General features: G+C 38.5%; 2 protein-coding genes and 1 pseudogene across 3 annotated transcripts; 1 reads left to right on the top strand and 2 right to left on the bottom strand.

The window, feature by feature from the left end:
- The first annotated feature begins 103,127 nt into the window (after positions 1 to 103,127).
- On the top strand, positions 103,128 to 130,823 carry Hsf2 (heat shock transcription factor 2). Of its 2 annotated transcripts, XM_038340239.1 has the most exons (13): positions 103,128 to 103,350; positions 108,831 to 108,939; positions 109,092 to 109,219; positions 110,649 to 110,773; positions 112,623 to 112,698; positions 114,576 to 114,637; positions 115,662 to 115,749; positions 117,699 to 117,844; positions 121,356 to 121,595; positions 122,239 to 122,344; positions 126,797 to 126,850; positions 129,306 to 129,390; positions 129,855 to 130,823. In XM_038340239.1, exons 1-13 carry the CDS (start codon positions 103,258 to 103,260, stop codon positions 130,148 to 130,150), a joined length of 1,608 nt encoding a protein of 535 aa, XP_038196167.1. In that variant the 5' UTR covers positions 103,128 to 103,257; the 3' UTR covers positions 130,151 to 130,823. The 2 variants fall into 2 exon arrangements, with proteins under 2 accessions (XP_038196167.1, XP_038196168.1); XM_038340240.1 differs by lacking the exon at positions 126,797 to 126,850.
- Positions 130,824 to 134,255: 3,432 nt separating this feature from the next.
- Positions 134,256 to 155,189, bottom strand: Serinc1 (serine incorporator 1). Its single transcript, XM_038339449.1, has 10 exons — positions 155,047 to 155,189; positions 150,783 to 150,944; positions 146,627 to 146,796; positions 145,655 to 145,734; positions 145,295 to 145,432; positions 144,586 to 144,755; positions 144,398 to 144,488; positions 137,600 to 137,744; positions 137,268 to 137,498; positions 134,256 to 135,724 (listed from the first exon to the last, which is right to left on the bottom strand). The coding sequence occupies exons 1-10, from the start codon at positions 155,083 to 155,085 to the stop codon at positions 135,589 to 135,591; spliced, it is 1,362 nt and encodes a 453-aa protein (XP_038195377.1). The 5' UTR covers positions 155,086 to 155,189; the 3' UTR covers positions 134,256 to 135,588.
- Positions 155,190 to 155,596: 407 nt separating this feature from the next.
- LOC119821695 lies at positions 155,597 to 188,908 on the bottom strand (annotated as a pseudogene).
- Positions 188,909 to 283,013: the final 94,105 nt, after the last annotated feature.

The following is a 283,013-nucleotide window of genomic DNA, read 5'->3' as shown; positions in this document are numbered from 1 at the left end:
GGGTAGGTGACAGTAAGACCTATCATGCTAATGCATGACTTCCACTCGCAGCCATCCGGATGACAGAACCTTATGTGATATCCTTCAACCCTCAAGAAAGGAGGAAAACTGAATCATTTACATTCTCAAGACAGCAAAGAAAATGAGTTCCCAAGGAAGAGGAATATAGGGCTTAATCTTGAGAAGGTAGATGGATTCGATGGTTCCCATTTTGAAACATACATACATGTACAGTTAGTAGAATCCTAGTCATACATGAATTACAATGTGTTGTTGACACTGTTTGAAGTGTGCATGTGAATAATGAAATCTGGTAAGTGGTGAGTGAATAAGACTTCACTGATGTGGGATTTCCCTCTGTATGCTGTGAATAGTATTGGTTAATAAAGAAACTATCTTAGGCCTGTGATAGGGTAGAGTAGAGCTAGGCAGAGAAAACTAAACTGAATTCTGGGAGAAGGAAGGTGGAGGCAAAGAGAAGCCATGGAGCCACCACCAGAGACAGATATGTCAGAACCTTGCCAGTAGGTCATGATCCTCATGGTAAAATATAAAGTAATGGAAATGAGTTAAATTAAGATGTAAAAGCTAGCCAATAAGAAGTTAGAACTAATAGGCCAAGGAGTGTTTTAATTAATACAGTTTCTGTGTGGTTATTTAGGGAGTCTGGGAAGTCAGTAAACAAACAAGCAGTCTTACTACAACACTTCAAGTGGCCACTGATTCAGACAGGAGTAGCTAAAGCCTTTTTTTCTTTTCCTGCCTATTATTGTCTAGAAGAATATTGTAGACATTATCCTACTCCTACTTGTCTATTCTGCTTTCTAAACCTTAGTAGAACTAGTTAAAATGCAGGAACTAAAAAGAGAAAGATGAAAATAATTAACATTCCATCTCAGTTTTCCACTGTTACTATTGTCTTACAGTCCAATGCTGATTATATAGACAAAAGATTCAATCTGCTTTCAATGATCAATAAAAAAGGAAGGGAAGAAGCAGAAAGGGAAATAAGAGTCAGGGAAGGAAATGAGAGATGAAGAAAGGAGGGGGAAAGGATAATGGGAAGTGAAAGAAAAAAGGAAATAGCTTGACATTTCATAGAGAAGGAAGAATGTATTTATAAACGATATAAAGAAAGAGCTTTGTGATTGTCTCAGCAGAGAGGGAGCTTTTCAAATGAACCTTCTGTTCCAACTGTGCAAAGAATCACCAGTGCTAAAGAAATCATGCTTCTGGGAACATAGGATGCCATTGCTAGAAGAATGATGAAAGACAGATCTTTCCAACCATTCAGGCATTTACTCCTAAATGAGACCTTGGAACAGTGGCATAGACTATAGAGAGAGGAAGGAAACCTCAAAAAGACTGCAAATCACCTAGCTTCTAATTCTTGTTCGTGTTAGCCACGTAGCTTGGTACCTTTTATCTGTGAGGCATTCTCATCTTGCTTCCTCTTCATCTGGCTGATGACTGCAGACTGAGCGTTTCCTCTTTCTAGAATTTTCCTAGTCTGGTCACCCCACCTATACGTCCTGCCTGGATACAGGCCAATCAGTGTTTTATTAAACTAATACAAGTGACAAACCTTTACAGGACACAAGAGCTTTATTCCATAGTACTACTACTTTTTTTTTCTTTTCAAAACAAGAACTCTATAGCTGGGAGGTGGTGGTGCATGCCTTTAATCCCAGCACTCAGGAGGCAGAGGCCTTGAACTGTGAGTTCAAGGCCAGCCTTGTTTAGCTCTTTTCCTGACCATTATCCATAACAACTTGTAACCAACATTCTAAACAAAGACAAAGGGAATGAGGATGTAGTTTTATAGGCTACATCATGCTGATTGGGGGCACTGATAATCTTCTGGGAACTGAAAGAAAGTTTAGGATTATGGTCAAGTCCTAACTTGAGTATTCTTTGAGGCTGGATCATCCCAGCAGGCAGTCTTGAGGATCTTCTGGATGTAGAACTCAGAGGGAACTGCAAAAGAGGTACTCTGAAACTTTGAATCATCTGGGCCATCTGTTCCTATCAGAGATTTTTTAGGGTGTCTTCCTCCATCAACCCTGATTTTTCTTAACCGAGTATGATTCCACAGTCCCTCATTTCCTGTGGAAGCAAAAGCAAAACCTCTTCTCCAAAGTAACATGTCTTTTGACTTAAATTTTGAATTCAAGGCATTTTTAAAATATATAGGTTTGATTAATCAAGCAGCATTTATAATCAAATGTCTTTTAGCAGCTGTTGCTCCTTCTTCAGCTGTCAAACAATTCAAAGACAACACAATAACATACAGTATCCAGACTCTTTGTATATTTTTCATTTTTACATGGCTTTTAGCTATTTTTCACCCTGTTTGTTTTTTTAATTTTTGGTTTTCTGAGACAGGGTTTCTCTGTATATGTTTGGCTGTTCTGGAACTCACTCTGTAGACAAGGATAGCCTTGAACTCACAGAGATCCATCTGCCTCTGTCTTCCAAATGCTGGAATTAAAAGCATATGCCAACACCCAACTACTCTATTTTTTTGAGGACTTTCTCTATTTTTTTTTCCTTTTTTCTCTTAAGATTATATATATTTACAAGTACACTGTAAATTGTTTAGAGATATTTTATCTAAGTCTGATTATTGAATATCTATCTTTCTTGACTACATGAGTCTTTGATTCACTAAGTGATATGGCTAGGACTAAAACTGTGGCTTTGGTGTTTGCATCCACCCCATTCCTTGTCTTCCTGAGTGTCTAGCTTCATGATGGAGGTGCTACAATGAGCCACCCTTTTTTTTTTTACCATAACTCTGTGAAGTTTCTAGGTCCATGCCACCACCAAGAAGCATGCTTCCAGCTGCTCATAAACACCATTTGAGTGTTTGGTGTAAAGGTCTTTTAAAAGAACTGGGAGATTTTTGTTGCTAAATCTGAGCCAGGAAGCCTCTCTTAATGAAGTTGTACCTCTGGTTGTCAATAGTAAATTTAAGAATATGATGCCCACATTCCCAAGAGTTGGAGTGGGTGGATATGGCTTGTTCAATGGATTATGATGTTATAGACATGATAGGATAAAAGGGTATATTACTGAATCTACTCTGAAAAGAAAAATAGGATATATAAATATGATCTTGTTTTTAAAACAAAGAAAAAGGGAGGCTGTAGATAAAATAAGATTAAAAGGTAGATTATTGAATCTGCTTTTAAAAATGAAGCATTAGTTTTAAATGTTTTACTTTGGAATGGAATTTTGTATGTTATATGCGAATTTTGTATATTGATATAAATTTAAGATTAATTTTGTTAAAACATACTATACATACATTTCTTGTTTAAGGTACTGTATCTATATAGCTCATTTAACAATGCAATGCAAATTTCTAGTACTTGATAATTATTATTACCCACTGTTTAAGATAATAAGGAAATATAGGTTAGTAGTTAATCATCTACTCTACTCAAACTTGTAGTCACATAAGTTATGTTTTCAAGGTCCAGCAAAGATATATTTTAGATAAACAGGTCATCTTCAAACACTTCAGAGAGATATAGAATATGTCATTTAAGATGTTTTAATAGCCTAGGTTCTTCTATTTATGACAAACAGACATGTTTGCTCCTGGCAGAACCAATCTACTTCAGAGAAGATAATGGGCATCAAAGAAAATCCACATGGAGCTTACTTTCTTTGTGGTAAAAGTAAGAAACCAGGCAAGAAAATGCCCTTGCCTCGACTACTGACAGTATGCTGTCCTAATTGGACAAGCAGAACACAAAAGAAAGTGACTGCCAAACATTGCCAAGACAAGGAGGAGAAGTTCTTCAGAATGTCTTGCTTCACAGAAAGATTTGTTGGATATGCTAGGCTTGTAGGCTCAAGATGGAGATGTCCCAATGTTGCAAAGGAATTTTGGTGATTGTTCAAGCAGCCAGCTGTTTCTGTCATTACTCACAATTTTTGGAAATTGCTTGCTTACACTTCCTGCTTACTCAGTCAATAATATTTCCTTCTTGGGTCTCAAAGGGAGCTGAGACTAGATAGTTAAAGTTACAGTTTTCCTTGTTTACCTGATGCAGAAAGCAAGTTATGATAGAAAATAAATTAGGTACAAGACTTTGGACTCACTAATATAGGATAGATATGGATGGAGTATATTCTCCGAACTTGTCAAATGCAAATAGGCTAGATATTGCTGATGTATTTATTGCCTGCATATAATGTGTGTGTGTGTATATATACATCTATATATGTATATATATACATATATATGTATATATATATATACACATTTGTTATATATAGTTTTCTTATTTTGGTTAGTCTTCTTTTTCACTTTAGACAAAATAGGGAAATATGTGGCATTTCATTTGTATTTTAATAACTAAAGCTTGCCTGAATATCAGAGATTAAACAGCCCCTCTGGTCAGCTTTACAGACCAGGCAGTGGTAACACACAACTTTAATCCGAGTAGCCACACTATATGCCATAGAAATCAGGTGGTACATGACTTTAATCCCAGTAGTTCAAGCTTTGAATCCCAACCCTAGAGGGGATTATAAGGCAGCAGGAGACAACTCTCAGATAATTTTCATTCTGAGATTACTGAAGGCAGATTGTCATTTCAAACTGAGAATGTGGTAAGAACCAGTGGTTGACTGCTTTGCTTTTCAGATCTTCAAGTTCAACCCCAATTTCTACCTCTGACTTTTTTTATTAATACTTCAACTGTGAACATGTGTGGCTTTTTTATTAACAAAAACTAGATTATAGACTAAATATTTTATAGTAAATAAAATGTATCAGTGCTCATTGTCCTTAGAAAATATTTAAATGAAAAATATAGCCAAACCCATTGGAAAATAGAAATGAGCCAGGTGTGGTGATGGTTGTTCATGCCTTTTATGGCATAACTCAAGAATCAGAGGCAAATGGATCTCTATGAGTTTCAGGACACTCTGGTCTACATAACATTCAGGATTATGTAGAGAAACATTTTATTTTTTTATCATTGTTATTATTATTACAAATTGTTACCTCTTCCCCTCCTGCCCCTTCCCTCTCCCTCCCCCATTTCCCCTCCCCCTCCCTCTCCAGTCCAAAGAGCAGTCAGGGTTCCCTGCCCTGTGGGAAGTCCAAGGTCCTCCCCCCTCCATCCAGGTCTAGGAAGGTAAAGATCCAAACAGACTAAGTTCCCACAAAGCCAGTACATGCAGTAGGATCAAAACCAAGTGTTATTGTCCTTGGCTTCTCAGTCAGCCCTCCTTGTCAGCCACGTTCAGAGAGTCTGGTTTGATAACATGCTCCATCAGTCCCAGTCCAGCTGGCCTTGATGAGTTCCCATTATATCAGCCCCACCATCACAGTAGGTGGGCGCACCCCTGAAGGCCCTGACTTCCTTGCTCATGTTCTCCCTCCTTCTGCTTCTCATTTGTACATTGGGAGCTCAGTCCAGTGCTCCAATGTGGGTCTCTGTCTCTGTCTCTATCCAGTGCCAGATAAAAGTTCTATGGTGACATACAAGATACTCATCAGTGTGGCTATAGTATAGGGGCAGTTCAGGCGCCCTCTCCTCAGCTGCTCAAGGAACAAGTTGGGGACATCTCCTTCAACACCTGGGAGCCCCTCTAGAGTGTGGTCTCTTGCCAACCCTCAAATGGCTCCCATAATTAAGATGTATACTTCCCTGCTCCCATATCCATTCCTCCTCCATCCCAACTGTCCCATTCCCCCAAACTCCCTCCATCCTCCCCTTTTCACTTCTTTCTCCCCATCTCCCCTTACCCCCATCCTACCCTCACCCCAAGCTAAAAAGAAAAAAACATTGAAATGGTATTTAAACTTTATATTCACTTTCTTAGAGCTACTTAATGTCAGTTTTCTTTAATCTTTCATATTGTAACATTTTATGTTAGTCATATTTTAACTGTCTAAAATTGGTAGCTCTATTCTATGGCATTCTTATATTTTGATTTACTGTAAAATATTTTGATCATCAACAGTTATTTTTAGTGGTAGATGAAGCAATAGCTGTTCTAGTGAGAAAACACCATCTTAGCTATTTGGGAAAAGGAATTAAATATTGGACTGAGAAGAGTCATTGGCAAATACCTACAGCAAATTTCATATCTGTAAAGAGAATGGCTTGTTCATTTCTGTTGGTGAAAAAAAGCATAAGAGAAATGCACATCTAGTGGGAGCAATGATTTAAGCTAGTGACATAAAATATGAAATAATCAATGAGAAGTAGAACTATGTACTTCATCTCTTGCTAAGTGTTCTTTGGACCTTTCATTAAATGTTGCTTTCATAATCCATCTTAGACCACAGTGTGGTTTCTTCCACTTAAACTGGAAGATACTGCTGCCTGACAGAAACATTTTTGTTGCAACATATTTAATAGAGCAAGTAATAGTGTGGTTTTTTTTACCAGCACTGAGTGAAGTAGCTGTACCCACTAAAAAGTGCATACCTTGCAATGAGAATTTCTTACAGCTGTGTGGACATCATCTGGACACATGTTATTTAAATGATATTTTTCTCCTAGAGGAGTTAGGATTTTAGTGTCATTAACTTCACTGCCAAACTTTAACATTGAAACAAAAAAACAGAAGCTTGCTAGAAAATATGTAATTAAAACACAAATAAGGTGAAAAGATCTGCCTGAAACAATAAATACATATTTTTATTATTATCAGTATTTATTTCTTGTCAATCATCAATGTCTAAGACATATATAAGAGACAAAAAGTCTTCACACTACAAAAATATGAACTAAAATTAAAATTAAACAACCTCAATCATTGTTGAATAATTACAACTACCAGGTTTGGAGCCATAATTTGCATCCTGGTTCTAACAGTTTTATGACCCTGAACACCCTTGGATCTCATTAGGATGTAATATTTCACATGTAACATGAATATGCAAAGTAAAAGAGATCCATATTTCATTGCATTTGCCTGGAAGGATCCCCTAGTGTGCATAGCACATAGATAGAAAATCTCGAACAAAAAATGGCAGTCTTGTTTGGTCAAATATCAGAGACCAAAGATGGTTAATCACATAGAAATTAAACAGAAGATCTTAGCTTGAAGCAGGCACAGCAGGTCAGGCCTAACCCTCATACCAACACCAAGTAAACCTTTGAGTCAGACTAAGTTTTGGAGCACAGGTAGAGATCTGAAGAAACCAGGCCTGTTTCTAAAAACACAAACTTAGAAGAGTTCAAATTGCTTCAGAGTAAAAGGAATTGACTCTCCATCAAAACGCTTGTAAAGCATATTAGCTTACACATAAGGAGAAAAATACTGAAGCCTAACTCAAATTTCCCCAGAATCACTGCATTTGTCAGTGACTTAACTACCTGTTTAAAAAAAAAGGAAACAAGCAAAAAACAATACTCTTCAGAAAACAAAATCAAGAATGTTTAGTGCATGACATTCAAAGAAATAGGTAAAATTGTCTTTTAGTTAAAACTAAGAATCAGTAAGAAACAGGACTACGAATAGCCCACATGTCAACATTTACATTTGTAGAAACCACAGTATAGCCATTTCAAAGAAATTATAGAAATAAATACATGCAAATGGATGGAAATAGAAAACACCATCCTGAGTGAGGTAACCCAGACCCCACAAGAGGAATATGGTATGTACTCACTCATAAGTGGATTCTAGCCATAAATAAAGGACATAGAACCTATAATTCGTAATCCTAGAGAAGCTAAATAAGAAGGTGAACCCAAAGAAAAACATATTGTTATCTTCCTGGATATTGGAAATTGACAAAATTGCCAGGCAGGGGTTGGGAGCACAGGGGTGGGGATGAGGTGGGGATAAGGGAAGATGGGGGGACAGAATGGAGAAAGAGAGGATGGGGAGAGCTTGAGGGAATGGGATGGTCGGGATGGAGGAGGGGGGATATGGGAGCAGGGAAGTATATATCTTAATTATGGGAGCCATTTGAGGGTTGGCAAGAGACTTGACTCTAGAGGAGTTCCCAGGTATCCAAGGAGATGTCCCCAGCTTGTTCCTTTGGCAGCAGAGGAAATGGTTCCTGAACTGGCCTTGTCCTATAGCCACACTGATGATTATCTTGCATATTACCATAGAACCTTCATCTGATAATGGATGGAGATAGAGACAGAGACCCATATTGGAGCACTGGACTGAGCTCCCAAGGTCCTGATGAGGAGCAGAAGGAGGGAGAACATGAGCAAGGAAGTCAGGACCGCGAGGGGTGCATTCACCCACTGAGACGGTGGGACAGATCTAATGGGAGATCACCAAGGCCAGTTGGAATGGGACTAATGGAGCATGTTATCAAACCGGACTCTTTGAATGTGGCTGATGGTGGAGGCTGACTGAGAAGCCAAGGACAATGGTGCTGGGCTTTGATTCTACTGCATAGACGGGCTCTGTGGGAGCCTTGTCAGTTTGGATGCTCATCTTCCTGGACCTGGGGGGAATTGGGAGGACCTTGGACTTCCCATAGTGTAGGGAACCCTGACTGCTCCTTGGACTGGAGAGGGAGCGGGAGGGTGGAAGAAGAAGGGAAAGGGAAATGGTAGGAGGGGAAAAGGCAAAAATTTGTAAAATTATATAATTTAATAAAAAAAGAAAAAAGAATTAGCATGACTAAAAGAGGGAAAATGTACATGAATTTTAGTCAACATAACAAAGGATGAGTATAAATGCTACTTCAGTGGACTAAAAAATAATATTAAGCTAGATAACATACAGTTAGAATCCCAGAGGAAGATAAGTAGAACAGAATTTTAAAAAAGAAATAATCAAGAATTTTCAAACTTATACAAGAATGCCTATGGACTCAACAGTGTACATAAAGAAAACTCACTCTACTGTGAACATGGTGGTATATGCTTACTGTTCCAACTTTCTGGAAACCTGAAACAGAAGGATTGCTGTAGGCCAAGTGTTACAAGCCAACCTAGCAAAATGGTGATAATTATATCAAAAATAAAAGAAAACATTTTAAACAATGAAACAAGAAAGGAAACAAATACATAACAACTGCACTGCTAAAACCAAACAAAAAATTAAAAATAATAGTTTTAAAAGCAATCAAGACAAAAGATATGGCAAATTGTGGTTATTCTCAATAGTCAATTTGAGTCCCAGAATCATATGGGTGTGTGACCTCTAGACATGCCTGTATAGGGTTATTTTGATTTAGGTTCATTGAGATTTCCCAGTGATGTGGAATTTCCCTCTGTATGCTGTGATTACCATTGATTATTAAAGAAAAAGGCAGAACTCAGGTAAATGGGGAAAACTAAACTGAATGCTTGGAAGAAGAAAGTGGAGTAAGGATTATTCATGGAGCCGCCAGCAGAGACAGATGCGCTGAAACTTTGCTGGTAGGCCTCTACATGGTGGTGATGCACGATTAATGGAGATGGGTTAAGTTAAGATGTAAGAGTTAGCCAATAAGAAGTTAGAGCTAATGGGCCAAGCAGTGATTTAAATAATATAGTTTTGTGTGATTATTTTGGGAGTCTGGGCAGCCAGGAAACAAACAAGCAGCTTCTACTACAGCCCAGTGAGAAGCACCATTCTCTAAAATAAAGAAAGAAGATTCCTGTTAAGGTATAAGAAGCATACAGAACACCTTGTGGAATATTATTTTAACTGGGTAAATGTGTATAACATATTTTATGTTGTAGAATACTACTTTCAACTGTGTAAAGATGTGCTACATTTGTTTATGCTGCATTTGTTTAACGATATAAGGATGTGGGTTTAAAGATGTGTTCCATCTATTTCACCTTGCCTGCCTAAGGTACCTGATTGGTCAAATAAAGTGCTGGACATTAATAACTATGTAGAAGACTGATAGGTGAGGCTAGAGAGCAAATAAATAGGAGGAGAAATCTAGAAGGAGAGAGAAGAAAGATGAAAGATGAAGGAGGAAAAATGAGGGAGCTGTGTGGGGTAAGAGCCAGGCAACCACCAAGCAGCAGACATGAGAAGCAATGAAAGTAAGATACACAGAAGGAAAGAAAAGTAAAAAAATCCTGAGGCAAAAGGTAGATAAAGAGAAACAGATTAATTTAAGTTAAAAGAGCTAGCCAGAGACATGCCTTAGCTAGGCCAAGCATTCAAAACCAATAATGAGTCTTTGTGTCATGATTTGGGAGCAGGTTGGTGGCCCCTCCAAAAAAGCTGGTATAAACCCCAAACAGTTTGAGTCAGAAAACAAAGAAGAAAATTACCAAACAAGAAGCAACTTACAGAAAGGAGAGTCGATTTTACTTTAGAATTTGAAGGTCACAGTCAATCAAGGGAGAAAAGGCAGCAGGAGTGTGAGGCAGCAGGTCGCTTTATATCTGCAGTCAGGAAATGGAAAGTAGACAGAAAGTATGACCCAGTCTATAACCTCAAGACCTGGCCTCAGTGACGGATTTCCTTCAATGAAGTTCTACCTTCTAATGCCTCCACAACCTTCCAAGATAACAAGTGTTAAAACATAAGTCTGTGTGTATTTTTCATTAAAATTCAAGACGTTACATAAACACTGCTAAAAGATAATCAACAAAACCAGGGGAGGAACTACAAATGACCAATATTGTAGGTGAAAGAAATGGTAGAGTCTAAGCAACTTTAGATATAAATATATAATGAAAACAAAGAGGAGGGAATGTGAAGAGGGACACCTAACACTGAGGCCATGAGAGGGGTCATATGGCATCCTATTGCAACAGAAGATTTTAAAATTTATACATATATGAAAGAAACCTAAAGGAATCAACATAGAATAGAAGAAAACCCTACATAGACATCTCTCACTACCAAATGAAACCTCCTGTGTCAGAAATGGACTACATCTAGTAGGGCTTTAACCAACGAGACCCCATGAAAAGCTCCAAATAACTTAGGCTACTGACAAAACTATTGGTTGCTCTCCACAAACCGATATTTAGGACCTTAAGACAGCATCTACATAACTCACTGAGTGTAGAGAAGTTGTCTTGGTGCCTAACTAGAGGCTGCACCCCTACTGACCAGTGTTCATGGTACCAGAAAGCACTCTGCATGCTATCAGAGAAGAAAGATAACTGCTGTGCCAGCACAGCAACTGTAGTTCTCTGAGCAAGGGACATCAGGATTAACACACGGAACAACTTCAGGTTCTGCAGACAAGCCTTTATTCCACTTTCTCACACAGTATATATAGCCCTCAGCAGGGAAGGCCAAACCAGCAAAAGCAAGAAGCTCATCACCATAGGGGTAAACATCTTTAGAAACATTGCTGAAAACACAGATTGTTCTTATTTTTGTTCTTGTTTTCAGAACAACCAAACACAAGAGTGCAAAACGGATCAAGTGGGGGTGCGAAGGCCTGTCCTCAAGGGACTCAACAGGTAACCATCAACCCAGCTACAGATGCTTTGACTTACAATGGTGGCCTACCTGCATGACACACTGGGGCAACATTCACACCAAGAGTTGTAGGAGTGACCAACAAATATCTAATTGGAATTAGTGCCCCCTCCATGTGATGGAATCCATGCCTGACATTGATTGGGTGGCCAGGAACTTGAGATTAGAAAGTCCAGGGACCTAGGAAAAAAACAAATACTATTATTCTGCTAAAGGAACATAACAATAAAATATGAAACATTCTTTTTACCCATAGATCAGCACCTTACATAGCCATCACGAGAAAAGCTTCCTCCTGCAGAAGATGGGAAGTAATCAGAGACCCACAACTAGACAATGTACAGAGAGTGAAAAAACTTAAAGCATTCAGTGCTAAATGGAATGTCCTAGTCAAATTTCTCCCCTCAGTGCTCAGAAACTCCATGGAAGACAAACCAGAAATATTGGAAGAGCCAGAGAAGAAAATGATGTGTCTTCCAGACACAACAGGGCTAGTACACATATGAACTAAGGGACTTTGGCAGCACACACAGGGCCAGAAAGATGGAACTCTAGAGAAGGAAATAGAAAAATCACACTGAAGGAAGTCCACATGTTTGACAGTAAATGACTAACACAAAGAAGAACTGAATGGTATTTTTAGAGATTTTTCTTTAATCTTATAATGCTTTGTTTGGGCATTTTTAAATTTTTACCTTAAACATATTTTGCTTATATATTATGTTTTCCAATTTCATATATTATGGGATTTTGTGTTTATGTCTGCGTGTGTGTATGTTTCTCTTTTTTTCTTGGTTTTTCTGTTTGTTTTGTTTTAGTCTGGATTTTTTTGCTTTATAAAAAACACATATTTTTGTAATGGATAAAATTACTTTTGAAATTAATGAATAGTATAATAGCAAGGATGAAAGATTGTTCTCTTTTTGAAGAAAAAGTTCTGGCAAAAACAGTTTGAGAAATGAAAATTTATATATCTTACTATTGACAAAAGGAATTATATCATCAAATGCAACGTGGCTAGAAGACAATATTGGAGTGACACTGAGTGAATATGGTCCAGATACATGGTAAAATATACAAGGCAGATAAAAGTAGGGTAAAGGAGAAAGGTAATGGTTTTCTGAGATGTAATACTGACTATTAAGATACTAGCCCACTTGGGCGTGGTCTCTTATTCTGTAAAAGCAGCTGTAAATATGTGCCCACTCTCTTGCTTCCAGCTGTCACTTCCAGCTGCTAGACTCTGTTCCTGTGCACATAGAGGACTGTTGTCTAGGACAGTGATCTGTAAATTTTCCCCTTAAATAAATAACTTTAATTATTCATAATTCTGAACTAGTATGGGATTGTTTTGTGACTTCCATCATCAATAGGCAAATGTCGTAGTAGGAAGTAATGCCTTCAACATCAAATGATGGGTCAGAATAAAAATCAAAAGTAATAAAGAAAAAAAGGTATTCTAAAAGAGAAAAGCTGCTTCCAAATTGAGTCAGTAGTAGTTAAACACTGGAATCATTATAGTAACACTCCCAAATATACACACTGTGAAGGAGCAGAGATAAAATACAAAATAGAATTCTAAGGTCATAATAGAGTTCAAGATCTTGATTGTACTTTGTTCATGAGTTTTCTATCTTCAATAGGTCTTGAATCCTTTAAATTTTCCTTTTTGCTAAGCTATCTCCAAAGAGTCTGTATTCCTAAAAGGTTGCCTTATTTTCTCTGCTGTTCTCCTGTGTCCATGTCTATTCAAATATATAAGTTCCTTCCTGTCTCTTCTAGCTAATCTTTCTGGGATAAAATACCCTGACCAAAAGCAACTTAAATTTTATTTAAGCTTATTTTAGCTCATGACTTCAAAGACAGAGAGGCCATCACGGCACAAAAGGCAGCAAGCAGGGAAAGCATGGGAGCAGGAACAGGAACTGACTGGTCATATTTCATCAGCACACAGCAAACTGAAAGACATAACAGAATACAAACCCTCAAAACCCACCCCGTAGTGCTGTGCTTCCCCCACCAAGGCTGCAGCAAATTATCTTTAAAATGGTATATTGTTTTGAACTCTCTACACTACACAATTTGTAATAGTAAAATCTTCTCTCATATATATATATATATATATATATATATATATATATATATATGTGTGTGTGTGTGTGTGTGTGTATATATATATATATCCATTGTCTTTTGCAAACTATATTAAAATAGTTTATGTGTAACATTTCCTAACAAATTGTAAGCCCATCTATTTCAAGGGATTTGTCTGACACTTGTTTATAATATACAGTAGAAACTTCACAAATCCTTATTGAAGGGAAATAAAATTGATGCAGTTTATACTAACTTGAATTACAATTGGAAGACCATGTACAGTAGCAGATGCCCTTATCTCCTGACCCCAGCATCATTTGAATAGACTTCAGGTGTTTGAGTAATTGTCTGCCATTGAAGAAATGCCCTGGAAAGGTAGAAAATATCCCTGCAGTTAGGAGCAATCTCAAAACTCAGCCACACATTCCAGATGGAGCCTTTACTGAGCAATACAAGAAAACTAACCATTTTCTGCTGAGAGTGGAGGTAGGATTAGGGGCCCAGCTTCCAAACACCAAGTGGCTACAACACTGTGTTCCTGGTGAAAAGTCCAGGAAATGCCAACATCCATTAGCAGCTGGAGATTTCCTTCAGATAAGGTTAACAGTGTGGTGTGGGCACAGTTCCTAGGCTTTTAGTCTTAAGTCTGGTTCTTTATAATCATACTTTGAGGCTTGCCCCTCCTTGCTCACTGCATTTTAAATAAGCTCCTTTTTAATTCAGGCAGACTGATTTTTGAGTTGTTTTCCAATGCAGTTTGGCTTGAAGCAGGAAAACAATTCTGAGTTGCTGATACATTAAAATTACAATTGGTACTTTCTCTACACATGTGGGAAATGCAGGTTTTCTTACCTAACCAAAGAGCTGTGATATGGAGATAGTCATTTTGTAAGGAATGAACTAGAGTAAATTAGGACCATCATCCAAGCTCTGTTTTCTGAAATCCCACTATCCCCAGATGATCAGACAAACTGCCACTGTGGAAATGACAGAGAGCTTCCCGTAATCCAGGATCATGTAGGGAGGCTCTTAAGATCTTATTTTTCTTGCTTCAACCACTATTCCCAAGATGTACTTGTACGGGAACTCAATAACAAAATTATGCAAGAACAGAAACAAAAACATTTCTGAGGATCTATGAAGCCAAACATGTCTTCTGTGTGCTGGGGTTTTTTGTTTTTTTGTTTTGTTTTGTTCTTTAACAGTGCGGTGCACATCTTGTTTTCTCAGCTGCACTCCATTGTAATGTAGTAATTTCAGTTATAGTTTCTGGGTGATTCTAAGGTACCATTGGAGGGAATTCACCAGCTCCTGCCAATGCAGAGGGAGAAGACTACAGTCTTCTACCAGTGGCTTCCCAGGTGCAATAGCACATTAATATAACCTCAGGGAGGGAAGAAGTTAAAACACGGAGACCATAATGGGTGGTTTTGTGTGTCAGCTTGACACAAGCTAGAGTCATCAGAAAGGAAGTATCCTGAGTTGAGAAAATACCTCCATGAGATCCAGCTGTAAGGCATTTTCTCATTTAGTAAGCAGTGTCAGAGGTTCCCAGCCCACAGTGGATGGTGCCATAGTGGGTGGTGCCACCCCTGGACCGCTGATCCTGGGTTCTATAAAGAAGGTGAACCGAGCAAGTCATGGGAGGCAAGCCAGTAAGCACCTCCCCTCCATGGTCTCTGCTGTAATGTCCTGCCTCCAGGATCCTGCCCTGTTTGAGTTTCTATCCTGACTTCCTTCAGAGATGAACATCAATGTTGAAGTGTAAGTCAAATAAACCCTTTACTCCCCAACTTGCCTTTGGGTGATGGTGTTTTGTCACAGCAATAGAAACCCTACAAAGACAGAGACACTTGATTCTGAGCACCAAGATCTTATCCTAGATGTTCAGAGCATTGGTGCAACAGACAGCTCTCACTCAAAAAGAAGTATGATATAGTTTATTCTAGACAAAATAGGGGTGACTGTGACACCAGAATGTGGATTCAGATTGCCCCAAATAACTATCTCTTGCATGTCTGCTTTTCCTGGAAGACAATAATTACAAAGAGAAAGAACAGAGTGGACTCTTCATTTTCAAATTCACTACCCCAAACTCAGTGGCAAAGAAACTTGAAAGAAGAATGAAATAATTAACTAAAGGTAAGGGATATACAAGTATCGATTTTTTTCACTAATATTATCACAGGATTTTTCCCAATCAGGACACAAAATTTGGCAGAGAAGCAAAGAACTCTGACATAAATTTTCTGTTTTTAAAAGCATAGACCCCTTTTCAATAAATGTATTAAGTAGCATCTAAACACCACAAAGAAAGCACCCCTGCTACATTTTCCAACTTAAAATTGTGCATATTGATCTTCTTGGAGGAGAATGATGAAACCAAGGAGAAGGTTTAGCAGCATAACATTTTGGGAAAGGTAATTTTCAAAAAGTAGGCATGTTGTAATCTGCACAGTATTATAGATTATAGGCAGATAAAGTTAGATTCATAAGTGCGATTCAGAAAGATTGATATTTAGACCCAAACTTTGAAATTATTAAAGACAAGTTACAACTTTAACAAAGTCTTCAATGAGGTAGTGATTGTTGTTTAAGACATTTTAGGATACTAATTACATGTTCAGAGAGAAATACTAGCAAAAAGAATTAATTCTAAAAAGAACTTAAAAGATTAAAAGCTTTTGGACTCACAAAACTCTATTGGCAGGAAATGAGAAGAGAAGTGGTTTCAAGAATGTGGAACCAAAAGCCCAGAGGAGAGCAGAGAGTCACAGGGAAACATTCCTGGGCTTAGATACCCTAGGGGAACTTCCTGGTTGTATTTCAAAACTTTGAACCAATGATTCTTTTCACTTTTATGAATTTCTATTTTTTAAAAATGAGACACATCACCACTATCCCGTTCACTTATATCACATATGATATGAGCAAATGAGTGTTTATTCAATATCAAAGCTCAACAGATGGAGTAAAAATAGACCCACAAACATCATCTTTATACACTTACATTATTTATAAGATTTTGAATTTTGATTTGATATATGATGGAATGGAATTTGAAGGACACTGGAAAAAACCAAATATATCTTATATAGTGAACATATATTAATTTCTAGAGGGTCAGAGGGTTGAATTTGGTTGTTTGTGTTTTGTCAGGACTGTGCCATTTTGATTATTACAGCTTGTAGTATGTTTTGGCATCATTTGAAACAACCTTCTTTATAATTTTTAATCAGAATGAATTTAGATGTTGAATGGCTGTGTTCTAATTCAACACAAATTTTAGGATTTTTTTTTCTTAATTCTGTGAAGAAGAACATCATTATTTCATGGCGACTGAATTGTAGACCACTTTGAGTGGTTATGGGCATTTTATATATTTATTTTCAGTTCAAAAACATTAAAAGTCTCTCCAGTTCATCATGTTTACCTCCATTTCTTTCATCAATGTTTTATACTTTTCAGTGAAGAGATGTTTGGCTTCTTTCATCACATTTATCCCAATATAATGTCTTAGACATTATAAATAAGATTGCTACTCTGTGTCTGCTTCAGGTTATTTGGTATTAACTGACAGAGGGCAATACCAATGATTCTAATATGGTACATTTGTATCCTGCAGCTCAACTTCACTTATCAGTTCTAAGATCTTCGTTGGTGGGTCTTTCGGAGTTTCAATATGTAAGATCACTTCCTCTGCAGGGACGATTTGAATTCTTTAGCCTAATTTGAATGTCCCTTATCTTTTTCTCTTGCAAGATTTCCAATATACTGTTGGATTTGGTTTGTGTTTAGGGAAAGATGGCACATATGCTATTCAAAATTATCAGCCTATAATTTCATTTATTGTGTATTTGTCTCTGGGTTGTTATTAACATAATAAGAACCTCCTCAAATATATTTGAAAGTTTTTTTCTTCAATTAGGAATCATATAAAGAACACTAAACTGGAAGTCACATATATATGCAGAGGACCTGTAGGGTAAAAAGAGAGAAGAAAAGCATATGTAAGTAAAAATAAAAAAATAAGATAAAATAGCAAAAAAAATGAAAATTCTTGAAATGACATTGTGAAAGAAGAAACTTCCAAAGGTGCCATTGAGTTCTTTTTCTATCGTTCATCCACTGCTGGGTATGCAACCTCCCCTTTAGAGAAGTTTGTTTACCAGTGAGACTCTCTTGTAGAAAACTAAATTATATTTTAGAAAGGGTTATCAAATGAAGATTTCTTATGGGTTAGGGATGGGAGCATGTGTCCTCTTCTTTCCCATCTGGATTAGACTTGTGCAGGCCCTGTGCATACTGCCTTAGTCTCTGTGAATTCATACGTGCACTGATCATGTTGATTTAGAGGTCTTAATTTTATTGGTGTCTTCAATGCCCTCCATCTCTTCACACTCTTTCTGCCTCACTTCTGCATTGTTCACTGAACCCTGAAGGAAGCTATTTGATGGAGATACCTTATTTAGTGCTATGTTCCAAGCTCTCTCGTTCTCTGCATAATGACTAACTGTAGATCTCTCTATTTTCATCTGCTGCAGAAAGAAGCTTCTCTGCTGATTATAGTGATATTCATTTATATTTTAATGAATAATGCTTGCCAGAAAATCAGAGAGTAAAACAGCTGCACTGGTCAGACATACAGACCAAATAGTGTTGGCACACACCTTTAATGGCAGTAATCACAATAATTTGCCACAGAAGCCAGGTGGTAGTGGTGCACGCCTTTAATCCCAGCACTAGAGAGGAATACAAGATGATAGGAGACAGGTCTCAGCTCAATCTCATTCTAAGAATTCATGGAGGAAGGATCACCATATAAAATTGAGGTAGAGGTAAGAGTCAGTACCTGGTTGTTTTGTGTCCCATGAGCATAGCTAAGTTGTGTATTCATTTTTATTCAGTTCTAGAAAGTCTTCATTTCTGTCTTAACTCATTATTCTTCAGTAGAAGGTTGTTCAGTTTCAGTAAGTTTGTAAGTTTTCTGTTCTTTGTTGTTGTTATTACTGTTGTTGTTTTTGTTGTTGTGAATACCCAGCTTTAATCTATGGCGATCAGACAAAATGCATGGTGTTATTTTAACTGTCTAGTATCTGTTCAGACTTTCTTTGTTTCCAAGAATGTGATCAATTTTGGAGAGTGTTTCATGAGTTACGCAAAGAAAGTATAGTCTTTTTTCACTTTAGTGAGAATAGACTATTGGATTTCTCCATTATCAATCTTTGCAAGGCAATATGTGATTTAGAGTGTAATATTTCTTTTATGAATGTGAGTACGCTGTTATTTGGTGCTCAGATGTTAAGAATTGCAATATTCTTTGCGTGAATTTTTTTCTTTGGTGAGTATATAGTCTCCTTCCATATTCTTATGGTTAGTTTTGGTGTGAAATCTATTTTGCCAGATACTAAAATGAACACAGTAGCTTACTTTTTAGGTTCATTTGCTAGGAATGTCTTTTTCAATTCTTTTATCTTGAGGTTATTTCTGTCCTTAATGATAAGGTGTGTTTCTTAGATACAGAAGAAAAATGGATTCTGTTGTCATATCCAATCTGTTAGTCTGGGTTCTTATTGAGAATTTGGGCCATTGATGGTGAGAGATCTCAATAAATAGTTGAACAGTGTGAACAAACATTTTTGTTGTGGTGTGTGTGTAGGGGGGGATGTCTCTGTATGTGTGTGTCTGTGTATGTCTGTGTATTGGGTGGGTGTTGCCTCTTTTTAGATTTTTTTTTTGGTGTGAGATTATGTATTCCTTGCATTGTCTTCCATGTGCTTAACCTCTTTAGGCTGGAGTTTTTCTTCTAGTACTTTCTGTAGAGATGGATTTTTAGACTGATATTGCTTAAATTTGGTTTTATAATGGAATAGCTTATTGTCTCCATCAATTGATATTGGAAGGTTTTCTGGGTCTACTATTCTTTTTTTATATCTTATTCCTTTTAGATACCAGACTCAATTTTCCCTCCTATCCTCCTCCTGCCCACTCCTCCCCTAACACCCCCCCACCCTCAACCACTCCTCCAAAAGGGTAAGGACTTCCAGAAAGTTTACAAAATCTGGTGCATACATTTGGAGCAGGACCACACTCCTCCCATGTATTAAGGTCGAGCAAAGCATTCCATCATCATAGGGAATGTGCTCCATAAAGCCAGTTCATGCACCACTTTCAGGTCTTTAAATGTTCAATTCACTTCCTCTCACCGTTTGGGTTTTCCTAAATTTCCTTAAGGGACTTTTTCATTTGTTCTTTAAGGGTCTCAGTTATATTCACAAGGGCTATTTGAAGGTCTTTCTTGTGCTTCAGCTACGTTATAATGCTCAGAGTGCGTCCTGTTTGGATTGGTGGGCTCTAATGGAGACATATTCTCCTGGCTTGTGTTTCCACAAGGGCATCTAAGGCATGAGTTTAAGAAGATAATAATTCTAGGTGCTGATATTTGGCCTCGTCTTTTTTTTGTGTGGTTGTTTGGTTTCTTGGTTTCTGTTGCCCTCTCTGGGTCTTAGGAGAGTGTGGTGACTGTGTTACCTTTGTATTGTCTCTGAAGTTTTTCTTATTTTTTTTCTAATTTTATTATGCTGTACTTTTTAAAAGACACTATAAAATTTCAATTTTTAGAATTAATTGAAACTTATTTTATGACCTAACTTTTAATCTTTCTTGGAAAATGATCTAAGAGTTAATGAGAAGAAGACGCACACTACAGCTATTGAGTGGAATAGCCTAGAGATATGCCTTGGAACTATTTGGTCTAGAACATAATTAACTATGTTGTTTTTTGTTTGACTTGGAGATCTGGATGATCTCTCCACTGCTATAAGTGTTCTCAAAGTGTGGGACAGGAAGTTATTTGGAAAATACAGTAAGCTATTAGGTCAGAATGAAAAAAAAGAAGCTAACACTGGGAAAAACAGACAAAAGTCTGTGAATGGGAAGAAGAAATAATACTTGGTGAGGTAATATTTTTAAGAGAGCGAGAACATAAAGTTGGGAGGCCTTAGCAGGTTGATCTCGGTGGAAGTAAAGGGAGGAGAGTTAGGGATAAATATGATCAAGGTACACTGTATGAAACTCTTAATAAATTTATAAAAACAGTCCCTGGTATATCAATCATGCTGCAGTGGAAGACTACACGTCATGTAATATCTGGAGAGCACAACTTAGTCTTGAAGGGCTTTTTTTTTAAGGAACACAAAATTGGATACACAGGAAAAGAGAATGGATCTGATAAGAGTTGGGGGAAGAGGTGAATATGACCAAAACGTGTATGAAACTTTCAAAGAAGTAATACAATTTTTAAATAGAAAATAGGATTTAAAAATATATGACCAAAGTTAAGATTACTTTTTAATATGTGAAACAGTATTTAAAACTTGGCAAATCTTTTAATAAAGGTGTTTAAATGGAGTTGTACAACTTTAGAATCTTGGTATAACAAATAAAGGAGAAGTCCTTTATTTTCTCATTGAAAGAGAGAAAGGAAGAAAGAGAGGGAGTGAAGGAGGGAAGGAGGGAGGGATGGAGGGAGGAAGCAAGCAAGCAAAGAAAAGAAATAAAACATAGAAATAAAACTAAGAAAACACAGATTCCATCTCTGAGAGGAAAGCATTTGGGTGGAGCATGTAGTGCCCATAAAAGGACCTCATTCAGAGGACTCTGTGCTTCTGACAATGAAAAGAACATAGACATTCATCTTCTCACAAAATTATCAGGAATTCATTCACCTCAGAACAAATCAGCATGCCTGAAACACCAGAGAAGCTCACTGAACTCTGTACAGCTAACATAGAAGAAAACACATACCCTGGTGTGATACATGAGTTTGGCAGCTGTTATTGTCCTGAATCTCTTTCTTCTCACACACACAGATACACATACAGCAACATTTACCCCTGGCACTGTACTTATTCACTCAGTGTGATAACCTCTAAGTTTTTAAAGTAGATCTTCTGAAGCTTTTTGTTTGTTTCATTCTATAAACACTAGCAATTAGTTATAACCTAGTATCATCCCCATAATAACATTGATGTTGGAAGAAAATAGTCCAATGCTGTTAAATCAAAAGTTTCAAAAGCTTGCTATCATATGAAGAAAAAGCATGTGCCCTTGGAGTGTATTTTTATCAAAGAAGTTTTAGCTACACCCATGACAAAGGAGAACAACAAGTTTTCGTCAGGAAATAACAATTTTCAATCATAAATCTAACTAAATCAACTGGCATTGATTAATTAAACCTTTTAGAATTGATAGTTTACTTCTGTAGTCAGGTAATCCTCCCTTGTGTTTAGAAAAAGAAAACAATAGAAGAAAAGATAACATCATGTCAATAAATTTGAAATTGTAGGTAAATATTGTATAAAACTTTCCTAGACATAACGATTGTGAAATTTGAATCTACCCACTGTGGTCAATTACATTTATGTTAAAAATATTTGTAGCCCTTCTTAATGATGTTCTACCACTAGGGGAAGATTGTGTAGTAACAGTTGTTTAAATCAGGCATGGCCATTGAACTGACTGATATGTAAACAGAGCTATATTCTCCCCTCAGGCAAACTTCCAAAGACATTTCACTGTCCACTATGAACTGTTTACATTTGCCAAAAAAGAGAGCTCCAGCATCTTTGTTCACTGCTGTAAGGTATTGGGGGTCAAAGCCACGGTGACCCCTAAAGGAGAAACAATGTAAGGAGATCACATACCTTTTTTTGTAAACCACTCAACTATTAAGGTTGTTTGTTGTTGCATCAGACCTGGACTACTCCAAAAGAGAAGAAAATTTCTTACTCAACTGTAGAAAACATGACACTAAATAACAGAACTTTAGTTTCAGGGTTACAGGAAGATATATTTCCTATTAACACTATATTAATACCATTGTCTGCAGAACAGTGCATTTGATGTCCTAGTTACCCTATAAGCCAAGAATGCAAATGCATGTGATAAATAGATGATGCACAACAAAAGTCTTTCATATATTTGATATCAACACATTTAAACGACAACAGAATGGCCATTTCCCCAAGAGATTTAATATTCAAATGCATGATCAATCAAAGATGTCAACAATGTTACTGAAAAACAACATAAAATAAATCAATGTAGAACATGAATTACATATTTAAACAACAACAAACACCTAGGAAAGGAAATTTATAAAAATTTCATTTGTAATAGCAAAAACAGAATATAAAAAATAAATCTAATAAAAGATGCCAAGAAGACATGCTAAAATACTATTGGAAAAGACAAGCGAAGACTAAATGGAAATCTAACCTAATATGAAAAGTCCTTCAGTATATGTGTTGCTTTTATTGGTTAATAAATAAAGGAGCTGTTTGGCCAGTGACTTAGCAGAACAGAGCTAAGTAGGAAGAACTAAACTGAATGCTGGGAGAAAGAAGGCAGAGTCAAGAGATGCCATGAAGCAACCAGAGGGGAAAGACATGAGCTGCCAGCTGGAACCTTGCCAATAGGCCATGAACGTTGTGGTAAAATATAAAATAATAGAAATGGGTTAATTTAATATGTAAGAGCTTGCTAGGAATATGCTATAGTGATTGGCCAAGCAGTGATTTAATTAATACAGTTTCTGTGTGGTTATTTCAGGAGTCTAGGTGGCCGGGAAATGAACAAGCAGACTCTTACAACACTAGCCCCTAAAATTAATCAATTAAAACATTCAATTATTCTCAAGCTCACAGAAGGTCAGTTTATCGAAGCTAACAAATCCAATTTTCTAATGTATAAGACCGAGAAAAGATCCAACAATATTAAATATAATAGCAAAGAAAACTAAGAAAGATTGAAGAAAAACAAATGCAATACTGAAGGAAAGTAATAAGATATGGAGAGTCATCCCACTGACCTTGGCTAACTGTAAAGTGAAAGCAGTTGAAATGATATATTAGCATGAAGATGGGTGAGCATAGAGCAAAAGAAGCCCAAAAGCAAAACTATAAAGGTATGAGTACTTGGTATATGTGGGAGATTTGATGTCACATTTATATCTTCACAGTTAGAAACATAAACTATTAAACAAATGTTTATAAATTGAGAATATTAAAGTTTAATATTTAAAAAACACTACTAAAGAAAGAAAGAAGTAAGAGAAGGAAGAAGGAGGAGAAAAGTGGGAAAGGATATTTAGCCTGTATATGACAAGAAGAAAATTCATAGCCAAAATATATAACTAAATATAGTTGATGCAAACAAATTCAACGAAAAGAAAGTGGGCAAAGAATACAAATAAGTTCTAGAAAAGAAAAACAAATATCAAATAAACCTATGATGATATGCTAGCTAACACATTCGTAATTAGTGATGCTCAAAGGTAAGTAAGATACAGTTTCACACCTCTCAAATTGTTGGTCAAAGTTTGCACATCTGACAACGTGGAGCAGTAGAGATTGTGAGTTTTACCACAAGAATAGAACTCCCAGAGCAATCCATCCTTATCTGCTAAAATGGAGACAAATATTCCCTTTGACATAGCAATCCAGAATATACAGGACAGAGACACATTCATACCACATGAAACCATGAAACATGTACAAAGAGAAGTCACTGTGCCATTTTAAGAGTGACAATTTTATCATTTATTAAACATGGGTGACTTGTAAAAAATAAAAAATTATGACATACACATTTATTAATCATTACCTAAAAGGGTGTTGTCAGTGTTAGCAGTTTTAATAAACTAGTCTTTAAGCCTCCATTATGTTGATTCTTAGTAACTACTATACTACTTGCAAGGCTTCACATTTTTTCTTTATATAAACTTTTTCTCCCCAACTGCTGACCTCATTTAATGACTAGTTCTCTCGATCGAGAACAAGTCAGTTTGCCATATAATACAAAGACAGGCAGACTGGGATCTGGGTGGGACTTGCACATCCTCTGGGGTCATGTTTATGTTAAACCTTTTGTCCAAGAGTGAACTGGGCAATTGTCCCAGCTTACATTTTTCTCAGTGAGGTCTGCCAAAGTTCTTAAATTATTTTGATACACCAAATCAACAGAGGTTAAATCAGGATGGGTGGCGTTTTAATTTTGCCCCTTAACAGGACTTCTAATGGTAAAGTTCTACTGTAAATAAATGTACGGGAAAAAAAGGAAAACAAAGAGAAGAAGGAAAGAAGGCAGGGTGGGATAAAATGAACTACAAATGGAAAAAATGATCTTAAATATTTCTTATGAGAAAAAACTGCAGATAACTAACATACAGAAATCCTCCTAGCAATCTTACCCAGAATTTAGCAGTACAAATAAAAACAAACCAAAAATAGCCTCACCTTGCAGCACTGACTGGCCTAGAACTCACAATGTAGACCAAGCTAGCCTTGTACCCACAGAGTTCTTCTTGCCTGTGCCTTTTAAATTCTGGACTTAAAGGCATGCACCCCACACCTACCCAACATGTATATGTCATAAAATGTCTTTTACTCTCATCTGTAATTATTTTATAAACTTTTTTCAGAGCAGCACATAGAGCCTCCAACTCTTAATTCTGTGAAGAAATTAACATTGTTCTTCATAAATGTAATGTTACATACTTACCTGAAAACTTACTGCCATTTTTAAACATCCCTATAAAAAAGTACAGTTTACTCACCAATATATTCAATCAGTGCATGCTTTCGTTCGTATATTTGTTACCCTGGACATTCAATGTGGAAATATCCTGAGAGCACACTGTTAAGGCTCAGCCAAATCGTTTTGAGTAACTAGCCAGTACAGAAAAGGGAGGTTCTACAAATACTGTACAACCCACCTGCACTGACTTTGTGTGACTTTTGTGTTATTACGTATAGTGGAAATTACTTTGATTCATTGAACAGAAAGACTGAAAAATCTTATTAATAAGATATATTTATCACATAAATATTTGTATTTTATAAATATTTATAAAGCATAACAATATGATAGTTACCTGCTTAGTTACAAGTCATTGTTTGATTTCTGTTTTACTTTGAATTTAGCAATGTAATCCTCAATCTGTCTTATTATTGTTAAAACTAAGACTTGTTCTTGTTGCCTTTTCTAGTCTTTTCTTACTTCCAAAATACACACACACACACACACACACGCACACACACACACACACACAGAGATGATATACATATGAATGTAGGTTCCAGTTAGTTAGAGTCAGTATGCTTCTCAGCTTCAACTAAAACACCATTTGATCCTTAGGGTATGGGCCCAAGCTTTGAATAAGCAGTTTATTTAAAGAAGTCATCTCTCTAGTAACTCATTTTTGATTATTTCCACTTGCCTTTATTGACTCATATGCCTAATATTGCAAAAACTTTCTAATAAAAAAATCATAGTTTTTTCCATTGTTCAGAAGCGTAAATACTTTATAGGCATTTAAAGTAACATTAAAAATAGCAATTGTTAAAAAAATTTAAAAAAGAAAGAAAGAAAGAAAAAACAGCAATTGTTGAATTGACTACATTATTACTTCACATGTTCACAAAAATGTGATGGAAACACAGGTCATTTCTGGGGTAAATGCAAATCATTTGAAAGATAGGTGTAACCCCAAGATTTAGCTCTTTAATCTGACCATCTCTGAGTTGTTGGTTGTTTTTTTTTTTTTAACCAAGATTTTCATTTTTGTTTTTTGTTCTTTGAAAACAAAGTTCCCTGGAAGATTTTTGTCATTGATGTTTCTTCAAATATCAACAGAGTTAACAGGAGAGATGTTTTTCTTTTGCTTTTGTTGTAATGACATTTTAGTATTTTTTAAGCTAATGCTCTTTCCAACAAATCAGGATGACCAGCAATCCTCCCTGCCATTCATCAGGGAAACAGTTGCAATTTCCTTTTTCTTTGTGAGTTGCATCAACTATTGTAACTATTTCACTGTTCTTGGCCATCAGGTCCTTCTTTCTTCCTTTCAGCTAGGTCCCTTCCATCTACCATGAACCTTTAACTTTATACAGTTTTAAAAGCTGAATTATTCTTCTTTTTGTGGTCAGTTAATTCCTGCTGGTCTATTCAGTTATCTACAGAGTTCCTAATTTGAGCACTTCCCAATTGGAAGTGGATCCATATTTGTTTGTTCATACTCGTAGTGTGGGGAGTGGGCCGCATCCCGCCACCTGGCTAGCTTAACCCCCAAAATAATCACAGAGAAATTGTATTAATTAAGTTACTGCCTGGCCCATGAGCTCTAGCCTCTTATTGGCTAACTCTCACATTTTGATTAACCCATTTCTATTAAATCTGTGTATCACCACGTGACTGTGGCTTACCGGCAAGATTCTAACCTACGTCTATCTCAGGCCAGAGATTCATGGTGTCTGTCTGTCTCTGCTTTTTTCTTTCCAGAATTCTGTTTTGTCTCCCCGCCTACCTATGCTTCTGCCCAATCAAAAGGCCAAGGCAGTTTCTTTATTTAACCAATGAAAGCAACACAAACACAGAAGGACCTCTATACCACATACCAATGCAGACATTCACTCAGTGAATTTCTTTTTTAAAAAAAATTATATAAATCATTTTTCCATACAATATATTTTTATCATATTCTTCTTTCCTCAACTTCTTGTAGACCTCCTCACCTCCCTACCCACCCAGCTTCATTCTCTCTCTCTCTCTCTCTCTCTCTCTCTCTCTCTCTCTCTCTCTCTCTCTCTCTCTCTGATACAGACAAATAAGGAGACAGTCCCCTCCAAACACAGCAGAACGGATACACATATAAACCTACAGAGACTGTGACAGCAGCATGAATAAAACCCACGCAAACTCAAAACACACAAAAGCCCAGCACTGGGAAGTGGAAGTGCACACTGCCCACCACTAACCAAGAAGCTCTTTGCAATTGGTATATGCTGGAAAAGGGGAAATCAGTTTCCTCCAATGGAGTGTCACTGGGTATATCAACTACATGCCTGGGCAGGTGCTGTGTCCAGAGGAATTGGCCAACACAAAATAGACCTTATGGAGTTTTGGAAGTTCTTGTTTATTTGTTTGTTTTAGTTTGTGTCTGAATGCACGTGTGTATGTGTGTGTACTTTTTGGCCTTTTTTTGTTTTCAGTGTTTTTCACTTAACCAATGTTTTAATAATGCCCCTTACCAAGGAATTTTTTAAACTTTGCTTCCAATATTTTTTCTAATTCTACAAGGAAGGAAATTCTCTGATAATGAAGATTCAGTGACTTAGGAGTCACAAATTTATACTTAATCATATAGTTGACAACCCAGACACCAGCATTTAGTGAATCAGATCCCAAAGTTCATCTTCCCTAAATTATGCTGGAGAAATTCTGCACCAAAATTACCTAGAATATTTGGGGGAAAAGATAGACTAATGGTCCTCTCAAAGACTGTCTAAATTGGTACCTATAAAGAAAGGAAATACAGATTTTTTTCAAACAAGCCCCCAACATTCTTCTTAGCAACCACAGGAACTGACTCATTGATAACAAGTATTTGATAAATTGAACTTGAGTAAGTCTACTGTAAGGAAAACGTGTTGCTTTTGGTATAGTATCTTTCACTCCTTAGATGAAGGGTTTATAAAAATCATAGTGTGATTAGTATTTTCATATCAAAGTCGGGTAGTTCAAACACTGACATCATCCAACTTGGTAAGAGACACATTCATTATTCCACACTATAGTGAGGTTGTTTTACATTGGCCTTTCTTCCTTGGATATTTGTTGGGAGAATGATACAAGAATGTCTCAAAACTGTCTGTCCATAACTAAAAATGGCATTAACTTCAGAATGAGATTTTAAAAACAAATAACCTTACTTTGCTGAGATTTCCTGTTCTAGCTAATAAAAGTGTTTACTTAAAACTATCCTCTAGCATCTTCTCACTGTACGCTCTTTGTGTCTATAATCTTATGAGTTTTTAAAAGTCTTACAATGAATCATTCTCCAAAACAATCATGCCCTATAGGTACATGAATTATGTATGTAAATAAAGTCACAGAAGACCAACAACAACACTTGGCTTAAACAGTAGAAGTGGCAGGGATTTTTTGAGCACATCTTTAATCCCAGCCCTTGGGACAAGGAGGCAGAGGGATTTCTAAGATCCAGTCTGGTCTACAGAGCTTGACCAGAATAACCCAGGCTATGCAGAAAAACCCTGTCTTCAGAAAAACAAACAGTCAAATAAGCAAACAAACAAAGTTTGGTGTAAGTCACCATAAAGGCAACATTAGATATTTGTGTCTAAGTGTGTATAGAGTAAAGTGAAGATGTGAGTGGGTGTGCTCCAGGAAGAAGAGCCATGCTGCTCTCTTCTTGAACCTTCTGTCTGCTTAACAATAGGAATCCCGAAGAAAATTTTGGAGGCAATGGTGAATTTTTCCATATTAACTGTTCTAGAGAAATCAAACTAAGTAAACCCTAAAATTTCCAGATCCCTTTATTTACTCAGAACCTTTGTGGCTAAGTTTTTGTGAGGGGTGAGAGATTAGGAAATATGTATTCTTGTTTCCACCACCATTTTTTTTACCTGGTTCAGAACAAAATTACAAAACAGTAAGAAGAGACAGAGTGAGATTTGTTTGCAGGATGATAGCCTTCAGGAAAGAAGCAGCCTGTGTTCAGGTCACTAACTCAGTTGACAACACAGGTCTCCCTAGGCCCCTTCTTAGGAAAAATAACAACCTCATTCTTGGGCAGCCAAATAATTAGTAAACCCTCTGATGGGTTTCTGATTGGAGATGTGTTTCTTTTTTATTGATTTTTATTGAGCTCTACATTTTTTCTTTGCTCCCCTCCCTACCTTTTCCCTACCCCAAGTTCCCCATGCTCTCAATTTACTCAGGAGATCTTGTCTTTTTCTACTTCCCATGTAGATTAGATCTATGTATGTCTCTCTTAGGGTCTTCATTGTTGTCTAAATTCTATGGGATTGTGATTTATAGGCTGATTTTCTTTGTTTTATGTTTAAAAACTACTTATGAGGTAGTACATGTGATAATTGTCTTCGTGTGTCTAGGTTATCTCACTCAAAATGATGTTTTCTAGCTCCATCCATTTGCCTGCAAAATTCAAAATGCCATTATTTTTTCTGCTACGTAGTACTCCATATGTTTTTAATGTTTAAGTTTCCACTTCTTGCCTATGTATAGAAACATATGCTATTGAGTTTCATACCATCCCCTGGGTAGCATAATTCTAAAAAATGTCTCTGATAAGCACATATGTAAGTCTCTTTCCAAACACTACCCCAAAGCATGGTTACAATTGAAGTGAAATCACTTTATTTTTTATCTCACACCAAATAGACTGCAAGACTAATACAACTCAGTATTCTGAGAGTGTACACCATGTTAAAGGTTTCGAATGCCCATGTTTATCTAAAGTTCTCCTGTTGTGCTTTGAAAATAAATGGTCCCCACTGAGTCATGTGTTTGAAGATTTGGCCCATAGGGAATGACACTATTAGGAGGTGTGGTCATGATGGAGTACGTGTGGCCTTGTTGTAGGAAGTGTATCACTGTGAGGGTGGACATTGAGGTCATATATGCTCAAGCTATACCCAGTGTGGCACACAGTCTGTTGCAGCTGCCAGCAGATTGAAATATAGAACTCTTAGCTCCTTCTTCAACAGCATGTCTGCCTATACATTGCCATGCTTCTTGCCATAACAATACTGGTAACTGTAAGCCAGTCTCAATTAAATGTTTTCCTTTATAAGAGTCATTGAGGTCATGGTATCTTCACAGTAATGGAAACCTAACCATCGTGAATACTTCCTAATCACATATTTGAACTCTGACAGCAGTATCATATTTACAGAACTCTCAAGTATTGTGTGTGCATGATTTCCTTTAATTCTCCCTGCATCATAAGCCATGGATAGTTCTCTGTTCTTTTTCCTATTTTTCTCCTTGTGGTGACCTCAGATGCTGTAGGTAACTTCCACCTATTTCTCTGTTACCTGTCCATGATTCTGTACTCTTGCATTGTAGTCACTAGTATTGACTTTGCTGACTCCTACCAAATTAAATGCCATGAGTCTATCATTGCTGTTCCCTGAAACACAATGACTCCAGATGCTGATAGAGAAAGTGGTAGAGTTATCTGAGGCAAATAATCCCAAATCTGAGGGCAAAGGTTTTTTTTTTTTTTAATAAAAGATTTCTTGGAATGTCCTGGAGATAGATGGGATGCAGCTAACCCAAAGCACACAGATGGAATCAGTGGAGTGCTGAGACACCCATGAAAAGGAAAGACCCCCCTCAAATTTCGCTTATATTACAGAACGCATCCTGAATCATAGTCTAAGAGGAGATACTTGTGTTGTTGGAAATATCTAATTTAAACTCTTAGATTCAAATTACAAATAGATTAAGGAATTAAATTTAGAAAATGAGTATAAATGTATTTAAACTAAAAAGGTAAAGAGTTCTCTGAAATAAAAACAATGAAAATAATCAAAAGGGGCATGACATGACTATGGGGTTCATAAATTCACAACAGCTGTGGTAACCTGCCAAAGACCATGCATGGATGAAGGAGGATTTCATTACTTTCCATCCCTCACTCTAAAACCTTGCTGAGAGTTGCCCAAGCTCCAGTGTGTGGTTCCATGCAAAAACTAATTAGACACCTTGTGATGTTTTTGAAAAGAAACAAGAACAGGAAGTTTGCAAGGGGAGGGGTCGAGGTATGATTAAGAGGGAGTGGAATGGAAGACCTCCTGGCCACCAGGTTGAGAGCAGAAAGAGGGAGAAGGTGACAGAAAGCTTTGTACATGGCCCATGAGCGTGGATGGAGGGGGTTCTCTGGGAGACAGACTTCAGTGAATCAGTTCAATTTTATTGCAGCATATAGGAATATATAGGAATGTAGAGCCTGGGACAAACCTTAATTTGTATTAAGTGGCTTGCTCCTATCACAAGGCGTAGTATGTGGCAGTAGAGTCCTGAACCCTAGTCTTTCTAGCAGGGATCTGTGCCAAGGGTCAAGATAAAGATGAATCAGGCATCTGGTTTCGACACAGCTTTTAGATAAGGTCAGTCCTCCAGGCCCAGGGACATTCTCCAGATAAGGGCAGGAACCTTTGCTGGAGGGAGGGATTTCCAAGTTGCAGAGCTATTGAGATAAACTGCCAGGCCATGGCAGACTACCACCTCTAACCAGCCAGCAATATATTCCAACAGAACGGATATGATTATAATATGGGGCATAGGTCTATAAAATCCTTAAGTATTAAAACCTTTACTAGATAATTTAAAATGTTTAATAACTTTGTGATTCAGTTAGGGTTTTATTGCTGTGAACACAATAATGCTTACAAAGGAAAACACTTCATTGGGGCTGGCTTACAGTTGTCAGAGGCTTATTTCATTATCCTCTTGGTGGGACGTGGGGGTGGGACACAGGCAGACATGCTGCTGGAAAAGAAGCTAAAAGTTCTACATCTTGACCTACAGGCAGCAGAAGGAAACTGTGTGCTACACCCAGCATAGATTAAGCATATATGACCTCAAAGCCCATCCCCACAGTGACACATGTCCCCCAAGGCCACACCCATTTCAACAAGGCCACACATTCTAATAGTGCCACTCCCTGTGTGACAAACATTTAAATACCTGAATCTATGGGAGCCATACCTATTCAAACCACAAAACATTAAAATATAGACATGCAAAAATTGAATAAAATCTTGGTAAAAATTTGAATATGCCAATTTCATTCAAGATTATATTTATAAATAAGAAAAACACAAAGGCCCTATTGACAAATGAGCAAAGATGATGGTTTTGAAGGAACAAAAAAGAGATAGTAAAAATTTGGAGAAAATAACTATATTAAAAAAGAAAAAAAATACAAGTGATTAAAATCTGATATCTTTTAACTTACCAAAAAAGCAATAATGATAATATTCTTTGCAAAGCTCTGTTTCATGGACACTCTCATTTAATTACTAAGGGGAATGGCAATTGTTAGGACCTTTCTGGAAACAATGTAGTGACATATTTTAGAAGCAAGAATTTCCACATCTATGTGTTTGCTATATGGAATATTCTGATACATCCATATAATAGAATATTGTATAACCAATTACAAAGTTAACTTAATATATTTAGTTCATAAACACTGTAAAGAAAAAACTACCAATTGGCCCTCTGGGAGATGTCCATGCCTCAGAGACTACCTGAGTATATGTATACTTGGACTTTGGATGCACCAGATCCTGCATGCTAATAATGTAATTCAAGTGGGAGTCTTTGGGATTATGTTAGCACGGACTCTCTTTCGTGATGGCATCAGACTAGCTAGAGTAATTTAGTTAAACTTCATGTTCGTGAAACTGGACCCCAACAGAAACCCACACAGAAAAATTCGGCTACTGGTTGTCGGTCTTACTTTCATACACACTAGCTGGAGAAATGAAGTGTTGTCCACTCGACTCCACAGCAAGGGGGTGCCTTGCTCACACTCATTCTCACTTGGACTCCAATATCTGCACCTTTTCCTCCTTTGGTGAGTTTAATCTGTATCCTTTTGCATGATTAAACTGACAAAGCAGAAAATGTGCGTTTCAAATACCTTAAATGTTTCTATGATAATGCTCAGAAAAGATTATAAATAATAAACTGTAAACTTTAAACATTTTATTTTTAATAACATAAATGGGGCATACCATGTAAGTGCAGGTACCAGTGGAGGTCATAAAAAGGCACAAGATGTCCTACAGCTGGACTTACAGGCAGCTGTGAGCTGCCAGTGTGGGTGCTGGGAACTGAATGTGGGTCCTTTGCAAGAGTGGTACTCCTTAACAGTTGAGCCATGTCTCCAGACCCTCAGCTTTATTTTCAAAGTTCCCTTTTAAATACTGGAAGTAAACTTCCTTAAATCGTTAGCAAAAAATGTCTTCAGTGAAGCCAACAAAATGCAAACCTATTTTTGTATTGTTTCTTCCTGTTTTTCTTGTTTTAAGTTTTATTATTTTTTCCTCCTAGATGTAAATACCACACAGATTGTCTCTACCTACAAAAAATGTCAGTGGTGTTCATCTGCCCAGTCACAGGTTCCCTCTGACAGTTTCGTTTGGCAATCATAACTTTAGCTAACATGTTAGATGGATATTCTGCATTTCATCAGACCCAAAGGAAAATTATAATTCTGTATGAGTCCAAGCATTTTCAGTCCTTGTTGTTATTAATAACACTTCTTTCCTATAGACTACTCTAAGGTCCTCTCATGAGGGAACAGGTACATAAAAAGATGCTGCTGTGGGAAAACACTAAGAGGAACTCTGCATTTCGAAAGCCACCGAGTCCCTCACACAATCCTCCTTCGGGCAACACATTTGGTCTCTAAGTCTTTGTGCTGATCCTCACAGTCATTCCAAAATCATACTGCACTACGGAAACTAAAATTCCAAATCAGTGAATATTGAGCCATGGGGTTTGGTAGGAATTTGTGCTATGTACAAATTGGAAAAGCAGCTAAGCATTTTTGACATTAAAATAATACAAAATGAAAACGTTAAGGAAGTAGACAAGATTGCCGGAAAAAATTGGGAACTTGGGGGTGGGGTGGGATGGGAGGATGGGGGGATGGGGAGAGAAAAGTGTGAAGTGGAGGATGGGAAGAGCTTGGGGGAATAGGATGGTTGGGATATAGGAAGGGTGAATATGGGAACAAGGAATTATATATCTTAATTAAGGGAGCCATTCTAGGGTTGGCAGAGACTTGACTCTAGAGGGGTTCCCAGGTGTCCAAAAAGACGCCCCCAGCTAGTTCCTTGGGCCGCTGAGGAGAGGGTGCCAGAAATGTCCAGATCCTATTGCCATACTCATGAATATCTTCCATATCACCATAGAACCTTCACCTGGCATTGGATGGAGAAAATGACAGAGCCCCACATAGAAGCACAGGATTGAGCTCCCAAGGTCCTGATGAGGAGCAAAAGGAGGGAGATCATGAGCAAGGAAGTCAGGACCGTGAGGAGTGCGTTTACCCATTGAGACGGTGGGACAGAGCTAACAGGAGACCACCAAGTCCAGTTGGAATGGGACTGATGGAACAGGGGACCAAACCGGACTCTCTGAATGTGGCTGACGGTGGAGGAGGACTGAGAAACCAAGGACAACGGCAATGAACATGAACTCTACAGCATGGACGGGCTCACTGTGAGCCTTGTCAGTTTGGTTGCTCACCTTCCTGGACTTAGGGGGAGCTGGGAGGACCTTGGACTTAACATAGTGAAGGGAACCCTGATGGCTCTTTGACCTGGAGAGGGAGGGAGTGGGGGTATGGGTGGAAGGGAGGGGAGGGAAGGGGGAGGAGGAGGGGAGGAGATGGAAATTTTTAATAAAAAAAAAGAAGAAAAATAATCAATAAACTATGTGGAAACAAAAATCTGCTTTAGGGAGAGTACTGTATTTATCTAGAATAATTTATGCCAGGTAAAAACTAAGAATCGTCATTTCACTCCCGCGTTACAGAACAGTGTGATCTGTTCTCTCTGCGGTACTTAGTGAAAACGCCGCATTAGAGACTACCTTAGACACCCACTGCCGGAAACAAGTGTTGTTTTAATCTTATTTTCTCTGTTCAAAAAATTATTTCCAGGACAGAACAGTGATTTCCTATCACCATTTTCCTTTAATCTAATTTAAATGACTTCTGAATAAATCACTAAAAAATTAAATTTTTCTTTGTTTTGTTCTAATTTTTCAGCTGTTTTTTTTTTTTTTTTTTTTTTTTTTTTTTTTTTTTTTTTTTGGTCTGTAAAATCTAGTAACATTCCTTCTCATATGTAAGGCCCAAGAGAAGACTCTCAACCAAACCTTCCCTTCCATCAACTTTCCTACGTCTCTCCAGTCACACGAAAACCTTCCTTCGTTGATTGCTTCCTTCTACCTACATTCAGAACTGGGCCATTCTTTAGAGCAGAGTGTGGTGGGCAGAGGCAGGCGGATCTCTGTGAGTTCGAGGCCAGCCTGGTCTACAAGAGCTAGGTCCAGGACAGGCTCTAAAAAAGCTGCAGAGAAACCCTGTCTCGAAAAACCAAAAAAAAAAAAAAAAAAAAAAAAAAAAAAAAAAAAAAAAAAAATAATGAGCCCCAAGAACCCATGTGTTAAAGATTTGATCCCTTGTTGGCACTATTAGGAGTTGGCAAAACTGTAAGATCTGGAACCCAGTGAAGAATCTTCCAGTCCTTTTGGATGACTTTCAAGGTGACTGTGGGCCCTGAGCTAATTCTCTCTTACTCTCACCATAAAGTCAACAGCTGTGTTCTGCCGAATTCTTCCTCCCTTGACCTGATTAACCACTAGTGCAAAAGCTACAAGGCCAACTAACCATGGATGGGAACTCTGAGCAAAAATAACCTTTCTCTTCAAAAGCCCATAGGTTGAGGTCTGTTATAGCGACTAAAAGGTGAGTGACACAGGTAGCAATTAAAACCTGAGCTGATAGGATAAACGGCCTGAATAAAACACCGTGGACAGACTCATAGGGCAATTTACAGCTTATTTCTTGAGAGGTCAGTCTGCAGGCATAGAAATAAAATGATGAAGAAAAAGAAAAAGATAAATTTAAAAATGGCAACACGTGGTATTGTATTACAAAAATGCTTCTTGTTTAGGAGTATTGTAATCTCACGAAATAAGACCTTTTTATATTTTTTCCATTGTTGATACACATGTCCCATTTATGAGCAGACAGCTGGTGGACATTAAGTGTTTACTAACAAAATAAGCATTTATTGCTTTCATTGATTATCATAGTAATAACTCCTTTTATTTTAAAATGCATCTTAATGCTCACCTTTGTAATTAAGTATGACTCCCCTAGCAAATATGAAGCAGATAAACCATATTAAATATGAAGAGGATCAACTGCAGCATGCACGAGGAAGTGAGTAAATCAAAAGGGAGCCACTTTGAAAACAATTTAGCATTCTGGAATGATGGGTACTTTGAGTTGTACCAAATGATTACATTTGGAACTTGCATGGATGCTGCATACATTCTTATGTACCAAGTAACATGCCTCTAAATGATTACAAAGCAGAATTTTCAAAAGTAAGCAGTTGGAAATAATATTTCAGTAAAACTAAACAAAGGGGATACATTGGGCATAAGTACATAGACGTGACCCTGCCGTAGAAAGACAAGCATGCTAGTAATAGCTAAGAGCATGATAGAAATGTAGACAGTCAAGGCTATGGTAAGTTTGATGGGCTCTTCACTTGGTTTTACTTCATGAAATTATTTTCCTCATCAACGTTCTCCAAGCACCAAACTTAGTTTGTTCAACATATGGGAAGAATTAGACAGACAATCTTTTCTTTTGCATTGTCATAACCAGAAAATTCTTCCTTGTTTAACCAGAGCACTGTCTCTGACCTCAAATTTGTCACAGAAAATTTATAGGAGGTTACTTTTGATAAATATCAATTCATGTTTGTGCTTAGTTTTTTCTAAGGATTTTTGAAACAATTTCATTGCAGTTTTCCAGAGCTTGATGTGGTCTGGCTATGTTATAAAACCTTTGTTATTTGGTTCAGCACGAAGACCATCATAAAAACATCGGGCTAGAAAGAACATGGAGTCTGTTAATTCTGGTCTCATAAAGAGATCTTGTCACTAAGCTAGAACATGTAGTTCCTCCTCTCCTGGCTTGTCTTAGCACCTGACCCACCACACCTACCAAACCCTCATTCTGTGCCCATGCTCTCTGAGAAATCATTCATTATTGGGCTGCAGAGATGACTCAGAGGTTAGGAGCACTGGCTGTTCTTCCAGAAGTCCTGAGTTCAAGTCCCAGTCAGCAACCACATGGTGGCTCACAACCATCTGTAATGAGATCTGGTGCCCCCTTCTGGAAAGTGCATATATAATAAATAAATAATTTTTTTAAAAAAAGAAATCATTCATTATCATAGCCATATCATTATCATAATCATAGTATCACATCATATAAAATGTAAAGCTGAGACTTTGAATAAAAGTATAGCATATCTAATGGCAACAATTCTCATGTCTATAAATTTGAAATGGCATTTCTCTTGTAAGTTTCATATTTTTAGATTTTATAAAATGTATCTCAAAATTTTTGTTTCTAAAAGTAAGGGATCTGAGAAAATAATTGGGCGGCCCACAGGACTCTTATAGTTGCCAGGAATAGAAGAAAATCAAGGGAAACTTTTATCTTGTTAACAATTTTAGGTTCTCTATTGACTCGTTGTGTAAATAAAATTAAAATAAGATTGCACAGAAATCATCGAAGTCTCCTAATGTCTTGAAGAGTCTCATTTTTTCTAGTTCCTTGTGTCCTATTTCCCTCATCTTCACACTCTTTGTCTAATTGAAGTGGACAGACATACTCAAATATTAATTCCTTAAAAGTAAGCAAATTGGACATCAGTAAATGTTTACAAAACTACAGTAATATTGGCAACAAAAAGTCTATAGCCTATGAACTGAGATGATGCGGCATTCCTCCTCTGTATGCTGTTAATAAAGAAACTGTTTTGGGTCTGCGCAGAACAGAATAGAGGTAGGTGAGAAAAACTAAACTAAATGCTGAAAGAAAGGAGGCAGAGTCAGGAGAAGTCATGGAGCCACCGCAGGAGACAGACACACTGAAACCTTGCCAGTAGGACACAAGCCTCATGGTAAAATATAAAACAATGGAAATGGGTTGAGTTAATATATTAGAGCCAGCCAATAAGTATCTAGAGCTAATGGGCCAAGCAGTGATTCAAATAATACGGTTTCTGTGTGATTATTTTGGGAGGCTGAGAGGCTGAGAAATGAACAAGTGACCTCCTACAACACTGAGAGGCTTGGGAAATGGAAAACTCTGCCTGGGAAGTTCCAGTCCATCCCAGTGGACCCTACTGAGAAAACTAGAATATTATATGTTCAGTTGGACAGGTCCTGGCTCCTTCATTTGCTCAGTCAGCACACCAGGTCAGCAAGCCTGTCCTTGACTCACTTAATGTTAAAATAAAGTCTACTTACCTATTACATTCTCTTAGGAGTTGTAGATGTAGATGTCCTTCAATAAAAAAGCCTACCAAATGCAAGGCTTTATATTCAATTTCCATCACCGCAAAAATAAATAAAATTTAAATACCTCCCATTTACTTCTTCCTTCTTCTAAATCACTTCACATAGGACAACTTTTCAGTTTTTCTCCAAGGAGTTTTTTCTTTTAATAACTTTTTGCCAGTATAATACTATTAACTATGATAAAAATGGTCTGAGTGTCTAACACATAGATAAACTCCTGTCTACCATATATAAAGCTTTGAGTCTGATCAAAAGAATCAATTAAAATATTTTAATATGGTACCTAGAATTAGATGTATACTTTTGGTATATATTATCTTATACCCTAGACTTTAGATTTCAGTTACTAAAACCAACCATAATACTGGTTTTTATATAATTCATGAATTAGTCACCCAACAAATATTAACCAAATACTTAGTAAATTCTAAGATTTTAGGCTAGGGCTTGGGGATGCAAAAGCAGATAATTCTCTCATCCTGTCCCCCTAAGGCTGTATTTTTACCATTAGCCCAGAAGACTCTAAGTTAAAATTCTGGCTTCCGTCAATTTGTATTTCTTCAACAGATCACTAATCTGCCTAGCTATAGTCAGCAAAATTTACTTGTAAATTTACTTCCAACAGGAAAATTTGCTATGACTTTAATCCCAATATTCTTCTTAAGAATAAAAAATGTTAATACTTCTTTTTCTATGTGATATATCCTTCTTGTTTTAAAACTTTACTGTTTTAAAGTTTACATATACTGTTTTAAAACTTTACCTATCAATCCCAGTTCTCCTTCCCTCACCTTCCCCTTACCCCTCCCCCATCAACTCCTCGGAGAGGGTATGGCCTCCCATGGGGAATCAACAAAGTCTGTTCCCCCACTGTATTAAGGCCTGACCAAGGCCCTCCCCACTGTGTCTAGACTGGGAAAGGTATCTCTCCATAGGAAATGGGCTCCAAAAAGCCAGTTCATGTACTAGGGACAGATCCTGGACCCACTACCAGTAGTTTTATAAACTGCTCAGTCCATCCACTGTCACCTACATTCGGAGTCTGATTTGTTCCTATGCAGGTTCCACCACTGTCAATCCAGAGTTGATGAGCTCTCACTAGCTCGAGTTAGTTGTTTCTGTGGGTTTCCCCATCATGGCCATGACCCCTTTGCTCAGTGATATATCCTACTTTTTAATCTCATTAAATTTAAGTGAAAAAAAAAATACTGCACTTTCAGTTTTTTAAATGGCCCTGCAAAAATAAGTAACATAGAATTAAGAAAAAAATGCCCATAGGGGAGACTCCCACCTTTCTGCTCCCATAAATGTCCAAATCAATACATTGAGCATTATGGCCATAACAAGGTGGGATTGCTACCAATTGCCATTCAGCCTACATTTTTTTTTCATTTTTTTGGGTTTTTTTTTATATTTAAAAATTTCCATCTCCTCCCCTCTTCCTCCCCCTTCCCTCCCCTCCCCTCCACCCATACCCCCCTCCCTCACTCTCCAGGCCAAGGAGCCATCGGGGTTCCCAACTCTATGTTAAGATCAAGATCCTCCCAACTCACCCCAGGTCCAGGAAGGTGATCAACCAAGCTGAGAAGGCTCCCACAGAGCCTGTCCATGCAGAAGAGTCAAAGCTCAGCGCCTTTGTCCTTGGCTTCTCAGTTAGCCTCCACCGTCGGCCACATTCAGAGAGTCTGGTTTTGTAGTGAGGGGCTGCGGGCCAGCTTCCTGCCGCCCTGCTCCTGATCGCCGGCTAGCTTATGCCCCGAAATAATAACACACAAATTGTATTCTTTTAAACACTGCCTGGCCCATTATTTCTAGCCTCTTATTGTCTAATTCTCACATCTCTTGCTTTAACCCATATCTAATAATCTGTGTAGCACCACAAAGTGGTGCCTTACCAGGTAGATTCTAGCGTACGTCCATCTTGGGCTGGAGCTTCATCATGTCTGGCTTCTCTCTCAGGAGAGGCACGGTGGTCTGACTAACTTAGGAGAGGCATGGCATCTTACTGATCCTTCTACCTCACTTCCTCTTCCTGTTCTGTTTACTCCACCCACCTAAGGGGCGGTCTATCAAATGGGCCAGGCAGTTTCTTTATTAGCCAATGAAATCAACTCAAACAGAAGACTCTCCCACATCATTTCCCCTTTTTCTGTTTAAACAATAAAAGAAAGGCTTTAACTTTAACATAGTAAAATTACATATAACAAAATAGTTATCAAGTAAGAATTAGTTACAATACTTATATCCATTTTATCTTTTATCATAACAAAGGAAAACTTTAACTATCTATCCATTCTTCAACTCCATCAAAGACTCCAGAAGGATATAATATTACCTAAGTAAATAAGAAGTAAGCAACTTACAAAATTCTAGAAATGAAGAGACATCTCGCTGCCTGGACAGTCACCCAAAGTTCCTCTGTACCGTTGGGGCATCCATCTTCGGCCTTCAGGCCCATAGTTTCCAGCAGACATTTCCATGAAGCAGGAAATTTCAAAGTCAGTTCAGTCAGTATCTGCTGTGTCCTGCAGAATGTCTCGCGGACTCTTTCATGAATCAGGAATCCCAAAGAATCATCTCACCTTTAGGCAAGTTCAGCAGTCCTCTCTCTGTGGGTTCTTTGTGTCCAGTTTCGGCAAAAGTCCAGGCAAGAGCAGTTTCTTGCCCAAATGGCTGTCAAACTCCATAAGGATCCTCTTCGATGCCCATTTTCCTCTTGAAGTAGCTAGTGCTGCCAGGAGCAGATATGTCTCATTGTCATGAAATCCTTAAGTTATTAAAACATTTAAGTGGAATATTCTGTAGTCTTTGAAAGATATTAGGAATGCCTATCTAACTAAAATATATCTCTATATATCTAGAAAATCTAACATGACTACAAGTTTGACTATTACTGATGACTATCCATTAACAACCTATATACATTACATTTTTAAATGAACTACAAAATCATAATACCTTAATCAAGATCAGAAATACATATACATATAACAAAATTGACCTTAAATTTAAATCACTAAAGCAAAATCCATATCAATGCAAATTACTCATCTCCATATCATATCCCCCTTTAAATGTAAAAGAACACTTATAAACAATATTTGGGAACATGGGCGCAGTTATTTCTCTCCAAACTGCTTCCTGCTGAATGGGGACGCTGTTAATCAGATCTTTCATGGTGTAACCTGTGTGCCAGGTTCATCTCAGTCATCAGTTGGGTGAAGTAATTTTCTGAAGGTGTTCACAGCAACCTTTCAGGAGGTCGTGGTCTATCATACCATATTGGGATGATAGCAGTCCAATGGTTCTCATTTTCTGTAAAAATAAAAGAAAAATCTCTTTTCCAAAGTATCATATCCTTAGATACAAATTCTAAAGTCAAGGTATTTTCAAGATATCTTTCTTGGATTAGTTCAGCAGCATTTGTAAACAAATATCTTTTAGCAGCTGTTGCTCCTTCCTCAGCATTCAAACAATTCAAAAAGAGCATAATAGCATACAGTATCAAGATTCTCTGTGTATTTTCCATCTTTGTGCGGCTTTATTTTAACCTCTATTTCGTTTATTTTTACTTTTATTTTTTGAGACAGGTTCTCTGTATATCTTTGTCCTGGAATAACTCTGTAGACCAGGCTGTCCTTGAACTCTCAGAAATCCGTCTGTCTCTGCCTCCCCAGTGCTGGGATTAAAGGTGTGTGCTACAACACCTTGAACTCACAGAGATCTTTCCGTCTCTGCCTCCCAGGCATTCGGATTAAAGGTATGTCCTGCCACACCTTGAAGTCACAGAGGTCAATCTACCTCTGCCTCCCAAGTGTTGGGATTAAAGGTGTATACCACCACAACAAACTACTTCCTTTTTCTTTCTTTCTTTCTCTTTTTTTTAACTGTAAGAACTTTAACTTTTAGCCTGCATGTATTTTTAACTCACTGCAAACCATTTAGAGGTTTTCTTTGTCTTTGAATCTCTCTTTACTGTATATCTCTCTTTTTCTGACCACACGAGTCTTTAATTTACCAAGCAATATAGGTAGGATTAAAGCCGTGGCTTTGACAGCTAGATCCAGCCCATTCCTTAGCTTTCCAGCCTCATGGCAGAGGTACCGGTTGTAGCCATGTTTATCACCACAACTCTGTGGCGGTTCAAGGTCCCTGCCAGCAAGCAAGCTGCAGCATTCTTCTCAAAGACCAACCACATTCAAATGCTCTGTACGTAGTCGGACCGCCTGCCCGAAAGAGTCAGAGTTTGCCCTGGCAGTACGGACCAGAATGCCAGCATTTTAAATGGCCCCGCTTTTTTCCTGCTACGGCTAAAAACCGAAAAGCATGCATTCAGCTCTTCATCAACACCGTTTAAGTGTTTCGTGTCAGGACCTCTTAAAAGAGCTCCAGGGTTTTGCAGCTAAAGCTGAGTCAGGAAGTCTCTCTCAGATGAGAGTGTTTTCTTGCCTCTTGCAAACAGAGCCAGACAGCTTTCTCAAGCTTTCTGTGGATTCAGTTATCCATGTTGGGCGCCATTCTGTAGTGAGGGGCTGCGGGCCAGCTTCCTGCCGCCCTGCTCCTGATCGCCGGCTAGCTTATGCCCCGAAATAATAACACACAAATTGTATTCTTTTAAACACTGCCTGGCCCATTATTTCTAGCCTCTTATTGTCTAATTCTCACATCTCTTGCTTTAACCCATATCTAATAATCTGTGTAGCACCACAAAGTGGTGCCTTACCAGGTAGATTCTAGCGTACGTCCATCTTGGGCTGGAGCTTCATCATGTCTGGCTTCTCTCTCAGGAGAGGCACGGTGGTCTGACTAACTTAGGAGAGGCATGGCATCTTACTGATCCTTCTACCTCACTTCCTCTTCCTGTTCTGTTTACTCCACCCACCTAAGGGGCGGTCTATCAAATGGGCCAGGCAGTTTCTTTATTAGCCAATGAAATCAACTCAAACAGAAGACTCTCCCACATCATGGTTTGGTCTCATGTTCCATCAGTCCCAATCCAACTGGAGTTGGTGATCTCCCGTTAGTTCTTTCCCACCGTCTCCATGGGTGAACGCACCCCTCACGGTCCTGACTTTCTTTCTCATGTTCTCTCTCCTTCTGCTTTTCATCATGACCTTGGGAGCTCAGTCCGGTGCTCCAATGTAGGGCTTAGTCATTTTCTTCATCTATCACCAGGTGGAAGTTCTATGGTGATATGCAAGAAATTCATCAGTATGGCTATAGGAACTGGCCTTTTCAGGCTCCCTCTCCTCAGCTGCCCAAGGAACTAGCTGGGGGCATCTCCCTGGAAACCTGGGAACCCCTCTAGGGTGTCAAGAGACTCAGCCTACATTTTGTGAATTCATTCACAAAGTGTTTCACCAAGTATAATAAGTAATTCGCTCAAGAACTGTACTGCCCACGTTTTGTTGATTTACCATATTAAAAATCCCACCACAAAGAGGACATAATATATATGATACAAGATATAAAATGTATATGATTCTCAGTGAACTTACATTCAAACCTTGTGATGCCACAGTTCCCCAAAATTCCTCTAAGTAGTCACAACGTATTACCCCACCTGTAATTTTACTAAAGATTAAGATAATGTTTCCAGGTTTGTTGTGTCCATGTTTTCTCCTTCCATCTGTCAGGAGTTAAATTTCTCAGATGGTTTCTTCAAACTAACATGTCAAAATATTCTGGAACTACTACAGACATGATGTAGTTTAATTAGGGGAGATAAAGCATTTCTCAATACCTTGTGGATAAACATGAACCTCATCTCAGAAGCTTGTCAAATGGCAGGTCCATCCATGGCAATGTGCTAGGACCCGAAAGTACATTTCTGGAAAGTTCTAGGTGATGCACACGCTGGCTAATGGACTACATTGTGGGTGTTGAGACTTTGGCAGGTCCTCACAGTACTCATAGGACTGCCCAGAGATCAGATATACTCAGTGAAGATCTAGGATTTCCATTTTTCTTATAATTCTATGTCATTATCCCTATATTGGCACAAACTTGCACCTCTACCTGTTTGGGCCCAGGCTTCACCCCAGCCCCTGGCATTCATGTATCCCAGGAGTATAAAATGTTTGGGAGGAAAGTTCCAAGCCCCTTCCCCTGGGAGTTGCCTCAGTCCAGACTTGACCTCCTAGAAAGCCCAACAAACGATGACCCCTTTCCAGAGAGGCTCAACACCACCCTCACAGGGTATTTAAACTGCCCCCCAAAAAACAAACAGGTGGTTCTTGGTATTCCTTCCAATCTCTTCTCTGGGGGCTGGAAGGCCACCCAGGAGCACTGGCATCCATTAAACCTGGGCTTTTTCTAATTTGGTTTGATTTGGTCTGATTTGGATTATTGTGTCGGCAGAGAGGTTTATTGGGACATAAAAACTTTTCACTACCAAAGGTGTCTACATCCTAACCCTAGAAACAAGGAATGTGTTCTAATAGATGGTAAAAGGCCCTTGACCTCAAAAGTGAAGGTAAGGTTCCTAAAAATAGAACTACCATATGGTCCAGCTACAATAGTCCCAGATATACCACCCAAAGAAATCTAACACACATCACAAAGATAAATGCGCATCCATGTTTCTTGTGAACTAGTCACAATAATCAAAATATAAAACCAACCTGAATGCCACAAATAGATAAAAGAAAATCCTGTACATGCCTACAGTGTCGTTTTATCCCACTGAAAAAAAGAGGGAAATCGTGTAACCTGTAGCTTGAATTTGAGATTCAAGCACAAAAGATCTGACTCAAGATGACAGCTATCACCTGTTTCCTCACATACCCACAATTTAGATGTTTTAAAAATTACACACATAAGACATGAAATATGAAGTAGGGCTATGTAGATAGAGGGAAGAGTCAAAGTGAAGAGGGTAGAGGGAAACAAGAGAGGAGAATGGGAGGAGAGACATGGCATGCTGTGCTTGTACCTGAAATTCAGAAAACCGAAGAAGTTGAAGGGAGGAACTAGGAAGTGCATTGGGGATGAGGAAGCATAACATCAGAGTGAATATGAGCAAAGAGCAATGGTATACATATATGAAGATGCCTAAATTAAATCTATTAATTTGTATACCAAAAGAAAAAGAAAATAAGAGCTATGTGCTAAAATGGGGAAATTAAGGGACTAGAGATGTGGTTGAGTGATTAAGAACACTTGTTGTGTGGGGGGATTTGAATAGGACTGCTGCCCATAAGCTCAAATTTGAATATTTGGTCAGTCATTAGGGAGTGGCACTACTTGACAAGGATTAGTAGGTGTGACCTTGTTGGAGGAAGTGCGTCTTTGGGGGTGGGCCTTGGGTTTTCAAATGCTCAATCCAGGCCCATTGTCTTTCTCTCAGCCTGTTGCCAGTAGATCTAGATGGAGAACTCTGGGTTCCTACTCCAGGACCATGTCTGCATGCCTGACACCATGCTTCACACCACAATGACAATGGACTAAACCTCTAAAAATGTAAGCAAGCCCCAATTAAATGCTTTCCTTTATAAGAGTTGCCATGGTTGTGATGTCTCTTTGCAGCAAAAGAACACTGTCTAAGAGGATTTACAGTCATGAGGACCTGAGATAGCTGAAGTTTTCTGAATGCCATGTTCAGGGAAAGAGCCTTACTCTAAAGAATAAGGCAGAGAGACATAGAGGAAATGCAATAACCAAAGCCCACCTCCCACCGCTGCCTCCATGAATTACACACACACACACACACACACACACACACATGCAGAGAGAGAGAGAGAGAGAGAGAGAGAGAGAGAGAGAGAGAGAAAGTTAAGGAAGAGCTAAAATATGGCTTAGTAGATAATAAGTTTATCACCAAGAACAAGAACTGGAGCTTATATCCACAACTTCCAGGTAAATTCTAGCCCCAGAGAAGCAGCCTACATATAATCTCAGTCTTAGAAGAAAGTTCTAAGAGCAGTCTGGCTACCTTGACCAGCCCAACTGGCAAGCTCTAAGTTCCAGCGATAGACCCTCCCTCAACATAGAAAGTGGAGAGAAATAGATGAAAATTTACCTTGTATCAACCTCTGGCCTCAACAGTGTTTGTGTTGTACTCCCCACACATATGCAAACATACATGCACACCACACACACAGGGGTATTTTCTTTAAGTAGCCATGTAGATCCAATATAATCACAAGGATGCTTAAAATTGGAAGAGAGAATCCTCACAGAGAACTACAACTCGTGAAGAATGATCACAGAGATTTGCTTCTACTTCCCTGAAGATGGAGAAACCAAGTGTGGGAAACGGACCACTTTTCAAAGCTCAAAAAGCCCATAGCCTTATTCTGGAGCTTCCAGAAGACACCCCACCTGACTGACATTTTAACACAGTGAGGCTCATATCAAACTTCCAACCCAGAGAACTGTAGAATCATATGTCTCTGTGTTTTAAATAAATTTATAGTAATTGTCACAGCAGCAAGAGAAAGCTAACTCATTCTCATTACCATTTTTCACTGACTAAGAGCCAACTCTAATGATTTCTATAACGTCATGAATTTCTTTTCAGGATAATGTTTGGTGAAATTTTTGCCTTTATTTGGGTTGTTCTTTATTTTGAAACTATGAAAATCTGTAGATGATGTGAGAAGTCTAGTTTTATACAGAAGTCAGTGATCCATAGACAGGACTATATAGTGTGCTTTATCGTAATAAATTATCATGGATTTTTTTAACACTCAAAATTGTTTTGTTGGGTTTCAAACAAGATTTACTACTAATTGCCTCCATTCTGATTTTAAGTGTGATGTTTTTGTTTTTAGAATACAATAATATGTTACCATCACTGATTTAAAAAAAATAATTAAAAACTTGAAAAATTATTTGAGGATTAGAATTTTTCTCCCTTTTTATTTTTAGAGACTGTTGCCAAATTTATCATCAAATAAGTTTAAAGGTCAGCATGATAACTTTTTCATGAATTCTAAATTAGATGAAATTTGGGTTGGAAGGAACCTATTCAAGTGCCAGAATGAAAGCTAGGTGTCTTACATGCATAATGTTTACCCTATTAGGAATGGGAAGATAGGTGTCAATAAAATTAAAACATTCTGGGGATTTTGTTTCTCCTAACAATTGAAGGTTCATCATGCAAGAGTTCAACAAAGGAAATTAGCCAAAAATACAAAATATTTGAGGATGAAATGTTCTATCAGGTAGTAAAATTGCTAAGGAATGTATTCAAAACCTGTGGATGTGTTTTCATCTATTCAGATAGAGTGGAATTTGTTTGTTTTATGCATCATTCAACAACCGTTTAGAGAAGTCACTTCTAAGCATCAACAAGCCTAGTTGTTTGTAGTGATTAGCTGTGGGCTGGCCTGCTTTTCATCCTGCCCAGCTCCCGGCCACTGGCTAGCTTATACCCCGAAATAACAACACACAAATTGTATTCTTTTAAATACTGCCTGGCCCATTACTTCCAGCCTCTTACTCACATCTTGACTAACCCATATCTAATAATCTGTGTAGCACCACGAAGTGGTGCCTTACCGGGAAGTTTCTAGCATACATCCATCTTGGGCTGGAGCTTCATCGTCTCTGGCATCTCTCTGAGGAGAGGCACGGTGGTCTGTCTAACTTAGGAGAGGTGTAGCGTCTGACTGAGCCATCTACCTCACTTCCTTCTTCCTGTTCTGTCTACTCCTCCCACCTAAAGGCTGGCCAATCAAATGGGCCAGGCAGTTTCTTTATTAGCCAATGGGAGTCCTCCAGCAGTCGTTAATGTTAGATGTGTAATAATAGGGACAATCACAGAGTCTTCTCCAGTATCTCCCTACAACTGGAGACTCAGAGAAGAGGACTCAGCGTGACAAAGACATCAAAGGAGCCCTTAAAGAGGAAGAAACAGCAAAGATTCAATATAACAATGAAATACAGAAGTCAGATGAGAGTGGGACCCTTATCACTCAGGGCTTGAAGCTTCCAACAGAAACCAGCACTGGTTTGATTTGATGAGATGTTAGAGAGCTGTTTGCAATTCTTTGAGCCTGACAACTCAAGAATCCAAGCCAGACCCAAACCAGTTCAGAACAGTCCTCAGTGCTTCTTCCATTAAATGTTCAATATTTAGTTGCTCTGTCGTTGATTTGGCAGTTTACAAGGAAAGCTCCATCCTGCCACCTGCTCTCCATCGAGTTCCTGCAATACTTACTGAGCGTAAATCCTGTTTAAGTAGTCGTTACTTTGTACTGTATATGGAAGAATGACAAGGAAATGCTCCATACATACTTAGTACACATGCTCTTTTTTCCCAAATATTTTCTATCTACAATGTTTTAATGCACACGCACAGATGTGGAACAGAGAAACATGGAGGTCCAACTGTAAATGTGTGCATAATTTTAAGAATATTCTAAGGGATTTCAGATGTTAGTCAGCACTTGATACTCAAGAAAGGCAAAAATCCATTGCAAGCAACCTGAATTTAGTGTAAGGAAGTTAGTTTAAGTTTATCTTAACTAAACTCAAATCTCTGGAATTCAGAAAAGAAGGAAGGCTCTCCATCTCTGGTAACTACCTATTAAGCCACATTGAGTTCAATGACACGAGCTGTTTCCTCTGGAAATGACACCACTGTGCCAACCCCAGAGTCAGTGCTGAACAACATGGCGGTTACAGACTGACTGACAATGAGTACAATCATGTCTTGTTTTCAGGAAACAGATTGAAATTATGTTAAATACGTAAACAATAAAAAGGCTATTGATTAATCAGAACAATACCTTAAACACTCAATTCCTGGTACAACTGACTTCTCTATTCAATTGGATATAAAAATATCCAATGAGTACTGAATTTTATTCTATCTCAAACACTGATAGCCACTCCCAAAATTATTTTATTCTCTCTTTAGTTCTGTTTGAACTACAAGTGAGAGAAATTAACAACACTGTAGACTTGTTGAGGATTATGTAAATATAGCAATGCTAAGGCCCCATCCCGCTTACATTTTAGTTTGTAATTCTTAGTCCAATTTCCAAGCTCAAGTGTGATTAAAAGGTGCTGAAGAACATTGACAGTTTTCCAGTTATGCTTTGCTTGTTATTTTTTTCTAAATTTTAAAAATTAGTTTTATCAACTGAACCTGGTGTCACTTGAGAGACTGAGGCAGGAGGACTATGAGTTTGAGGCCTGCATGAACTACAATCAGGTCAAAACTAGTCTGAGTTACTTACAGAGACCTTGATTCAAAATGTAACAGAGAAAAGGAAGGGTTACAACCCTATGATACAGTACTTGCTTACAACATTTAATCAAAAGCCATAAAAATTGATTAATTAGTTAATCAATCAAATGTAATTATACATATGCTGACAAAATTCTGATGTTGCCATCTGAAAGCACTTATTCGCCTGGGAATTCCTCCACAGTAGTCAAACCTTGAGCAACAATCTTTATAGAACCATTTCCATGGGAATAATTTGACTTGAAATAAATTTTAAATTTTATGGACCCCTAAGAACTTTTAATAAAGACTTAGAATAATGAGGGGGAAGGGTATTTATTTATTGATTGGTCAGTCAGTTTACTGTACAGATGTCATCTCTGTGTGGCCAAGTTGAGGATCCTTCCCTTTTTGTTTTCTATTTTCAGATGTGCTAATTGTACAGCTCCTACATGGGACCACTCTCACATTGCCTGGCTCATTAGCAAACATTTGTTTCGAGGCACCATGTACCTTCGCCTCCTACTGTTCTCTAATATAACTCATGTTGTCTTACAATGATGTCAGCTAACTCCTCATGCTGCTTATGAGCCTCTGTGTTGATGACTCACTGTCACCCTGACACAATCTAGAGTCACTTGGGAGGAAGGAAACTTAGTTATGGAAATTGTTTCCATCAGATCGGTCTATGAGCATTTTTGTGTGGCCTTTTCTTCATTGTTAATTTAGATAGAAGCGTCCAGTTCCCTGCGGGCAGTCCCACCGTTTGGCAGGTGGGCCTGGACTATATAGGAAAGGTCGTTGAGGGAGCCAGCAAGTAATGTTCCTTTGCAGTCTCTGCTTCAGTTTCTGTTTCTAAATTCCTGCCTTGGCTTCCCTTAACGGCAGACTGTAATCTGTAAATTGAAATCAGCCCTTTCCTCATAAGTCGGATTTGATTGTAATGCTCATTCTCAGCAAAAGAAACCAAATCTGAACAGCCTTTAATCTCTCAAGTTGCCAGCTTCCTTTTCAAGGAATAATAATAACCACAAATGCTGCTTTACAAGGTATGCGTTACAAGGTGTGTGAACAAAAATTAATGATATGAAATTACTACTTAGAATTTTGTAGTATGGATGTAAATAATCTTGACTACAATCTTGCTCATCTCATATAGCCCCATCAAGAAGAAGCAAGAAATCCATGAGTCAGTAAAAAAAAATGGCCATCCCTTATCCCACACAGCTTAAGACTAACCTGAGAGAGAGTATGAAGAGCCCAAAGGCATTTTAAACAAAGGTCTCAAAAGTCCTTGAATATTCAGCAGGTGAGACATTTGAAGAAGATAGGAGAGGACACTCTGGAACCAATGGTGGGGTTGAAGATGCACAGGTGAAGAATGCCTGCACGCACATTTCCTATCAATTTCAAAACACTGCGAAAATTTTGTTTACCATGTTGCCAACTTTATTATCCCTAACAATAACTCATTTTAAGAAAACTAAGCATATAAGGAGTTGGGGCAGTGACAAACTCTCTGTTGTTTCATCCACTCTGACCTTGGTGAATATGAGGACACGATTTTTCTGTTTTCCCTACTTCTCTTGATCTTCAGTTCAAATATCTTGCTCTTGACATATTATACTAAAAATTCATTAGCTGGCTAATGTTTTGACAGATTCCTGCATGATGCTATCTCAAGAACAAATTAGTGCTTATACAAATAATTGAACCAAATACAAAAATCAAGAAACATAATCTATCATATGCTGAGTGATATTGCCTGTAGCTGGATAGATACCTATGCCAACAGACATCTGTTTCAATCTATCCTACTAGATATAATTGAGTAGCTTGACCTTATATTCTTGTATGGATATTAACTGTAATCAAAGCACCCTCTGGCAAATTACAAAGGAATCACTGGAGGAACATAATATCTATTAGATGCTTGTGAGATTAAGTCATGGGAAGAGAAGATAAAATGTGTATTTCAAGGGCAGAATTAGCAATGCCAAAAGATTTTTGTTTGTTATCACTATAGAGACAATACACAATCATTTCATGTGGCTTTTTTCAATGAAACAATATTGTTCTGATTATCCAAAATTTATTGTTGATCTTTTTCAAAACATGATTTAATATTCAATATTTTTATTATTCGCTCACAATTTTATCAAGCAAATATCATCTCTAATAATGAACATAACAAGGAAAGTATACCAGAAATCATTTAAAAGAAAGCTGGAGTGAAATATTTTATTCTTTTAAGAGAAAGGTCATGAATGGCTGGGTATACTTCAAACTGTGAGATGCACTTTAAAGTTAGTTAAATGTGTATATATATATATATATATATTATTTAAAGATAGATGGAACATATCAAGAATCAGAAGTATTCCATGCAGAAATTCCTTTCATCTTTGATACAGGCCAATTTTTTTTCATCCCTGAGAGATAGTTTGTATAGAGAAACTGTCCTAAATTCTTCCAACAGTGCACCTTCTAGTAGATCCAAATAATACATCTTGCCCTCATACGTGAGAAAGTGTTTAGTAAAACCAGATGGCCAACTGTTTTTCTGTCCTGAGGCTCTAAAAACTGGGAAGAATAGATTCAATGTTAAAAAAAAAGAAGTTCAGATCTAATAACAATAGCAAATTCATGAACCCTCTGGTTCACCCATAATTAGATTGTTTCATTTATTCTCCACCCAATTCTTATTAAGACACAGTTTCTTGCCTGAAAAATATTATTCCAATACATATTGTGCTCAGCTCTCCTCCATGAGGAGATTTTGCCTTTGTGAAAATCTATTCAAGATCTACATTGTCACTAGAAGCCTTAAGAAACCAAGGGGGAATAAAAATGGATTGTCAGATTTATATTTCATCAGCTCGTGTTAATTAACTGATATTTGAATGTCACTCCTGAATATTTAACTCAGAGAGTCAAAGAAAAGCAAATGTTCTAGGCCAAGGCTTCACAGACAAATCACCCGGGCATCCTGACCCTGCAGAGAGGGAGCTGGGACACAGATTTCTCCTGAGATGCCAGGTGATTCTGAGTTGCTGCTCTGTTTGTTGCTTTGAATAGCAGCTTCCCTGGGCCGAAGGAAATTAAGACTTCTCCATTCTGCCATTTCACCCAGCTTCTCCAAAGTACCAAGTGGAAATATAGTATAACAGTGATGTTTTCAAAGATCTTTAGGAAGATCAGATAATGGCCGAAAAGACCTTAAGAAAGCAAAATAACATGTCTGACATATGTAATATATGAATGTATAATTTAAATATATAGATACAAATTAAAGAAGCTTGGAAAAATATAAAGGATAAATTCTACTTTAGAGGTTATAAGAGAACTGGCCTGTGGTGGCACATACCTTCAATCCCAGCACTTGAAAAGTATAAGTAGACAGAGTTCTGTGAATTCAAGGTCAGCCTGGTCAATCTAATGAATTCCAGGAGAACCGGGACCACACAGTAAAAGAAGAAAGGACCAAATGTTGTAAGGGAATTAAATAAGAGAAGTATGCAACAGCACTCCAGGGAGAGGAAATAGCATAAACATAGATACAATAAAAAAAATTTTATCAAAAAAATGCAAAGGGAAACTCATTAAAGAGAGCCAAAATTTAGTATGAATCCCCTGAGTGCCAAAATAAGAAAACAAACAAAAACCCACTTCTGTTTCTAGGTGGTAGAAGACTCTCCTATGATAGCAGGAAGTGAAATAGCAAAGAAGATTCTACTTCCAGCTTTGCTTGGGCGAGTTCCAATTTATACTACTGTCTACCCATAATTATAAAAAATTATTAATATATTTTCACTCTCCTAAGTGAGCTAGTAAGAACAATAGATTGTATGGTTTCAATAAACATAATGGAATCCATATTTTATTCACATAGATGAGAATAGTGGTACAAAGCTCATAGTCTCAAATATCTAGATTGAAACACAACCAAGTTTTATCATAGTTACACATTATATACCTTGGAATTATGTAAATCGATAAATTAAGTTCTATACCAGCTTACAAATGCATTCATCACTATATCTGTTCAAAACATTAAATTCAATGTTAAAATACGGAAAAGCGGATTTATGGAAATTGATAAAGTGTGCTCCTCCAAATTAGAGGGATTTATTTCATCAGACGAGAGTGTGCTGACAATGAATCAAGGCAGTTCAGGGAGCAGGGGCAGGAGCTGATAAGAGTAGCAATAGGCATGTAAGGACAGTAGATGTTAGATCTACTTTAATGCACAACCAACCAGGTTTAGAAACTGGCTAGTTGCTAAAGGCCAGTGAAAGAAAGAACTGAAGGATGGATTTCGAATTTTAAGCTTGGATGCTTGGAAAAAAATAAGAATGCAAGAGGGGGATGTCAGACTAAAAGCAAGGGCTCAGTGGGTAGATTGATGGCCTTGCTTCATATGGGCACGCCCAGCAGGTGCCTCATTAGCCATTTTGTGCAGTGAGGGTCCTCCTTAACTTTCATGTTTCCTTCATAAGTTATAATTGTATTAGCTTCTATCTCTGACCTACTCCTTAGATACAGGGAAAGCTTCAACCACAATCCTTTCTTCCATGGTTATAGATATGTCAGATTTGTAATTTATATTCCTAATTTCAGATTCATGGAAACTCAAAACAATGATGTTACTTAAAACTGCCTCTAAGAGTTGAGTGATCATGGCCAAGACCCACTTAATGAATATTTCACTCTGTGTGACCTTGCGTGTCAATCTCTGCTCAGATTTGATGGCACACAAAACACAATCCCCATGGAACAACAATAAATGAAAAAAATGACAAAGCTGCTTTGATTTTCATAATAGAAAGATAAACATGTAGTTGAAATATTTTGTGGGGAATTGCCAACCAATTCCCAAATAAAGACACTTATTAATTCTGAATGATTGGCCTTAGCTTAGGCTTCTCTCACTCACTCTTTTAGCATACTTAACCTGTTTCTCTATATCTACATTTTTCCTTGAGGCTTTTTACCTTTTTTTCATTCTGTATGTTCTACTTTCCTGCTTCCCTGTGACTGCTGACTGGCCCCTGGCATGTCTTTTTCTTTCTCCCCCTCCACCCCTCCTCTTACTTAGTCTCCTTGCCCAGAGGTCCCACCTGTCTCCTCCCTCACTATCCCTCAGTCAGGTACCTTAGGCAGGCAAGGTACAATAGCAAGACATCTTTACCAAATGAAACAAATGCAACATATCTTTACATAGTTAAACAAATATTCAGCAACATAAATGTGTCTTCTATCTTAAGTTCCATGTATTTGGTATTTCTCCACACAGTTCCTGTCCAAATGTGACAGGAATTTGTTATTTATTCAACAGAAATCTATGAGGAATTGATTGACTAGACCATTTACCTCAACTGTGGAAGTTTTTGCAAAGCTAATGTTTCAGGGTCATCTGCTTGTTTACATGCCTTATCATTCAGGTTCTTGCCAGTGCCCTAAGCAAAGATAGCTGAGACTTCAGACCTGCAGATTCGCATTGTCCCAAAACTATGCTTTGTCCTGAGTATATCGCTGTACCTAGTTTGAAGCATACCCTGACACTTGGGCTTATCCTAGTTTCTAACATCACGTTGAACTGAAACTTTTGTTTCTGAACTGCTTACCAGCAGAAAGCTTAAAGATCTTTGTATCTAACCTAAACCCTAAAATTAAAATGGCAAGGATAAAAAGAACACAATAATTTCAGTAATAACAAAACTGAATCCAGAAGTATTAACCAGTTGGAGTCTGTCTTAGTGAGGGTTTTTATTGTTGTGAAGAGACACTATGAGCACAACAATTTCTATATGAAATTTCTAAATGAAAACATTTAATTGGGGTGGCTCCTCTACAGTTCAGAAGTTCAGTTCATTATCATATTGGCAGAAAGCTTGGCTGAATGCAGACAGACATGGTACTCCAGGAGTAGCTGAGACCCTTACATATTGCAGGCAAGAAGAAACCAACTGAATCACTGGGCAGTATTCTAAGCATAGAAAACCTCAAAACCCATCCCCACAGTGATACACTCTTCTAACAAGGCCATACCCACTCCTCTAACAAGGCCATCCTAATAATGCCACTTCCTGTGATATTATGTGGGCCAATTACATTCAAACTACCACAGTCATAAAACAAATTTATAAGCATATTTAAAACCAAATACTATGCCCTTTAGTCCAAACCTGTGTTTCCTGTGAAAAAATTCATTTTCCCATATCTATGGGCCACAAACGAAATTTAGCAATAATTATACTTTAATTATAAGGTTACACATTGCCTTACCATCGCTATTGTCTTAATTGGCTTCACTTACAAGGTACAGCTAATTCATTTTTACCCATAGAATTGAGATAATCCTAGGGTGGAAAACCATAACTAAAGAAGCAAAAATACTAAACACAAACTAAATTCAAGTAACAGAGATGTAATTTATTACCAACTTGAAAGGACATTATAGGGAATCTAAATTACGCTAAACAGATATCTGGATTCAAAAACAGATACTGCTTACATACACTGTCATCTCTGCAAGGCTCCTAAGAAAGGGTGACTATCATGAAGTTTCATGGGTGGGTATGGTGTGGCCTTTAACCCCAACGCTGGGGAAGCAGAGGCAGGCAAATCTCTAGGAGTCCAGGGCCAGCCTGGTCTACAGAGTGAGTTTCAGGACAGTCAGAACAAATTATGATAAATAAACAAATAAATAAATCAAAAAAAGAAGTTTTACAGGCTTTTATAAGAAGTTATAGCTTAAAGATTTTCCAGAAGCACAGAACTAGTTTATGTAGCACCAAGACAATACTATTTCAAAGGAATAATTTCATACCCCAAATTACCAACCTGGGCCTAATGAAACTGAAAACTCATTTTTATCTACAAATTCCACTTCTTTTTAAGATAAGTTAAACAAACAATGACACATACACCGTGTCCCATCTCTGATAGTTGCTACAAAAAAAAAAAAAAGCAGGAGGAAAAGGAAAAAATAATCACAGTAGGGTTCCATAATCTCAAAGTCACAGCTTGTTCCAGACCAACCCACATGAATTTCACCCTTCTCCACTGAAAACCAAAGCATTAATTTAAGTGCTTGCTTTAAAGCTGACATGGCTTTGTACAAAGCATTTATTGAATGCTTGGCACAGAAATAAATCAAAAAATGGTGAAAAGAGAGTTCACAGGAGAATAAAGATTCAGAATCCAGGTCAACATATTCCATCCCTCCACATTTTGTATTTCCCCAACAAGTCTCCAAAGCAGAGAATAGGCATAAATAATAAATCGGGGAGAATAAAAATGGAACTTCTGACCACCCAAACTCTCAACGGAAATATATCAATGGAAAAGAAAAATAAAAACTGAGACTTGCTTGGACCCTTGGGGTGAATGACTTTTGCTTGGAAGTTGTGTGTGTGCGTCTTAAAATGAAGTAGATAGGGAAATAAATAACAAAGTTTTCTATAAAATACCTTTAGAAAGGTAACAAAATAAATGTAGTCGGTAGACTTCAGTTTTCCAGAGGTTTATGGGTAGGGTATTTGTTTGTTTGCTTTGAGGAGAGTTAACAGAGCCTTCTCAATTATTGAGAAGGTATTTTCCATTTCCAACTAACATCTTTGGTGCCTTTGCATCTGTTTTCTCTATCAGTGACGTAGGAGTGGCTGTTTTTCTGTCTTCACACTACAAACGTCCCAGTACTCAAGACAAGGACAACGAAAGGGTGGGACACAAATCAGCCCTCTTTACTGCATTTCTGAAAACCTCGCGAGGAAAGCAACCCTAACGACTAAAGAAGTCGTAAGTCCCAGTTGTGATGCTAAGGATGTGAAATACGACATTCACAGCAATGTTAGCAAGCTAAAATTATTGGCCTTCTATTACTAAAGAGATGGGCCTGGCTCAAGCAAGGGGCAAATAAAGAAATGAGCATTGAATCTCACTGTCCTCAACAAAACCATTTATCTCCACAATACTGTACTGCCTTTAGTAACTGCAAGCGATGGGCTAAGTATATCACTTCGAAAACTCTTTTATGGGCTGCAGAGATAGCTCAGCAGTTAAGAGCACTGATGCTCTTCAAGAACAGGGTTCAATTCTAAACACCCAAACAGTGGCTAACGACTGTCTGTAACTCTAGTTCCAAGAAATCCAGTAACTTCTGTTGTCTGCAGGTACTGCATTCATGCAGGCAATATACCCATACATAAAGATAAAAAAAATCTTTAAAAAAATAGAAAATAAAGAGAATCATTTATTACACATATTTTTTTTAAAATCATGTCATTACATTTACTGACAGCTATAGAGAAAATACTTGTATATTAAAAGGCAATCATGTGAAAGGTCCATGTTTACTTTTATTACAATATCACTAGAACACTTACAACTAACAAGCTCTTCTAAGAAACAGGAAAAAAAGCTGAAATTATTCATAGCGCCATATTCCTGACATACATATTTAATTGCCTTCTCCTTTTTCTCTACATTTCCCTACTAGAAGGGATAATTAGTGGTAAGATAATTTCACAGATGAAATTCCACACCATTGTCACAAGATGCAACTTTGAGTTGATTTCTATTAATAGATGTTTGCCCCAACCTTCAATTTTGAATAAGTATGTACGGGACAGCTAATCAGAGGCTTGAGTGCAGCTTAGCGCCAAGAACACTGTGTGCTTCTGCATGACAGTAACTAGCACCTAGAGGGCTAAATCACAGTGGCCTCTTTGAAAGCAATCTGCCATGGGGTAATCCATGACCCCTGACAAACCCTTCAAAATCCCAAGTGGAGTCCTATGTTAAGTTACAAAAACCTCAGTAAACAGACACAAAAATGTTCACAAAATCTTTCAAATCCACCTTCTTCAAGGTTACATTCTGACCCATAGCAAGAGAATAAAAATATCTCTGGCTTCCTTCTCCTGTTTAAATAGCAGTGATAACCAGGACACTCAATGATCAGAAGCTCTTGAAAGGAACCAACAATCACAGGACGCTAAACGTTGCTTTACTTCAGAAAAGAGGGTTTGGCATTACGTCCATCTCCCACAAAGCCACATCACTGCTAAGTAGAAAAAGACAGTTATTTAGCATTGCAGTCTTCTAAGCAGCATATTTCTTAGTGGTTATCACAGATGATGCTCAGGTGGCTATTGTAAGGCCCCAGGCCAAAAGGAAAGTAATTTGTAAGTACTATAGACATCAACGAGAAATCATTTTGCTTGGCTTTTGCATCAGCATCGCTGTTATGAAATGGAACTAAAGGAGATAATAAAAATAAGCTGCCAAGATTGACCTCTTCCTGTGCTGTTGCCACATGTTCACAGCAGGCTTCGGTTTGGAAGAGGTGTGGCATGAGGCAGAAACCATTTTTAAAATTCTCTAGCTGAGGAAGGAAATTCTATACCTTGAACTTAGGTTCCTGCTACTCTATGAAGTAGATTATCCATTGGCACATGAACATTGCAAGCTACAATCGAGGCAAAAAGAGCATGGGTACAGCGAGAACAGGAGAAAAAAGTATACATTCTAAAGAAACAATTCACCCTCAAAGAATTTCTATTGAATGGTAATCACCAAGTTTCTACAGATTAATTGAGTTACCTGCTTGGGTAGTGTTGCAAAGATGAGCGGGCTGCATATCGCCCAGTTCCCGGCCACCTGGCTAATCCCCGAAATAACAACACACAAATTGTATTCATTTAAACACTTCCTGGCCCATTAGTTCCAGCCTCTTATTGGCTAATTCTCACATCTTGATTAACCCATTTCTAATAATCTGTGTAGCACCACGAAGTGGTGGTTTACTGGGAAGATTCTAACCTACATCCATCTCGGGCTGGAACTTCATGGCGTCTACCTGATTCAGCTTTCTACCCAGAATCCTGTTCTGTCTACTCCGCCTACCTAATTTTCTGCCCTATCAAAAAAGCCAAGGAAGTTTCTTTATTTAACCAATGAAATCAACACAAAACAGAAGACACTCCTACATCAAGGTAGCTCAAATGACTACCCAATGAGTATACCTACTGTCAGAGAGAGTCTAACTTACCTGGAGTTTAATATATTTCAAAAAAAATTAAACACGGGATTGCAACTTGATTGATAGAGTACTTGTCTACTACACACGAAGCTATAATTCTATACGCAGTACCATATTAAACCCAGTGTAGTAGTAGAAGCCTGTAATTCCAGTGCTTGGGAAATAGAAGCCAGGGGATCATGTTCTTGGTCAGTCTCAGTTACATAGTGAGTTAAAAGTAAGCTAAACATCATCTTGTGAGGACATTGTATTTCCAGAAACGAACATTTATTGCCTCCTTAGGTCTCAGTAACATTATTTTACATGAGGAAACAGGAGTTCAGAGACAAAATGATATCTTTACTCACCTGGATACTTTCAATATAAACACAGATGTTCATTTAATGCATTGGCTCCTAACACAATGCCAGGCATGCAGCAAATGTCTAATCAATAACTGTTGATGAACCAATTCCAAAGATGATATATTTTTCCTACACCAGAGTATTTCTTCAGTTGTGAGATGATAATAGGGAGAATAAGAGAGAGAAGGAAAGGAGGGAGAGGGGAAGAAAAGGAGAAAAAAAAACAGAATTATCTTCTTAAGAGGCAAAAGAACAAAACTTACATTGTAGCTGCTTAAAACATTTGGGCAATTGTTTTTTTGCACTTCCCCTGTCTGGTTAACATAGTTGAAATTAAATTTCGATTACAGAACACCAAAAATATCACACACAGATCTTGTTAACAGACATTTAGAACAGAACTACTTCAAATACTTAATGATGCCAATATCAAGGCCAAGTTGGTTGATCACCATATGAGCAGTTAAATTGACATCACCTGATCACTCATCTATACATAACTGCTATATGCTACATAACACTATAACTATTGAGACTGTAACTATAAATACAATAAAATGTCTACTTCAAGTTTGTAATATAATAAAGTAACTAAGAAATGTAATGTGTATTATAACATAGAAGAATCTAAAACATAGAATCACTTCATAGCCTTGAAATAGGAAAAAAGAAAGAATATTTTACATATAATCTTAGCCAGAAGCCTGGAAAGCAATGAAATAACCTTATTAATCAAAACACAAAATAATTTTTCTGCCATAAATTTATATTGTTTACAGGAAAAATGTATGCAATTGGAGATAGTCTTACTGAGTGAATTAAATCAATATCAGACAATAACATTACATGTGTTTCTCATTTGTGGATCCTAGATTTTATAGAGATATATAAAATTATATGTGTATAAATGATATTAACATACAAGCAAACTATGTCAGGGGAAACAGAGGGAACTATCAAAAGAGGAAAAAGAGGGGAGGAGGAGAAAGGAGAGGGTAGGGAGTATAGTAGTAATAAGGGGGAAATGCCCAAATTACGTTATATATAGCTCTCTATAATGCAACATAAAGAAATTTTAAGTTAAGTCATAGTGAGTGGGAAGGTTAAGACCACCAGGGTTTTTCCCTGAACTCTATACAAGGTTAAAACTGAAAGAAGTTCTTAAGTTTATTTGAAAATCTGCATCAAGGGTTCATTTGATCTTGAATCTTTTAAAAATATGTTTGTCTTTATTATATGGTACAGGTGTGTGTTTGTGTGGTAGGGGTGTGTGTGTGTGTGTGTGTGTGTGTGTGTGTGTGTGCGTGTGTGCAAAGATAGGCTAGAAGTGTCAGAGTGTCAGAGTTCCATCCATCTGGGGTAGCAAGGGATTGTGAGCCTACTGACATAGGTATTGGGAGCCAAACACTGGTCCTCTACAATGGTCGCAAGTACTCTTAACCACTGAACCAACTCTCCAGTCCTTTACCTTTGAATCTTGGGAAGCCTCAGCTAAAGAAATTTCCATTGTTTTAAATACCCCAAAAAGTTTAATTAAAAACCTCTCTGATTTTAGAGGGAAAAGGAGGCAAGCTCTAATAAAGGTGGTTACATTATCATAAATTGAACCATAAAATATTTCTGTTTCTCAAGGGATATTAAGAATATCTGATGGTTACATGTATGTGTCAGTTTCACTTTAAGTTATGAAAACATTATATTGTGGGTGTATCTGAGTGTATTTCCAGAAAACATTAGAATTTGAGTCAGATGAGCACATAAAAAGACCCACCCAATGTGGGTGGGTATCATCCAATACTTTGAATGCCTGAAAGGAACAAAAGAGGGAAGGGACTGAGTTTGCTCTCCTTTTGAGCTAGGGCATTTGTTCATCTTCTTCTGACCCTGGCATTCTCATCCTTTTGTCAGTCCTGGAAGCTTAACCTGGAACTAAAAACCATCAGTTTCCTAGTTCTTAGGACATCAAGCTCAGACTGACCTCTTGGAGTGACTTTTACCAACATTGGTTCTCTGACTTATAGACAGAGAGTGATGAGATTTCTCAGGGGGTTATAAATTTGTGGTTCTGTTCTATACAGTATCCTAATTACGAGATCAATAAGGAAATATCAGAGCTATTGGAAGTAGTTACAAAACATACTAAGCAGTGGTATTCAGCATATACATATATATATATATATATATATATATATATATCACAAAGAAATCAGTAAGCAAAAGAGAGTATCTCAGTAGAGAAACAGGTAAAGTCACCTCACAAATGAAAATAACCAAATAACCAGTAAGCATATGAAAAGATGCTTACTTTCACTTGTTATTAGAAATATGAAACTTGAAACTACAGTGAGTCAGAGCTTGGTGGCACATGCCAGATAGTCCCAGCATTCCAGAGGCAGAGGCAGGAGAACAGCTGTAAGTTCTAGGTCAGCCTGATCTGTAAAGCAAATTCCAGCTATCCTGGGCTACATAAGGAGACACTGGGTGGTGTTAGTATTAGCGGCTGACTTGATAGGATCTGGAATCACTTAAAGACAACAGCTTCCAGGCTTATCTGCAGGAGGGTGTTCTGATTGGGTTAATTAAGATGGAAAAGCCTACACTAAAAGTAGGCAGTGTCATTCTCTTGGTTTGAGTCCTGCAGTATATAAAAAGCAGAAAGCAAACTGAGCAAAGGATGTAACATGAGCGCCAGCTTGTTGGGGTTTCTGATAATCTTATGGGGACCTAAAGAAAATTTCGAAATGGGCACCATTCTGTAACATGATGGTGCCTGCTTGTTGGGGTTTATGTCCCACCCGGTACCCCACAGGTGGCTAGCCCCAAAGAAAATCACACAGAGGACTCCATAAGATTATAAACTGATTGGCCCATTAGCTCAGTCTTTTTATTAGCTCTTGTAGCTTATATTAATCTATAATTCTTATCTATGTTAGCCACATGGCTCAGTACCTTTTCCAGTGGGGCAGGTCACATCCTGCTTCTTCGGTGTCTGGACAGGAGTGGGGGGAATGGGCTTCCTTCTCCCCAGAATACTCCTGTTCTCCTCGCCCCACCTCTACTTCCTGTCTGGTTGACCAGCCTATACTTACCGCCTGGCCAATCAGCGTTTATTTAAAATATGGTTGACAGAATACACACAATTCTCCTGCACCAAAAGGAGAAAGCGAACTGAGCACATCACTGCCTAATTCCTGACTACAGATGCAGTGGTACGAAGTCCCTCAAACTCTTGCCACCGTGACTTCCCTGCCATGATGAACAAGGAACTGTGAACCACAATGAACACTTTTTCCCCTTTACTCTTGCCTGGCTATTTTATTACCGTAACAGGAAAAGAAACTGAAATTGTCTCCAAAATAAAACACACACACACAAAAAGAACTCACATAAAACACTAAAATGAAATGACACACATTTACTAGCATAGTCAAATTTTAATACAATTAACAGAAAAAATGTAATAAATATGTAAAAAATGTCAAGGTTTAAAAGTAATGTATATCATATAAAGCATTCATCTATTGCTTATTCTTTTCCTTTCCAGAGGCAGTGGAACCTGACAGAGTAGAGCCAATAAATGAGGAAGACTAAAACCTCATTTAATAGCCAACTTTATTCAGAGTATCAGTCAAGATATGCTCTGAGGGGTAAGAGGAGTCATGTGAGTAAAGTGTACAGTCACAAGAGCAAGATGCACATGGAGAACAGGCCACATGTGGCAAAAATATGGTTTTTTTCATAGAGGGATGTAAACAAATAACAGCAGCCAACTGTTGTGAAGAATCCGAAGCAAACTCACTCCTTTGTATTACCTCTGCAAGAACAATTCCATATTTTTTTTTAAGAAACTAAGGTCTCAAGACTCTTGTCTTCATTTATTGGAGTTTTCTCACAAGCACTAATAATCTTCCTCACATGACTCCATTGTTGAATAATGTTCCAAAATCTAAGGAGACTCAGTCAGATTTAGCGCGAAACTTTAGGAAACTAAGTAATATCAAAACTGAATCGACATGAACTTTGTGGCCACAAATTTGATTACTTTGTTTGTACACCCAACAGAAAGACAAATAATTGTTGTTCAAAAGAGAAGTTGGAGAAGCAGCCCAGTGGGTAAGAACACTTGCTGTGTAATCATGAGGACCGAGTTAAAATCTCCAACACTTTAAAAACTGGGCATAACCACACACTTGTGATCTCTCCATTGGGGCAATAAACAGTGGCTCCTAAGAGCTTGACGGCCAGCCAGCCTAGGAGAAATGGTGGACTTCTGATTCTGTGAGAGCAATAAAAGAGGGTGTCTTGTGACCTCAGTTTCTTCAAAAGTGTAGAGTTGTTCTTGGATGACACTTTTGTGCTCCTCCTAGGTATAATGCATAGGGGTCAACCGGTTATTGTTCTTTGTGTACATGTCCCTATGAAAACACGTGTTTTTGCCATGTGTGACTTGTCCTGTTCGTACAGTTTACCCTTGTGATTGTGCATTTTACTTGTGTGATTCCTTTTAACCCTCAGAGTATATAAATGTATGATGCTCTGAATAAAGCTGGCTATTGCATGAGACTTTAGTCCACCTTATTTCTCAGCTCCAAGGTCCTACCTGAATTCCTGCTGGGACTTTCCTCTTAGAATACATGGTACAGAAACCTGCATACATTTGTGTACTCTATCCATAGACTACACTCACATCACATGCCTACCCCCCAAGTTACATAAATTATATTCATTAAGTGTATTTATAATATCCCCCAAGCTATAAAATAGCCCAAGAGTTTACTTATAGTGAAATAAATAGTATTTATATTTGCATTGGGATTTTATTAGAGCAATACCAAAAAGCAAACTACAACGAGATACAAAACATATGTTTCTAGAAAATATAATGTTGATAAGATCATAAAACCAAAAAAAAATGTGCTTGTTGCATAGAAAAAAAAGAGGGAAACAGGAAGAAAGTTTGGGAGTAGCAGAAGCAGGAGGAAAAGTGGGGAGTACAATGAAGAAACAAGAAATTGGCTGGACATTCTGCCTTAACAAAAACATTGGCTAAGTTACAATGATTTTCAACACCCTAGGACAATGAATGAAACACACACACACACATTGAAAAGCACAATCTGTCCCTACTATTTCCCTAGCTTGAAGTACAGAGCTATTGGGCTGTAGCACAGAGAAATAGAAAAACATGGCCCCCAAACAACACAGTTGAACATTCAGAGAGACAGGGTAACTAGTGTTTATAAAAGTGGGGTACTGGAAAAAAAGGAACTACTGAGGGCTGCCTGGACCACTGAATTGAGTACTGATATCATCCAGGAAAAAGGAAACTACTGTTAGCAAGAGAAAGAAAGAGGGAACAATATTGGACCTTGAAAAGAGCCTGGAACTCTTGCTGCATTACCTTGCCCAAAGGGGAGGTCTCATCATTCATGAGCATTGAGCAGAGTATCCAGAAGACTTTTGCCTTGGTAACAGAGTAAAGAGAATCCTAAGTTCTTCTGGTTCCACATAATAAATTTTACAAGCAAGGTATGAAGGTCTCAAAATGTATTCAAGAATTTAATTGTGACTCAGGGGAAAAGCTTTTGGGACTCATCCTCACTAACTCCCGTGGTTCATATGTAACTAACAGCCCATGTCCCATTTAGTTTTCTTTAAAATTTCACCTCAATTAAGCAATATTTAAAGTCCACGTTTTTTCTGCTACAGAAGCCTAAACTCTTATTAGGAGCTGGTTTTCCATAGGGCTCTCACATTCTCTCCTCTAGTGAAACAAAGTACTGGCCCTTCCTTCTAAAAGGATGTTGATAAAGACGATAAAAACAAGGTCTCCTTCCTGAGCAAAAGGTCTGAAGTGTGCTTCAGGCTGTAGAAGATGTAGGCATTGTCTTCCTCTGAAGCCAAGAATGACTGTTATTGTCCCCTGTACACCTTACACATCATAAGTTTGAAGCCGAAGTTAGCTCACCATAGTAAGGAAAGGGGGCCATGGTAAAAACCATATGCTAATCACAAAGGCAAAATAGGTGCTGGAGTTACAGGAACGTTTACAGCTGAAATAGCAAGGGTGAGGAGACTGAGGAAGATAAGAGAGGGGGCTTGAGCTGGGTAAGAGATTGCCTGGCTGCCTTCTCCAGCCGCAGACACAGAACTCACTGGCGAAGTAGTTGGAGAACAGCTGCTCGCAGATACCACAGGAATAGTAAGCTGCTGAATAAAATCTAAAGCCGCATTGGGGTTTGAGATTGGGGGTGGGGGATGTCTGCACAACCTAAGAATTTCGAGGTGAATTTCAGAGTGACTGGAGCCCTGGAAGCATACAAGACAAGGCTTGTATGGACAAGGTGGAATTCGTGTGCTGAAAGGATGTCAAAGCAAAGATGACACTTCCTGTGGAAATAGAGCCGGGCAAGAGAAGAAGGAATCTTGAATTAAGTGTTGGTCTGTTCAGGGAATATGGTATGCAGGATCATCAAAGTGCTTGACTTGGACAATGTGTATTGACAACTGAGGGGTTTGTCTCCTCTTTCACCCATGGCTCAGTGGGGGAGTGGTAAGGGAGATGTGAGTCTCCATGAATTTTCCTGGAAGCAGACTCCTGAGAGCAGCATGGAAGTACAGACCTGGTTTAGTGTGTATACTAGCATATGTGCACACTTTATCCAGTGAGCTAATGTCATCTCCAATGCGTCCCAATGACACTCAACCCGCATTATGTGACGGTGTGCTGGGGGGCAGTATGTCTAGGCAGTGTGTCTGCAGACAAAGGGCAAGAAGCAGGCAACGCCCTGGGCTTTGGAACCAAATTAGAGGGTCTCCAGTTCACTGGGATTCCATTATGAGTCATCTAGTGTTCCAGAGACTCAGATCTGCTCAAACAGCCGCAGGAGCTGTTGGCTCATCTCCTGTTTCCTGTCTTTTAGTGACACCATCTGAACAGAGACTTACCCCTCAGGCAAGCATATGCCTTGGCGGTTCCAGAATACAGCGCTATCAGACTTAATTGGTAGAATGGAAAGGGGAGTCTCATGAGCAAAAGGCAGCTGCACCAAGGAAACAGCACTAGAGGAGGAAAAGCAACGGGTTTTGAAGGAGTGTGAAAGTTAGCATTTCAACTGAGCATTCAGAAAGTGGGGGCCAGGGCTGAGGATGCAGTTCAGTAACAGAGAGCTTGCCTAACAAAAGTGTTCCTGGTTTCAGTTCCCCCAGACAAAGGGGAAGAGGACATTTCTATGGAAACAGCATAGGCGAAAACATGATTTCAAACAAAAGCCCCTAAAGGAACATAAGTATCAAAATAATCAAAAGAAATTTTGATTCTAAAACTATGAAGAATGATTGGCACCAGGGGAAATTTCCCTTCTAGCAGGTTTCTAGACTTAGGCAACTTAGTCACTTTGTGTTAAATTTGGGGGAAATATGAAGATTTGAGTCACAGTACAAAGGTGAAGAAACGACTTAGCTCATGGTTAGAGCAAAACTTTTGGGAACAAAAGGAGCTGACTGAGGAAAGCTGAAGCTCCTCCTGCTGCCTTCTTTTCAGGAACAATCCACATTATTCTCTATCCTAACCCTATTAATATTATACAGCTCCGGAGAGTGGTCTTCCATGGTCCAGACTGGCTTCTGGTTGAGAAAATCTGTTTGTTTATGGCCTCTCTATTTATGGGGTTCAGTATCTTTGCCATACACCCAGACAAGTGTTCCAAACAGCCCCTGCAGGAACAAGACTAACACTCAGGTCATCCACCATTTATATTTTTCGTTCATTGTAACTTAACTGTAATGAAGAGAAAGGATTTAGAAGAATGTTCTATAATTTTCCTCCTCAAACCCTAAATCTTCCATCTTGAAGTCCAACCTCACTCTACTGCCTCACAGCAATGACTTTACTACCCCCGTAAACCAGGTAGACATTTAAAACTAGCCCTTGGACCAAGGCAATTATAATAGGAGTGTTTTATCCCCTGGGTAAATGTGGATGGGATTTGGTAAGAGACCGATTAGAATGTTATGCAGGCCAGAAGAACACACTGAAAAATAAGAATGCTGCCATTGTGAAACATGAGAAAACTAGAACACAGAACTGGATGTTGTTGGTTAACAGGACTCCTTCAGGGTTACAGACGTATATGTAGTATACCTGGGGTACCAGCACTCTGTTGGGAGTTAGTAGTACACACGTGAAAGGGAAGAGTTTTGCCAAGTACCCCATTGTGTCTTGTCTGGCAGCACCAGCAGCTGGAACAGAGGCACATTACATACAATAGAAGTCAGTCCTTGGAGGCAGATCTTTTGTTTTGGCTAGTCAAAGACTACAAAGAAGAAATCCGGCTGCATAGTCCATAACAGCGGTGTCACCATTGTCTCCAGCATCTTTCTACCCCCAAATTCTCAGAAACACCTAATGTACAATTTCCTAATTTCTAAGCCCCCAATTTCTGGTCTCTCTTCCTTCCTTGTTCCCATTTCTGTCTTCATTTCCCTCAACACCTGATCTTTGCTTCTGAAATGACCCTTTGAACTGGGACCAAAGGAATGGAATCAGACCACCAAATCTATCATTCCCATATCTCCATCTTGCTTCCTGACCTGACATCAAAGCAATTAGAAATGCCAGAAGCCTGTGGAAAGTGCTGGATGGCATGTGACTAAGTGATCTGGGTCAGAATCCTTTTCTGGGAAACTACAAAGAAAGCACTACCATGCAGGATTTTCAGTCATGTTATAATAGAAGGGCTGAATATATACTGTATAGAAGGACCAATCTTACATATCTCCACATAATCTATTCCTTTAGGTACAACGGGTTTGGCGTGTTGGTTTATTTTTAGGGGGAAAGGGGTTGAAATAATTACTAGTATTGTTCTTGTGGTATCTGGGAGAAAACTAAAGCTTAGTAGATAAATATTGACCCATAAGGAAATGAAGACAGAACTAGAACTTAGGTTCGTCTGACTTGAGAATTCTAAACTTCTTAACTAAATTTTTAATAGATAAAAGCCATAATTTGCTTATAGTTAACCTCCAAAATACTCCTTTTAAGATACTTATTTTTTTAATCAATTACGTACTGTGTAAGTAGAATGTGCAAATGCGTGTGGATGCTCAAGAAGCCAAAGGTGTGGGACACCCTGACACTGGAGTTATAGGCAGTTGTGAGTGGAGAGGCACGGGTTCTGGAAACCAAAATCAGGTTCTCTACAAAATAAATATGGCTCAAAACCACTGAGCCATCTTTGTATCATCACACTGTTTTGAGTGAATATTTTCCCATGGACAATATCAGGAGGTTAGAAACACATTAGGATGTGTACAAACACATGTATGGCCATATACATGACAACAACATATGGCCAGCACTCCTGTAGAATTTACTCATTCAACTCATAATGTATAAAGAGAAACATACCTACACCGGCCACAAACCTCCAAATTAATGTTGCCTATTTTTTGTTCTTACTTCTATAAAGTTTACGATCCCCCTCAGTACAGACAAAGTCACAGCATCAATGTAGAATTGACTGTCATTCCTATAATTTGCTCATGTAGCTCTCCTGGTAAGCCTTTGAGTTATCCCTTACAACCGTGACCCTTATTCACATGACAACTACCACAACCACCCTAGAGTCTCATCACTTTAGACCTGGGAGCCTGGCAAGTCAACTCCCATTGTAAGCTTCCCAGCAGCAATAGATTAAGTTTAAGTTAACTTTACAGAAGCATTCCAGTGTATTCAGAGTTCAGTTCACAGTCTTTGATCAACATGTGGCTTCTGGGGAGGGGAGACAGCTTGGGTGGTAAAAGACTACCTCACAATAACCCCCGTCCCCACACTTGGAAGTCCCAGCACTGAAAAGGTGGAGACAGGTGGATCTCTGGGACCTGCTCTTTCGCCAAGCCCACCCATCATTCTCCATGGCCTAATGAGAGACTCTCTCCCTGTCTTAACTCTGGATAAACTCTGGACGGTAGCAGTGCCAGGTTCTTGATTTTATAAATGTACTGGGGGTGTTAGCACAGGGGAAAGATTAGATGAAAATGCATGGGACCTCCTCACACATGTTTGCAATTTCTTATGAACATAGAATTGTCTCAAAACAATACTTTTAAAATGTGTGGGTGGGGCCTGAAGTGATGTCTCAGCTGTAAGAATGCTTGCTGCTCTTCCAGAGGGCTTAGGTTCAGGTCCCATTACCCATACTGGGAATGGCTCACAAACACCTGTAACTCAAGCTCCAGGGATCCAGTATCCTTTTCTGGTCTACATACTCTCGCATGCACGCACACGAACACAAAAACACACACTCTTAAAAATATTAATCTTTTGAAAAGTTTAAATGCATGGGAAGGGAAGGCAGAGGTAGCTTCATGTATAAAAGTGATGTTTATGGAAGTGTTGGGGGCAGAGTTCTGGGTGGATGGTAGGCTTGGAGACCCACCAACAAACCCAGAGCCCAGGAGAGCAAGACTATTGTCAGGCCAGGCTATGTAGCCTAGAGCTACTGAGGAAAACAGTGTCAGTCTCTGGCCTCCATGTGTACACATGCACATCTCCTCTATGTTTGTCTACATGTGTGAGAATATGCACACATGAAAGCACACCACATACACACACACACACACACACACACACGCACACGCACACGCACATATCAAGATGAATAAAGACCTCTGTGATCACAGAAAATGAGATACAATATGAAGAACTAGAAGGCTGAATATTGACACTGCTTTAAGGGGGTTCCTAGATACTGTAGGAAGAGGACTTGGCGTCGCTAGAACATGGCCGACATTGAGAAGACGGAGACAGGAAGGTCATGATTTTAGGCCAGCCTGCTTCATGTAAAGGCCCTGTCTCAAAAGGACAAAATTAGTAAAAACAATTTTGGCACAATTTTATAATATCCTAGTAAGCCTTATTGTAGGGCGCCTGAGATAACTCACAACTAAGGTGCTTGCTACCCACCTTGATGTTCTGAGTTTGATCTCTGGAACCCACAAGGTATAGAAAAAAACTGGTTCTCAACTGTTGCCCTCTGACCTCCACACATGCGCCATGGCACAGGCAAACCCACACACAGACACACAAATAAGTAAATAAATATAAAATGTATAAAACACTTTATTGCAAACACACAATGACATAAAGAGAAAGTTGTGAAATAGATCTATAGTCATATCTCAAGAAGGACCAAAACTATTCAGAACAGTTGCTTTTAGGGGGTGGAACGTGAAAAGCAGAAGGACCAAGATAGAGAAATTTTAAGTCCTCCATTTTATGTTACACATTTCTTTCTTTCTTTTTCTTTCTTTCTTTATTTTTATTCGGGTTCTCTAATCCCAGGCTTCCCTCTGACTTGTTATACAACCAAGGATGGCCATGAACTTCTCAATCCCTCTGCCAGCACCTCTAGAGTGCTGGGATTACTGGCATAGGCCACCTCATCTGGCATTGGGGACCAAACACAGGCTTCCTGCACACTAGATAAATACTCTACCAATTAAGCTGCATTCCCAGCCCCTACATAATTTCTGTCTGTACTGTTTGGCATTCTTTTTATTAGCATATATGTCTTTTAATAATTAAACATTGATGGAAGCATGAAGAAGCAGACACTGAGAGAGGAAAGAAATGAAAGAAGGAACATCCCAGCCCCCTTTTCATCCCCACAGGTAAGACCTGTTTTTATTTGTTTTTTCTTTCTCATGGTTTATTTTTTTTTATATTTAAAAATTTCCATCTCCTTCCCTCCTCCTCCCCCTCCCTCCGCTCCTCCTCCCCCTTCCCGCCCCTCCTTCTCCCCCTTCCCTCCCCTTCCCTCCACCCTGTTTTTAAAGTTCTAGTGTTAGGTATGAACACCAGGGTGTTTTACTTTTTAACATATACAGGTGTCATTTAGTAAGGTTATTAAGAACTGTCATGATAACGTGGTAATGATAACACAGAGTAGTCATTCCTTTCAGAAAATCAAGTTGTAATGAATTATTAAAATCTTCATATTAATTAATAGGTAACAACAGATTCCGTCCAACCACCTTGATTCCATAACAAGCTGAATCATTTCCTGACAAACATTGTGCTGCCCCCTTGTGGCGGCTTCTGTGCATGGCAGCAAGCGTCCTCTAGAATATTCACCGTAAATGGAATATAGCACATACAAAAGGTGTATGTCTCCCCATCCATCGAACTTCAATGTTGGGGGAAAGATGAGGATTGCTGAACGTATATGAGGACATACTAGTCACACCTTCAGGAATGAATTTGAAGCTCCTCAGGGTACATCTGTTTTCCCTTACACACTGATTGCTGTACAGTTGGGATCTTCTCGCTGGTCAGCTGTTCACTGGAAATAGCTGAAAGAGACTCACTGCGAGACATCAAAATTTTCTTAAGTGCAAAAAGCTAATTTTACAGTAACACTAAGAAAAATTATGCCCGGATTTTACTCTACTCTAAAAAATTATTGTATTCGTTTAAATTTCTCAAATGTATAACATAGTGTCATCTCAATTATTAAATTATGAGGAAAATATAGAAATATATTTGATTCAGTTTTAGATTATAATAGAAAAATGATTCTTTACCTGATCTTTTCAACTTTACTGTGTTTTCTGCGCCACCTACTGGAAATTTGTTAAAACTTATATTAAGCATATTCAAGTGTGTGGATCATACAGACCAGCGGTTCTCAACATTCCTGATCCTGTGACCATTTAATACAGTTCCTCATGTTGTGGCGACCCCCCAACCATAAAATTATTATTGTTGCTACATCATAACAGTAATTTTACTAATGTTATGAATCATAATATAAATATCTGATGCAGGGTATCTGATACGTGACCCCAAAAGGGTCATGACCTACAGGTTGAGAACCACTGATATAGACAAACCGAGCAAGCTTATCACTAAGTTTATAAAAAACAACCTCGCTAAGAGGTTTCTCATGTAGACCTCTGGAATATGACTTATAGAAATCTTATAGAATCTTATAGAAATGGAGTCAAATACTGCACTAAAGTCACTATTGCTGTGAGTAGACACCATGACCAAGGCAACCTTGGAGGACAGGGTCTGTTTGCTGACACTTCCACCACACAGTTCATCACCAGAGGAAGTCGGGGAGGAATGACAGGAGGACAAACAGGACAGGACTCTGGAGGCAGGAACGGATGCAGAGATCATGGAGAAGAGTTGCTTGCTGGCTTGCTCCATTGCTATTGCTCTTCTTACATCTCATGGGAGTGGGATCTCTGAAATGCTGAGATTTCTTGCGGCATCTGGGTTTCAACTTCAGCAATAGCCTTTCTTGGACTCTCTTCAAGGACCCAAGCCTCAGATGCTCTCCATAACCCCTTCATGCCTTCAAAACCAGTACCACCTGGGTGACTCTTACACTGCCAGGTTTAGTTGCCAGCTCAAAGTACAGCCGTGGTAATCTCTGGAACACAGCTTCTGTGTGTTACCTCTCAGAAACACCTCCAGAGGATTTCACTTCCATGGTGCTGATTCTTCAGGTCCGGCTGACCAGACATCACAGATTCTGCACTTAAATGGCCAGTCCAGTCTTTGCTTCCCTCTGAAATTTCCCAAACCAGGTCTCCATCATCTGTACTGCTCTCAATGTTCCTATCTTCCAGGACCCTACAGAACAGCCCACGAAGCTCTCAACACTCAATGACTCTTCCAGCCTCAAATGCACAAGTCCTTCCAAAAATCCTTCCCCACACATGGTCAGGTCTGGCACAGACGGCTGAAATGAAGTATACATGCCTACATATGCGGATACTTAGTACTTTGCTTTATTGGAACTAGATTTTCATTTAGCTTTAAAACAAAGTCTATTCTTAAAATGAAATGGAACACTTGTGTTATCAGAAGGCAATTTTTAAAGGAAAACTCTTGCTCTCCTTTGCTTTCCCTGTAAACAACGAGGTTTGTACTAATAGAAATTCTAAAATATTTATTACAAAAGTTCCAAGGCAATTTTTGCCCCCAAAATGAGAAAAAATAAATTGAACTTTTTACCAGATGTTTCTGGCCTTACCATATCTACGTAGCAAAGAACATTGAATTAATAGCTAAAGTACTTTCTGGAAACAAACATCCTTAATATAAAACTCAGATACTTCCCTTAATTTATTCCAATAATTACTAATTATAAAAACAATTACTTTAAGTTGGGTAGTGGTGGTGCACGTCTTTAATCCCAGCACTTGGAAAGCAGAGGCAGGTGGATCTCTGTGAGTTTGAGGCCAGCCTGGTCTACAAGAGTTAGTTCCAGGACATGCTACAGAGAAACGCTGTCTCAAACAAACAAACAAACAAACAGAAAACCCACAAAAACAAAAACAAAAGACAATTATTTTACAAACACATTTTGGGTGTTATTGGTGGCAGCGGTAGTAGTGTGTGCGTGCGTGTGTGTGTGTGTGTGTGTGTGTGTGTGTGTGTGTGTGTGTAGACAGGTTGGTCTGGAATTTACTATGTAGCCTAATTTACCTGAAACTCAAAGTAATTTTCTTGCTTCAGTCTCCTAAGTGCTGAGATGACAAGCATCATCCAACTGGCTCTATAGAAACTACATTCTAAAAATGAGGAAAAGGTCCAGGCACTGGAGAAACAGAGACAGGAGGATGTAGGGGCAAGTTTGAGGTCCTCCTGCTCTATGGTCTCATTTCCAGACTAGCTGGGCTACAGAGTAAGGGAGATTCCACTCCAGAAAACAAAACAGAAAACAAGAAGAGGTTTCTGTCTACCTTGATCGTAACTGACAGTGCTTCACTGGCTCTCCATGCCTCGCCTTGACTTCTCAAAACACACTCAAGGCCTTCATGGTGATGTCCTAGAAATCTATGACACCATCAAATTTGAAAACCCTTTAAAATGCATCTTCTCTTTCCTTGTGCCATCCAGGGTCTGGTCCACTGACTTCACGTTTCTATGACTCTCAGAACTGCCTTCCCTTGTCACTCTTCACCGCAAAGCCAACTCGGACCATCGCTACTTTGGACAGTACACACAGAAAATGGTGCGAACTGACGATGAACAGGAAAATAGGGCATTCCACAACTGACTGAAAAACTGTATTGGGAAGATTGAGAGCAGATGAAGGATCAGCAACTGACAAACACAGCAAAGGGGGGGGTGCTACAGTCCACTCACACAAGGGGTACATTCAGAGACTGAGCCATCCCACAGACTCCAGGGCATGGAGAACTTCAAGCACTAATTACAGTGGCAAGCAGAAGTTAGGCATGGGCTGCAATTGGTAAGAGAGATTGAAATATTCAAGACAGATCCATGGCCCTCCTGTGTCACCCATGGGCCAGCCTATGCTCTCAAGGCATCCAGCAACCTACCCAGTGTGATGATGACCAAGTATCTGGTAAGGAAATGGGAGAGAAAGAGAGGTGGGATGGTTCCATTGCTGTGGTAGGAGGCAGATCTGAAGAAGTGATGGAGATGAGGAAGGGTTGATGTTGGCGCCTGTTGGCCAGGATGGCATCTGGGCCTGGGTTGCTGCCTGGGGCCATGTCTGCCTGAGTGACCCTGCAGCAGCCATGGTGTTTATTGATGTCCATGACTTCAGTAACCACTGAAGGCAGTATGGATGACCAGGGTCTGGCCAGACACTTGAGACCATATTGGTGTCCAAGGTCCACACTGCCACCAGGGCCATGCAAATTTGAATGGCCTGCACTGCCACCGGGGACCATGGACATATTCAGGCCCAGGCTGATACTGATGACCATGTCTGGGTCCTACCACATCCAGGGTTTGTGTGGATGTCCATGACCCATGGTAACACCAAAGGCCACAGGGATGCCCAGGGTCCAGGCTGCAGCCTGGGGTTATGTTGGTGTCTGAAGGCTGTACCACCATGGGTGCCATAATGATTTGGGTGGCCTGCGCCACAGGACCATGGTATTATCTGGGCCATGTCTGCATCTGTGGCCCAGCAGCAGCCAGGGTCTGAGTTGATATACATGGCTACTGTTAACCTAGAGATATGTGAATGCCCGGAGTCTGAACAGCCACCTGAGACCACGTTAGAATCCAAAGGCCTTGCTGCAGCAAGCCATATTGATCTGGTAGCACTGCTGCCACGGAGCCATGGTGGTGTCTGGGCCTTGGTTGCTGCCTAGGGCCACGTCTGGGTCCATGCTCCTACTGCATCTGGGTTCTGGAATGATGTCCATGGCCCATGATTCCACAGGAGATTATAGAAACCATGCATGTTGAAATCCAAGGTCAAAACCCTCACTGACTCCGGGATAGCCAGCTCTGCCCCTATCTGGACATTACAGCAGGAGAGCGAGTCTTTTCCCCATGAGATAGCTGGCCCCATCCATTGGGAGAGATTGCCCAATGCCTCACCATGGGCATGAGAGAACTGGTCCAGATGGTATGAGCCTAGTAGAGCTGGCTCTGCTCCTTACCTGAAAAGGATGGTTCTAGTGACTGGGACCAATCAGCTCAGCTACCACCCATACCCACATCCTGGGCTTTGTGTAGCTGCCCCCCACTCTGCAACATCTACTCCATCTGGACTTCGTGAGAGGACTGGTATTGAAGAACAATAACCACAGGATCTTCGTGACTTGGGGCAATAGCAGAATATCTGAAAGGAGTTTTGGTGAAGCTCCAGTGATATGGTGTGCCAAAGGTCTTCAAACAGACCAATGATTCACTGCAATAAACATTTTGTGAGTGGGGCTAATTGGACCAAAGGGTATAATGAGAAACACATTAGAGCTCCTGATACCACTACGATGAATGAAGAGATGCTGAAAAGACAGAGGAGAAAGGTTGATTTTTTGTTTGTTTTGGTTTGTTAATAATTAATTAGGGAGGTTCTTTTGCAGGAAGGGATGCTGCAGGGGTAAAGGAAGGTTAAGGAGGAACTGGGAGGTGAGCAGAAGGGGTCCATGATGTAAATTCCCATAAAATCAATAAAGAATTATGTTAAAATATATTTCATACAGGACATATTTCCTTCTTCCTTGGCTAAGTTTTACCTCAGTAGGTCTAACAGCTACCACTGACTCAATCCAAACCCTGGGTGAAAGAAATGGAAAAACAGGAGTGGGGAAGAAAAGGAAAGGTGCTGGGTGGTGGTAGCACCTGCTTTTAATCCCAGCACTCAAGAGGTAGAGGCAGATGGGTCTCTGTGAGTTTGAGGCCAGCCTGGTCTACAAGAGCTAGTTCCAGGACAGGCTCCAAAGCTACAGAGAAACTCTGTCTCAGAGAGAGACAGAGAGACAGAGAGAGAGAGAGACAGAGACAGAGAGAGATTAGGAATAAAGCAAACATATACTTGGGAATTAAAAGGTGAATATATTAAAACTTAAAAAATAGAACCAATGAGGACCTAAGAGAGACATACATGGATCTAAACTACATGGAAAGTAGACAAGATCTCCTGAGTAAATTGGGAGCATAGGGACTGTGGAAGAGGGGAGAGGAATGGAGGGGAGCAGAGAAAAATGTATAGCTCAATAAAAAAGAGAAAAAGAAGAAGAAATAAAACCAAAAAATTAGCATAAGAGAATATGAGACACAGACAGGTTGCTGGATTATTTCCCAAGATCTGAGAGATGATCACAGCTTTCAATTTAGGAAATAATTTTTATAAAATATTTAAGTAAGTGTGAAACACAGTAGAAGAATATTTTGAATTCTCATTCCTGGCGCATTACAGAAGCAAAGCTAAGATGTGAGCACAGAACATTACCTAGGTAACTTTTGTAAAACCATACCTTCCAAGAGAAATGCTTGCACATTTGTATTTATCTGTATGCACAAGAAAACTGATGCTAAGGAAGAGGAGAAAATTTGATCTCAGAAAATACAACTTCGTAAATTACTTTCTAAATCATAACTTTTATGAGGACATGAAATTAATATGTGAGAGTTAAAATTAAGGAATTAATCAGATTAAATGGCATATGAGTGCATCTGATAGTGAAAAATCAGATTTCTTAGCCCAGGTGCATTTGTTTATGTATTTATGAGTGACAGCAGTAACATAACATGAACAGTAGGGGGAGCAAGAGGCAAAGCCATTCAGTGACTGCCCACAAGCCTACACAGTACTTCCCAAAACCTAACCATGCTCAGACTCAACCACACAAGGAAAACTGTGAGGATGCAGAAACTGTACTGTTGAGAAAAGCAAGTTTCTACATTGACTGTAATATGAAGATGTCACTGTATCTTTCTTGGAGCCCATGCTTGATAAATATTCAAGGCAAATATACCTAGGAAAAGGCCTGTATATTCATTTATTTTAAACAAACATTGAACACACTATTTTCAAATATCTCAGCATTTCTACAGTTCCTTTTATGAGTGTACCACGAATAAGTGCAAAGAGAAAAGAGAGTGTGAGCTTCTCAGTGTTCCTGCAGACTTGTAGGGAGACCCTGTTACAGATTGTTCACCACAGATGAAGCAATGGTTTATCTCTGTTTACTACGGCTTTCTGTTGGTGCACATTTTCTCAGCTCTTCACATACAGCACCTCTATGGTATTATATTTGCCTATTGATTTTCTTTTAAATATACTTTCACTAACAAGCCCTTAGCCAAATTAAATAAGAGGAGAGATAAGATCTAAGTTGATAAAATGAGGATGGAAAAATGGGACATAACAACAGACACTGAGGAAATTCTGAGAATCCTGAGGACGTCCTTTAAAAACCTGTATGCCACCAAACTGCAAAATCTAAAGAAATGAGTAATTTTCTCAATAAATACTACCCAATAAAGCAAAATTGAGACCAAACAAGCAACTTAAGCAGATCGATAATCCCTAGTGAAATAGAGCCCAACACCAGAAGATTTTAGCACAGAATTTTATGACATTTTCAAATAAGAATTAATGCCAATATTCTTCAAAGTATCCTACAAAATAGGAACAGAAGGGACAATACTTGGTTCATTTTATAAAGTCAAAATTACTGGTACCTAAACCACATAAAAATCCAACAAAGAAAGAGAATGATGATGTGGGATTCCCCCTCTGTATACTATGTATATGTTTTATGACCATTGGTTAATAAAGAAGCTGCTTTAACCTATGGCAGGACAGAATATAGCAAGTCAGGAAATCCAAGCAGAGATAGAGAAGGAAAGATGGCAGAATCAAGGAGACACCATGTAGCTACTGAAAGAGAAGGATGCTAGAACTTTACCAGGAGGCCATAACCTTGTGGTGATACACAGATTAATAGAACTGGGTTAATTTAAGATGTAAGAGCTATCTAGAAATATATATCAGCCATTGGCCAAACAATGTTGCAATTAATATAGTGCTGTGTGATTATTTGGGTCTTGGGTGGCCAGGAAATGAACAAGCAGTCTCTGTTTACAAATTGCAGACAAATTTCCTTTATAAACAAAGATGTAGAAATTTTCAGTAAAATACTTACAAACTGGACCCAAGAACACATCAAAAACATCATCCACCACGATCAAGTAGACTTCATCCCAGAGACATGGGATAGTTCAATAAACATAAGTTGATGAATGTAATGTGGCACATAAATAAACTGAAAGGCATCATCATTTGTGAGTAGGTTATCAATTGAAGTTAGTTTCCAGGTTAGGGATGAGGGCTTGTGTCTATTTTTTCTCAAAATTCTAGAACCCCATCTAGCCCAGATCAGTGCAAGTCTTGTGTATGCAGTGTTAGTCTCTGTGAGTTCCTATATATATTGGTCCTGATTTGTCTGAAGGCCTTGTTTCCTGGATCTCCTCCATTCCTCTGGCTTTTACACCCTTTTCACCTCCTTTTTCTTCAGGGTTCTGTGAGCCATGGGGAGAGGGATTTGAAGGATACATCCCATTTAGAACTGAGTGGTCAAAGGACTCTCACTCTATTCATATTGCCTTATTGTGGTTCCTCATATTTCCTCCCATCTACTGCAGGAGGAAGCTTCTCTGATGATGGCTAAGCAACATGCTGATCTAGGAGTACAGCAGAATGTCACTTGGAGTCATTGTATTGCTGTGTCCTTAAGGAGAATAGTAGTATTTTGTTTTCCCCTAGGTCACTGACCTATCTAGTCTCAGGTTCTTGGCCACCAAAAGAATGTCAGGGATGGAGTTCATCTCACGGAGTGGGTCTTAAATCCAATCAGACATGATTGCCTCCACAAATATTGTGCCACCATTACACTAGCACAATTGTATATTATAGGGTTTGTAGTTGAGTTGGTGCTTACATTTCTTCTTTGGCAGCATGAAGAATAACTTCCTGTACCATGAACACTAGTCTATATGTACAAGGACTATAAGTAGGAACCAGTGCAAATTTTCTATGTTGAATGAGTTGTATAGATGTTTTCTTCAGCAATAGGGCCTTGCCATCAGTTTGTAAGAAGCCATCAATAGCCTTGGCAATAGTTTGGGTTGTTTGGGGTTTCCCATGAGGCCCCTTTGGCCAAAAACTCAATTAGATGCAAGCAATTCCCAGTACTGGAAGCTATATTTGGTTATGAGAGAGGTCCATCTGGGTATCTGATGTGGGAAATCCTTCTATTTATTGGTTAATGAATAAAGAAGCTGCTTGGGCCTATGACAGGGCGGGATAGAGCTAGGCAGGAAAACTAAAATGAATGCTGGGAGAAAGAAGGCAGAGTCTGTGAGATGCCATGTAGCCTCAAGAAGAGAAAGATGCAAACTGTCAGGTGGAACCTTGCCAGTAGGCCAAGAACCTCATGGTAAAATATAAAATAATATGAATGAGTTAAGATGTAAGAGCTTGCTAGGAATATGCTAGAATCATTGTTGTAATTAGTACAGCAATATAATAATATAAATATAATAAATAATATAAATATAAAATGTAATAATATAAATATATAAATATATATAAATATAAATAATACAGCTTGTAATTAATTACAAGAAGTGTTGTAATTAATACAGTTTCTGGGTGAATATTTCAGGTCAGGGCAACCAGGAACAAATGAACAGCCTCCACCAACAAGGATCCATCTCCCCTATTATTTGGTGATTTTATTTAGATCATGTTCCTACATGATTATATTTTAGAGAGCTTCTACTCTATTTGGTTTCCATAAGACCTCTCAAATGTCCCTTAGTTTCAGCTGTCCCCTCTATTCTTTCTCTTACCCCCTCAATACCTTCCCTCTTTGTTTGATCTTTCCAGTCCTCAATCCTGCCTCATGTACCCATAACTATTCTATTTCTTCTTCCTGGGGATGACCCAATCTTCACTCAATCTCTTACTTTACCTAACCTCTGTAATCATAAGGACTACACTTTGCTTATCATTGACTTAATAGATAATGTTCACATATAAGCAAATATATACCAAACTTGTCTTTTTGGTTCTGAGTTACCTCACTCAGGAGGATCTTTTTCTGGTTCTCCCCAACATGTACCTGTGAATATCATGATTTAATTTAATGACTGAACAATATTCCATTGTATAAATGTGCCACATTTTCTTTATCTATTCATTTATTGATGGTTATCTTATTTGTTTCCAATTCCTGGCTACTATGAATAGAGCAGCAACAAACATGGCTTAGTGAGTGTCTCTGTGGTCAGATGAAGCATCCTTTGGGTATGAGCCCAAGAGTGGTATAGCTGAGTTTCAAAGTAAATTGATTTAAATCTTCTTGAGGAACTGCCACACTGGTTTCCATAGTAGCCTATGGTTTCCATAGGCTACAAGTTTGCAGCCCCAGCCGCAGCGGATGAGTGGTCCCCTTATTCCACAACCTCACTAGCATGAGCTATCATTTCTCTTAATGACCTTAGTCATTTTGACAGGTGTAAGACGAAATCTCAAAATAGTTTTGATTTGCTAAGGATGTTAAACATTCTTTAGCTGTTTCTCAGCCATTTGAGTTTCTTCATTTAAGAATTGTGTATTTAATCATGTGTTTTCTAATTTTTTCAAGTTATTTATGTATTTTGAATATTACCCCTCCATCAGATGTGGAGTTGGTACAATATTTTTCCCATTCTTTAGGCAGCTGTTTTCTCCCAATAATGGTGCCCTTTGCCTTGCAGAAGCTTTTCAGTTTAGTGAGGTCTCATTTATTAATTATTGATCTTAGTGCCTGTGCTACCAGTGTTCTGTTCAAAGTCTCTTTATCTTTGTCAATGAGTTCAATGCTATTTGCCACTTTCTCTTCTATCAGGTTCAGTGTATCCTCTGGTTTTATGTTTATATATTTAACTCATTTCAGTTAAGTTTTGTGAAGGGTAATAAGTATGGATCTATTTGTATTCTCTTACATATAGCTGTCCAGTTTGACCAGCACCATTTCTTGTAGATGCTGTCTTTTTTACAGTGTGTATTTCTGACTTCTTATAAAAAATTTCAGGTGCCCATAGGTGTATAGATTTATATCTGGGACTTCTGATTCCATTGATCAGTGTATCTGTCTTTGTGTTAATACCATATTAGTCTTAGTACTGTGGGTCTATAGCAAAATTTGAGGTTAGGAATGGTGAATCCTCTACCAGTTCTTTTATTATTGAGGATGACTTTGGTATCCTGGCATTTTTATATTTCCACAAAAAGCTGAGGATTGTCCTTTATGTTTTGTGAAGAATTGTGTTGAAATGTTTATTGGGATTGCATTGAATCTGTAGATTGCTTTTGGTTGGATGCACATTTTTACTATATTAATGTATAGTATGGTCCATGAACATAGGAGAGCTTTTCATTTTCTGATATCTTTCTTCAATTTCTTCAATATCTTAAAATCTTTATCATATAAGTTTTTTTACTTGTTTGGTTAGAGTTACCTGAAGAGTTATTCTTTTCTTGTTTCTCTCCCTCCCCCCCTCTGTCTCTGTCTCTGTCTCTGTCTCTCTCTGTCTCTCTCTCTCATTGAGAGGCATTATTATAAAAAATATTGTTTCTCTGATTTCTGATTTCTTCATCCATTTGTCATTTTCATATAGAAAAGCTAATGATTTTTGTAAGTAAATTTTGTATCCAGCTACTTTGCTAAAAGTGTTTATCAGATTTAGGAGTTCTCCAGAGAATTTTTAGGATGGTTTATGCATACTACAAATAAAGATACTTGAGTTTTTTTCCTTTCTATTTGTATCCACTTGACCTCCTTCACTTGTCTTATTTCTTTTTAAGCACTATATTAAATAGGTATGGAGAAAGTGGACAACCTTGTCTTTTAGTTTTAATTTTTCTCTGCTTAGGCTGATGATGGGTATAAGCTTGTTGTAATTCACCTTTATAACGTTGAGATGTATCTCTTGAATCTATAATATCTCCAGGACATTTATCATGAAGGGGTGCCGGATTTTGTCAAGGACCTTTTCTTCACCTAATGAGATGGTCATGTGGATTTTTTTTCTTTAAGTTTCTTTAAGTGGTGGATTACGTCTATCATTTTATGTATGTTGAACCATTCCTGCATCTTTAAGAAGACCCTACTTAATCATGGTGGGTGATTTAGACATGGTCTTAGACTGTTTGCTAATATTTTATTGAGAATTTTTACATCTTTGTTCATAATGGAAATAGATCTGTGATTCTCTGTTTTTGTTTGGTCTTTAGATAGTTTAGGATCAGAGTAGCTCTGATCTTATAAAACAGGTTTGGCAATGATCCTTCTGTTCCTATTTTGTGAAATAATTTGAGGAGTGTTGGCATTAAATCTTCTTTGAAAGTCCAGTAGAATTCCAAATGACTAAAACATTTTTGGCCCTGGGCATTTTGGGGTTGGGAGACATTTATTGACTTCTTCAATATAACTAGAGGTTGATTATAGGTCTGTTTAAATTGCTTATCTGATTTTGATTTAACTTTGATAAGTGGTACCTTTTGAGACAATAACCCATTTCTTTCAGATTTTCCAATTTGGTGAATTGCAGGTTTTTATATGTGTCTTTATAATTCTCAGGTTTTCCTCATTGTCTGTGGTTTAGGCTACCTTTTCATTTCCATTTTTGTTCATTTTGATCTTATCTTCCACTCTTTAGTTAACTTGGCTGAGGGTTTATCATCCTTTTTGGTTTTCTCAAAGAATCAACTCTTTTGTTCATTGGTTCTTTGTACTGTTTTTATTTGTTTGTTTGTATTTTACTGATTTTAGTTCTGAGTTTGGTTATATCTTGCCATCTACTCATTTTGACTGTTATTTTTTCTTCTGTTTTATAACATTCTGGTGTGCTGTTTAGTTGCTAATATAAGATCTCGCCAGTTTTTTGTTTGTCTGTTTTTTGGTCTTTATGGAGGCACTTAGTGCTACAAACTTGCCTCTTAGAACTACCTTCTTTACTTCCCACAGCTTTGGCTATATTATGTTTATATTTTCATTCAATTCTAGAAAAATCTTTAATTTTTTAATTAATTTCTGTCTTGACTCATTTTTCATTCAGTAATAGGTTCTTCGATTTCCATGAGTTTATACGCTTTCTGCTGTTGTGGATATCCAGCTTTAATCCATGGTGATCAGACAGGATGCAGGGTGTTATTTCAATTTTCTTGTAGCTGTTAAGACTTGCTTGTTTTCAAGTATGTGATCAAGTTTGGAGAAAGTTCCATGAGCTGACAAGAAGGCATATTCTTTTGTGTCTGGGTAGAATGCTCTGTAAAGATCTCTGAGGTCCAGTTGGTTTATGATGTCATTTAGCTCCAGCACTTCTCTGTTTGATTCTTGTCAGAGTGGTTGTCTGGTGAGAGTGGGGTTCTGAAATTTTCCACTATCACTGTGTGGAGGTCAGCATGTGATTTAAGCTGTAGTAGTGTTTCTTTTATGAATTTCGGTGCCCTTGGATTTGATGCATGTTAAGAATTGAACATCTTCTTGGTGGATTTCTCCTTTGATAAGTATGTCATGTCTTCCCTATCTCTTTTGATCCACTTTGGTTAGGTCTATTCTGTCAGATATTAAAATCTGCCTTATTTCATAGACCAATTTGCTTGAAATATCTCTTTCCATCCTTTTACCTTGAGGTAATTACAGTCCTTGGTAGTAAGGTGTGTTTCTTGGATGAAAAGATGGATCATATTTCCTAACCAATCTGTTAGTCTGTTTATTTTTATTGGGAATCGAGACCATTAATGTTAAGAGTCATTAATCAATGAGCAGTATTTATTGATTCCTGTTATTTTGTTGCTTTTTCTTTCCTTCCCTCTTGATTTGCTGGTTTGAAATAATTTATTCCTTGTGTTTTCATGAGTGCAACTGATCTCTTTGGGTTGATATTTTTGTTCTGGCACCTGTAGAACTGGCTTGATGGTACTGAAATTTGGTTGTATCATGGAATGCTTTTTCTTCCTTCATTTATTAAGATTGAAATGCCTGCTTGGTATAGCAATCTGAGTGGTCTTTTAGAGCTTAGAGAGCACAAACCAGGCCCTTTTAAGAGTCTCCTCGGGAAAGGCAGGTGTTATTCTAGTAGGTCCTCATTTTTGTGTTACTTGTTTTTTCCTTAAGGTTTTAATATTCTTTTTTCTATACATCGAGTATTTTGATTATTATCATTTGTAATTTCTTTTCTGGTCCAGTCTCTTTGGAGTTCTGTATGCATCTTGTACCTTTATAGGCACCATACTTTTTAGGTTAACCAATATCTGTTATTTTGTGGAAAATATTTTCTGTGCCTTTGACCAAGCTTTCTTCTCTACTTCTTTTTGTATATTTAGTTTTTTCATAGTGTCTCAGATATCCTATTTTATTCCTGTTTTTGTTTTTATTAAGATGAAAACATCCTTTGATTGAGGAATCCATTCTTATCTGTCTCCAATGCCTGAGACTCTCTCTTCCATCTTTTGGATTCTATTGGTGAGGTTTGCCTCTGAGGTTTCTACTCAAGTTCCTAAATTTTTCATTTCCAGTTTTACTTCCACTTGAGTTTTCAATCCCAATTTAATTCTAATTCAATTCATTTTTTTTCATTTCTTGAACTATTTTCTGTGTTTCATCCCACTGTCTGTGTTTTCATGGCATTAATTGATTTACTCATATCCTCTTTAAGGTTTTTAAACATAATCATAATAGCCTTTTGGGGTTCTTTTCTTGTGATTCACCTATATTGCATTTTTCAGGGCCTACCGTAGTAGGAGTGACAGGCTCTAGTGGAGAGATACTGTCCTGGCTGTTTTGATTATGTTTTTATGCTGTCATCTAGGAATATGGGTTTGAGATTATTGTAATTCTAGGTGCTAATATCTGGTCATGTCTTTGTTGGGGGGTGGTTTTGTTCCTTGGTTTCTGTTGCCCTCTGTGGTTCTTAGGAGAGCATGTTAGCTGTGGTTTGTCTAGCAGGGAATGCTTCTGTGGCACTTCCATGTGTGGCCTCTGGAGTTGTGGGGAAGAGTGTGTTTCTAAGCATTGGGAGCTGATACTAAGGAATCAAGAGAGGCTAAACGTGTGGAGGACTGAGAAGGACCACAAGTGGAAAGCAATCTACATGTGTCTTGAGAATCTATGTAGACCCTTGGCAATGAGGGCAGAGGGGAAGGAGAGGCTGCAGCTGCTACAAACTTGAGGATAATTTCCCAGGAAATGGAACTGGAGGACAGGAATGAGAGAGAAGATAGCCTACTTGATTCCTTAGTTGGAGTGACTGCGAGGACTCCAGGAACCTCCTAGAGCTGGAGGCTGAGACAGAGGACACAATCCACATTCATAAGCAAGACGTTCATCCATTTCTCAGTCCTCCCATGCATTTCCCTTATTCTATACTTAAGCTATCAAATCTAAAAAAGAAAAAAAAAATCTTTTTTTTCTTCCACATTTATTGGGAGACTCCTTTTCTACTTTAGTGAAGTAGAAAGTAGAAAGTCTTTGCTCATTAATTGATTTTGTAAATGTTTATCCAGTGCCATGTATAGTATAGTATAGTATAGCATAAAGATATGGTGTGGAAGAATTGTCTGTATTCTGTCAATCATGTATTAAATAAACGCTGATTGGCCAGGCAGGAGGTAAAGGTGGGAAAACAAGGCAGGAAATAGAAATGATACAAGGAGAACAGGAGAACTCTGGGAAGGAGGAAGTTGATTCCTCCCACTCCTGCCCAGATCACTGAAGCAGCAAGATGTGATCTGCAACCACTGAAAAAGGTACTGAGTCACATGGCTAAAATAGATTTAAAAAAATGGGTTAATCAAGATGTGAGAGTTATCCAATGAGAGGCTAGAGCTAATGGGCCAATCAGCTTTATAAGTTATAGAGATCTCTGTGTTATTTCTTTGGGGCTTGCCGGCTGTGGGGTACCAGGCAGGACAGAAACCCAAACAAGCAGGCCTGGCCCCCTCATGTTACAAAGATATAGTATGCTAAGACACAAACCAGATGCCGTGATTGGTGTGTATAAATAAGAAGTAAATAGGGCAGATAAAAAATGAAAAATGAACAATAAAGCTTACAGTAAGAAAGAATAAAGATATTGCACCCCAAAAACCCACAATATTTTCCCTTGGGATTTGGAGTTAGCATGAAAACTACTTCTGAGGAGGAAAGGCTGTGAGGAATCTTAAGGGATGAATGAGATGTCAATGAGTGTAATGAGCGATAATGAATGAGATCATGAGTAAGTGTAGAGCAGTAAGTACGATGAGATGAATGGCGACACTTTGGCTGTAGGAAGGGTGTTGAGTCCAGAGGGAACACGCAGGGCCAGTTGACAACCATGGGCTGATGGAGGAGGGCCATCTGTCTATGTGTTACTTTCATTGGTTAATAAAGAAACTGCCTTGGCCCTTTAATAGGGCAGAAAGTTAGGTAGCCGGAGTAGACAGAACAGAATTGTGGGAAAAAGAAAGCAGAGTCAGGCAGACGCCTCAGGCAGACGCCATAGCTCTCCTCTCTGAGATGGACACAGGCTAAGATCCTTCCCAGTAAGACACCACCTCGTGGTGCTACACAGATTATTAAATATGGGTTAAAGCAAGATATGAGAATTAGCCAATAAGAGGCTGAAACTAATGGGCCAGGCTGTGTTTAAATGAATACAGTTTCCATGTAATTATTTTGGGTAAAGCTAGCCAGGTGGCAGGAAGTGGCCCTCCACCATTCCATCAACAATGGGTATTGTGTGACAATAGGGATGATTCCCAATATTAAGATTGGACTCTGCCTTTATTAACCCCCTTTCACCCTTTGCAGTCTCGATGAAAAGGACTGGAAGTACTAATGACCGCAATCAGTACTTCCTTGCTTTCTTCCTTCTTTGTAATGTGAGATAAAATTAGTTCCTTCTTCTTAGGAATTTGATGAGAATTTTAAAAGTTACTGAGCAGGAATTTCTTATAACTACATTAACAGCATACTAAATGTTGTGAAGGCGTTTCTGAGGACTGATGTGTTTTTTATTCCAAAGGTTATTTTCTGGAAGCTCTTTTAATGGCTCCAACTCACACTGTACTTCTAGAGTACTGGCTGGATGCTATTTTATTGTTCTCCAGTTATTCTGTGTGTTTTCATTTTTGTGTCTTCACTGGATTGTGATCGCCGCTAGAACAGGGCAGTAAACTACTGTCACGTTTGCTTAGCTTTCTGTGAAACTAAGAGGATTCGGGATACACGCTGGCTAGTGCACCCACAGAGCTTAAAGTGATCAGTGTTTTAAGAGGGGTGAGTAGCATGAGCTACAGGCCTGTGTAGTGGTTAATGGAAGTGAAAACAATGCGTAAGTTTGGAAGGGAACTGATGTAGCAGCATTTCATTTGTATTTTAATAAGTAAAGCTTGCCTTAAGATCAGAGAGTAAAATAGCTCCACTGCTCGGCCTTACAGACCAGGCCATGGTAACACATACCTTTAATCCCAGTAGCCATAGTAGTTGCTATAGAAATCAGGCGGTGCGTGCCGTTAATCCCAGTGGTACATGCCTTTAATCCCAGCCCTAGGAAGCCATATAAAATGGGAGGAGACAGCTCACAGGCTCAGTATCATTCTGAGAGGATACGTTGCCATTTTGGACTGAGGTCGAGGTAAGAGCCAGTGAGAAAAACTATTTTCACAAACAGATTTTCCTGCTTCAAGGTTGCCCACTTATAGTTGGAATGTTTATTTGACATCTACTATCAAATATTTATCCATTCAGATTCATTATTATAATAAAAATTAAAGCCCTGTGAGGTTTTGTAAGGGGATGAGATTCCCAGAGGTTCTGAATCATACTGTTGCCAATCATGGAGGAGCTAAGATCCGAATCTATATCTGTAAACTGTGTGCTCTTCCCCGTAAGCAAATGAGGAGTAGTAATTCTTAGTTTTGGACTAAGCAAATGTGTAAGGCAGAACAATTATTAGATGAACAAATAAGGTTAAAAAAAAGATGAAAGAGGCATACTTACTGAATTCATCAATGAAATATTAGGGAAGCTAACAATGCAAATAAAATTAATTAATTTAGAAGAATAGAAATTCTTATGATGTGTAAAAAAATCAACGCTGACGTTTTTCAGTGGTGCAATACACTGTTTTTTAAACCAGGGATATGTGAGAGCTTGAATAAGCATCCATTATTGAGAGACCTGAGCCTCTGAGAACAACAAAGCATTTGATTTTTTTATTTCATGTTTCAAGGAGCAGAATCTATCCCTTACTCCCTTGTGACAGAATCATTTCTTGGCTCTCTTGTACTAAAATGAGTAATAAGCCGCCTTCAAGCCACGTTCTCTGCCAGCTCCTGTCGCTAGCTTGATTGAGAGCTCCAAAACAATTTGGTTTTCTTTGTTGTACATCTGTTTTTCAACAGGTATTTACTGAGAACCTGCAATGTTCTGGTATGCATTCAGAATTTTGGATTCACTAGTGAAAAAAGCAAACATTCCCTTTTTCTTCTGAGACTAAAACTTTCTACTATGCAGCCCTGGCTGGCCTGGATCTCACTGCATAAACTGTATTGGCTTCAACTTTACAGCAACCCTCCTGCCTCTGACTCTGTAGTAGTGAGTGTGCACACCGTCCTCAGGAACCTGAGGAAGGGATGGAGATTTGGGGCCCACAAGGCAGGAGGATATGGAGACATTTGCAATTCAGAATGCACAATTCAGGACAGCCTCGAGGAAAAGATGAGCTACAAACACTTAGACAAAAGGAGCTCTGAAGAAATCTAGGAAAATAACAGTCCAGACACAGAAAGCCACCATGGAGAAGGCCCCTAGGCACAGTTCTTCTGACATGCTTGATGAATGATAAAACCTCCAGAGCATCTGGACAGAAACAGACAAGGCCAGCAAGAGATGAGCTCATCTGGGGAGAGTGTATGGTGTAAGGAGACAAAGCAGGTAGAAACATGTAGACCTTGGAAGGACTCTGGTTTTACTTGGAGGGAGATGAATTTTGGGAGGGGACATACCCTCATATGATTGATACTGCAAAGTCAGTTGCGCGAAGCCATGTAATTATTGTAGGAGAATATTTTAGAACGGGAGCTATGACTTGTTGGTGCAGACCTGTCATCATCCCACTTATTCAGGAGGCTGATGCAGGAGGAGGGAAAGTTTAAAGCTAGCATTGGCAATTTAACAAGATCTTATTTCAAAATTTAAAAAATGAAAAAAAAAATGGCCAGAACTGCAGATCAGCCGTCAGGTGCTTGTCTATCATCTGTGAGGCCCTGGGTGAGATTCCTAAAATAACCACCACCAGAAAAAAACAACCAACAACAAAAAGAAAAAGAAAAACACTGAAAACAAAGAGAAACACAGCCTACCATCCAAAACATCAATAGTTACTCTTCCCTTAGATAGGAAAATGTGCCAATTAAGGCTTTTATTATTAGTTAACAAATATGTCATAGATAACCTCAATTTTAACATAAGTGAAATGCCTTGCTTATATAGACTTAGAATGATACTTTCATCTAATCGCCAACTTTCAGTTACCCAAATGAAAAAGCTGATGATCTTTCACAGTGTATCCAACCACACTAGAAACCAAGTATCTAAGTAAAATATGTTGTTAGAGTTGCTTTCACACACAGAGCAGCTGGCCTTTCAGAGTAAACAGACGTTTTGATTTAACTGGAGGGGAGGGGCCCTCTTTTGTGGAGCCCCTGTTAGCAGTCTCAACTGCAGGAGATGAGATGTAGGAAGAACAAACTTACAAAACTCAGTGGTAGAGCAGGATCCCAGCATCAGAGCAGCTGGAACCAGATGGCCAGCATATCCAGTTGCCATACCCAGAGGGCATGGTGAATTCTGTCTCTGAGACAGCACTGATACCTAAGACAAGGAGGCTGAAGATGGCTGAGCTGCTCCATTGCATGCCTGATTTTGCTGCAATCCAACTGCCATCACAATTATCACAATGTATATTAAACAGTATAAACATATTTTTTCACATATCTGAAGCCAAGCAGTTCGAGGGCAAGGTGTCATCCGGTCTGCTTTCTTTAGAGATATCTAGATTTAGAAACTATTGCATTTTCTGTGTCCGTGCATAATCCCTCTCAGTCTATAGTGCATCTGTAACCTAAACTCTCTTTGAGAGGACACCAGTCATACTGGATCAGGTCCACCAACATGACCTCAATTATTCAATTATCTTATTTACAGATCTTAAAGGCTTTATCAGCAATAGTGTCACATTCTGAGGTTTCTACACAGATACTTTGAGGGGGTGATCAAATCAGTCAGTAACACCTACTTTCAATATTCAAATGATCTCTGGAGAAACAAGACTCTGGATGGGAATATTCATCTATTTCAGTTTTAGACAGAGGGTACCAGAGCATGAGTTTGTTGGGGAAAAGGGTACTTGTTTGGTGCAGACTTTGAGATTTTAGAAATTATTAAATTAAATCATTGAGGGAAAAGTAGAACTTTGTATTTTCTTATATATAAATCTTCACGTACATTCATTTACCATCCATCCCGTGGCTATGAGCCAAGAAAGCTGCCCAGCCAAGTGGGTAGGTTTGGAAGCCTGATTAGCACCTTGCATGGAAATTGGAGTACATATCAGAAAACTATAACTACACCAATTTAGAGATTGGAGAGGCAAAAAAAGAGGCTTTCATTTTGGATGGAGATGGGGGATAGCAGGCACTCATTTCGTATATGACAGACACAACACACCTGGAATATCGTTTGATTTGAATTCCTTTAGAGACAGATAAATCATAAAATCGCAGAAAGACGTAAGCTGGAACACTACCCACACAAACACATACAAATACACAGTGATTGTTGGGGCCTGTGGATCCCCAGACCCTGAATTTCCTGTGACCCCCTGCCTGCCAGAGTAAACAATTTGTTTTCCTATACTTGCAGTTGCTCTGAGCAAACCACTTGTTTTGTAGCTGATCTGAGCAGAGACCCTCAAGAGTTCCCGGTGTCCAGGTAGTGGTTTCTGGTAGGCTTGCAGGTGAGAGTTAGGGTGTGGCCATTAGTTACAGAGACCCTATATAAGATGTTCTGGAACACAATAAAGTGGCATTCTTGGCATTACCCGTGCGTCTGTGTGTGTGTTTCAATCTCTAACCCCTTGCCCGAATCATGAACCATACTGTAACTCATAGAGCAGACATTGCACTACAGTGATGGTAAACCAAGAAGAATATGAACAAACTTCTCTGGGTTCCAATTCTACAAACATCTTTATAAATACTTGTTAGCTTCTTTTTGATCTCACAGCTAAGTGGGACCAAAAAGATTGTTGTGGGAAATTATAAATTAATCCGGTGAAAACTAAAGCAGAAATTGGTCCCAGAGCAACCAAGATTACATCTTCAGTTACCAATGTCCAAAATGTCACAAGTTAATAAAATTTAGTTCTTTTATTAGCGTTGCAATGATATCTTATTAAGCTAACAAAGAAGTATTTTCTTTCATTTCTAGCCAATGATGAAATCTCTCCTGAACTCTCAGCATTAGCATCTTTTGTGAAGCTTAAACATTTGTTATTGCCATAGAAGCATGCTGTTGACATTTCTAGTTGCTAGGCGCATCATGTCTTTGGAAGCATATATAATAGCATTCTGTTGGCTCAAATGTGAGACTTCTTAATCAGCAGGATTCTGTTTTTACATGCTGTACCATATTAGAAAGGTTAGATCTACAACTAAATTATACACAAAAACTTAAATCCACTAATCCAGAGAAACATAAACACCAGTATTTAAAGACTTATGTCCAAGAAATTTTTCTTGTGTGCAGTGTCATTAAGAAACAACAACAACAACAACAAAAATCAAAGTCCTGAGACAAAGATGCCCATTGGTAGCAAAATGTCTGATTATAGTATGATAGTCACACCACAGAATGTCATGGGATCATTAAAAGGAATAATATAAGTATATTAATTATCATTAATATAAGTATATCTATACTAGTTAGCTTGAAAGAATTTCTACTATGTGCTGCCAAGTGAGAACAGAAAATTATCTCAAACTGTGTATATGCACCAATGTTCATAGCCTGTTATTTACAATAATCAAAAATGGGAAGCAACTAGCTTCCAGAATAGAAAACCCAAATATATGCTCCCAAAGGCATGTTATTCCACTTTAAATATTAAATATGATGATAATTCTGACAAATGCTACAAGATGAATGAACCCTAATGACATTGTGCCAAGGGAAATAAGACATACACACACATACACACACACACACACACACATAGTGCATGATCCAGTGTAGAAGAGGTAGTTAGAGTACCCAGTTTATAAAGAGAGAAAGTAAAGTGCTAGCTTTCTGGACTGGAAGGAAGGGGAAAGTGGTAGTTTCATTCATATATGGCTATGTGTTTTCAAGATAAAAGAGCTCTGCAGTTTTGTCGCACAATTTGAATGTATTTAACACTATCAAACCTTGTACTGAAAACAGCTAACAAAAACTGGAAATGGTGCTCGTCCTAGCACTCGGGAAGCAGGAGGTTCAGTAGTTCCAGGACATCTACACAGAGACACAGGGAGTTCATCAAGGTCAGCCTGGGGACTTAAGACCCTGTCTCAAATAAAAACAACAGCAAGAATACACACACACACACACACACACACACACACACACACACACACACTGTAAATATGTGTATGATTAAATATTGTAAAAGATTTCAGGTGTTAGTCAGCCCTCAATATACTCAAGAAAGGCAAAATCCGTTGCCAATCCCCTGAATTTAGTGCAAAGCAGTTTTGTAGGTAGGTCTTCTATCTGTTGCTTTCATTGGTTATTTAATAAAGAAAACTTGTTGGCCTGATAGGTCAGAACATAGGTAGGCGGGGAAGACAGAACAGAATGCTGGGAGGAAGAAGACAGTGAGACAGTCACCATGAAGCCAGCTACCAGGTCAGACATGCTGAATCTTTCCCAATAAGCCACCAGCTTTTGGTGCTACACAGATTATTAGAAATGGGTTAAGCAAGATGTGAGAGTTAGCCAGTAAGAGGCTAGAGCTAATGGGCCAGGCAGTGTTTAAATGAATACAATTTGTGTGTTGTTATTTCGGGTGTAAAGCTAGCCATGCGGGAGCCGGGCAGGACAAAAAGTGGGCCTGATCCACTTCTCACTACAAAACTAATCTTAAATCTTTTGAAGTCAGGAAAGAAAAAGGCCCTCCCTCTCTGGTGACTACCTGTTAAGTCACATTGAGTTCAATGGCACGAGCTGTTTCCTCTGGAAATGACACCACTGTGCCAACCCCAGAATCAATGCTGAACAACATGGTGGTTACGGACTGACTGACAATGAGTACAATCATGTCTTGTTTTCAGAAAACAGATTGAAATTATGTTAAATACCTTTCTGGTAATAAATAATGAGAAGACTATTGATTAATCATAACAATACCTTAAACACTCAATCCTGGTACAACTGACTTCTCTATTCAATAATATATAAAAATATCCAACCAGTACTGAATTTTACTATATTTCAAACACTGCTAGTCATTCCCAAAATTATTTTATTCTCTTTTTACTTCTGTTTGAACTACAAATGAGAGAAATTAACAACACTGTTGTAACAGGCATTTAACTATACTCATTAAAGGTAAACTTTGAAAAGTTTAGATAGGTATAGTGGTGCACGCCTTTACCAGCTAGTTTAAGGCAAGAACCTCAACTGAGCCCAGAACTCAAGGAAAGCCGATAACTCTTGCCCCTTGCACCCAACAAGAAAAAGGCAACAAACCTAAAAGTATATGAGTGAAAATGTCAACAAACCCATTGTGTGTGTATAAACACATATATTCTCTGATGCAGAATTGTCAGTTATGAAGAAAAGTTGGAATGCTGACAGCAGGTTGTCAAATGAATTTCCTTGTGTAAATGCTTGGTAAGAGTTAACAGCTATTCTTGTAGATGAAGAAAATAAGAGGTACACAACCTATGTGGAAACAATGAGTTCTTCACAGAGAAAAAAAAAGCTGTCATAAGTGGCTGGTAAGATCCTAAACTATATCCCTAGCCACTAAGAGGGACTGCAAAATCACATGTAATAAACTTTACAAGCCAGCACAGAAATTCAGCTTCTTCGCTGAACTCATGGTTTTGTTGCACAAGTTCAGAGAATTTTGCCACATTTCCACTCAGAAAAATGAAACTCAGCTGGGCGGTGGTGGCGCACGCCTTTAATCCCAGCACTCGGGAGGCAGAGGCAGGCGGATCTCTGAGTTCGAGACCAGCCTGGTCTACAAGAGCTAGTTCCAGGACAGGCTCTAGAAACTACAGGGAAACCCTGTCTTGACAAACCAAAAAAAAAAAAAAAAAAAAAGAAACTCAATTAATTCGATAATTAATTCGATTAATTCGATATTTACAATGACAGGGTTTTTCTGGTTGCCCCTAAAGCTAGGGGAAAGGTGGGTCATTCTTCTACAAACGCACTATGATGTGGAATGTTACCAGGAACCTAAGTCTCAGTTGGAATTCCTTCATGCATACCAGGATGAGTCAGCCAGAGGGCACCGTGTTGTGTGAACCGGATGGAGTTTTCCGCCTGGAAGGAGTTACAGTTATTATAGGCGCCTGCTACCTTTCAAGACAAAAGTCAACTGGTAAAACAGCGCTATTACCCTCGACAGTGGGTTGAAAGAGAAGGTCCTCTATAGTCTTGGGTATTTGGACACTTAGTCCTCAACTGGTGGCATTGTTTGGGTTAGTTTAGAAGGAATCACATCACCAGAGACAGGCTTCAAGGTCTCAGTTTTGCATCATTCTTCCTGTGCTCTCTCTTCATGTTCCGGATGTGAGCTCTCAGCTCTCAACTCCAGCTGCCATCCACTCTGTCACCATGAACTCCTATCTCTCTAGAACTGTGAACTCAAGCAGATGCTCTACACTATGAGCTGCCTTGGTTCGTGGAGTCTCATTGGAGCAGCAGAAAAGTGATGAATACTCCTTCAGATTCTGGAAAGCTGGGCCCCTGCCAAGATTTAAGAATGCTAGACAACCAATGCCACAAAAAATTAATACATTGGTTATTAAAATTTAAAAATGTATTAAGAAATATATGGATACCTCTTACCACTTGAGATCCAACACTCAGTATTAATAACCTGGAACACTCTGTACCACTCAGGCAATGGAGGACTCTGGGAAAATGCCCTGAATAAAAAGTTTCCAGGCTATGCAGACACAGAAGTGGCTTCAGCATAAGGAATTAATTTGCTCTTCCAAATATAAGAGAATTTGATTATATTCCGAAAACATTAAGTTTATAGTATCAATTCTATGGGGACATTTTTATATTAAAGTCATTAATTAGACTCATATGTAGTTTAAAATTTTACAATTCTAATTTTCTATAATCTAAATGCACGAACATAAGTTCATAATGTCTCAGTGTTCAATATTTACTTGTATAGTTTTAGAAAGAAAAGTACATTCACTCTTTCAGACTTTCAATATAACTGCATTTTTAATATTTTGATCATACTGCTAACAAAAACACAAACTGTGTAATAATTTTAATAAAGACAAATTAACCAATGGCTTTACTGAAGTAAATATTTATAATAATAATTGTATTCAATGACCATATAACAATAATTAGATAATTATAAGCTATAGTAATATAATTTAAATTATATGATTAATAATTATATATATTACAGATAGGTATAGTAGAGCATGCCCTTAAGCCCAGTTCTTGTGAAGTTAAAGCAAAAGCCACATGTTCAAGCCCAACTTATCAAGTTCCAGACCAACCAGGGCTGCATAGAAAGACCCTGTCTCAAAAAATTATATATCTTTATGCTATTAATCATTTTAAAACAACCCTTCCTCTATTAAAAATACCAGACAATAATACCTGTGGCTGGGAATCAGTCAAGTGCTCTATCACTGAACCACATGCTCACTTTCTAGACTACTCTCAGGAAAACCGTGTGACTCTGTACATCTTTTCTGTCTGTTGTTATAAATGTGCATTCAATGAGGGAGAGAAGAGAACACGTTTTACTGAACAATTTGTTAACTTGATTCACGGGCTTTAAGTACTCTTAAAGAACTCTAGGAATGGTGTGCAGCCCTTTATTTTTCACATTGGACTCAGGCCACCCAACTCTTTCAGAAGAACTTAGGGGAACCAAAAGATGTGTGTATCTTCATGAGGCTATAGGTTGTCACTCAAGATATTATGGCTTTCAATTGGGCCAACAATTCAAAAGAAAACACAGTTTCTAGTTGATTTCAATACTCTGAACTTGATTTGTACTACCAAAAAGTAGTATTTTCTACATTCTTTGTCATAATTAACAAAACTTCTGATGTTCTTTTTAAAAAGAAGAAAAATTAAGCTAAGCTTTCATATGGCAGGCATTCAATAAATCTTTCTAACACTAATTAACTGCCAGAAAACCCCATTCATCATGACAATACTTTTTGTTAACCCACCCGAGAGTACAGATTACAATGAACTATTATACTCTACGGTAGTTTTACAGCAAATTAGAGTAAATGGAACAACCTTTAGATATTAGAGGTATGAAAATTAAGATTTTTTGCTACTTAGTAACTATTTCTCATGTTCTACAAGGCCGTGATTAAGACAATATTAAACCCCAATTTGGAAGTCGCCATTATGCAATCCTATCCCAGTGGCCATGACTTGAGCTTTTGTTGGATCACAGTTGTACCATAACACATGCTGTGAATGAATATAGAATAGAAAGAAAATTCTTCTCAATATAGCTGGTGCCTGGGTACTGTTCATGTTGGCTAAACAGCAAAGAAGTCAGAAGTGTTCCCATCAATCCTACACACTTCAGATCATGACATATTCATAATAGTGGTTGTATCTCCCAGAAGTCAATATCTACAATTTAATAAAATATTCAAATCAAAAGCATTCATCTGAGTTCAGTCATATACAATGCATTTAATATTTGAGGTGGCTCAAACATCTCTGTTGCCAAATGATTACTTAGAAAGACAAACTGCAAACCCTTTTATCTTTCCCACCATCTTCAATTGAAATGAGCAGAATGGAGATTGTGGCCTTAATATAAGTCTATTCCGGTGAAAATAACAAAAGGCTTCCAGTGAAAGTCACTTAGCAACTAACTCTGTTTTTCTGCTGTTTCCAGATCTTTCAATTGTCTAGATCTGTTGTTTCCTTTGTAATCAGCAAACTTTTACCGGGGCTATGAGTGCATCCATTTATTGGCCATCTTCTGGAATGCCTGTCGAAAACCTCCACTGTGTTTCTGAAAAAGCTAAAGCCCGTGTTCTCCTTATTCTTCTGTTGCTGTGAAAAGCACTATGACCTAAAACAACAAGGTTGGAAAGAGTTTATTTAGATTACAGTTTTCAGCATATCATCAAAGGAAGCCAAAGATCCAGTAGGTAGGAAGTGAAGCAGAAACCATGGAGGAATACAGTTTACTGACTGGCTTCCACTGGCTTGCTCAGTTCATTTCCTTACAGAACCCAGGACCGCCTACCCAGGGACAGCACTGTCCACAATGGGCTGGACCACCCTACATCAAGTAGTAATCAAGAAAATGCCTAACAGACAAGCCCACAGGCCAGTCTGAGGGAGGCAATTCCTCAGTGGAAAATCTCTTCTCGGGGGACTGTAGTTTGTGTCAAGTTGACAAAAATGAACTAGTACAGGCAGGTGTTAAGCTGTTTAAATCACCTATCCACACTAGATGTTTAACTTCCAAGGTTTGCTTCCTGTCCAGCACCAATGACCGAGCGAGACTCAAGCTGAGGTGACTAACTCTGCTGCCTTGTTTGGGGCATAGAACTTTCAACACTTAAGACATACCCTGTCCAAACCTAGAGTACACACCATTGCCTTAACCAGGTCGGCTGGATTCTAACAACATGACATTTTCAGCTCAGACCTGCTGAAAATCACAGCCATGCATTTCCCCCCTCACCTACATGCCTGTGACATACAACTGTGGCCTTAGGAAGAAGGATGTTGTTCAGTTGTCCTAGTCAGTTTTGATCACCTTTATACTAGTTATCTGAGAAGAACCTCAGTTAATGGTGGCAGTGTTTGGCTGCAGCTGCCCTGTAAGGAATGAACCACGGAGCTCAACAAACCCACGTGGGTAGAAGTTTACTAAGAAAGGGGAGGGAAGAGGGGCCTTCTGTTTGTCCACCTGGAGAGGAACATGAAGGGCCCAACAGGCAGGCAGAGTTTGCTTGAAAGGGAAAGTTGTAAGCAGCCAAGCAACAGGACATAAGGACATGCAGTCACAGGGCCCCTGTGTTGATTGGCAGTGGGACCAGCGGGGCCAGTATCATGCTGGAATCTTAACAAATGGCACCATCACATTGCCGGTAGCATGTTTTCTTGATTAATGATTATGTGGAAGGACCTAGCTTACTATGCTCAGTGCCAACCCTGGGGTCGACCATATAAGAAAAGTGGCGGAGCAAGAGGAGCAGACCGGCAGGCACACTTCTCCATGACTCACACTTCAGTTCCTGTCTCCAGGTTCTTGCTTTGAGTACCCACCCTGACTTCCGTTCATGATGAACTACAACTAATAGTTGAAATAAACCCTTTCTTTGGAAGTTGCTTTCGGTCACAGTGTTTGGCCACAGTAATAGAAAGCAATCCAGGACCAAAACTGGTACCGAGAATGGGGGGAATGATATGACCAACCTGACTGTGTTATCTAGCAGAGGATCGTCGAAGGAGTTTGAAATATTGGGCTAGAAAAAAACAAACAAACAAAAACCAGAAAACAAAGAACAGTGAGTGTTGAGGGATTAATGAGATGTTGGGACTTGGAAGATAATTGAGAACAGTGCCTTATCTTGGAGAAAATGGAGGTCTGGCTTGTGACGCTTCAGAGGGAAATCTGAGAGGGCCTCAAGGACTATGGGAGCCACGCATGGTGATGTTTTGTATGAAGAATCTGGTGTATCTATCTGGTCAGCTGGAGTTAAAGAATTAGCTGTGCTTCAGAAGATACCAATACCATTGCCAGGAAACGTTTCCTGGAACAAATGACTCTGGGTAGGTGGAGTTAAGCCAGCTATGATTCAGAAGACACCAGCATCATTGAAGCGGAGTTCTCTGGGAGGATTTCCTCACGGTCAGCACACAGAAGCTGTAGTTTGAAGAGGGCCAAGGCGGAAACCCATGCTGCAAACTGAATTTGGTAGTGTGTCTTCCAGGTGACACTGGTTTTGAATGCATGACACGATCATGGACAATGGCTGAGGTTTGGCCGCGGTGCAGACTCCATTGCTGTGACAAGCCCGGGATTTACGGGGTCAGGGAGAGGTTTGGCACCACGTGGCAGGGTCAGGGTCTTGAAGGTGGTTTAGGTGAGGAATGGGTTAAGGTGCAGCACAGTTGCAGTGTAGACCCCAGCATCTTGGAGATGGCAGAACCATGGATGACTGCCAGGAACAGCGGTAGGTGTAGGATGGTGGTGGCCTAAGCCTGTAGGAGAATCTGCCCAAGCTCTTTCCAGCCCAGAACTCATCAGTAAACTTCAGGTGCAAAACAAAACATTGAGCTAAAGGGTTTGATTTACACTGGCGGAGCTGGGTTTTGCTTTGCTTTGCTTTGATTGTGACTGGTCCTTGATTCTTCCCACTTGAAATAAGAAGGTATTAAACTTCTTTTTGATTTACAGGTGCCCACTGTTAATACAGCAGATATATTTTTAAAAAATTGAACCTTTAAAATATCTGAATGTTTAAATACTGTGGGGCTTTTAAAAGTTGGAATGTTTTATATTATCATGCTGATATTGATAAAGTAAAGCTTACTATTAATTAGTGTTGTATTGATGTGCCAAACAGACAAGGGGTTCAATTATGCTAGCTAGTTTTTTTTTCAACTTGATATAAGTTAGAATTATCAAGGAAGAGGAACCTCAGTTGAGATAACCATCAAATCGCCTATAGGCAAGTCTGTAGGGTATTTCTTGATTAACGATTGGCGGGGGAGGGACCAGCTCACTGGGTACAGGGCCATCTCTGGACAGGTGGCCTGGGTTCTATAAGAAAGCAGGTTGAGCAAGCTTTGGGAAGCAACTTGCTTGATCTTTATCTTGTGAAGTAACTCTAGCAGGATTGTCACTGGCTTTTTATCTTGGATGCTCTGGGACTGGAAAACTACTCCCAAACTGAGGGAAGCCACCATTGTCACACTGGAATGCAGCTGGAAACTGTCAAGTCACCCACATTGGGAATCTGGCTACAGGGTTGGTTCTGGTTTGCTTTAAATAGCTGGCTGAATAAAATTTGTAGTAACCTGAATCAGACCTTTTGAAGGATCTTTTGGGTTACTGTGAAGATTAAATAATACATGTAAAACCCTTGTCAAATAAGATCTCGTCAAATATTAATCTTTTTATTACAATTACTGTTATCATATGTTCAATATTTTTGTAGCAAACAGTGCTACGTTCAGTATATGGTTACTGAAAATGCTGTATGTAAAAGCATATACGTATATAATGTTTGCTTATGTTTTTTGAGAGAGAGGATCTTGTCATGTAGCCAGGGTGACCTGGAGCTCATATTTAATCCAAGCTGGCCTTTCCTGCCCAATTCTGCCTCAGCCTCCACAGTGCTGGACTTCCAGGTGCCAAACACCATACTCAGCTATTGTTTTTAATATACTGTTGTACACATACCCAGGAAGAAAATTAACTTAGCACTGAATTGTGTGGAGTGTTAATTATTATGTTTGCAAATCATTCTTTCATGTGTTTTTTTTTTTTGTGGTTTAAAAAAAGACCTTCAAAGAATTCTTTATTTTCAGAGGTCCACATTATTACAGCTACTCTTAATAGGTAAAACATCTTATTCTCAGAGAAGAAAAAGGGGGAAATTGTGCTTTAAGGAGTTTTTCCATATCACACATTGCCAGAAGAAACCTCTGTAAGATGCATACTGAACAATTTTGGCCCAAATCCTATAAACTAGACTAAGTGCTTTTAAACTGGGTTTATGGCTGACACCTGATGTCTGCTCAACCGAAAACAGCATGTAACAGTTGCTGATTTAGAATAGAAAATATGATAGCAGGTACTCAGTAAATAATGAACTATTATTTAAGCTTCAGGCTTTGATTAAAAAGTGTCTCAAATAAGCCATTTTCTCCCAATAAAAAAAAATGTAAAACAAGGCTCATTATCTTTAAGATAGTTTCAACCAGGGGCCTAGCACATCTTGCTCTGCCCCATGTGATTTATTCCTTCCTTTAGACTGGAGCAAATTACTCTCTGCCGGCAGGACTCCTAAGTCAACGGGCCCTGGGCGTTTCTGCACCCGGCTAGCCACAGCCCGTGCACCCGAAAGCTCGCCACATGAATCCACCAAACAAGGATTCCCTGGTCCCCACCTCGTTCCCTCACCAAGGAGCCTGCCTAAAAGGTAAAAGAGAAGGCCGAACTCCTCCTGCGCCCACCCCTCCTCGCGGCGGCAGCCAATCGCTTTGCTCCATGGTGCATCCGAGGCTTTGGATTGGACTCGCCGAGGCCCGGCGCGGGAGCCGAGCGCATGGGTGGAGCCGCGAACCCCTGTCCGTCACGTGCGGCCGCGGGGTCTCCCCCGCCTCACTGCACGCCCCGCGGCGCCGAGGGGGGCGGGGCCCGCGAGCCGCCGCGCCTGCGCGGTGCGCTTTCTCGGGGAGCAGCTGCTGCCGCCGCCGCTGCCGCTGCCGCTGCCGCCGCCGCCGCCGCCGCCACCACCACAGCCACCGAAGCCGCAGCTGAAGCGACCTCCGCGTTCGGGAGTAGAATTCGGAATCCCTGCGCCTGGCTAACAATGAAGCAGAGTTCCAACGTGCCGGCTTTCCTCAGCAAGCTGTGGACGCTGGTGGAGGAAACCCACACCAATGAGTTCATCACCTGGAGCCAGGTACAGTCGGGGATTCGGTGGCCCCGCGGGTGGCCCTGCCGAACCGGCTGGGCTGGGCTCGGTGGCTCCCGAGGCCTGCAGCGGCGGCCTGCGGCCTCCTCCTCCTCACGCGGACCCCCGGCTTTGTGTGAGCCGCGAGCCGGGCCCGGCCGGCCGGCTGCGCTCGCAGGGGCCGCGGTGGGGGAGGGGCGCCCTGGTAACGGTCCCGCCGGCCGGCCCGGGCGCTCGGAACCGGCCCCGCAGCCGCGCGTTCTGCACACTCATCCCTCGTCGTCTGCTCGCTGCGGGCGCGGAGGTCGCTCGCGGAGCGGCGGGCGGGCGAGCGGGCGGGTGGGCGAGCGCGCGCGGGTCTTCTCTAAGGAAATCACCTCCGTGCTCGCCCTCGCGTCGGGGGATCTTTTATGATGGTCAGGGTAAAGGGAAAATGTACAGACTCAGACTAAAACTGCGTAGCGATTGACCAGTTATTGTTTGGAGACTGGGCCACTTGTTTAATCGGCTTTTTCTTTTCTTTTTTTTTTTTTTAGAAAAATGGTTATTTTTAGTGAAAAGTGGCAGTAGACCATGCTTGGTAACTTAGTGGGGAGTTAAAAACGAGTCGTTAAATTTCACTGAGTGGTTGTTGGCGGAGTGGTATGTAGCTCCCTTGATCAGATTCATCCAGATTCTACTTATAAATAAAGATGACCTTAATCAAGCCCGGTATCTCGCCTGGTCTAAGTTATGCGTAAGATGGATGCGTTGCCTAGGTGACCCGAGGAACCCTCCCCCCCAGTTCCACACAAAGGTTCTTTGCCTAGTGATTGCTTGCATCACTAGTGCCTTTGCTTTAGTGGGCGCAGTTCTTAGATGATCGGAATGGCTGTTTGAAGGGGATTGGCGGCTCTTACTGTAGATGATCACCTAGTCGTGCGTATTCTCATGTTTACAGTTTTTGAGATGAGTTAGGGAAAACTAACCGCTTAATACCTAGCACTTGCTAAGTGTAAAATGAAGGATATCTCTTTGTTTCTGTGTTCTTTTTTGCTGTTAAGCTAGTTTTCAGCTTTCCATGCCTTTAATAGCGAACAATAGAATACCTGATAATTTGACAACTATGTCACTGAATTTTGCCTAGTATTAGTGTCACTTTGGTCGTCTAAACTAACTTCTAGAATTTCCTTTTCTTGTGTAAGTATTGTCACCTAGGTGTCCTACCCCGGCAGGTTGTGTATATTAAGTATTTGGTGAATTTGGTACATGGGTGCAAAGATGTGAAAATGAGGAAGGCGACTACCAGCAGGTACCTAAAATAAACAGATGTCTCATGCTACTCGGCAGTCGGGAGGATTAAAGGTTGACAAGACTGGATCAGTACAGACTGTTACTCAGCTGTGCTTTATCGTTAGAAATTGGGCTGCAGTATTTTCCCCAACCAAGCTAAGTTTATTGAACTTCCTTAGGCTTGCGAAAGGCTGTCTAATAAATTCAAATTAACCAAAACATTTTAATAACTTTCTTTCGAATGGTTTGAAATGTGGAGAATTTAAATCAGTGCTTAACTTGAAGTCTGATTACTTCTAAATGAAACAAGCTAATTTTTATTCATCTCATTATTAAGTCTCCGTTTGTATTTGAACTGCCCATTTCTAATACACCCATAGGACAGTCAAAATGTAAACTCAGTAGGGTATTTGTTCTAGAGACACAGTTAGTTCTTAATCTTTGAATCAATGAAACTGCTACAAAATGTAATGGCTTTGATTGGAATGATATCACTGGTGTCCTGGGATAACGATGAGTGTGGCCTATCTGGTCATATTGTAATGATAAAGGTTGGACAGCCCTGAAGGAATACTATTTGAAAAGTGTCTTAGAGATCATCTAGATGAGCCTAGTCCTTTTATAGGTATTTCCAGGCTTACTGGGGACTATAATGCTTATGTGTATGCAGGGTAGAGAAGACTCCTAACAAAATTCTGAGCTCCAAACTCTGCCACTATCTGCAGTATACTTTTTATACAGCCTGGCACTGTTTAGTTTTATCTCAAAGTGTTGCCCTGCACAACTGGTAGGAAGTTCTAGGTAATGTTATCTGGAGCTAATCCTAGTATCTTAGGACAGATTTCTCTCAGATTTGCTGTCACAAATTTTTTTTCCAGAAAGCGATGCCAATAGTGAAAGGTAAAACTTAAAGCTAATGTTAGATGGAAAGCTGAAATAAGTTATTCTCTCTTTTTTAATGGTTTTATTTTTAAGTGCACACACAAAATAAAAATAGATATTTTTATTTTAAGTGTGCGCGCGCACACACATATAGAGTGCAGGTACCTGTAGAGGGCAGGGGAGAGAGTCAGATTTCCTAATGCTGGGTTTATGGGCTATCATGAGCCTACCCACATGAGTGGTAGGAACCAAACTGGGTTCTCTGAGAGCGGTATGAGCTCTTGACAGCTGAGGCTTCTCTCCAGCCCCACTGTGATCTAACCAGCATTCCCTCTCGATAGCTGTGCATGAGGTGTTCGGTTACTTCATCTCTTTGTCAAAGAGAATATTACCATCCTCGGAGATTTCCAGGGTGGTAGGTAGGAAATAATTTCCTTAAAAAACCTTTGCGTTAATTTATATTTCTGTTAGTAATTAGTGAGTTCTACAGTTTTCTTCTATTTATTAGACTCTTGGATTCCCTTTTCTCTGAAAAGTTTGTATTGTAGATTTTTATTAATATTTTGTTTATAGGAGTTCCTTATAATAAGTATATAATTACCTTTTCTTGTAATTGCGTATTTTATCTTTAAAAATGTTTTGAAAATTAAGATAGATTAAAGTTGAGACACTTTAATGTATTGAATTAAAGGAGTATTAACTTTACAATGCTGTATTTGTTTTCCTTAGATTCTTTCATTTTAATATTTAATTAAAGGTACCATGTGTTTAGATGATTTATTATTGGTATATTTTACTCTATCGTGGTTCCAAATGCTTTCTCTTGTATATTTTATGAAGAGAAATGTACTTTTTCTTTCCCATGTCTTAAGTTTATGTGGAATAAACTTTTGGGGGTAATTTGAAGGATATATCTCACTGTTTTTTTCATTTATTAGTTATCCAGCATCTTTAAATCTTTTAATCTTTAAATAATCATTTTCTGGATGGTGTGCCATCACCTTTGTTTGGTCTTTTTTTTTGTAAAATAACATGAAAACAAGATAAATATTTTAGCTCTACATTAGTAAATGTGTTTTTTGGTAAAATAAGGTGAACTCAAACATTTTAGCTATGTATTAAATAAATGTACACTTCAATTATATTACAATTACATTATCATTGCCCAGCTGTAGAATAACTTTAATCTTTCCAAAGTGAAATTATGGCTTACTTTCTATTGCTGTGATAAGACACCATGATCAAAGCAACTTACAGAAGAGTCTGTTTGAGGCTTACAGTTCATAAGGTGAGTCCATGACCATCAGGCTGGGGAGCATAACAGTGACACCAGCATGGAATTGGAGCAGTAGCTAGGAGCTTACATCTGAATCACAAGTAAGAGGCAGAAAGAGCTAGCTGGAAATGGTATGGACTTCTAAAGCCTCAGAAAGCCCACCTCCCAGTGACACACCTCCTCCAACAAGGCCACACCTCCTGGTCCTTCCCAAACAGTTCTACCAACTGGGGGCCATCCATTCAAATCTTGAGCCTGTGTAACACATGTCAAATTCTATTTGAAAATCTGAATAATATTTGTCAGTATTTCTGTACCACATTTTGTTTATCCATTGATTAGATGATGGACACTTATGTTGCTTTCACTTTTCTTGAGTTTTGTGACATATTACAGGGATCATGAGGTGCCAGTATCTCTTCAGGTCCTTTGTTAGTTTTGGGGTGTTGATATAAAATAGGACTTACTGGCTCCTTTGGTAAATCTGTTCGTTTTTTTTGTTTTTTGTTTGTTTTTTAGCAACTGCTGTACTGTATTCAACAACAGCTGCAGTGTCGTCTGTCCCACCATCAAGTCATGACTCAAATTCCTTCACACCTTCAACACATTATAGTTCTTTGATAAAGCCATTCTAAATTGCTGGGAAGTAGTATCGTATTGCTTAACTTTTGTTTTCCTAATGATTTGTGTCAGGCATCTTTCATGCACTTATTGGCAATTTTGAATCTTTGGAAAATGATTATCAGAGTCCTTGCTCATTTTTAATTGGATTTTTGTTGTTTTTTTGATATATGTCTCTTACCTCATTTACAAATATTTTGCCCATCCTACGGGAGGGCTTTTCCTGCTTATTGATGTTCAATATACAGAAGTTTCTAAACTTGATATAGTCCCATTTTTTTTACGTTGCCGGTATTTCAGTGTTGTATTCAAGACTTAATTTCCAAATCAAACATTGTGAAATTTTTCGTGTGTGTGTGTGTGTGTATACACAAGTTTCTCTGTGCATCCCTGGCTCTTCTGGATGCACAAGAACCTCCTGCCTCTGCCTGCTAAGTGCTGGGACTGATGATGCACACTATAGTGGCCTGGCAAGATTCAGATCTTTGATGTTAATGTGTTTAGTTTTTAGTGGCTATTATGAGTTAAGTTTTGTACATGATGTCAGGTAAGAGGTCAACTGCATTGTTTTACATGTTAATATCTTGTTTTCTCAATATTAGTCTAGAAGCCAGCCTGGCCTGTGTCAGTGGTGATGTAGCCTGTTGTAGCTCCTCATAGGCTGAGTCAGGAATCACAAAGTTGAGAGCTGCCAGGGCTGCAGTTCTAAGCCAACCTTGGCCTCTAATGAGACTCTTGCCTCAGAAACTAAGGGCTGGAGAGGTGGCTTGGAAGTTAAGAGTGCTTGTTCTTGCAGAGGACAGGTTTGGTTCCCAGCTCACATGCTGATGCACATGTAACTCGGTTCCATTTCACCTCCATAAACACCAGTCATATTTGCGGTGTATGTACAGATATTTAATGAATGTGCCTAAGTGTTTTTTGCCTTTAATTGTATGTGCGTAAGTGTTTTGCCTGTATCTTTTTTTTTTTTTTTATATAAAGTAAAAGGGAGTGGGTGCTGGAGATAGTGTTCTAAATCCGGATACCAGCACTACACCCTATTCAGTGAATTAATCTCGTAACCAGAAATCTTTTGAAGCTCTCATAGTTTTTCAGTGTAATACTTACATATGTTATGGACAGTAGTTAAATAGTGATTTCTCAATTTGTTTTTGTCAGTTTACCTTAGCTTTAACATAACTTAGTACTGTCTACATATTAGGCCTTTTGTTTAGTGGACACACTTTTTAATATTTCTTCACAGAGTATGATGCAGCCTTTGGTTTGATGCTGATACCTAAAATGTTCTTGTAATTACAGGTTCCTTTTTGTCCCATTATCAAAAATAGAATGTTGGTCTGAAGGTATCTAGAAAGGTTTATTTAGATTCACATATATAACTTTGTCAGAGGGCCTTAGCTGATTAACATTTGTGGGCTTTTTGTTTGGTTTTTAGAATGGGCAAAGTTTTCTGGTCTTGGATGAGCAGAGATTTGCAAAAGAAATTCTTCCCAAGTACTTCAAACATAATAACATGGCCAGCTTTGTGAGACAACTAAATATGTGTGAGTATGACCAGTGATTTATGCTATTATCCTTTAATGCTATTAACCTCTGTTTAAGCCAGTTTTTCTCATTAAAATAATGAAGTATATTTCTGTATAAGCTTTATTTTTCAGCTGTCTAATTTTAGTATGTAAATTTGAATCTTTGTCAGATGGCTTCCGTAAAGTATTACATATCGATTCTGGAATTATAAAACAGGAAAGAGATGGCCCTGTTGAATTTCAGCATCCTTACTTCAAACAGGGCCAGGATGACTTGCTGGAGAACATTAAAAGGAAGGTGAGCTGCTGCTGGCGTGCATTAATGAAGTTATAGACCTGAGGAACAGACTGGGTATGGCAGTGCACACCTGTAATCCTAGGACTTGGGGGGCAAAGGCAGGAGGATTGCTGTAGATTTGACTCCAGCTTGGTCTAAATAGTGAGTTCCAGGCCAACCTGGACTATGGAGTGAGATTCTGTCTCAGTAACCATCACTACTAACAAATATATAGATAATGAAAATGAATGTGGAGAAATACAGAGATACTCCTTATAGAGATGAACTAAACTAATAAATCTCTAATTGTTCATCTGTCCCGACCACTTACTTCAGACTCGGCTGTGCTGAGAGTAGTACAGTCTTCACTTTAGGGAGGGAAGGAAAATACCACCCATTGTCAAGGAAGGGCTTACTCTTGAGTTTGCGGAGAAAAGAAACAGCTCTCTTCTGCTAAAATGAGATGTCTTAGTAAATCCATAGGAGGTGTATAAGAAAGAAAGAGTGGGGATATAGATAGTCCAGTGGTAGAGCATTTCTAGCACCTTAAAACTCTTCCTTCAGTTCCTGTCACCAAAAAGTGGGAGGTGGTGGTGAAAAGGGGACAGGAGACTACCTATAGCCCATTGGCTAGAAATGTAAGTCTACTTAATCTAACACACACAAGGCCTTGAGTTCAATCCTAAATACTGCAGAATAAAAACTAAAGGTGAAGAGCCCATGAAAGAAAATTACCTAAGATGCAGCTGTATTACTACATAATTTTAATTAATATGGAATATGGTGTAATAAAGAGGCTTGGAAATGATAGGAAATTCAATTGACAGATGGAATAAAAAGATATTTGTAATGATATTTCATTTTTATTTTAATAAATAAAGCTTGCCTGAAGATCAGAGAGTAAAACAGCCCCACTTATCAGTCTTACAGACCAGGTAGTGGTATCACACACCTTTAATCCCAGTAGCCACACTAGTTTGACATAGAAACCGGATGGTGCATGCCTTTAATCCCAGCACTCGAGAGGAATATAAAATGGGAGGAGACAGCTCACAGACACAGTCTCATTCTGAGATTGTTGGAGGCAGGCTTGCCATTTTGGACTGAGGTAGAACTAAGAGCCAGTGTCTGATTGTTTTGGCTTTCTGACCTTCAGGTTGGACCCCAATTACTGTCTCTGGGTTTTTATCAATTGTGCTACAGATCCCTATATTCCTGCTCATCCCATTATATTCCTATAGACTAGGGAAGGGGGGAAAATTAAGTGATTATTCCTTGCTTTCTCTTGTATTAAGCTATGCAGTTTGTTCTTGCTCTAGAATTTATCTAGAAATTATAACCACATCTCACTTCTTTAATAGGATACAGAGACTTCTCATAATAGGAAGTTTTGAATTATAGTCATGGGGGCTTAATATATATTTAATTTTTTAAATTTGTATTTTGGAAGGTTTCATCTTCAAAACCAGAGGAAAATAAAATTCGTCAGGAAGATTTAACAAAAATTATAAGTAGTGCTCAGAAGGTTCAGATAAAGCAAGAAACTATTGAGTCCAGGCTTTCAGAATTAAAAAGGTAAAAATATTTCCAAATATAATCCTACTATTAAGGAAGTTGGGGAGTGTGTGTTGGGGTTTGGAGAGTGTCTGGTGTTTTACTTTAACTCTCGGTGTTTTGTTTTCTGTATTACTTCCCTTTACTTTGTTTGTAGATGTAGACTTTAATTATGGTTGTCAGAATGTACAATGTTGCCATGAATCTTGTCTTGTTTATGAAATGGTAGATCTTTAAGATCATGTAGTAAATAAATTCTACATAGATTAGTTTTCATATGGTTTCACATGGAAGTGAGGGCACTTTAGAAATCATATATGACTGGTTGATAGTGTAGTCAATAGTTTAGCAAAGATTAGTTCTATGGTTTTCATACATATATGACTTCTTTAAAATGTATATATCATTGTGGCCTGTCTATTAGGAAAAAGTAGGGCATTGAAATAACACACACACACACACACACACACACACACACAGAGTTGTCCTACTTGATCCTGACACAGACCGAAGAAAGGGTTACACACACCTCTTATCTTCAAAAACATGACTTATCTTGTTTCACGACATTATTTAGTAGTATTTTCTCAGCTGACACACTGTTAACTTGTATATAGAGTAGATGTTTTATTCTTCCATATACGAGGCATTTTCTTACTAGCAAGAGAGTAGTTATTTCACACAGTCTGTCTTACAGTTGGGCTGTTAAATTATTCCTGATTCAAATGTTTTCATAATGAGTGACTTTGGACTTTGACTCCTTGTTTAAATAAGCCTTAAACTTTCCAATTTTACTTATTTTATCTAACGAGTTTGCTGTTTGCTCTATTTGTCTTCTGCTAGTAGCATCCTTAAGCTAATTCAAGATTTGATCATTCAGTCATTCTTTAACTCTTAGAGATAACCATCTTCTGCCTAGGTAGACAGGTAGCTGCATCTTTAAATTTGATTTTGAAAATATACAGTGATTATTTAGTAAGTATTAAAAACTATTTTCTTTCCTAGTACCTCTATGTGTGAATCTGCCTTTTTTTGTTATAGTAGTACAGATAACTTGAGGAAGATAACTTTTGGGAGATTAATAGAAGTTAAGCATTTGATAGTTGAATTATCCTTATTATATTAGTATGGCAATTTTGATTTTACAAAGGCAAGAGAGGAAAAGAATTATAGCTATTGGGTAAGTTACTGGACTTCCTTCTTGAAAAAGACTTAGAGATATTCTTTGCCTCCTTAGAGGGTTTAATAAATCTTCAGATAGCTTTAGGGCCTAACAGACTAACTTTAATAGTTGCAGTTATCTGTATGAAATTGGGCAAAGGTCCTTCATTCCATCTATATAGCAAGATTGTGATTCTTTCCTGGCAGTGTTTATGAAGTTTAGGTGGTTCGTACACATGAGATGCTAAGCGTAGTGCCCAGAACCCATCATGTGCTGGTCAGTGTTCTTCTCTTTGTTTCCTGAAACAGTTACCAAAATCTGTATATTCTTGCCATCCTGTTTATTTAAACTTAATTTATTTTTAAGCAAAAAGCTCTAAGTCCAGTTATCAAAAGGAGTAAATTACCTACCACTGTATGCATGCAAGTATGTATTTTAAGGCTTTTACAAGTATTGCTGTGACGAGTAGATAAGGCAGTTGAGAAGAAGTAAATAGAGCTTAGGAGAAGCTTAGTTGTTTAGTATTTGTTCTTTAGACAAGGTCTCACTGTATAACTTGAGCTGGTCTTAAACCTGTAGTTTTCCTCCCTCTGCCTGGCTACTCCACCTCTGAGTTGTTAAGGTCTCTGGCTTTCTTGATTAAAAAATGTGGCTTGATCTTCTGACCAAATCTTTCTTGTTTTGGTTTATAAATGAATTTGAATACAGTGAGAATGAGTCCCTTTGGAAGGAGGTGTCAGAATTAAGAGCAAAGCACGCACAGCAGCAGCAAGTCATCAGGAAGGTAAGAAGCTTTCCGGCCCACACTGTACTCTGTTTGCTGATAGGTAGACAGTTTTACTGTCTGGACTATTTGGTTGGTGTTGCTGTTTTCTCTGATTGACATAGTTTTAAAGTCATTTGGCCAAATTGGGAATTCAGCAGTGTTTTTTCCTGTGTGTGCTGTAATTGGACATAGTATAAAAATAGTTTAAAAAATAACAAAATAAATTTAAGACACTGAGCTGAAAATTAATGGAAGAATTAGAATCTGTCCATGGCATTATATCCTTGTCATTTAATCTCTACATTCCAGCTTCCATTTGCTATTAAGAAAAGCAACATGAGGGTAATTATGGTATCTATTTTTTGCTTATGAGTAAACTGGACTCATAGCAACAGGTTCCTTTGAGGGAAGGGTAGGGGAGAGATGAATCTTGTTCCTGGTTGAAAAGGCACTTGAGCTAAAAATAAGCTTATGAATGACAGTTGGATCTAGTGAACCAGGCTTACGGCAGAGAGGAATAGCAGTTGTCATGCTGGGCCTATGTTCAAAATAGTGTGCTAGTTTTGTAAAATAAAATAGCATTAAGGTTAGACATAATTGAATTCAATTCTGTGTTTCATTCAAGTATGTGTGTTTTTAAAACTTCTGTAGGCAGTTCTAATGCATGCTCCTGTTAAGGATAATTGAGTTAAAATAACAGGTGTTTTTAATTTTGTGCTTGATGAAAAGCTCTGTTCATATTTTTCACAAAACAGCATTTTGTTTAAGTATTAACTACTTAATCTGCATTGTTTTATCCAAAAGGAAAGATAGTTAGTGAAATAATTAACAGAATAATAATTAACAGAGTTTTAAACCAATTTTTCTGCTCAACTTAGAAGTTTGAATATGCTATATAATAAATAAACTTAGTTGATGATTCTATTTTAATCATGTTAAATTTTATAAGATATAAAACTCTACAGAGTCTAAAACAGTCCTCCGACCACTTGGCTTTTATTCAGACATTGTAGCACCTCTTTTTGTTGCTACGGACTGTCTTCACTTGACATCTTTACTAGGAAGCTGACGATAAAATTTTAGGTCATCCCCTAAGCCAAAGGGGTTCTTATAAATGATACCTAGAAGGCTAAACTGTTAGTTAATACAGTCATTGCTGGACCGCACCAAAATTTAGATTGGATATTTCTGTAGTGAGGTTGAAGATTTAAATGTCTAAGAACATACTAGAGCAGTGCTGCTGGGCCATATCTTACTTAAAGAAACAAGCTTATAAAATAAGGTTTATTTATAAGTTTATCTGTTTAATCACTTTCTCTCTAAATTTAATCAGATACTTAAAATTTACTGTCTGTTAATTGGGCAAGCTTAGATAGATGTATTGCAAAAGTCGTATTTATAAGATTGGCCAGTACACTCTTTGGAACCTGAAAGTTTATGATCTGTTCTGAGTATGTAATCCCTTGTGCCTCTCTAATTAGCTGTCTAACACCAGTTTATCTGTCCTTGCATCACACTTTAGTCTTCCTGATAAAAACAGCAAATCTTGAGTGTTAATTTGTGAGAAATTACAATGACTTGGCATTAGTTGGCATGTGTTTAGAATCCCTTATTGTGAACAGTGCATGTAGGCAGAAAGTGGGGAGTAATGATCTAAAGTATATATAAAAATTTGATATAGCCGGGTGGTGGTGGCGCACACCTTTAATCCCAGCACTCTGGAGGCAGAGTCGGCAGGCAGATCTCTGTGAGTTCAAGGCCAGCCTGGTCTACAAGATTTAGTTTTGGGAGAGGCACCAAAGCTATATAGAGAAACCATATCTAAAAAAAAACAAAAAGATTTGAATGTGGACAGAATCTTTGATGAAAGAATTTTATTTACATTTTCCTTTCAGATTGTCCAGTTTATTGTTACATTGGTTCAGAATAATCAACTTGTGAGTTTAAAACGTAAAAGGTAAGTTTTTTTTTTTGCCTTCCAAACATTTTAGTGTTTAATCATGACTACCTGTGTTTGCTGAGTATACATCTGGTACCAGAGCACAGATGCTGCTTGTTAAATTATATTAGCGCTTCAAGAGTGATATCACAATGCTTAGGAAAATGGACACATTTGTGATTGTAATTTTCTTCAGATTTTGGGATATTTACACACTGAAAATTTATGTCTGAACTCAAAATTTATTTATGTGTTAGGCATACTTCATGAAATTCTGAAAGTAATTACATCTTCAGTAATTTTGTACATGAGGTAGTTTTATGTACTAAAAGGGTTGAGATTTTATGTTGATACCTTTACTTGACCATGGCCTGTCACGTAAATAGAAGTGACTTTTCCATTCATGCCATAGTAATGCTCACAGTTTACTGATTTTGGAGATATGCAGCCTATTTATTCTCTATGCCCAGCTTCATGCTGATGCTTTTTTGAGACATAAGGTAGGCTAGATGGTCAGTTTGTAGACTCAAGGGTCTTACTGATAATTGATTTTCATTCATATTGACAGTTTAAAGTAGCATTAGGTCTCAATGAGGAGAACTCTTCAAATTATGTCATTTGTTGTGAGGAAGGGAAAGAACCAAATATTATTTGGTTTATTTTAAATATAAGTCAACCCAATCTTTTAAAATATTAATGATAGGCTGTATTACTTATAGTATGTTAGCTCATAATGCCATTGTTACACCTAAACCAGAAGACTAATTGACAAAAGGCATAGATAGAAGAGAAAAAAAGATGACCTGGAAGGCCAAGATTTTGTGGCAGTGTATAATTGTCTGTGACTTTAATTGTAAGATACCACCTTAAAAAACTAAATGTATGTTGTAAGGAATTCAGTAGTTCTGAAGAATTTCTATTGTTTATTTATTGGAGGTTTTGTTCATTTAAGTAAGTTTGCTTGAGGTGTTGTGAGAAATTACTAGAAACCTTAAATTTCTTTTTTTCTCTTTTGGAATTACATAAATATTCTTACTTACAGGCCTCTTCTTCTAAACACTAATGGAGCTCAGAAGAAGAATCTATTTCAGCACATAGTCAAAGAACCAACTGATAGTCACCATCATAAAGTAAATTTTAATGTATTTTATATTTATTGTCTCAAACTAAATTTTATTATGGCAGTGTTTCATGCAGTCAAAGACGTTTAGTGAATAATAATGTAAGTGCTCATCCCCAGCTCTATTAAAGCATGACGTTTTCATTATTCACTTTAGAGTAATTTTAAGAAATAAATCATTGCAAATAGTTGTTATTTCTAAGCTTTAGTATTTGTTATTGCCATGGGTGTTTAATGTGTGAGAACTCAGGAATACTGTTGCCATTTGACATATATCTAAATTTTATATAAATGATATTATTTATATACTCTGCAGTGTGACTTCCTCCTTGGTACAAGGGATTGGTTGAATGTAGGCCTCTTACCTGCTAAACCTGCAGTGTACCAGTGAGCTGTAGCTCAGCAGTATAGCCTTTTTGTTAATTTTGAAATTGATAAAACAAATGCCATTTGTTGTGATCTTGTATAAATTAAACAGTGTGATGATGTCATCATGGTATGATACGATTCTGTGAAGTCCTGCTTATTTCCTTTTCATCTTCTATGATAAATATGTATTTATTAGGGTGCTTTTCTCTGGGAACTTCTAATATTTTTATATACTTCTGTTTTTTCTATAGACTTCGAATTGCCTATTAGTCTGCCATCAAACTAGTCTAAGCTTCTTTGTGATACTGCTCTCTGATTGATAATCCTGTTTTTTTTTTTTTTTTGTTTTTTTGATAGTGCTAGAGATCAAATCTGAGTTCTTGCACAGCAAGGAAAATGCTGTACCACTGAGTTACTCTTGTTAGTTTGAATGTTAGGATTTTTAAATACTGTGTCAAGATTTATTACTGAACAGTTGAGGTTTTATTTATTCATCTTTATTTTAACTCTCTATTACAAACCAGAATTTATATTACAGTGTTCACCCACTTCTCTTTCTAAACCAAGTAGAAGTAACTTGATTTTTGGATTATAGAAGTAAATGAGTATTTGTTTTTGTTTGGTTTTTGTTCATTTTAGTTTAACTGAAATTTATGTTTTCTTAAAGTGTTTATATATTTTAGATGATTTTTTAAACTAGAATTTATATATTTTAAAGCACTTTATATCTCTTAACTTTGTCATCTAATATCAAACTTCAGAAATCTTTGCATTATAATTTACTTTTAGGGAATTGAACTTTTTAATGTAACTGTCCTGAAAGTACCTATACATTTTTCCTTTTCCTTTTTTGGATCCTTGGGGTTGAACCTAGAGTGCCATGCTTGTTAGGCAAGTATTGTGCCATTGAGGTATATCCCCAGCTACCTTTTTTCATTTTATGATAGGATCTTACCAGGCTGCCCAGCCTGCTGTTGAACTCACTCTGTAGTCCAGGCAAGCCTTGAACTCAGAATTTTCCTGTCTCAGCCTCTTCAGTAGTTGCACAATAGTCTGGGCCATCACACTACCTTTGTAATTGCATCTTCACATTAGAAAGAACAAGTTGTTGACAAAATAGCCAAAGCTATTTAGCTGTTTAGCTGTGGAATTGTTGAAGTTTTCTATATCTCTTAGTGAAGCTATTTAATAACTAAGAATAAAACCTTTTTAGACACAGCAGGTTCAGATAGAACAGTCGCTGTCAGTGGCCGCATGATTATACTTGAAATTTCTGAAGACATAGAACCTGTTCACTATTTATCTGTAAAAGTTCTTTAGAATTTGAAGATCTTCATAGAAGCACTCTTTGGGCATGCCATCTTCAGGGTCTCCTATAATAAAGTAATTTGCTGTTAAGTAGAATATGGATATATACTTTATAACTATAAAAATGATATTATAATAACTGATTAGTTTGTGAGTCCCAGAAGGGCAGAGGACAAAGCTTGACTATGCTCAACATTTAGTAAGTAGGATGGATCCAGTTTGTTTACTTGATGATATCCTTTGTGGTAGTCCATATGTTCTTGTTTTCTCCTGATTCTTTAGGTTCCACATAGTAGGACTGAAGGTTTAAAGTCAAGAGAGCGGATTTCAGATGACATAATTATTTATGATGTTACTGATGATAATGCGGATGAAGAAAATATTCCAGTTATTCCAGAAACTAATGAGGATGTTGTATCTGATCCCAAGTAAGTGATCATGAGATAATATTTGGAAAAGTATCCATCATTGTTCTTACCAAATGACTAAATTAAAAATTTTTGAAAAATAATTCTTTTCCCATATTTGGTTTAAAGTACTAATCTCTTTCTCATATTTGGAGTATTGAACCAGAGAAACCCTACCAAAGAAAGAAAGAAGGAAGGAAGGAGGGAAAGAGGGAGTGTAGTGATTAGGTGAGCAGGCCTGCTTTTGGTTCTGCTCTGCTCTCGCACGGCTAGCTTATGCCTCCAAATAAGAACACACAAATTGTATTCTTTTAAACACTGCCTGGCCCATTAGTTTCAGCCTCTTACTGGCTAACCATCACATCTTGCTTACTAATAATCTGTGTAGCACCACAAGGTGGTGGGTTACCGAGAAAGATTCAGCATGTCTAACCTGGTGGCTGGCTTCATGGCGACTGTCCCAGAGAAGAGAGGCATGGCGTCTGACTAACTTCCCTTCTTCCCAGCATTCTGTTCTGTCTACACCACCCACCTAAGGGCTGGCCTATCAAATGGCCAAGGCAGTTTCTTTATTAACCAATGAAATCAACACAACAGAAGACCCTCCCACATCATTTCCCCTTTTTCTGTTTAAACAAAAAAGAAGGCTTTAACATAGTAAAATTACATATAACAAAACAGTTATCAAGTAAGAATTACAGTTACAATATTTATATCTATTTTATCTTTTATCATAACTAAGGACAACTATATCTATTTATTCTTCAACTCCATCAAAGACTCCAGAGGATATAATACTACCTAAGTAAAGAAAAACAAGCAACTTCCAAACTCTAGAAATGACAGAGACATCTTGCTGCCTGGACAGTCACCCAAAGTTCCTCTGTACTGTTGGGGCATCCATCTTTGGCCTACAGGCCCATAGTTTCCAGCAGACATTTCCATAAGCAGGAAATTTCAAAGGCAGTTCAGTCAGTATCTGCTGTGTCCTGCAGAGTGTCTCGCAGATTTTTTCATGAGTCAGAAATCCTGAAAGACCATCTCATCTTTAGGCAAGTTCAGCAGTCCTCTCTCTGTGGGTTCTTTGTGTCTGGTTTATGCAACAGTCCAGGCAAGAGCAGTTTCTTGCCTAAATGGCTAACCAACTCCATAAGGAGCCTCTTTGATGCCCATCTTCCTTTTGAAGTAGATTGGTACTGTCAGGAGCAGATGTGTCTAATTGTCATGAAAAGCCCTAAGTTATTAAAACATTTAAAATGCCATATTCTGTAGTCTTTGAAAGATATGAAGAATGCCTGTCTAACTGAAATATATCTATATATATCTAGAAAATCTAACATGACGATAAGTTTGACTATTATCGATGATTATCCATTAACAACCTATATTTCCTAATTATACATTACATTTTAAGTGAACTACATAATCACTACCTTAATCAATATCAGAAATACAAATACATATAACAAAATTAACCTTAAAATCCATACCAATGCAAATTATTCATATCTATATCATATCCCCCTTTAAATGTAAAAGAACATTTATAAACAATATTTGGGAATATGGGCACAGTTATTTCTCTCCAAACTGCTTCCTGCTGTATGGGGGCGCTGGGCGCTGTTATTTAGGTCTTTCATGGTATAACCTGTGTGCCAGGTTCATCTCAGTCGGCAGTTGAATGAAGTAATTTTTTGAAGGTGTTCACAGCAACCTTTCAGGAGGGCGTGGTCTATCATACCATATTGGGATAGAAGCAGTCCATAGTGTCTCATCCTATGTGAAAACAAAAGAAGAAACTCTTTTCCAAAGCATGATATCCTTAGATCCAAATTCTGAAGTCAAGATACCTTTAGAACATATATGCAGGTTCGGCTTGGCAGCCCATTTAATGAAATGGTTTTTTGTACTTAGCTGCTTCACAGTCAAAAATTTCAAAGAAAACACAATAATACACAGAATCCAGGCTCTCTGAGAATTTTCCATTTTTACGTGGCTTATTTTTGTTTACTTTTAATCTATAACTATCTGTACTCTCTCTTTAAAGACTTTACCCTTTTATTAAAGGCATTAACTTTATTCTCTATTTTTTTCTCTCCTAAGCCTAAGTACAGTCATCCAATATTGAGACCCATTTAAAGGACTTTTATGTCTGAATCTGTCCTATTGTGAATCTGTAATTCTTTACTATCCAGGAGCACTTCTTAAAATGCTAAGCACTTCTTAAAAACTTAAGTTGTGCCATGTAGAGGTAATACTGTACCATCTGTTTCCTGCCCAGTCTAAATCTAACTGCACTGTTATTATGGTAATTACAATAGTTCCTGTCTGAGACCAGCACAGTTCAGCATGGCGGAGCCTCTCAGCACGTGCCTCTCAGCTCGTGCCTCTGAGCCATGCGCATAGCACAGAGCTGCTTGTGCCTCTGAACCATAGCATGCAATGACCCCCTTTCAGGCACACAGCGAGTCTAGCTGCCATCAAACAAATAGTAGCACTGTACTCCAAATGCTCCATTCAAAGACTCTGTCTCCCGCAGGAGCCAGACAGAGATCGCGATGGTGGCACAGCCTAGAAACTGGTATTTCAAAACAGCCACTTTCTAGTAGATCTGATCCCGCTGCCTACCCAGTCAGGAAGAGCAGAGCCACAGGCATTGTCCCAGCCACCTTGCTCCCGACCCCGAGTGGGCCCAGAAATGCTTCATCGCCGGAGTTTGCGCTGGTGGCAGGGTCCAGGAAGCCGCGCTTTAAAATGGCTGGCAAGGCTTTTTTTTTTGTTGTGTTTTTTTTTTTTTTTTTTCCTGCTGCTATTGCTGAATCAGGAAATCTCTCTACAGCATGTCCTAGCAAACAGCAAAAAGCTGTGTTAAACTCTCTTTCCCTTTTTTTTAAAGCCCTCTCAGGTTTTTAAGTGGATTTAGTCCATCACATTGGGCGCCACTCTGTTGATGGAACGGCGGAGGGCCGCTTCCCACCTCCTGGTTAGCTTTACCCAAAATAATTACACGGAAACTGTATTCTTTTAAACACTGCCTGGCCCATTATTTCTAGTCTCTTACTGGCTAATTCTCACATCTTGATTAACCCATTTCTAATAATCCGTGTAGCACCACGAGGTGGTGTCTTACCGGGAAGGATCTTAACCTGCGTTCATCTTGGAGAGGAGAGCTATATTGTGTGCCTGACTTGGCTTCTTTCTCCCAGCATTCTGTTCAGTCTACTCTGCCTATCTAAATTCTGCCCTATCAGGCCAAGGCAGTTTCTTCATTAACCAATGAAATCAACACAAAACAGAAGACCCTCCCACATCAAAGGAAGGAAGGAAGGAAATAGAAAAATAGGTGATTTTTATTTGGAGTTAAACCTTTTTTCCTTGATTCTTTGTGGTTTTCTGTTTTATGAATTATCAAAATTGGTCTAAACTACTCATTCCAGAAAACTTTTTAATCAGTGTTTTATGAATTTTATCAGAGAATGAAAATAAATTTGCTTTTCTAAAATTGTAATTTTTTTCTTATATTGCTGATTAGCTGTAGCCAGTATCCTGACATTGTAATTGTTGAAGATGACAATGAAGACGAGTACGCTCCTGTCATTCAGAGTACAGATCAGAATGAGCTAACTAGAGAGTCATTAAGTTTGGGAAGTGCTGGCAGCAGCCCACACATGTCTAATGCAGTCCAGATAAATGGCTCTTCTGGTCTGACCTCAGAGGATCCTGTGACCATGATGGATTCCATTTTGAATGATAACATTAACCTCTTGGGAAAGTGAGTATTCATCTAGATGTTTTTAATTACTTTTTAATATTTAGTTCAATAATAAACCTGAAGTTAATATTAAATTTCTGTAAATTCAAAAGCAATAATGATAGTGGTACAATGATCTTCCTTTTACATGCTTGACCCCATCTTGTCTCTTTTTCTATTGATCAAAGTTGAACTCCATAGGCAAAGGGATCTAAATCTCCCGTGAGTAGTCTTAGAACTTTGTTGAGCAATTCTTTAGATTTTTAAAAATTCTTGAAGGTATTTGTGCTTTTAACTCTACCAATTCTGTATACTAGTGTAGTTTCTTTTAAGGGACAGATTGTATTAAAAGTGTAGTCATTTATAGTACAGGAATAATCAGTGTGAATATTAGGAGTTTTAGAGTAGAGAGATAAAGGGGGAAAAGTGGGGAAAAGCACACCTTTATGTTAACACATCTTTTCTGAAAGTACTAAATTTGTGTAAAAAGACTTTTGAGTTTTTCAATTTTCAGAAATCCCAAATCTTAAATGGGATGTTTTCAGAGCTGGTAAGAACTTAAAAGTCACTAAGATGATTCTGTAGAGCAAGATCACCAGCAGTGGTTTGGAATGTAAGAATGAGAATACTAATAAATATGAAATTGTTTATTTTTTTTCTTTAGGGTTGAGCTATTGGATTATCTTGACAGCATTGATTGTAGTTTAGAGGACTTCCAAGCCATGCTCTCAGGAAGACAATTTAGCATAGACCCAGATCTCCTGGTTGATGTAGGTACTTTGCATAATCTTTACTATACTGGTGGTTTGTGTACTTATATATATTGTTTAAAGTTGATACTTTTTTGTGTTCTACACTTTCTGCATTTTTCTTATTTAATGGTTTTTATTAGGAAGTGTAACAGCGGACATAGGGCACTGGGGTGTGACCACTATCTACCTTTGAGAAGCGCTTGCCTATTCTTTTCAGTATTACCACTACTAAATGCAAGTTTTATCTAAACTTGTTACTCTATGTATATTTTATTCTAGAATAAACTGTCACTGAATAAAGGATCTTTGAAAATAGTAATAGATATATCTAGTCACAGAGTATCATAGAGACACTTGTTAATACTTGGAATTAATATTTTCTAGTAAATACCTTTCATTATATTTGTTATATTTTGTATATCGTGAGTCTGATTCCCTTCTCCAGTCATTGTCACCATCTGTGTGAACTTAACTCCAATATTGTCTGGACTTATAATCTTTTCTCTGATTTCAGGCCCTAAACACCTTCTTACCCGTTTTGATTTTGTTCTCTTCATTCTTGTTACCCTATCCAGAGCTTTCTAGATTCATCTAACTTTGTCCTACTCACACAAATCTTCTTTCCTCTCTTTCTAAGATCTGTTTATTCTAAGAAATATTTTGCCTTACAATGAACTTTCTTTCAGATCAAAGGAATCCTTAGTATTACTACTTTAAGAACTTCTTAATGATGCTAAAAGGAATTAGTCCTGTTTTACTTTTCAGTCTGATTTCTGGTTAATTAGTCATTTGCATCTCTTATCATAAAATTGGTCTGTCACATAGCTTAAACACCCTTCCCAAATTGTCAATCTCACACAGGACTGTATTTCACTATCTTTAAAGATTTCCTTGCCATGCTGATCTTGCTAAGTGAATTAAGCTGCCATGTAATACCCATTTCAGCTTGACAGCAATAATCTAACAGTCCTTTTTGAGTCCCTCAGACCCATTCCCAAGTCTGAATGTAGGTGTTAAAATATAATAGTTTATATTATCTACAATTCTGTGGTTTTTGGATCCATTTAATTTTACGTTGAACATTTACAGAATTTGTATTCAAACTTCCGTATTCACTGTGCTCCAGGCTTCAAGCTGTGGCTCTTCGCAGTTTTGTGTCCTTTGTTAGAGAAAATAACTTAATGCCTCCTTAATCCAATTCAGTTTTCTGTCCTTGGGTGTGTCTGTCTGTCTGTATCTCTGTCTGTCTCTGTCTCTCTCTTTTTCTGTCCCTCTGGGTTTGTTTGTTTGCTTTAGTTTTCTTTTGCTGGACTGGCGAAAGATAACTTGTTTTGAATTAGAAAAGTCTGAGTTTGGGATATTGTTTGTTTGGGTTCTCTTCATTTTTCTTTTCTCTCTCTCTCTCTCTCTCTCTCTCTCTCTCTCTCTCTCTCTCTCTTTCTCTCTCTCTCTCTCTCTCTCTCGTGTGTGTGTGTGTGTGTGTGTGTGTGTGTGTGTTTGTGACAGAGTTTCTTTGTAGCTTTGGAGCCTGTCCTGGAACTAGGTTTTGTAGACCAGGCTGGCCTCGAACTTAGAGATCATCTGCCTCTGCCTCCTGAGTACTGAGATTAAAGGCATGCGCCACCACCACCTGATTTGAGTAGTGCTTCTTAATATTTAACTGGCCTTAGAAAACTTAACTTTCTTTTTTTAAGACAGGGTTTCATGTATTCTCTAAGTTGTCCTTGGACTTGGTGTGTAGCTGAGGATGATCTTGAACTTCCAATCTTCTGCTTCCCTCCTAAGTGGTAGGATTACAGGCATGCACCAAGAGATCATTACTCCTGCTTTACACTTTGGGGTGATTAAACACAGACTTTGATGCATGCTACTCAGACAATACCAACTGAACTATATCCCCAACATGGAAAGGTGGTCTTTCCAGTTTCTTCATCTATTAAATAGGGCTATTGCTTAACAGGAAGAGCTATTGGAGGAATTACAAATAACTAACCCTACTATGAGTGATGTATTTTAGTACTATAGAGTAGTCTACAAGAGGATTTGTTTTTGGTTTTGAAACAAGATCTCTTATAACACAGAATGCCTTGTATTTAAGCTTCTGCCTCCCACATGCTAGGATTATAGGTGTCTTCTGTATGAGGGTCTCACATCTTTCTTCTTTTGTCTTCTTAATCAATTCTATTTCCAGAAGAACTTTTCTTTTTTCTGATGTCTTCTATTTTGGGGTACTCGGTTTTGTATCCTTTTTTTTTCCCCCTGTTTCTTGTCTTTCTGTTCTTCCTCTTTGAAGACATTTTGACATTATCCTGTTCTGAAATGTATGTATCTCTGGTTCTTAATACTTTTAAATGCAAACTTGGCTTAAATCCTACTCCATGACTTTGGGATGCCTTATCTACCTGTCCTGAGATTATTTAAGTTCAATGCCAAAATTTTCTCTATTCCTGAAAATTATGCCCATTTACAGCATTCTTAATTTCTACAGTAATATTAACTTTCCTGGGATATATAATACCAGAATCACTTTGATTTTCTTTATCTCACCACTAAATACTTTTTTCAAAACAACATTGACAAACTACCCTAATTTGTATTTTAACTTTTTTCTCAACCAAGACTTACATCTCTCATGAATTAGATTATAGTGTCATAAATTTAAAATCTACCCTTGGCTGCCTCGTTCTCTGAAATGGATGGTGAAGATAATCAAGATACAAACCAAGGGCATTGTAGAGTTCCGGCTTCTCTTTATCAAGTTCAGTTCTTTCTTTTATCAGGGTGGAGTCAATAGGAAATCATTGAGCCTTAGAATTCAAGAAGTTGTGTCGGTTCCGTATATGTGAATCTGTTGTATATATTTTGTACCATCTATCTTGGAGTATGTAGGAGATACTCCTAAGTCAGTGAATAGAGTTTTGAGACAGAAAGGGATAAAACAGCATATATTGCAGACCTTACTCAGGTACCACCCTGCATTAGACTTCTTTCTCTAGAATAGTCATAGTCACCTGCCGCGAAAGATTTGAGCTCCTTACCTCTTCACCTGCCGCGAAAGATTTGAGCTCCTTACCTCTTCACCTGCCACGAAAGATTTGAGCTCCTTACCTCTTCACCTGCTGCGAAAGATTTGAGCTCCTTACTCTTCACCTGCCGCGAAAGATTTGAGCTCCTTACCTCTTCACCTGCCGCGAAAGATTTGAGCTCCTTACCTCTTGATATGAAAAGAAAAGGAAATAAAATGGGAAGAGATCGAAGTTTTTTTTTGACAACTGTGGTCTTTAAAGAAAGGAGTCTTTCCCTGAAAGTAACTCTTCACTTCCTGTATTCTTATAAGTCACTCCAATAAATTCATTGGCTCGTGAGAGAGAGAGAGAGAGAGAGAGAGAGAGAGAGAGAGAGAGAGAGAGGAGAGAAAGAGTGAGAGAGGGGAGAGAGAGAGAAGGATAACTGTAATTTCTGTATTTCATTATTAGTGAACCACTGGCTTTGGTCATTCTTATAAAATGCAGACCTAAGTCTGTTTCAGTGCTCAGTCTGTTCTTAGGGATCTTATTCCTAGTAGAACCTGAACTCATCCACTGAATGGCTTTGCACTGCTTTTTCTAAACTTTTGTCTAGAACTGTTCAAGTCAGAACTTCTGTTATTTGCGTTCTTAACCATTTCTAGAATATGCTGTAACCTTTTGGTGTTACAGTAACTCAAACTCCGTCTTCCAGACCCACCTCTTGGGACATAGCGCCATCTTATGTATGCCTGTGTCTGTGCTTCCCTCTGCTCTTGTTCTCCATGCTCTCTAGTGTGTTTAAGCTCTACTAATTGTGAAACAGGATTGTCTATAGTAGACTATTTAATGTTAGCATTGTCTTCCAGATTGTAAGCTCCTAGAGAGCAGAAATAATGTTTTTTTGGTGTCAGTGATTTCTGATTGTGAAGCTTATGACTTAAAGTTGTATTTATGAGTTGGCTGGGCTATGAGTACAACTCATTGGCATTATTTTGGCACTTAACAACTTCCCTTGCTACGTGGAAAATAAACTGTTTTGTCAGAGGGCTCCATCTGATGTGTTTGTTAGGTTCGGATTTTGTCATGTAATTAGCAGGTATTATATGAATGCCTAGTTTCAAGACATGAGACAGCGTTTGGTGCTACATATGCCCAAGGACATTTAGGAAGAGAAATGATATGAAATTGAATGGAGATTAGGGATAGGAATTGTGAGAAACTATCTCAAATGCTTTGTGCCCTGTAGAGACACCCTTACAACATAAAATTCCATCTAGTGCATGGCCAGCTTGCTCTGCCTTTTCTTTCTGCTTTCCTGCTTTTCCAAACTTGTTTCAATCTGTAGAAACCTCATAATGTAGGAGTGACATCCCTTCACTCAACATGGTTGTATAAAAATTTTTAACACACAAATCTTTTTAAAATTTTTTAAACTTACCATCTTTCTCGTTTGGTCTTTCAGCTTTTCACTAGTTCTGTGCAGATGAATCCCACAGATTACATCAATAATACAAAAGTAAGTTTTAATTCATGTTGCTCAGGACCCATAGCTATAAACATCTGAAAAAGTCCTAGTACACATGGATAGAAAGCAGTAGCACTCTCAATTACAGAAAACATTTTATATTCTTACCTAATGCGTGATTGAGATAGTAAAGTACTAGATGGAAAATTAACATTTGGGTCTGGGGTCATCTTCATTGCCCAACTCTGCTGGCACATGTGGGATTCACTCTCAGTGAAAATCGGCCTCAGTGCTGGGAAATCACCTGGCCTTGGCTTGTTCAGATACTAATTTGAAAAAAAAAAAAGGATTAAAATTTAATTTCTGCATTTTATATTCTTTTCTTTCCATAAATAATTTCTCAGCTTTTTCAGTTGAAAATAACTGGTTCATTTTTCTTCTTTAGGTCCGTTAATTAAAAACTAGCTAAAGCAAAGGCAATGCTGGCTAGGAGCTTTACCTGTATAAAGCTTTTTTTATTTTTTTAACCAAAAGAATTTTTTTCAACAAATAGGAGCTCCAGTTGGACTTAGCAAATTCACAGGAGATTCTTAAGGACAATCTGTTATGGCAGATGCTTATAAATTTTTTATATAGCTTAATTACCTTGACTAATTTACTCCCCATATCTAATATGTATACCTAATTATCTTTATTTTTTTTACTGATTACAAAACAAATCAAGTTTAAATTCTGAATTAGTGAAGTCAGTTACATTTTTGTCCTATTAATCTAAAAATGACACATCTCAAATAAATATGAATGATAATAGAGTCGATAAGTTGAAATATTCTATTGTCATGTGTAAGGAGATCACCTGACCAGTTTTTCTACATTTTGAAGGTTCGTCTTGTCTGACACAGAGCCTCTCAGAACTCTGAAATTGTAGAGTAGGACATTCATCGTCCACTGTTTGGGTTATTGACATACGGTGCACTGTTTCTGTAAACAGCCAAACCTATTAGGTTTTATGGGTGTTCTGTGTCACAACTGTGAATGCTGTAATTGTAGGTTAAGCAGGTATGGGTAATGCATATAAGAATGTGTTGCTATGTTTGATAGACATTATAAATCAAAGCAGGCAGTAAGCCAAATTTCACTACCATTTACCTAGGCTTAAAATATGAATATTTTATCAGTATATTGAGTGTTATGTCACATCATATTTTAATTTAGTGATATGCTTTGCTGTTTATTGCTAAAACTGAGTCATTGTTCTTCGATTATCCTCTTTATTCTAGAAACAAAAAACTTAGAATTTTCAGAAATAATCAGAAACAGAAAATTGCATATTGCTTTCTGATCTTATGAAAAATATATTTTAAGGCTGATGTTTTATTATAGTCTGATTCCAGAGTAATTGCAATTTTGGTATTTTTATCACTTTTCCTTTTGCCCATGACAAGGGTATATGACATGTAACATAATGGTTTCTTAGTCTGGATACCTTTTACTCCTTAGTGTAGTTGAGTGGCCACTACTAAATGAATAAGAATTTGGATGGTAAAAAAATAAATTCATAATCTTGGTTCTCAGATTAGAGTATCAACAGCAGCATCCTTGGTAAATACCTTTTTCAAGGAGAATAAAATGTATTAACATTTGTGTATTTTGACTTCTAAATGATGAACTATTTTTACTTAAATATTTGTGATGGTTTAGTTTTCCTCTTTGGTCATTATGCTTTACTTCTATCAGAAGAATGTAGAAATTTTACATGTTTGTTAACCCATACATACTAGAGCAGCATGTAGAAATGTATTTAGGATTATCAGAAGTAACTGAGCTTCATCTGCACGTCAGAGTTTGAGCACCGCTGAAAAGATGTCTGACATGTTAGCAACATTGTAGATGTCAGTCCTCTAAGAATCAGAAGGGAAGAAGACAGTGCCTGAAGAATCAACGGAAATGAAATTAAAGAACCTAAGGGAAGTCACTTAAAAGACAAGAAGAAGCCATCACAGTTGAGGCTTCCAAGAGCAGGGATGTTTACACAGAAGTCACTGTGTCATCCTTTGCAACTCTTGAGTGCATTTTTCTCTGCTAGCTCTTCTGGTCACATGAAGAATATTGTGTGATGCTTTTCTAATCAAAACTGTTTAAAATGCATATTTAATTATATCCTCATTAGCATGTGATACCACCTGTATTTGATTTATTCCTGTCTTTAATCTTTGACAATTCTGTCTGTCCTGTACTGAAATACTTTTCTTTTCTTTTCTTTTCTTTTCTTTTCTTTTCTTTTCTTTTCTTTTCTTTTGTGTAATTTATTCTAACCCTAAGGACAAGTTTCTTAGCCAGTCTGGTTAATTCCAGTGAGATTTTCCTCTTTAGTTCATCTTTTCTGGTGCTCCCCCTTCCAGTATATTTTAGATGTATTGATATTATTTTATCAGTTTTTAAATTTTGATACCCTTAAAGATGTAAAACAAGTTTTTATATTATAATTTATTATTATTTCTTTTAGTCTGAGAATAAGGTATTAGAAACTACCAAGAGCACTGTTATTCAACAAGTTTCAGAAGACGGAAGGAAATCCAAGTCCAAACCAGGTAGGTATGCAAGTAGTCTGAATTCCTGTAGGACTTTTTTGGTTATTTTGGTTGGTTTGTTTGAGTTTCAATTTAGAATTTAATGCAAACCATGGAAATATTTTCATACTTAACAACTGGATGGGCTAGGCTCTTGTGTAGCATGTGCAAAGCGCTGGGTTCAATCCTACAATTTTCTGTAGTTCAGCACTACAGAAAACAAAATCCATACAAATAGACAGACTGCTGCATTTACTTCATGGGTGGTGTTTCAAGTTTCTAGTATCATAACAAAATGTAAATGTAAATGGTGAGGTAATGGTTTCTGTACTTGGAATTTTTTGCCTTTTTTAACATTAAAAGACAAATCTTATAGCTAAATTGAATTTAGGTTAACTTTCCTGGCTTAAATGTTTTAAAACTTAGTGATATAAAGTATACGATTTCTTATTTGGGTATATAAAATATTTTTCTGATCTTTATAGATAAACAACTTATCCAGTATACTGCCTTTCCACTTCTTGCATTCCTCGATGGGAACTCTGCTTCTGCTATTGAACAGGGGACTACAACAGTGACATCAGAAGTTATACCCTCTGTAGATAAACCCATAGAAGTTGATGAGCTTCTGAACAGCAACCTGGACCAAGAGGCAACCCAGAGTAAGCTTGTTCGCCTGGAACCGTTGACTGAAGCCGAAGCTAGTGAAGCCACACTGTTTTATTTATGTGAACTTGCTCCTGCACCTCTGGATAGTGATATGCCACTTTTAGATAGTTAAACCCCCAAATGGACACTCTATGTATATATTCATCAAAATGATGAAGTATTTATTTTAAAGTATCATTTGGTACTTTGTTTTGTAAATTACTTTTTGTTTAATCAGATACTGTGGAATAAAAGCACCTTTTGCTTTTCTCACTAACCACACTCTTGCAAAGCTTTCAGATGTTACTTGGCTGCTTAGATGTATAAATTTTAATGCACATTATTGGAATATATTAAGTTGAATTCAAATGGCCATTTTTCTCCAATTGTAGTAATTTGGATTTTTTATATGCAAATATGACCATTTAATCCCAGTTGAACTTGGTTATTTTCAATTAAGTTAAAGTGTTTAGAACTAAAGGTAGAAAACTCTGGTCTAGTTACTTTTGTTAAGTATTTTACTTGGCTTATTTTTAAAACTGGGAACATAAAGTGCCTGTATCTTGTAATATTTCATGTCTTTTTGGTTCAGAGAAATTCTTTTATGTTCAGAGAAATGCCTCAACAAAAAAGGCCAAGTATACATGAGTAATCACTCTGAAGTGATTCCAGCTCCACAAACAAAACGTGGAGACAGGTTGCATTAACCCTGTGTCCACTTAGACTAGTTTAAGTATGTTTTCTGGTTGGTTCTTTTAAACTATGGTATTTAGTAAAATAAATATGACTGATGTTGAGTATTAGTATTTGTTGTGTCGTCTTTGGAGGTGATGTCCACATAAAATGATTTTTCCTTCTCATGGGAAGGAGGTGGCTTTAAACTATGTGTTGTCCATCCTTATCTTAGTGTGACTCAAATCAAGATCTTTGTGCTTCATCTGAAAACATAGATTGTCTGTTGCAGTAATGAGGGAATATGATGCTTCTAATCTTCATGTATTTTAGTGTTCTTTGTTTTAAAAGTATACTGGCTTGCTTTTTATGTTCCTAATAAAGAATGGAGAGAAAAAAATCCTCTCATTGTTGCAAATAAGATGGGAACATTATCAGTGGATGCCACCAAATGCCTGTATTATTTGCCCTGATACAAGAGAGTTAAATCAACTTGTTCTTTTCAAGAATTGAAAGGCTAGGGTACTTTAAAAGTTAAAGAAGTCTACACTCAGGCAGAGGGCTAGAAGCAGTGCAGTTAATACCTAAATTTTACATATTTATGTAGTAAGGCACTTCAAGAAGACTTCGCTATATTGTACCTCAGTATTAGAAATTTTCTTCCATGTGCTAAATTAGAGATCTAATAAATTAACAGGAGAAATCAAGTCTAGCATTTTCCTGGTCTTTTCTGACATCCCTCGTTCAGTCCTCCACTCTCTATTCCTTCACTGGCTTCATGCAGAGAAGTACAGCTTCTAAAAATACTCATTCACCAAAGGAACAGACTTGGCTTTCCAGATCAGATAATAGAGCTACCCAGCCCTCCTGCATACCCACTTTATTACACTAATCAATCATCTTTGATTATTTTATGAGCTTTGGAAGTTGGTTTGTTACAGCAATAGAATACTCCAATTTTGTGAGCTGCTAAACATAAAAAGGTAACACAAATATCTTTTATTAGGATAAACAGGATTCAAGGTTTGTAAAGGCTGTTGGGCATCAGTTTTGATTTTTTTATTGATATAACAAATGTCATGTATTAATATAAAGGAGAATTTGTTATAAATGTTAATTCTTTTAACCTTCATAATTATATATTTGAATTTGGCTAGTCATCAGGTGTTGACAAAGGTTTCTGTCCTGCAGGGTCCTTTCATTAGTGAAGCAGTCTCAACTTGTGTCCTCTGTGTCTGGGTATTGACTGCAGACTGAGCCTTTCCCTTTCCCAGAATTCTCCTATATGGTAGCCCTGCCTATACCTCCTGCCTGGCTACTGGTCAATCAGCATTTTATTAAACCAGTACAAGAGCATTGTCCCACAGCAATCAGGCCATGTTTAATTTTTCTGAAAGCAAAATATCAGATTAGACAAATGTTAAAAGTAACAGGCAAACTAGAAATGAAACTGACCCTAAGTGCCACCTACAAAAGATTAGGCCTGATCTGTTTAGAGGAATTCAGATCTTTTCTCTGAATTCAGGTCTTTTCTCCTGTATAAATGTTGTACATTACCGAACAGCACAGCAAATAACACTATGTAGAAGGAAGGAGGTACAGGTTGGACAGTATCCTTTCCAAGTGATTCAGTTGGTCTGAACCCCTTTGTCAGATCAGCTGGTTTTTGCTTCTTCCAGGCAGCTAGGTAGGGCTGTCTGGATCTTGGCAGCTTAGCTCTTTTCTGCTTTTCAAATTGCTTATTATGGCAGGAAGGGGCCTTGTGATTTTGGTTTCAAGAACTTCTGAAGCAATTCTAAGTTTTCCTTTCTGCTTAAGAGCTTCTTACTATAGGATACATTGTTTTAATCTGAAAAGAAACTTAGATAATAGGGGAACTGTTTCTTTTGACCCTGGCTGTCTCCAGCAAATAGTTTTTGGTCTAGCCATAACATCTTATATACATACTTAGGGGGAAAATTGGGCCACAAAGAAAAAATAGGGAGTATGGTAGGTACACCAATGGGTTCCAAAGCATAAGATTGATTATATTGTTTTTATTGAAAGTTACCTTAGACAGAATGAGTATATAGCTATAAACGCTCTCAACACCTATTATTAACTTTGCTATAGGTTAGAGTTTGGTTTGCAAAGGCAAACTACATACAAGTAGTATTTCTTAAAAAGTAATTTCCAGAGTTTTTGTTTTATACTCACCCAGATTTTGAGTTATCACTTCCTTACTACTTGTACCCCATGCTTTGTCAGTCACATACTAGTTTGGGCTATTACAAACTGCTTTAGTGACGAGAGACCAGAATTCAGTTCCCAGCACCACAGTCAAGTAGTTCACAACCACTTGTAATTGGATCCAAAGAATCCAGTGCCCTCCTCTAGCCTCAGTCGTTAAGTCCCAAAGAAATCACAGAGGTCTACATTAACTATAAACTGATTGGCCCATTAGCTCAGGCTTATTAACTCTTATAACTTATATTGGCCCATTATTCTTGTCTGTGCTAGCCACATGGCTCAGTACCTTATACAGTGAGGCAGTCACATCTTGCTGCTTCTGTGGCTGGGCTTCCTCCTTCCCAGAATTCTCCTGTTCTCATTGACCCGCCTATACTTCCTGCTTGGCTACTGGCCAATCAGCGTTTATTTAAAATATAATTGACAAAATATAGGCCATTCTCCCACACACAATACCTGCCTAAATACTGTAGAAACTCAGTGAAGAATTTTGAAACAAAATATATCAAAAGTTTAGCAACTCCTGTAATTGTCAAATATTCCTGTTGATGGCATGGTTCCCAGAATGCTAAGGACTGGTGATGGAAATTAAAGAAGGTGGGCCTTGTGGGCATGATACCTTGACGGACTCTTAAGTTCTTACACATATTCATTTATAGTCATAGAAAGTTAATATTATTCACGGACAGGTATTTTATCATTATAGTTATGTACTAGTTAGAGTTTACTTCAACTACAAAGAGGCTAGAATCATTTGGGTATAGGAAACCTCAATTAAGAAAATGCCCAGCTATACTGACCAGTTAGCAAGCCTACTGGTCATTTTCTTAAACCGTCATTGATGTAGGAGGGCCCAGCCCATATAATTTGGTATAAAAGCAGGTCGACCAAATTATAGGGAGCAAGCCAGTCAATAAGCAGCACTCCTCATAGCCTCTGCATAGGTTCTTCCCCAAGCTGTTTATGGTCAAGGTTTTATCACAGCGACAGAAACCCTGAGACAATTATATTCAACACACTGACCACCACTTTTAAAAACATGGCTGGGAGGACACAGAGGTGTGCATTTTCAGTTTTGAGAAAGTCCATTCTCCAGACTGACCTGGTTCACTACTGAAGGTCTTCAAGGGTAAGAACACCACTTTTACTTTTGAGACCCAACTTTAGGATTCATTTACAGACAAAAGAGGTAAAATTACTTTCAAAATAATTCAATTATCAGGGCAGAAGGTGGGCATTTCCTCTAGAGCCCAGTTCTCTTCAAAAAGGAAAAAAGAAATCTTGAGTTCAAGCCACCTAATGTTTTAAGGAACTAATGCTAAGGAACTACCACCACATATTTTCTCTGAATTCATTTATTTAAGAGGCAGAACACAGCAGTTCAAAATTGTGAAACACAGTATTAATACAGAGTAAGTTTGGGAAATTAACAGGAATTATATTCCATGTGCAGAATAAATATTTTTAAAGAAGCAAATGTAAGCTTTACTTGGTGCTAATTTACACATAAATAAGCATTTTTATCTAAATTAAATGGCATACTGATTTTCAACTTGACTATTTTCTCAATTACATGGCAGTAAATACAAACATTTTAAACATGTTTAAATGTGTAGTGTAATATAACATAAGTAGTCTATTCTACAAGTTCATTATACTCCTGGCCTTCCTGTTTGGATAAAAAGCATGCTGAACAGCAGCAATACACATCACACAAATTATCTACCATTGATGATTTATGAAGTGAATTATGTATTTTAGATACAAAAATTTTTAGTATGTTGGCTAGTATTGGCAAACTTAGAATTTCTCAACTTTGCCACTAACTCAGCCTGTGCTTCAGCTTCTCTCTAGAGGTGGACTAGATCTTCAGTACCTAACGCAGAGCCTAGTGCCTCACGTCCTGTCAGAGCTTTCCCAGCTTTGATTTGCAAATGTTTAGTTTCAAAATTTTCAAACATGATTTTCCTTTTCAAAACTTTGTGTAAATGTTTCGGAACTGCTAACAACTCTATGAAATCCATCATTGTATGTTTGTAAAGGCCACCCTTTCCTAAAGTCATGAATTAGATCTCATGATCTAAGAGTATCCACTTTAAAGCCTGCTACCAGAGACTTTCTGTAAAAGCTCCTATTGTTCCATAGCCTCCCTCAATATCCTAAACTCTTTGCACTGAATGTGAGCATTCTGTACCTAGTAAGAGAACATCCTGACAAACCTGAAGTAATTTGCATTTTTCCAGACAACTAGCTTTGACTAATTTACATAATTTCAGAACAGGTATTTGCTTTGCAGTCTTCTGTAAGGCAACATACCAAGTATTTCAAAAGGCAGTCACTGTTATGTTTCTAAGACAGCATAAACTCTAACACAATTTTGAAAACAACTGTCAAGAATTCTTGTTTTTCACTTTTAATTTCATATGTACAGAGCAGATGATATGCCTATCCGTGTCTTTCCTTAGTTTACCACCTTATTCAAAATTCTCCCTTTACAATCCATATCATCCATATACTAAGCAAGAATGTAGATATAATGGCAGAGTAAATCTAATTCATGCAAGAGAAAAACAGTTATACAACAACACATACAAGTTTACAAAAACTGGGAATACTGTTAATGTCAAATAAACAATGAGCAAAGATGGGCTTTCATGCCAGAAGTCCCATTCAGTCAAAATCACGATTTGTAAGAACAAGTGGTGCCACCAGCGTCCAAACATACAACACGATGCCGATCCAGCTGGACGAAATTTTCACCCAGACTGCTGTCCACTGACTCTTCATCTCACGAGAAGGTTCATACCTAAAATTTGAGGGAATGCAGAAGTGACTACTTTGGTGAGTGAATTGTGTTACTAAGCCATCAAGCTACTAAGTCCCTTCACTCAGGCTTCCTTTGTATGGAGCAGCTCATCTTGCTGCCATGCCTTCCGTACTGATGCATCAGGAAGACTTTCTTTGAGCACAGCACAGAACTCTGAAGCAGATTTTTCACACAGTTCTGAGGCATCATATGTAATTCTACATGATATTAAATAGGAGCAGATGACACCTGAGTAAATAACGTGATTATTATATACAAAACTGGAAGGTTTATAGGCCTCCCTTCTCAGCTAATGCCACTTCTCAAATCTGACAGATGGGGAAGGAAACATATCCTTATGTTAGCTGATTTTTGCATACAAACTGAAATATACCTCTCTTTGAACTAATTTTTTATCATTATCTGATAGTAAAAGTTACTGATTACTGAGAGAGACATCTTAACTAAGATGTAGTTTAAGAATTTGATAAAATACACTTTCATAATAAAAAATGAGTAAGCACTAGCCTCAAAAACATCAGGTTAGAATGTTTTTCTCCACCCTTTGCTGGTATTATAAATAATCTTTCATACTATTTAAAATATTGAGTACCATATGAGTGTTGAAATTTGAATCTGGGACCTCTGGAAAAGGAGCCAGTGCTCTAATTAAAGTCATCTATCTCACCAGCCCAGTTTAATGATTTAGTTTTAAAAGAACCATTGTTTTTAAAACTGTATACTATTACTATAGTATGTTAGCAATAAATTTACAGAATTAAAAATTTAAACGTTATGTTAAATCAACTATTACATGCATTTCTGTTAAAACATGGTTATATACAGTTTCCTATTTATAACTGTCTTCAAAATTTGAACAACCACATTTGTTTAATTGTTAAGGAAGTAAAATCTGCATTTCTCATTCTCTCAGAATTTTAACTAAATACTGAAATACATGAGAGGATTAAAAAGTACTTTGGCGCTTGAGAAATGGCTTGCCTTGCAAACATAAAGACTGGATTCTGACTCCCAGAGTCCGCATTTTTAATAAGCCAGAAACAGAGGCACTCACTTATCATTCCAGCAGGGTAAGGGTGGAAATAGATAATCACTAGAGTTTTCTGGCTAGCTAACCTAGTCTATTTGGTGTTCCATACCACCTCAGTACCTGAGGAATACACGCGAGTTCCATCTCTGGCCTTCACACACCAGGTACATATGCACCTACTTACACATAGACATACACACACACACAGGTACATATGCACCTACTTACACATAGACATTCACACACAGGTACATATGCACCTACTTACACATAGACATTCACACACAGGTACATATGTACCTACTTACACATAAACATTCACACACAGGTACATATGCACCTACTTACACATAGACATTCACACATAGGTACATATGCACCTACTTACACATAGACATACATGCACACTCAAGTACGTACTGTCACACACTTTACAACAGAGTCATGAAAAATCCACCACAATTACCTGAAGTTAACATAAAATCTAAGTACCTGTACCAGTTGGTAAGGGTCATCATGATATAAAGTGAAGCCAGGAAAAGCATGAAGTGAAAGAAGGAGTAACTGTAAGTGACGCCATCCCTTTCGTTATCCACAGCTCGGTGAACATCATCGCCATCTTCTAAGGATCCATCACTTCTGGCATTCCCGTCTTCTATTAGTGTTGACTCATCACTTGTTAGAGTCAGTTTATTAACCTGACTATTGTTGGAGGTACGGATACTGCATGAAAAAGTCAGGGAAAGAAACAACTTTTAAAAATAGATAATTCCTTAATCTACACAAATACACCACCTGAAAGTATAGTTTGCAGACTTTCTTACCTTGAGTAAAACACACACAGTAGGAAGAGAACCAGTCCAATAATCCCTTGGGGATGCCACCACTGAACGGACTGCCCATCCTTTGGAACAGGGTTTGTGGTATTGAAGCCAATAATGCTTAGTAGACTTGGATTGCAATTTGTTTCTATAAAGTACATTAAGGTCAAATTAAATGTTAGAGCAAGATAAAAAAATTAGGACATATTTAACCCATGGAAACAAAAAGGGTAGATTTAAAAAGGCACAAGCAAATTACATACTTAAGCATAATTTGTATGTATTAATAGTAACACTTAAAGGTTTTTTTCTGCCTAACTTTTAGAGAACTGTTTAGAAAACTTAAATCACTTTATTTCTAACCTTATGAGAGCCAAGATATCTTGATCAACAAATGGATAGAATTTAGAGAACCTACCTAAAGGTAGTACATTTAGAAATACAATGCAAACTAATGTAGCCATTTTATTATCTAACAAAATAAACCAAAACTAACAGGGAGGACACTACATACTCATCAAAGGAAAAATTCACCAAGATGACATTTCAAATCTGAACAGCTATGCACCAAACACAAGGATACCCAAGTTTGTAAAAGAAACACTACTGTAGCCGAAATCACATACTGACCCTCATGTACTAACAGTAAGAGACTTCCATACCCCACTCTCACTGACAGATAGGTCATCCAGATGAAAACTAAACAGAAAAATTGAGCTAACAAACATTAAAAACCAAATGAACCTACTTTTTTTTTTAAAGAACATGAAAGATTCTACCTTCTCTCCAACTCATGAACTTTGTCCAGAACTGATCACATATCTCAAACAAATCTCAACAGAGAGAAGAAAACTGTAGTAACTCCCTGCATCCTATTCACAAAAGAAAACTTAGAAACTCAGGAAACTGAACAGTTTACTACTGACCCATAAAAATGGGTCAAAACAGAAATAAGTTAAAGCCTAGGATTAAATGAAAATAACACTCAGCATACCCAGCCTTATGGGACAGTGAAAGGGTGCTAGAGAAAAGTTCACAGTACAGGGTGCCTATATAAAAAATGAAGTGATCTCATACTAGCATAACAATTTAATAACACACCCAAGAGTAGACAGCAAGAAATAATCACACTGAGGGCTGAAATGAAAAAAAAGCAAAGAGAATACAAAGAATCGATGAAACAAAAGTTGATTCTTTTAGAAAATCAAGATAGACAAACCCTTATACCAAACTAGCTAATAGACAAGAGAGAGAGAATATCCAAATTAACAAAAACAGAAATGAAAATGGGGACATAACAAGAGACACTGATGAAATCCAGAGAATATATATATTATATGAAATAAAATTAATTTAAATATAAACATACTAAAAAAGCCTATACCACCAAACTGGATATTCTAAAAGAAATGGTTAATTTTCTCCATACACCAAAATTAAACCCAATATTAAATAAACAAAACAAAGAAACCTTAAACCCCTAGCGAAATAAAAACAGTCATTAAAATTCTAACAACCAAAAAATCCCAGGGCCGTATGTTTTTAGCAAAGAACTGTACTAAACTTCCAAAGTAGAGTTAATGTCAATACTCCTCAAATTATTCCAGAAAACAGAAACATAAGGAACACTGCCCAGTTCATTTTATGAGGTCACAGTTAACCTGATATCCAAACCACATAAAGACTCAACATAGAACTTTTAGAATTACAGACTATTTTCCCTTATGAACGATACAAAAATATTCAATAAAATATTTGGAAACTGAATCCATGAACACATTAAAAAGATCATCCAAAGTAGACTCATCCCAGAGATGCAGGGATGGTTCAATACATGAAAATCTGTAAGTATAATCCACCATATAAACAAACTGAAAAGAATCACATGATCATCTCATTAAATGCAGAAAAGACATTGAAAAAAAATCTAACACCATAAATAAAGAGATTAGGGATACAAGGGACATAACTAAACATAATAATGGCAATTTACACCAAGCTACTAGCCAACACAAATTAAATGGGGAGAAACTCAAAACAATTCCACTAAAATCAGGAACAAGACAAGGCTGCCCACTCATTCCATATCTAGTCAATTTAGTACTTGAAGTTCTAGCTAAAGCAATTAAACAACTGAAGGAGACCAAAGAGATACAATTTGGAAAGGAAGAAATCCAAAGTATTATTTGCAGGTAATATGAGAGTGTACATAAATGACCCTAGAAATTGTATGAGGGAACTCCTATGGCTGATAAATAGTTTCAGCAAAGCAGCTGGATACAATATTAATTAAAAAAATAAATAAATAAAAATCAGAACCCTCCTATAGGCAATTGACAGACAGGAAAGGAAATTGGAAACAGCACCATTCACAATAGCCTCAAATAATGTAAAATATCTTGAAGTAACTTTAACCAAACAAGGAAAGGCTTATGTGACAAGAAATTCAAGTATTTGAAGAAAAATACTGAAAAAGGTATCAGAAGATAGAAAGATCTCTCATAGTAACAATGCCCATCTTACCGAAAGGCGCCTACAGATTTAGTGTAATCCCCATCAAAATTCCAACACAATTCTTTACAGACATCAACAGGACAATTCTCAGCCTAATAAGGAAAAACAAAACCAAAAAACAAACAAACAAACAAGAAACCAGGATAGCTAAAATAACCCTGAACAATAATAAACTGCTGGGTTTTGATTTAAAAAACAACAAAAAAAACTACAATGGAAAATATCATTTTCAACAAATGGTGCTGATCAAGCTAGATGCCCGCATGTCAAAGAATGCAATTAAAGCCATACTTATCATCCTTCACAAAACTCAAGTCCAACTGGATCAAAGACCTCAATATAAAACTAGTCAAGTAGACAAAGTGGTGGGCTACAAAACAAGGAAAGAATTTTACCAAATCCACATCCAATTGTGGACTAATAACTAAAATATACAAAAAACTTAAACTAGATAGCACAAAACCAAATGATACAAGGAAAAATGGAGTACAGAACTAAACAGAATTCCCCCTAGAGGAATCTCAATGTTTGAGAAACAAAGAACTGTTCAACATCTTGTCCAACAGAGAAATCCATCTTATACCTGTCAGATGGCTAAAATCAGTAACACAATTGACAGCTCATGCTGGTGAGCAAGGAGAACACTCCTCCACTGCTCGTGGGAGTGCACACTTGTACAGCCACTATGGAAATCAGTATGGTGGTTTCTCAGAAAGTTGGGATCTACCTTAAGATTCAACTATAAATAGCCAAAGGCCTCTCCATCCTAACAAGGACATCTGCTCAACCATGTTCACTGCAGCTTTATTCATAATATCCAGAAACTAGAAACAACCTATATGTCACTCAGAAGAATGGAGAAAGAAAATGTGGTATTCTTAAACAATGAAGTATTACTCAGCTATTTAAAAAATGGCAACATGAAATTTGCAGGTAAATAGAACTAGACAAAAATTAAACCTGAGTACAGTAACTCAGAAAGATAAATATGGTATTTACTCACATGTAAGTGGACATAAGCCATTAAGTAAATGATAACCAAGCTACAATCCATAGACACAGAGAGGTTACGTAAAGAGGAGGGGTGCGAGGGTGGTGGTGGTGCATGGTCTCTTTGGGAGGGGGAAACAGAAAAGATTTTAGGGCAAACTGGGTACAGGTCAGGATGGGAAAGAAGTAGAATCAGGTAGAGGGGAAGATGGGGTGGGTTGGGCTGGAGAGATGGCTCAGAGGTTAAGAGCACTGCCTGCTCTTCCAAAGGTCCTGAGTTCAATTCCCAGCAACCACATGGTGGCTCACAACCATCTGTAATGGGGTCTGGTGCCCTCTTCTGGCCTGAAGGAATACACACAGACAGAATATTGTATACATAATAAATAAATAAATATTTAAAAAAAAAAAAAAAAGATGGGGTGGGTGGAGGTAGAGATGGCTAGAATTGGGAGGATGCTTCAAGGGGTGGGGTGGAAACCTAATACAGTGTAAACATCCTGGCATATATGAAGGTGATCCTAATGAGGTTTCCTAGTAAAGGGGGCTATGAAGTCTCAACTGTCCGTCTCTTGTTGCCAGGGGAGGCTTCCAGTGGTGGGACTGGGTTACATTCAATTGAGTTGGCCAAGTGTTTCCCAGGGAAATCTCCAAACAACCCAGGCTGTTGCTAAGACAAAAGAGTTGCTCTCTGTAGACTGTTACCAGGGCCCCCATTGCTGAGGACAACACCCACACAACTCATAGAACAAAGACCTTTATGTTCTAGTCTCTTTGGTGAAGGAAGGTACTCTGCAGGGTACCCAGCTACCAAACCATTGACCTGCAATCTGTCCTGCCTGCAAAATATGCTAGGGTAATAGTGGCACACAACCTGTGAAGAGTTAGCCAACCAATCTGATTTGACCTAAGGCCTACCCCATGAGACGAACTCATATCTGACACCATGACATTGCTTGAGTAACCTAGAACCACAGGTTAGGTAGTCCAAAGACTTAGAGTAAATCCACACATACTGGTCTTAAAAAAAAAAACTCTCCCTCCAGGCATGTGGAGAGTCTCAATGGAAGATCTCCATTAAAACTTCCCCTCAGAGCCAGAAATCTGTAAAATCAGATGTGGAAAGAGAAGATAGAGGACACCAGGAGAACAAGGACCTCTGAATTAATCAAGGCACACAGAGCAAGCACATGGCCTACAGGGGGTCTGTACCAGGTCCTTTGCATATGTATTATAACTACTGGCTTAGTATTTTTATGGGACTTCTGGCCATGACAAGTCTCTGACTCTTTTTTTTTTTTTTTTTTGGTTTTTCGAGACAGGGTTTCTCTGTGGCTTTGGAGCCTGTCCTGGAACTAGCTCTTGTAGACCAGGCTGGCCTCTAACTCACAGAGATCCGTCTGCCTCTGCCTCCCGAGTGCTAGGATTAAAGGCGTGCGCCACCACCGCCCGGCAAGTCTCTGACTCTTGTGCCTGTTCTTGGGATTCTTTTCCTCTTGGGTTGCTGTGTCCAACTTTATATGATAGTTTTTGCTTCATCTTTTATTTTATTATGTTTGATTATCTCTTAGAACCCTGTTCTTTTCTAATGAGAGACACAGAGTAGACCCAGAAAGGAGGCGAGATGGGGAGGAACTGGGAAGAGTAGATGTAGTGATTAGACAAGCAGGCCTGCTTTTCGTCCTGCCCGGCTGCCACTTGGCTAGCTTTACACCTGAAATAACAACACACAAAGGTAGGGGAAACTATAATCAGGATACATCGTATGAGAAAAAGAAATGAAAAAAATAGAATCCTACAGTGACCTTAACATGATACACTGGACGCATTGGCGGGTTGCAGGAGTTAATCTTGGTAAAATGGTACCATAGGTCTGCAGGTCGTGCTTGTTATTTATTCAGTAGAACAAAGGCTAAATCAGAAATTACTATTGGTACCACTCAAAGGGTAACTCTCACTCTTCCCACAGACAGTGAACAAAGAGATTTTTTTTTCAATGAACTTTACTGCATTTACTCTTGTAAGCTAGAAAGGAAGGATGCTGTGATGAAATACAACCCCTTAGCCAGGCGGTGGTGGCGCACGCCTTTAATCCCAGCACTCGGGAGGCAGAGGCAGGCGGATCTCTGAGTTCGAGGCCAGCCTGGTCTACAAGAGCTAGTTCCAGGACAGGCTCTAGAAACTACAGGGAAACCCTGTCTCGAAAAACCAAAAAAAAAAAAAAAAAAAGAAATACAACCCCTTAAGCATTATTGCTTTCAACCAATCACCTTTGGCTACAGCCTTAACGCATTCGGCTAATACTTGTGTCCATATTTATAATATATTATCCTCATAAAACGCAAGGAAATAAAATCCACTTTGTAAAAAGAAAAGAAAAACAATGCAGATCTTTTAACCTACAACATGCTGCCTTTCCTATGAATTTCTTTGCCATCTTAAAAGGATAAGCATACATTTAAGTACCCAATACATATTCAGTTTTAATTCCAAAAATCTAAATATTCAATCTCCACTTTATTAAAGAAAACTACATAAGGCTAACATCTCAAAGAAATCATTAATGATATTTTAAAACTATTTTTTTTGGGGGGGGCGGGGAGATTCTCTATACACTAAGATCCCTGTCTCTATAACAACTGAAAAGGTATTTAATCAGTTTGTAAACAGTGATGAGAGTCAGAGAAAATATTTTATACAAATATGATTTTATAGGAAAAAAATTCTAAAAAATGTAATTTCTCTGTTCTTTCAAGACATACAGAAGTTTATTTCCTATGGGACTTAGTGTGACTTGAGTACATAAATTCATTACAAAGCAAGTTATCTATTTGCAAAATAGTTACCAAAAAAAAAAAAAAAAAAAAAAAACCATGAAAAGGCTATAATTAAATTTACAACTGAAAAAGCACTTAAACCAGGAGTGGTGCATACCCAGCATTTGGAGGTTGAGCATGAGGGCTGATGAGAGAGCATGGTGCAGGAGCTACAAAGTGAAGCTTTGTCTCAGACAAAACATAAAAAAAATTAAAAATACTTTATTTCTTCTTACATATAACTACCTTAGATACTATAAATGTTAAGTATATATATTTCCATGATTTCTTAAAACTATATCATTTTATTAGTGAAGGAGAAAACAAAGTAAAAATAAAAACAGCGATACCTTAAAGATGAAGTAGTACTGCTTACATGGTCCGCTCCTCTACCAGCCTAATTTAAGGAACTTCCCCCCTTAAAATGAAGAGTTTGAAATAAAAAGTCAATTCTGCAAGACTCATTATAAGTAAAATATACCTGGTTCATTGGTCATAGCAGACCATGTCAAATACATTGTGTAGACTGTAATTACTGAAGATTGTAACAAGCCAGATCTTGGTTGAGATTCCTACAAACAAAATATATGAAGTAATGCAAATAAATATCTGACATTCTGTTTTATGAAAATTTATAAAGTTAAAGGCGTCATAAAAATGAGTGCATACCTGGATCTTGGGCAGTATAGACATTACAGAAGCACCAATGCAGAGGAGCATGTTGACGCTGATGAATGCCTTATTTTCTGAACAACTGGCTGGGTGAGTGTAGTAGACAAAGAATAAGATGATGGCAACTAAAGACAGCAAATAATTCAGAGCTGTAGCTGATAACAGGGCTGCGAAAGAAAAAATTGAATTATTAGATTTTTTAATAAAAATATTATATACTCAGCATGGTACTTGTTTTAAAATAAATCTTTTATTTTATGTAACTAACCAATTAACTCAAGCTTGTTAATGCAGCTATACTATACAGAAATCCCCTTAGGTATTGGGCATCTTTTATACTTTTATTAAGTGTTTCAAAGGTTTTGTTTGTTTCTGTTTATTGCTGTTGATGAATTAACACAATTCTATGTTATTTCTAGTAGAATTCCCTTTTTAATGTACTGGGAAATCTGTCTGCAAAAATCTTTAATCAACAGACTCTGAATATCATGCTATCTATTCAGGGGTCTTCTAGTTTCATTACTAGTAAAAGAGAAAGTGATAGTGCTAGTTAGTAATTCTCTACAAATTGCTGATACAGTCACTCATAAACTGAAAACCACTTCATAGGAAATTAAAACACAAAATGCTAAGGGATTTCCCTGCAAACCATCTGTTCTCATCAGTGTTCACTATACTGAGGATACTCCATGAAAGAAAAGCTTACCTGCATACCAACACCTTGAGTTCCCTTCTTCCATTTTTTCAACCCATGATTCATTCCAAGAATGGGCAAAATCAATAAGCAAAACTAGTTGTATGAGGATAAAACAAAAGGCACCTGCCATGCCTACATAAAACCACACTGAAAGGAAAAATAGCATATTTTAAGCAAAGGAATGACTGCTTTACTTTTTATTACTTTTCTTAATAATCTTGATACAAAACTTATGGAAATTGATTTTGCAACTTGGGAAAAAAAGAAAAACCAAACAGTAAAAGAATAAACAACTCCAGGTAGCAGTTACTATGGCTTCCTTTACAACAAACAAACAAAAGTATCACAGAATTTTTTTTAAGTCCTCACCGGTTGTAAAAGTGCCTTCTGGAATAAAGAAAGCTCCGACAATAATTGCGACTGCTGTAGCAAATTTAAAGAACCAAAACCTAAGACAGAAGAAACGTAATTTTAATAATAAGCACCCAACAAATAAACAGTAAATCTTTTCAGAATCACTTAAAGAAGTTACATTTTACATAATAATAAATAATCTAAAGCATATACTGAAAAACAACAACAAACCCTGACCATTACATAGGCTACTGTAAAGACAGTCTAAGAAAGGTGTGCCAACAACTCATTTGGGAATACTGGTTTCATTCCAGAGGACTGAACTGGATAATATATCAGTATATAAAGTACAATTTAATTTCACAAATTAATAGCTTTAATAAATTATGAAATTGCCTACATCCAAAACAGTAATTTAAGACAGCCAGTAACTAAAATGGTAAAAGCCTATTACAGAACATTTTTATTATGTAATATTACATTTTTATTCCGTGTTTGGCGTAGCATGTTGAAAAAGAAGCAAATAAAACATTGAAATAAACTACCTGATGAAATATTCAATATTAAAAGAGACCGATTAAATTAGCACCCCCGCCCCCAACAGGTTGTGCAAAACAGTCATCTAGAGAATCAATGCCTGTTCAGGAATAAGGTTTCTTTCTATTTGGCTGCCTTGTAGATGTAGGAGTTGAGGGTTCTATGTAATAGGGCCGGTTCATTAAAAGCTAAGAGGCAGCAATTACGTCTTCCTTTAGTCACATATATACATCCTCCTTTAAAATTAAAATACATCATCAGAGTTGATGCTGATAAATGACTCACCACCACTATTTAATATCCAAAGCAAGACTTTCTCTAGTAAAATCAACTGGCATTCTTAAAAGTTTTTATGGTCAGATGATTTTGCTTTGAAATTTCTTTGGATAAATTCAAAATTACCAGGAGACAGGTTCTACAGATTTTTCTCTCACATAATTCAATGCTTACCCATTGTGGACCGCGGCTCTAGGATCACTGCTGCTTTTCACTTTGATCATTAGTAAAGAGAGGAGAAGGTAGAACATGGCTAAGCCAAAGCACAAGCGATACACAGCTTTGTAGCCAACCAGAATATTACAAGGAACAACACCCTTCTCATTCTCACAGAACCCAGGAATCTAGGAAAACAAAATGGGTTTATGGTCAATACTTTTCATAAACTAAAACTTCCATGTAAACTGTAATCTACTTTACAAGCCATAAAAATATATATAAACAAAATAACCCTGCTGCATTTTAATGCAGGGAGGGGAAGTTAGGGCCAGGCATGGTAGCACAAGCATTTAATTCCAGCACTGAGGGAGGCAGAAGTAGATAAAGCTCTATGATCTCGAGGTCAGCCTAGTCTACACATAGGTCCAAGTCAGCTGTGGTTACATAGTTGATGTGGGACTCCCCATCTGTATGCTGTGAATACCACCGGTTAATAAAGAATCTGTCTTGGGCCTGGAAGGGCAGAACAGAGGTTGGGGGTGGGGGGCATGACACAGATACTAAACTGAATGCTATGAGGAAGAAGGTGGAGTCAGGAGACCATGTAGCTGCCAGCTGGAACCTTGCAGTTAGGCCACAAACCTCACAGTAAAATATAAAATAATGAAAATGGGTTAATTCTAGATATAGGAGCTAGATGGGAATACACTTAAGTGATTGGCCAAGCAGTGATCTAAATAATATAGTTTCTGTGTTATTATGTCAGTTCTGGGCACCTGGAAACAAACAAGTGGCCTCCTACAACACATAGTGAGACTTTTTCTCACAAAAAGAAAAAAAAAGTGAAAACTTCCAAATGAGCAAATAATAAATGGCTACATTTGGGCTAAATGATTATCTTGAGCTGAAGATTTACTTTACTTCTTTAAATAAGTATCTGAATGTTACATGAAAACAAAAATGCACTTACTGATAGCATACCATAATTGTAAATTTTTAGGACTTGCATTCTACTGTGATGTACTGAATTACATAAGTTAGGTGGGAAGAAATGAACAAAAGCTTAAAGAATTGCATAAAACAGTCACTTCTGAGACCACAGAGAATATAAAATAGTTTTTTAAAGCTAATGCTATTTAAATCCATTTTTAGAATAAGGCTTTTAAGTTCTATTTCTCATTATGAGTACATTATTGATTTAACTTGAGCTGACAACATATTCATATTTTAATTCAGAATCTTGAGAAATAGCAGCGACCATTTCAGAAAGGTAACTGAGCAGGGGTGGAGAGGCGCAGTAACAGAGTCCTTCCCATGCAACATGGGTCTCCACCAACACACACTCACAGATACAAAGTCACAGTGAAATCTGAACACAAAAAGGAGCTTTTGTGACTTAAGTGTCAGTATTTTTTGAAACGACACATATCATAAGTATAAGAATAAACTATTCTTCCCACACCTAGTCCCAGTATTCTAAGAATATTAAATTTTAGGTATTAGCTTTTTACCACTCAGATCCAATAGCTGTATACTAAAAGTCTTTCCAACAATTCTGTCTAAATCCTGTATGCTCATGGTTTTTCTCACTGCTTCTTCCAGTGCTAGGCTTCTGTCAACTCCCTTAAGAACTACTGAGGAAGTTCTAGCATCACTAATCCTGTGTGGGTTTCTACAGCATATGCTGCCTGGATTTCAATTTCCAGCTCACAAAACGGGTACTCACTCTGATCTGAATTAATGTCTTCTATTTCTTCATAGATGTACAGTGTTTAGCCTCCATAACATCTGCCCAAAATTCACATATTTAAAATTAATTTATGTATGTGCACCATAGTACATTTTTGGAGACCAGATGGAACTCAAGGGAGTTAGCTGGTTTTCTCTTTCCATCATGTGGTAGCAAGTGCATTTAGCCATGTGACTAAGCCATCTAATATTGGCCTCAATATTCTATCTTGTAACTCTAATCCTTAATAGAGCAAGATTAGGAAGGGGGGAATAATTAGATTAACATTGTGCCTTTATATAAAAAGCATGACACAGCCTGCTACTTCTCTCCTTATGACATGAAATGTAAGAAGGTCAACTGCAAACAGAAGACCTTTACTGGAACTAAACCTTTTTGGCACCCTTACTTCAAATATCCCTCATCCAAGCAAGTAAGACAGAAATTTCTGTTAAACCACATTTTCATAATACTACTGTTTTAGCAGCCTGAACTACATACACACAGGTATGTGATACAGTAACTTTAAGTCATCATGTTATAAACTATATATTCCCTTCTGCTCCTATAAGCCAACTCACTGAAGAAGAAAAAAAACTGAAAATGACTTTATTTTCATTTCTTTAAGATTTATTTTTTTTTGAGTGTGCATATGTGAACATGACTACAGGCACCTACAGAGGTCAGAAGAGGGCTATCAGGTCTCTGGGAGCTCGAGTTTGGGCAGTCATGAGCCACCCATCAGTGGATGCCAGTAAGCAACCTCTAGTCCTCTGGAGGAGCAGCAAGCACTGAGCTGACTCTCCAGCCCTTGTTTCTAGGTTAAAAAAGTACTTCCCCTAGTTTCTAAGAACCAGAATCTGGCTAATATATTCTAGTACTACCAATATCTGAATGCCAGCCAGACTCATTCACTACAACTTCAACAATAATGAGGCCTGTTCCCTCACTGATTCTATTATACCAAGCCTCTAGATCTAAGCACTTGGCTTCTGTCTTTACAAAGTTAATCTTTAGTCACAATTTTCTCAAAACCTTTCCTAGTCATTGTTGCTTCCTCATTTTCAGGCATTGCACTTAAGTTTTACTTATTTTTAAAATGTCCCCTTTTCAGAAACAAAAAGAAAACACATACACAAATCCCTTTCCAATTACAGTGACATCACCAAAGTCATTTCCTGATTTCATTGATATATTAGTTATACTCATGGTTTTCAACATGACATTTCATACTCTGATCATATTCACCCCATCCCCCACCACACTCCCTCCCACTCCTGCTGATCCCTGCTCTCTTCCTATTTGTCCTTCTCCTACCTCCATATCATTTGTTTTTTCTTTGACCCAAAGAGTTTTACTAGAGTTGTTTCTAGAAGCGTTGAAGGGTTCTCTACAGGACCATGAGCATCTTAACACTGGCTACACCACTGAATAAAATGTCTTTCACTCTCTCAACAACTACTAACTGCACATAGATTTCACAAAGAGGAAGAATCTTGTGAGCTCCTCCCCTCTCCATTACTGAATGTTAGTGGGTCCAATACAACCAGATCCTGTGAGTTTGTAAACAGTTATGTTATGCCTGAAAGTTGGGATTTGATACCACTCTTCATTTTCCTCTGGCTCTTACATTCTTTCCGAACCCACTTGAGCAATGTTCACTGAGCCTTGGAAGCAGTGACACAGATAACCTATTTATGGCTGAGCATTCAACCTTCAGTTATTTTCAACACCAACTAGTTTATGGACCTCTGCAAGTACTGCAGACAGTCTGCAGGTGTAAAAACAAGCTTCTCTGATCAAAACTGACAATACTACTCATCTATAGGCTTGAAGAACAGCTACTTAGAAGGAAATCTGGTGGGTAGCCCATTTAGTAAAGCAGTAACTGTGGCATCCCCCACTAGGCCTAATAGTCTCTAGTCACAGGCTTTCAATGAGGTTTATAGTAAAAGAATTTACAATACCAGATATAAATTCCTTCCAAGGGAGCGGACCTCAAATCTAATCACAAAGTAACTGGTCATCTCTAACAGGCTTGCCACTGGACCAAGTAAGACTGCTGATGGCAATTCTTCCCCAGGAGCCTGAATAACACTTTCTGGTATGACGAGAGTTATTCAGAAGGAAGGAGGCACCCAGACCACTTCCAACCTGATTTCTGTATGTCCTAAGACTATAGCATGTGATGTCTTCAGTAATGGAATCTACTATTTAGTTCTGGTGGGAAACCAACAACCATAGAAATTACCAAAGAACATTTTCTGTGCTGCCATCATAGAACTGAACAAGCTACTCCATATTGTTTGTCTTTCCTAACAGAATATAAACTACTAAAATTAGGATTATATATTACTGTATTTTTATATTATTTTATTATCCAAAAGTTATTTTTGTATATTCTACAGTTTTAGTTCATCAACAGTAAAACAAAAGACTGACCTTGTTCAGTTGTTCTTCCATTCCTGGTATTAACATTACACAAGCTACACAAACTCCCACAAGCAAGAAAAGTGCATAGATCAATCTAGTCACAGTGGAGTTGTTTCCACTAGGGCAGCATCGGCACAGCAGGCATGGGGCACTGCCACACAAACATGGTATCTGGGAAAAAATATTAAAGATCAGCAGAGTTTAAAATGATTCAATAAAAATGTACATTCTATTTGTTGAAAGGGGAGATAAACAGTGACATAAATTTTAAAAAAGACTCAATGTATCTGATTCACAAACATTATCTATATGCTCTAAAACCTAAAGGCAGAAATGGAGCAGGGTCAAACAATAAACAATGTCCTCTATACGTAGTAAAATTATTTAAAACCAAGAAAAATAACCAACAATAACCAAAATTTAACTAAGAAATGAAATATTCATCAACAGCACAGCTACTAAGCTCACCTCCAGCCCCTGCCTCCCAGATAAGAGTACAGTCATAAAATTCTGGGAATTCTCAACACTAGAAGATGGAGGGAACAGTGCAGAATGGAGGAATACTACCCACCACAACACTATGGTAAATCAGTGAGTGAGTGAGTGAGTGAGTGTGTGTGTGTGTGTGTGTGTGTGTGTGTGTGTGTGCGGGGGAACACTAGCTCAGATATGAAATGATCTAACATAAAAAGAGATGGAGATGCTTAATAAGGATCAGTGCATATGACACAATTTTAAGCAGTTAATGTTAGTGAAATTAGAGTCCCTGAAGGACAGAAGAAAAAGGAAGAATCCTGCAGAAATAATTACCAAATTTCTATCAATTCAATAAAAACTACACATTCATGTATCCAAATTAATAAAATCTCAGTAAAATAAATATGGTAAAAATTATACTAAGTAACACTATAACATTGCTTAAAAGCAGTAATAACCAGAAAAATCTTAAAAGCACACAAAAATAATATAAACAAGGGCATATTATATAGAGAACAAAGACAAAAAAATATTGATGGTAAGAAATACTTCCAGACAAAAGTCAGTACTGCAAGAGAGAGAGAGAAAAAAACAACTTTAATTTTGTAGTCAATGAAAATAGTGTTCAAAAGTTAAGGCAAAAGAGGGACATTTTTAGGGGCAAAACCAGCAAAGAAATCAAATCTAAAAGATGCAAACTATCAGAGATATTGAATATATATTCTTACTTAAAACATGAACAAGAACTACTAGTACTAAATCCAAAGATACTACAAGAAAACAACAGATTAATATCAACTTGAACATGAACATGAAAATTCTTAACTAAATTTTAGTTCATCAAGCAGAAATATAAAAGGAATAGAATATTGTGACCAAGATAAGTTTTAGTCTGGGGCAAAAATATGCCTCAACTTTTAAAACCAACCAATTTAATGCACAGTATTCACAAACTAAGGAAAAAGCTCAACTTGGTCATCTCAATAAGTGAAGAGAAGCGACTGGATGAAATATAGTACCCTCAGCCTGGAGAGTTGGAATAAAATATCCTTGGCTTGAACAAAGTAATTAATAAAATACCTATTCTTCTCATCTACATTTAAATCGAATGCATTTTCCCCTACTATCTAAAACAAGGCAAGCAAGGGGCTTTGTATTTACAGTGAGGATCTTAGCTAACATAGGAGACAGGCACAAAAGATGTAAAACGCAGAGTGAAAGACAAAACTGAGGAGAATAAAGCAAGGCTCTTGGTAGATAAATGAACACCGAGTAGAGCTGACAACATCTTAACTACATAAAATCACACTTCATATGTAGAATGGGACACTTCTCCACACTTGGCTCCCCAAATCTAGGTATTCTATGCAGACAGGAAGCTACGAGTTTTCTCTAGGTGCACCAACAGCCTTAGATGAGCTTTCTGCTGGAAACAGCAAAACTAGATCATTTCCTCATAAAGTCAAAGCTGACAAGTCCCACCAAAATGTTCTGTGTCCCATAGCAACCATGAATAATCCACCCCCCCCAAAGGTCATTGCATACAAAATAAAAATGGAGCAGTGGTTGGCACAAAGTCAGTATCTGGTAATTCCTACTTCTTTCTTAATTATTTAACCACATTAACTATTTTGGGTAGAGAACTGATTACAAGGTCTAGTTATTAAAAAAAAATTCTATTCAAAACACCAATGCTGACCTCAGGTTAGAGAAAGGTATATTAATTAGTGGCTGGTGGTACATGTAGATTTAGGAATGGATAAAAGGTCCAGAGATCCTTACATGTAATTTTCTTTCATACTTCTTTTTGTTGAGTAACAATGTTCTAAAATTCTTTTATGAACGAGGTGGGAGAAATTATTAAATTTGACTAAGTCTGCAAAAACCTGTTCAAGAAGCAAATCTTTCAATTATGGGTTACTTGACATAATGATTTCAATATAGGAATATTTGAATAAACATTTACTTTATCAAAGCTTTCAAGTAAATGAGCATATTAACTGGAGAATGTGAAAAAGATGGATTCGTATGTCATAGGGCAAATTCTACTTACAGATGTGCACTGAAATGCCATAATTAAAATAGAGAAAAGAACATGGAACAAAAGGGACGATCCAAATGACACACCATGAGTCCTCAGATCAGTCATCAGGAAGTAGGATCGCGTGGCACCCTAGCTTCTATCAGCTTTAACCCTGCATATTGTTGCTACCTTTTCAGGGTGCTGATCGAATGATGGCAAGGCAGTGTCCGTCTCCCCAAAGGCATTCTTTTAGTGAACAAAACAGGCAGTCTACGTGGTAAAAGTAGTAATGTAACTTATCCCATGTTAATCTCCAGAGCCATTTTGACTTAAAATACATGTATACAAAAAATTCCTTAAAATGTAAAAAAAGTCAATAAAACACTGACCTTGATACCAAAAATAGGTACTCAAAATTGAATTGGAAAATAATAAAATGGGGACTTCATATCCCTCTATCTCTATGACCTCAATAGAACTATTTTATGCCATTATCACAACCAAACCAATTCTAGTTTCACAAATTAAATAACAAATCAAAAAGGAAAAGTTTTATAATAACTATTCCTAATTCTTATGTGCGTGCATGCGTGTCTGCGTGGTAGCATGTTCCCATGGGAGACAAGGGAGTCAGAGCAGAAGAGGGAACCAGATTCCCTGGAGCTGGAGTTACAGGCAGTTGTGAACTGCCAAGTGTGGGTGCTGAGAACCAAACAAACCCCATTATCTAGCAGAAGCATCAAACACTAGCTAGTTGAATTGTCTTTCCAGGCCCTTATTTATTAATCTTTATGGGACCAAATTTTGCCTTCTGCATAAAAGGTTCAACAAATTTCATTAGACTCTCTTAACTTCTGCAGTCAAATTTCCAAAGCCAACTGCAAACAGAAATACAAGAGAATAGCTTGTTGGAATAAGAAGTTCCACATAGTACTTGATAAAAATCAAGCATTTATAATTCAAGCTATATCAAAGCATGTTTTAAGAGACGCAGCATATAAATTAGCCAGTACGTTGGTTAATGTACATGTAATGGAATCATTTGGTTAGCCAGAAAATTGTTATGGGTTAAACTAAAAAATCACAGATTGAAGAGTAAAATTTTAATCCAAATGCCCCACCCAAAGCAATGAAGCTCTTTATTTTAACCTGTATTGCTAATGTTTTGACTATTGGGGAATGGGGTTGTCTGTGCTATCTGGGTTACGAAATCTTGCCACTACACTAAAGACGCTTTTATTGTCTAACGAAAACGCAACATACCCTTCTTTTTAAAGCATCGAGTTTCAGATTGCACGCCCACGGTTGATGACAAAGAATATTTAGTACCAAAGAACCGAACAGCTTTTCTAGAAATACCAATTTGGAAGTATGCACAGTCAAGCCACTAAAGCTGAAGAGGGCACTGAGAGAGTTTAGACTATTTTATTTCAAAAACGACATTGCTACATCGACACTGCTGTCAAGCTGTGCCAAATAACGGGCCCGATTCCCTGGAGGCTGCGCGTCAGAACAAAGAGGCCTCCGGGAATGACAGTGCCGCAGTGCGAGGTCGCCGGGCACGAGGGACAGAAAGGGACGCGGCGCCCAACCGAAGGAAGGAGCTGGAGTAGCGACGGCAGAGGCTGACTCCAGAGAGAACTCCCATAGGGCGCTATCTGCTCGGGCGGCTCCCCTACCCGCCCGGCCTCGCCCTCACTGGGCTCGGGCCCCGCTCAGACCGGAGGAAGGCGGAAAAGCCGGTCTGCACCGGTCCGCACCAGGCCGCCTTACCCAGCTCGCCACGGAGCACAGCCCCAGCACGCTCCCCATGGCCTCCGCGTCGCTGGCCCAACGTCTGCCGACAAGATGGAGACAGCGTCTTCTGCTTTTCTGTGCTTATTTACTGTCTGGCAGGCACTTCCGGCGCAGAACGCACCCGCCCCTCGGCCTTGCGTCACTTCCTCGCAGACAAGGGCGGAGTGACGGCGGCGACGCGTCCGTGGTGCGCCTGCGCCAGACTAGCAGGTCGGCTGGCTCTTCAGCAGTGCGACCTGGCTGCTCTCCCGGAAATAGGTTTCTGGCATTGCTGAGCCGGCCTGCTTAGCCGAGTAGACTAAGGGAAGACACTTGCTTACCTTCTATTTGTACTGGACGTTAGCAGAGCTCAGAACTGTTCTCCTTCTGCTTTTTCAGAGATCGGTTCCCATTGGGATTTAAGTCCCTTTCCAGCTAGTTTTGTGTTCACCTTTACATTTCTTTTTTTTCTTTTTTAAGCAGACTGGATGTGAGATTTATTACTGAACATGATTTGGTAGGGTACAGGAGAGCACCGTGAAAGCCCTCAGGAGTGTAGGGCTCGCCAGGGGACCACGATTAGGAATATATTTGACCCCACAGCCACCAGGAATCAGTCGCTTCTCAGCAACCATGTCTTCAAATTCATCTGCATTAAACTTAGTAAAACCCCATTTCTTTGAGATGTGGATCTTCTGGCGGCCAGGGAACTCGAACTTGGCTCTACGAAGAGCCTCAATCACATGTTTCTTATTCTGCAGCTTAGTGCGGATGGACGCGATGACCTGGCCAATATGAACCCTGGCCACTGTGCCCTGGGGCTTCCCAAAGGCACCACGCATACCTGTCTGGAGCCTGTCGGCCCCAGCACAGGACAACATCTTGTTGATTCGGATGGCAGGAAAAGGGTGAAGCCTCACTCGAATATGAGAGCCATCCTTGCCACAACTCTTTACCATGTATTTGTTGGCACAAATACGGGCAGCCTCCAGAGCTTCGGAAGAGAGTTGTTCGTATTCATCTGACACCATGTGGCCACAAAGCGGGAATTCATCAACTTTTGCCTTCTTCCATCCCAAGTCAAAGATGCGGATTTTAGCATCAGGGACACCTCGGCAGACGCCAGACTTTGGGTACGGCTTGTTCTTACAATACCGGTAACACCGGGCGGGGCGGCGACCTATGATGACAACAGGACCGTCGGTAGTGCGCCGGAGGAAAAGAGAGATACATTTCTATTTACATAAGCAGTTGATGCACATAACCGTTCCCCGTCCCCTAAGTATGACACTTTCTCTTAGATCTTCTGTTTACTGTTGGTGCACGTTTTGACTTCTTTTCCTAGTAAGATTTTACATGGTTTGTACGTGGAAAACATTTTAATTAAGATTTTTATTATAGTGCAGTGATTTTACTGACAGCTATCCAAACTTAAGATGAACATTCTCATTTTGGTGACCTATGCATGATTTAAATGTGTCCTTGGAGAGTGTTGATTCTTATTTTTTGTAATTGGCCCTTGAAAATATTCTATGAAAATAGTTTGAGACACTTTGAAATAACGATTAATATAAATAATTTTTTTTTTTTTTTGGTTTTTCGAGACAGGGTTTCTCTGCAACTTTTTTTAGAGCCTGTCCTGGAACTAGCTCTTGTAGACCAGGCTGGCCTCAAACTCACAGAGATCCGCTTGCCTCTGCCTCCCGAGTGCTGGGATTAAAGGCGTGCGCCACCACCGCCCGGCAATATAAATAATTTTTAAAAAGAAAAGAAAATGTCTATAAGATTGACAAAAAATTTCATAGGAAGGGGCTGAGTAACCCTTAGTAATCTGGTAGACTAAAACTGTGAACTAACACAGACCACCACCACCATCACCCCCTACCCCACTCCCCGCCAGAAGGGATGGAACTGTAAATAAAAGAAAATCAGTGTGTCTTGAGCACCTCAAACTTTTAAGTGTCTGAAATGAGCCTGCTCGTACTTGGAAATTCAAGCTTGGAAATAAAAAAATTATCTACAAAATGTAGAGTGATTCCATTTATAGTTGAAGATACTATATTGTTCCATACCAATGGAAAACATTGACGTTAGAAGATTTCTGAACATAGAGCCTCAAAATTCAAGACAAATAACTATCAGGGAAAAATTATTACTTTGCACTTGTGTGATTGATAATGTCATCTCTATACTCTCCTTTACCCTAGTTTTAAATTCTGGTTTTAGTATAAATTTTAAAGAAACCGATTATTGTGGTAAGTATTGATTGTCAATCTCACAGAATCTCTGGTCAAGCCTATGGGGATCATCCTGATTATTCTAATTGATAAGGGCCTTAATTGTGAACAGAACCATGACAGGCTATATCCTGCAGTTGTGAGCTAAAAATAAGCCCTTTCTCCCTAAACTTTTTAGTCAGAGTATTTTTATCACTGCTACAGTAGCAACAACAACAGCAAGGGAAGGGAGGAAAGAAGGGAGTGAGGGAGAGGAAGGAGGGAGGAAGAGTGTAAAAACGGAAGAGAGGGAGAAAGGGAACAAGGAAGGAAGGAGAGAAGGACAGGAAGGAGGGACGGAAACTAAGACAACATTAGTAAGATCCTTGATTTCTTAAAATTTTAGCATCTTCATTAGTGCTATATAGCTATGAAAATTAACTATATAGAATTGTGAGGGTTAAATAGGATATGTGCTTTTACAATCGCAAATTCTAGCATCACATACAGGAATCCATGGGCAATCAATGCAGACTATGTTTCTTTCTTCCCCACCCGCCAGGGGTGTGTCAATTTCTCAAGTGATTCTCTCCAGGTTCCTTTATATTCTCTTGTCTATATCTGTAGGAGAGATATAATCAGCTAACTTATTAAAGTTAGACATTTGATACTTTTCTGAGGGAGACCTAGATAGCATTTAATCTTTGTTGTTCATTTAGAGATCTCCTACTCAGTTGCAATTTCTGGTCTCCATCATTTCTTAATTTACATGAGAACATTTTTCTCATGTATCAAATAATAAAGTGATGAATTAATTACAAAGATCATGACTTCTATGCACAAATTTATTCTGTACTATTGCTGGAAAGACATTTTAGAGAATCTGCAAATATGTGGGAACAGAAGAGGGAAGAGATGGTATGTAAGCAAAGGTTGGCATAAGAATTTTTTCAAGAAAGAACTACACACACACACACACATGCACGCGCAAACATTCATATGGATGCCACTTACATATGACTCTAATATGTTACTCAAAAATTAAACATCTTCTTCACAATATGAAACATTTTAGAAGCACTAATAGGTGAGAAATATATAATGACCATTAACTCTGTCTGCATAAAATAAAAGATTGTAAATTGAGTTGCTCCAGGTTCTCTACTGTGAAAAATGAAGACATGAGCAAATGTTAGGGTACAGCCAGCTGTAGTAGTTTCAGTTTGCTGCCTGCCTTCACACTGCAAATTTCTCTTAAAATTAGGTTTCTCAGGTCACCTTTTCTCCAGAGATGTTTGTATTGTACAGATATTGGTTAATATATGAGTTTATCACTTTTAATTTGGAAAAAGTGGAAAGCCTTCACGTTATCTTGATGACTGATGATGCTGAAAACTTATCTGTGCGTATTGCACATTAGTATATCCTCTACTAGATAAAGTTCGCTTTTAATTCTTTAAAAAGACTACAACTGGACTATTCTCTTATTGATTTTTGGATAGCTTTTTATAATTTTGAATATGAATCTTCTTGAAAAATATAGAGTGGGAAATTACCATTCCTTAGTCTGTGCTTATTTTCCTACTTTGTAAAATACTATACTTTAGTAACTACTGTGATGTAGTTTTAAAGTTATTTTTAAGTGACAGAGTTAGCAAATTTGTCTTTGAGTTACATAACTTTACTTATTGTTCAATTTTTTTCCCAATCTCAAGATTTAAAAGAGGTTTTCCTCTGTATATTTTTTCTAAGCCTTGAGTTTTGGTTTGTACATTTAAATTTTAACCTATCCATATATAATGTAAGATAGATGTTCAACCAGTAATATGCTGGTAACCTCCAGAAGATGGGAGGGCCTTACTAAGTAGCATTTACTGATTTTCATTGTACAAATCTTCTCATTGGATGAGTTCTAGGTGCCAGTGGTTTGCCAGAATTTTTTTAAATACTTGAATATTTATTACCTGGCAATCTTGATGTACCTCAGGTACATGCCTAAGTAAAATGATATTTTAATTTTTTATATAGCTAATGAATTGTCATACTATAATTTTCAGACTAATAGCTTCCTCTTTTACCTGCAATACCTCTACTATAATAAGTAATGTTTCCGTGTGTGTGTGTGTGTGTGTGTGTGTGTGTGTGTGTGTGTGTGTGTATGTATTCTGGGTAGAGAAATTCCCAGTCTGTAGTCATCACCCAGATGCAGAGGAAGCAAGATGAGAATGCCTAGCTGATAAAAGGTACCAAACCATGTGGTTAACACAGACAAGAATTATGGGTTAATTTAAAATGTAAGAGTTAATTAATAAGAAGCCTGACCTAATAGGCCAACCAGTTTACAATTAATATAGACCTCTGTGTGTTTCTTTGGGACTAAACGGCTACAAGATTGGGGTGGGACAGAAAACTCTGTCAACAACATTGTCCCATTGTTCTCAGTAAAAAGTTACTGAAGCTAATAAAGTAAAAAAAAAATCTTGGCTTCTGAAAAAAATAAATTGTCCTAATTTGAATTAAATATAAAGATAGTTTCTGATGAAATGGATCACTTGTTGCTCTTGCAGAGGACCAAGGTTCAATTCCTAGCACCTACATAGTGTTTTACAGTCATCTGTAATTCCAGTTCCAGGGATCTAATGTACTCCACATGCAGCAATCTCTAATGTGGTGCACATATATAGATGAAGGCAAAATGCTTAGACACATAAAATGAGCAAATCTTTTTAATTTTGATTTTTTATTGTTTTTATTGAGTTATACATTTTTCTCTGCTCCCCTCCTTTCCTCTCCCCTCCCCTGTAGTACTCTCCCATGGTTCCTATGCTCTCAGTTTACTCAGGAGATCTTGTCTTTTTCTACTTCCCATGTAGATTAGATCCACTCTCTTAGGGTCCTCTTTGTTGTCTAGGTTCTCTGGGATTGTAATTTGTAGCCTGAGTTTCTTTGCTTTATGTCTAAAATCCACTTATGAGTGAGTACATATGGTATTTGTCTTTCTGAATCAGGGTTACCTCACTCAACGTGATGTTTCCTAGCTCCATCCATTTGCCTGAAATTTTCAAATTTTCATTATTTTTTCCTGCTGTGTAGTACTCCATTGTGTAAATGTACCGCATATTCCTTATCCATTTTTAGATCAAGGGGCATTTAGGTTGTTTCCAGGTTCTGGCTATGACAAGCAATGTTGCTATGAACATAGTTGAGCACATGTCCTTGTGGTATAACTGAGCATCCTTTGGATATATACCCCAAAGTGGTATTGCTGGGTCTTGAGGAAAGCTGTTTCCTAGCTTTTTGAGAAATCGCCATACTGATATCCATAGGGGCTGTACCAGTTTGCGCTCCCACCAGCAATGCAGAAGTGTTCCCTTTACCCCACAACCTCTCCAGTATAAGTTGTAATCAGTGTTATTGATCTTGGCCATTCTTAACAGGCATAAGATGTAATCTCAGAATTGTTTTGATTTGCATTTCTCTGATGGGTAAGGATGTTGAGCATTTTCTTAAGTGTCTTTCAGCCATTTTAGATTCTTCTGCTGAGAGTTCTCTGTTTAGTTCTGTACTCCAATTTTATTAGATTATTTGTTCTTTTGATGCCCAATTTCTTGTATATTTTGGAGATCAGACCTCTGTCTGTGGGGTTAGTGAAGATCTTTTCCCATTCTGTAGGCTGTCGTTTTGTCTTGTTGACCATATCCTTTGCTTTACAGAAGCTTTTTAGTTTCAGGAGGTCCCATTTATTAATTGTTTCTCTCAGTGTCTGTGCTACTGGTGTTATATTTAGGAAGTGGTCTCTTGTGCTAATGTGTTCAAGTGTATTTCCCACTTTCTCTTCTATGAGGTTCAGTGTGGCTGGAGGTCTTTGATTCACTTGGATTTGAGTTTTGTGCATGGTGATAGATATGGATCTATTTTCATTCTTCTCCATGTTGATATCCAGTTATACTAGCACCATTTGTTAAATATGCTTCCTTTTTTCTCATTTTCTTGCTTCTTTGTTAAAAATCAGGTGTTTGTAGGTGTGTGGATTAATATCTAGGTCTTCAATTCAGTTCCATTGGTGCTCCTGTCTGTTTTTATGCCAATACTATGCTGTTTTTAGTACTGTAGCATTGTACTAGAGTTTGAAGCCAGGGATTGTGATGCTTCCAGAAGTTCTTTTATTGTACAGGATTGTTTTGGCTATCCTGGGTTTTTTACTTTTCCATATGAAGTTGAGTAATGAGCAATTTTTTATAAAAAAATTCTTAAGATAGTTTGGGTTGTATCATGAAAGGAGAGAGAGGACATATGAGTATTTTATGGCATTCTTCCTAAAGCAATTCATTCCCAAATTTAAACATTTAAGAATTTAAGCAAATATTTGGATAGCTAATCAAATTTTCTGTAAGAATATTACAAAGTTTAGAATAAAGTAACCCATAGGGGTCAGTATTAACTCAGAATTGGAAGATACCACATTGTGATTAAGGATGTATACCTTTTTTGAGCTAGTTTACACAGTTTTAAAAATCAAACTCAAAAACTATTTTTATACTAGTGAAGTAATTGTTACAAGAATTTATTTGTTTTAGGAAAAACATACATAAACTCATAATCAAAGTGCATATTCATAATACAAATAATGACATAGGCAGAGATCCAAATTTGGTTATAACATGGAATGTGCTATTTTCTAAGCATTAAGAAGAAACAAAGTAACTTCTTAAAACATACTAAGAAAGTTTTCAAAGTAGTTTATGTCTTAATGGCAGCTAGGTAATGTGTTTATGATTTCATTCCAGTAAGATGGCTCAGTAGGTAAAGGCTCTTGTAACCATGACAACCTAAACTACATGATGAAAGGAGAGAATCAACTGCTTCAAGTCGCCTTCTGACTTCTAAATGTGTTAATGGGGCATGTTTCCAGACCATATGCAGACATGTGCTCAAGAAAATGAATAAATGTAATAATTTTTTCGAAAAGTTTTATTGACTTTATACTATAAAGTATAAGAGAATCATGCTGAACCATATTGAAATAAAGCATGAATTGACCAAAAATGTTTTCATACAGGAAGGAACTGCTTTTGCTATTCTTCAAATTTCTGAATTTCTAATAAATATGGTACTAAGAATGTCTAAGTTACAATACTCCCCATATTTCCAAATTCCCATTATTTGCCAAAGTTATCACTTTGGTAACTTGAAATGTCCAATATTCATATTAAAAAGAATAAAAAAGAACAGTTGAAATTATTTTGGTAACATATTCAGTAAGTATATTGCTAATTCTCAAGCATTTCTTTGTACGGTGTTCATTACCTCTGAATTATATTAGCTCAAATAGCACTTTTACAAATCCATGCAAGAAGCTCTTTGATGTGAGCGCTCAAGGACAATGGGCACTCTTTTCTCGGTTTTCTCCTACTGGCTCGCCATCCAGAAACAGACTTATTAAGCACATTAGATGGTAAAATTTTAAGCACATAGATAAATCTGCAATAAGACAGCCTTTGCTTAAGTGCTAGTCCACTCAAGACTCAACAGATTCTGCTTCGTGAGTTTCATTTCTTTCAACCTTAAAATCAATTCATAGTACCTTATTGATATATTTTTGTGAAAAAATAATTGGAATCATGTACATTGATTTATGACTCATGAAAGCTAAATGATTTCTAAATGATAGTTACTACTTCTATTTATCAGGGACTTCACTATCTTTTGTCCCCTGTTCTTCAATCCCATCTCAATTTTTAATCTTTCAAACATTCAGCCAAATATTTTCATATAGTTTTTTTTTGTACAGTCAATTGGTGTAGAATAGGCTAGGGATTTCAGGTGATTCTAAGTTACATAACTACAAGATAATCCAATTTCTACTTAAAATTAATTTAGATATGTACAACTCCAAAGTATTGTTTGTTAAACAACTTCTTCCCTCTCTCTTCTTTGCCTTCCTTCCTTCCCTCCTTCTACCTTGCTTGCCAGCTTCCTTTCTTCTTTCTTTCCTCCTCTTATCAATTTCTATGTCATATCATATCTTATCACCTTTTCTTATCAAAGACCCCACACTCAAGAAAAAATGTAGATAGAAGTATCTACAGTTAAGCTAATCTGTCCCCGTGAGACATAGTTGCAGAATGACTAACTGAAACATAATTTTGAGAGATAGAAAAGGGACTATTTCTTCCTAAACAATTTGTTACCACGGTGATGAAAACCTTGTCCAGGTGTAGCCTCACCCTCCTGTCCCTTAGCTGCCACATTCTTCTGTAGACTCAGTATGAAAGTCACATACATGTCTTTAAATTAATGGTTCAGCATGGGAGAGCCTGATAGCTTTTTTTACAAGTGTTCTCACATAGGTCCCTGAAAGGCACAGCCTGGGATCACACCAAGATGACATTACATGTCTTTTATAGACCTACCTCTCTAATCTAGAAGCTACTCTTTCCTCAAACAAATTTTACAAATGTATTGTCTTCTCAATAATAAAAATTATAACAAAATACTATTGTAAATAAACTGTACCAATAAAAAATGCTAAAAATCAAGCCAGGTGGTGATGGCAGTCACCTTTAGTCACTCAGGAGGCTGGGGCAGGTGGATATCTGTCGGTTCAAGGCCAGTCTGGGCTACAAAGTGAATTCCATGGAAGACATGGCTACACAGAGAAATCGTGTCTTGAAAAAAAAGGAAAAAAGGAGAGAGAGAGAGAGAGAGAGAGAGAGAGAGAGAGAGAGAGAGAGAGAGAGAGAGAGAGAGGAGGAGAGGAGAGGAGAGGAGAGGAAAGAAGAGAAGAGAAGAGAAGAGAAGAGAAGAGAAGAGAAGAGAAGAGAAGAGAAGAGAAGAGAAGAAAAAAAAGAAAAGAAAAGAGCTTAAAAAGATTGCTTAAGCTTGAGGGAGAATTGTTAGCCAATGTGACAATGTACATCTTAATTAGTTAATAATAATTTTTAGTTTTGAAGAGTTATTTTCTACAGTGGCAAAGGTCCCCTTTGGCAGCATTTCGAGAAAAGTCATCAAATATACTAAGCTAGTAGAAACATGTCTTTTGTACAGATTGAAATGCTGTGGTATCTACTAACCAGCTTTTTTTTTTTTTAAAAAAAAAAAAAACACCTTTACTTCTAAAATCACTTTGATTCAATATGAGGGAAAATAAACTGTCCACTACTAGAGTTCATGACATATATAATGTTAATTTTAAAATCTGAATTACTAAAATTTCAGTGATGTTTGTCTTGTGTTTTCTTGTGATGTGCCACACTGTATTATACCTTTATTGGGCAATTATAGCTGGAAGCACCACTTTGCCATCAGGAATGATGGAAAGATGATGAGCTTTGGGGGTGAGGAACCATCAGTGCCTAATATTTACCACTGCCAAATGGTAGCTCTCAGATTGGATAGGGAAAAACTGCATTGAACCTCTTTAGATTAAACATTGCATTTTTCCTGTTTTTTAATACCATATATATATATATATATATATATATATATATATATATATATATATATATATATATTGATTACTTCAAAGTATCTCCCACCCACTATAACTGGAGCTTGACCTGACTTGAAAGAATGAAGGAAGAACAGATACATAGGCACATGTAGAGAAAAACTGCATCGGGGGTTGAGTGCAGTCTGATGGAGTGGTACTGACTACAACAACCAGAACCACCACTGTGTTTATTACGTACAGCACAGAGAAGGGGGTTAAGCTAGTCTCAGTAGGAGATGTTTGTAGGCAAGCCTTCCCAGGCTGTAAACATTCAGGATGAGGAAGCTAGTTTTTGCACACAGCCATCAATCATTCATAAACACTCATAATTATACACGCTGTCAACATAGGCACTCTGACACTAGAAGAAGGCTTTGACATCCATCTGTGCCAGGGAAACAGCTTTTCAATTTCCCATGGGTCTGAAATATAGATTCTTAGCATTGCTGTGCCCATGTGTGCTGGCTGCTTTTATGTCAGCTTGACATGAGGTAGAGTATCTAAGAGGAAAGAGGCTCAACTGAGAAAGCACCTACATAAGATTTAGCTGTGGGCAAACCTGTAGGGCATTTTCTTAATCAGTGAGAGAGAAATAAAGCAAGCTGGCTGAGTAAGCCATGGAGAACAATCCAATAAGCAGCACCCACCCATGATCTATGCATCAGCTTCTGTCTCCAAATTCCTGCCCTGATTGCTTTCAATGATGAGGAAATAAATCCTTTCTTCCCCAAATTGCTTTTGACCATGATATTCCGCCACAGCAATAGAAACTCTACCTAAGATACTATGTCAAACAACACTCAGATATTCATTTGCTCATTATACATTCACTCAGGGCTTATACAGCTCCGCACAATGCCACAAGAAATTCTTTTCTGTTTTCTGTATCTGTTTTTTTTATTTGTCCTCAAGAGCCATGAACAAATGTCCATTCACCTCTAAGAAGGCCTCAGCAGCCTGAGGAAACAATTCAACCCACCTACATCCACCTTGTGAATCAGTGTGTTAGTTAACTAAGCTATTTAGTGGTGCATGGATGACTCAAGGGTGGCTACATCTCTAATGGGCCCACTTCTGAAGGGGCTGGCCTTCCCAAAAGCTGCATCAGTGAAGCCCTCTACACATCTGGCTGGCATCTGTGCTAATGTGTTGACCAACAGTTGTAGACTGCTTGTGTAAATAACCGTGTGTGTGTGTGTGTGTGTGTGTGTGTGTGTAAGTGCATGTGTGCCACAGCAGATGTGTGGAGGCCAAAGGACAACCTGAAGGGTTGAGTTGGTTCTCTCCCTCTAGCGGGTCAGTCCCAGGGATTGAGCTCAGGCCATTAGACTTGGTAATGAGGGTATTTATAAAATAAGTTATTTCGCCAGTCTGTTAACATAGTCTTTATTGAACTACATCTCCAAAGCATTGTTTTATTAATTTCCAGTTCAGCAATTTTACTAGGATGTATCTCAATATTAAATATCCTGAGGAAACTCATCCAAGATCCTGGGAGCCCTTTCATGGGTAAATTCAAGTTTATTTCCTTTAAGAATATGTGTCTGGAAATTTGTCTTTGTCTACCTTCATTATCAATTATCTTCTTTATAATCCTTTTAAGAATTTTGCTTTTCCCAATTTTCTTCTACACAGTGCCAGACACTTGTGAATTTATATTTTATTATTTCCTCATCTCATCACCAAGTTCTATGTGTCTTCATTTTGTGATTTATTTTACAAAGTCCAATTTCTTTAAGATCATAGCTAACTACCTTTACCTGTACTGTGACATTATTCTTCTGTCCGCTGTCATGGTCTCCTATTTATCTTTCTTATCTATTTGGAATTATATAGTCTGTGCTCAAGAATGGAAGGCAGGCCACGTAAAGAAATGCTTATGATCTTACTGTGTTTTTTTATTTTGAAAAACAAACCTCAGTCCAGCCAGGGAAGCAAGCAGGCTAACTGTGGGACTTCACTTTTCCTTCCTCTCCTTCAACTCCATAAGAAGTATTAGGGTGATCTGAATGACATTGCCAAATAATGGGGAGACAGACCTTCAAGTAGCCATCTATTGTCACCCAATAATGCTTCAAGTGCTTGGACTGGGTTACCATTAATTGAATTGTTGGCCAAAGGAGTCCCATGGGAATCCCCAGACAACCCAGGAAGTTGTCAACACTGTAGGTTGCTCTCAACAAACTGTCAGCAAGGCCTTATTGCTGAAAGAACACCTGAATATGGAGAACTTGAGCTAGTACCTACATAGACTGTTCAGTCCTACATTCTATCGTTTTTTGATATGGACAGGAAGTTACTCTGCTTGTTATAGAAACATCAAATGAGCTGCAAATCATTTGATCTGCAAGGATGTCCTTTCTGCAAGATATACTGGTGCAAAGGTGGCACAAAATAGATAACCACTTGCAATATTTTTCTTTTTTGTTTTCAAGATAGTCTCTCTGGGGATACAAATTACTTGGAAGGGTAGGCTATACGCCAAGCAGTAGATAGCCAACAGAAAACGAACTTAATGGCATCGTTGGAGGTTCTTTGTCTTCTAATAATGTCATCTCAGAACCTTTTCTTTTTTAATATTTTAAAAATTTGATCTTCCTATTATTTATATTTTATTTATATTTTTATTCTCTCATTTAACTTACAGGTTCTTTGTAAATATATTTTGGCTGGTTTTTTTGGTGTTTTTATGAGATTCCTGTGTGTGTGAATGAGTGAATCTCAGTTTCTTGTGCCTTCTTTTGGACTGCTTTCTTTCTGTTTCATTGTTTTGTTCAATCTCAGTGTGTGGGATTTTGTTACATTTTATCACATTATGTTATAATATTATAACCGCTTATGAGCCTTTTACTTTTCTGAGAGACAGGATGGATGGAGATGAGGAGGGAGGTGGGGGGACTGGGAGGAGTAGAGGGGGAGGAAATGATTATCAGGTTGTATTAGGTGAGGAAACAATCTGTTTTCAATCAAAGGGGGAAAAGAGAAACTATTGTTTACCTGGCATGTGGGAGGAAGTCTGGCTGTCATTTATACTTTATTCCTGCTCAGCTAATGGGCAGTGTTATCATCCCTGTCCTCTACTATAGCACCAAAGTTCTCTTTGCTTTCTTATCTCATTTGTCATTCCCTGTTCCCTCCACATGTTACTTATTTTCATGACCTTCAGTTCACCCCACTTCTGTTTTTCAAGAGAAATCTCAGATGCGAGCGGGGTGACCCTTGCCTGCATTAGTTTTACTATGACAAAAAAGGAACTTGGCTTTCTAGTTCAAGGTGTGCTGTTCCTCTTGAGAGGCGGATCGTGCTGGGATCTATGATGAAAACATCTTTTCTTCCCTTCTTCATACACCTTTATACATTAGTGTCTCCTTTTTTTGCGATCCTTCTCTTCAGTTCTGTATTATTTTAGTTGTCTTCTGGTCTTCTGGAAAAGAGGTTCTGGGGTCAAAGGAGGCTTACTCATTTTATGGGATATTTCCAAGGACAGAATTGGAGAAGTGACAATTCCCACTTCTGTCTTGGAAATGGAAGTCGGTTCGGTGACTTGGATTTATTTTTATTTTCATTTCCTGGGGCTCAGACATCCCACACTGCTTGCTGCCTGAATGTGCCATGAACTTTTCAAAAAAAAAAAAACCTTCTTGTCTTTACTTAGGCACGCATTTCAATCATAAAGACTTTTATTTCACTGACACCTGTTTACTCATCTACTATAACTAAGCTTACTTTCTACTTCAAGACCTAACAACTTGCTTTGGAGTTTGTCTCTTCTCCAATATTAACACTAAATTTCAATAATTGTGCTTTAGGATATGTGTGTAGTTTTATGTGATGCAAGCTTCTTTGCTCTATTGTGATTTTGTAATTCTTTATCACGAACTAGACTAGACTTAGAGACAGTGAAATACTGTCAATGTTGCTTTTATATCAAGTTAGGCAAATTAGGACTATGCTAAGCAATTGACACAACATGGAGTCATCTGAAAGAGGGAAATTTAATTGAGAGATTGCCTCCCTCAGGCTGCCTGTAGGCAAGTCTGTGGGGGCACTTTCTTAATTAATGGTTGACGTGGGAGAGCCCAACTCACTATGGGCAGTGCCATCCTTGAGCAAGTTCTTCTAGGTGGTATAAGAAAACAAGGTGAGTAAGCCATGGAAAGCAAGCTAGTAGGCAGTGCTCTTGTGTGGTTTTGCTTCAATTTCTGCCTCCAGGTTTCTGCCTAGATTTCCTGCTCTAACCTCCTGTTCTTCATAAAGTAAATTGTAAGTTTAAAGAAACCTTTTACTACCCTAAGATCCTTTTGGTTATGGTGTTTATCATAGCAATAGGAAGAAAATTAAGGCAGCAATCATATCCATTGTACAGTTGGTAAAGTACCTGCTTTGTGTGTATAAGCACCTATGTTTGATCCCTAACATTCTTGTGAGAGCTGTGTACATGGATGCATGTCTGTAACCTCTACAGTGCTGGAGTGAAGCAATGGGATGATTTCTAGAGCTCAGTGTCAAGCAACCTAGACAAATCAATGAGCCACAAATTCAATAAAAGACTTTGTTTCAAAAAAGAAATGGAGAGTGATTGCAGAACACATCTGGTTTCAATCTATAGCCTCCATGTACATGTGCACAGGTATCTGCACACATGTGTACATACACTTACATTAAAACATACGCACATACACATGTCACATGCATGCAAAAATGATAGTTGATTGAATAAAAAAATGCTTTACTTTGAAACATGTAGTGATGAGATGTGGATTCCTTGTTCCGTCCATTCCAGCTAGCGTACACCCAAAACAATCACACGGAAACTGTATTCATTTAAACACTGCATGGCCTATTAGCTCTAGCCTCTTACTGGCTAACTCTCACATCTTGATTAACCCATTTCTATTAATGTGTATCGCCACTTGACTGTGGCTTACCGGCATGAATCTAACCACCATCTGTCTTGGGTAGGAAAAGCATAGCATCTGCCTGACTCAGCTTTCTTCCTCCCAGAAGTCTGCTCTGTCTACTCCACCCACCTAAGGGCTGGCCTATCAAAAGGCCAAGGCAGTTTCTTTATTAACCAATGAAAGTAACATATAGACAGATGACCCTCCTACATCAGAAACAACTCTCAAAAATCTTGTTCTGATGATTTTAAATCTACCCACATTTTATCCTAAACACAAATGAATATATTTGCTATAAAGAAAATTTGACAAATAATTATATAGATATGACTACAAAATACCAGTTTAGCTCAGAAAATATAGATTGGTGTGATTAAGATCTTTATATTTCTCAAAGGCTTTCATAGCAAATTTGTTTTCCTTCAAGTAGAAATGTGATTTTTGCTGCTTCCGGAAGCCCACACACCACCTGCAAGCTGTCAACAAATGAGGTATTTCTGTCTTGCTTTCTCATCAGTAACAATTATTCCAATTGCATCACAGCTGACAGTTCTCACTCTGCAGCACGCAAGAAAATAAGTTGTTATTCTTCCTGCAGTAAACAGCTAGAAAAGCTAGCTTGAAAAAAAGCAAAAAAATCAAGGATTATTTTCACATTAACTAGAATTAGACATTAAGGGTAAATGTAAGGGTGTAGTAATTAACATTCAACCCTCCAGAGACATATCTCAATATAATCTAAAATATACCTTGTTTGCTTGTGCATAAATGAAAAAAAACTGAATATCATAATTTAGTTCATCTATAAGCCTCTTAATATGAAAATAAATACATGTTTAAAAAGAGCCTCATGCATACATCTTGTTCTATTTTAGGAAAAATGAAGTACTAAGTCAATTTCATGTCATGAATAGTAAACATAAAGGCCAATCTCATTGTTCAGCCACATAAAACATAAATTAAAAGTTGATAAATACATAGTTATTGACAGAACTAATAAAAGACCATGGTGGTGGCACTATCTGAGGAAGTTTAGGAGATGCAGCCTTGCTGGAGAAAGTACACCACTGGGGGCAGTCTTTGAGACTTCATAACCTCAGTCCATTTCCATCTTGCTCTCTGGTTTGGGTTTGAGTTAAAGACGTAGTTTTTCAGCTTTCTGTAATGCCTGCCTCACCATAAGGGACTCCCCTCTGGAACCATAATCTGAAATGAACTTCTTTTTTAAAAAATTTATTTATTAATCATGTATACAATATTCTATCTGCATGTATGCTGCAGGCCAGAAGAGGGCACCAGTCTCATTACAGATGGTTGTGAGCCACCATGTGGTTGCTGGGAATTGAACTCAGGACCTCTGGAAGAGCAGTCAGTGTTGTTAACCTCTGAGCCATCTCTCCAGCCCAATGAACTTCTTTTTTAAGCTGCTTTTGTCCTTGATGTTTTATCACAACAGCAGAAAAAGAAAATAAAAGTAAAATAAAAAACTAATTCATTAAATTTTTCTCCTAGAGAAATATTAAATATGAGTGCATACCTACAGGTTTATATATATTTGTACATGTGTGTTGAAGCCAGAGGTCAACCTTGGCTGTCATTCTTCTGAGGTCCTTCCTCCTTGGTTTTATTGAGAAAGGTCTCTCACAGTCTGTCTCTTGATGAGTAGGTTAGGTTGACTGGGCACTGAACCCCAGAGGGAGAGGGAAATGGTCACTGAACTCCATCTCCTTAGTACTGGTATGACAAATGTGTGCCATCACAACTGGGTTTTTTAAACTTGAGTTCTGGGGATTAAATTTACATCCTCATGTTTGTGTGCCAAGTCTTTTCTATTAACTGGGCCAAAAAGATTTAGTTTTAAACAAGGAATCCAATTAAGGTTTACTGTAACATAAAGCTGTTATGTACAATCCACTCCAACAATTCTGTTATTTTTAAAGACTACCAGCACTGCCACACTCTAAGTAGCTTTGGCTAAACAAAGTAGTTAATTTGAAGTCGTTTAAATACTATTTGCCCATAGCAGTTGACAGAGCTCCCTGGTTGCCTAGAATGTCTACTCAGTAAACCCAGGGATGCTCTTGGTGCCAGGCCTGCACTGGCTTTTCATGTAAATTCTGCAATCAAACTCAGGTCCTTATGCTTGTAGACTGAACAGTCTACTGACTTAGCCATCTCTCCAGTCCTCTGTCAACTTTTAGTAATCAATGGTGCAATTTCCCCCTAAAACTCCAACTTTGTCTATGGCAAACAATGATATAATTCCTAATGACTTTCAATTATATATTTGGTGCCATAGAGCAAAAATGATTTGCTTTCAACGACATATTCTTTTTTAAAAAACTAGCTTAAAATCGTTAAGTAATTTAAGTGTGTAAAAATGATGGTACAAAAGAAATGAGAGTGTGCAAGGTGAATAAAGTATCTTTGAAGCTGTTAAATTTTCTATAAATTTTATTTTATGGGCATAAGTGTTTTTCCTTGAGCATGTATAAGTAGTTGTGTGTATGTATATATACTACATGCATGTCTGTTGCCTGTAAAGGTCAGAAAAGGGTTTGAATACCCTAGAACTGGAGTTACAGGTGGTTGTGAGCCATCGTGTATGCGCTGGGAACCAAACCTGAGTCCTATGCAAGAACAAGTGCTCTTCACCACTGACCCACCTCTCCTCTTGTTTTGTAAAGGGAGGAAGGACTTACATGTAGCTCACAGCTGAGAATACAGTCTATCATGGCAGGAAGGCACAGCAACGGGGGTGTGAGGCAGTTGTTAGTATTGTCCGCACTGAGGAAAAAGAGAAAGAGAGAGAGAGAGAGAGAGAGAAAGAGAGAGAGAGAGAGAGAGAGAGAGAGAGAGAGAGAGAGAGAGAGAGAGAGAGAGAGAAAGCTGCTACTTCACTCCATTTTTCCTTTCTATTCTGCCCAGGATGCAGTCATGGAATACTGTCACCTGTGTTCAAGGTAGCTCTTCCCTCTTTAGGCAAAGCATTTTGGAAATAACCTCATTTGTCATACCTACAGGTAGATGCCACAGCAATTCTTAATTCTGTAAACTTCATAGTGAAATCAATTACCAATTCTTTTGAGACTAAAATACAAATGTAAAAATAGGTCAAAATAAGATTGACCCCAGACAAAAATAATTCCAGTTGAGAGATATTTTAATAACTTGTACACAATTCAGACTAAAAGATGACTTTAAATCTTTATTGTGAGATAGCACAATAATGTGGAGTTACATTTTCCCTCTATTTTCCTAGGCTTAGAAACAAAAAGGTTTCCAACAAATATCAACCCTTTGTTCCAGGTGAGCCCCATGGTTTTCTGCAAATTCCTCATGAGGTTAGTTAAAATTTGCCTCTGGTTTTATGGTGGTTGGCTCCCATGAAATAGGCATTAGAGTACCCGAGGAACAGTAGCAGCCAAGAGAGAAGGAGCAGCAAATACAGTAGTAAAAAATCACAGTAGCCTGGATACATCCGCAAGGTTGGTTTACAAGTGCATGTCAAAACAAAAATCCCAATATCGCTTGAAAACAAAAGATGGCGTTCTTGGGTGGTTTCCCTTTTTCTGTATAAACGCTTCCACTTCTTCTACATGAGAGGAGTTTGTACACTGTGACATGCCACAAGGGTTATCTAAGACTGTTTTAAAACACAGATATTTTGATTCATAACTGTAGCAAAATTGCAGCTATGAAATAGCAACAAAAACAATAACCATAACACGAGAAGCCATATTAAAGTGTGGCAGCACTGGAAGGTTGAGAACCACTGGTTTAGAGTCTATGAGATTTGGGTCACTTGTGTACATCTTGCCTTTTGAAATCTTTTTTGCATGATTGCCACCACTGTGGGTGATTTTTGGTATTATTTGGTCACCAAACATTTAAATTTTATCTCTCAAATTCCTTTTCCCAGGAGCAACTTTTGGTGTGAGTCTCCTGTCGCCAGGATAAGATAGACATTTATAAGCCCAGATAGCATGTAGGTGATAAATGGAACAGCTAAATAAAATGATGGAAGTTTTTTTTTATTTATATGTTTGTGTTCTGTGTAAATGTATACCAGATACATGTGAGCGCCCGAGGCCAGAAGAAGGGGTTGGAACCCTTGGAGCTGGAGTTACAGGGTTTATGAGCCATCTTCTGTGAGTGTTGGAATCAAACTCAAGTCCTCTGGCAAGGCAGAAATTCTTTTTAATCTCTTAGCCATCTCTTGAGACTAAGTATTTGAGGTACTATTTTCAACCTCTGTCCTCGCGATCTTGTGAGCAGTTTTAGGCAGTTACATTCACAACTGCCACATGTTGGGCTCCAAAAAGACTGCGAGATAAAAATTAGCATGAGGACGTTGGCAAAAGTCAACCTTCGGATGGATATCCTAGGTAGGGAGAGGAAGGAAGCATATGGTACAGAGAGAAACAAGAAGGGTCGCAGGCTCACCCGACTGCCTGATACGCTAAAGGGCTACAGGGATCCATTAGAGCAGCCTCTGTGGACCAGAATGGCCAGGACTTATACGTAGGCACTGATTGGTCACAGAGGTAGCCGTCCAGAAGTTCCAATCTTTTTGAAAAGGAGGCTGTCAGAAGTCTATCTAAAGACAGCACTGGCCTCATTGGGCACCTTCAGTCCTTTCTTGAAAATGAAGCCAAGAAGCACAGCCCAGTGTCCTGGTCGATGCCCACTGAATGTGTACACTTTAGTTTTATTGTACTTCAGAATTGTTTATGAATCAAACGCGCCACAAATCACTGAACTGTTCAGTGAGTCAGACATTTTTTTATTTAAAGACCAAAGTTCATCTAGAAAATACTCAACTGAATGAAGCTGATTTCTGAAACAACACAGTAAAAAGATATACGCTGTTTTTACAATGGGACAATTTCATTTATCTATGTGTGAGGATTAGGAACACTCAAATACTCGGCAATTTTATTACCTTGCTGAAAGCTAAGACACAGTCTAGAAAGGAAAAAAAAGACAAGATCTCCTGAGTAAATTGGGAGCGTGGGGGTCGTGGGAGAGGGTGGAAGGGAAGAGGAGTGAAAGGAAGGAGAGGGGAGAAAAATGTATAGCGCAATAAAAACAATTTTTTTTAAAAAAAAAAGCCCTTCCCAGTATCTGAAGGAATTCTGACTGCCCAAGAGAGGGCAGCAGAGAACCACAATGTAGAAGCTTTGTGTGATCCCGGCAGGATTTGGATTCTAGCTGGGTCTTGGATAACCAGATCAATAAATAGATTTGCTTGTTTGTGGTAACAAAGAAGCAGACTCTTGGATTTCAAATTCAATAAGCACTAGATGAATCATCAATTGCTATGGGCAGTGTTGATGAGACAAAAAAAAAAAAACCCAACAAGACAAAAAAAAAAAAACCCAACAAAAACAAACAAACAAAAAACCCCAAAAAACCAAAAAAACAAAAACAACAACAACAACAACAAAACCCTAAATAGGACGAAGACAAGCAGATTCCAGGTTACAGGTATATTGGGAGCTTGCTAGGGATTTAAGATTCACAGTTACTTCAGGACCCCTCAACATATGTGACAAAGGTAGCTTTAGCAAAATTTGTGTAAGTCTGCATTTCTTCCCACTATTCCTAAACCGTCATAAGGGAGGTAAGAGTTGATATCCTTTGAAAGAAATTTTTTAAAACTTTGTTAGTGAAGCTGCATTTCTTCTCAACTTACAGCTTTATTTTTTATTATTATGTTGTTCTAGAATTTTGTTTTACTTTTTAAGTGTTTGTTACTTTCATTTTCCCTATTAAGAAAATTGAATGAGTTTGCCTAGTACATTTTTTGTTCCATCTTACACACATTTTAATAGAAACAGTTATTACTTTGAATTATTTTCTAAAAGTTCTTAATTTGGAGACTGATCTTCATTTAATTCAATTATTGTTCAGAACATGTTCTTTTTTTTTCGAGACAGGGTTTCTCTGTGGCTTTGGAGCCTGTCCTGGAACTAGCTCTTGTAGACCAGGCTGGTCTCGAACTCACAGAGATCCGCCTGCCTCTGCCTCCTGAGTGCTGGGATTAAAGGCGTGCGCCACCACCGCCCGGCTTCAGAACATGTTCTTAATATTCTACAAAGGTAGCCTTTCTTTTAAACCATTATCATAATGTTTTTCTACTTTTTTCAGAGAGAATGACATTTATTATTCCTACCCTGGCATAGTGGAAGATTTATGTCTGAGTATGTGATTAATTTTGCTTCATGAATTCTTGGAAAGTATATGTCCTATTATAAATGCTCCATTACCTATCTACCTAAGACTGTCACTAATTGGACTTATTTTGAGCTTTCTAAAATTTTAAATTTTCTTTAAGAAATTGTTTTGAGTTGGACCGGTGTGATAGTACAATATGCGAATAATACCTCAAACTTCATATGTTTAAACATAGTGTTTAGTATATGGTACTCGGAGGTAAAGATACTGGGAAGTGATATGGAACAAGAGGAAAGAGTCCTTGGTTGGAATCAGGACTTCACAGTCCCAAGAGAGCCTCTTTGTGTTCTACCCTGTGAGAACACAGTAAGGAGACAGGATCTCAAGGACAGAAAATGAACTCTATTCAGCCTGAATCTGCTGGCCTTTTGATCTTGGACCTCCCAGCTTTCAGAAATATGAGAAATCCTTTTCTGTTATAAAGAGCTGTCAGGTTGATTCTCATTTGTTGCAGCCGTCTAGTAGACCAAGACATTGTAGAAGTGTGACAATTCTCCATAGAACAGGCAGGTTCTCCTCGGTTTCATTTCTTCCTAATAGACTTACTTAGTTTGGTGTGGTGCTCTTGTCCATGAGAGTGAGATTAGCAAATTTTCTAAAATGTTTTGCTGCCTCAGTAGGACACAGAATCCATATGTACACCCCCCTTTCTTTTTTCTGAGTCTTTAGGCTTTCTCTTGTCTTTCTAGATCTTTCCTGGGCTCTGCATTTTCTTAGTCGTTCCATAATGGATGGGAATGATCATTCCTACCCTTCCCGCCTTGACCTCTTCTTGCCTCCTCACTGGAGGCAAATAGAGTTCTCCTTTAGGGTTGAGAGCATCAGGGCGGGTCGTCGTTGCCAATCTTGTTCTTGCAGGCTTTTCTCTAGTATCCCTGCTGGCAATAGGATCTCCTGTCTCCAGATTGTCTAACACCATTTCAGTACATCGTCCTTAAAGCAATGAGACATATGTGCACATTCATAGAGAATGAAATGTATTCAACTCTTCCCTGCTGGCAAATATTATTTTTAAGGTGTGTTTTTATTAATGCTGCGTTTGTTTAACTCTATGAAGCTTTAAATTTTTGCCTGTCTAAAACACCTGATGGTCTAATAAAGAGCTGAATGGCCAATAAATAGCAGGGCAAGACCAGGAATAGGCAGAGCTGGCAGACAGAGAGTATAGAGGAACAATGGGAGAACAAGGGAAGGGGGACATCGGGGGCCAGTCACCCAGCTACACAGCAAGCCACAGAAAAAGAAGGAAGGAAAGTTAAACAGAAATAAAGAAAGATAAAAGCTCAGAGACAAAAGGTAGTCAAAATAATTTAAGAAAAGCTGGCAAAAAACAAACCTAGCTAAGGCTGGGCATTCATAACTAAGAATAAGCCTCTTTGTATGATTTATTTGGGAGCTGGGTGGAGGGCCCCTCAAAATAGCCCAAAAGACCAAAAAGAGTAAAAGCGCAAGAACATCAGCAACACTTTCCATTTCTATACTGGCTCTGTACTTCTTTGCTTGAAAAGTATTTTCTTGATTCATATTTAGTCTAAATGAAAAATTTCCAAAAATTGAGTTCTATAGAATTAAAAGACAATCATGCGTCTTTAGAATATTGAAAAAGGAAAGCCTGCCTTCTGGTAACAGGACCTCAGACCTTAGTAGGGCCCCAGACTTTAACACAACTGACTCTAAGATGAAAGTACCATTGAGACTGAAAACTCAGCCCATAGACAGCATCACGTGCTGAAACTAAAATAAAGGCCTAATCCATCAAAATCCATATAGTTCAGGGAAACTCTCTAAATGTATTAACCTTTGGTTTTAGCTTCTATATTTCTATTTTTGGCCAACCATTCTTGTTAACTGAAGTATGTCAACCCAGAACATGGAATTTGTTCTTAAAAGCTCACCCTGAGAAAGGCTCAGCGCTACGCTGGGATGTGAACTCCCAGTGGTAGTTGCCAGCCATCTAATAAAGGCTTTCTATTGGCTTAAACCCATGCCCAAGTAGTCTTCTCTGGTGAATGCCTCCCAACGTGCTGGCTTGAATTCTATTAGCTTTGTGATTTCGCTCAAGCCACTTAAACTCTCTGGACTTTTGTTCCCTTTGAAGAAAATGGGATTGGGCCAGACAGTGGCACCAGATGGTGTCTCATTCCAATAGACGTTTGAAAACACATGGGTCTATTTTTGCTTTCATCATAAAAAAATATGGGGCTAGAATGTTAATTATTCTCAAATACTTGCTACAGTGTGGTGAAACAAGAGGACTGTCTAAGCCACATGCTTTGCAATCCTGTTGCAAGCATGGCAGATAATGGATAAACTTCTTGGAAATATTTTGATTCTTATGGTTTAAAGACATGTTGAAGGAATAGAGAACTGTCTCAAAGAAAATCTCATTTCTATTTTGGTCTAAGAAAAATACCTACCACAGAAGATATTAGCATTTAATGTTGCTTTTAAGTGTCCTAAAATATTTAGATTATTGATTAATAATTCTGTCAAAACATTTTGCAAATATATTCAATGGAAGCTCATTATCTAACATTCAGTTTTCTTTTAAACAGACTGCAGGAATTTTCAAATAGTTTTGTTTGATATTACATCATTTTCAAAGATAGTACAAGGAATTCATATATACCCTGCTATAATTTCTGTTTTTGAATGCTTTCATCAAAATGATGGGTGTAAGGCTGGGCGGTGGTGGCGCACGCCTTTAATCCCAGCACTCGGGAGGCAGAGGCAGGCGGATCTCTGAGTTCGAGACCAGCCTGGTCTACAAGAGCTAGTTCCAGGACAGGCTCCAAAGCCACAGAGAAACCCTGTCTCGAAAAACCAAAAAAAAAAAAAAAAAAAAAAAAATGATGGGTGTACATGATCTCCCTCCTTTTGCTCCTCATCAGGACTTTGAGAGCTCAGTCTGGTGCTCCTATGTGGGGCTCTGTCATTTTCTCCATCCAATGCCAGGTGAAGGTTCTATGGTGATATGCAAGATATTCATGAGTATGGCAATAGGATCTGGACATTTCTGGCACCCTCTCCTCAGCTGCCCAAGGAACTAGTTGGGGGCGTCTTCCTGGACACCTGGGAACCCCTCTAGAGTCAAGTCTCTGCCAACCCTAGAATGGCTCCCTTAACTAAGATATATAATTCCTTGTTCCCATATCCACCCTTCCTATATCCCAACCATCCTATTCCCCCAAGCTCTTCCCATCCTCCACTTCACACTTTTCTCTCCCCATCCCCCATCCCCCCATCCCACCCCACCCCCATGTTCCCAATTTTTTGTCTGGCAATCTTGTCTACTTCCAATATCCAGGAGGATAACTATATGTTTTTCTTTGGGTTCACCTTCTTATATAGCTTCTCTAGGATTTTTTACGAATTATAGGCTCGATGTCCTTTATTTATGGCTAGAAACCAATTATGAGTGAGTACATCCCATGATCATCTTTTTGGGCCTGGGTTACCTTGCTCAGGATGGTGTTTTCTATTTCCATCCATTTGCATGCAAAATTTAAAATGTCATTGTTTTTTACCGCCAAGTAGTACTCTAATATGTATATATTCCACACTTTCTTCATCCATTCTTCCACTGAAGGGCATCTAGGTTGTTTCCAGGTTCTGGTTATTACAAATAATGCTGCTATAAACATAGCTGAACAAATGCTTTTGTAATATGATTGGGCATCTCTTGGGTAAATTCCCAATAGTGGGATTGCTGGGTCCTGGGGTAGGTTGATCCCAAATTTCCTGAGAAACCTCCACACTGCTTTCCAAAGCGGTTGCACAAGTTTGCATTCCCACCAGCAATGGATGAGTGTACCCCTTACTCCTCATCCTCTCCAGCAAAGGCTATCATTGGTGAAGCCAGGACCGCGAGGAGTGTTTTTACCCCTTGATACGGTGGGACAGATCTAACGGGAGACCACCAAGTCCAGTCGGAATGGGACTGATGGAACAGGGGACCAAACCTGACTCTCTGAATGTGTCTGACGGTGGAGGAGGACTGAGAAACCAAGGACAATGGCAATGAACATGAACTCTACAGCATGGACAGGCTCACTGTGAGCCTTGTCAGTTTGGTTGCTCACCTTCCTGGACTTAGGGGGAGCTGGGAGGACCTTGGACTTAACATAGTGAAGGGAACCCTGATGGCTCTTTGTCTTTGGAGAGGGGTGGAGTGGGAGTATGGGTGGAAGGGAGGGGAGGGAAGAGGGAGGAGGAGGGAAGGAGATGGAAATCTTGAATAAAAAAATGATGAGTGTAGAAGTGTGTGAGGATGAAATACTCCAACTTAAAGAATGGAACTCAGCCTCAGTATCAAGACACAGAGCTACATACAACCATTCCTTCCAATCATGTGCCCACAAGCAAATCTGAGTTATGATTAATTTATTGAGAATATACTTGGATTGGCACCTGTGAAAATGCTTTCCTCAATGATCTATTCAGTACTAAGTAGTTGACTATCCCATGAGATCGTGAGAATAATGAATTCCTAGTAAGGAGACACTAAATTATACTGTGTTTTATTGTCAATATACAGACTACAGTAAGGGTTTAATAAGTATTAATAAAAGTGAACTGTGTTCTTAATAAATTGTCAATTAAACATGCCCCTACAGGTAAAATTTTGAATTCAGTCCAGTCACACAGTTAGTACAAGTAATACATAATTTTTTTCTTCTATGTCAATGGTGTGAAATGTTTAGGCTGTGCAATTAGAATTTAAGCAAAAAAATATACTCTCTGTGACTACTTTTAGAATATTTTTGACTTTTTTAGACAGTTGGGGGATATGAGTGTAAATATCTGGATATGGTTGTTTTCCACAGAATAATTAGGTATTGCATTTTTTACATATGAGAAAGTTTACATTTGATATGCAGTACATATCAAACATAGTTTTCTGTGCTTTTGTCTTTTGTAGTACATTTTTCAATAAAAAATACAATTTCTTTTCTGAGGCTTCATTATAAAATATCAAGTCTTTAGATCCTGGAAGCAAAACTAAAAAAAAAGAAGATACTAATCTGAATTATCTTTTAAGTGAAATGTTTGTTCCTTCCTCTCTCCTCTTTATGCTCCCCCTTTTAAAATTAATCTTAGACATTGATTAATTGCATCATATCTTTGAATAGACAATTCGCTTAACTATAAAACTCATTCTGTCTTAGGGCCATGGCTACTTGGAAGAGCTAGGGACTCAGATTTACTTGCAATGGCTTAAAATGTGCCTATGCCAACTAAGAGTGGTTACTGAAAACATGCTACCTGTCTTTACAGATTCCTTGAGAGTTGATGCCAATCTCACTGAATACATTTTGTGTCTAATTTTAGCATTCTTTCAAGAAGCACCTGGATGCTCAATGATAGTTTTTTCTGATAGCTTGAATAACGATACAACACAAATTGCCCTTTACTTTCTGGCTTTAAACTATTATTTTTAAAAATAGAAGTTTAACATGTATGATGGTTAATCTTCATAGGCACCTTGATTGCCTTTGGGATTATCTAGGAAACGCACAAAAGGAAGATCTTTGATGGCATTTTAAGGTTGGATTAACTGAGAGGGAGAAAAGCCATGTAAAACGTGGGTGGTCCCAACCAATCGGCTGTACTCCTGTATTGAACCAAAAGGGAAGATTAGGAGAAAGCTAGTGGAGCAACCAGAGCCTATTGCCCATTTTCTGTTTCTCAATGTACTACAGATCCTTTTCTTTCTAGTTTGCACACACACACACACACACACACACACACACACACACACACACACGAGCTCCAAGGTCAGAGAAAACACAGGGTATTTATTTGTGAAGGTTAGTGTGGACTATCAACTCAACGTGATGGGATCTACAGATCTACAATTATCCATGAGATAAACCTCCAGACCCAGGCACATCTTCCAGGAAATTTTAGATTTGGATAACCCTGGGGCATGTCTGTGAGGAAATATCTTGAGGAGCTGCAGTGAGAAGGCCTAACCTAAGTAGATCCCTCAACTTCCAAAGGGTTACGTAAAATGGAAAATAGAGTAGGTGGAAGAGGAAGTTCCTCACTGGAAATTGTTCAACAAACTGCTGTCTGGTTTGGTGTAGAATTTACACGCTTAGTATGCTTGGGGGAAAAACATCTCTCAGGCCGTTGTTGCAGAGACCCAAAGATCCTGTCTTTGGGTCTGAATTTGAGAATCTTTATTTAGCCGGCTAGCTACTGCCTGGAGAGAAATATTACTCATGGGTGCAGCCTAGACTGCTTTCCACAGGGAGCTTTAAAAGGCAAAAACCCTATCCTGGTTGGCATTTGCAGGAGGAAGTAAACAAGCAAGCAATTTAACAGAAGTGGAAGCGGCAGTTAGCTGGGCATCTTGACCTCAATTTTCTAGAAGAGAGTCGGGTACTTCCCCATGGGATTGTTCAGAGTAAGGGTAGTCAAAGGGGTGGGGTGGAGGGGCAGGGAGGAGATTAGTTTCAGGTTAAATCAAAGATGGCTCCAGCTGAGACAAGAAAGAGTATACTTGGACCTGTCACGCCACAATTTATACAAAGCTGATCCTGAACACAGGGTACATTAACATCTTGGAAGGTAATTCTTAAAACCCAGACCTCAGTTGGATGTGGTGGTACCTTTAGTCACTCAAAGGGCAGAGGCCGGCAGATCTCTGAGTTTCTGGTGAGCCACATCTACATAGTGAGACGCTGTCTCAAACAACCATTGTCTCCACCACCTTAGACCTCAAGGAAATCTCACTGTTCAATTTCGAAGGAACATGGCTTCCAAGGAACAAAGACCTCTTAGATGGGTGTGAGCAAGGGGTACAACAGGTGTGATTACAGGTATGCAGAAAACTGAAGCAACAAGATCAATTGAACCTGGAGTTAAGGCCAACCTGATCACTGGAAAGAGATGGCACCAAAATAACAAAAAAGCATTGTTTTAAATGCTTTGAAAAAAAAAAACTTTAGTGAAACTTATCAGAACAAAAACATTCAGATTTGTAAGTATAAATATTAAGTATTTGAGTGCTTAATCTATTGAATGGAGTAGGTGGGGAAAGCTTAAGACTGACTTATTTTCTTTCTGTGACTATTAAGGCAGGGAATATTGCTTTTGAAGTAGTTTTCTTCAGACTTTGCATCAATTTCATTCATTCATTCATTCATTCATTCATTCAGAGACTGCGTCTTTGCAGAAGTGGACGGTACAACTTGGGCACACCTCCGTCTACCGCAATATGATTGTTCCCATAACCAAACTGTAAAACGGCTTCAGACTTACAACTCCGAGTGGGATATTTTGTAAAAATTTTCATTCTTCCGAATGGAAAAATAACTTACAACAGTTAAGTGGAAGATAACTAATTCATCAAAAATCCAATCAAAAAAATCCAACCCAGTAGCAAAAAGTTTTCCATGCCTATAACTCCATGATAGAGCTCTGCATTTAAACCATTTGGTTCAGGTATAGAAACATATTGTGGAAGCCACACAATAATATGTAAAGTTTTTCAGCTTTCAATTCCTGACTTCTTCGAGTTTAATAAACATTGACAGTATTCATTTGAAATGAATACCTTATTCAGAAGAAAAAAAAGTTTATTTGCTTTAGAGACATCCTCTTCATTCAGATTAATAGAAAGTCAAGGTCATGTAAGAGAGAGCTGAGAGTAAGTGCTTGAGAATAAAGCAAGGTCTTTTCACACTTTCAAGTACAAACAGCAAACCAAAGAACAGAGCATTGTTTAATAGATGCTCTTGGGAACCTGATTTAAGGAGAGATAAAAATGGAGAAGCAGATGTAACATTTGAATGAGTGTTTGTGTAGTTCATTCAAAGAAGTGAAAAATTCCACTTGAATTACTTTGCATGAACTAAGATAATTTTTCAAATTGTTTATTCATGAATTTCTATGATTCCAGGTTAATAACAGAAACCAATATTAGGTAAAAGACTAGATAACTTGTGTGCTTCCTATAAGATATAAAACATTTCATGGTACAGTGCTGGGGCACAAACCAGTGTCTGGCTTGCTGGGAGGTCATAGTTCGCAATTTTTCTCCTCATTGTCCTTCATCATTCAGGAGGTTCCAATTATGTTCCCCTTCTCACCTTCAGACCAGCTTCTCAAGGGAAGTGACTTCACATTTAATATAATATGGACTGTTCCAAGTGGAATCAAGATCCAGGATCAGTTTTTGTGTTCACATCTGTAATGTCTCTGCTAACTAACCCCAGTCACTGGTTGGAGTTCTTAATTTTTCAAGGCTTTGTGTGGCCTGTTACATCAGACACTTGCCCCTCTTGTCTTTTTAAAGACTTATTAAGTGAATGAGCTACTAAATTACACATTCCCTTTCTGATGCCGATGCTGAGTGCTCACAACTGGCCTGCTTTCTGTGTGCATTGTTTCCCATTTTTTTTTCCATCCTGCACCGCTCTGCTGGCCAGGATATCAGAGGCTTGTCCATCTGCCTAGTGATCCAGCTTGTAGTCAGATCATTGCTCTTTAGATCCAGTTGATAGCTAATGGGAGCTGGGTTGGCTAACACTTAGAAAATATGAACAAATTAGAATCACAAAATTGCATATATATGGCAATGATTAAAACAAGTCCCCATTGAGAATGGGAGCAGTCAAAGGAGGGAGCAAGGGGGAGGAGCAAGAACAGTGGAGAAGTGGAGAAGGAGGTTCTTGCTTGCTTTCTTCTTTACACTCTTCCCAGGAGAGCTAAAAGGGGTGGAGTTACCAAGCTGGGGAGGGCAGTCATCTAACTGCACCATTGATAGACACCTCTTCCCACTGTGGTGTGGAATTGATGCAGTTGTCCTGCTCGTATGGACATTTTGTACAGGCAGTTCTGTCTTAGACCCTCAGAATATATAGAGACCAAAATAACTTGAGATATGTTAGATGTATTCAAGCATTTCATGTTAGATTATTTTAGTGGGCTTTTATTGCAACATAGAATATATGCTCTGCAGAGTATACATAAGTATACTTTTATGGTGCAAGCATCCCAGCTAACACCTACATCAAAGTATGGAAAACATCTTACTCTAAAAGTTTCACTCCTCTTTGTTGTCTGACATTCAAGCTCCCACATAACTACTTTTCCAACTCTTTTAAAGAGGTTTTGAGAAGATATTTTTCTTTCCAATGTAACTTTTTGGAAAATGTTTAAATAGTAATTAAATATTACTAATCATTACAAGAGCTAAATAATAGAGGTTTTTAAATTCTAAGAAAATATTATTGTTGCAATTTAAGAAGACACTGGTACTTTTTTCATTTTTTTGTAAAGGGAATTGTTTTAGACCAAGGACTTGTGGCTACTATCTCAGCTCCTCATCAGCACCTTAGTGTAAAAGCAATCACCAAAATGGAGAAATGCCACTAGAGTCCCAGTAAAATTATCTTGGGACACTTATATCTGAGCTGTACTTATGGATTGAGTAATTTCAGATGTTCTGCTTTCCCACCACTGAGATTACAAGTGCATACCACTGCACTCAGATTTTTCACATGGGTTCTGGATATTGAACTTAAAGCCTTGTGTTTGCAAGTCAAGCATTTCATCACGCCATCTATACAGCTCATAAAAATACAATAGTTAAAAATGCATTTTATATTTATTATAGTAGTAGTAGTATTGATTTGTGTGTGCACATATACATGTATGTGTGTGTGTGTGTACGTATGTGTGCTTGTATGCTTGCAGAGGCCTGAGGTTTCAAATTCTCTGGAGCTGAATTTATAAGCATTTGTAAACTGCCTGATACAGATGCTAGGAACCAAACCCTTGTCCTCTGCAAGAACAGTGAACACTATTAACCACTAAGCCATCTCCACCAAAATAATTTTAATTAATGAATTTAGTTTATTCTACTCTTCAGGGGCTCTATAATGTCAGAAAGATATTCAGTTGCCAGAACACTAAGTCATTACAGTAGGTGCTCAATTTAAAATTTAGATTTTTAGACATTCTTTATAAATCATTGGCTGTTCTCTTTTTTCTCCTCACATTTTTGTGTTACTATTACATGATCAATTATATTAAAATTACTTAAAATATTTTCTTTTGTTCCTTAGAGCTCTTTATTAGTAAACCATGACATGATGGTTTTGTTATATGTTATTATAATGACAACTATTAAAATTTAACACCTATGGACTTACAATGCTTACTCCCAGTTCATGTATTGAAAGATGGCACAACCTGAATTGATTAGAATTTTTAAAAGTTCATAAATATTTCAACATGATGTTCTTATCTTCCTTATAAGACTTTTTTTGTCCTTTGTATCCTTGGTTTCCCTTTGGAGACTCTCTGAGCCCAAGAGAGACAAACTGATGGGGAGTCCAGAACAATGCTCAGAATTAAGGCTTAGAATTAAGAATTAGAATGCAGGTAAGGTCTGCACAGTGCTCAGACAGAAGTGAGATATCTAGAGTTCCTCTTCCCTTGAGGCTCAGGCACTATCAAGGAAGAAGAGATGGGAAGACTGTAGGAACCTAGGGGTAATGGAGAACCATAGAGAAATAGTGTCTTCTGAACATTATAGGATGATTTTACACATGAACTCACGGCATCTGTCAACTCCTGTCTAAGAGCTGCAGTAAATCAAGTCAATTAGCATTCTGGAATGTGGTTGGGAGGGAGACTCTTTTTCTTCAAGAATGTGACTTCTGTTAGGTAAACAAAGATCCATTGGATGGCTCCATACCCATGAATCTATGGGCAGAACAAATTGGATTCAGTGCCAAAAACCATCAATCAAACAAACAAAAAACCAAAGAAGACACAAAGTTGGGAAGGGGTGGAAGCAGGGGATGGATCTGGGAGGAGCTGGGAGGAGTTGAGCTTTAGAGCATATTCTTTGGAGTAGGGACAGTAGTTCGTGAAGATATCCACCCACTCTGAAAGCACGTTAGACTGTATGGGCTGCCTTTATGAATAAAGGCTTTGACTTGAATGAAGATTTGCCAGTAAACTTCACAAGTTTTATTTTTTTTGCAGTCTATGAATACATATTTTACTTTCTGTTCAAATGTTAAAATTAGTGTAGAATCATATACTTGGTCACAAAATATTAATAAATTAAAAAACTTAAGTACTTAAGCCAAATTGCCTGAATATAACATATTAAATAAAACTGGCAGTTATTTTGGGTTGTATAAATTATATGCTAAAGAATCAATCAGTGTCTAAATTTGTTCCCTGCAAAGGAAGATGACCAGAAGAAACTTTTGAGATCTGAGCATACTGGAAAATGTACCCTGCAAGGTAGGACTTGTACAGCAACTTTCCATTCCTTTCCCCAAAAGAAATCTTACTGAATAAACCATGGCTTCTGTAGAGTCAGATGGAAGGGGTGCTCTATCTGTAAAGCAGTGCAGTTGGCATCCAGGATGCTAACTGGATTAAGTGTAGGGAAGAGGTAATGTCAAGGGAGATGACTGGGGTTCCTCTGAGCAGAACTGAGGGATCTTGGCACCATGGGTGGAAAAATCCCAGGGACAAGAGTCTTACCTTAGGGCTCATTTCTCTTTAGAGAAATCATCCAATTAGCAGTAAATATGGGATTACACAATAGTGTCAAGTAGAACAAATTGAGGAAATTTAGGGATTGTAATTAGGCAAATTACTATCAAAGCTGCCAATTCCTTCCTCTTTTTATAAGCATTTTATTTATTTATTTGTGCACATGTGTGTGTGTGCATGTGTGTTTTACTGCCTGTGTAGCAGTCATATGGCAACTGTGTGGAGCCAATTCTCTCCATCCGTTTTCACATAAAATCAGTGCATCAAATTCAGATTGCTGATCTTGTATAACAAGTATTGTTAATCACTAAACCATCTCTCTGGTCCTACTTTTCCTTGAAGGAGTCATTCTGCAGTGGTCAAAGGAGAATAATCAAAACAAATTGTTAATATCAAATAAACCTCATGCCTTCATGCTTCAGAGCTGTGTGTAATATAACTGTCTTCTAGCTAGACATGAAACAGTCTAAAACCAGTACTATGAGGTGTGGTCGGTCTCATCACAGTACTGTGGTGAAAATAAGGCCTAGGATCTCAAAAACACAATGTTAAGATTTCAGCCTGGTTTGACAACCAATTTTATCCCTTAAAATAAAAGATTATAGTATGGAAGACTTTAAATATGAGAATTGCATAGGTGCTTTTCCCTTCATGCTAGGGTGATGTCGGATTCCCCTCTGTATGCTATAAATATGTTTTGTTGCCATTGGTTAATAAAGAAGCTGCTTTCAGCCAATGGTTTAACAGAGTAAGATCAGGCTGAAAGAGATATATAGAAAGTAGACGGAGTCAGAGAGAAGCCATGTAGCTGCCCACTGGAGACTGATGGCAGGGACAGAACTTTACTTGGTAAGCCACAGCCATGTGGCAATACACAGATTAGTGGAGATGTGTTAGTTTAAGATATAAGAGCTAGCAAAAATATGGTCAAAGCTATTGGTCAAACAGTGTTGCAAATAATATAGTTTCTGTTTGGTTATTTTGGTTCTGGGCAGCCGGGAACAAATGAGCAGCCTCCAACAACAGACTGGTGTGCCAACGTGTGCTAGCTAAATCCACATAAAACCTGAGAGAGCTTAGAAAGGAATTCTAGACACACAAAAAATCAAAGTTTAGTCATTTTTTTTCAGATGGGCTTTGTTTGTTGGCAGTGTGCCACATCTCTTTTAAGTGAGGTCTTCCTGATTCAGTGGTAGTAGAAGACAAAAACCAAAAACCAAAAACACGTAGCTTCAAAATTGTGGCTTCCTGCTCTGTGCTGCCATCATGAACTCTGTCTTTCAGGAGACCTAACACTTGAATGGGGTTTGTGGGCAGTATGCTGCAAGTTACTTGGTGGCAGCATAGGCCAACTGGTTACCAGAGTTGTGGTGGTGAACATGGCTCCCACCTGGTACTCTCAGAGGCAGTGAACGGACCTCTACCATGTTGTACTGGGCAGAGCCAACAGACATGACCATGAAGTTGGTGCTAGCCATGCCTGTTTAGCATTTTTTAAAAGGTCACTCTGTTCAGAAAATAATTACAGATATGCATGCAATAAAGACAAATCCAGATGGAAAAGACCTCTAAGTGTGTCACAGTGTTGGACAAATGTACGTAGGCTTGGGAGAAAGAAGAAAAAGAATATAGACAGTTGATGGAGGAGAGTTATCTGTCTATGTTTCTTTCATTGGTTAATTAATAAAGAAAACTGCCTTGGCCCTTTAAGAACAGAAAATTAGGTAGGTGGAGTAGACAGAACAGAATTGTGGGAACAAGGAAGTAGAGTTAGAGAGATGCTTCAGGCAGTGACCATAGTGAGTCTCCATGCTTCTCCTCTCCGAGATGGACGCAGGTTAAGATCTCTCCTGGTAAGCCACACCTCGTGGTGCTACCCAGATTACTAAATATGGGTTAAAGCAAGATATGAGAATTAGCCAATAAGAGGCTGAAACTATGGGCCAGGCAGTGTTTTAAAAGAATACAGTTTCCGTGTAATTATTTCGGGTGTAAAGCTAGCCTGCGGCCGGGTGGCAGGACGCAGCCCCGCCGCTTCGCACTACAGACAGTTATAAAAATAGTAAATTGTTTTAAAAAGTAAAAAGAAGTCTTTGAGGAAACAGAATACAGTCATAGATTAAAGGAATAAAAAGAAAAATAAGCCCTGAAAAGTAGGGATATACAACTGGGTAGCAACTGCAGACTAAGCCTTTCCTCTTCCCAGAATTCTCTTGTTCTTATCACCCCACCTATACTTCCTACCTTGTTGTCCTGCCTATACTTCCTGCCTGGCTACTGGCCAATCAGCACTTTCTTAAACCAATACAACTGACAAATCTTTATAGGATATAAGACCATTGTCCCACAGCATTCCCCCCTTTTATTTTCAGAACAAGAACTCTGAATCTAATCTTCTCTGCTTAACTTTTTACCTGACCGTTGTCTATAACAATTTGTATCCAATACTTTAAACAAAGACAAACATCCAAAATCCATTTGGGGATTGTGGGCATAGTTTCTAGGCTACTTTCTGCTGATTGAGGTTGCTGATAATCTTATGGGGGCCTAAAGAAAATTTAGGCTTATAGTCAAGTCCTGACTGGAATATTCTGTGAGGTTTGATCGTCTCAGTCAACAGTTTTGAGATGTAGAACTCAGAAGAAACTTCAACAAAGGTCCTCTGAAATGTTGGATCATCTGGGCCATCAACACCTATTGAAGATTTTTTCAGGGGGCCGTTCTTAGTCAAACCTGATTTTTCCTAACCCAGAATGAATCCACAACCTCTCATTTCCTGTGGAAACAAAACCAAAACCTCTTCTCTGTGGTTGGAAGGCCATGTGCCTGTTCCCAGTTACTCAGCCCTAAAATGACGATATAAAACTGTATTAGTTAAATCACTGTTTGACCCATTAGCTCTAACTTCTCATTGGATAACTCTTAAATATTAATTTAACCCATTTCTATTAATCTGTGTCTGGCCACATGGCTGTGGCTTACTGGCTAAAGTTCCCAGCATCTATCTCTAGTGGCTCCATAGCTTCTCTATGACTCCACCTTCTTTTTCCCAGCATTCAGTTCAGTTTTTCCTGCCTAGATCTGTTCTACCCTATCAGTCCAAGCCAGTTTCTTTATTAACTAATGGTATTCATAGCATACCAAGGTGACTCCCACATTACTTTTCCAAAGTAGCATATTTTTTTACTTAATTTTTGAAGTCAAGATATTATATATATGTATATATATACATATGTATATATATACATATATATGTATATATATTGGATTAATCCAGCAATATTTATAATTAAATGTCTTTTAGCAGCTGTTGTTTTTTCCTCAGCTATCAAACAATTCAAAGACAACAAAATAACATGCAAAATACAGATTCATTGTGTATTTTCCATCTTTACATGACTTTATTTTATTCTATTTCTTTTATTTTTAATTTTTGGTTTTTTTGAGGCAGGGCTTTTCTGTGTATCTTTCTCTATCTTGGAACTCACAAAGATCTGCCTGTCTCTGCCTCCCAAGTGCTGGAAATAGAGGTGTGTGCCACCCCACCCAACTACTCTCTCTCTCTTTTCTAAAGAATTTTATCCTTTTTTTTCTCTCCCTAGCCTACATTTATTTTAAAACACATTGTAAACCATTTAGAGGTTTATATTGTCTGAATCTATCTTTACTGTATATCTCTTTCTTTCTGACCACATGTGTCTTTAATTTGCCAAGTGATATGGCTAGGATTAAAGCTATGGTTTTGATGACTAGATCCATCAAATTTCTTAGCTTTTTGAGAGTTCAGCTTTATGGCTGAGGTACTGATGGGAGCAATGTCTATTTCCACAGCTTTATGGAGTTTCAAGGTCTCTGCCACAACTAAGCATCATGCTGTTGACTATTTATTAACAGCATTTAAGTATTTTGTGTCTGGGTCTCTTAAAAGAATGCAAAGTTTTTTGAGCTAAAGCTGAGTCAGGAAGACTCTCTTAAATGAGATGCTTGTACTTCTAGGAAACAGAGCCCACCTGAGAAAAATCTGTTCTTTTGTGTCTAGAATTACTTCCCAAGCTCTCTCAGGTTTTATGTGGATGTAGTTGTTCACATTGGCACCATTTGTTGGATTAGGATGTTTGTTTGTTTCCTGGCTGCCCAGACTCATGAAATAACTACACAGAAGCTATTAATTAAACCACTGCTTGGACTATTAATTCTAGCTTCTTATTGGCTAGCTCTTACATCTTAATTTAACCCATTTCTATTAATCTGTGTATTGTCATGTGGCTGTGGTTTACCAGCAAGGTTCTGTCCAGAGTCTGTCTCTATGGGGTGGGGGGTATGAGGAGACTTCTCCTTACTCCACCTTCTTTCTTCCAGCATTCGGTTTAGTTTTCCCCACCCATCTCTATTCTGCCATGTGCAGGCCCAAGATAGCTTCTTTATTCATAAATAAATAAAAGCAACACAAATATAGAAGGGACTTCTCACACCATTACACTTAAGCTATTGACCAAACAGTATTGTAAATAATACGCTTTCTTTGTGGTTATTTTGGTTCTGGGTGGCCAGGAAGAAATGAGTAGCCTCCAACAACACTAGAATGAAGACGGTCACTTAAAAGAAATCCGACACTAGCTCAGAATTGAGAAATACATGGTTATTTATTTAGGGGTAAACTCACAAATCAGAATCCTCTGCTGGAACGGAGATCAGAAACTGAAATCCACAACCAGAACAGAGAGAAACTGGAAAAGAGGCCGAATGCATGCTCTGCATCAGCATATATAGTATAAGAGGCCACACCCCAGTGGGCGGGTTTCCACCAGTTATAAGACTTCCTACAGCACTAGAATATCTGCAGTTACACAAAAACTATTCAGATCAGGCTGAAAGTGGAGAATATTTGATATTAACGTTGGTGTAAACTGTGGGGAATATGAGTCTTTAACTTTTAAAATTTGTTTTAGTGAATAAGTATAAAACTGTTAGTAAATTCAGTGCGTTTAGTGTCAACTATGTCTTACATTGGAGGCAGGTAGTAGAAGCATAAGAAGGGATTCCCCATGCAGAGCAGAAAAGCTGTGGCTCTCACTCCTTGCTTAGTGCAATGCTACAGGAGAGCTCATCTGAGTTTCTGAGAACTGGGGTGTCCCCTCATTGTGGCTTTGCACCACTTGTTTACAATGTATACACACAGATCAGCTTCAGATTAGTGGCCAAAGTAGCTAAATTCATCAAAGAGATCTGCCTGCTTCTGAGAAGAGGAACCCTGCTATGTGAATTTGACTGGATGTCTTTCCTCTTGGATTCAGGAATATGCTGGAAAAAATAAAGGATAATTTAACACCAACAGACCTGCTCTGACATGACTGTGATTAATTAGAAACACACCTGGGAATCATACTAGTTTAATGAAAGCCCGCAATTCATTTTCTCACTCAAAATAAGTTCATGGGAAATTTACATGTGAAAATAACATGAGACCTTGATGGTGAGGATTTAGGAAGCTTCTTTGATTTAAGTCATATTTTATGGGCTGACAATGGCTGAACTCTGGACTCCAGAGGGTATTAAAACATTCTAAGTCTCTTAGCAAATATGAAACCTCATCCTACTGCGTTCAGAGTGGTCATCTCATGCCAGAATGGAAAGCACACAGAGTGGAAAGCACATCAGAGTGGTCATCTGTTGCCAGAATGGAGAGCACACAGCAAACAGGAGTGACGAGAACATCAAATATTTATGGTGCCTATCATTTCATTTCACTGTACAGTACAGTGTTGAGACATATGGGCCATACTGTAGGTGCTGCTTCAGTGAAACAAAGGGGGAATGAATTAAAAAAAATCAAATTAAGCCTTTGGCTTCATTACCAGCTTTCATCCTTTATTTAAGTTGCGGGAAGACAACCATGGCAGGCTCAAATGACTGAGTTTGTGGAAAAATAAAATATCCAAGATTTAAATTTTTAGGAACATATTAATATCACAATTAATTATATTTGCATTTGGAGAATTACAAGAGCAGAGAGCACTGAGGCCCCTTTTGATATTGAATTCATTCATGTAGAAATTTTAAGGAGTTTCTTTAAAGAGAAAGGAAACATTTAGATAGATAATTACAATTCAGTTTTCAAAGGAGTGTTTTACATGGCAAAACCACCTTGAAGCACACAGCTTTTCCGGTAGCAGTGCCAGGTTCTGGCCATGTGCATCAGGGACTTCCCAGCTTTTCTTGATTGCAGCCCATAATCTACAAACTACCCTGTGTCTCCTGGCCAAGAAGATAATTTAGTTTATCCCCCTGAGTCTGAACCAGGCCAGTCATTAGCATTGACATGATATGTCTGTGAGTTAGCTCCTCCCTGTATTAAGGCTACTAAAGTGTGCTTCATTTGAAATTTGAAGACTAAATTAAAAGATGTTGATAAAAGATTTTGTATGGTTGTCTTGCACATTCACATACATCTAGAATTTACAATGAATGCCATCTAATTTTTCTCTCTTGGCTCATTATATGAACTCTGCAGGGTTAGAAACTGAGTTTTGCTCCAATTTTAGCCCAGTGCACAGTACATAGTAATGCTTGGCACACACTTGATCAGTGAAGGTTAGCATGAAATCAACTTTCTAAATGAATATACTTTTCATTATTGTAAAAAGTAATTTATGCACCTAATCCATAAATTAAACAAAGCATAAAAACATGTCACAAAACAAAAAAATTTCCTGCATAGTCTTTTCCAGATTTCTACCTGAGAAGACATCCCATTTGACAGATTTTAAAAATTTATTCCATATATGCCACCACATTCAGAAACAATAGGGATCTATAGTTGTTTTATGTTTTGTTATTTCATTTTAGATAGTATGCACTGACTCCTTAACGTTATGGTTGAGGATTTAGCTCTCCAAAATGTCTCTCTCTTTTGTTTTCTTTTCTTTTTATCTATAACAAAGTTGTTTAGAAAGCTTTTGTTTGAATATAAATTTGTTCTTAGGAAAATAAAAATAACATAGCTAAGCATTTTTGAAATTACTGACCCTTGTATTTTTCATCTTTCTTGACATTAGCAATAGACTTTTTTATTAGACTGTTGCCACTTAAACCTTCTGCTAATTTTTATGTGCTTTCCAACAGCCACTTTCCCAGAGGTCATCCTCATTACTGTCATGGGTCATCCAAATGGAGATGTCAATTTTGTTAATCTGCATGCATTGCCTTTTAGAGCCACAGCAAAGTACTTGTCCAGCAACTTACATTCCTTTCACAACCAGAGGTTCCGAGAAAATCCAGGGACTCCAGCAGCTCTCCAGAGCTAGACTTCCTTGCCGAATCCCAGTGTTCCACTTTAAAAGATTAGTGATACTGAGAAGCAAAGAGGAGAGAAGATTTATTCTATGAGATCACTTTCAGAGAGGAACGAAAACACTGGTTCAGGGCCCAAGGCCATTCTGAGGCTGCACACTAGAGCTTTCAATTTAAACAGAGGAAGATCTAAGACAAGGGTCAAGAGGAAGGCATTATTAAGCAGTTCTGGTCAGGGCCTTATCTGGTCGATAATTCTCTGAGGTTTTATTGCTATCATTCCCCAGAGCAGATCAATCTGGTTCTCTTCCACAGGGTAGGTAATTTCCCTGTCTAAAAGGGGAAATCCCTACCTGAAAGTCTGCTGTTCCTGGAATCCAAGGTGACCGCTGTGCTGGGACTTGGCTTATCTTTGGCCTTCTTCCTCTACAGGGAAGTAGAGGTACCTGGGCACTCCTTAGAGACTGACGTGCTTAGTTAGGTTCAGAGGAAAACCACAACTCATCAGAAGAGACACAAAATGAAGACAGGTTTTCAACATGCTGATATCAGCTTGTACACACAGATAAAGAGTCGACAGGTTTTACCAAAGGCAGCCTCCAGGTGCCCATTTCGTTTACTATGCTGGAAATTTTCTTGACTTTCTTCTAATTTGGGTGTCTTGCTTCTTTTTCTTTCTTTCTTTCTTTCTTTCTTTCTTTCTTTCTTTCTTTCTCTCTCTCTTCCTTCCTTCCTTCCTTCCTTCCTTCCTTCCTTCCTTCCTTCCCTTTCTTTCTTTTTTTTTTGAGAGAGGGAGGGGTTTGAGACAGGATTTCACTGTAGCTTTGGAGCCTGTCCTGGAAGTAGGTATTGTAAACCAGGTTGGCCTGGAACTCACAGAGATCCGCCTGCCTCTACCTCCCGAGTGCTGGGATTAAAGGCTTGCGCCACCACCTCCTGGCTCTATTTCTTATTTTATTGGAGAATATTCTGTTTCTTGAGAAATGGGTACATGGGAAATACAATCCTTGAGAATTTACTTACCAGTAAACATTTTTATTTTATTATAACTTTGGTAAATTGGGTATCAATTTGTATGTTGAGAAGGACTTTTTCCTTCAGAATTTCATGTTCTTTCTCTATTCAACACAAGTGGCACTGCTGAATACTTGAAACTAATTCCATTTCTCATTTTGGCATAGTCTGCCATTTTCTCACTTTATTTGTTAGTCTGAAATTTCTATTACGGTCTTATCATGGGATGTAGTTTTGATCTTTTTGCTTTCTCTTAAAATCGCTTGCTTTCTAATGCTGGGGAATTATAATTACAATGCTGGTGACCCTCTGCTTAGGGTTTCATTTGATTGCTTCTAAATCTTCTAAACTCTCTTCCTCCTGGGCTGTCTTGTGTTCTTATCTTCTCTCACTTCCTGTTTTTTTTTTTTTTTGTCCTCCATCTTCTGTATGATTTCCTTGGTGTTATCTTTCATTATCTCAGTTGAGCTTTTTATCTTTCTTTTTATCTTTCTCTGAGTGATTTTCTCTTTATTCTCCAATGGACACTTCATACCTGTGTTTGTTTCATGAGTGCCATGTGCTCTGTGATTACTCTGAGAATATTTTTCATGGTCCCCTTTTTAGATCTTTGTGTCAACCAGTGTTTTCTGTCTGGATCTTGCTTATCACACTTTTCCTCTTATCCTGTATTTATTTCATTTTAAGTACAGAAATTAAAAAGTCAGTCAAGCTAGTTTTCTCTGGGTATCATTGAAGAATAATTCAGGGATCTCAGAATTTAGCATTCAATGTGTTTTTGTTCACTAATTCATAATATTACTGTTATTTTTTTTTACACTGAGCATGGTATTTCCCAGTCCAAAAACCTCAGTTTTGTCTTCAAAGACTGAAATCCATTATATCGTCTAGGCTGAAGTAAGGCAGTTACATGGCAGTCATGGGTGGAATCCATGGGTCTTTCTGCAAATTTTCCATTTTTTTCTCCAACTCAACTTCCTAAATTGTTTCCAGTTTCTGAAGCTTTTATCCATTTCTGATGTTGTATTTGAACCAGCATTTCTTTGCATCTGTCTCACTATTCTTTTTTTTTTTATGTTTTTTTATATTTAAAAATTTCCATCTCCTCCCCTCCTCCTCCCCCTTCCCTCCCCTTCCCTCCACCCATACCCCTCCTCCCTCCCTCTCCAGGCCAAGGAGCCATCAGGGTTCCCTACTCTATGTTAACACCAAGGTCCTCCCAACTCCCCCCAGGTCGAGGAAGGTGATCAACCAAGCTGAGAAGGCTCCCACAGAGCCCGTCCATGCAGAAGAAAAAAAGCCCAGTGCCTTTGTCCTTGGCTTCTCAGTCAGCCTCCACTGTCGGCCACATTCAGAGAGTCCGGTTTGGTCTCACGTTCCATCAGTCCCATTCCAACTGGAGTTGGTGATCTCCCGTTAGTTCTGTCCCACCGTCTCCATGGGTGAACGCACCCCTCACGGTCCTGACTTTCTTTCTCATGTTCTCCCTCCTTCTGCTCCTCATCAGGACCTTGCTCCTCATCAGTCCGGTGCTCCAATGTGGGGCTCAGTCATTTTCTTCATTTATCGCCAGGTGGAGGTTCTATGGTGATATGCAAGAAATTCATCAGTATGGCTATAGGAACTTTTCAGGCTCCCTCTCCTCAGCTGCCCAAGGAACTAGCTGGGGGTGTCTCCCTGGAAACCCGGGAACCCCTCTAGAGTCAAGTCTCTTGACAACCCTCAGATGGCTCCCTAAATTAAGATATATGCTTTCCTGCTCCCATATCCACCCTTCCTGTATCCCAAGCATCCCATTCCGAGTGAGGTAACCCAGACCCAAAAAGATGAACATGGGATGTACTCACTCATAATTGGTTTCTAGCCATAATTAAAGGACATCGAGCCCATAATTCGGGATCCTTGAGAAGATAATAAGAAGGTGAACCCAAAGAGAAACATATAGTAATCCTCCTGGATATTGGAAGTAGACACGATCGCCGGGCAAAAATTGGGAACTTGAGGGTGGGGCGAGACGGGGACAAGGGAAGATGGGGAGAGAAAAGCTGTCTCACTATTCTGAAACTACCCTACACCTGCTTTGTGTAGCTTTGGGAGCACCAGGCTCTCAAATACAGGCATCTTCAGCTCTTGGCCCCAAGACTCACATCAGACAGCAGAACTGACAGTAAGCTATTCACCCTCTCTGTATCTCCCTCCGTATCTCACCAGTCAAGTGCTTTATTCAGTGTCTCCCATGAGTCACCTCCCAGTAAGCAGTCTCCTCAAAAGACAAAGGTTGTATTTTCAGAAAATTCCATCAGTATCTCAGTATCCATCTCAGCATCTTCCCTGTGAAGCATTTATCTAATTATTTTAACAATAAAAAATCAGGAGTCAGATATTGTGGTAAGAACCTGAATAATCAGAGAAGCGGAGATGCTAACAGTCACCTCCTCTCTCTTCTGTTCCTCAATCCAACAATGGCTGAGATCCACTCTAAACCTGGCCTTACTACTTCCTCAATCTTCCAAAACCTCTATGGTTAATTTTGGTCAGCTAGTGGCTAGCTCTGCATTCTGATTCAAAACAAACTTTGTTGTCAGAATGCAATCAAAATATCTCACAGCATCCCTGTATTAAGTATGACACTTCTGCCATTAGCTAAGGAGGTCTAGATCTCAGTCAGTGGGGCAAGCAGCTAGAGGTTAGGCAGAAATCGATTCATATTCAAACTCTGTCTGATCCTAAGCACAGTGACCACTTGTTAAACCTGCTATTTCTATATCTCTGGAGTCCCTGTGGTTTCTTACTAGCTGTCCTAGCTTCTTCTCTCTCAGAGTTAATAATCCAGTGTTTTTGTCTTATTTGGATTTTTGTCTAAGAGAGGGCCACCCTCTGTAACTCCACACTAACTCAAATTTGCACCCATTTTTCCCAACCTTCAGAAGGGTGAGATAATAAATGTTTCTCTCACCACACCCGGGTAGTAAGTGACTTTTCATACTGACCCTTTTCTATTCAAATCTCTGTTTTTTTTTTTTTTAATAGTCGTTGAAAGTCCATAAGATGCTGGGTGGTTTCCCAAAGGGGAATGCCGTGACTTGCCATGCTGTTCTTCTCCCATTTTGGTCACTTATCCAATTCAACCCATTTTAATTGCCCTGCTATATCCTGTTTATTTCTAGGTGCTCATTATGTCTAAGAGTCTAACTTACTTGTTTTCAGAATTGCCAAAGCAGATTGATCCCTGGGCTTTAAAACTCTATGGCTTCCCTTCTCTAGAAATATTTGAGATCATCAGCGTGGTGCGCCGTCTCTCAAGATCTCTCAGTGTTGTCTCTCTGAAGCTGGCTTTTGGTGCGGCAGAATTGTCTGTGTGTCAGTCATGTTTTAAATAAACACTGATTGGCCAGCAGGAAGTATATGCCGGTCAACCAGACAGGAAGTAGAGGCAGGGCCATGAGAATAGGAGAATGCTAGGAAGGAGGAAGCCCATTCCTCCCTCTTTTGCCCAGACCCCAAAGAAGCAACATGTGATCTTCCCCACTGTGAAAGGTACTGAGCCACATGGCAAACATAGATCAAAATAATGGGTTAATATAAGCTACAAGAGTTAACAAGAAGCCTGAGCTAATGGGCCAATTAGTTTTATAACTTACGGAGATCTCTGTGTGATTTTCTTTGGAGCTTGCCAGCTGTGTTGGGCGCCACTCTGTAGTAAATATGAGCATGGGCTGCTTTTCATCCTGCCTGGCTCCCAGCCGCCCAGCTAGCTTTACCCGAAATAATTACATGGTAACTGTATTCATTTAAACACTGCCTGGCCCATCAGTTCTAGCCTCTTATTGGCTAACTCTCACATCTTGGTTAACCCATTTTTAATAATCTGTGTAGAACCATGAGACTGTGGCTTACCGGCAAGATTCTAAACTACATCCATCTCAGGCTGAAGAATCATGGTGTCTGCCTTTCTCTGCTTTCTTCCTTCCACAATCCTGTTCTGTCTTCCCTGCCTACCTATGTTCTGACCTATCGGGCCAAGCAGTTTTCTTTATTAATTAACCAATGAAAGCAACAGATAGCTAGAAGACCCTCCTACATCATTTCCCCCTTTCCTGTTTAAACAAAAAAGAAAGGCTTTAACTTTAACATAGTAAAATTACATATAACAAAACAGTTATCAAGCAAGAATTACAGTTACAATATTTATATCTATTTTAAATTTATCATAAGAATGGAAAACTATAATATCTATCTATTCTTCAACTCCATCAAAGACTCCAGAAGGATATAATATTACCTAAGTAAATGAGAAGTAAGAAACTTCTAAAACTCTAGAAATGACAGAGACATCTTGCTGCCTATACAGTCACCCAAAGTTCTTCTGTACCAATGGGGCATTCATCTTCAGCCTACAGGCCCATAGTTTCCAGCAGACATTTCCATGAAGCAGGAAATTTCAAAGGCAGTTCAGTCACTATCTGCTGTGTCCTGCAGAATGTCTTGCAGACTCTTTCATGAATCAGGAACCCCGAAAGACCATCTCACCTTTTGGCAAGTTCAGCAGTCCTCTCTCTGTGGGTTCTTTGTGTCCAGTTTATGCAACAGTCCAGGCAAAAGCAGTTTCTTGCCCAAATGGCTATCAAACTCCATAAGGAGCCTCTTTGATGCCCATCTTCCCCTTGAAGTAGATTGGTGCTGCCAGGAGCAGAGGTGTCTCATTGTCCTGAAAATCCCTAAGTTATTAAAACATTAAATGCCATATTCTGTAGTCTTTGAAAGATATGAAGAATGCCTATCTAACTGAAATATATTTTTATATATCTAGAAAATCTAACTAACATGACTACAAGCTTGATTATTACTGATGATTATCCATTAACAACCTACATTTCCTAATTATACAGTACATTTTTAAATGAACTACACAATCACAATACCTTAATTAATATCAGAAATACATATACATATAACAAAATTAACCTTAAATCCATACCAATGCACATTATTCATATCTATATCAGGCTTTGACCCTTTTACTTGAATCAGTTGCTTTTCTCCCCCTAGGGCCCATGAGTTGATGGTGAATGCTGTATTCTCTTTTTATTACCAGACCTAGCTCGTGGTTCTTCTGCCTACATGTGAAGAGCTCATTGCACCTTTGTGAAATGAACAAAAGGATTCAATTTTAAGAGATTTCATTTACAATTACTTCTATGGAGTAGTGAGGGTAAGATTTCTTGGGAGAAAAAGATGTTAATGAAGCAATGATTCCAGCTGATATAAGACCTTATTTCCATTGCTGTCACCACAGTTCTGAGGCACCACCCTGGTATTTCTAGCAGCTGTCAGGCCAGCTTGAGCTTAAAGCTCTTCATGAATGCATCCAAATGGAACAGAGGGACACAGGTGGTTTGCGTGTAGGAGAAAAAAATCAGTCTTTGGTGCATTCCTTTCACCTAGTACACATTTACATTTTTAGGTCTACAGGCATAACTGAGAGTTTGTGAGTTAAAAAAAGTAATAAATGATTTTATAGAATCCTAAAATTTTTTTCCAATTAAAAACTCTGTATTATGGAGTTGGAATTGACTTGCGGGAAAATTTGGCTAACATAACAGGACTGTTATCAATTACAATGGTTAAAAACTACTTATTGATGAAAACAATATAAGTCATTGACCTACAACTCCTATAGAAAATTAGTTAATCCCAACTAAGAATCAAAGAGACCTGAATTTTCCTGGTTTATCTGATTCACAAGCTTTGAACTGTAGACATTTAAAGGAGTTAATTGTGTCCCTGTTTTGTTTGGACATTGTGCAGACAAAATGTTAAATAAATTTTAGAGCACAGAGATTGTGCATAGCACACGACACAGAATATATCAATGTATGTATTCAACATCTAGTACGCAGAATGCTTGCATCTGAGTAGTACTAGCTCTTGCCAAACAAGAGGCGAAGTTTCTATAACATCTGGAAGACGGGCAGTAACAGTCCTCTTCCTTTCATAGTAGGCAGGAATGAGCCACATGGGGCTATGTACTAAAGGTCTCACTGGTAATATATCCGACGGTGGAATTTTATGAGAAGGCTGTGCCTATTATACTGGGACAAGTACATAATTTTAGCAGGGTAAATTATAAAAAGAAGATTAACAACGAAATTAAGTGATCAATCACTTCTTTTTATTGCAGAGAGATTCATGCACGACTTGGCCAACAAAAGAAAATCAATGAACGAAATACCAAAGTAAATCTTTGGGAAAAAAGCATTCTATTATGACTTTACTAATTGCTCAAACAGCTGTTTTGTCATGCTAAATTCCCTCCTGAAGATCTCAAACAAAATCGATAGTAAATTAAAACGGACAAGATAGGGAGCTACTGCTAAGAATTTGGCAAAACTGGAAGGTGATCAACCCACCCATTCATTTATGTATCACTCATGTATCATAGTCGCCCCCTGTACAGGGTGGGAGAACTCAGAGATGGGACTCAACCACATATTAGAGAAATCAAAGAAGTCCTAGGGGTGATATTTGAAGTGAGTCTTGAGCATGACTTGAGTAATCCTGTAAGAAAAAGGACACTCTGCAAAGAGACCAGAATTTGAGAAGACTAGAAGTTGGAAAAACACAGTACATTCTGTGGTATATGACAGATTTGGCAGGATGGGGGAAACGGTTGTGTGAAGTGAGTTCTCACAGTTAGGGCTGTCAACCAAACTGAGAGCCTTATTTGAAGGAAGCGTTCAGTTGAGTGTTATTTGCTATTTATCTTGGAGGGAAGAGAAGGCCACTGAAAACTGAGAACTGTCACAGGACTATTTGAAGAGCTGCAGAATTTAGACTGATAGTAAATGAAACAGAGAGTGCTTAAGAAGAGGAAGAAAGATGAAGAGCAAGAACCTGGACGCACATTCTGTCTTCCATGTGAGAGGATAATTGCATATCATGATTTTGTGGCTGCACACTTGGCCAGCCTTCCTTTCCCCTTTCTTTTCCTCTTAAGTGGCCATTAGAAGGACCTGGGGCCTTGACTCCTTTTGTAGTGTAGAGTTCTGCTTTCTTTCAGAACATGTTTGGATGACTGTTTTGAAGATCCTGTTCATTTTCTCCTAGCTCTTCTTTATTAGTGTTGACACTTCTGAAGAGTCTAGACTCAGGATATTTAAGAGGAAAATGCCAGCCTCGGAAATGGAGAGGTGTATGTAACAAAAAGGTGCCATGGGTTAATTTGGGCTTGTTCCCTTCATAATGCTGTTCCAGGTACAGTGCTCGGCAACTTGTCAGTAGATCACTTTGAAAGTGAAACACACGGTGCTCCATGCATCTGTCCTCTTTACACACTAACAAAGACTTATCAAACCTTGGGGCTTTTGTTGGTTTTTTTTGGAGACAATGAGACATCTCATTTTGGTGTACTATTCCAGACCACTCACACAGTTTCGGCTGTCAATTTTGAGGAGGACCAGGAAAAATAAAATGTTTGGAGAATGTTGCTTCAGAACTTGATTCCTATGAGTGAGCAGATCTGAGGGTTTCTGAAGTGTGAGGCCTTGATAAAAGTCATGGATAAGATCTTTGTCAGCTTCTCAAGAGAGGGCCTGCCACAGAGCTTGGGTGATTTAGGAGTAAATATATATCTATGTGAAAAAAATAGTATTTTATTGTTGGAAAAAAATACTTTTCCAAAATAGCTTTGGCTTTGCTACTTGGTGAGCTACATTTCTGACCATTGCCTCTTAAGACTATAGGAGCTGCTTATTAGAGGCCATACTTGGCCCTTAGCCAAAATGTTGCCCTAGCATTCCAGCATCTGCTGGAAGAACTATACAAAAGGACAAGATTAAGCACATGCCTGAAAACACAAGTCAGTCCGTTAGCCAGTGTCCCAGATGCTCATGGTCCATACTTCTGCCTCTGTTTGTTCCCTCTTACCTATGTTATCATGTGGAGTTCATTGTGATGGGCAAATTACAAAGAACAAGATCTGGTTTACAGGAGTTTCAGCATTGTATGCTGGCACCATCCAAAAGAATGAAACTGCAGGTTTACAGCTCTACTCAAGAACAATCTGTTAATGAATAGCCCCAAAGGACAGTCGTGAGGGAAACCCCTAGATAATGGCACCAGGGTGTTTATTTCTGCCTGTGAGGAAATAGGGTTGAAGCCATAGGTCTACTCTGATCCACATGCAGTGTTTAAAGTCTGATGAATATTCAAAGACTATTGAAAACATTTCTAGAAAATTTGTCAAGACAGTCTTGAGAAGTAAATGAGCAATGCCTCTGCCTACAAAGAATGACAATATTTTCTCGTAAATGAATTATCCTTGACGAGTGACATCAGCAAAAAAGAATTTTAATAATCATGTGGTTCTTATCTTTCCCAGCCACTGCTATCCTAGCCAAGTGAACACAGATGATAGTCATAGGAGATGGAATGGAAAATATGCAAGGGATTGATGGAGCAAAGTTGATCCAGAATGTTGAATGTCTATCCTGCCATCAGACAGAATCTGAGCATGTGTATGGTGCCAATTCTGGGAACTCGCCAACAGTTAGATGCAGACAAGGAAATTCTTTGGATCATTTACATCATGGATGCTATGGAGCTTTGCTTCCTCTGGAACAGATGTATCTCTGGATGTAGGTATGCCTTCTCTACCTCCAGTGCTTCTGCCAACAGCATTGTCAATGGTTGTTTTGAAGCCAAGTCATCCTCCATTCAGGATGGTGTTTCAACATCACAGGTTTTGACCCAGCATTGCCTATGGCCATGGAACTTATCATGACAAATGCAATGTGGCAGTGGGCTCATGTCTGTAGAACACATTGGTCTCAGTATGTTGCCTATCACTCTGATGCAGCCTCACTATGGAATGACATTTGGGAAACTCAACTATGGTGCCAACTATAAAGCCATATTGTTGGAGTCTGGAGTGACATCCTCTCCAATCAGCTAATTCATGTCAATTTGAGACTAATATGTGGTACTGTTTTTCCTAGAGCTGTAATTCACAGGCTTGAAAGAGGAGTGGATAGCAACTTTTGTTTCTTATTTCTGCACCATGTGACAACTGGTTTGGAGGTCTTAGATTCCCCCTCAACTCCAAACTGATCGTTTTCAAGAAGAGATAACTTAACTAAGCTGGTTGGTAAGACTGGCACCTGGCCTGTATATACACCTTATGCTGCCTAACTGACTGAAATCAATGGTGGTGCCATTATTACCCATATTCTGTGGCAGAGTTTAATAAGAAACTGCAGGTGAGCAAAAGACTGTGGGGCCTGGAAATGTACACATACTCAGGGAACCACTTCTTGCTGAGTCTTGTTCAGTTTCCAAGGACAGAAATGACTGACGTGCTGAGGGGATAAAGAAGGACAGACAGACAGACAGATGGACAGACAGACAGACGGACAGACAGAAAATCTGGGGTTGGTTGGACTGGAATTTCTGATGGAGAAACCACAGCACTCTGGAAACTCAGCATGTTTACTATTTTCAGTTGAGCAAAGAGGCAGGATTATTATATACAGATAAACAAGAAGGCAGGAGTTATGGTACACAGCTGGATTAAGGTTACAGATTTTGTTAATCTTTGTAGAAGTAATCTCTTTAGGGGAGCAGTCTTCAGGTCATAAATATCCAGAGGGGGAGAAAGCTATGGTGATATTTTCTGCATGCTTTACTGTGGAGGCCATAAAATGTGAGCCCATTTCTACCTTGCCTGATGGTCAGAGAGTTGGAGGTTGCTCAAAATTGTTGACAAGGGTTGCTATGCATCCTGACTCAGGATGTGGTTACTTGGTTCTTTTGACATTAAGATGGCTCATACAAGTAGATCCATTCCATCCTGACAGATAATCAGGATATGCAAGCATACTTCTGCTCCTTCTTTTGTAATATGAGGTTACCTGGGAGGTGGCTGCCTTCAGGATGCTTGGTCTAAAGTGGCTTTACTGCCTAAACAACACAATGCTAATGATTTGATGCCTCTAAGTGTTAAAGCAATTCATTGTTCGAGTTGTCCTTTGTATCATGTTTAAAAAAGTATTTTGTTGCCTTCTTCTTTTGTATTGTGGTATAAAAGCATAAGGAAAATTAAACTTGGGTGATTTTATTATTCACTGGAACTTCCTCTAGTACTATTCTATGGTTTCTAGTTTATTATTTTTAAACACATCCTCGTATTCTTTACTTATATATCTGATTCCTGTGTCTCCATGCTGGCAAGAGATATTTTTGTCAAGGGTGGTCCCCGACACCCTATCTGTACATGGACCAGTTTCAGGACCATTTATTAATTGCTTCTCTCCATGTCTGTCATCACAGCATCAATGAGGCTGAGTCAGTGACTTGTGAGCTTGAGGAGAGCCTGGGCTCTATGGTAAAGCACTATCTCAAAACCACCACCACCACAATACCATAATGACAAGAAAACAAAATAAAATAGCAACAAAGAAAGAAATAAAGAAAAGAGAATTTATGTAATTAACATGGAGAATAAGACTAGAAGTCATATTCTTAAGACTCTAAATTTCAGAAATACATTTTGAACTTGTGAAGCAGAAAAGTGAATTTTTGGTCCAAATGGCTGAGAACCACAGGTTGCTTTTATAAGCTTCAAGCATGAGTGAATTTAGGAGCTCACAGAATGTTATCAAGAACTTTTCTCTCCATGCTTTTCCACTTTGCCTTCTTCACTGGTTTAATTTGAGAAGTACTGTAAGCCATAGCAAAGCTGAGTACAGACAGTTCTAGGTTTATAGTCTACCAAACTAGTATTATCAAAGACTCACTTTTAGTAGAGTCTGGTTTTGTTGGTGAATCTTGAGTCAGGTGTCCATATGATAAACAGTAATTGGATTCTACATGTAGCAGGGAAGGTAAGACTATGACCCCAGAACTAAGGCAGCCCATCTAACCCTCGGAAAAATCCATGGCAGAAAGGAGAGCTCTGCTGCTAGGATTCTTGGCTAAAAACGAAAAAAAAAAATCAGTAAATTAGCACAGCATTTGGTTTTCCATAAAACATATATTCTTAAGTTAATAAATCATTGTTTATCTTTACACATTCAATGTTCTTGTATAACATACAGTATTTCACACACAGCAAAGCAATAACAACCCACCGTCGTTTCCTCTCTATAACATACAATGTTTGGTATAATTATTCTCTGTATCCAAAAGCACAGTCTTGGTTTTGTGTCTGCTTTTCTACCACTTTAGGATATAGCTACATATGGTCAAGCAGTGTATAACTAAGAGGGTGTTTTTGTTCACCTTTATGCAATAAATATAGTAGATTAACATGGAGCCAACAAAACCAAATGTGACTTCAAGAAAATTCTCTTTTGGAATTAGAAAGGAAAGTGAAATTAACCAATGATTCTACTGGTTAGGGATTTTATTTTTCACTGTCTCCAGTCAGTCAATCTGACTCATGAGGGATTATCAATTTCCTTGATAATTAGGGTCTTGAAGCACAGATACAGGGTAAGTCTGCTATTTGTTATATTAGCAGACTACCTTCTGTTGAGGAACTTAGGTGGGTCGTACTGCCAAATGTTGGCTTTGCTGGGGTTGAAGTTCTTTAGGACTGAAAAACCTTCCTAAAGCCTTTGGTGGCAGCCAGTTAATTCAAATGTGGTTAATGTCTTAAACTAGTAACTGGAGCCTAAGATCTTGCTGAATCATCCTCTCAAGAGAGTCGGTGTTTTCTGTTTCTCAGATTCAGGCCTTGAAACTCCAAGCTGTATTTCAACTCTTAGCTTACAGGTTTATGGTGACTCAGCACAGTTGGTTGGGGTTGGGAGTGATAATTAATCTTCCCCATATCTCCAGGCTGCTACGACACAATGTTCTTTCCACAGTTTTTTAATTAAGATAATTAGATCAAGCTTTTGTCATCTTCACCTTAAGTATTCTCATTTCTTCAGCCAGGGAGCAGCACTCAGGCTCCCCAAGAAGGGCCTGGGGAATCACACAGACTCCCCTAGACCCAATTCTTACTGTGCCAGGCCTCACTGCCTCTCTTTTCACTTTGTCTTGGGTGGAAAATTTTTCGTTTACAGTTGTGAAAACCCGTGGCTATGTGATTCTCCCCCAAGTAGGACTGTAGAGTATAGACTTACAGGTTGTCTGTGCTTTCATTTGTCTTTCAGCGGGCAAAGTTAGGATGTGGTTAATTAAGATCCTGAAGCAGTCTGTCCTTTTTCTATCATGCATCCTAAAGTTCTAGCTTCAGGAGACACACAAGCTGAGTCTGAAGAATGACAGACAGCCATATAGCCATCTGCTTTCCCACTGGACAGCCATATGGACTGCTTTTCAGCTCGTCCGAGGGGAATGCTCACTACCCAGAAGCCCGCCTCCATTTGGCCAACCTGACACTTGAATATCTGTCAGTAATAAACATCTTCCATGTTAGCTAAATTGTTTGTAGGTAGAAAATGGAAAGAAGAAGCTATTAGTTGGTACACAAGCCTCAAAGGCCAAGGGCAAATTAGGCTATGGGTGTTGTCAGAGCTGAATGTCTGAGTGCTGTATTTATTAGTATTTTATTTCTTACTATTGCTTGTGTAAGTGTGGGTATTTGTGTGACATGGCATGTGTGTGTGAGTATGAGTGTGACTTCCTGGGGGTGGGTTCTTGCCTTCTTCCACTGGGTCCCAAGGATCAAACGCAGATCATTTGGCTTGAGCAGCAAGTGCTTTGACCCACTGGACCAGCCAGGGACTACTCTACTCACATGAGCAGAAACCTGTCTCTCTGTATGGACTCTCTCTGATGTCTTTGCTTTTCTGTAGGATTTTGTTTGTTTGTTTTTTAATGGGCTATCAAGAGTACCTACAAACAACTCTGGGCTTTTGTAGTTTCTCAGATTGTCATGTATTGCAAACTGGTCTGGAACTCACCGAGTAGCCGAGTGATGACTTTGGACTTTTAAACCTTGGACGATGCTTCCATTTCCCAAGTGCTGAGATTATAGTTACATGTCACCATTCCTAGTTTTATGAGGTACTGGGGCTTAAGCCAGGGTTTTGTCAATGAGAGGCAAGCACTCTACCAACAGGCTTTATCTCCAGCCAACAGCAGTTTTCACCACCCATTTAGTTTAATAAGCCCACTTTGAGAAGCCATTTGCTATGGCTTGGGTATGCTTTGTCACCCAAAGGTACAGTTCCTCAGAGTGATGTTGAGAATAGATGGAATTATGAAGAGGGTTGGTGCAGAAGGAGGTGATGAAGTCATTGTCCTCATCATGCTCAGATGAGACTGATGTCATTCTTGTGGGCCCACTGTTATCCCTAGTGGAAGTCAGAACATTACAAATAACTTGTGAATCTCTTTTGAATTCTTGCTCCCTCTTTTGCAATACTTGATTGCTTTGTAATATATCCACAGGACCTCATCAGAGCCCTGTACACAGCAGCACCATGTTCTTTAGTCTCCAGAACTGTGAAATAAATAAACATACATTTATTATAAAGTGCCTAGCCTCAGGAGTTTCATTATAACAACAGAAAACAGATGTAGACAGCATCATCTCTTTCTCCAATCTTCCTGCAAGTACATGGGGCTGACTTTGATATTTTAACCCTGGGTCACAGGTCTAGCTGTGGATATCACTCTGTTTTGTTTCCTTCCTGGAGAAGACTGAAACTATCACCTGTCCTTGAAAATTAGAATCATAAAAATCAAAGAAATTATGCTATGATAAAAGGGGTGATGGCCAAACACACACAATAGATATTTACAACTGTCATTATAACAAGAAATTCATATTATTCCCATGTGTTTTTTGTGTCTTACATATGTTGATAATGATAATTTAAACAAAATAAAGAAAATTAACTAAATATTGTAAAAAAAACCCTTATTTAATAGCTAAATAAAAATAGTTCTACAAATGCAAAAGTCATGGCACAATTAAGACTAAAATATGGAGTTTGAAATTTAAAAATTCAATAAAATTTTTAAATTAGTAAATTACCATAGATATCAAGAATATGATATTCTTAGAATATAAAGGTCACAACAACCATTACAAAAACTGTAACAGAAAGAAACTAAAGGAGGATAAACATACAATTCTTAAAGAGGAAATAAAAAATGGTTTTAAGGCCTAAGAATTCATCAGTGAACTTTTAGTGAACTTTACTGTAGTCAGAAGCATCTCTAAAAATGGCAAAGGTTTAAAATTTAATCACTCCAAATGCTCATTAGGCTGCAGGGAGGCATGATTCTTAAATGTTCTCATAGCATTTTAGAAAACTGGCCCTTTGCGACTGCATAGTCTGCGCTCTTGAGCTCTACTACACGGGTCCAGTTAGAATCTGGTGCTTGTAATCAGAAAAAACCTGGTTCTGAGGCAGTGGATAAGAGCACTATCTGCTCTTCCAGAGGACCTGGGTTCAGTTCTCAGTAACCACATGATGACTCACAGCCAACTGTAAATCCAGTTCTAAGACATCCATCTAGTTCTGGCCACACAGGACACCAGATACACACATAGTGCACTGATGTGCATTCAACAAAATACCCATAAATAGAAACTAAAAATAAATAAATCTTAAAAGAAAAGCTAGGGCATCAGATGAACCTTGTGTTAAACACCTACCCTTCTTTCTCATTATGTTGTCAAGATGAGTTATGTTTTATTTTCACTGAGCCTATTTCCTCTGTAGAATTTGGGTATTAACATCATGAAGATTGAATTCAAGTTTGTAATTAAAAACTTCTGTAGGGTTAGGCATTCAGTTACTTACCTAATAACCATTTCGTCATACTGATGTTTCTTGTAACTAGCTTTAATCTACAAATTTAGAGTTAGCCAAAGTCCTGGTGCACAAGAGTTATAGGTAAAAATTATGGCACCGTTTTCGTTGGGAACAGTACGTAGCAGGAAAAAAAACATTTTCTAAAATTTTTACAACAAAGAACAGAAAATAATATTAAATGGAAGAAAACTGGTCAGAATATAAAGCTAATTATGATCCTACATTCAGGATTTATGTAGACAGTAGACTGAAAGATGACGCCACTTGTGTTTTGAGTTTGTGTGTATGTGTATGCTGCTATGTTTATGTACTGTGTGCACATGTATGTTATATGCAGGTTTGTATCGTGTGTAGAAGCCAGATAGCAATGTCAGCTATCTTCCTCTACTGCTGTCCTTCTTACCGATCTCAGGATCTCTTATCAACATGGAGTTCACCAATGTGGTAAGACTAGCTCATCAGCAAGCTCCATATTCTCCTGTTTCTGCCTCCTAAACATGAAGTTAAGCATATGTCACCATGACCAGCTTCTTAAGTGAGTGTTGAGAGACCCAAACTCAGGTTTTTATGCTTGTACAGCTGCCATTTTCACAGCTCATCCATATCACAGCCTCGACAATACACTTCACTCACCTAGAATTACGGCTGCCCTGCTTCAGCCTTCTGAGTACTTGAGATTACAGGCGAGGCTAGTCACTAAATTCTATATTTTACCTGTAGTAACACAGTTCATTATGCCAAAGCTTTTAGAATTTGTTTTTCTCTTCTTTGAAAATAAATAGGCTCCAAGAAAATACAACTAAATGCATGCACTGAAATAATTTGTTTGAAGTCTCTTCTTCTGATTAAAGTGGTTCAAATGAGTCTAAGCAAAGACCAGTGTTCTGCTAGACTCAATTGTGAGTTATAATAAAAAATAAGGTTCTAGAAGTTGGATGCTTGGTGGGGGGGAAATTGGAGCTCTAGAAAGTGATCTGAGCACAGAATTGCTTTGTTTTCATCTAGTCTATGAAACGAAGGTAATTACCAAGCCTACAGTCATTAGCATGCTACTTATTAAGTAAATTAGAAATAAATTTCAGCTATTATTTTTTCCCTCATTCTCTCCTTTGAAACTGATTGGTTTCTTTCTTAGTATGTTCTTAAATGACTCTTTTCTGAGCAAGAACTGCCCAGCCTCCTGCTGTCAGGCCTCCTTTAGCTGGAAGAAGCTTTGCTTCTTTTCACTGGCTTATGCTGTGATGCATCTGTTATTCTACACCGACTAGAAAGCCTGCGGGAAGAAGCTGATGGGAAAACGATTGTCTGCAGTTCTTATTGTCTGGACAACTAGGTGGCTGGTTCCATTTCTATGTCACAGGCTCACACCTGCTGAACCCCAATATTCCATCTGCCAAGGATGCAAGATATACCCCCAATGCCACCAAAGTCAGGGAACTTTCCCATCACACAGCCAGAATAGCTACTCACTCTTCAAGTAGTGCTCATGAATTTTGTAAAAGTAAAACGTATGGGATCCCAGCCTTAGACAACTACAGGAAACTAATGTCTGCTGAATGACAAACAATTACTCATCCCTAGGGATGATGCCCCTAATGAATGGGTCATCTCAGTCGGCGTTCCCATTGCTATGATGAAACACCGTGGCTAACATCAACTTGGGGAGGACAGGGTTTATTTGGAATATGCTTCCACATCACGATTCATCATCAAAGGAAACCAGGACAGGAACTAAAACAGGACATAAATCTGGAGGCTGTAGGTGATGCAGAGGTCATGGATAATTGCTGCTTACTGACATGCTGCCTATGACTTGCTCAGCCTGCTTTCCTATAGAATCCAGGACCGCCAGTTCCCACATACAATGGACCTTCCCCCATCAATCACTAAATAAGAAAATGCCCTGCAGGCTTAAGTATGCCATGAATTTGAAAAGGAGTGAGAGGGGACACATGGGAGGAATCGAAAAGAGGAAATAAGGAAAGGTTGGAGGGAGGATAGGGAATGTGGAAATGATATAGTTATATTTTAATTAAAATTTTAAAAATAAAAGAACTTTAAATTCCTCATGGCATTGTGGTTTCATGGAATTAAACCATTGTAATTATTCTTATCTAACTGTGTGGGAGGTATATATAAATAAGGGCAGATGTCCATAGAGATGAGAGGGTTTGGGTGCCCTGGAAAGAGTTATGGGTTGTTGTGAGTCTCTCAGTGTAGCTGCTGAACTAGGAATAGAACTAGGTCCTCCTCTGCAAGAGCAGCCTGGGCTCTTCACCACTGCTGGGCTCTGACCCACCTCTCTGGTCCTCATTTCCTTATGCTGAGGACATAATAGAATCTTAAGAAGCAGCTTCTTGGTAAATGTAAGATTGCTTGATTTTTATTTAGAGCAGTGGTTCTCAGGCTTCCTAATGCTGTGACCCTTTACTATATATCGTTCCTCATGTTGTGGTGACCCCCAACCATAACATTATTTTGTTGATACTTCCTAACTGCAATTTTGCTACTGTTATAAAAGGTATTGCAGATATTTGATATGCAGAATATCTGATATGTGACCCGCCAAAGGGATTATAATCTACTATTTGAGAACCACTATTTTAAAGAATTCCCTCTCCCTTTGTCAGACACCCCAGATTTATAACAAATCTGTTAAATCTGTAAAGCAAAATAAAAAATCTGTTAAAACAATTACAGCATCCCTTTAACAGAGCAATAGTTTCTTTTCCATGTGGACTGATAATTGCATCTAGGCATTGTTATGCATGAGGTCCTGGGAAGAGAAGCAAATAAGTTGGTCCAAGAGCCTCTCAAAGGGCTTGAATCGAGCTGGAAAGGAAGATTGAAATATTATGTTCAATTTAAACAGCTTCCCATTTGTATGTCATGAAAACAATTGCCAAATCTTTAAAAATTCAAGGTTGGGGATTAAAGATTTAAAACAAATTCATTTTGTCTCTTATACCTAATCTTTTTAATGTGATTGCTTCTTATTTTCATGAGTTACCAATGTGTGTTTCTGGATGATAGTTACTCCCACCCCCCACCCCAGGTTTCTTTTTTTTTTTTATTGTATCTTAATCTCCTTTGTGGATAAGAGCTGTCACAAACTGCAATTGTGCCAGGTATCTCTGACAACTAAGTAAAAATTAATTCAACTACGAAGCTATATTTTGTGTTTGTAACGCTACAAATAGCATGTTTTTGTTCCAGCTTTCAATGTCTATGAGCAGCATGGTGAGAATGGGGAGTAAGTAGTATAAATAGATGTGCGATATGACATCATTTGTTTACTCCTTTCTTTCCCATGAAAGGACACATGCATATATGCTGCACATATTATTTGAGTGCAGACATTGTCTTTTATCCCTATGAACTCTATAATATATGGTATTATAGAATACACATTTTATAGTATATGGTTTATGTAGCAGTTGCTCAAAAAGTATTTATGCCTCTTGAGCTTACATAAGAGGGCTTTGTAGTTGCTTATTTTCTATAGTCCGCATGGAACTAATGTGATAGACTTTTAATTTACAAAACAAATAAAATGAGACTCATGCAGGTCATCCTTGAGCAGTCCTAGTGTGTGTCTTCATGAATTAGTATTTCCTCTGCATTAGAACATGGCTATATCGTGGAGCTTCACACCGTTTTCATCTAGCTGCTACTGAGAGATGGGAGGGAGGGAAGGAGAGAAGAAAATATAAATGAGAAGTGAGACATGGCTACTATTTAACAAGAGTAATATTATCTAACAGTAGTTAACGTGTGTCTATCACCCCTGTGTGAGGATTGAGAATAACGGCTATAGGCAAAGGATATTTTAACAGCAGAATATGTTGCTCTTAGATCATCGTTATACAGCCTGCTTTCCTTAAAGGCTGCTTGGACAAGTGCTGTAAATTGTCTTTATTATATTTAGGTCTGTTCCTTGTATCTCTACTCTTTCCAAAGCTTTCACCTCAAAGGAGTGATGGATTTTTGTTAAAGGCTTTTCACATCTAATGAGATAATCATGTGCTTTTTTTTTCTTTTATTTTGTTTATATGGTAGATTTTTGTATGTTGAATGATTCCTGCATCTCTGGGATGAAACCTACTAGGTCATGCTGAATGATCTTCTTGATGTGTTCTTGGAGTTGGCTTGTACGTATTTTACTGAGTATTTTTGCATGTATGTTCATGATAAAAAATTATTCTGTAACTCTCTTTTTTGAATCTTTGTGTGGTTTGGGTATCAGGGTGACCATGGCCTCATAAAGTGAGTTTAATAACGTTCTTCTGATTCTTTAGTGCTATGAACTTATCTCTTAGCATTGCTTGTATTGTGTCTGATAAGTTTGGATATGTTGTACATTTATTTTCCTTGACTTCTAGGAAGTCTTTAATTTCTTTCAATTTCTTTCTTGATCCAACCAGTAGAGAGTTGTTCCGTTTCCATGAGTTTGTAGGCTTTCTGTTGTTGAAATCCATTTTAACCAATAGTGGTCTGATACGATGCAGGGAATTATTTAAGGTTTCTTATTTCTGTTGAGACATGCTTTGTGACCAAGTATGTGACCAGTTTTGGAGAAGGTTCCATGAGTTGCTGAGAAAATGTATTCTTCTGTGTTTGGGTGAAATGTTCCGTAGATATCTATTATATCCATTTAGTTCATAACGTCTCTTAGATCTAATATTTCTGTTTCATTTTTGTTTGGATGACCTTTCTATTGATGTGAGTGGGGTATTGAAGTCTGCCACTTTCAATATGTGAGGGCCAATGAGTAATTTAAACTTTAGTAGTGTTTTCTTTACAAACATGGGTGTCCTTACATTTAGGACATAGATGTTAAGAATTGAGAGATCATCTTGCTGAATCTTTCCTTTGATGAAGTGTTCTTCCCTGTCTCTTTTGATTAATTTTAATTTGAAGTTTATTTTGTTAGATATTAGAATGGATACACTAGCTTGTTTCTTGGGTCCATTTGCTTGGAAAATTTTCTTTAACCATTTACTCTCAAGTAATGCCTATTTTGATATTGAAGTGTGTTTTTGTATACAGCATAAGGATGGATTCTGTTTTTGTTTTTATTCTGTGTTTTTTTTTAATTAGAGGAGATATCAATGCCCAATTATTGTTAATTCCTGTTAGTTGGTGTTGGTGGTGGTGGTAGTGTGTGTGAATGTGAGTGTTGGTGTGTGTACTTCTATTGGTTTTGCTGATGAAGATTATTTATTATCCTAGTATTTTCATAGGTATAGTTAGCATCCTTGAGTTGGTGGTTTCCTTCTGGTATCTTCTGTAGGACTGGATTTGTGAATAAATATTTTTAAAATTTGATTCTATCAAGGAATATATTCTTTTTCCATCTATAGTGAATGCAAGTTTTGCTGGGTGTTGTAGTCTGAATCTCTCAGAGTCTGCTGGACATTTGTTCAGCCTCCTCCCCCACTGACTTCTATAGTATCGGTTGAGACACTGGATGTAATTCTGATAGATCTCACTTTTTCTGCTGCTTGGTCTTCTTCCTTTTCAGGTTTTAATATTCTTTCCTTGTTTTGTATGTTTAGTGTTTTGATTATTCTGTGGTGAGGACTTTCTTTTTGGTCCCATCTGTATGGTATTCTGTATACTTTTTGTACTTTTACATGTCCTTCTTTAAGTTAGGAAATTTTTCTTTTATGATTTTGTCAAAACTATTTTCTGAGCCTTTGAGCTGGGGTTTATTTCCTTCTTCTCCTATTATTCTTATGTTTTTTTTTTCCATAGTGGCCCAGATTTCCTGGATGTTTTATGTCAGGAATTTTTTAGATTTAACATTTCCTTTGACTGAATTATCTATTTATTCTATAGTATCTTCTATGTCTCAGAGTCTTTCTTCTATTACTTGTATTCTATTGGTGATGCTTGTGTCTGTAGTTCCTGTTTATTTACCTAGATTTTTCCTTCAGTTTGTGTTTTCTTTATTGTTTCTATTTCCATTTTTAGGTCTTGAACAGTTTTATGTATTTCCTTCTCCTATTTGTTTGTTTTTGTCTTTTATTTCTTTAAGGGATTTTTTTTCATTTCCTTTTTAAGGACCTTCATCATCTTTATAAAGTTGATTTTAAAGTCATGTTCTTGTGTTTCAACTGTGTTGGAATATTCAGAACCTGATAGAATAGCTGGGCTAAGGTGGTGACATATTGCTCTGGCTGTTGTTGCTTGTGTTTTCATGCTGGTGTCTAGGAATCTGGCTTTGGGGTAATTTTAGGTTTAGGTACTGATTTTTGAGTTTGTCTTTGTTGGATGGGAGTTTCTCCCCCTTGGTTTCTGTATTCTCTAGTCTTCTAGCCTGAGTGGCCTGCAGTTCTGATGACAGCCTGTGTTCTCTGGTTAGTCTGGTGCTCCTGCTGAAATTCTGGCAGTAAATATGACTTCTGGGGTCCTAGGTGCTGGCATGGCCTCTGGTAAAGCAGGGGACTTCTACCAGAGTTGTGGGACAGGATACCATGATGAGGAGAGGAGGGGTTGTTGGGAGAAGGCTGGGTGGTTGTTAATGTTTTAAATACACAGAGTCTGCCTCATCCTCAACTATTTACTTTAAGAAAATGCACTTAACCATTTACTTTAAGAAAAATACACACATACATACACACACACACACACACACACACACACACCTATGTACCCTTTTACTTTTTTCTAAGCAAAAATGTAAACATCAACACTAATTAATTATATATAATTATGATGATATGTACAATATTAACAAGGTCTTCTGCATTATTTTGTCTATTTTCCCGGCCTTTATTTAGCATACAGTTTTGACTTGACAACAGAATAGGTAAAGAGATGTTTCTTGAGCACCTCTGAAGACAAAGAGAATATAGCAGACAGGTCAATTACTAGGTTGCTCTGGCTTAATTTAGACTGGGCTGTACCTCTTTTGGCAATTTCATTTGGACGCGGAGCTGCAGAGATAGACTTTAGTGTCTGCAGTGTAGGAGGTTCTAACTTGGGAAGTCACAGAGGAATTAGCGCAGGTGTTGTTTATATTCATGGTGGCTGAGCTAACCTAATTTTACCTGGAAGAGATTACACGGCATTTACACAGATTGTCTGCAAGGTAAATGACTATTTAAGTGTTGATAGTAAGTGTGAAAAGATTTAATTAAAGCACAAGCAAGCTCATCAGATATATGTATACATATATATATATTTAGTATATATATATATGTATATATATATATATTTAGGAATGGAAGAAGATGAGAGTATTGAATGATTAAACATGGATAAGATTTCAGGTATTTTCTCCTTTTTTCATATTTCCATTCAAAGTATAGTTTGTTCTAATATCATGGGAACATCAAATGAGAAAATTAAATTAAAATGTCTATTTATAAGCAAAAGGTTAAATATGTTGGTGCAAAGGTGCATGGAATAAGGAATAATAGGTTACCTCAGGTACCACAGAATTCTATTCAATAAATGGTTTTGTATCAATGAATTAAGTAAGCAGCATAGGCATACATTAGAGGTTGTGATTTGTAGGCTCTGCAGTGTGAAAATTCCCTGACTTTGGTGAGACTGGAGTTATATCTTGAGCCTGTGATGGAAGGAAGATTGGGATTCGGCAGGCAAGTCATGTGACATAGGAATGGAGCTAGCCACCTAATGACCTAGATGACAAAAATTGTCGACATTGCTTGTTTTTTTCCTTGTGGAATTTTTATTTCTGCATCTCATGTTTACAGGAAAATGCAAAAATTAAGTTTAAAAAATCAATCGTGTTCATTTTTCATCAGAAAGACGTAAGTAAATAAGTTTTGTAAAGAGAACAACCAAAGAACGATTAAATTTCACTGAGTATATATTTTTTATAACCAGGAGAGTGGCCTCAGTCTACCAAGAGAAGATCCAGCTAAATGAGTTATTTTAAATTTTGCTACCACCAAATATTAACTATATTAAACATCTATTCAAATATATTCTGATTCATGGCAGCCGGTTCCCCATGTAGTTAGGTAAAGGACAGAAAGTAGGAGATGCTGCTGAATCCCTGAACTCCTCTCACCTTGTCTCAGCCTCCAGACCCGACTGACCGGCTTCCTGGACCAACGGCTTTCCTAGTAGTTGACGCCAATGCTGAGCTCAAACACAATGGGCCTACAGATAATTTGTGTTCCTGTCTTCCACACCGCCAGTGAAAGTCAGCTCTCCGGGGATATAATTAAATTGTGCAAGTAAACACTGCAAATGAATGAAACAATACCTACAGTCCAGTTTCTTAAGTTCTAGTTCACTGTGAAAATTGAAATTGTGAAATATGTTTTCTTGAATTATCGGAATGGCTGTTTTTAATGATTTTGCTCTTATGACTTTCCTGGTATGTTAGTCATGCTGAGTCTTTGTAGAATACGTAAGTAGGTGACACATTCAAAGACCGGTTTGGTTTCGAGATTTGAGAGTGCAGATAAACTACCACGAGAAGGTGGAGTCTCTGAGAGTGATCGTGGTTACGTCCCTAGTAGCTAATAAAATGCTTGCTGCATGACAAATATACTCTGAACTGAATTAAAAACCAAATTGATAACGACATTGGGAAGTAATGTTTTTAATTACCTACTCAGCAGATGAATCACTCTCTACTCGGTGTGGGTAGAGTGTCTAAGGGTAAACAATGATCTTGTGAGCCAAAAATGGCAATGACCAATAAGTCCAAATGAAGTAAAGTAATTCATAGATTTGAATTCTCAGTCAGCTGAAAAGTCAGCTAGAGTCACAAACTCGATGACTCATGGTGCTCATAGACCCTAAGGCTTGCAGCCTTGGTCAGAGAAGCTTCTGAGTGCAGTGTGTTATGTTTGCCTTCATTTGTGTTCTAACTGTTAGATTCAGTCTTGGTACTATCTTATGGCTTCTCATTTTATACCATTGTTATTTCTAGCTGTACTTTAAAATTAGTTTTTAATGTGTTTTTAAAACATATGATGATATCATACACATATGTATGTTGGTCATTTTCACCACAAATGGCCTTCTCTCATCTTGTTCGCAATCACACTGGATCTCTTCTTTCCAATGAGTCTCCCTCTTCCTGTTCTCTCTCTCTCTCTCTCTCTCTCTTTCTCTCTCTCTCTCTCTCTCTCTCTCTCTGGTACTGAAGAAGAATGATCAGCTTTCCTCCAGCAATCATTAACTACCTAGTTATTAACTAGTTCTTCAACTAAGGGTGGGACCTCATTAGTACGTCACTCATCCATGAGAGAAGGTTATGGCCCCTGTTTATGAAGGCCTTATGCAGAGCTGGTATGGGTTTGTGGTAAAAGAGCTCTGCCACATCTAGAAGACAGTGTTGCACAGTATTCTCTAGCCTCTGGTCCATATATCATTTCTTCTCTCTCTCCCACATTATTCCCCTAGGCTTGGGTGGCGAGGGTGATAGAGAGAATCTGTTTCAGAGCTGAGTACTCAACAATCACTTGCTCTCAGACCTTTAGCCAGGTTTGAGTCTCCGCATCAACCATCACCCACTGCAAACAAGACTAAGGCTGAGCAGAGCACCAGACTATGAACCTAGCTGTTTTTCTCCCATTGATTAATAATTCAATGCTTCCAGCAAGTTAACATCATTTGTATTTTACATGCCTATTCTGTTTGCTCATAAATTAGTAGTACCCCTGACACTATTATAAATTCAAGAGTACTTAAAGAAGTGAAAAGAAGTATAGGCTCAGTGATAAAGGAGAGGAATCTTAGATGCATGAATGAAAATATTTATTTTTTTCTGTTTGATCTTTAGTAAGACTAAAGGACTACATTTAAAAGTCTTCCTGAGAAAACCCCTCTCCAAATACCCTGTAGGTCCCACCTTCTTCATAAAAAGACATGTGTTTGACTTACCGTTATAGTCCATCAGATGAGGATTCCTAAACCCTGAAGAACAATCAGGGAAATGGTACTTGAGATTCGAGAATGGGGAATGAAGAATGAGCTTCCTAGCTAAGGGAGGCACTTGCCTGTGGTTACAGATCTGTGATACCACACCAGTAAGAACATGCATTTTGTAGCCCACCTCCATTTCTTTAAATTGTATTTGCTTAAACATTGCTTTGTTTCCAGGTATTATTTAAGTCATTTTGTTGTAAATTCTCTGTGTTAAAATTTGCACCCCAGCACTAAATATCGAACCTGGCGTAAACACTTAACCACTGAGACATGTTTACCCCTACATGGTAGATTCCTATGCTGTGTAACTTATAGGTCCTTGCTCAATGAAAAGTGGAAGGTGCTGTGTGAATCAGGGGAATTTCTAAGAAATTATCTCTCTATGTTCCTATTGCTGTAGGTAGGAAAGCGGGTTCTGCTGCGGCTGTAGATCCACAACCTAGCAGCAGTTTCTTTGAAGTCCCATCATACGCAACCAATTTGAAGCTGTGAGGGTAACAGAAAAGAGCAAATGTGAGCATGTGTTCCAACAAGTCAGTTTTAGATTAAACTTAAAAAAAAAACCCCACAAACTTTTGAGTCTGAGTAAGTGCCTCAAATGTTTGCTCTTCAAATATTTTTGAAAAACACTAGAATCTCACTTTGGGCTATTATGAAGTGTTTTATCTGTTGGTGCACACATATTGAGTTAGAGAATGTTTCCCTGTTACTTCAAATCAGAAAACAAAAATGGGCAAAATTCAGGATCAGAAAGGTGAGGTGCCTAAACACAATTTAGATGAAGCCAGTAAAGTATATATAAATGCTTAATTTTGGGTAAGGGCATTGCTCCCTGAGTAAATACTTATCTTTTTGACCTCTAAGCCCATTGCTAGTAAACATATCTTAAAACGAAGCTTCATTTTAGAAAGAAGAGCTCTGTGGATGCCTTCTTCACATCAAATGTTAGTTAGAGTGAGTCTTAGAACCTTATCTGTGGATACTTAGAGGATGAGTGGGGAGGATCACAAGGCTCAGGTGCTGAACAAAGAAGTTTTGAAACAGTACTTTTCAATATAATTGCTAAGCTATAGGGGAATGATTTACCTTTCTGTGCTTCAGTTTAGTCTTGGGTTGGAGGCAATAAATACTACACATTGCACACATTCCTCTGTGCATACCACACTGAGGTCATGATGACGAGTTCACAGTTCCCTGGGAGCTCAGGAAGCTGAAGAAGAGTTAACTTTTGTCTCCAGGAAAATATAAAGTATGGACAGGATGTAATGTGATAACCATGTATTAATGGTTAATCTGCTGAATGTAGAAACCAAAAAGATGAGAGTTTAATCTGTAGAGCAAGTACTTCAAGTTTCATATGGCAGAACAATCAGAAATCTCTCCTGGTCTAGTCTGGCCAAGGAGTCAAGGAGAGCCAGAGGGTGTGCAGGGAGAGACAGTGAGGGAAAGGAGATGGTGGGGCTGCGGTACATGCGCAGGGGATTTTCTACATAGCTGTCCTCTGCACCTTTATTTCTTTTGACAAGGATGGAGGATAAAATAGATATAAGACATGGAAAGTGTGAAAAGCATCTGTCAATGCTAAATTATTGTACAGATGTATATTTCCTTTAAAAGTGTCCCTGCCTGTCATGAGAGTACATTTTGTAAACATTAAGTAATAACAAACAAAATCCCTAAATCACATTGATCTCAGCCTTCTATACAGATGATGGTTTATTCACCTTTTAAATTAATCTCTCAGGACAAAAACCCAGGAAACCCCAGGTTCTCCATGCTGAATAATTCTATAGTTAGCAAAGTCTCTTTTATCTGCTCTTTGCATTTCTGGACTCCCATCTACTTGCCCTCACGTATGCTATGGCACACCTCCTCCAACAAAACCAGAGCTCAGAATCCTTTCAAACAGTTTCTTCGATTAGAGATCAAGTATTCAAATATATGTTTGTGGAGACCATTCTCATTCAGTCTTACCACTGTATACACATACACTACACCAGGCTAGGAAAACTACTTATGAGTACATGAGCTTCCTTTGGATAAATAAAGAAGTACTGGGCAGTATTGATTTGGGGCATCAACTTAATTGATGGACTGTTTTCCAGATGCTTTCTTTATAGGAGTTGAAAATGAAATGTTGAATATATTTCAAGTATCTTGGTAGTTGTCTTAGTTTGGGATTCTATTGTTGTGAAGAGACACCAAGACCATGGCAGCTCTTATAAAGGAAAACATTTAATTGGGGTGACTCACTTATAGTTCACAGGTTCAGTCTATTATCATCTTGTCAGGGAACATTGCGACCTGCAGGCAGACATGGTGCTGATGAAGTAGCTGAAAGCCCTACATCTTTCAGGCAACAGGAAATGGCCTGCATTTTACAGTAAAAAGAGACCTCAAAACCCACCCCTACAGTGACACACTTCCTCCAACAAGGCCACACCTACACCAACAGAGCCACACAGACCTTCCAATAGTGCCACTCCCTATAAGCTTATAGAGACCAGTTACATTCAAATTACCACAGTGGTGAATCATCTATTCTGAATGGAGGTGAGTCTCAGAGTGATGGCAGGAAGGCAAATTTAAAACATAATTGGATGGTCCAGAGCTAAATAAAAAGAACAAAGAAGGAAAGAAAGAAAATGTTCATTCCCCATCTTTTGCTAATAACTCCACGTAGACTGAACTCATTAAAGCTAGTTGTGAGTTCAGTAGTTAGAATTCAAATCCAGATCTCGGTAGCCTGCACTGCTTTCTTTAGGGCATTTAAATCACAAGTTGCTCTTGGCAGTTTCATTTATTTCAGTGGTGTTAGGGTTCTTATTGTGTATTAGGCTTTATTCAATGTCTTAGTTACTTTTCTATTATTCTGATAAGACACTGTGACCAAAGAAACTTATGGAAGGGTTTATTTTGGATATATAGTTTCAGAGAGGGTCCATGACCATCCTGTGGGGAGTATGACAGCAGGGTATCAAACATGCATTGGGAGTGCAGCTGAGAGCTTGCTTGCATTTTGATCCTCCAGCATGAGACAGAGGAACTAATTGAGAATGGTGGGTGCTTTTAAAACCTCAAAACCTGCCTCCTGTGGCATACCTCCTCCAACAAAACCAAACCTCTGAGTCCTTTTGCCCAGTTTCATCTATGGAGGCCATTCTCATTCAAACCACCACATTCAAGAATCAACTAAGTCTGACTATAAACCAAATTCCTCATCTTTCTTTTGATGAATATCTAGCTCAAACTGATCATCTGTGTATAGGATTTCAAAGAGTGCCATGAACTCTTTGGTTCTTAGTATACTCAGCTGGTATTCTAAACACAGGACTCACTACAAATGCTGGCTTGTTGTGGCGTCTGTTTTCTGTCCCCTCCTCTTGTTTCATCAACAATTTCATTTCTTATACTTTAAAGAAGAAACCAATTTGTGACTTTTCCAAATTCAATGTTCAGCCTCAGCAAGCAGAGCTAAGGTTTTACATTTATATCTTTCATTTCTTTTACACATTTAAAAATATATTTAAATTAATTATTTTTAAAATATCTGATCTTGTCCAATAATGAATATCTCTTGGCAACTGGCAGGATAACATTCGCATAGAGGCTAACTCTTGATTTTTGCAACTTTTTTTTGCAGATAATTTCCTTTTAATAACGTGACTAAGTAACTTTAAACTAAATAATGAAATGAATTGACTAAATAACCTCCAGCATGCCTCTTTGTTTAAAGTTTCCATTATTGTGACTTCAAAGATTTAGAGATGATGAGTTCTTAAGTTGCTTGATTGGGCCTCCATTAGAAGATTGAAAGCTTGTCTTATTTTAAGGTATGGGCTCCAACAAATTCTGCAGAATCCTAATCATTTACAGAATCATGAAGGAGCTACATTTGTAATACTCTAAAGTCATATATCCTCAAAATTCAGATTTGAATATTCTGGGGCTCATTTCAGGAAAGAAAAACTCTTGTATTTTGAGTGTTTTTTTTTTTTTTTACAGGTAATCTGCCTCACTCTCCTGAGACATTATTTATGAATTGCATTTGTCATGCCAGAAATCGGATTAACTTGAATACTAGGATTAGTGTTCAGCGATGAAAGGAATTTTCTTCTTTAGAGTAAGGCAAGTACAGTTAATCCACAGTGGAACCTCAGAAGACTAACGACTGACTTTAAGATGCACATACAACAGGGCTTCTCAGATTTAAAATGACACAAATTGCTGGAGATCTCATTAAAGGCCAGCCGAGTTTTGTGAGTTCTAGGATAGTTCTACAGTTTTATGTTCCCAAGACATTGCAATTTTACTGCTTATGGAGCCACGCTGCACAGCACTCTAACACTTAGGAACGGGTATGGCTAATATTCTTAATTTGAAATCATGAGGGCTTGGAGCTCACTTTCTCTATGGACCTTTTCTACACTAAAGCATGATGGTAAAAGTGTGTGTGCTAAGCTGATGTGCGTCTATGCAATTTACTGATACTGTATTTTAAAATCGATTTTCCTATTGAGAAATTTTATTCAATGAGTTTTGTTCACATTCAGCCTCCTTCCCCCAACTCTTCCTATATCCACACTCACCTTCCCTTCCCTCTCAATTTTGTACATCCAACCCCAGTCCAATCAAGGCCAATTTGTGCTACTCAAGTGTTCTTGGGTGTGTGGTCTTTCAGTGGCTCGTAGTTGACTTAGCAGAGGTGAAACTTTAGAGAAACCTGGCCCTTTCTCAGCAGCTAATAATTGCCAGTAATTCCTCAGCCAGGTGCAACTTCATGCCGAGCACCCCTCTCTGTGCTGGAGACCTGTCTTGCTTGGACTTGATTGGATCATGCTGTCACGAGCGACAGCATCTCATATGTGCAGCTGCCCTTCTGTGTCTGGATGGTCACGTCTCATGATAGCCATCTACTCGCCACTCACTGGCTCATACAAATTTTGCGCTCTTTCTTCTGCCATAATCACTGAGCCTTTAAAGGAACAGGATGTGGTATAGATGTTCCCACTAGGACTGTCTGAAGATTCTTATTCTCTGCATCTTGTCTAGTTGTGGGTCTCCATGTTTATGATTATGGAATGTAAATAAAGAGATGTCTTAGTTTATATAGGAGTATCTATGTGTGATACTGTGAGTATCATGTCATTAAGAGTTTGTGTAATGTTATGTCTATTTAGATGAATAATATTAGTACGTTCTCATTTAGGGACCGTGACTTGTCTAGTCATATGGTCTTGACTGATAATAGTCCTAGAAATGGGATTCACCTATTGAATTGAACATTAAGTCTAACCACAAAGTGGTTGGTTACTCCCATTGTGTTTATATTTCTATTCCACCAATGGCATGGGTTGCTAGGCCAGTCATTGTTGTGATTCTCAGGGCTCACAGCTGGGTGTGGATGGTGTGTTTTCTCTCCTCCTGTAGCATGCATAGCACCTACCAGCACTAGCAAAGCTGAACAGTAAGGATGAAGTCTTCAGGTCAGTACCAGCTGGATTTGTCTATGTTCTATGACTCAAGTGTATAGTTAGCTATACGATCTTAGTACCAAGTTCTGGAAGGTTACGAAGAGCGAGTGTTGGCAAAAGCTTTTAGTGATTGGCGATCTGTGGAACCTCATTCACTAGCAGCTTCAGGAAATGTAACCCATTCCCAGGAGTAGGTCTTTTGTTTGTTAGTCTATGGAATGTACGTGGGATACCTTTGCCTCAATGTAGGATAACTCTACTTTGTGTTTCTTATGCCTGTGAACAGATGTATTTTAGGGATATTCTACAGTAGTAGATTTCCATATGACTTTTTGGAAAGTATTTAGTGTTATTTATCCCTCTCAGTTTTTCTTTTTTACTCTGCCCTCCCCTCCTCAACCCAGATTTATCCTTTCTTGTTTCATAATTCCCTGTGAGGCTTATATAAAAGTGCATTCTATCTCTCTCTGCCCAGATAGCTGCATAAAAAGCAAAATAAAAAAAGAATTGACTGCAGTGAGTTCATACGCTTTCATTTTTTTTAACGAGATGCATTTGTATAGCTTTCATAAGTAATATTATAAGTAATAAGTAATATTGCAGAAATACTTTGTGAAATTGTAATAAAGACCTGTTGGTCATCAATTTAATGAAGAAGCTGAGATTACCAATTTTGAACTGAGAAATATTTTATATTCATTCATTTCCTTGACTTCAATGTAGTGCTTCATGGTGACTCTATCAACTGTCTTGGAGAGGACAGCTTGAAATTAGCCCTGTACTGATAATGAGTAATTTATAAACAGATAATATTCATATGTGTTAAAGTATTTTAAAGACAATATAGTTAGAATTTAAATGTAATCCTATTTAAAACTTCCATTGTTCATACTTAATATAAAAATACTACATAATTTTGATAGAATGTCAATATCAATTGTCAATCTAGACATAAAAAGTTAAAGACATAGAAGTTCCCACAAGCAAAATAAAGAATAGGACTAGTTATCCCAGGATTATATCATCCACAAAATTCTCCAGATTAATTTCCTCTGAGAAAATACAACCGAATTCTTTTTCTTCTTTAAGATTTATTTCACTCAGTCTCAATAACTTTGAATTCATTGTGTGCAATGAGCTGTTACTAAATGTATTGTTGCAAAGACATTTTATATAAAAATACAAAGAGTATAAAAACCCCAAATTGAAAAAGACTGTAGGATATTTGCTCTACTCAAAATGTAGTGACCTGCACAAGATTTACCCTTTTGCCTGGGGAAAGGATCAAAGCAGCAACTGGAATTTTCCTCAGATGCTGCATGCCAGGCATCTCAGGACAGGGGATTGTCAGAAAGAGGGAACAAGCGAGACCCGTACTGTGGTCTCAGAGCAGTGCCTAAAAAATGTCCAGACCCTGATGCAGAGAGGAGAACTCAAGCCTACCTCTGTCATCTCTAAGAGCTGACTAGGTGAAATTGATCATTTGCACAGTGCAGCGTTCTCTAGCAAAGGGATCCTAAGAGAAAAGAACCTGAAAGCTCCAGAAGACCTGCATAACTCTTCAGTTCAGTACAATCTGTGTTTCAGGTGAGAAAACTACTTAAGACCGGGAAACAGTCACCTGATTAGTCAGATGCAGGGAATGAGCACAGGAGTAGATGCGTCTCGCCTTCCTTCCAGCAAAAATGGAAAACATCTTACTGTAAGAGACAGGTATGCTTCCAGTGGTAGCTGGGAGGCTGAGGTGGGGAGAAGGTGAGTCTGAGGCCTGTCTTAGCCACCCAGTGAACACACTGATTACAAGAGACACATTTTCGTAAATAGAAAGTTTTGAAAGTCTGTTAAAAACAAAAACACATGTTGAAAATGGAATAAAATATATAGAAACTTCTTTGGAGTTTTGAGAAAATAATATATATTCTAAAATCTCTATAAACACTTTTCTTATAAACAAATTTTAGAATGAAGGAATTGCTATCAATTAGTCTTGGTGCAGTCAGAAAGACCTGGGATTGGCCTGTTGCATCTTCAAGCGGTTGATTATAGTCACTCCTTTCCTCCCACTCCAAATGTTTCCATCCTTTCTTTACTTCTCATGACTGGGAGAAAGGGTTTATCTTATACTTATCTATTAATTGGCAGTTCAAAGCCCAGTTTGTAGGCAAAGGTGCCATATCCTAGATAGCAGAGCAGAGCTATGAGTTTTCCAATGATGCGTTTTCATTGGAAATAAAATTTCTCCTCAGACATCATCTCCCTGTGGTTCTACTTTATAATAGAAATTTCTCTTCTTCACTTCCCTACGGCTGACACCAAAGAATTCATGTGGTTAGAAAACCACTTATGACTCACAGGGGGCTTTTTTGGATTAGAGTTAGAAGACAACAAAGGTTTAATAAGAGGACCAACTTTGACAAGTTTAGAGTGATGGATAAGATACTTCTTGGGCCAATGAGATGGTTCAGTGGGTAAAGGGCTTCTTGCCGAGCCTGACAACCGGAGTATGAACACCAGAACCTATATTCTCTCCCATAGCGCTGTGAGCGGAGAGGGGAACCTCGATTTCAGATTTTGGTTCCCAAGCTGTGAGAGAAGAGATAAGAATATGCTGGTTAAATCACCTAGGTAGTAACAATTTGTCAGGTCAACCTCGGAAGCTAATATCTCCTACAGAACCGCAGAGTAGGTGGTTAGCAGCAGTTTCCACCTTGCCCCCAGATCGCAGCTCACACTACCCTGAACTGAACAGAACCTAGGCTGCCTTTGAGACCTTGCAGAGCCCTCCTACTGGAAAATCTTGGCGTTCCCTTAAAAATGAAATCTCCTGCTTCAAGCGGCAGAGGATTCAGGCTGCTTCTTGTTCTACCCATCCTTCCATTTCTCTACCCACCCACAGTTCCTTCCCATCACATAGTCCAGAGTAAGATGAAACTTTTTTAACAGTTACTCAGGATCCCAAGGCAAGGGCAGAAGATGGGGTTTTCTTAGAAGCAGAGCATTGTTCACGGGTACCACTTGTAGGGCCTTGAAGGGTTTTCTCCCATGGAACCAGTCTGACTTGGGATAATCTTTATTTAGTATTGAAGACCACCATCTTTCTAAATTCTTCACTAGTGCTTCGTGTTCCAGACTTGAGTGAACATTCCCTTCCTCATAGTCTGACGATTGTCTCACACCTTAGAGCTCTTGGGAACAGCATCACAAAACGTTGCTCTCTGGTATTGAAGCGTTAGCCAGCATTTATAGCAGTCTGTCACTCATTTAGGTTCCCCCTCTCTGGATGTGCACCTTCTTCTCAACTTTTCAGACATCTGTTGTTTCCAGATCTGTCCTCTACGTTGATGGATGTCTCTGGCCCCTGATCGAATCACATACTCACAGGCATCGTTGTTGGTGGCTTAGCTGTCTATGTGGATATGCACTTGTTTGGTTGTTAACACGGTCAGCCAGCCACACCCACAACTTCTCCATAAATTATGCCATCGTTATTCTATGAACACTTCTACAAACGTCACACTGCCTTCCAAATACAGCCTCTGTCTTCTTGTCTGTATCATTTGGTTGAGGCTTATTTCCTCTTCTTTCTCAATGTTCGTGGTCACTTACTTTTGATCTTGCCTTCAGTTCACCACATAGCCCTCTCCTTCACCTTCTTCCAGACCTAACACCCAAGCTTCCCCTTTGTCTTTTCACCATCTTTCTATCCTGTTGGGGCAGCTGGCCCAATCCCTGCGTTCAGGGGCGTGGCTGCCCCAGGGGAGTAGGATACCCTTAAAAAGGATCGGGGCGCCGGAAGGAGCCCCGTTTGCTATCCCCCGCGTTACCTTCTGCTCCGCTGGACCCTTGGTTCTGTAAGTTCCCTTATTTCCCCTTTTATTAAAACTGATTTATTATAAAAGGACTATTTTGGTTATTTCCAAACCCCTCCGACCGCAGGTACACTATCCTATCTCTCTATCCAACTTCAAAACGGAGTCAAATTTTCTCTATTTAAAGTCATCATCTAACACAATTTGATGCAACTGTGAGAAAGTACTGATACCTTTGAGACTTATAGTACCCCTTTGGATGTAAGGTCAGCTCTGCCCAGTGGCAGCTGCTGCAGACCTTCAGGCTGTCCACAGGGTGGCAATGGCATCATTTAGACAAGAGAGGACACCAGAAAGCGTCAGTCTTCTATAAGTAGCTAAGTGAAGTCTACGAATAATGTTTTTTTTAAAGTCACTCTACATAGAAACGAACATAAACAAATTACTTTGACCATTTAAAAATGACTTATTAGGTAAAGGCATTTGCTACCACCAAACCTGATGACCTGTCCCAGGTCATGGTAGAAGGAAAGAACCAAATTCCTCTGGCCTCCATACATGTGCAGTGGCACTGTGTTATTTATGGCAAATAAGCAAATGATACAGTACAGAATTAAAAAACAACCTCTCCCTCCAAACATCTATTTTGTGTGAATATTTTCGGTATTGAGGACACAGTCTTGTGAGTTCAGATGATTTTAAATATGTAGTATCTTAAAGGCACATGAAAGAGGACTAGTTTTGAAAATCAAATTTTGACTCCAAATGTAGTTTTTTTTTTTAAAAAAATAAATTGTGAGTATAAGGAATACAGTTGAACAATCATAAAACTTTAATCATTATCATAAAATAACTCACTAAGTTCAGCTATTTTACCCTCACACCCCATCGTAGATCCCTAATAGGAATTGGCTTTAGAATAACTGGGCTTACCATTCCCTATGGTGGGATACCTTGCCCAGCCTTGATACAGAGGGGAAGGGGCTTGACCTTGCCTCAAGTTGGTATGTCAGACTTTGTTGACTCCCCAAGGAAGGCCTTATACCCCCTCTGAGGAGTGAATGAGGGTGGGAAGAGAGGGGATGTGAGGGATCAGGAGAAGGGGAAGGAGGGGGAACCAGGGTTGTTTGTAAAATGAAAAGTAAGATGTATTTAAATAAAAACATTTAAAAATTTTGGGCTTAGATAACACATGTATTACATTATAGACTAGTATTAGGACTTGTAAATGTGCCAAAGAGTAGGTGCCTTTTAAAGCTGTCCCAAAGACAGATATAATGCTTGATTCCTTTTATGGATACATTGTGACTACATAAAACATTCTCAGAGGAAAAAAAGGGCACTTATCCCAACATTTCACGGACTCACATCACATTAGGATGCTAATTCAAGCATGACACTCATTCTGAAGGAAGAATGACACATGCTTTAAAATCAGATTGGATCTTCCAAAATAAGCTTGATTTTTATTTTATGTTTATGTCTTGTCTGCAAATATATTTATGTATCACATTCATGCAGTGTCTATGGAAGTCAGAAGGGGGCGATCAAACCTTTGGAACTGGAGTTACAGTCAGTTGTAATATACAACAAGGTGCTGGGAATGTAACGCTGTTCCTCTGCAAAAGCAGCAAGAACTCCTTACCGTGGAGCTATCACTCCAGCCCTCTCTTAAATTTTAAAATCAAATTTATACATGGGTATTGGTGAAGGCATGCATGTGTAAGCATATGTGTAAGCCAGATCACAATTTACCAGAGTCCTTCGGCCATTCTGGTCGTGGAAATCAAACTCAAGTCACCAGGTTAGGTAGTAAGCGCCTTTACCCTCAAGACAATCTCAAGTTTGGATTTTCCTGTTTCATCTTGTGTAAATGATCTCACTCTGTTGAGTTCCAGTTTGTTACCTGCAGGTCGAGAATTTTTACCACACTGTGCAGTTGGAAATACTGAACAACTTAGAGTGCAACCATCATACACTTTGTAGACACATTAAATGGCAATTTTTATCTGATTATATTTTAGTGCTGCACAGTCTTTCCATAAGAAGAGCATTTGGGCCGTGCGGTGGTTGCACACATGTTTAATTCCAGCGCTTGAGAGGCAGAGGCAGGCGGATCTCTGATTTCGCGGCCAGCCGAAAAACAAAAGAAAACAAAACAAAAGGCCATTTGGAAGTAGTCAGTGGGGAAGTGGTGTCAGCGACCAGGGATTCCTGGAAGCCAGAATCAGGATAACTGAGCAGTGCAGTCTGTGAACTCTTGGAATTCTAGTGACTATCAGGACACCAGCGGTCACCTCCTCCAAAACCAGAGACGGGTCTTCATAGTTTTGTTAGCAGCATTGTTTTCAATTTCCTGCATTAAAAAAAAGGCACCATTAACGACAGCTTAATGGTAAGAATTATATTTTCCTTAGTGATAGTCTAAAAGTAAAACTTGATATACATTGATTTCTGCTGTTCATTGCACACACACACACACACACACACACACGCACGCACGCACACACACACACACACACACACACACACACACACACACACGTATTTCTGTATAGCGTGAGACTCCAATGTGGTAAGAGTCCTAAAATAAACGCGAACACGCATATTCCAGGTGCAGACAGACCTGCCTTCTCCAAACACCCCTTGCTAAAACAAAAGCAACCTCCTAACACCGTGGAGCCCAAGCCCCGGAACGTCCCCAGGCCGGAGGGAAGGGCCACAACACCTAGACAGAAGGTAGAGGAAGTGCGAACTTCCCGCGGTTTTCTCCAGTAAATTCTTAACCAAACCCAGGGGAACTGACTCAGGTTCTCGGTGGACGTGCTGAGAAGAGCGCTTTCTCCTTAGGACGCCTGGAGGGAAGAGCCACTGTAGGATTTACCCCCTGGGGCTCGGCAGTGGCGGGCTCTGTTAGCAGGGCCGGTCTGAGCTCAGCTCCCGGGGGCGGGACCGAGTCGCTCCCTCCGCCCCACAAATTGCCGCCACTGCTTCAGCCCGGCTCTCAGACGCCGCCGCATCCCACGGCAGAGGCGGCAGCGAGCTCCAGACGCGTCGCAGCCCCGTGCTGCAGAGAGGCCGGCAGGCGACACCGCAAGCGACCTGGCCGGGCTCCGCTCACACCTCTCGCGCACAGCTGGTACGTACCTGGCGGACTGAGAGCGGGTGTCACTAGAGAGAGGAGGAAGGGAAAAGACTCGGGGAGTTGGGGAGACTGAGCGAGCGAACACGTAAGCACAACTTTGCTATTTTCCACCAAGCGGGGAATTCAGAGCACATCCCATCCTTCCACCTGAAGCTGGGGGGACAGTCGAAATGAAAGCAAGTGCACCTGGCAGGTCTGCTTATCGGCTTTTGCCCTCTGGGCACGGAAAGCGGACTCTGGGGACCGCTGGTTGTAAGTTCCTGAGCCCTTCTCCTGTCGCGCCCTCAACGACACGTCGTTTCCCTGCTGCTTCGTTTTCCTACTGCCTAGTGGCGGTGAGCTGCCACCAGCGCCGTAGAGGTCTGAGTTCCAATCCGCTCGCTCTCAGCGATAAACTATGCCTGTGAGGGAACCGGTGACCTCGGGGAGCCCCACAGCTGTATCAGACTGTCCCCACTGCTAGGATCCTAGCCGGTGAAGGAGGAGGGACTCAAGTGGCAGGTGGTCGCAGAGCCTGAGAGGCAGAGGGCGCCCCAGTGCAGGTTGGTCCTGGCTGTTATTACTGCAGCCTTTTGGGAGTTTCGTGAAGGTGCCTTCTGGAAAGGGTGACCCAGTCTTATGGATCCCACAACTCAATTGCCTTCCTTAGGGAAACGGAGATGATAATGTCGTTTCATTTTCTCCGAGATGGTACCAGAGTGCATTCCTGATTCAGAAAAGCTCCCGGACCAGCAGTTGCTGGGTCCGAGAGAAGCAGTTAAGGCAAACAGTGGGGTTAGCATCTGGACTCTGCCGGGCCAGCAGGTGGATACTGGGCGCTCATGATCGCTTAGATATACGCGCAGTCGGGAAAGAACCAAAATGAAGTATTCTCATCAGCGGTTTGGTCCTGAAGCAGTATCGGGTCAGACTTACTCTTGACAGTTTTATTTCTGTATGTAAACAGTAACCTTTAAAAATCTCCCTGTCCACTTTACGGGATGTCATTTTTCTTTCTTGACACGATAAAAAAAATTCTTCCTTGAATTTAATATTAGGAAGCACAGAGTCTGGCTTATTAAAATGAAAACTGATGACCACAACTCTGATGCCAAAGGTCTCATCTTCAAAAATCTTTGTGTCCTGTGACTGCCAGACACTAATCAGTGCTCCTCAACTGACACTGTCTTCTGAGAGCTTATTTTCCCCCCAAAAAAGTGTTTAGCAAGTTCAACTGATTCAATTTTAAACAAAATCTAATTTTAAAAAAGAAAAAGGCTCTTGGAAGAGTTTTAGTAATCAACTAATTTTTTGCCTATAATTTTTTTCAACAAAGTAACACAGGCTGGGGTATTACTCAATCTAGAATATTTTAAGAAGTGTCAAATTTCATTCTTGTTAAAGAATGTTTCCTTCTTTTGTCAACTTAAGCATATGTTGAAGTTAATAATGGATCAATTTATTTTTCTAATAGTATTGCAATTATTTAAATTCCTATGGAGTTTGCATTACAGATTTAAACAATAAATTTCTTGAGAGATAGATTATACATTTGTACATCATAACATTTACCCTCTTAAAAGGCAAATTGTTCTTAGAAATTCACCCCATTAATAACTTTTAAAACTTTTAAGAAGATGCATAATAATTATTATGATGTAGTTTTAATCTTCAACACTTTGTAAGATCCATTATGTCTACTTGTAGTTCCCATCAGAACTCCAGGAGATTTTGCATCTCCTTTTCAGTTCCTATGGGCTTACTTTCCCTAAACATTTCAGACAAATAATACACTATATGCTCTTTGGTTTCTGGCTTCATTTGCAGTACAATTTGTGGCACCTCTGTAATTTGGTATGCATCAATATTTTACTCCTTTTTAACTGCTGAATAATTTCTCATTGTGTGGGCATGGCCTATTTTGCCCATTTTTCAGTTGATGTGTACCTGGACATTTTATTTTTAACTATATGTCTGTACATTTGAGAACTTCATAAATGCATATAATGTGGTCTGATTGTGTCCAGCCCCTATTCCCTCATCTCCATTTCCTTCCTTCTACCTGGGATTCCCTGCCAATTTCGGGTGTCTTCCTTTCAAATCCACTGTGTCCACTTAGTGCTGCCTGCACGTGCATGACTGTGAGATCATGTAGTGGAGCGTGGGTAACCTTCAGGGGGCTCACATCTCTTAAAGAACTCCCCCCCCCCAACCATCAGTTGCCATTAGCTTCACAGCCCAGGGTTGGACTTTATGACCATCTCCCCATTCATGCTGGGGCTTTGTCAGGTTTGATCTTGTAGAGGTCTTGTGCATGCAGTCAGGGCTACCATGAGTCCATGTGCAGCAGCTATCCTGCTGTGCCCAGAAAACACTGCTTCACTATAGTCATCACAGCCTCTGGCTCTTACAGTTCCTCCAGTCCCTCTTTAGTGATGCTCTACGGCCTTGAGAGGAGAGGGTGTGACACATGTCCCATTTAGTACTCAGAGCTCAAAGTCTGTTATTCTCTGTGTGGGGATGAGTTGTGGGAGTTAATCACCTTCTGCACATAGAGGCTTCTGTGATGAGGCCTGAGAGACTCACTTAACTATGGGTATTAAAGTGTTGCTTTAATTCTAGGTTCTTTTAGTGAACAATAGTTGTAGGTTCTCTCCTTGGGCCTATGAGCTATTCAGCTTCAGGTTCTTGGCCTCAGTTACGGTGGCAGTCAGTACACACACACACACACACACACACATATATGGTGTGTGTGTTTTAGTTAGGGTTTCTATTGCTACAACAAAACACTATGACAAAAAAGCAAGTTGGGGAGGAGAGGGTTTATTTGGCTTACACTTCCACATGATGTTGTTCATCATTGAAGGAAGTCTAGACAGGAACTCAACCAAGGTAGGATCCTGAGAGAGCAGGAGCTGATGCAGAGGACATGGATGGGTGCTGTTTACTGGATTACTTCTCCTAGCTTCCTCAGTCTGCTTTCCCAGGACCACTAGCCCAGAGGTGGCACTACCCACCATAGGCTGGAACCCCCCCCCCATTAATCACTAAATGATAAAATACCTCACAGTTGGATCTCATAGAGGCATTTCCTTAGTTGAGACTCCTTCTCCTGATGACTCAAACTTGTGTCAAGTTGATACACAAAACTAGACAGTATAGTGTGTATGATAGATGCATGACACACACACACATGAACACACACATGTGTGCGTGCACACACATACATAGGTAAGCTTTTTTTCAAAGTTAAAGCTCAATTGCAGCAAGCTACTCCTAAAAAATGTTACACTTTTCACTAATATTTCTTGCTTAATGGTTTATTTTAGGTAAATGAAAGTGAACCAGGCTTAATCAAGACTAAATCTGAATTGAATTTAAGATGAGAAAGAAATCCATTTGAAATTTGTATTTTCAGATGTTGCTAACACTCAATTTTGAGTGGCTTGACTGTAAATCTCTTTAGTATAAATGTTTGACCTAGGGGGAAGAAAAAAAAAAAGAGTTCCTTTCTGGATGTCAAATGCAATTGATAAAGTCTATGAAGAAGGCGCCTTAATTAAATTTGTCATGCAAATACTAATTAATCATCTCCTAATGCACGTGGGGAAATTTAAGGTCCTAGATTCAGGAATTACATCTATAAAAGTCACTTATTATGAGTAAAATCAAGTCTGAAGTTATCTTTTTAAAACCTTTCCTATTAGTATATACTTTTTAAAAATCCTCTTGTTTGAGTATTATCATACACTTTGTATATTGCTCTTTTTGCCATAGTGAGTTAATGTTTCACAAGAAGAGATCTAGGACACTCTCCTGTGCATACCTGTGAAACCAAACATGGTTGTTATCTTCTCCTTATTACAAGTAGAACTGATTTTGAGAAATGAAACTGAGTTTCTACTTTTTACTCAAATGAGAGAGGCATTTTTTTTTTCAGCTCTCTCAATAACAAATGGCCATCCTGTGCCTTTGCCCAGGGAGGGTGCCTGCTGTTGACTTTACACAGAATGATGATTTATGTCCCTCAGTCACTCAGGGTCTTAATAGCACACTGTCCAGGAGGTGTTTGCTTTTTTTTGGTGGAGAAGAGGGTTCAGAGATGCTGAGATAAGAACTCCATGGTTTCAGGTTTGTGCCTGTTCTGGATAGGATACAGCAATCTCACCTAGAAGCGTGGATTAATTAGAAACAGGATTTCTCAAGCAGAAAGCAAAGCCAGGGGGACGGAGATACTTTATTACAAGCAGCATGGAGCCAGGATATCATTGACACCTGCGAGCTGGAGCAGCTGCTTGAAGTGTCTGAGCACAGGATGGATAGACTGGAAGTCCTCCTAGGATCCTCCCCACACACGCTCCACTTCCTTATAAGTTCTAATATTTGCTCTGTTGATGAAAAGATACATATTATCTCTCTCTGCCTCTCTGCATCTCTCTCTCTCTCTCTCTCTGAGTGTATGTTTTCAGCATGGGCTACTGAAGGTGTTCATTTGGGAAATAAAAGAAAAGGAGAAACTGAGGTCCAGTATAACAACCTCAGAAATAAAACCACAGAAGAGTCCCACATTCTTCCTGTGTATTCTTGCCAGTATTCTAACCATCTCAAAATTGTTTATTTCTAGATTAATTATTAAGTACTGAAATAACATATCTCAAGGAGAAAAGAAATTCTCTCTCTTTCTTATCTCTCTCCCACTCTCTGTTTTCATGCACACACATGTGTAAATAGAAATGGTTTGTAGCTCAAGCAATTATATTACTTTATTGTTCTTGTTATTTTTTTAAAATGAAAACAAGTGGAGCTTCTGGAGCAGGTACAACGTTAAAAGAGACAAAATAAGACCCCTTGCCTGCCTTTCCCAAAGTGCTCCTTCACATCTAATAAAACAGTCATATTACAGACATGATGAATTTTTGTTGCACTCTGAAGGTTTGTAAAGCGTCTATCAACCCCAAAGGAGAAGTTACAAAAGGCGGCGCTTCCTCAGAAGCCGCTTTGCCTCTCAGTTCCTCTGTCCTTGAAGAAGGATGTCTGTCACCACTCTGTGTGCTGAGGGACAGAAGCAGAACTGTGCACAGGAGTGAAAAGTTAGACCGAAAATAAAAACCAACACGCTTATGTCTCTCCCACATTCGAGGAAGCAGGAAGTCACAGGTATTTCTCCACCTTTACAATCTTAGGTGGGTGGATAGACTGTTGGGCAGTCCAAGCAAATATTTCTAACCATCAATTAAGTCATCCAAATGAAGGAGAACAGATAATATTCTGATTCCAGAAATATTAGAAACTGAAAGGATTGGGCCTGGGTTATGTAAGCACAGAATGCTGTATGCATCTTGGGCCTTGATGTGAGGTTGCCAGGTGGCACCATTTATGAACACGGCAGTTTAGAAGGGAGCAGATTTTTGGATAGTATTCTGGATTACACCTCAGTTTTTTCTCCTTCTCAGAACCACAGAATGTGACCTTATATGAAAACAAGAGCCTACCTTCTGCGTAAAAGATAAGTCAGAGGCGAGCTCGCGAGATAAGCATTTAGTTGGTGTTGGTCTATAGGATGGAGCGCGGTGAGACTGCCTATAGTAAGAATGCAGAAACAGAAGAGTGTGGGAGGGCCTCAGGGAGTTCAGAAGCTGGAAAGAGATTTGCTATAGCAACAAGTGCAGGCAGAATTTCAGAAAGTATATGTAATCACAGGTCATCGGCGTAAGGATAATAGCAGGAGGGAAGAGCTTTTGATTTGACGTGAAAGTTAAGATTAACGGCCTTGTGATTGCGAGGAAGAGTACCAGAGGAGGTGAGGAAGCGCGTCACCGGGTTGAATGCTCATCTGACAGTAATGACTGAAAAGGTGGTGGAGAAAGCGGGGGTCAAGTCCATTTCTGTTTAATGTTTAAGGCACTCAGATGTGGGAGGGACTGTGAGTCTAGAAAAGATAAGTCACGGGACTGTTTTCCAAAGGAGGGGGTTCAGATTAAGGGCAAAAAGGGGTGTCACCAACATATATGCCCTTTGATCTGTAATGGTTGATTCAGGGAGAGTAGCTTGCATACCCTCTCCATGGAAAAGCTCTCTTAAGGAAAGGGAAACTCTCCTCTGCTGAGTAACATGCCAGGCCTCAGACTAGATATGTCCAGGCATCTCGTTTATTTTTATGCAATTTATGCAACTGATATTATAGCTGTATTTTCTAGATGAGTAAGTAAAGGGAATATTTGTTCAGTCATTTTTTTATTCTGTTCACACATGTGCCGTAAGTGTGTGTCCATGTATGTGTGGGAATGCACCCTCACTCATTCATGTGCAGGTAGCGAACAGAGGTTGGTGTCAGTGACTAATTTTACTGCTTTCCACTTTGTCTTTGGAGGCAGGGTCTCTTCCTGTCTTCTGAGGTTGCCATTTCAGCTAGTCTGGCTGGCCTGGGAGCCACTGGGACAGGTCTGTGACTGCCCTACCTTGTGCTGGGGTTACAGACTAGCACAACTCCAGGATTTTATGTGAGCGCTAAGGATTCTACTTAGGCCCTTGTGCTTGCTTTCTCAGCAAACATTTTACCCTCAGAAACATCTCCCTGGCCTCGCTGTCCAGTCATTTAACACAACGTATCAGAACCTATTTTGATGTGTTGTAAATCTGAATCCTTGGTCCACTGGGAATTAAGCTGAATTGAAAAGGACAGCACATATCTCATACTAGACAACAAGTCTAGGTGTGGTTCATATTCAGCTCTCATTCTTAGTGCCAATTATAATAAAATGGATGCAAAAAGGTAGTATGATAATATGGGCAGTCCACCCACTGTAGCTTACCTGGTCACTTGTCTGTCCTACAGCATTGTAAACCAATCATCTTAGAGTCCACTGTGAAGTTAGCAACAGGGAAATCAGAGATGTCTTTGTCAGTTGGAGGGTGAGCCTTGACTTTTATTCATTAGCATTGGGAAGGATGAGAGTAGGCTTGGGAGCAAGTGAAGAAGAGTTTCCCCTCAGAGTAGATCTGGGTAGCTATCTGAGACAGGGAAGATGATAGCTAAAGAATGCTAAGTGTGTCATACAGCACAGCATAGCTTGTTTCCCTTTTATAAGGCCTTGCTTTTGAAAGTAGAAATTTTTATTTTTCAACCCACATCTTTTCATTTTCCCTCTAAAGCTGTGCATTGCCACTTTATCATAAATACATGACATGTCTGTTTCACCTCCTTTCAGATAACCCTTTGCATCTGTCATGAATGGAGATGCTTAAATAATTAAGTATATTTTAAGGATTAGAACAATTTTCCCTAGCAGGAAACCCTTGTCAAGTTAACATAAAGGGACAAGAGGTGTTTATGAGATTTATGAAACTTAAATACTCAGCTTTTAGTCACAGCTTGATGCAGAATGCGAATTATTTTGAAAGGAATCAGCTTCTCTCTAAATCCTGGTTTTACTTCATTATCAGGCTTTAGTCAGGAAAAAAAAAGCTACCAATAGTTCCACAACTAATCTATAAAGCATAAATTTAAAGGCACCAATGTTTCTGTACGTAGGGCTTTAGTACCAGGGTTATGCTTGATCAGCTTCTACTGTAAACCCGTATTTGAAGCAACCGCTGTGGTTGGGCAAACGTAACAGGCTTTCTGGGCAGGTGTGAGTCATGCGCATCTGAACAAACTGCTGTGATGAGGGCCTTGTGACTCTTGGATGTGTTAGGCCTGGGTCTCAAGTCATTCCTGGAAACAAGTGAATCTGGCAGAGTGTGCTCAGAGAAGAGAAGGGAGACTCCTCAGCAGAGATGTTGCCTTCTTCCAACCTGAGGGCAAACGGCCTAAAATAAAACCTGAGGTACAGAGCAGGGTCTGGTCCCAAAGGTTTGTGTGTGAAAACCATGGATGTTATTCGTATGTAGGTTTTAGTTACCTTTATTTGGACTGAAAAGAAGTACGTTTTTTAACGTCTTGACTTTTTGCTGTATTCTTTGTATTTTAGGTTGCAAAATAAGTAAACTTTGTAGAAATAAATATTGTTCAGTATAATCGTCTTTAATCACCATTAATGGATTTTACTATATATTCTGTATCCAAATAATAATTTGAAAAGAAAAATGAAAAAGAATGTTTCTTCTTTCTATAACTATATATCTGTGGCTAACACACACAAAAAAACATGGACAAAGATTTTGGAGGTAAGAACTCAAAAAGCATTAAGGTAGAAATGAAAAACCTTGTTTTGTAGCTGACTATACTTTAAATTAGTCATGTCACCACAGACAAATCTTTTTTTGAGATTTCAGTTTTTTTCTCAATACAATTATATCAATATAAAGAAATTGAATTCAATTGTTCATTATAAAATCAGTACATCAAACTGCCTATATTATTGTAAAACGAGTCCATCATCCCATGTTTTAATGTTTCATGTACACATTCATTTTTATTCTCATGTCTGAGAGCGATCATAATTGTATAGTTAAGGCTGGAGAGATGGCTCATTGGTTGGTTAAGAGTGCTTGCTGCTCCTACGTGGCAACTTACAACTATCTATAATGCAAGTTCCAGGGGATCTAATATCATCTTCTGATTCCCATGGGCACCAGGCATGCATGGGTTGCACAGACATAAATGCAGGCAAAACATTCATTTAAAAATGTTTATTTAAAATTTTGATAAACTTTGAAATTAGTACATCTGTTTTTGAGGTAAAAGGTGAACTAAACTTAAACAAACAAAATGCCCATGTAAAAGCGTCCTCTATATATAAATAGGAAGAGTGAGACTTCATCTTCTCTATAGGATGCTTAGGATTCTCTCTCTTCATGACAGGTGGTGGAGGATGATAACCCCACCTGTTTATCTAGGTAGAACACAAAAGCTTCTGAGAAAGAAACAGAAAGTGTTGGGGTGTTTTGAGATTTCAAATAAGAGAAAGATAAATCTCAAGCCTAGACAGAAGGACTGAGCAGAAGATGTTGTAACTCAAGTGGTCCTTGAAGCACAGAAGGAAGTTCTAGGACTGGAGAAAAGACATCACTGTACTAGAAGGTAGTAAGAACAAAAACAAAAGTACAGAAAAGAGTAAGGGAGAGTGGTGAAGAATATTCAGGACCCAGTGAAGGTAAGTGTGAACACGGAGATTGAGGATGTTGTAGAGGGCTTTAAATAACAGAGAGAAGACTGTGTTTCAATTCATGGCCAATGCTAATGAAAACTGCATTTTGAGAACCTGAATCCATTTCCACTGGTTGTTTATATGAGAACAAATCCAAGAGTAAAATATCTTATGTGTGTGTATGTGTACATACACAATTATGGTAGAAGGAACATTTTATAAATAATATTTATAATTATATATAACAGAAGGTAAATGGTCATTGGTAGAATGTGTAAAATAATAGAGGCTTTTGGTTTATTGCTGATCAGGTAAAGATTAGTAACATCAAGTGGTTGTTCAACAAAGATCATGCATAGAGGGTAAGCTTTAGTTAGATCCGGATCAAAGCTTAGCTCTGCTATTTACTTGTTGTATTATTTTCTGGAACTTTCTAGCCTTTGCTCTTTCAGTGCATCACAGAAATAACCACGGTTGTTTGCCATCACTCTTCCTACCGCCTGATGCACCTGCGCTCTTTGGGAGTGTCGTTTTATTGTGAAGGTCTGTTTTATGTGCATAAGGGTTTAGACTGTGTCTATGAGATACATGCAGATTTAGGTCTAATAGTGGAGAAAGAAAAATGTTTACCTCAAAATTAAAAAAAAAAGATATTGTCAAGGTTAACCTGCATTTCCAAATATAAGGGAATATAAAAGGTATAACAGTTTCTATATTTAAACATGGTGACTGCAGATTTGTACCAAGGAGAAGACAGAAGGATGTGTGTGTGTGTGTGTGTGTGTGTGTGAGAGAGAGAGAGAGAGAGAGAGAGAGAGAGAGAGAGAGAGAGAGAGAATAAATTCCCACCTTAACATAATTGAGTTCTAAAGAAAAAACCTTATTTTTCCCCACTAAAAACCCAGAAATGTAGAGACATAACTAAGTCTAAAGGTCATGGTGTTTTTTCCTTTGAAATTTCACATACATCTTAAAATTTATATACACTTTGTATTTTAATTCATGACATATCTATTTCATTTTAATGTGTAACTATTTTAAGCTATACACTATCATTCAATATTGTATAGATACTCAGCATTATTTATGTACTTGTGATTCTACACGATAGTGCTTGGGCAGATGTTCTTAACAGCATTGGTTTCTCAGATGAAGCTGATAGCCTTAGGGCAGGTAACTGGTCAACTCAATAGATTAAGAATTCTCTCCAGGTTTGTCAACACAAGCAGTCCAATAAATTCCGATCTCTAGTCCTCAGAATTTGTGTTCAAGTTAGATAATCTCTTGGCTCCTGGTATAAAAGGGCTTGACAGTTGCAGAAGCACAGGTAAGATGCTCACTAACAAATCAACCCATGGGAATGAAGTTTATATGTATCTCTAGATCAAGAGATGGTGGAGAAGAATGATTGTATGATCTTGTCATTGGTGGCTGAATTCTTGGACTTTTGTGCATTATTTCCTCATGTTCCTATTTAATTTTCAACCAGTACTTTGAAAGAGGTTGCTATTAAGTAAATGCTGACTCAGGATTTTTAAGGAGGTTTTACGGTTGGAGCAATTTGGGTTCAATACAGAACACCATCACATAAACCAGCCATGATGATGCAAGTAAGTCATATAAAATTCAAAGTTACCCTTGGCTATGTAACAAGTTTGAAGCCAACCTGGGTTATATGAAATCCCATCTCAAAACAAAAGCAAGTATAACCCAATTGCCGATTTGAATGAAAAATTACCTGAGATGGGAACCAGATCAGTTTCAGCAACTGACTCCTGAATATGTTGCTACCTTGAGTGTTGTGTTATGATTATAGTAAGAATGAGACAGGCTAGTGATATAGCTCAGCGGTAGATTGCTTGTTTAATTTGCCAAAGAACTTTCCTGTGTTAGTACTGCAGGAAAGAAATGAAAACAGGTAGCCAGATTATAAGAATCTGGTGATTTAGTGTAAAAGCATTCCTTATAGCTTAAGAAGAGGAGTATGGAGATGGAGTTTTTGACAACTTACATTGTTTCCCATCCCTGATGTATGTTGTTGGGTGATATAAAGACATCAAAAGGTGCCCAATCTTTGTGTATTTTACAATTTTACCTAAAATTATAATTCCCTAATAAACAATGCATCATACCACCGTCACTTCGTTAATTCTAAGGACTAGGCCAGATCCAAAGAAGGTCAAGTGGTGCATGCTCTGTGCTCTTAAAGAGCACAGATTAATGGGAAGGTAAACAACTTCAACACAATGTGGCTAAAGTTGCCATAGCAACTTGGATCAAGTATGGGCATGATCAGCTGTCTTTATCGGTAATCTGGAAATCAGGGCCAGTTACTCTGACGAGGGTTGACAATATTGCCAGATCTTAAAAGATAACCAGACATTTCTCAAGTAAAGAGGAATGTGTTCTGGGAAAACTAGAGCACTGTGAAGTGCAAGGGATGCTGGAGGAACCGTGATTTACTCAACACAATATGAGTGTGCTGTATGGGACGGCAGCAGACATGCTTGAGGTTGGGCAGGAAATAGATTCAGACATATCTTGTGTATTATGCTATGGTGAAATGGGTAAGGGTCCATGCCCCTCTGCATGTTCTCTTTCTATACAGATGAGTTTGGGGGACTTCAAGGGGAGTGAAGACAGGGCACACTCATGAGAGGATGGAGACAGTTCTCAGATTTTTTCACTAGTTGTTGCCTTCAAGGTGAGCGATATCTGGAAAAATATGACTAAGTATTTTTTTTTTTTTTTTTTTTTTTTTTTTTTTTTTTTTTTTTTTTTTTTAGTTTTAGGGTGTGGAACTATAGAGAATTTGGGACAGACCATCTAAATGCTGGTTTCACTATACATCAAAGTGAAAGCTTTGCCCAGAATTTGCTATGCTGTACTGGAGTTGTGCACTTAAATATTTCCTAAAAATTCTCTCCCCTTTTTCTCTTTATCTTCTCTCCCCTTACTTTCTTTTTCTTTCCTGACACAGGGTTTTACAATGTGGGCACAACTAGTCTCATACAATATCTCCGTTTCAGCCATTCAAGTATTGGAATTACAGCAGGGTGTCCTCGTATCCAGTTTCGAATAAGTCATGCATAGTTTTCCATGAGCATTGCGATTTAATTCCTGTATTTCCCCCACTTTTCTATGGATAGAAAGTAGGCACGTGGCTAAGCTCTTTGAAACAGAGCTTAGGTAGTCCTAATAAAGGTTGGCTCATTTATTATTTATTTGAGTACTAAGCCTTTTGTTACAGTTTGCTTCAGTTATTTTACTTTTTCTGATAGAATCTGTAGCTCTCCAAGGACAGAAATTAAGGATACGTTCAAAGTACCCTTCAGGCTGGAAACTAACTCTGCCCTGTTTTTTCTTTAGCGACAGTGGAGAAATTCCTTTGAAATATGTGTATATGTTATGCAACTAGCCACAGAACCAGGTGCCCCTAGTCTCTTGTGAACCTGGCCCTCTTGATAGCCGCTGAGCTGGGAGTGAGCTCTCTTGGAAACAGCTGGGGCAAACACAGCCAGTGCTGTTGCCTAGCAGTCCCTTTGGAGCAGTCATAAGGGATTGTTGCCTAGCAACCAGGGGGCTCTTGGTGCCACATCATCCTCCATGGAGTTTTAAGGTGATGGTGGGTTCACTCCCCTTAGGAGGAGCAGTCCATCCTGGCAGGGTCTGAACCTCCCTCAAAGCATGGGGCTGTTATCAGTAAGTGTCTGGCTTTATCATCAGAGATGCTGGCTTACATATTATCAACAAAAATGCCATTTATAGAAATATTGTAAATTAAATTAAATACAAACTTGGGGCAGGGTACATAGCAGTGACAGGAGGAATTCTCACACAAATACTTTGTATATTTTTCTGTCCTCCAGGCTTGATTCTCAGTCTTCTGGGACAATGAGATGTCTTTTTTTCATTATATTACTGGAAATATGTAATGTTCTCTGTTAATATTATTTAACCAAGCAAATATTTGCATTTGAGAAAAAACTATTGAGCTACTTCTAATCTGGTCAAGAGGCCCTGGAGAGTCAAGTATTTGATTTAATAGCAACATAATTTGTTCCTAGTATTTGAGATACTCCATTGAATTTCCTTTCTCTATTTTTAATATTTATATTATACATAAATTACTCTTCAAGAGTTGGTAAAAGTTGAAGTTAATAGCATCTCTGAAGAGGGCTGCATCCTAACTTGAGAAGTCAGTTTTTCTCTGTTGAGTAAACGCTTCACCTGACGATTTAGGCGAATGTCCTACAGACCGAGATGCGGTGCTCTGGATAGGGCGGCACAGTTGTGGACTCCGTCAGGATACTCCACACTCTCTGCCTGCACTCTGATTTTATAAATACATAAAAATTAAAAAAATATTCCTAAGCCTTGCATACAGAGATCTGTTTAACACACATTTATTCACAGTAATGTGTATAAGACCAAATAGTTAGAGCTTAACTGAGGTGCTTAATGGAAGTACTTACACCAAGCAATCGTCTTTGTAAGGCACTTGACATGGTTTCTATCCTATGTACAGGTAAAATTGTCAGGAATCGTGATTTGTCTTACATGAATTTGATTATCTGAAACATATGGAATATATTATTGCTAGAAAGTTCTATGTGAGTTAAAATGAGAGACTAAACTTTTAAATGGTATTTGTTTATTTTTAATTACCTTTTTAACATAGTATACAAAGTAAAGGATTTTTACAGCATGTAAAATACATATGTGTGTATGTATTTTTATACATATATGTGTATGTTTTATAAGCATACATGTGATATATATATATAATTACATATATATATTACAGTTTAGTCTAATTCATTTCCTTCCCCTACTGCTTCCAACCTTCTACTTCCTCTTTTTTCATATTTTTTATTAAAAAATTTACTTTTCATTTTGCATACTAACCCCAGTTTTCCCTTTTCCCCCCACATCCCCGCTTCCCAACCCCCACCAACTCCTCAGAGGGGATAATGCCTTCCTTGCAGAGTCAACAAAATCTGGTATCACACCACAGGGAATGGGTTGCAAAAGGCCAGTTCTTATACCTGGCATAGGTCCTTGTGCCACTGCCAGTCACCCGCACCCCCAACAACCAAGCCACATAACTGTCACCCACATTGAGAGAGTTCGGTCCTACGCAGGTTCCCCAGCTGTCAGTCCATAGTCCGTGAGCTCCCACTAGCTCGAGTCAGCTGTTTCTGGTTTTCCCCATCATGCTCTTTACGTGCCCCGTTTATATGATTCCTCCGGACACACTTGGGAGGCCCCAGGAACGAAAATAGTAGGGATCTCCTGGGTAAACTTGGAGCATGTGTGTGTGCTTTTGTGGAGGGGGGGGGAGTAGAAGTGAGGGCATGGGGGATGGGAACATGAGAGATTAAGAAGGCCAGGCCGAGTTAGGCTGGCACTGGTGGCACAAGCCATTAATCCCTTTAATCCCAGCACTCGGCAGTCAGAGGCAGGCAGATCTCTGTGAGTTCGAGACCATGCTGGTCTACAAGAGCGAGTTCCAGGACAGGCTCCAGGCTCCAAAGCTATAGAGAAACTCTGTCTTGAAAAACCAAAATAAATAAATAAATAAATAAATAAATAAATAAATAAATAAAATAAAATAACAATAAAAAAAGAAGGAGGAGGAAGAGGAGGAGGAGGAGGCCTAGTTAGAGGGAGAGGGATGGAGGGGGAGAGCAATAAAAGAATTATGTTGATAGGGAGCCATTATGAGATTAGGGAAAAACCTGGTTAGAGAAATTTTCAAGAGTCCACAAGGATGACCCGGGCTAAGATTCCTAGCAATAGTGGAGAGGGTGCCTGAAAGGGCCTTCCCCTTTAATCAGATTAGTGACTACCCTAATTGTCATAGAACCCACATCCAGGAACTGATGGAAGCAGATGCAGAGACCCATAGTCAAGCACTGGGCTGAGCTCCTGGAGTTCAGCTGAAGAGAGGGAGCCGGGTTCATACTCTCTCTTATAGGTTCACTTCTGCTTCCGAATACCCCTCCTCTGCTTCCATGCCACATGGATTCTGTTGTCCTCCCTTTCATCATGTCCTAACTGCTTTCTTTCTTCTCTTTCTTCTGTCTCAAGCTCTCCTTTTTACTTTCATAACACACACACACACACACAAACACACACACACACACTTGAGAAAACATGACAATTGGATTTCTGAGTACAGCTTATTTTTAATTCAACCCATTTTCTTGCAAATGTCAGGTTATCAGTTTTCTTTATGGCTAAACATAATCTTTTGTGTATAAATATCACATTTTCTTTATACTTTTATCTGTTGATAGATGACTAGGCTGACTCTAACAACTATATACAAAATAAATACTTGACTCTTAAGGCTATTTTATACAATTTGACTTAGGCTGACCCAGAAACCTTAGTAACTGGGCCAAAGATAGTACAGATTTAAGATTTAAGAAAAAATCAGTCTTCAAAGCCCACTCCCTTAGTCATTATAATATGCCATAGGTACGATATTATTTTATGAGGGCAGCCAAGTAAGTATTTACATTGAATTTGTATTTTAAAATATACAATAAAGCAAAGGCCACAAGATTGCCTGATTAACTAAATTGCTCGGTTTACGATTGATTTGACTCTGTTCTTACTAAGAATCCCTTTCGACCAATTTTCCTTGTATCCATCAAAGCTCTCTGTATTGGAGAATAAGTTCAGCAGGCATCTAGCACTCTTGTTTTTGTCTTTAAGTAGGGGAGTGTATTTTCTTTGGAGCAAGATGTGAATGAAGGCTAAGTGGTTAGAAAATAATTAGGGGAGATAAGTAAGACTTTACATAATTTTGGAGTCAATCCTCCAAGACCATTTTAGACTTTGAAAGGTATAAAGATAGTAATTATTTATTCTCAAAAGAAAAATCATGAAGGTACAAAAGATGTATAACAACTGAATCAGAAGTTCAAGAATATTATAAGGTCTCATGATTTCCATAGTAGATTTGGATAGGGCTAAACTTTAATCCTGGCTCTGGAATTTATTAGCTGTGTGACCCTGGGGATGAATGAATGTCATTCATTGTAGTACACCACAAAGATCGAATAAAGTGTGAAGTGTTCAGCATGGTCCATGATACGAAATGCATAAGCAACTCAAGTCCACTAATGTATAGATAAAACATAGTGTCTAGATTGCAGTATCAACCATCCTTTAAAAATGAAGGAATTTTAGCATGTGCTGTTACATGGGTAAACCTGGAGAATTCTGTACTAGGAAAACTAGCCAGACACAAAATAACAGGTTTGTAAGAAATATATAGTCTAAAGCAGAAAACTTAATGATTACAAGGGATGCCAACAGGAAGGAGTGGAGATGTCTGTTGAATGGTGATGGAGGAGGGTCATCTGTCTATGTGTTACTCTCATTGGTTAATTAATAAAGAAAACTGCTTGGCCTGATAGGTCAGAACATAGGTGGGTGGAGTAGACAGAACAGAATTGTGGGAGAAAGAAAGCAGAGTCAGGCAGATGCCTCAGACAGTCACCATGCCTCTCCTCTCCAAGACAGACGCAGGTTAAGATCTTTCCTGGTAAGCGACCACCTCGTGGTGCTAAATATGGGTTAAAGCAAGATGTGAGAATTAGTCAATAAGAGGCTGAAACTAATAGGCCAGGCAGAGTTTAAATGAATACATTTTTCCATGTAATTATTTTGGGTAAAGCTAGCCGGGTGGTGGGAAGCAGCCCACTGCTCCTACTACAGAATGGGCATAAGTGTTTTTGTTTTGAAGGATAACTTTTGCACAGCTATATGAAGAGACATAATAAGGAACTATTGATTAAGATGATTGGGATGGTAATTTTTGTGTATTATTCTACAATAAAGAACAGCTCTAGTATTAAAGTAATTTTTTATTCATTAGTCTGTCAAAAATAAGTTATCAGATGGGTATATTTATATCTTTCCTCACTTGGTTTGTGATTCTCAGTGCCTTGTTTGAGGGTTAGTTATATAAAGCTGTAGAGATGTCAAGGCAAGAAGACAGTTAAGAGCATTTATCTTGTTCAGTGTCATCGAGACCCAGCAAGATGGACTGCTCATGCAAGGTCATGTATTAGAGGGCAGGAAAAAGTGGATTTCTTGTGAGCTTTTAGTTCAAACCAAAAATTCCTTTGAGCTGAAGCCATTAGACTGAACACAGAATGTAGTAGGAGCGGCAGGCTGTGTTCCTGCCTCCCGGCTCCTGACCGCCTGGACATATACATAAACTGTATTCATTTAAACACTGCCTGGCCCATTAGTTTCAGCCTCTTATTAGCTAATTCTCACATCTTGCTTTAACCCATATTTAGTAATGTGTGTAGCACCACAAGATGGTGGCTTACTGGGAAAGATTCAGCATGTCTGACCTGGTGGCTGGCTTCATGGCGACTGTCTCCGAGAGGAGAGGCATGGCATCTGCCCAAGGCGTCTGCCTCACTCCCAGCATCCTGTTCTGTCTACTCTACCCACCTATGTTCTGACCTATCAGGCAAAGCAGTTTCTTTATTAATTAACCAATGAAATCATCAGATAAACAGATGACACTCCCACATCAACAGAAGTGGACTGATACCCTTTATTTGGAAGCTTAGCAAATGTCCTGCCATACACACATCTTCAGTTAACCCATAATGCAATGATTGAGATTAGGACTGTATTTTTTTTAGAGAATAATATTACACAAGCATGTGTGTGCACGTGTGTGTGGACATATGCAGATGCCTACAGAGGCCAAAAAATGGCACCAGGTTCCCTGGAACTGAAGTTGCAGGCAGTTGTGATGGGTGCTCGGGGCGATGAGAACTGAATTCTAGTCCTTTGTGAGAACAGCAAGTTCTTTTAATGGCTGAGCAATCTTTCTAATCTTTCTAGATATTTCTTTATTAAAAGTGTTTATTAATTTCTTGTATTATTATCAGTATATTAAAGAAATGGTTGATACTTGTCACCTAAATGATACTTTTGCTTTAATTAAAATTTTAGTAAATCAGGACTTATTACTCTTTGAGTCCTGTTTCTTTTTATTTTATTTTTGACTGGTCACCAAATACATGCATTCATAGCATGCGACATGATGTTTTGATATATGTAATGATATAAGCTCAGGTAATTAGCATGTACATTATCTTAAACATTTATCATTACTCTGTGGTAAGAACATTAATAATTTTATCTTTCTAAAAAGAGGGAATACATCTTGTTAACTATGGCCGCTCTAGTGTGCAGTAGAAGATGGGGATCTGTTCTCTGACTATTTCCTGCTCTGCAAGATCTGCTTATCTCCCCTCCCCTTGCCCCCACTCCAGCCTCTTGTGACCCCCTATTCTCCTATCTCTATTTGACCCACATTTTTAAGTTTAGACACTAGTGAGAGCTTGCAGTATTTGTCCTCTCCCTTTTAATTTCAGGGTCTTTTTGAAATACAAACATGGAGGAATATGCTAGTCTTCTTTGGAAGCAGAAACAAGCTGTTTAGAATATCCCATCCATAAAAGGAAGCAGCAGGATGTAGGAGTGTGAACAGATTCTTTCCTAGGGATCCGGACAAGATTTAATACTAGAAGCACCGTTTGGCTTTTCCTGTGTCTTCCTGTTTTGGGAGATTAGCAGCTGCACATTTGCTACTTCACCATGTGGGGCCATCCTAGAATCCCAGAGTAATCTAGGGAGACAAGTGGGATTTTGTCAAGGTTTTGTCATTTACCTGAAGCAAAGGAGAAGAGGCCTCAAGTCAATACCTGATAAATGGATGATTAAGAGAGAGAACGGAGCTCAGTCCTCCTGGCTCTGCATGTCAATGCCCTTGTGGTGCTCTTAAATGCCCACTTATAAGCTCTAGAAAATGGGGAAGCAATGGAGAAAGATTCATTAAATTCCTTAAAACAAACATAAAAGAGCGGCCAATACACTGCTTCCATTGTGGGAAAAGAAGACACCTCGTCTGAGAATCATGGTAAAATATGACAGCATGTAATTCCCACGTAACAGATGAAGAGTCTGATTGCTTCACTAATGTGAAGGGTCTGTGGAGGATGGGTGAGGGGAGGAATATCTTAGAGCAGAGAGACTGGTGAGGGCTGGAATAACCTCTGCAGGGAATGATGAGGTGGAGAGGAGGTCATGTGTGTGCGTGTGTTGTGGAAGAGACCAAACATTTTGATGAACAGAAAATGAATGGAACTGGAGGTGCAACCTGCAGAGCACGAGACTGGAACAACTGGATTTGAGAAGGGAGTAGACAGCATTTCTCTCTAAACCATAGCACAGAACTGGGCTCTCCCCTGCTATGATAATTCTGTTATTAACACAGACAAGCAGAAGAGCGTTGATCAGCCCTAGGTTTAGGAAAACAGTGATCAGAGGATCTCTATAAAATGTTAACAGAACAAAGCATTGCTTTTTCATTTCAAACACTGGGGCAAAGTGTTTATCCTGTGTCTGTTCACAAGTGTAGTCTGTGCAAATGAAGGAAACCTGATTTAGTCAGAGATCTGTTGTAGCCACGTCTATCAAATACGTATTGAAATGAAAATAACTGGGTTGTTTTGTGTGTTGTTAACTTTAAAATTGGGGCATTGTATGTACAAAACTTAAAAGAATATGAGTAAAAATTGTGCAAGTACACAGAATATCTTCAGGTTAACTACGGACACTGGGGCTTTATGTGTACGCTGGATTTTATTGGATTTTTTTTCTCCAAGATTTCCAATATTGTGCGATGTGACAGAGGAAAACAATGGCCTTGCTTCTTGCCACCATGATTCAAAGACAACTGCTGGAGGGAATAAATTGCCTTTTCAGTCACACGGTTGAGAAAGCTACCACTCACCTAGAGAATGGATTTGAAATGGAAATTTGAAAATGTGAAGAAAAACGTGTGCTTTTCATTTTAACTATTTAGTAAACTCTTCTTACACAGTTTGAGAGCAAAACACAAGAAAGGCTGCTCAGAAGATAGTTGGTATATATAATATATTCATATTGCTTATTATTATTCACATATATATGTAGGTAGGCAGCCGCTTGCACAAATTTGTGCTCCTAGTCTCAGAGAAACAGAAAACTAATGAGATATTTGGTTATTCTAAATATGTTTTTCTCAAGAAACCACTTGTTCATTTCTATAATGGACAAGAAACGAGAGACATTGATCTTTATAACCTCTCCTTTTTTGGCTCTCACTTCAGGGGTCATGATATACTGAAAACCACACAAGATAAATCTGGGGAGGCAGGAAACCATAAAAAGCACGTTCAGACCGGAAGGATAAAGGTAGGTAGCCTGTCCTGTTGGTCCTTGTGTTGAGGGTGTCACAGAACATACCTTTATTGTTCTAAAGTTGGAGGGCAATGAAGAAAGAGCAGGTGAGATGGCTCCAGTTCAGAAAGTTACGCAGTATTGTCCAGTCGGTTTTCTAGTGCCATTGTAGCAAACAGTACATGCTGAATACTTGAGATACAGTATATTTCCATCTGCCATCTTCTGGGGGCCTGAGGAAGGCAATAGAGAAAGGACATGTTTTGGTATTTCTGTTCTTTTTAGCTGTGCCTCTTTAAATTGTTCTCAGTGAAGGCCAATGGCCCATTAAAATCTTTTAAAATTCCAGTCTTTAACTTTGGAGAGAAATTCATTATATTAATTATTACTCTTTTCGGAAATATTTATCTAAGATAGCATAGTAAACAATGCATGCGAACGTTTTGTTTTGTTGAGACAGGGTGTTGCTATGTAACCTGGATTGTCTTGAACATTTGCTCAGGCCTCAGCTTTGCAAATGTTAGGATTACATAAGTGTTTTCAAGGAAATACTCTTGATGGTGGGGACTGGTGGACATACAACTCAGATTAATGCATTTTTAGTGGTAGGAAAGCAATATTTTTAAACTAATGATGTATATGTATCTCTCTATATATATAAATAGATATAAACACACAAGTAAGATGTGTACTTGACGTGTGTTGAAAATTGAGGCCACCTTCATGTTGCAATCTTAATGGTATTTTACAGTGGGGGAATTAGCTTGGAGGCCTGTTTCTTCCTCACTTCTGTGTCCCACCCTCTGGAATGAGAAATTTGCTCATCCATCACAGGTGAGATAAGGGATGAGGAGAACACGGCATAAGTTTCAGCCAGGCAAGAGCTCCAGTGTTCTCCCCCTCTCTGATCTCCAGGAGAACACAACAGTAAGGGAGCATGAACAAGCAGAAGATACTGCATGGGGCTTGGGCTCTTTGCTTGGGCTTTCAGAGACGAGTGTGCACTTCCTTTTCACCCACTGAGATTTAGACAGTGGTAATGCGTTCTATATCTTATTGGAACATTTTTACTTTAATGCCAACTTTTAAACTTGTCAATGAAGAATGTCACCTTCATTGAAATTTACCTTTTACAAGAAAATGATTTCAGTAAAATAATTTTAAGGAAAACATAGATTTCTACAGGAGTCATTCTATTCTTCATACTGGGGGGAAAATCATGAACAAAGTTACAAATACTTGCTTTGCACTTGAGAACAACTAAAACTGATATATAAGGTAATTACTGGGTCAGTATGGTGGGCTGAATGTTCAGGGCTTAAAAACAGAATCCACTTAATTCTCATGACAGCTCTGGGAGGAGGTGAAGGAGGTTGTTCCCGTCTGTGATGAAAGCTGGCTGAGTGGCCAACTGCACAGATTTAGCCAGTGGGTGGTGAAGTTGGATAGGAGTCTAATTCCGTCTGCTGTTAAACCCATGTCCTTGACCAGCATGGAGAGCAGAAGCTGAGGTACTGACTTTAGAGGAAGGCAACATCTCACGTGCATCAGATGTTTAGCCTCCGCGTTGAAACACACACTCCTAAGGAGCACATATCTCTTGACTCAGTGACGTCTGTGGTGGAAATAGCACATTTTACAGATTCATTTTTATAACAAAACACTAAACTTCATAACCCTCTCAAAAAGTAATTAAAAGGAGAGCAAAAAAAAGAGAATTTCAAAATATTAGCTAAAGAGATTAGAAATCAGCAACAAAGCAATACAGTTAGTGTATGTGTAGCTTGAATGGGATGGTGGTTGAAGTTAGAAATTTTATTTAAATAATTTTATACCAACAGACCAAAGAATAATACCTACACTTTTGATTTTCTAACAGACTCCAAATGTTTTTTTTTTTTTAAAACACACATATATACCACTTAGTAAGTTAGGATAGCAAAAGTTAATTAAATTATAAGAAAATCATCCCTAGAAATCAGAAAAACTCTATGGGCTAATTGTATGGCATGTTTGATCACCTGAACTTCACTTCATTTTAGAAATTCTAATGGATAAAATAGAAAGAGAAATACCTATTTTCTGTGTTAGGAACTATTTTAAATTCCTTACAGTAATTTAAAAAAAAATGTTTAACTTCTAGGAGGTACTAGTAACTATCGTTTTTATTTTACAAACTAGGAGGTTGAGGACCAGAGAAGTTAAATAACTTGGCCAACTTCACAAGACAATAAGTAGAAAAACTGAATTAGTACTCAAGTGGATTAACATATGAATGAGTCTTTGGTCTTAAATACTGTTGTATTGTTGCCTCTTAATAGTTTTAATTTTAAAAAGTTGCAATTATTATGGAAAAGATAACAAAATAAAGAGTATCGGAATATAAGGGTACAGTTACTTAGGGATAAAAAAGCTAATGGCATACATCAGTTTGTTTCTCCACAATAAATGTACAGTATGGTAAAATAATCGCATTTATGCAGTCAGGAATACCTACAGATAGCTGTGTGGGTACAACACAAACATTAAATGAAGACAATAACAATAGAGTGAGAAACAAAAGAAGGGAGTGGTGAACAATGTTTGTATTGGAATCCGGGAAAGAATAATAAATGTGTGTCATCTTCTCCATATTAACTTATGAACTTATTATAACTTAATTTGCAACCTCAAAAACTGGAGAAAAACTTGCCATGAAAATTGAAGAAAGAATGACCTGAGAAAAGTAAAATTTTGGAAAAAGAAAGGGTAATTTAAGAACTTGTCGTTTCTGAGTACTAAACCATGTTAAAAGGTTATGCTTAAAACAGTGTGCTACTTTTTCCCCCCACTAATGTAGAAATTTAAAGGTCCAGTGTCAGTTTGAATTAAAAATATTCCCCATAGGCTCCTGTATTGGAATACTTGCTCTCCAGATGGTAGCACTCTTTGGAGAGGTTATGGAATCTTTAGGAGATGCACCCTTATTGTAGGGAGTGCATCACTGAGGAGTGGACTTTGAAGATTTATAGCCATACCTCGCTTCCAGTTTGTTCTTGACTTCCTGTGTGCAGCTGTGATATGACCAGCTAGCTTCTGGTTGCTCCTGCCTGCCATACCTGCTTGATGTCATGCTCTTCCTATCACTGTGGGCTCTATCCTTCTGGAACTGTAAATCTGAGGAATCAAGAGCTGAAGAGTGATAGGCTTAATTGTATTAAAACTTCCTTATAGGTTAATGAACAAGAGACACAAACAGCCTTGGCCCTAACAATGAATTTGTTTTATTTTTTGAGGGTAGAATTAATTAATCAGTTAAATTCTGCCTAACATTCAAAAAGTATGATTGTTTAAAGGTTTAATAAGGCAGAGACCTTATGGGTGAGTTGGTTTTCTAACCTTTGTAGCATAGATAGTCATGGACACTGTCAAAGGATGAATGTTATGCCATAATATGACTTGATTTACTATCATATTTATGTAATATATCTTCACACATACATATTAGTGAAAAGTATTGACAGCATTATAAAAAAGTTCAAGCAACAACTTGGAAGAGCGGCAACTTTCCATCAAAAGACCAACTAAATTTGAGATACGGTAGTCACAAAAGTGGAGGATTTTAAGTAGACATTTTTATAATGCATGCACGTCAGTGCATATTTCAGAAATCATTTGCAACATCTTTGAATAATTCAAGTTTTCTTCATGTGAAAATGTATCATCAGTAGTAAAAATGAAATCCTCCGGTTAGTCAAATGCAGTAGATAATAGCAGTGGAGCGCCAAGATGATAACATTTGAAGAGAAATGTTCCCAGGTTGATTATTGTGAAGTGCAGTGCAACACAGCTGGCTATTTCACCTCCATCTGGAGTATCTCTTTTTTTCAAATGCTGGGGTCACAAAGCAAAAGTGAAAGGGAAATTCATCATCATCAATACACACTAAAGATCTTTTTAGCACCTTAGGGCTCAGAGGGGAAAAACACTTGCCACACAGCCAGAGAACTTGAGATCATTTTCTAGAAGCCACAGTGGGAAGAGGGAAATGGCTCATGGAAGTAGTCTTCTGGCCTCTGTCCACATGCCATGGCACATGTGTACAAGTGTGTACACTCACAGCAATAATTAAAAATAAAAGATAAATTGATAAAACCTTTAATTTATGTAAATATAACAAGTAATGGCAGCCTGTACTGTTACAACCAGTTGGCACAAAAATTCAGAAAGGAACACATTTTTGCCTGAGGTTCTGTTGGCATAATTATTGAGTTCTGGAAAGAGTACCTGATTTGTTGTGATCTTTTTCATCTTTCTGGTTGGATCCACGTCTCTGAGCAAGGCAATTGTTCTTGGCTACTGTTGTTTTCCCTAAAGACATGCATGCTGATCCATGTCCTGCCAGCGCTCTCTCAGCTGAATGGACTTCTCATTTCTCTCATCTGTACTGTTCTTTTGTTTGTAGATTTAAATTATGCCATATTGTATATTGAGCCATCTCCCCTCACCTTTCTCCAGTGGTCATTGTACCTTAGTTGAATTTGATACTTCAGTTATTTTTATCTATCAACACTAGAGTGTTTCCCTTTGGTCTGACATGGCTTGTTATCAAGAAAGTTTTGCTTTTAGGGTTTGGCCAAAAACCTTCTTATGTATTCTTCCTAAGAGGACTTTTAGAAACTCTGAAGATCAAATCCTAGAAAGATATGTCCTAGTGGCTCAGAAAACATGCTTGGAAATGTCTGAATCTACATGAAAGGAATACATTATGACTGGCTCTGCAAGACTCTTTCTGAACACACATAGGTACTTTTGTTTATTTAAAGATTTAGTGTGTGTGTGTGTGTGTGTGTGTGTGTGTGTGTATAGTGTAGGGTAATGTATGTCAAGTGAACGAATGTGCCCATGGAAGCCAGAAGACAGCACTGTTGAAGTTGGAGTTAATGGTGAATATTAGCCACCTGAAATGGGTGCTGGGACCCGAATTTGGGTCCTCTGGAAAAGCAGCTCTCATCCATCTCTCTAGCCCCTGACATAGGAGTTCTATCTAAAATCTCTTTCTCCCTCTTCCTTCCTTCCTTCCTTCCTTCCTTCCTTCCTCCCTCCCTCCCTCCCTTCCTTCCTTCTTTCTTTCTTTCTTTCCCTCTCTCTTTTGCTTAATATTTTTATTATAGTAGAAAACAGCCTCAAAGTAAAGAACTGTAGAAACTTTCTTCCTCTTTAATGAGTAAGTAAAATAAATGAGAGAGAGCAAGACTACTATTTTGTGTTAAATGACTAACAAACCCAAACACACACAAGTCTAAAGACAACAAAGTGTTGTTAATCCTCATGCTTGCCAGACTATCATATTTTGAAGACTATAAAAAAGCAAAACAAGCCACCGTCACTACCACCACCTCCAACAGCAATAACAAAAACTGTCAGTAGCAATTTGTAGAAGGGAAAAATGGAGAACAAAACAAAATATACAACAAACAAAAGGGATGACAGCAACCATTGTAACAGGATAAAGTAGAAAAGGCAAGAGATTCTTAGGCATCAGAATAATTGTCAATTACTATCTACAGTATGTCGAAAGTTTTATTTTTTTCTCTCTCATTTCTTGATCTGGCAAGTAGTTTCTGAGACTGTCCTATCTGTCTTGGGCTTGGTGCTGTTGTAAGCACTGGTGATACAGAGTTGAGGACTTCTTTGTTTTTTTTGTGACATGCCTGGGTAGAAATGCTTGACCTAAGTAAAATTGATCAAGGGTTTTAAGGAGACCTCAGGCATCTTCAGATCAGCAGTTCCCCACAGTTTCCTTTGATGACGTCTTAAAGGACCCATGCTGACTTCAGTAGGCTCAATAATATGATGTGGAAACAGATACCAGTATGACATATAAGAAAAAAAAAACAAAGCTAGTCTGAATGGATGTAACTAGAGAAAAATATTTTTGTTTTCATTCAGGGAACAATGTCTGGTACTAGAGAAAGTTCTAGAAGCTTGGACCACTAAGAATGGATGGAGTACAGGGAGTTTATTTGTGATACTGGAGTAGTAAAGGGGAGCATGAGTGATTAACAAATGTCACAGAAACTAGCTCAAGTATTATTTTGATCATGGGAATAAGAAGGGTTCCCATGAAGAACTGACCACCAGGCTAATTTTGAGTTAAAAACCTACTGGTCTTGTCCCCTTCCTCTTAGCCTTTAGATAAATTACACATCCCTGAGATTTTGAGAGTAAAATGGTATGTCTCAAGATGGTGGTGAGAATTGAATAAAATGAGTGTTAATGAAGCAATTCAAAATGTAGGGATATGGTGGGCACTTGATAAATGGTACATTAGTATAAGAAGTAAGATCTTATTTTGGCAAGCACTTTTAGAGTGCCTGCAGCAACCTAGAATGTGAAGATGACACTGATGTTAGAAGTCCTCTCCATCTGGGATTCATGAAAACAAAATCTTTATAAATTGTGCTGCAAAATAATTGTAGCTATACATCATTAGAAGCTGTTCTATTTTGTTAGCACTCTTGTATGTAGTTTGTGCGTAGTTTGTGAACTATTTTATTTTTTGGTTTTAGTTCAACCTTTAGTTTTTGGCTTATGCCAAGGAGTCTAGATTATCAACTCTAGTCTGTTAAATCAAAAGAGATCTTGGATTTGACAATAAATATGTTACAACCTGTTCAAAGGCAGCATGCTTGTACATGGTGGGTGAGTTTGAATTTGGTCGGGGTAGGATGCTGTACGGCAAACCAATTCCTGTTTATCAGACATGCTGTGTTATCAAGTATTGCACAATTTACATTAGTCATTGAGAAGTAAGTCCAAAAGGACTCCGGTGGCTGAACTCCTCCCTGATCATTCTAACAGAAGAGAAATAAAGCAGTTACCATATTAACTCAGCGTGCCTTTGTGTTAGGCATGCTTACCAGTTACAGTAAATGAGCCATTCAACACTCAGTTCTCCCCTCCCCAGTTTGCTTTCAATAAGCTCACTTTGCTTTTGGTTTTTAAATAGTCTATGTTGTTTTAATGTAGGAAGTGTTTAACGTCAGATGGTTTGATTTACAATTTTTCCATTTTGTGATGTGAAAGCAATACACGTTCATTAGCAACTGGAGTGTGAATTTTGAATGTTAGTTCTTTCTGGAAAGGCAACGTGTATTACAGCAATAAGCTGCAACTTCTGGTCAGCCGTGCAACCATGAAAGGAACAATGAAGACTCTACAGTGACATTTCTGAGACTTAGTGTTTCACAGGTTAAATGTGCCACACATGTTTTGACCTATGATATTTTCAATGTAATTTTATTGTAACATTATCCCATTGCCAGTCAATGAACTTTTGTGAATTGTATCTTGTGACATTTAAGCAGTAGAGAGTAAAGAATAAAATCAACTCCTACTTCTGAGCAGTCACGTGTATTGTTGTGATATTTCCTGGAGCTCCTCCTTTTTAGAGTGCTATAGTTAGTCATCTCTCGGAAGCATCGCAAGAAGTATACATTCTTCTGATACTTTTTATGTTTTCTTACATACATTTCTGGAATCATTGGTTCTGTCTTCCTGACTCTGTGTCCTTTCTTGGGGATTTTTGTGTCACATGGCAAAGAAAGCTTTTGTTTGCTGTTCATGTGCCCTTGCATGCTTACTTCTTAAGAGGGTTCACACTGACAGGGTGTTATTGCTGGAAGAATTAGAAGAAAGCATCCTTATTAGTTTCCTCGTTGTTGTGAACAAATACCTCGCGGGAAAAAAAGAAGGGAAGAAAGGCTAGTTTTGGCTCATGGTTAGGGAATATAGCGACCATCAGGGTGGGGAAGGCACGGGAGTGGGAGCATGATGGCTCATCAGAGGCCGGAAGCAGAGAGTGAGGAAGGCTACTGTTCACCCCACTTTTGCCTTTTAGTCAGTTTGGAACTCTGGCTCAAGTAATGGGGCTGCCTACTTTCAGGGTGGCTTTTCCCACCTCGCTTAAACATTCTTGGAAACTACTTCCCAGAAATCGAAAGCTGTGTTTCATAGTGATTTTAAAACTAGTTAACTTGGCAGTGATGATTAACCTCCACAGCATCCTAAATGTATGGGTCTCTATATTGTGAATAGTGAAGCTATTTGAAAATGATAAACATGAAAGTGGATGGGAAGTTGGAAAAATGTGAATAAATTAAGACCAGAGCAGACTAGTCATATTGAGGATCAGACTGCCGGGTGAATTGACTTTATCAAAGTAAATAGAGTTCTTGTGACTGGGGTTTATTGTGCCTTTACACAACCACAACAAAACCAGCAAGCCTGTCATGTAACTGATTACTTTTGGGTCAATGTCAACTGATAGCAGGCCTCCACCTAGTCGATCGGTGTGTTAGGTAAGCAGGGACACCAAACCTTACTTCAGCGAGTAGAACTTTCTGTTGCCAGTCAGCTCATGGCTCTGCTTTCACATCCAGGCTGTGGCTCTCTGCTTCTCTCCTAGTTTCAAGTGCTACCAGACTCTTGGCTCATCTAAGACAACACTAGGTCTCACTTGTGGGCCTACAAACAATTTCTGTTACAGAAAAGCTAGATACTGAAAAATATTTTCAAGTCGAAAATGATCCCCAACAGGACATACAATTGGCTCTGGTATTTATCCAACCAACTATATCCAGAACAACGTTTGATTTTAATGGGACTGGTTGCTTTTTAACATTTAATCCAGAGCAGTTGTTCTCAAGCTTCCTGGTACTGCCACCCTTTAATACAGTTCCTCACACTATGGTGATCCCCGACTATAATAGTACTTTGTTGCTACTTCATAGCTGTGATGATGTGCAAATACCTGTGTTCTTCAAAGGTCTTAGATGACTCCTGTGAAAGGATCATTTATCCCCAAAGTTGTCATGACCCACAGGTTGAGAACCACCAGCCTTTCTTTAGATTATATAGCTGGGTTAATGTTGATCTTCTGACTCAAAGCCCAAGTCTAATAACCAAATAGCTGTGTGGGATAAAATACAGAAAGCTTTTTGTCTATCTCTTTACTCGTTGTGTTGCTAATGTGTAAAATAATAGAGAGAATATAATGAATCCTTAGAGATTTCTCATCAAAATCAGAAAACTGCTATTCTGATTTCAGAATGACCGGTTACAACCTAGCTTCAACTCATTACATTTTCCCATTCGATAGCCGCCTCTGCATTTGAACCTAACCTAGCTACCCCTTTTCTCTGGGTGAGGCATACTGTCCCAGTTATTCTAAGGTGGAGGAGAATGTGGTTTAGCACATTGGAATTCACTGGTTGTGAAAGCCCATCAGCTTCCTGAGAACTTCTCAGCAAAGTTCTACCCCCATGGTTGTGTTGATTTCTGGGTAGTTAACAGACATGTCATGTCTCTTCTAGAAAGGTTTGGATATGTCAACATTATTCTGGAGACAGAATCAACCATGTCTACTTGAAAAACAGGAATTTGTAGCTCCAACCCAGGCCTGCAGAATCCTATGGCTCAAGGCAGCCTGGGTAGTTCTGGATAGTAAGTAACCATCGAGATGTATTGTTAACAGCGCATGGCGCTATGACAAATAAGTCTCCATTTTATTTTTCATTTAATTTATATCCTCTTCAAAATTTATTAAAATTCTAACTTATGGATGTTCAAGAACACAAAATATCTTGATAAATTAAGTGTCAGACTGCTATTCTACCTTGAAAACAACATACATGTTGTATGGCAGTCATTAATAAACTCCACTGGTAGAAAACTGTACCTGTAAATGTACAATTGCAGAAAGTCAAGGCAGTAACTAAAAAGATGACGTCATTGTTCCAGATCTGCCCATGAGCAAGTTGTTATTATTTGTATCAGATGATATTATTTTCTGACCTTTGGAAGGTATTGTGGCTACATTAGCTGCTAATCAAACATTTCAGTTTATAACAATCCTATGTATGGCTATGATTGCTGAAGTGTGGCTCAAAAGACAGTCCTTTCAAGGTCACGTTCACATTACATGTGTCTTAAAGGCTTTCCCTTACTGAATTTGGTATGTGGTTACATTTTTGTTGGTATGTAATAGAAAACATGGCTTAACTCTGTGTGAGCTGATTCCAAAGAGCTCTCCAACATGAACTTCTCAAGAGATCTGTGAAGTCTGTTGTTATAACTTTAATACATATACACAGTTTAACGCGTATCACATGCAGTTGTGATTGTAACAGGAATTTATGCTATCTTGTTTGTTTTTGCTTGTAATGATTAGTAGTTCCACTTCATGAGATTTCATAGTCTTTTTGACACAAGGTGGACATTGAAACTCCATGAAATTTTTTTTTTGATGGACCCTGAAAATTGGAAAATGAATCTCTTTCCTACCATGCTTTGGCACTATCTGGTTGCAGTAGTTTTCAAAACCATTCAGAGGGAAAGCACAGTGCAGTAAGCTGAGTCATGGGTTGCCAATATTGAATTCCCCTTGTTCATTTTTTGAGCTACATAGACACAGGCATATTATTTAACCTTTATGCCTCAGCACTGATTTCTATAAAATAGAACTGATGTTAGTACTTCTTTCTTAACATTATTAAAATTAAATCCATTGTTTGTATAGTAGATAAAATATTTCCTTTTATGGCTACTAAATATTATTTAATATTACTTGCTGTGGTATTTATGAAGTTTTCCATTTAAGGGGTCATATCACTTTAAGGTTGTTTTTTCAGTGCCTCTTTAACTGCTTGTTGATGAATACATTATATGAAGAATTTTAATAGCAATAGAGTTTAACCCTGATGATTGTCCTTCTTTGTCTTTTTTTAAGTCAAAAACTATTTGTAGAACTAAAGAACTGTTTTAAAAGCATGAGAAAATACTTACCCATTTCATAGTTTCCTATAATGACAAGTCTATAACTTCTTTGAAAATAGTTTCTTCGTTGTGCAGACATTCTCCATTCTAAGGGGTTAATGTCGTGTCTTTATATATGTGCTTTGGGTAGCAGGCTGTTTGGAACATTCACTTCATGATTTTCACCCCTGTTTTTCTGCAAGAACTTTCCACTGTTTATCAGATTTTTTTTTTTTAAAGCTCAGGTTAGTACATGACTTATCACTTACCAGTAACTAATAAACAAACCTTCTGTCTCGGTTATGCTTGAAACCTGTTCAATTGGATTATTTTCTGATTTAGACTCGGGGCAGAGAATGGTAGATATTATTAGAAGTGCTTGGTAGAGGGAAGTATCAGTTTGTTTTGTTTTAAGAGTCATCATTGTCACAGTACAGGCTCATCAGAGTGCAAGAAGCTGCTGGAATTTGAATTTACTTTAACTGTTGGGAGATTGTCCAAGTGAGTCAGCCGGCTCCTTATCAGGGAAGACGATGATGGCAACAGACGTGAATCTGACAGCTAAGAGGTCAGAGTCCATGAGGACCAGCAAAACGCAGCAGATGGTATCCCAGCATGTGGGTCAGCCGTGGTGACACAGTCTGGAGGCAGCTGAGATCTGGGCAGATAACCAGAGAGCGCTGGTCAGAGATGCTGAGACCCCAGGGTTGAGATTGGGTGAAAGGGATAGTGAGCCATCCAGGATGCTGAGGCAGAGGCTACATTCTGTGAAGTCACTGTAAAATAAAAGTGGTGGTATTTCTGGTTTGGGAGTGATGGAGTTTTGTTGGAGCAGGGAGCCAGGCATTTCTTCGTAGATACCCTGGCATTAAAATTCTTCAGTAAAGGGTTGTGTGACTCTTTTCCATGAATTGTAAAACTCAAGTGAGTTGATCAATAAGTGTTGCTTAATTACTAATAAGGATAATTAGAAGGCAACTTAGAACTGCCTTGACCAGTTTCATCTGAGAAAGTTTCAGTACCTTGCAGAAGAGCCAGAATTCCTGACACTGGACCTGATCACATGCAGCCAAGTTTAAGTGGCCCGTGAAACATGGGGGTGTTATTCTTATGCTTTTTGGATTTTTTTCCTTGGGAAGAAGACATAGGAGAAAAGAGTGGAGGCAGGTGGTTCCTTACTGCTGAAGCCTGCTTGCAGAGGAAGAGAAACAGAGGAAGCTGCTGAGTTAATTTCTTTATAGTGACATGCACGTGATCTGGCCTTCCTCCTGTCAGGGTCTGTCATGCCATAGTCTCTTACTTGGGGATATTATATATCAAACCAAGTTGTAGGAGGACACTGGACACTGATTCTCTTCAGTTCAGATTTAAACAACCTTCTGTTGTTAGGCTCAGACTTTACAAATACTGATGTATCTGCAATCAATGGAAAAACCCTCAAAACAAAATTCAAGCATTCTCATGCTTTACATTTTGAAGATTTATTATTTATTTATTTATTGTCTTATGTATGAATATCGAGTACCTTCGTACATGCCATGTGCATGCCTAGTGCCTGTGGAGGCCAGAGATGGGAAACAAATCTTCTGGATCTGGAATTATAAGTGGTCATGAGCTTCTTGACATGGCTGCTTAGAAACTGACCCCAGAACGAGGACCTTTATATTTAACTACTGAGCCATTACCCCCACACTATATCTATAATAAAGAAAATTTTATTTTTGTAGGTGACTATGAAGTTTTGAAACTTATATCAGTTTTTCAATGACTTTTTAATGAGGGGGAAATGTGTTTTATTTTTAAAATCGGCATTCTTTATAAGGTGAATGAGGTCTAGTGATGACATTTACGTAGCAAATGGCAATTAACCTAAGTGATTATTTAATTACTTCATCCTTGTGGAATGTAATGGTTTGAATTCTGAACGTCTGTACAGCTTTATGGCAGGTTATTCACCTTATAGGGCTTTACTTTTTCAATTTTTCTGTTCTACATACAATACTCTAATTTGGGTACTCCCCATGGAATCACATTGACAGGCATCTTTCCCTTGTTGTTGGAAAGCTCATATTTAAAGTCATTCAAATATTCTCTGTTCTTACTTTACTCACATTATGAACATAATTGTATCTGTCCAGTGCCACTAGAGAAACAGATCTAATAGGGGGAAAATTACAAGGATTGGTTTAAGTGTCTTTGGGAGCTGGCAGAAAGGCTGGCCAGAAACTCTGGAGCCATAGCTGAAATGTCTCTCCACAGATAGAATTTCATCTTTGCAAACCTTCATTCTTCTCTCAAGTCTTCTGAGTGATTGAATCTGGTCCACCCTGATTGTTGAAGATAAACTTCTTAGAGTCAGTTAATTACAGAAGCTATAATGTCTGCAATACTCCTCACAGCAACACCTACGTCAGTATGTGATAGATATTGAGGACAATGGCCTCAACAAACTGACTCACAGAATTGTCATCGAAGTCCAAACTTCGTCATCTTAGAATCCTTACATCTTTTCTTAAAGTACCCTTAATCTCAGGAGAAATGACAAAGTCATTCTTCTGTAATATGACACAACTCTTTTGAAGTGTGTTTTGTAACCAAACCATACTAACCATTTCTGGGAAGAAAATATACTAGCAGGTGATAATCTCTATTCTTTACATCATGTTACTTAAACACCATGATACAGCTATAATTGCTATGTGTAATAAAGGTTAAATGATAAGTGCTTAAAGGGAATATGAAAGCAAAACTGTACACGTAAAATAAAATAAACACTCATAATTATGGCTCTTGTTTCTAGAAGTTGACACATAGCCAGAGCTGGTAGGCTTTACTGCACACTCCTCTGCCAACCATTCATTATTCCTTTTGCTTTCAAGCAAGCACCTCGATACCTTAAAGTTCTTTGCCTGGTAGAGACCCACACTATCCTTCAGGGATACATTCAAAAGAAACTGTATTGCAATAGCTGTCCATCTGCATATAGCAAGCAAATATCATGCACAAACATCTGTAAGCCAGACTCTAGTTTCTCTTTAGTGAGTTATAATGAAGTCTTGATGAAGCCATATGTGGGAGATAATAAGAAAAAGGTAATAAGAGATATGTAGAATATAGGCATTTGGGCTAGCTCCTGATTAAATTACTTGCCTCATTAGGATTTGCTTGAGTTCTGTCTTATGTTTCCATATACTATTGAGCCTCTTTCATACTAGAGGGTGTAGCAACAAGTTCATGATTGATGGAGGAGGGTCATCTGTCTATGTGTTACTTTCATTGGTTAATAAAGAAACTGCCTTGGCCCTTTAATAGGACAGAAAATTAGGTAGGCAGAGTAGACAGAACAGAATTGTGGGAGAAAGAACACCTTAGTCAGTCTCCATGATTCTCCAACCCGAGACAGACGCAGGTTAAGATCTTTCCTGGTAGGCCACCACCTCGTGGTGCTACACAGACTACTAAATATGGGTTAAAGCAAGATGTGAGAATTAGCCAATAAGAGGCTGAAACTAATGGGCCAGAGAGTGTTTAAATAAATACAATTTGTGTGTTGTTATTTCGGGTGTAAAGCTAGCCATGCAGAAGCCGGGCGGGAATGCAGCCTGCAGCTTCTTCTACACATGATGCATATGTTAAGTTGGTGGTTCATTGTAGACATTAGAAAGACTTAGAAAAAAGTTAAACAGATGCTATTTCTCACAAAGAGGGTAACTATCTGCAGGAGAGTCCTCAGATTTTACTGTGATTCACCTGATGGGTCTGCTGTGAACTGCACACAGCATCCATGTCAACTACTGGTACGTAAAGCATCATCATCTGATGAGTCATAGCCCCAAATAACAGAACACAAAAGCCTGACCTTTTTGCAGAGCCTTCTCTTACTCACAGATGTACTTCTAACTTGCAGCTTTTGTGATCACCAAGGAAATGTGCCACAGAAGCACATACAAGATAAAAATGTGTTGCTTTCCAAAATCTAGGAGCCTATTAGACACTGTGCTTTATTGGGGAGGCCATCAGGGGGCAAGAGCAACTTTCATTTTACCTTCAAGGAAATTTACTCAAATGCTTCACCTCTAGGAATTCAACATGTATGGAACAGTCCATATAGGCCAAATAGGTTAGCTAATTTGGAGGGCGGTGGGTTTTTACCTCTATACCTTTCAATTCCTTGATGGTGTCACCATGTTAATACACTTAGAGAACCAGTGCAGACATTATACAAGTTGCTTTAAATGTGAACAATTCAATATTACGTTATGGAATGAGGAAATAATCATGAACACACTATCCTGTTCACATGAGCTAAACTCAACTACCCTCCGAATCTCTCTGAGCTCCTACAGACTGGTAGACTAAGTGATGTTTATGATTCTTGGTCATAGTTTTGTTTTCCAGCTACTGTCCAGTAATTTGTGAACTGAATGAATAAATATTCTTTTCTTGATGTTGTCACCATAATAAATAACTAGAAGTCTCTTTGGGGAAGGGAAGGAGACAGGTAAACATTAAACTTTTGTCAGTATAGAGTCCTTTCTCCTGCCTTTATGCTGGGGAGTTTGCTCTGTGAAGTGGCTTTTCTGGGACTGAATGATTTGAGTAGTGCCCACCAGTATCGGAGCTCCTTTGTATATGAAGAAGATGATGAAGGACTTTAGCAGGTTGGCTCTTTCCTTCCTTGGAGCACAAAAGCAACAAGGAGGAGTACAGTCTTCACAAGCCAGATTGTTCAGGTTTTGTTTCTTGTCTAGTGAGCATTGTACACACTGCAGTCAGATGATTTTGATCGCTGGGTGACGTTTCTGTCCTTTATAACATCTACCTCAATCATTTTTGTTAATGAAGTACTCCCCAATGGTCCCTGCTGCTGTGGGAGCCTGTCATCACTATTGAATTTAGGGAATTTAGAGATGAGGGTCCATTTCTAAAATCCCCACTGTAAAGTCAATGAATGCAGAACTCTTCATGGATATCTGAGCCTCCTTGCAAATTTGTTTCTCATGGTTATGATGAAAGGTACATCGTAACGATCTTCCTGGGAGAGGTCACCATATCTTACATGATTAATCCACTCTGCTTTTCCGTCTCCACAAACCTTTATGTACCTTCCTCGTTAGTTTATTAACACAGTCAATTATGGTATCTTAATACTGCCTTTTGGTTCATACTTTGGTCAACTGCAAAATGTTATAACCTTTTCCAACACATTTAGCTAAAACATTGAATCCATATTCTTTGCTTAGAGGGCTCAGACTAATAAATTCCTCCTGGTCCTATTGGTGTTCCTTCCACTATCATACAACTTGTTGACTGTCTAGTCCTACACTACTCCCAAGATTTATGTCTATATAAATTAGGGGATTTTTTTGTTCCTTTGAGGTGGAGCAGATATTGTGTTTTACCTTCTGGAGTCTGGGAGGTAGAGTCATAAATCAAGAAACAAAGCTGTAGCAGGATTGGTCCTGAGGAGAACATCATTTACTTTTGTGTTACATACCTCAGGCATACAATTTTTAGGCAGGGCAGGCTTAACCTCCTCACAGTATAAAATCTCTTTCTATTGAAAAAGAAAACCCACCAGCATTGAGGGGATTGTTTGGCTTCACTGGGATAGTCCATGTCTCCACCCTAAGTTTCTAGATTTTATTTTTTCCTTCCAATGATCTATTTTCAGAGAAAGAATTCTGTGAAGAAGGGAATTTAATTTTTTGTTATAAATAATCACTTACTAGGATGAGAGTTTGGGCTTGAAATTAGCAATGTTGACTTTAAGGAAATAAATATTATTTTGGAGTTTTTTTCTCACTTAATAGTAATCTTATTTTTTACAATATTGTGAACTATGTTTTCCTTTATATATAATATTTTAGGAGATTTTTCTTCTTTATTATTAGGGCAACTTCCAAATAGTATATTTTCATTTGTTTATGGGACTAATGTATGCACATGTAGAATATGGCCAATATAACTTTTGCCTCTATGAAATAATAGATGCAATGAATCTGCAAAGTTCTATATTACATAGATATCATTAATATTTAAGTGTTGCTTTAAAACAGTAAAGTTACATAACTATCACGTTGATTTAACAGAGCTGCAGTAAGATATTTAAGCACATTGTATTCCAGTTGAAAAAATATTAAATCATAGGAATTCAGTGAATTTTGCTTATGCATTCAATTTTAAGGCAACATTTGAATTTGAGGGAAGTCTAGGTTTGTCCACTCACCTGACTGATTCTCACTGACCCTGGTTCCTCAATGAAGAGGACCACCAACCACAACTCCAGACATGCAGTCAGTCAGCCAGGGACCCAGCTGAGAGGAATGAGGGGCAAGAGGACTGTGGGGGGATTGGTGGTCCTAAGGAGAGGACCAGAAGAGTAGCAAAGACATCCTTAAATTGTAGGCATGGCACCAATATGTAAAAACGGATATAAAGTCAAATAAAATGAGTCATTCTGTTGAGGGCAAGATCAACAGTTTCTGTGTCTACACACATAGTAGATTTGGAGGTCTTCCTTCCTCCTTCCTCCTTGACCTCCTTAAAAGAGTCTCTGCCCTCCCAGTCCCTCAGTTTCAGTTTGATCTCAAATCATCAAGACTCCCGCCCACCCCCCCAGAAGACAGGGTTTCTCTGTAGCTTTGGAGCCTGTCCTGGAACTAGTTCTTGTAGACCAGGCCGGACTTGAACTCACAGAGATCCGCCTGCCTCTGCCTCCAGAGTGCTGGGATTAAAGGTGAGTACCATTGTTGCCCAGTGATCTCTTATGTTATAACAGCATGATTTCCCCCTTTGTATTTATTAGTGAAACACATATACTATGTTCTGTGTTCTCTTTTGCTCTTTAGGGGGTTATCCCAGCTAAATTCCAGTTAAGTGAAGGAAACAATTATCTAAGCTTTCAGTTAGTTACTTTATTATAGAACCAAGCATTGAAAGCTCGTGAGCCTGTCTATGGCTGACATCTCAGATGTAAACCACAACAGCTAGCCTTGGTTCTTTGTCTTTACCCAAGAAAACTGGCATCTGAAATTGTTGCTGTCAGCTATATATTCATTGGGAGCACTCATAAGTGTCACCAAACTTCTGATAAATGCATGATTATTTTTTTCAGCTTCAATATATGTGGGCAGGGATGGTTTACCTCCAAACTGCAGCTACTCATTGAGAACTAATTGTAATTTGTTGTAGTGTCTTAAATTGCAAAAGACTAACGATAGGATAATGTCTTAGAACTGGTGTGGCTTTAGTTTTAGTGCAATCTGTAGCATTTTGTAGAGGTCTAATGAATAAATAAACCAATGTGTTTGGAGTCTCTCATTTTGAGGTGGTCTGCAATGCTGCTTCCAATCTCACCATAATTTAGTAAGAATTTCTTGGAATTTTCTTTCCAGTGACTTTTTTCTCCTCAACAAATTATATTTGTATTTATTGAGCTATTTTTCAGTTGTGTATTTCTAATTTTTAAAAGCTTAGGGAGTAGACTAACTTAAACACTGACTCTCAGCCACACCTCATTGTACTCATTAAGCTAATTCATTTCTCTCAAATCAGTTTTGCAGCTGCGTGATTCATGCTAGAGTCACTGAAGGGCATCACTAACGATATGGGCTTTGACTAACATCAGACATGTTATGCTGCACGTGACAGCATTCAGAAACTCTAGTTGTGCTCTTAGATTCTGCACATCATGCCAAAAGAAGCAGTGATGTTTTTTCTATATGGCAGATATGTTTTAACCCTGGTTAATACCTGAAGCCATGGATATTATCAAATCCTGTATGTAATATGGGGTTTTGGTCATTGTTTATCCTAGACCATACAAGCACCAGTAGTTTGTGTACTTGTATTGGATTCATGATCTGAGTTCATATCTTGACACTGTCAACTCTGAACCTGTGATTTTGAAGACTTTTTCCCTCCAGTTTACTTCTTGTAGGTGGACTTTTCTTTCCTGTCTGCCAGTTACCTAATAACTCACACACAGACTCAATATTAATTATAAATGCTCAGTAAATACCTGGGGCTTATTACTAACTAAACTAGTTCTTAAAATTTAAATCAACCCATTTCTATTAACCCATGATTGTCATGTGGCTCGTGACTTTACCTGTCTGTCCTCCAGCATGTCTTGCTCCCCTGCATCTCCTGGCCACTCCTCTGACTCTGCCCTTGTTCTTCCCATCATTCTCAGTTTGGCTTTCCCACCTAACTTTATCCTGTTCAGCTATTGGCCAGTCAGCTTCTTTTTTAAACCAATCACAGTGACATATATTCACACAGCATAAAGAAATATTCCACAGCTTCTCATGAAATGGGGTTGCTTATAGCTATTTTAAAAGAGTTATTATAATGCCAGTTTGATAGCAGTTTTTGGTTATTTAAAACAACAACATAAAATTATTTCTGTTATGCTTTATGCTTTAGCCTGGCTTCCACCCAAATTAGAACTTTGGTATTTTTGAGGTTGTTTTTAAAGGTTCTAAGTTTACCTTTCTTTTTTATCTTCTCACTTACAGGAGCAATAAGGAAAAGTTCCTAAAGATTGGGAATAGTGAGAGTAAGGCAGAGTAATATACCTTGTGCTTTCGTTACAGTTTGACTATGAACTGTTCCCCACAGTCTCAAATTCTGAATGTTTAGTCCCTTGGAAGCAGCAGCATTTGGAAACTTTAGAAGGTGCGGCCCAACTGGAGAAAGGATGTCAGTAGGTCAAGGATTTGGGGGTGTCTTCTTGCTCCTTTTCCAACCATAATCAAGTAAACAGCTCGCTTCTGCCTCTGCCCTCCGGCCCCCCCCCCCCCGCCACTCTTGCTGCTGTGATGTCTTACTATGCAATGGGGTCAAGAAAGCATGAGCTGAGGAAAGACTCTGCAAATGGAAAACAAAAACATTTCCCCTTAAGTTGATTCAGCCAGGCATTTCATGACTTATGCAAAAGAACTAACAGTGCTCATATAAATTAGGGATAATGCCGTGATTTATAAAATGGTTATGAAGATCAGCCAAGCTAGCATTTGTATGCTTGCTTAAAACTTTGTATTACACATAGGAATTGCTCCCTGATGTTACTATCATTGACACTAACTATAGTGCTATTACTGTTACCTTAGAGTGGGGGATTTGTTTGTAGCTCATAAACTTTCTAAATGAGAAAATTTGGATATTTTGCTTAACGTATTAGAGCTTGGTGCTTGTGTATAACAGAAAAATCAGTGTTCGCTGTCCATTAATACTATTTAGTGCTGAAAAACAACAAAATCCATAGAGATTTTCATATAGTTCCTGTACACGCAAAGCTCCTGGTGATATTACAGGAGCAATGCCGTTTACTTGCTTTAACAAATGGGTTGGGCACTGCAGACCACCTCACAAAGTTAATTTAATGTCAATGTTAATGGAGCTAACATTTTATATGAGTATTAAAGAGCGGGATGGGGTTATTTAAATTTTTAAGTGAGATGTTTCTCATGAGAAGTGAAAACTATCCTTTATCAAATAGAGTCACGAGGACTGTTTGAGCCAACAATGCTTTAGTCTCATGTCAGTTACAGGAAAGGGATGGTAAGCAACGCTGAAAAATTACTTCTGATGTAGATCTATATCTCTCTTGATAATTAGTATTTATCAACTGATTTAGCAAAGATAATAAGATTCATAAAATATAAAGTACACTTGTATTTATTTTTAAAAGCCAAGAACATTATGTGTGTTGCTATTTTATTGTCACCTATACCAAACACCTAGAAAAGATGACAGAAGGGAGGCAAGCCTTATTTTGGTGGTGACTTAAAAGAATCTAGTAGGGACAGTAGAAAGGGGTTCGATAGTGATGGAGGAGAATTATCTGTCTATGTTACTTTCATTGGTTAATTAATAAAGAAAACTGCCTTGGCCCTTTAAGAGACAAAAAATTAGGTAGGCGGAGTAGACAGAACAGAATTGTGGGAAGAAGGAGTGGGGAGACGCTTCAGGCAGTCACCATAAGCAGTCACCATGCTTCTCCTCTCCAAGATGGACGCAGGTTGATCTCTCCTGGTAAGCCACACCTCGTGGTGCTATATAAATTACTAAATATGGGTTAAAGCAAGATATGAGAATCAATCAAGAAGCTACAGATAATGGGCCAGGGGCCAGGCAGTATTTAAATGAATACAGTTTCCGTATAATTATTTTGGGCAAAGCTAGCCGGGTGGTGGGACACAGCCCGCCGCTCCTTCAACACGATAGAAAGAGGAGCGTTAACGTCCGCAGCCCATGTTACTACTGAAAACCGTATGGATGCTTGTTTGTCTGTGCTGTTGTCTAAAGCCATGTTGATATGGGCTGGGCTGCCTCAAGTGTTGGTGTTTATGGCCTGTTCGGTCACCTGAGACCATGCTGATGTCTGTGACATATACTGTTCCCAGAGTCCAGGTGGATATCTGTGGTCTGCGCTGTTGCCAGATACCATGCGGAAGTCCATGAACAGTGCTTCTGGCTGACTGAAAAGAACAAGGAAGGATCTTTAGCAGTGGCATCTATGACTCAAGGGTTGAGAGAGAGCAATAGACGGCTTCTGTGATAGCTTCTACCCCCACCCCATCCCCAGGAAAAGTAACAGCTTAGACTGGAAGCCATTGAAGACAACTCTTAAAAAGTGTGGTTAATGATACTGAGGTGTAGCTCTCCACAATAGATGTCTACTTGTGGCGGTGGGGGGTGAGGAAGGACTCATTTTCTTTAAAAGACTGACCCCTGGGAATTTGATCATGCTCTAGTAACTATACGACAACACAAATTTGGCTTTTTCTTCCCTCAGCATTTTTTGGAGGGGGGACCATAGGGAGGGATGAGCATGGGAAGGGTGAGAAGTAAGGGTGATGGAGGGCATTCTGTGAAATCCCCAAGTAATCAAGTGCAAAAATGATGGAGGAGAAGGAGAAAAAGAAGGAAAGAAGCTGCAGATGCTGGCATCAGCTGGCTTTCCCCTTTTCTCCTTCACCACTTTTCATTCGGTCCCAGATCCCGTCTCATGAGATGACACTGCTGACATTCAGGATGTTCCTTCTCTGTTAAGACTGTGGAAATGGCCTCGCAGATGCACTCAAAGATGTGTTCCATTAATGGATAAGATGTTTCTCAGTCCAGTCAAGCTGACGAACAAAATAACCTGTCACAAAGCGTTAGCGTAAATGTTAGTATTCTTTGGAAGGATGTTTTCAAAGTAACTGGCACTGGGGATGTTTAGCCCTAACTATGCTTCTCTCAGAAAAGATTAAAAAAAAAAAGTTACGCCTTAAGGATTTCATGAATAACCACAATACTGATGAATAAAATGTAAGATCATTCTGCAAGACCCCATAGTTCTTTATGTTATCTAACAGTATTTGAACAGTCCCCATTTACACAGGCATTTAAAAACTTCAACTTCCAAAAAGAAAATATAATTTCCTGTTGTCGTTCAGGTTAAGGCAAGATTTTCCATGTTTGAAAAGAGACATATTCTTAGTTAATCTTTAAAACCCAAGCATAGCAAACTCTTAGCGTCAAACTTTTCTTAATGTGGAGTTGTCTGTGCATATGACTTGCACTGAATCAAAAGCTTATCAAGAAGGGATAGCGGAGTCTGTAAATGGATAGGTAATGGTGGTTTAAAAATCTGTCAGCTAGCTGCATGGTGGTGGCGCATGTCTTTTATCCCAGAACTTGGGAGGCAGGGGCAGGTGGATTTCTGTGAGTTCGAGGCCAGCCTGGTCTACAGAGTGAGTTCTAGGACAGCTATGGCTATTTCAAAAAGAAATTCTGTCTGGAAAAACAAAAAACAAAACAAAAATCTGACAGCTGAGAGATAGCCATTCAAGCTGTTTTTAGGGGACATAAACCTAAAACATAGCTAGGCGTGGTGGTGCACGCCTTTAATCCCAGCTCTCAGGAGGTAGGGGCAGGTGGATCTCTGTGAGTTCAAACCCATTCTCATCTATATAATGAGTTCCAGGAAAGCTAGGGCTAGTAGAGAGATCCAGTTTCAACAAACAAACACAAAACAAAATAAATCAAATAACAAACCGCTAATAAATAAATAATAACAAGTAAATAAATGAATAAGAAAGAAAAGACAAAATAAAAGTTATCTTTGAAGTAACACAGGACAGATAACCAACAAAGGAAAAGAAAAATGGAAACATTTATCCTGAATGGCATATTATTATGTTTTGCAAGAGCACAGAAATTACTAGCTATGTTAATTTTTCTGTACAAATTAATTAGAAGATAGCAAACAAGATTTTAGATGTATAAAAGGCTAAATATAGTCATTTGCTGTTATTTCTGAACAGTAGCAGGGCCTGGTAAACTTTATTGCATAGAAGGAAAGTCTCCTTAAAACACTGTGTGCCTGTGCTACTCCCTAGGCGATGGTGGATTTCTGGGCCTGAGCTGTTGGGAGGGCCATGTCTGGGTCTGCGGTCCTGCTGCAGCTGGGGTCTGTGCTGATGTCCATGGCCTGGGTTGCCAGGGGAGGAGGGGGATCGTGGCCTGTGTCATCCACCTCAACTATAAACTGTTTGAGCATAAGAAGGGGAGAAACCTATAGATCTAAACTGCAGGATCTCCATGAGCAGAACAACACAGGAAGTCCTGGAGAGGGAGCTGGCAGTTGTGGGGGTGGGAATCCCTGGTGAGAGCCCAATGTGGATGGTTGTTGTGACAGATGACAGAGGCCTCCAGCCAGACCGATGACTCATGACAATGAGCACTTGCAAATGAAGACGAAAGGACTAGAGGGTGAAATGTGTGTGCGACTTCACCGGGCCACTCCACAGCTTCCACAAGGAGACTGATTGACTTCCTTCCTTCCTTCCTTCCTTCCTTCCTTCCTTCCTTCCTTCCTTCCTTCCTTCCTTCCTTCCTCCCTCCCTCCCTCCCTTCCTTCCTTCATCCTTCCTTCCTTCATCCTTCCTTCCTTCCTTCCATCCTTCTTCCCTCCCTCCCTCCCTCCCTCCCTTCCTTCCTTCATCCTTCCTTCCTTCCTTCCATCCTTCCTTCCTTCCTCCCTCCCTCCCTCCCTCCCTTCCTTCCTTCATCCTTCCTTCCTTCATCCTTCCTTCCTTCATCCTTCCTTCCTTCCTTCCTTCCTTCCTTCCTTCCTTCCTCCCTCCCTCCCTCCTTCCTTCCTTCCTCCCTTCCTTCCTTCTTCCTCCCTCCCTCCCTCCCTCCCTCCCTCCCTCCATCTCTCCCCTCCCTCTCTTCCTTCCTTCCCCTTTCCTCCCTCCTGCCCTCACTGAAACTATTGTATCAGACAGGTATCATTGGCAAGTATTTCTTTACACCTGAGACTATCTTTTCACTTCTTGTTGATGTCCTTTAATGTACATTTTTTTTTACTTCCATGAAGATTAATTAATCTTTAATTTCTCCTATCCACTATGTTTTGGTGTTATAACCCAGAAAGAGTTGCATGGCCCACATTATAGTGATTTCTCTCAATATTTTTTTTCTAAAAGTTTTATACTGTTAACTCTGACATTCAGAGTTGCATTCTGTTCTTAATAACTTTTTATGTCGGTGTGATGTTGGCTCCTAGTTATTCAGTTGTCTCAGGATAAGGTACCTATTCTCCATGGTTATTTAGATTGTAGCATGCCTGTTGAATGCTTAAAAGCTAACATCCGCATTTAAGAGAAAATATCACATATTTATCTTTTGGGGTCTGGGTTATCTCACTCAGGATGATTTTTTTTCTAGTACCATCCATTTACGTGTGAATTTTATACTTTCATTTTTCTTAACAGTGGAGTAAAAATCTCCCGTGTAAATGTTCAACAACCATACCAAACGGACCACAGAAATTGCGGAGATCAATTAGTCAAGTTCATAAGTCATGAGCCTGTCCTGAGGTAGGGCTGATATAACCAGTGACATTTCATTGAAGAAAACTTACCTTCTTTCTTCTAGGGGATCAACTTAAAATAGCATCTTGGCTAGATTTGGGATTTTCTGCTTACCTGCCCTCATCTGTTCTGGGATTCTGTCTGGTTTGAGCTTGAGCAGATCTTGTCCATGCTGCTACAGTCTCTATCAGTTCATCTGAGCATTCACCCTGATGTGTCAGGAAACATTTCTCTGGCGCCATCCACTTCTGCATCTTAAAATCTTTAGAAGTCTTTCTTAAAAGTAAACAGTTATACTTAGATTTAAACAGTTGACTGTTTAAGAAACAATTTGGAAAAGTTGAGAAATATCAAATTATGTACAACTTATATTGTTTCAACTAGAAAAATTATTTAGGATAGGATAACTAGATTCTTTGGATATGTGAAGCTTTATATAAGAAAAATCAAGCAAAGTTTGAAGATACATGTTTTGAGATAAGCATGCTTGTACCATAAGAAATTACTGTTCTGCTATATGAAAAAATAATATAATGCATCATCTAATGATATTTAATATTCATAAATGTTACAGGTGGTCCAATGATAACAAAATATTTATAAATATTTAAATATGTAAAATATATTACCCTATCTAACATCTTCTAAATATATACTGATAGTAGATATCAGTATCTAAACAAACAAGAAAGAGGAATTGATATATTTTAGAAGTGTTGCTACCAACAAAATTTGAGAAGTTTTCAAGAGTTAAAAATTTCCGGTTTGATATAGTGAGCATGTAGAAGTAATTTTTATGACACATGGGTATGTTTTAGAGTTGACTCATCTTTGTTTAGCCTCATTTCTTTCTGATCAAAAGAGAAAAAGCAGGATCCTTGGGAGGGGGTAGTGATTTCTGCCACACGTAGAGTACCAGTCTGGACCAGCGCTGAGATAAGCGGTAGTGACGTTGCTGCTAGTCATTACCGAGACTTGCTGTGTGAATTTGGTGGAAGTTGTCGTCTTGTGCTACTCATGAGCAAGCTGGAGGTTACAAAGAGTGTTTTAACTTTGTCAGTGACAGAGCTAATGCTATCCGGAGATGTCTTGACTCTAGCACCGGTGTCTCTGCCCTCAAGGAGGATGCTGGAGCAGGATTCAGTGCCTCACTTCTTTCTTCCTGTCATTCTCTGGCCCCTTTGGTATCATTTTCTCGGCATTCGATTTGCTTGGGAAATTTTCATGAAAATAATATTCTAATGTTGTTAACATACCCTTTGTTCTCCTGTTCTCCTGGGTGTCAGTCACCATGGTGATTAGAAGAAATCAATATCTGTAGGTATTGAGATGAAGGACTGGCTCCTCTCTTGTTATAGGAACAGCGGTCATATTTGGTTAATGACTCATCTAGTTCTACTGGGATTTTTGCTTAATTAGGTCACCTTCCAACAATTACTCCCAAATCCAGTTATATTCACAGGTACTAGGGGCTGTGATTTTGACATATCATTTTGAGGTATACTACTCCACTCATGATCCTAAATTTGACATTTTTGTTACAATTGGAATATGATTGGCTAAGAACAACCCCTTAGGGCAACATCGAGGGTGGCTGAGATCATTCAACTGAAAATCACGTAGTCCTTCAGCATCGTAATAATGGGTTGTTGTTGTTGTTGTTTTAATCATCTCTTTCACAACTGCATTTTCATGATTGTATGGTTATTCTGGTGTTTAACAGAGATGGTGCTTTCAACAAAGCTTTCTGTGTGATGTGTTGCAATGCAAGGAGAATATCAATGGACACAGTCAGTACATCAGGCGGATGACTCTGTGACAGGTCCCACAACAGGAAGACAATGACTAAATCAGAAGCACAACTTTCAGCAGCAGCAGCAGCAGCAGCTTTGAGACAGGCTTTAGTGAATCACCAATGCAGCTGCTGTTTTCCCCAGAGCTAGATAAGCCCTGACATGGAAAAGGTGATATTAGAGGAAGTGCGCATTCAGATAGGACGTATTAGCCATGTAGTCATGATCAGTTGTCGAGGAAAAAAGACTTTTTATATTAAATATTTTTGTGTTGATTTTTTTTTACTTCTTAAAAAATCTTATCTGAAACCTTTGTCTGCCTTTAAATTTAGTATCTTAGTTTGAACTATATCTAAATAAGTTAATATGTCTAGTATAATGCCTAGAATTTAGCTTGTCTAGTAATCATTGTTCTAAGGAGAATATATTTGTAAAATGTATATTAAAATGTTAAATTCTAAATTGGACTTTAATGGCTTCAATAGCTTTTAAATTTAGCTAAGAATACTTCTTGGACACAGTGAGTGGCAGCTATGATGGCCCAGTCTGTGCAGTCCTCTGCAGTGGCCTCCTGTCACCTTCTCTCTGGTTCTAGAAAGATCAAAAATTAGAGAAGATAGATTTTGTTTTTAAGTTACATGTACAAAAAAACAGTCTTCTGTAGCCCAGGGTGAGGCTTGAGCTTCATAATCACACAGTGCTTGGTTGTCTCGAACCGCCCTGGAGCACACGGATATGCCTTTCCCAAACAAATGAGCTTCATTTGAAAAGGTTACTAATGTTACCATGATAGGTATGGAGCATCTGGTCTTAAATATAATAATGTTAACATAGCATTAAATAGAACCCAAATTCTCCACTGAGGTAGAATTTATCAGTCTTCCTCTTCTTCATATTTGTGTCCAGTTGCTTCTATGAGTTGATGTAGTCAATTATTACTTCTATCATGCAGTGGTTCTAAAAGAAAGTCCTAGAATCTTCCCGAATGTTCCATGGGAACATTGATCAATGATCAATCTAAAGTTCATGGTACAAAGTGAAACATAAATCTTTGATCTGATTTCTCCCTGAAATGTGTTCTCCTCATTGGATGGCCTGGTCCAGGTAGAGAAAGAAGATACTTGGGGGTCATGGAACATGGTGTAATATCCCCTGAAAATTCTCGAATGTTGGTGACTGTCCAGCAATTGGAATCATCTCATGAATGACATAAGTTTCTAAACTGTTGCCTTGTTCTTATTTCCTTGTTGCAAACTTTGTATTATTTTTATTAACTTTGAGGCTTAATTGTAAAATGTAGAAACAAAAATAGAGGAGGCCATTCTGGCTTCAGTTAGCCGTTTCTGGGGTAACCAGCCTCTTAGGTATAGCATTGTCAAAACCAAGACATCTCTGCTTCCTTTGCTTTCTCTTACTGTATCTCCTCTTTCTTTTGCTAGAGAAGTTTCTTTCAAAGGGAGAAGATGCTTAGGTACTTCTGTCTCTCTTACAGTTCCTGGTCTTGAGCTCAGCTTCTTTGGAACCTTGATGAATGCTTTCTATTTCAAGAAGTGATTGTTTTAATTTTTCACCAGATATTTATATGAACTTTAAACAGCTATAGACTACATGACATTCCCTTATATGTCTTAGCCAGCTTGAGTTAATTCTGTTGCTTTTAACCATTTTTCACTGCTATGTAAGAAATGCTTTTTTTTTCTGTGCCGATTTTTGCCACTTCTTTCTGATTTGTGTGCAAACAATCCTATATTCAATTTTGGACACTACATGATATCTTATTTGATGTTCTAGTTTCATTTGTAAGCTATATATACTATAAAAATTGCTGATCTTCCCTTTTCAATTTCCTCCACTGTCTGTGCTGCAGACTCCTTGTTCCAGTGACTTCCTGAGTATCTCTTCCTCTGTTATCTGATTTCCTTCTCTCTCTCTCGTCATCACTTTGTTGATTCTACTATTACTTTAGTTTCCCAGACAGTGAAGCTAAGACATGTTTCCATGACCCTCATCCACTATCTCCTACAATTACTTCCCATGAATTTTCTCATTAAAAAAAAAATTAGCCATATGTATTAATGGGTTTGGTGTTTCTGATAAAACCTAAAATTAGCAGTGACATAAATACAGTGTTAACTTAGCTTTTCCTTTTTGACAGTTCTACTAACGGGTCAGGGACATACAATGACCTGATTGTGTCACCGATGAGGCCCCTCCCTTCTTGTCGCATCATCTGTAGTATAGAATCTCTGTCCATTTTGTAATTAATGACACCTTCCCACAGATTCAGTTTGGTGTGCAAAGAGGAAAAGAACACTTTCCTTTCTTTCAGAGTGCAATCTAGAAGTAACTTAGAAATCCTTCTCACAGATCATGTTTAATGGAACAGTTGCTTGGGATGTCTGCACCTAAAAACACAGGAGGTAGAATATAAGTCTTTGTCTGTGTTCAGTGTTCTAGTGCTCTAGAAGAATGGGGGATCTCTTCACAGGGAAGCTGTGTGTCATCTCCTCACTAGTCTAATTTTTCTTTATTTTCACCTTTTGGTTGGATTTTATTGTCCATTACTGAGATTACATCTAGAAACTTATACTGATCATTTGCTCACTGTGAATCTATCCATTCTTTTAGGGTAATACTAACTTAACATTAAAATTTGTCTAATTTTTCCAGTAACCTAATGCATAAAATCTATTTTAATATTTCTTAAGCACCAGCATAGGATAAAACTAGACACTATGAATATGGGTGACAGTTGTATGGCTGGGGCAGATTTCAGGGCCACTGACAGTGACCAGGATTTATCCCTACTGCTTGTACTGGCTTTTTGGAACCCATTCTCTTTGGAGAGATACCTTACTCAGCCTAGATACAGTAGGGCCTTGGTCCTTCCTCAAATCAATGTGCCAGACTTTGTGGACTCTCCATGGGAAGATTTACCCTCTCTGAGAAGTGGATGGGGGGTGGGATGGGGAAAGAAGATGGAGGGAACAGGAGGAGGGGAGGGAGTAAGAACTGGGATTGGTACGTAAAATGAGAGAAGATAGATTTTTAAAAAAAAATGAAAAGATTCTTTAAGTCCTATCTTAGCCTCTGTATTCTCGGCCCCTCTTTCATTAATGTATTGTTTCATTAATGGTTACCAAACATGTGTTGCGTGCCTCCCGTGTATCATGTACAGTGTTACTTAATTTTCTAAGCTAATTCTTTGGGTTGTAGGTGGAAGGTATAGTTATAACATACCTGGTTATCATCATAATTATCATAACTCCCTTCTGATGGTTGTTTCCACTGTTGTCATGCTTGAGAAATTAGATGCATCTTAAGAACAACCCTTTAAAGCTACCCAATAC

Source organism: Arvicola amphibius, chromosome 8, assembly GCF_903992535.2.
Source record: "Arvicola amphibius chromosome 8, mArvAmp1.2, whole genome shotgun sequence".
NCBI lineage: Eukaryota > Metazoa > Chordata > Mammalia > Rodentia > Cricetidae > Arvicola > Arvicola amphibius.
Note: the sequence above shows the minus strand (reverse complement) of the source record. Positions and strands in the feature narration are given on the sequence as shown.

Excerpts from the sequence above, each read along its gene's own strand:
- Serinc1 (XM_038339449.1), bottom strand. The coding sequence starts at position 155,085 with ATGGGGAGCGTGCTGGGGCTGTGCTCCGTGGCGAGCTGG. Across the intron at positions 150,945-155,046 it reads TGTGCTCCGTGGCGAGCTGG|ATACCATGTTTGTGTGGCAG; the intron begins GTAAGGCGGCCT and ends ATTTTTTCCCAG. Across the intron at positions 137,499-137,599 it reads CTGTGTGTGTTTTACTCAAG|TATCCGTACCTCCAACAATA; the intron begins GTAAGAAAGTCT and ends TTTTTCATGCAG.
- Hsf2 (XM_038340239.1), top strand. The coding sequence starts at position 103,258 with ATGAAGCAGAGTTCCAACGTGCCGGCTTTCCTCAGCAAGCTGTGGACG. Across the intron at positions 117,845-121,355 it reads GATGTTGTATCTGATCCCAA|CTGTAGCCAGTATCCTGACA; the intron begins GTAAGTGATCAT and ends ATTGCTGATTAG. Across the intron at positions 126,851-129,305 it reads ATTACATCAATAATACAAAA|TCTGAGAATAAGGTATTAGA; the intron begins GTAAGTTTTAAT and ends TATTTCTTTTAG.